Source organism: Eucyclogobius newberryi, unplaced genomic scaffold (assembly GCF_026437365.1).
Source record: "Eucyclogobius newberryi isolate DKJ021-1_F unplaced genomic scaffold, fEucNew1.0.hap1 SCAF_11, whole genome shotgun sequence".
Lineage (NCBI taxonomy): Eukaryota > Metazoa > Chordata > Actinopteri > Gobiiformes > Gobiidae > Eucyclogobius > Eucyclogobius newberryi.
In genome coordinates this window covers 23,964,577-24,238,959 of record NW_027315735.1, presented here as the reverse complement: position 1 = coordinate 24,238,959, position 274,383 = coordinate 23,964,577, and the positions used below count along the sequence as shown (strand labels likewise).

General features: G+C 40.5%; 29 protein-coding genes and 2 long non-coding RNA genes across 45 annotated transcripts in view; 13 read left to right on the top strand and 18 right to left on the bottom strand.

Moving 5' to 3' along the window:
• Positions 1-443, bottom strand: part of mrpl18 (mitochondrial ribosomal protein L18) — a 1,327-nt gene extending 884 nt beyond the window's left edge. The window contains exons 1-2 of the mRNA XM_072433609.1: positions 195-443; positions 1-118 (exon numbers count right to left, since the gene is read on the bottom strand). The exon at positions 1-118 is cut by the window's left edge and continues 51 nt beyond it. Coding sequence (XP_072289710.1) covers positions 1-118; positions 195-270 — 194 coding nt within the window. The 5' untranslated portion in view covers positions 271-443. The remainder of the gene's footprint in view (positions 119-194) is intronic.
• Positions 444-708: 265 nt separating this feature from the next.
• On the bottom strand, positions 709-8,371 carry tcirg1b (T cell immune regulator 1, ATPase H+ transporting V0 subunit a3b). Of its 2 annotated transcripts, none has more exons than XM_072439610.1 (21): positions 8,224-8,371; positions 7,309-7,431; positions 6,414-6,492; positions 6,168-6,316; positions 5,999-6,094; positions 5,590-5,657; positions 5,393-5,519; positions 5,228-5,310; positions 4,830-4,923; positions 4,534-4,746; positions 3,480-3,630; positions 3,248-3,387; positions 3,021-3,178; positions 2,830-2,920; positions 2,629-2,747; positions 2,326-2,539; positions 2,129-2,242; positions 1,930-2,016; positions 1,729-1,849; positions 1,430-1,601; positions 709-1,278 (listed from the first exon to the last, which is right to left on the bottom strand). In XM_072439610.1, the coding sequence occupies exons 2-21, from the start codon at positions 7,423-7,425 to the stop codon at positions 1,188-1,190; spliced, it is 2,484 nt and encodes an 827-aa protein (XP_072295711.1). In that variant the 5' UTR covers positions 7,426-7,431; positions 8,224-8,371; the 3' UTR covers positions 709-1,187. The 2 variants fall into 2 exon arrangements, with proteins under 2 accessions (XP_072295711.1, XP_072295712.1); XM_072439611.1 differs by having other exon boundaries at positions 7,309-7,427; positions 8,224-8,357.
• Positions 8,372-8,943: 572 nt separating this feature from the next.
• On the bottom strand, positions 8,944-12,779 carry prpf19 (pre-mRNA processing factor 19). The gene is made up of 16 exons (XM_072439609.1): positions 12,606-12,779; positions 12,283-12,432; positions 12,078-12,154; positions 11,691-11,832; positions 11,540-11,613; positions 11,399-11,464; positions 11,267-11,308; positions 11,103-11,177; positions 10,939-11,014; positions 10,754-10,863; positions 10,531-10,686; positions 10,370-10,439; positions 10,100-10,273; positions 9,942-10,024; positions 9,724-9,829; positions 8,944-9,637 (listed from the first exon to the last, which is right to left on the bottom strand). The coding sequence occupies exons 1-16, from the start codon at positions 12,622-12,624 to the stop codon at positions 9,540-9,542; spliced, it is 1,518 nt and encodes a 505-aa protein (XP_072295710.1). The 5' UTR covers positions 12,625-12,779; the 3' UTR covers positions 8,944-9,539.
• Positions 12,780-13,108: 329 nt separating this feature from the next.
• On the bottom strand, positions 13,109-17,514 carry LOC140354563 (uncharacterized). Of its 2 annotated transcripts, XM_072439606.1 has the most exons (10): positions 17,396-17,514; positions 16,966-17,153; positions 16,757-16,887; positions 16,538-16,673; positions 16,148-16,432; positions 15,483-15,821; positions 14,840-15,021; positions 14,665-14,766; positions 14,476-14,586; positions 13,109-13,866 (listed from the first exon to the last, which is right to left on the bottom strand). In XM_072439606.1, the coding sequence occupies exons 2-10, from the start codon at positions 17,057-17,059 to the stop codon at positions 13,660-13,662; spliced, it is 1,587 nt and encodes a 528-aa protein (XP_072295707.1). In that variant the 5' UTR covers positions 17,060-17,153; positions 17,396-17,514; the 3' UTR covers positions 13,109-13,659. The 2 variants fall into 2 exon arrangements, with proteins under 2 accessions (XP_072295707.1, XP_072295708.1); XM_072439607.1 differs by having other exon boundaries at positions 16,757-17,153.
• A 950-nt stretch (positions 17,515-18,464) lies between these two features.
• LOC140354562 (uncharacterized) lies at positions 18,465-22,752 on the top strand. The gene is made up of 10 exons (XM_072439605.1): positions 18,465-18,481; positions 19,007-19,083; positions 19,810-19,943; positions 20,013-20,130; positions 21,031-21,303; positions 21,371-21,634; positions 21,710-21,861; positions 21,942-22,016; positions 22,097-22,144; positions 22,235-22,752. The coding sequence occupies exons 4-10, from the start codon at positions 20,055-20,057 to the stop codon at positions 22,397-22,399; spliced, it is 1,053 nt and encodes a 350-aa protein (XP_072295706.1). The 5' UTR covers positions 18,465-18,481; positions 19,007-19,083; positions 19,810-19,943; positions 20,013-20,054; the 3' UTR covers positions 22,400-22,752.
• A 9,537-nt stretch (positions 22,753-32,289) lies between these two features.
• Positions 32,290-36,366, top strand: LOC140354561 (uncharacterized). The gene is made up of 10 exons (XM_072439604.1): positions 32,290-32,398; positions 32,471-32,597; positions 32,673-32,954; positions 33,044-33,301; positions 33,373-33,527; positions 33,599-33,673; positions 33,745-33,795; positions 34,701-34,802; positions 34,982-35,032; positions 35,185-36,366. Exons 2-10 carry the CDS (start codon positions 32,513-32,515, stop codon positions 35,359-35,361), a joined length of 1,236 nt encoding a protein of 411 aa, XP_072295705.1. The 5' UTR covers positions 32,290-32,398; positions 32,471-32,512; the 3' UTR covers positions 35,362-36,366.
• A 3,397-nt stretch (positions 36,367-39,763) lies between these two features.
• Positions 39,764-43,094, bottom strand: LOC140354559 (uncharacterized). Of its 2 annotated transcripts, XM_072439602.1 has the most exons (4): positions 42,484-43,094; positions 42,149-42,208; positions 40,979-41,081; positions 39,764-40,200 (listed from the first exon to the last, which is right to left on the bottom strand). In XM_072439602.1, exons 1-4 carry the CDS (start codon positions 42,685-42,687, stop codon positions 39,845-39,847), a joined length of 723 nt encoding a protein of 240 aa, XP_072295703.1. In that variant the 5' UTR covers positions 42,688-43,094; the 3' UTR covers positions 39,764-39,844. The 2 variants fall into 2 exon arrangements, with proteins under 2 accessions (XP_072295703.1, XP_072295704.1); XM_072439603.1 differs by lacking the exon at positions 42,149-42,208 and having other exon boundaries at positions 42,484-43,092.
• Positions 43,095-43,514: 420 nt separating this feature from the next.
• Positions 43,515-50,679, bottom strand: rnf20 (ring finger protein 20, E3 ubiquitin protein ligase). 2 transcript variants are annotated; one of them, XM_072439590.1, is made up of 22 exons: positions 50,577-50,679; positions 50,192-50,306; positions 50,052-50,120; positions 49,872-49,970; positions 49,653-49,800; positions 49,397-49,582; positions 49,209-49,324; positions 48,975-49,121; positions 48,824-48,898; positions 48,619-48,738; positions 47,272-47,451; positions 47,057-47,192; positions 46,841-46,962; positions 46,592-46,748; positions 45,608-45,905; positions 45,416-45,533; positions 45,183-45,332; positions 44,908-45,120; positions 44,694-44,819; positions 44,483-44,623; positions 44,295-44,399; positions 43,515-44,040 (listed from the first exon to the last, which is right to left on the bottom strand). In XM_072439590.1, the coding sequence occupies exons 2-22, from the start codon at positions 50,294-50,296 to the stop codon at positions 43,864-43,866; spliced, it is 2,988 nt and encodes a 995-aa protein (XP_072295691.1). In that variant the 5' UTR covers positions 50,297-50,306; positions 50,577-50,679; the 3' UTR covers positions 43,515-43,863. The 2 variants fall into 2 exon arrangements, with proteins under 2 accessions (XP_072295691.1, XP_072295699.1); XM_072439598.1 differs by having other exon boundaries at positions 50,192-50,303; positions 50,577-50,665.
• Positions 50,680-52,290: 1,611 nt separating this feature from the next.
• aldob (aldolase b, fructose-bisphosphate) lies at positions 52,291-54,175 on the top strand. Its single transcript, XM_072439577.1, has 8 exons — positions 52,291-52,403; positions 52,480-52,691; positions 52,769-52,823; positions 52,889-53,049; positions 53,131-53,214; positions 53,286-53,460; positions 53,530-53,729; positions 53,934-54,175. Exons 1-8 carry the CDS (start codon positions 52,292-52,294, stop codon positions 54,027-54,029), a joined length of 1,095 nt encoding a protein of 364 aa, XP_072295678.1. The 5' UTR covers position 52,291; the 3' UTR covers positions 54,030-54,175.
• A 522-nt stretch (positions 54,176-54,697) lies between these two features.
• Positions 54,698-56,588, bottom strand: LOC140354522 (uncharacterized). 2 transcript variants are annotated; one of them, XM_072439561.1, is made up of 7 exons: positions 56,350-56,588; positions 56,117-56,276; positions 55,892-56,014; positions 55,291-55,347; positions 55,070-55,207; positions 54,884-54,997; positions 54,698-54,800 (listed from the first exon to the last, which is right to left on the bottom strand). In XM_072439561.1, the coding sequence occupies exons 1-7, from the start codon at positions 56,571-56,573 to the stop codon at positions 54,708-54,710; spliced, it is 909 nt and encodes a 302-aa protein (XP_072295662.1). In that variant the 5' UTR covers positions 56,574-56,588; the 3' UTR covers positions 54,698-54,707. The 2 variants fall into 2 exon arrangements, with proteins under 2 accessions (XP_072295662.1, XP_072295667.1); XM_072439566.1 differs by having other exon boundaries at positions 56,117-56,248; positions 56,350-56,422.
• Positions 56,589-56,783: 195 nt separating this feature from the next.
• On the bottom strand, positions 56,784-63,568 carry tmco6 (transmembrane and coiled-coil domains 6). The gene is made up of 12 exons (XM_072439551.1): positions 63,309-63,568; positions 63,136-63,221; positions 62,344-62,456; positions 61,985-62,166; positions 61,679-61,785; positions 60,314-60,405; positions 60,119-60,235; positions 59,904-60,021; positions 58,541-58,718; positions 57,592-57,686; positions 57,346-57,513; positions 56,784-57,268 (listed from the first exon to the last, which is right to left on the bottom strand). Exons 1-12 carry the CDS (start codon positions 63,391-63,393, stop codon positions 57,140-57,142), a joined length of 1,470 nt encoding a protein of 489 aa, XP_072295652.1. The 5' UTR covers positions 63,394-63,568; the 3' UTR covers positions 56,784-57,139.
• A 325-nt stretch (positions 63,569-63,893) lies between these two features.
• Positions 63,894-70,981, bottom strand: tcof1 (treacle ribosome biogenesis factor 1). Its single transcript, XM_072439541.1, has 8 exons — positions 70,733-70,981; positions 70,095-70,147; positions 69,943-70,019; positions 66,812-66,870; positions 66,575-66,737; positions 64,713-65,945; positions 64,189-64,268; positions 63,894-64,111 (listed from the first exon to the last, which is right to left on the bottom strand). Exons 1-8 carry the CDS (start codon positions 70,832-70,834, stop codon positions 64,070-64,072), a joined length of 1,809 nt encoding a protein of 602 aa, XP_072295642.1. The 5' UTR covers positions 70,835-70,981; the 3' UTR covers positions 63,894-64,069.
• Positions 70,982-75,515: 4,534 nt separating this feature from the next.
• On the top strand, positions 75,516-77,813 carry LOC140347224 (arylsulfatase I-like). Its single transcript, XM_072433596.1, has 2 exons — positions 75,516-75,965; positions 76,368-77,813. The coding sequence occupies exons 1-2, from the start codon at positions 75,646-75,648 to the stop codon at positions 77,767-77,769; spliced, it is 1,722 nt and encodes a 573-aa protein (XP_072289697.1). The 5' UTR covers positions 75,516-75,645; the 3' UTR covers positions 77,770-77,813.
• Positions 77,814-89,536: 11,723 nt separating this feature from the next.
• On the top strand, positions 89,537-91,789 carry LOC140354486 (uncharacterized). Its single transcript, XM_072439534.1, has 6 exons — positions 89,537-89,658; positions 89,819-90,136; positions 90,218-90,475; positions 90,891-91,004; positions 91,171-91,263; positions 91,518-91,789. The coding sequence occupies exons 1-6, from the start codon at positions 89,610-89,612 to the stop codon at positions 91,694-91,696; spliced, it is 1,011 nt and encodes a 336-aa protein (XP_072295635.1). The 5' UTR covers positions 89,537-89,609; the 3' UTR covers positions 91,697-91,789.
• Positions 91,790-92,861: 1,072 nt separating this feature from the next.
• Positions 92,862-97,052, bottom strand: LOC140347213 (homeobox protein CDX-1-like). 2 transcript variants are annotated; one of them, XR_011924363.1, is made up of 4 exons: positions 96,612-97,052; positions 95,201-95,349; positions 93,323-93,596; positions 92,862-93,235 (listed from the first exon to the last, which is right to left on the bottom strand). XR_011924363.1 is itself a non-coding variant. In XM_072433581.1 (3 exons), exons 1-3 carry the CDS (start codon positions 96,946-96,948, stop codon positions 93,411-93,413), a joined length of 672 nt encoding a protein of 223 aa, XP_072289682.1. In that variant the 5' UTR covers positions 96,949-97,052; the 3' UTR covers positions 92,862-93,410. The 2 variants fall into 2 exon arrangements, 1 of the variants encoding a protein (XP_072289682.1); XM_072433581.1 differs by having other exon boundaries at positions 92,862-93,596.
• Positions 97,053-101,138: 4,086 nt separating this feature from the next.
• pdgfrb (platelet-derived growth factor receptor, beta polypeptide) lies at positions 101,139-132,671 on the top strand. Its single transcript, XM_072439530.1, has 23 exons — positions 101,139-101,487; positions 115,238-115,312; positions 116,074-116,391; positions 116,912-117,169; positions 117,854-117,984; positions 118,751-118,916; positions 119,962-120,142; positions 120,491-120,606; positions 120,695-120,818; positions 121,322-121,533; positions 121,778-121,872; positions 122,178-122,310; positions 122,507-122,611; positions 122,906-123,016; positions 123,667-123,823; positions 123,940-124,106; positions 125,303-125,415; positions 125,523-125,645; positions 125,782-125,893; positions 126,692-126,791; positions 127,578-127,683; positions 130,382-130,674; positions 131,253-132,671. Exons 2-23 carry the CDS (start codon positions 115,264-115,266, stop codon positions 131,395-131,397), a joined length of 3,315 nt encoding a protein of 1,104 aa, XP_072295631.1. The 5' UTR covers positions 101,139-101,487; positions 115,238-115,263; the 3' UTR covers positions 131,398-132,671.
• Positions 132,672-133,200: 529 nt separating this feature from the next.
• Positions 133,201-145,381, top strand: LOC140354467 (macrophage colony-stimulating factor 1 receptor 1-like). Its single transcript, XM_072439518.1, has 22 exons — positions 133,201-133,332; positions 133,473-133,581; positions 135,207-135,494; positions 136,541-136,828; positions 137,952-138,088; positions 138,159-138,324; positions 138,401-138,602; positions 138,914-139,029; positions 139,118-139,229; positions 139,950-140,149; positions 140,835-140,926; positions 141,000-141,126; positions 141,256-141,360; positions 141,473-141,583; positions 141,677-141,833; positions 141,910-141,992; positions 142,069-142,166; positions 142,434-142,556; positions 142,743-142,854; positions 142,923-143,022; positions 144,343-144,466; positions 145,173-145,381. Exons 2-22 carry the CDS (start codon positions 133,530-133,532, stop codon positions 145,350-145,352), a joined length of 2,973 nt encoding a protein of 990 aa, XP_072295619.1. The 5' UTR covers positions 133,201-133,332; positions 133,473-133,529; the 3' UTR covers positions 145,353-145,381.
• Positions 145,382-148,647: 3,266 nt separating this feature from the next.
• hmgxb3 (HMG box domain containing 3) lies at positions 148,648-156,378 on the bottom strand. The gene is made up of 20 exons (XM_072439506.1): positions 156,251-156,378; positions 155,996-156,170; positions 155,170-155,559; positions 155,003-155,101; positions 154,749-154,925; positions 154,515-154,678; positions 154,313-154,398; positions 154,167-154,241; positions 153,951-154,033; positions 153,674-153,778; positions 153,446-153,586; positions 153,029-153,336; positions 152,837-152,964; positions 152,383-152,514; positions 152,104-152,285; positions 151,773-151,995; positions 150,916-151,049; positions 149,979-150,098; positions 149,688-149,897; positions 148,648-149,173 (listed from the first exon to the last, which is right to left on the bottom strand). Exons 1-20 carry the CDS (start codon positions 156,376-156,378, stop codon positions 148,667-148,669), a joined length of 3,567 nt encoding a protein of 1,188 aa, XP_072295607.1. The 3' UTR covers positions 148,648-148,666.
• Positions 156,379-157,387: 1,009 nt separating this feature from the next.
• Positions 157,388-158,499, top strand: LOC140354445 (SLC35A4 upstream open reading frame protein-like). Its single transcript, XM_072439486.1, has 3 exons — positions 157,388-157,491; positions 157,704-157,802; positions 158,176-158,499. Exons 1-3 carry the CDS (start codon positions 157,477-157,479, stop codon positions 158,371-158,373), a joined length of 312 nt encoding a protein of 103 aa, XP_072295587.1. The 5' UTR covers positions 157,388-157,476; the 3' UTR covers positions 158,374-158,499.
• Positions 158,500-158,544: 45 nt separating this feature from the next.
• Positions 158,545-159,914, top strand: LOC140354429 (probable UDP-sugar transporter protein SLC35A4). Its single transcript, XM_072439446.1, has one exon. The coding sequence runs from the start codon at positions 158,739-158,741 to the stop codon at positions 159,708-159,710; it is 972 nt and encodes a 323-aa protein (XP_072295547.1). The 5' UTR covers positions 158,545-158,738; the 3' UTR covers positions 159,711-159,914.
• On the bottom strand, positions 159,728-166,202 carry golga6l9 (golgin A6 family like 9). Its single transcript, XM_072439419.1, has 17 exons — positions 165,836-166,202; positions 165,692-165,759; positions 165,571-165,621; positions 165,367-165,495; positions 165,218-165,289; positions 164,301-164,383; positions 164,086-164,196; positions 163,281-163,394; positions 162,450-162,586; positions 162,154-162,365; positions 162,002-162,067; positions 161,831-161,936; positions 161,458-161,582; positions 161,151-161,270; positions 160,844-161,011; positions 160,083-160,233; positions 159,728-159,996 (listed from the first exon to the last, which is right to left on the bottom strand). Exons 7-17 carry the CDS (start codon positions 164,172-164,174, stop codon positions 159,935-159,937), a joined length of 1,350 nt encoding a protein of 449 aa, XP_072295520.1. The 5' UTR covers positions 164,175-164,196; positions 164,301-164,383; positions 165,218-165,289; positions 165,367-165,495; positions 165,571-165,621; positions 165,692-165,759; positions 165,836-166,202; the 3' UTR covers positions 159,728-159,934.
• A 76-nt stretch (positions 166,203-166,278) lies between these two features.
• On the bottom strand, positions 166,279-168,644 carry LOC140354439 (H-2 class II histocompatibility antigen gamma chain-like). Its single transcript, XM_072439471.1, has 7 exons — positions 168,439-168,644; positions 167,683-167,849; positions 167,178-167,281; positions 167,049-167,099; positions 166,885-166,968; positions 166,729-166,798; positions 166,279-166,660 (listed from the first exon to the last, which is right to left on the bottom strand). Exons 1-7 carry the CDS (start codon positions 168,522-168,524, stop codon positions 166,644-166,646), a joined length of 579 nt encoding a protein of 192 aa, XP_072295572.1. The 5' UTR covers positions 168,525-168,644; the 3' UTR covers positions 166,279-166,643.
• Positions 168,645-169,515: 871 nt separating this feature from the next.
• On the bottom strand, positions 169,516-171,851 carry LOC140354434 (H-2 class II histocompatibility antigen gamma chain-like). Its single transcript, XM_072439458.1, has 9 exons — positions 171,698-171,851; positions 170,802-170,971; positions 170,625-170,728; positions 170,499-170,555; positions 170,310-170,393; positions 170,170-170,239; positions 169,902-170,096; positions 169,777-169,830; positions 169,516-169,707 (listed from the first exon to the last, which is right to left on the bottom strand). The coding sequence occupies exons 1-9, from the start codon at positions 171,784-171,786 to the stop codon at positions 169,697-169,699; spliced, it is 834 nt and encodes a 277-aa protein (XP_072295559.1). The 5' UTR covers positions 171,787-171,851; the 3' UTR covers positions 169,516-169,696.
• A 215-nt stretch (positions 171,852-172,066) lies between these two features.
• Positions 172,067-217,905, bottom strand: ndst1b (N-deacetylase/N-sulfotransferase (heparan glucosaminyl) 1b). The gene is made up of 15 exons (XM_072439368.1): positions 217,712-217,905; positions 185,621-186,614; positions 184,098-184,580; positions 180,017-180,104; positions 179,631-179,785; positions 178,838-179,023; positions 177,303-177,431; positions 176,841-177,023; positions 175,849-175,945; positions 175,576-175,699; positions 175,063-175,237; positions 174,430-174,600; positions 173,958-174,067; positions 173,767-173,869; positions 172,067-173,685 (listed from the first exon to the last, which is right to left on the bottom strand). Exons 2-15 carry the CDS (start codon positions 186,164-186,166, stop codon positions 173,566-173,568), a joined length of 2,670 nt encoding a protein of 889 aa, XP_072295469.1. The 5' UTR covers positions 186,167-186,614; positions 217,712-217,905; the 3' UTR covers positions 172,067-173,565.
• Positions 217,906-218,688: 783 nt separating this feature from the next.
• Positions 218,689-221,744, top strand: rbm22 (RNA binding motif protein 22). Of its 2 annotated transcripts, XM_072439333.1 has the most exons (11): positions 218,689-218,935; positions 219,680-219,733; positions 219,806-219,835; positions 219,907-220,039; positions 220,124-220,224; positions 220,295-220,467; positions 220,538-220,738; positions 220,817-220,981; positions 221,076-221,158; positions 221,226-221,354; positions 221,440-221,744. In XM_072439333.1, the coding sequence occupies exons 1-11, from the start codon at positions 218,744-218,746 to the stop codon at positions 221,592-221,594; spliced, it is 1,416 nt and encodes a 471-aa protein (XP_072295434.1). In that variant the 5' UTR covers positions 218,689-218,743; the 3' UTR covers positions 221,595-221,744. The 2 variants fall into 2 exon arrangements, with proteins under 2 accessions (XP_072295434.1, XP_072295426.1); XM_072439325.1 differs by having other exon boundaries at positions 220,538-220,981.
• LOC140354367 (myozenin-2-like) lies at positions 220,469-227,093 on the bottom strand. 2 transcript variants are annotated; one of them, XM_072439355.1, is made up of 6 exons: positions 226,942-227,093; positions 225,536-225,638; positions 224,004-224,170; positions 223,485-223,638; positions 222,802-222,985; positions 220,469-222,109 (listed from the first exon to the last, which is right to left on the bottom strand). In XM_072439355.1, the coding sequence occupies exons 2-6, from the start codon at positions 225,630-225,632 to the stop codon at positions 221,926-221,928; spliced, it is 786 nt and encodes a 261-aa protein (XP_072295456.1). In that variant the 5' UTR covers positions 225,633-225,638; positions 226,942-227,093; the 3' UTR covers positions 220,469-221,925. The 2 variants fall into 2 exon arrangements, with proteins under 2 accessions (XP_072295456.1, XP_072295445.1); XM_072439344.1 differs by having other exon boundaries at positions 226,946-227,092.
• Positions 227,094-229,403: 2,310 nt separating this feature from the next.
• LOC140354333 (soluble guanylate cyclase 88E-like) lies at positions 229,404-243,062 on the top strand. 3 transcript variants are annotated; one of them, XM_072439308.1, is made up of 19 exons: positions 229,404-229,447; positions 229,564-229,740; positions 230,169-230,309; positions 230,382-230,521; positions 230,973-231,107; positions 231,196-231,319; positions 231,390-231,509; positions 231,979-232,096; positions 232,363-232,449; positions 232,885-233,002; positions 233,648-233,777; positions 234,393-234,539; positions 235,025-235,171; positions 235,804-235,960; positions 236,039-236,148; positions 236,489-236,578; positions 240,799-240,957; positions 241,046-241,183; positions 242,195-243,062. In XM_072439308.1, exons 2-19 carry the CDS (start codon positions 229,621-229,623, stop codon positions 242,345-242,347), a joined length of 2,334 nt encoding a protein of 777 aa, XP_072295409.1. In that variant the 5' UTR covers positions 229,404-229,447; positions 229,564-229,620; the 3' UTR covers positions 242,348-243,062. The 3 variants fall into 3 exon arrangements, with proteins under 3 accessions (XP_072295409.1, XP_072295399.1, XP_072295417.1); XM_072439298.1 differs by lacking the exon at positions 229,404-229,447 and having other exon boundaries at positions 229,480-229,740; XM_072439316.1 differs by lacking the exon at positions 229,404-229,447 and having other exon boundaries at positions 229,481-229,740; positions 231,979-232,063.
• A 774-nt stretch (positions 243,063-243,836) lies between these two features.
• Positions 243,837-244,698, bottom strand: LOC140347207 (uncharacterized). Its single transcript, XR_011924359.1, has 2 exons — positions 244,554-244,698; positions 243,837-244,427 (listed from the first exon to the last, which is right to left on the bottom strand). It is a non-coding gene; the product is annotated as an uncharacterized lncRNA (long non-coding RNA).
• Positions 244,699-246,834: 2,136 nt separating this feature from the next.
• arl3l1 (ADP ribosylation factor like GTPase 3, like 1) lies at positions 246,835-249,968 on the bottom strand. Its single transcript, XM_072439288.1, has 6 exons — positions 249,611-249,968; positions 248,917-249,060; positions 247,850-247,966; positions 247,726-247,776; positions 247,425-247,610; positions 246,835-247,047 (listed from the first exon to the last, which is right to left on the bottom strand). Exons 1-6 carry the CDS (start codon positions 249,626-249,628, stop codon positions 246,985-246,987), a joined length of 579 nt encoding a protein of 192 aa, XP_072295389.1. The 5' UTR covers positions 249,629-249,968; the 3' UTR covers positions 246,835-246,984.
• Positions 249,969-254,296: 4,328 nt separating this feature from the next.
• rgs14b (regulator of G protein signaling 14b) lies at positions 254,297-261,844 on the top strand. Of its 5 annotated transcripts, none has more exons than XM_072439402.1 (15): positions 254,297-254,445; positions 256,496-256,517; positions 256,664-256,815; positions 256,881-256,973; positions 257,131-257,274; positions 257,338-257,499; positions 257,604-257,667; positions 257,749-257,855; positions 258,849-259,061; positions 259,197-259,276; positions 259,488-259,614; positions 259,702-259,783; positions 260,391-260,440; positions 260,527-260,605; positions 261,071-261,844. In XM_072439402.1, the coding sequence occupies exons 1-15, from the start codon at positions 254,317-254,319 to the stop codon at positions 261,301-261,303; spliced, it is 1,737 nt and encodes a 578-aa protein (XP_072295503.1). In that variant the 5' UTR covers positions 254,297-254,316; the 3' UTR covers positions 261,304-261,844. The 5 variants fall into 5 exon arrangements, with proteins under 5 accessions (XP_072295503.1, XP_072295495.1, XP_072295487.1 ...); XM_072439394.1 differs by having other exon boundaries at positions 254,302-254,445; positions 259,203-259,276; positions 260,527-260,626; XM_072439386.1 differs by having other exon boundaries at positions 254,302-254,445; positions 259,200-259,276; positions 260,527-260,626.
• Positions 261,845-266,616: 4,772 nt separating this feature from the next.
• Positions 266,617-268,282, top strand: LOC140354453 (uncharacterized). Its single transcript, XR_011925969.1, has 5 exons — positions 266,617-266,846; positions 266,956-267,039; positions 267,105-267,182; positions 267,255-267,308; positions 268,090-268,282. It is a non-coding gene; the product is annotated as an uncharacterized lncRNA (long non-coding RNA).
• The last annotated feature ends 6,101 nt before the right edge of the window (positions 268,283-274,383 follow it).

Below are 274,383 nucleotides of genomic sequence, written 5' to 3'. Positions count from 1 at the left end.
ACTGCCAAAGCCATTTGCTCCAGGTTCCTGGGGTTTCTATTAACGAATGTGGGGTTCACGGCTTCATTTTGCTCCACCACGGGCTCTGCTTTTGGAGCGGCCAGGCTCACACATCGAGCTGACAATAACATATACACACATATATTAGAGACTTGTTTTCGTTTACAGTGATTATTACCACAAACATATTTCACCTGATTGTTGGGAGGCATGTCGCTGAATGTGACCCAGCAGCACCCGCACATTCCGTGTCATTTCCCTCAAAGCCATGTTATTTTAACTATGTCAACACAACATCCACAGCTAATTAGATTGGTCTTTAAAATAGCATTAAACTGCATAAATCAAATCTACTAAAAACTATAGTTCATCTTTACATGATCTGAACAAGCGAAACGCCATTTTGACATTCTAACAACATCCGGTCATTGTGTTGTTACTTTGTGAGTGGTCCGGGTAGAAACAATACGTAAGACAAGTTCCGCCGGAAAATCCGATTCATTTTTATCTAATGTAGACTTGGAGAAGGAATTTTACATTTGTATTTCGTATTTCCTTAAATTATCGTCAGTATACTGTATATTGTTAAGAATGGCAGTGTGGTCTGAGAGCATAAACGCTGTAGTAGACGAGTCATACTGGGTCTATGGAGCTATATCATGATTCTGGTCTATTTTATTTTAATACAACGCAAAAAGTAAATTGAAAAAAATTGTAATTTTATTATTTTCATCACATTACAGTGCAAATCAGTGCTAAAAGATAGACAATAGTTTATATAAGGCAAAGCAATACATTTGATAACCTAGACTTATGCCTAAACAAGCACTTAGTCCTAGTAAGGCACCTAAAATCATTACCAATAAATATTACTGATTTTTGGAAGACATGGACATGGTGAGGATACAGATCCTCTCACAGTGGTTACAATACAGAAACTCCATTTATTCCCTTAAAGAGTAGATTAAATATGTTTCCCTTTTAAGAACAACCATTTTTAATTAGTTAGAAAAAGGAATTTGAGCAAAAAGCTGTATCGCCTCGTTCTGACAAGAAGGTTTTGGGTTTAAGAAAATACAGTAGTTGTTCATCCCACAAGTTTTCATTTGATCAAGATAACAGTCAAATTTATACAAGAAAAGAACACGATTATAATATTTGTCTTGGCCCGAGCAGTCCCAGCTCATTTATATAGCTGTTGAATTTATTAATGAAGAAAAGGAGAATGGCGTGAACTTATAGCCAGTGCCGCTGTAGAACTTGTTTTGAAATTCGACCCTGCAAGACAGAACATGTTAGAGGTGCGTTAGTAAGTAAAACAATGGCATATCAAGGTTATTTTGTTTATTTCTTCGGATCCCCATTAGCGTTCACCAAACTAAGTTCCACTTCCTGGGGTCGAAAGTGTGATATACATACAAAATCTCACCAGTGTAGACGGAGTGCATGCAGAAATGCCGACAGTCCCTCCATAACCAACAAGATTGACACCGTTAGCACAGCAAAGAAGGCAAAAACTACTACTAGAACAGCAGCTCCTGCGTAGCCTTCCCACTTCAGGGCTATTCGCATCACCATTTCCCATAAAACCTCCGACAGTTCTGTGAAGGAAGAAGAGCATCATCAGTCATGTGCAGCAAATGAAGCACTGCATGGATTTATATTGGTCTTGGAGGGGAAGCTTGATGTGGAAACTATGTATCACAAAAGATTGAAGACGTTACTAACGGGCGTGAGCCAAACTGAGAGCCCAAAGTCGAAGGTAGGACGCAGTGTTGGAGATGCAGCCCAAGCAGTACTCTATGGTGTGGATGGCTTGGTGCATGTACACATCTGCAGCATCAAACTCCTAAAGACATAGAAAACCAATTACCACATCAAATGCAGTCTATGAGCATTAACAAAATAATATTAATCCTAAGGCTTTACTTCTGGTTCAGTGTCTACTCCCTCGACATCCCCTGTTCGAGTGTTGATTGAACCGTCTTCAGTGACCAGTGGGCGCCTGTCCTCCTCCTAATATGAGGCACATCAGTTACAAGTGTTCGAATGGCAGAATGGACTTTAAAAAAAAAAAATAAAAAAAAAAAAAAAAAAAAAAAAAAAAAAAAGCCTTATAAAGACTCACCACATTGCGATTTCGTCTCTTTTTGAATGTGAGATATTCATAAGTGGGTTTTCCGAGAAGAAGCACTGGGACAGACAATAGAGCCAACACCACCAAGGTCTTTTGCACAATTGACTAAAGCAAAACGCGTTAAAAGAAATGTTAAGATTAAGAATTGGACATAAAACAATTGTGTGTGATGACAAAAGCCCTCATACCTGTCCTTTATAGAGAGCAAGATTAGTTTCATTTTCTGTGAAGAGGAACATGTCAATGAAGTGGATGAGTATACTGGGCGCAAATCTGGACCGGGCAGTAGTGTAGGTGATCCACTTGTAGACGATCATGAAAATCAGGTATCCGAAAAGACACAGCATGAAGAAGAGCTCGGGAATCAGTACAAGAAACACGTTGCTTATCTGACGGAAGTGTCTGCAGAAAACAAAAACAAAATGTAAGACATTTACCAGAGAAGGATTGGGCAAGTGGTTTGATCTGTGCAAAGCAGAAATATTATTTACATATAGTTGAAAAATGACAAGCAGACTCCGAACGTCATGTGAATGACGCCAATGATGACAGACATCTTCATCTTGTACGAGTTGAGGAAAGTTAACTTGTTGTTGGCTAAACCCCAAACCTAACACGAAGAAGAATTGTAATTATTTAACCGGTAAATAATACATAAATACACAGAAAATTTGTTTTAAAAAGGGACATACCGGGTCAATGCCAAATGGATACGGGCCTGTGAAAACCCCAGTCACATTGGGATCCATAGACAAATACTGACTTCCTGCAAGAACGGACGAGCTGAAAAGAAAAATACATAAAATCAATAAATATGGTGAGATTTAAAAATAAATAAATAAAAAAAAAAAAAAAAAAAAATAGTATTAGGTTATACACTTACTTCCATAAATTCTTGTCAAACATTGGTGTGACGTGCCACGCTGAACTGAACGTGCTGAGACCTTTGCTGAAGCACTCGTTGTAAATAGCCCCGGTGTAAATGGAAAACAGTCCCATGAGCAGAATCAGGTACCTTCCTCCGAACATCATTCTCCAAATCTAACAAGGAAACCCAGCTTTTGTTTGGTGAACTTGAAACGTGCATCGAGCCTCGTGTTCTTTGCTTACTTCATTGTTGTTGTTCTTCAGTTTGGGGTCGTTTTGCTCAAGTACCATCCACAATGCTGCGAGCGCCAAGAGTAAACCATGGCCAACGTCTCCAAACATGACCGCAAACAGGAAGGGGAATGTGATGATGGTGTACACAGCTGGAAACAACACGACGAGCCAAACATAAGTGATTCTGGACATGTATTATTATCATTTTTAAATATTCACAATAAATTGAGTTGAGGCATGCCTGGATTAACTTCACGGTAACTCCCCACACCGTAGGCGTCCACAATGTTCTGAAATCCGTTAGTGAAGGAGTTCAGGGGAAACAGCGTCGGTGGAGACGTGGTGGAGGGCAGACGATTGTAGAACGAGTCAACGCTGCTGCCACTTTTCCTCTGTGGAGAAAATAAATATTTAAAAAGAGCTATATAAATGGATACCTATGGGACGGGAAATATATGCATGTGAAATATAGCCGAAATGCCCATATCCAATTAATACATAATGGATTCAACATAATTTAATTCACAACTTTAGTGCGATGGCTTGCAGATTCAACAAAAATAAATACATTGGCTGATGGTCTCTCAGTCGAACAAAATTTTCATTACTCGACAAATCATTTTATTGGGATTATATGGATTTGAGTGAATTGTGAGTTCATCCCACACTTTTACATGCATATGCCCGGTTTACTAGTACCTTTATGTACAATTAAATGTTACATATACACTTTTTGGAGTGAAGTATTCATCAATTGAGATCTCAGGACTCAGGGTTAAATAATTTTATGCTTTTTGGTTAATACAAAGCACTGGTTAAAAATGACCCAGTGCTCTTGCTTTGTTTGATTTTATCCAATTTTGAAGTGTGTTTTTATGCATTTGTTGATTTTATTGAATGTTTTATTGGCATGTTATCTGTAAATCATGTTTATTTGTTGAACTTACAATTGTGTAAATGTCTTGTGCTAACAGGGCGCTCTTGTAAATGAGAGCCAGCCCTCCCTGTATAAATGTTTATATTGGCATGAAATCCTGTGAGCTTGTGAGTTTAAGTCAGATATGGGTCATAGTTTTGAGCCGCACCACATCTTGGCCTCTTTATTTGACAAAGAATGAGTCCTAAAAATCAGTAACGTTAACACTTGACAGATAATTGCATGTCACAATCAGTCAAACAAAATGTATAGCTGGAAATGTACTCAAAATAAAAGCATGCATCCATCCATTTGATAATCGAGTTACTGAAAAAACATTTACTGCCATACGCCTGATAAATTATGAGATCCATCTTACCCCTCCTTCTCTAAGAGCACACTGCAGTTCTGGTAGTTTGGCAACAGGACACCAGGCTTCTGCGATCAGGCACTTGTCGGTGACCGAGGGACTGCAGAGGTTTAGCACCGTTTGGACCGCTTTACACTTCTGCACCTTCACCTTCCACTGGGGCAGGACCGCCACGGCCCGCATTATCAGCTGCTGCATGTACGTTTCAGTCTGGCCCAACACCTGCACAAGGAGACCATTTTTACTATTCAAGTCAAATCTAGGAACGTGTACGGCTTGTTAAATAAAAATAAGATGTTACTCACAGAATGTATGTCTTCAATTCTGCCTCCAAGACCCTGGAGGATTTCTTCCCTTTCAACTTGGCTCTCGGGATACACAAAAGTCTGTGTGCGAAAGCTGTAACAAGGACATTTAAAGTTGAACTACTCGTATTTAGGCTACATGTTAATATTTAAACATTTGATAAATGTGTAGTTTTCACATTGTTGTGGCTTTCGCTGTAGTGACTAGTCTCAATTGTAAACAAGGGCCATAAAAAGCCTTTATGACAATTGTTTTCTGTGTGTTTTAATGTGTATTTAAATGCATAAAAAGGCAGTCACAAGTCCAGAAATAAAGATATATCAGGGATTGATAGTAAATGATTTGATGAAATGACTTCCAAATGAGCAGGACTATAAATGTAGAATGTGCTACACACCAATCACATATTTTCTTGACTTTTTGTCCAATCTGATCGCCCCAGTATGAAATCAGAAACACAGTCCATTTAACGCTTTCGCTCTGAAAAATGGAAAAAAAAGCAAGTATGTAACAAAGAGGACTACGGTATGTTTCAATTTAACAACATTTCTCTGTATCTCACGGTGTCTGGATTCTCAATTTGATCATCCATTTCCTTGAAGTCCACGATGATGAAGCCTCTGCAGGCGCGCCACAGCAGCCGCTCAAACGAGGGCACTTTCCAGGGGTGGACCACTCCAGCCACAAAACTGAGACGGGGAGATTTTTCAACTTGAGTCAATCAAAAACATTAATAGACGAGAGGAAAATGAATTGTACCTTAAGCGGACATCTTGGCGGTTATCAAAAAGGCCTTGGTTTTCAATGATCTGTGGTGGTGGTGGAGTCTGCAAAATCCAAACGTCGTTATGATCAATGACAAGTGAATAAGAGCCTTGAACACTTTGAAAGTTGATTTGTTAGAAGTGGGATTTGAGCGAGGGTCATTATAGTTTCCAACATGCCGCTCTTTTGAGATGTTCCTCATTGCCTATGGCAATGGACGTGGTAATTCCAGGTCTGATCAAACATGTCACTACTGTAGAGTTTAATGCTGAATTTACAATTATAGTTTGTTAAATATGACTGCACATAAGAGGACGGCTTTACTACACATTATGAAATATTCAAGAAGCAGGTGGTTGATATTATTAGGGACATGGTTACTGAATGTTTAACCTTTTTTCACCTGAGATGCTGTGATTGCATGGGTTTTAGTCAGGACTCCTCTGTATTGCGAAAGCTGAGTGAGCTGCGTCTGCAAACTCTCCCTGTTCCTGGATACCTAAGAAACGCAGATATTTAGGAGTTTATCAACAACGAAACAATCTGAACACGACTTATTTGCTCAAACAAACCTCTCGGAGCTCTCGGGCCAGTCTCTCGCTGTCCTCCTCAATAGTAATGAGTTCACGGGGCTGCGGCGCTGGAGGCATCGGGCACGGCGGAGGAAGAGGGCTGCTGAAGCAAGACGACCGCGAACTACCGATCTTTTGTTCGAGGAATGCTGAGGGGCGACGAGCATTGTTAGCAAACTCCAGGACAATATCGCTACAATTCAAAATTTCATGCATTTCAAGTGTGAGAAAGGGAGCGATTCATACTAAAAGTCTTCTCCAGCTCCTCGCATCTTCGGATCTCGCCGATGAATTTCCTCTGAAAGGCGTTTACGTTGGGGTTCAACTGGAAGACGGAAAAACAAAGGGAAAAATGGAAAGAATCAGTCTGAGTGAATTCATTGCATCTTGTGACTCTTTATTGACCACCACCAGCTCGTCACAAGTCATTCAAATCTCATTAGAGAGCTACAAACAGTCACAGTATATTTGCTCTGCAGGACACAATGCATATTCTACTCACGGTAATGACTAGCTCATAAATATAATGCAATAAAAAAGAAGGGAAAATGTGCCATAAAATAGATAGTCAAGCAAAATTAAAACAACACAACATACAAAAACACACATTGGAAAAACAACTGGTAGTTTTTAGCTATGATCATTAGTGGTGTGACGAAATCTTTAGCATCAAACGTCTCCACACTCAATGCCCTTTGACTTTTGCTGACTTCTGCAAACCATTTAAATACAAGACTGTGCGTACTCACTACTTACAGAGAGAAAAGTGCAAACAATAGTGATTGAAAGGATGAGACAAAAAAATTTACCGATCAATTGGGATTAATTAAATGATAATTTAGCTTTGTAAAATGTCCAACTCAATTCCAATACTAAGGTAAAGCTTTGAGAATCAATACCATATAAAAGAAAATTGAGTAGAATTGAAATGAAATGAAAATATAAATAATATATCTTTTTCAACACGTATTGTTTTTTTTTTTTTGTGTCTTATGTTGTCTTATACAAGTCAAGACTGTTTTAAAACTATTCAGGGAAGGTCCGACGTTGTCCTGTTTATGTGAACAAGTACTTGTTCAAATGAGAATCTAGTTTCGAAACTAGTTTTAGTATTGATTCGTATCTGGGATTCATGACTCACATCTCTGAACTCGACGAGGCCCAGCTCACCGAGCTCACTGACACAGTTGTAGGCCGAACCGGACTGAAGGAACAGCTGCACCAGGCAGACCTCCTCACTGCGAAACATGGAGCCCATAACTGTCTACAAACACACAAAGACATGGAGAAACAGTCAGTAACAGGTTTACAGATGATTTGAAAGCAGAGATTTGACAAGCAGTGCAGGGAAATGGGAACCAAGATTATATGAACCTTCAAGGTATAAAAAGAGGAAGTGTGATAGATGTGTCCTGGTGGGAATTCCCATTTGACAACACACTCAGCCTCGTGAGATCTTTCACATAATCACTTTAATGTGGTGCAATTCAATAAAGTTCAAAGCAAAGAACCTGATTTTAAAAGGTCTGTGGTTCAAACTCACAACATTATCAAAGACATTCAAGCTACTTTGAATTAAATTAGGGTCAAATGATTCAATTTGCAAAATTAGTTACTACAACTTTTAGGACTACGACAAAGTCTGGGGAATAAAGTCTGGCGGTAATGCAACACTCGGATGCCAACCGCCATAAAACAACAACAACAACAACAACAAAATTAGTTACTTCCATCAATGGCATGATGCAGAGGAGCACAGATTAAATAAATGAATAAATAAATGAATCACAGAGCAATGGCGTACTTAATCTCTAGAATTAAGTGACAAGGTTTCATTTTTGTTTACAATGAAGCGCATCATCCAGACAAATTGTTGCACATTTAAACAGCAAGATAATTGGAAAGCCTTTAAACAACAAAGCACAAATGTGACAGTATTTCCATAACACGTTTGAGCTGTGGCTGTAAGTTGTAACGTAACTTGTTTTGATAGCAACAGCAGCATCAACAGTAAATTCACGCTGCTAAAAAAAGAGAAAGAAAAAGACAGGATTACCTTAACGTTTTGTTACGGGGTTGGCTCACGACCTCCTGTGTCCGCTGTCCCGTCTGGTACCGGTGGACCAAGGAATAGTCACTGAACGGGACAAAAAGCAGTAAAAATGAAGTTGCGGGTGACTTCCTGTTTGAGGCAGTCACGTTACTGCAGCCTCACGTGACACTGACGGGGCGTGTATCACTTTGGTCTGCAGGTGTCGCTGTTTCCTTGTGTATCGTCACCATGGACACGTTTTATTACGCAGAGGAACCAGAACAGAAAAAGAGGTTATGGCATATATTTATGGATCTATTAAAATATCATATTGCATAACTTTATTTAAACAGAACAACGAAATAGTAAGTGTTCAAATCAAAAAATGGTAGCATGATGAAACATTTTCAATTAGCTTATTGGCTAATGGAGATTTTAGCCAGATAACGAAATACGAAATGTTTTTACCAGTGGTAAAAGCAGCTGCTTGTCTGGTTGTACTCTTTCATATCGTTTTGGCTTATGCATTTCTATGGACATTTTGCTCCAAAGTCTGCTCTATAAAGTGATTTGGTAAACCCAAGGTAAAGCAAACCAAGCCCGAATAATTAACATTAAATAATGCAATAAATGTAGTCATCAGTCCCATTTACAAATGATTGTAATAGGTCGGATCTTATATCTGTGACTAAATTTCCAGTGCGACAAGTTGTTTTGACATATAAACCAGCATAACGCATGAAGTACTTGCATTACAAAAGATATTAATTTTATTGTAAAAGGGCAGGTGACACAAGTAAAATATCAATTAATGAAAAATGTACACATGGAATAAACTGGAAAACATTTTTAAAAAGGAAGAGGAAATTAAACACAGAAAATATATGAGCTGTAAGATGAGGATTTTTTACTGGATGCCTGTCAGTATATCACTGCAGAAGTATTTTATTTATGCTGGATAGATATTATGAAGCTGGTTTACTTGAATGTTTTCACAGAAATGCTCCAACCATTAATAACTTCAGTTTAGCCACCTATGTATTTTAACAGAACTCCACAGTAAAATTAAAACATCAGATAAATCACAAACAGTACAACAGATTATGCAGCCAACTTTAGCACAGACATATTTTGGTTTGTGAGAGTCAACAAACATGCCATTTTAATCTCAAAAAGCATGGGCCTCAAATTGTCATTACTGAGTATTTGTTCTAATACACTAAAGCAAAAAAAGCAGTGAGAATTTCAGGTTTTCTAAAAATAAGATCACTACATCCACTGTCCCACTGTCCCAACACAAAACATGAACTATGACCTCTGCTCCATCCTCATGTTGACATTTACATGCTGTAAAACTTGAGACTTCTGTCCATTCCAGTAGAAGTGAGGAAGCGAGCGTTCTCTCCAAAAGCAACTCCAGTCACCAGCCCAGAGTGCTCTACAAAAACAGTGGAAAATATTCAGACATAAACCATGCAAAAATGAATACATAAAACACCTTTAACAAATACATTAGTTCCTTACCGGTAAAATTGAGAACCTCTGACCACTGTTTGCAAATGTACACGCGGATGTCAGATCCTCCAACAGCCAGATAGGTTCCACTCTGGTCAAATACCAAAGACTTGACCTAAGGAGAAGGTTTTACAGTACAATTTATCACATGAAAAGGCTGCTAAATCCATTTTGTCAATAAAAGATTCATGTTAAAGTTTGAATGTAATGATTCTAATTGTTCTTACCTCATAGTTATTGTCCAAAGTAATAGTCTTGAAATTTTTCAGTTTCCTAAGATCCCAAAGTTTCAAAGAGCTATCCTGAGCTCCTAAAGAAGAACATTGCTCCAATTAGCTTATTACTATTTTTTCTTATTACTTGCAAGTGTCAAAACTGTGCCTACCTGTGGCAAGGTAGTATCCATTTTCAGAGAAAGCAATTGATGTAACGGGTCCAGAGTGACCAGGGAAGTTGGCCACATTGGTGCGCTCCTTCAGATCCCAGATCTTGATTTGAGAGTCAGCCGTTCCAGTGCCAAAAATAAGACCATCGGGATGAAACTGGGCACAAGTGAGAGCTTTGGAGAGACAGGGAAAAGTTTAACATCTTAGAATAACTTTTACCAACTTAACTAAATTGCATTTACTGAGAAACAGACTCTGGCATCACTTACCACATCCAGCACTTTCATCTGTGACTTTGGTGAGCACTCTACCAGTCTGCACATCAGAGAAGGCCCAATACTGGGGGGGGGGGGGGGGGGGGGGGGGGGGAGATTTAAAATGTTATTCAGCTTCAGTATGCACAAAAAAATATTTAAGTTATATTCCAAACCTGATCCTCAGAGGAACTGAGAAGGTAGTCTCCAGTAGCATGCAGCGAGAGCCCAGTGACTCCAGCATCATGAGCTCGCACCACCTGAATGCAGTTCCCACCAGTGACAGACCACACACGGATAGTGGTGTCAGGAGAGGCAGAAAACACCACAGACTGTTGGGAGGGGGGAAATTAGTAAATACTCAAGGAGCTTAGTAGAGTTTTCAAACAGGTTAGTTACCTGGGATGGATGGTAGATGACAGATGTGACCTTCTTGGTGTGACCTTTAAGAGTTGCTACAATCTGCTCCTCATTCTTATCGAACACAACCACATTCTTATCAGTTCCACCTAAAACATGAGGGCATAAAATCATAAAATCACATACTTCCAAGTGGCCAGTCTAAATGTGGCAACTCAACATACCTGTGAGCACTTTGCTGGTGTCAGAGGGACACAGATCAAGAGCCAGAATACCTGGTACGCTGGCACTATGAAGACCCTGAAGGGAATATTGCGCCATTAATTGCAAAAGACCATATGAAAGTGAGTGAAAGTGCAAGTCTTTGTAAAAATAAAAGTATATTTACAGCATGAGAGGCCACTTGGCGATATTTTCCAAGATCCTCGGCCCTAACCAGTTCTTCTGGGACGGTCTTTCCTCTCTGGAATGCCACAAGGAATAAACACAAATATTGTAAAAATGATAATGGATGATAAAAGATATTAGATTTCAATAGAACCATTAACTAACCTTTTTACGCTCTGTTGTGAGGATTGTAGCCTTGTCTTGGAGCTGTAAAAAATAAAAGTTCATGTTAATAAAAGTTCATATTATGAATTTTACAAATTCATAATATTTTTGTCCAAGAATAATGCAATTCACCTTCTGAATAATCTCCGGAGTCATTCCTGCTTGTTCACCAACGTCCATAGGTTCTCCGCCAGCTCCCTGTTAAAACATACACAATGTTTAACACGATATTAAAAAATATGCAGGTTTTATTACCAATGCATGATAACTCACAACAGCAGCAGGTTGTGAAGAAGGAACAGCCTGAGGGGTGATGAGTCCAGCCTGGGGTTTGAGAGTGGCAAGAGCTATAAAGAATAATCATTAGTAAACCACATATTAATCACATCCAGGTCCATCCATTACAACAACAAGTCAGAAATACCTTCTCTTGCAGCAGTGACCTCTTTGGTAAGACGAGCAATGACTCTGCAGGCTGCATCGTGTTGGTACAGAGCGTGTGAAAGCTCTTGACGAGTTGTCTGCAGCTGTTGTCGTAGAGTAAAACTATGAAGCATGACAGCATCCTGTGACAAAAGAAGAGTATTAAATCATGGCAACAACTCATTTGTCCCACAACCGAGAAAATGCACGGCAATGATTAGAAGAGTTTAAAAGCAATCTGTCAACTCTTAATGCGTTTTATTAAATTAGTATCTTAGATAATGTTTTTAAAATGTAGTGTATCCTACCAATTAAAATGAATTAAAATAAAGAATGAGAATCACATTAAAATTATTGCATTTAACAAAGACAAATAAATATGACTCACCCACTCATCCTGCAGCGACTTGAGAATAGCAGGAATACTTGTAGCTGATGGTGCTTTGGGTCTTATGGGATGAGACACTGAAAGAACAGTTTTCTGTCAATTTAAAGCCTAACTAATAAACCTACGTTTATATAAAGGCTGAATGAAATATCATAACGGATACATAATAAGCACAAGGGAGAGAGCTCACAAGCCGTAAACAAACCTTTAATATCAACTAGCTGTTCTTCAGACAGAGGCTGGCCATTCATTGGGTCCGTCCCATTTTCTGCGATGTACTTCTCAATGAGCCGCCGCTCAAATACTTGATTCGACACCGGAGAAACACAAGGATGCTCCGGGACCTCGTTAGAAACTGAAATAGATACAATTGTACCCTAATTATTACATGCAATAACGTAATCAACATTACAAGCCACGATTACACAAACTTCCAAGCGGTAATGCATGGCCTATTGCTAGCATTAGCAACAAAGATTGCCGCTCAGCTGCGTATCTAGTGATGAAAATGAAAGAAAACATACTTACTTGCGCAAACTAGAGACATTTTTCCACTCAGTTATAAAATTCCGTTTTAAATGTAATATTTGTGTTCGGCACTTTGATGTTGAAGCGTTTACTTTACACAGTTGAATTTGTAGCACGCTGTCCTTTCATCGCCGCTACATCCGGGGTACGACTTCTGCTACTGTTTTTGAAAGTTGGTTTGCGCGCTGACGCAGTACTGCCCCCTAAAGGCGGCAGAAAGGATTCACATTCAGATTCATACATGTTTTAGACACGGATGGTTTTAGAGCACATCTGTATTATATATATATATATATATATATATATATATATATATATATATATATATATATATATATATATATATATATATATATATACGTGTGTGTGTGTGTGTGATTTTCTTTATTAAATTAAGTATCAGAATCAATTAGGACCATACCATTTTAGATGTTTTGAAGAAAAGCCACACTGAGATGGTTTGATTGTGTAGTGGGGAAAAACATGCATGAGTTGTAGAGAGGTTAAATGTAATTTTTATTACACTATATAATAATTTTACATTTTCTTGTATACATTTTACAACAAAGACATTAAGCATATCGTTGAACTATTTTCATTCTCCTGTACAATTTAACATTTAATTTGCAATAATATAAGTCTTTTGTTAACTTATGTAACATTATTACAGCTTTTTGTTACAGTAAGCAGTCACGTTAGCCAACAGACATATATAATAATGGGGTCAAACGGACTATAAACTGTCAAATGTGACTTTATAATTAAGATATTTACATGGCAGACAAACAGCAACACAAATAAGCATTTCTAATCTTGGTCCTGAGGGCGTGGAGTGGAGGTAGGTTTTAGATGGAAGTTGGAGAAATTCTGCAGCACCAGTGACCAGTGTAAGATTGAACAGTGATTTCTCTACACGTGCAAAAGGATTGTTACAAGTTTTATAAAAGTATAACATGCAGTTTTTGACAGCAGGTCATGGAAATTAGATGTAATTATACAAAAGGCACAGTTAAGACTTTCATCAATTATTTCTCCATCATTTCTCAATCTCTTTTCAGCTGAAATTCAGTTTATCTGATGTGTAGACACTGCAGGATTCAGACGTGTCAGTGTCCAAGGGCAGAGTGGAAAAGTAATCTTGCAAGTGTGGAATCCTCTCTTTATTCTTCTTTATCTGGAATTGAACACACTCTTCAGAGATGTGGAGGCAGTCTGAAGCACCAGGCATCGCAAAAGAAATCCTCCGCTCCTCTTCGGCAGGCTTCAAATGGGGCAAAAGATCTCAAAAGTTAACATGTACCAGTAACTTGAAATTACAGAGCGTAACAGAGATTTTGATAATGTTTCTGTTGGATGGTACAATATCTGTGGTGAATGTTATTACAGTTTTAAGTCTGTCAACTGTAGAGGCGAGAGATGTACCAAAACATTTGTAAAATCACAATTGTTGTTTTGGAGATATGTAAAATGTGATATATAATATCGAGTACATTATCTATAATAAAACTATTACAAATACCTTAATAAGAGACCGGAACGTCTTTTCTGATTCATTTTATGTCTGTGCTGCACTTGAACCTCAACCAAGACATATTTTAGCACATTCCTGATGCATAATTAAATGTTGGTGAAATAACGCAAACCTCAAGCCCACCTTTAGGTTAATAGCATTTGTATGTATGTAAACATGTATTTTAATTTGTCAAATAATAACTATGCTAGGTGACAGTTATGTCGGCCACCCATGAATACATTTAAACTTCACCAAAATTTTCAAACTAAAGACTACTAGAGCTACTATGTTTTAGTAAAAACGAGAGTCTGACTTGTCATATGCACTTTAAATATCCACGACATAATATTGACTTACCTGTTTTGCAGAATTACGAGCAGGAGACCTCTCCGGCGTCAATCTTTGGTTTTCCTCATTCCTAGTTGGAGATTGAGAGGATTGAGGCGCGGTTCCTACCTGACTGTAGCCCTAAAAACATAGATAAAAAAATATGAAAAGCTATAGCAGAAACACCTAAAGGTAAAGTCCAAAAATGTTGTTGGTTACTGAATGAACTGGAGTGGCATGTGGAGTCCATTTTCTTGGCGTTGATGGTTCTTGTGTGTAACTGTAATATCCGGTGTGCCCGGGGCTTGCATGATTGTAGTCCTAATAAACAGGAGATGCAAATGTTTGCTAGAAATTTAAATAAAGGCCAGATCTAGTTCTGTTCCCTCTTTACCTGTATGTTGACTCTTGGTGGGTTGACTGGTGGATTGTGGTTTGTTCTCAGGCCAGTGATGATCTGTGAAAGACTGCAGTAGGGGTAGCGCTTCATAAAGAGGATAAAACCAGCCAGAGACACAAACATCCCTGAAGGTACACTGATAGATTTGAAAATTGCTCGCCATCTTCCTCCTTTTTCTGGAAAGAAGTTATGTAAAGCAAAAACGTCCGTTGGTTTAGTCAGAGGCCAGAATTTCAGATTCATTTGTGACATCTAAACAATTAAAAAAGTGCATGACTATTACTGTAGTATAAACAAGAAATTACTGTTTGTTTTGTCTTGTATGTTCATTAAATCCATATATATTCTATAAGAATTATTTACACTGTTTAACTGCCAAATTATTTCCGTTGTATGGATCTTTTTCTATTATCGGTAATAACATTTGGAAATCCTAAGAGCTAAAATATCATTAATTTGTATTTTTATTTTCTATTTAAAAACAAAAAAATATTGAATTACTTGAATATAATTTAACTGCATTTTCTGTTTGATTTATTAAACTGTAGCATATCATAAGGTCTTGTATGGATACCTTTATTACTAATCAATTAGCAATAGTTTATTTAGCTGTCAATAGGTAAATAGGGTAACTTACCAATGACTTGTAACCATGTGGTCGAGACCAAGTTGCCACCTTTATCTTTGACTTCATATGTGCCGTCGTGTCTGGAGGTCAGCCGTGCAATGACCACCTCGTCTTTGCTCCCGTTACGTCCCAACGAGATGAGGCCCCTGTATCTCATGTCCTGGTCCGTGATCTGGCCCTCACGAACCAGCTGGACCGGACCACGAGGAGGCTTTGGGTCAAACGGCCCAAGTGAAGATTCGTCAGGGTATCGGGCAGGGGTAAAGATGAGATGAGCGTGAGGGACAGGGAGAAACAGGGGTAGATTTAAAGACTCTTTGGTGAAGCGGGTGACATTGAAGAAATGGCCTGATTGATAAAGTTTGCAAAAGGAGCAAAGGAGAGCAGGAGGTAATGGTGGCATGAAGGAAAAGTAAAAGGATGGATTGGAAAAAGAAGAATATAATTTCAGGTCATCCATTTTATAGTAAAACACATTATTGGTTAAGCTTTTAGATTAATTTTCTGAGGTGAGTTTTAGCTGGGTGTAGTTATAGCAACATGATGTACATATTATACTGTGCATGCCTAACTCAGCAACTTCATACTAAAATGTAGGGCCTAAAAACACATTAGGCAGGACACAACTAACAGGAAATGACAGGAGTAGGTTCATACTTTTCAACTTCACTCACCATGGACGACGAGGGTACTCCGAATCAAAACTTTCCCTTGAGCATCTCTCACTGTGTAGTTTCCTTGATCAGCCTGTGTCACTTTATCGGCGACCCACACTTTCCCGCCTCTCACGATGCGACCTCGACCCGCACCGCTGGCGTTGTAACTTGTCCGGTTCCAGAGCACAACTGGCATGGCCTCAAGAGGAGCACCCTTGGGAGAAAACTCCAAGAAAACACTATTTTCGGGAACGCTGTGCTCAAAGTTTTCACCATAGTTTTTTCGGTAGGTCTTGATGCACTCTATGAATAATAAATAATAATTACAAAGATAGAAAGAAATCTAAAAAATCTAAAAAAAAATTTTTTTAAATCATTATGTGTTTATTGAAGAAGAATTTTCCATACCTGAAACAATTAAACGCACCGTCTCGTAGGTAAATTCAGAGAACAGTTTGATTGAATAAAGTCCTTGATCTTGATGAGTCACCTCTTTTAGGACAAGCATCTTATCTTTAGTCCACTCAAATCGTGGGTCTTTCACCTACAATTTTAAATAAGATTGTGAATTTAATCAAGTAAATTTTATATCCAGAGGTTATACTCTTTTGTTTGATTGTCACCTACTGTAGTTTTCTCCAAAATAACATGTCTCGGCCATGGTTGATCGGGAGTAAATGTTACAATTCTTGATGTGGAATAAACAGGCAGTCTAAATTCCTTGCCAGCACATATAGTTTGCACCTCTTCTTTGTCACCTGTCAAAATGCAAAATCAAATCGAATCATAATAATTATAGTAAATACTGAAATAGATTAAGCATGTATTTCACTTACCTAATATATGTAAGCCTATGAGAAAAAAACAAAATAATATAATATAATTCCAAAGCTCACACAAACTACATACATTAAAGCAAACTACATGCATTAAGTATGACAGGTGAACTTACAAGTGGCAAAGGGAAGACCAAGGACAGTTAGCAGGAGGCAGGGAGACATCTTGCTTTGGGGACACATTTCACCTATAAACACAGTAAACATACATGTCATTGTTATCCATCTCGTCCTCAGTGAAGACCAGAGGGGGAGTTGAAAAGCAGATGTAGATGAAACATGGTAACGCCACAATAACGCAGTATGTCTCAGCGCTGTGCCTGTTATTTGAAGCCCGCTGCGCCTGAGCCGTGTGCACTTGTGTCCATAGACTGAACTGCAGCTGCTGCTCAAGCCTCCTATTCTCAACGTGTTTCCGACATGAACTCACCCGCCAGTGTCGGTGAAAAAAGATGCCCCTTTTAAAATATGTTTGTCTATCTCTGTGAGGTCGGAATGAAAGGATAAACGTCCTTTGCACCGCGCATGGGCATTTGCCCATTTATTTTTAGCTTCTGGACGAATTGGTGCTTTCGATTCACGTAAACCTTTACGCAAAAAGCGTAGTATGTTTTATAAAACGTCTGTAGTTTTAGATCTTAGCCACCTTAACTTTAAATACTCCCCATTAATCAGAACTTAGTCCCCACAATGTAATAACTTCTTGCACAAACAAACAAGAACAATCTCGGCTTTATTTCAAGAGTTGTGCCATGTCTTGTAAGCATTATAAATGTATATTCCTTTATTATTAGTCTATTTATGTTTGTGTTATCAAACTGGCAATTGATGGATGAAAACTTCAAAAAGAAAAAGTGCCTTACACAGATATTTTAATAAAGCCCTACTTACGTTATAGCTCCATAAATCACTTATTATATTTATTGACCTTTATTAAACAAAGAAAGTCCCACTGAGATTAAGAATCTCGTTTGCAAGGGAGTCCTGGGCCCATATCGCCCCAAAGTGTGGCTCCGAGCATCTCTTTGAGGGCTGCACAACCAGCAAAATACAATGCATTTAATATCAGGCTGGGCCACAGTTATCTAATACATAAAAGGCCTCAATGTCAAAAAGGTTAAGATCCCTTTACAGTATACGCCATAAATACACTGCGCTTGGATACAATCCGCCATAAAACACCAAAGAAGAAGAAGAAGAAGAAGAACCGCAGCACACGTTACTGTCTCTGTCGTGGATCTATTACTGTCTCTGTGCAGTTCACAGTCTCACCAGCAGAGGGCAGAGGGGGAGGAGCCTGACGGACGCGCCTTGCCTTGGACATGTTTTTTCCATTTCACTTCCTGCGCTGTGGGTCGAAAAATATGCGTCAAGAGATGAAATACTAATCATCAAATGACATTTTTTGTTCCTAATATTTCTTTCATGAAATAATTTAAATTTGTCCGACAAACGAAAACGCATCTTAAGGACATGTTGTTGCTCCAAGTGATCGTTTTTACCCTCGTGGACTTCAGTAAGTAGCCCAGAGTAAACAGGTTTCTTTACTGGTATAGATCTATGATCTTTACTTATGAAGATGTCGAAAGCTTAACACTATGTATTTTATTAATAACTGTATAGACCATTCCGGATTTAGGTTTTTGAGGAGCCCGAGCACTTTAAAGTTGTAGTCTCCTTCAAAGTGCACTATCTGGCGGGGTCCACCATTTGCTTGTCCTGGAATATTACATTTTATTATTTTTATTTAATAGTAAACGTATCTAGCTTGCATTTATTCAATCACGGGTATGCTCAATAAGTACATTGTAAGTCATGCATTGTCCGCAGACCTGTAGTGTAACTTGGGCTGGTGGTGTTCCGGGTTTGTCTCAATGGAGATAGATATGTTTAATCCCATACTGTGGAACATTTCAGTCAATGAGATAACATCTCCATGGAGACAAGTAGGTGGCGGACCCCCAACAGAAAAAGATACACACCGCACCTTTAAGCTGCCTACATTTTAATGTAATTTTAATACTGTATAATGTTACTTTAGAACAGGGGTGTCCAGACTGTGGTCAGGGGGCCCTTCAGGTCTCCTTCTGAATTGGCCCAATGACTACTTTTGCAAATGTAAGTAGTAAGTTACATCTAAAATCCCAATAACTGCCATGTTATTTTGTGCCGCAGCTCCTGAAACTGCTAGGCTATTTGACCGCGCCGTTTTAGACCGGGCCGGGTTAAGTTTAGGGTTAAGGTTAGGGTCAGGGTTAAGGTTAGGGTCAGGGTTAAGGTTAAGGTTAGGGTCAGGGTTAAGGTTAGGGTCAGGGTTAGGGTTAAGGTTAAAGTTAGGGTTAAGGTTAGGGTCAGGGTTAAGGTTAGGGTCAGGGTTAAGGTTAGGGTTAGGGTCAGGGTTAAGGTTAGGGTCAGGGTTAAGGTTAGGGTCAAGGTTAAAGTTAGGGTTAAGGTTAGGGTCAGGGTTAAGGTTAAGGTTAGGGTTAGGGTTAAGGTTAGGGTTAGGGTTAAGGTTAAGGTTGGGGTTAGCCATGAGGCTATATGGCCGTGCCGCCGTTCCTGAAACTGCTGGGCCATTTGACTGCGCCGCGGCTCTGTAGCCACGGCCTTTATAATAATATCATAATACCTCTGAAATCACTGGTACTCGATCTGCACCGCTGAAACCAAAATACACCTTTTATCAGGAGGTCCCGCCCGGTGTTTGGGCAGACTAGGATAAATATCTGAGCTTCCGGTCTTGATTCGCTGATTGAGAATGACCGAGTGTCGAAACATTTAGTTTTTTTCCTTTAAGATGACTAAAACTGAATCTTTTTCTACAAAATTGTTTTTGATATTAAGGTTCATCATTATATCAGAACAAACAACTGTGCTATGGCAGCAGTTATGAATTCACCCCTTCACGAATTGATAATTCCATATATTATACACCAAGAGGAAGTCCTGAGCGGATACTTGCTGTTCAAGGAAGGGAGGTAGGCACTACAATTGTAATTTTATTTTACTAATTCCGTAAATAACAACTTCTTTTTAAATGTATTTAGTCAAAACATGAACGATTTGAGACTTCATATCTGACTATTAAAATGAAAGATCTGACAGAGCAGGATGACGGAGCGATCGTGTTCATTGAAACCAAAGGTGTTCAACTGAAAATTAAAGGTGAGCGGGGAATTTTTTTTTATTGGTCATTAACATATAATAGATTATTTTTATTATTAAATAATACATTTACTTAATAATATATACATTCATCTACATCTATGTGTTTACTATTAATACTAACTCAACCAGAATAAATGCAAAATTCTCTATCATGAATAAAAAATATTCATGGTTCCATTGCTACTACCATCATGAGGACGTAAGCCGCATGTTGCACTGTGGACTGTGCCAACCTAAAGTCTCAAAACAAAGGATTCCTCTTCTGTAACATCCCCAAAGACCCTGTTTGTCGCCAGAAATGTAACTGTGGTCAGGAGGGACCAGTGGACTTACAGAAATCACTTAAGACTGAGGCTGAGCTGTTTGTTTCAGGTCGTTAGCAGCTGGCTAATGCTAGTTTACACATTATTGCTATGCTAATAAAAGTTAGCCCACTTGTAGACAGTTTAATAAAACTGGAAATTGTTTTAATAAGCCTAATTTCCAGCTGTCTTAGTGTTATATTTTAGGATCAGGCAGTCAGTCACCCGCACACAAAGTCCGTGCTCTTGAAAGCTTTGGGGCTTGTCCGGTGCAGGGGGCTCTTGGATGAGGATGCTTAGATAAATGTAAATGTCTGCAAAGGTGACTTGCCTCAGTAGATAAAGATCAAAGCACATAACATCTGATCAAAGCCCATAACTTCTATCCTCTCGAAGTATCAACCCTTTTCATTTTCAATTTTGTGCACTGTTTTTATGACTACGACTATCTAACAGCGGAGATAGGCAATAGCATGCGGTGACGCCTTAAAATGGCGGTGACAACAAATATTTCACTTGATCGAAACCCATGGATACTGTTGAGATTCTTCAATGTTGTATGAATATTGTCTTTGTAATTTATTATTGTTCTCAGATTGCGAGGCGCCTGATACAAAATATTATGGAGATGTGTTTTCCTGGAGGATTCCATCTTCTGCTAAGTACCTGGAGTTTGCTCAGGTTGTACCTGGAGATTCTCCACTCAAACCACTAGTCATTTGGAATCGCACTGACCCCTCCTCTAGCAGAGGAAAAATACAGCACGGTTATTTTGAAAAATATCAACTCAAGCAGAAAGACAGTGGTTATTACAAATTAAGAGGGTCCCAGAATGAACTTCTCCGATGGAAAAGATTAAAAGTTGAAGGTGAGTCCTTGTGTTACTACTGAAAATAGGGCTTATGTGTTTTTTATATTTATTTTTTGTCCTACAGAGAACCACCGTGATTTTGATGAAATGGAAGGAAATCACCTCGATTTGGATTTTCCCGTTAAGTTTCAATTAGAGAAAATTGAATTTGAATCTAAAGAATCGGGTATTGTGAGGATTATTGAAGAGAGTTCCATGAGGCACAGAATGGAGGTTACAGAGTCATACTTTACCTTGAGAGACTTAAAATGGGAGGACTCCGGTACATACAGACTTAAAGATGAAGATGGATTTGTGGCTTTCCGTGTGGAGTTAAAAGTGATGGAAGGTAAGAAAGGACTTTTTCAAATGTGAATGCCTACATTTGAATACTAACAATATGTTCTGTGTTTCATTCCTGCAGGAGTTGCCCCTATTTGGCCATATTTTTTCATTCTTGCTATCATTATTCTTGGCATCTTAATATGTGCCTGTTGTGTGAAAAAGTGCTGCTGTAAAAAAAGTTCCAGTCCTGGTTCTTCCGCGAGGGCCGCACCCCCCCCAGTGTATCATCATGTAAGTATTTTTATTTGACGATTATTTTATTCAGACCAAATGCCAATGGCGGTTATATTGTGGTTTGCTTTTTTCTGAAGGGCTCCAATCAACCCGCTCAAACTACAGTCACGCTTCTCTCCACAAAGCCGAGACACTGGACTGCAGATGCGACAGTCAGTTCTACATTAATATTTGTTTTGATCTGTTTTTGTTCCCCCCCTCACTTTTATCACTTTGATGTTTTGCTCTGTAGATGTGTAATAGACCCACCACCATCATAAACCCACCACCATCTACCCAGGTACTCAAATAATGTTCATTTACATAACACCAATTTACTGTTACGTTTTTAAAAAATGCTCAACAACTTCATTTTACCACTTCATTGCAGGCCACAGTTCGAGGCGGTTCGGGCCTCACGTCTCCGCTCGCCAACGTTTCTGACTGTGAACCAACGTTTGAACTGAAAGGATCGATCTTCTCCTCTGCCCCCCCACTGAGCTCAGACACGTCTATTCAACATGTTTATACTTCAGATAAGCTAAACTTTTTGTAAACTCTACAGACGTTTTTTCAATAATTTCATCAACATTACCTCAGTCCAGTCTTCTGGCACATCTGAACTTGAGCATAAAGACTTATAAGCCATTATATAAACAGACCTCAAGTGTTATTATAGCATTTGTAATAAAATTTGATTGTTTTAGTTGTAGTAATTGTACTTAAATTTTTTTATTTTTTGTGTGCCTTTCCTCTGCTGCAACGATACAATGCTGTTATGCACCTACAATTATTTTTATGTAAATGTATATATGAGACATTATAAACAGGCCTATCATAGTATCATGGTTACTGTTACATTTCTATGTGTGTTTTAATGCTTTGTTCTGTAAAGGCTACATCTGTCTACTATTATGACAAAAATAATAAAAATATTTGTGTACACAGCATTTTCGCTTCTCTAATTGCTGTTCATGCTTAACCCTCATTTTCATTAAATTAGATTGCATGCTTTTAGAGTAAAGTTCAACTATTTTTTTATGAACGTATTACTTAGGCTTTTGGGTTTTTGCTCTATTTTGAATAAAATTGAGTAATAAAAGCTTTAACAAAAGATAGAAAGACAGGCAAGTGCAGTGAGTAGGCAAAATGATCCATGATTAGTGACAGTGAAACTTGATTACTTAGTATTTGTTTTCTTGTGTTATGCATATTGAGTTTACATATCAGTCTACAGAATCCTTTGATCTCCAAACTTCTGAGTGTGGAGTTGTCACGTGTGCATGAGGGCCATACAGTCAATGGTTTCACTATTAAGCCCAACACATAGCCCACAGCCTTTCATTTTTTTCATCAACACACTTGAATCCTAACTTTCACCTGCAAAGAAGCGCGGGCAATGACATAGGAGGGAAAGGTATATTTCTAATTGGACAAATCAAGTAGTCGAGGCAAGAGAACAGAAAAGGCCATGTCTAGAAAGTGCCAGGAAGCTTGGGTTTGGTCTGGACCATGGTCCTGGACTGCTGATTCAAGAGTTTTTGAGTGCTGAAAATCTAGCACATAGCTGAAACACACGGCTAGGCGTTTGTTTGGAAACGTTGGTAGATTTCCATCCCTCTGAAACCCATCTAATGATTCACCTGCTTTTGAGGTCTTGTTTGAAAGCTTCGACCCAGCGAGCCTTATTTTCATTTAGACATATTTCTGGTTCCATATTATGAATTAACTCGATCGAACGTGTTGCTAACATTGATGTGTTGCTTAGCATTTGAAAACGGTGTATTAAGTGGGCATTACGTAACTTTACGTGGGGTAACGACATGTGGCTGCTGAACAACTTTCTTTTAACCACTGTAAAGTTTGGTAAGTAAATGTGCACGATTGAATGGGTCATTAACTAGTTAAGTTATTTCTTACAAACAATGGACCTTTAACGGACCTTTAAGTAATAGAGACAGATCAACTGGGGAATGTTTTAACGTTATTTAAAGGTGGAATGGACGATTTTTTTGGCCCAAATCTGAGTCTCATTTCCTCATGGCGTGGACTGCCGATTAGTCCTGCCGCACCTACTGCTCACCTGCAGCCTCGTTCTGGCTCGTCCCCAGGAGAGCAGCACGTTTCCATGTGTCTAAGCGCATGGATCAGTCATAATATAGTTTCCTCAGTGTGCGGGACAAAATTAAGACAGAGAAAGACAGTTCGAGCTGACTCAGAAGAGATGGAAATCTACAGAGACGAGAGATGCGATGCATCTGTCGCGCTAATAAACAAACGCACTTGAGGCCGCGAGGCTGTTGTGTGCGTCCGCACGGGGGGAGCATGCGCACTTCCGCTTGAGTTCTCAAATCAGCAAAAAATCGTCCATTACGCCTTTAATGCTGAAATCACAATGGGTTTCAGCCATAAGGAATAGTAATAGTTCCTGTTTTGAAGGGTTATTACTATTATATACTTTGAATTGAATTTTGAAATGCAACTTCCAGTGCCTTTGTTGAGAGCAGACTGTGCTGACTCCATGGATCTATTATGATATCTGACTCTAGCTGCAGTTTGCCTAGCTGATTATGTTTGAAACCCTTAAATCTTGATCTCACCAGTTCCGGAAGGCTGTGGGTATGGCGGGTTACAGTTGAGATTTAAGATGTAATACGTTTGATGTAGTTTTCCTTGCTAAAATACACCAACACGACTCTTTATTTGTTTTTTTACATGGATCTATTATATTATCAGGTTTTTATCAATAGACCCATAGTTTTTCCACTCACTTCCTGTGCGTCAGTTAAAAGCGCTGTACAGAAACAAGTTAGATAGGAACCATCTAAATATAAGATAAGATATTCCTTTATTGTCCCACATGGGGAAATGTCATTGATGCAACGCAGGACCGCGGCGGTAGATACAGAGGTAGATACAGAAGTAACTTATAGGAAGTTTGAAAAACACTCTCAGTAGAAGATCTCCTATAAACAAAAACTCCCATAGACAAAAACCTCCCATTACCCAACAAGGGATGGAGGGGACAAAATAATAAAAATAAATACATAAATACCATTGCATATGATCACGACAGTAATTGCACATGAATATGTGTCACGACGGCACATGGATTGCACATGAATTTCACAGTAATTGCACATGAATCACGACAATACATATCGATACATATGCAGCAGGATAAATGAATAAATGTACCCAAAATAAAATAAGTACAACACAATATAAGCAAACCTCCAAATCAATATCAAAATATACCCTATTATTATTATAGACCCTATTCTTAATATAATAAATACTTCACTCGAAAGTGGCTATGTTCCACAGTCCTTCAAACATGCAGTCATTAAACCTCTTCTGAAAAAGCCTAATCTAGATCCCGACCTATTGGTAAACTACAGACCTATTTCAAATCTTCCCTTCGTCTCTAAAATCCTTGAAAAAGTTGTAGTAAAACAGCTTTGTCGCCACCTGCAGGACAATAACTTATTTGAAGTTTTCCAGTCAGGGTTCAGAGCCCACCACAGCACTGAAACTGCACTAGTTAAAGTCACAAATGATTTGTTATTAGCCGCTGACGATGGACTGGTCTCAATCCTGGTTCTGTTGGACCTCAGCGCAGCGTTTGACACCATCGACCACAACATTCTACTGCAGAGGTTAGAATGTGATGTAGGTGTTGGAGGAACAGCCCTCAGCTGGTTTAAATCCTATCTATCTGATAGGTTCCAATTTGTTAATGTAAACCAGAGCTCCTCACCAAGCTCTAAAGTAATTTATGGTGTGCCACAGGGTTCGGTACTCGGTCCAATTCTGTTTACTCTTTATATGCTACCATTAGGCAACATTATCAGAAAGCATGGCATTAACTTCCACTGCTATGCAGACGACACTCAGCTGTATTTATCAATGAAACCTGATCAGAGCGATCAAGTAGACAGACTTAGTACTTGTGTGAAGGAGATAAAAACCTGGATGACACTAAACTACCTGCTTCTTAACCCTGAAAAAACCGAGGTCATTGTGCTTGGCCCTAAGCATCTACGAGACGCTCTATCTGAGCAGATAGTCACACTGGACAATGTCAGTGTAGCCTCCAGTTCTACTGTAAGAAACCTTGGAGTCTTATTTGACCAGGAGCTCTCATTTAAAGCTCATATAAATCAAGCTTGTAAAACAGCCTATTTCCATTTGCGCAACATCGCCAAAATCAGAAGAATCCTGCCTAAAAGTGATGCCGAAAAACTTATCCATGCATTTGTAGCGACTAGATTAGACTACTGTAACTCCCTGCTTGCAGCGTGTCCTAAAAGCTCCATAAAAAGCTTTCAACTGGTTCAAAATGCAGCAGCAAGATTACTAACAGGAACAAAAAGAAGAGAGCACATTACGCCAGTGCTGAAGTCTCTTCACTGGCTCCCCGTCGAGTCTAGAATCAAATTCAAAATTCTACTCTTGACCTACAAAGCCATAAATGAAATGGCCCCATCCTACCTCAAAGATGCTATAGAACCATATCATCCAAACAGAGCTCTTCGCTCTCAGAATGCTGGCCTTCTGGTGGTGCCAAGAGTCTCTAAAAGTACTGTAGGAGGTAGAGCGTTTAGCTACCAAGCTCCTGTGTTATGGAATAAGCTCCCGACCCATGTTAAATATGCTGACACAGTCTCTTCATTTAAGTCCGGGCTTAAAACGTTCCTCTTCGAAATCGCTTATGGTCAGAGTAGTTAGGAACAGAAAGATAAACCCACAGCTTCAGCTACGCTGCCCTAGGAGTAACTATGCTGGGGGAAGTATGACAGCTTGAGCACTATCCTCTTCTTCTTCTGACTACTTATGCTATCAAACAATATTTATTTTTTGATTCCACTTGCAAACTGTTCACCGCCTTCTTTTCTTTCTCTCACTCCTGAGGACCTGTGGACCCAGATGCCCCTCCCCTGGTGAAGTGGTCCCTGCCCTGTGTGGACGGTCCCTCATCTGCCTGAAGAGTGGCTCCAGTTCGCCCCAGTCGGTCCCTCATCTGCCTGAAGAGTGGGTCCAGTTCGCCTCAGACGGTCCCTCATCTGCCTGAAGAGTGGGTCCAGCTCGCCTCCGACGGTCCCTCATCTGCCTGAAGAGTGGGTCCAGCTCGACTCAGACAGTCCCTCTTCTGCCTGAAGAGTGGGTCCAGCTCGACTCAGACCGGTCCCTCTTCTGCCTGAAGAGTGGGTCCAGCTCGACTCAGACGGTCCCTCTTCTGCCTGAAGAGTGGGTCCAGCTCCAGTCTCCTTGTGTCCGTCTGTCCGTCTGTGAGAGTCGGATCTCTCCTTCACTGGAACTCCTCCAGGTTTCTACGCTTTTTTCCCAAAGAGGTTTTTTTGTAGTTTTTCCTGGCCGAGAAGGAGAGTCTAAGGACAGAGGACCCTGGGACATCGTCCCTCGCCACCACGGACATTGTCTGACTTCATCGCCACCACAGACATTGTTGATTAATTTCTCCCTGTGGCCCTCAGAGGCGACTGTTGTTGTGATTTTGGGCCTTACAAAAATAAATTGATTTGATTTGATTTGATGATATACATTCTCCAAATAAGACAAGACAATGGAGACAAGCAGGCAAGCATCATCCACAAGAAAAGTGCCCCTTTAAGAGTTTATCTATATTTTGCCTACAGTTAAAGCCCCACCGTTATTTCAGCCAAATTGATTTAAATAAAGGCCGTAATTGCAGGTCTTTTTATGGCTTGAAAAACAGCACTTTTGCTGTGAAGGGGCTTGTTTCTCCACAAACTTGATCTGTAACAATTCTGGTTGAGGTCTTTGTGGAGATGCTCTTACTTTGCCTCTAACATTCCAAAGAATGGCAAAAACCGGAGCCGTCTCCGTTGAGAATGTTCTAAAGTTTGGTTTTCCGGCTCCATAGCGTAGTGCAGGTGCTGAGCTTCTACCAGGAATCTTACATGCTGCTAGGTGCTAGGGGCTGCTTTGACATTCACCTCTGGACTGTTTTTATACCAAACAATTTCTGGGTCCCACAACAGCTGGCAGTATACGTTTACAGAAACATTTAGTTTCTGTATCTTTAATTTAGTTTCTGTATCTTTAATTTAGACACACATATTTGTTTTGTTTGTTCTGACTATATTTTCAGTCACTGCATCCACGCTTCCAAGTTTTTCAAGATAGAATTGAATTGGCTGATTTAACAGAACAAGACAATGAAGCAGTTATATCCACTGAGGGGCAAGACTCTGTCAAATTAAGTGTTAAACGTGAGATAACAATCCTAAACTAAAAGTGCATGGAATGTGTACTGTTGTGTTAATTTTACCATGCATTAGTTTTTCAGATTGTGGTAGTCCAGTGAAGACGTTTTATGGATCTTCAATGGTTTGGAACATTTCAGAAGGAGCTGAACATTTAGAGTTTTCTAAATGTACTGGCTCAGATTTCCCGGCCAAGCCTACAGTCCTTTGGAATTGCACTGATCCCAATTGTACTACAGGTTTAGAGGATCCAAACATCAACTGCTAAAATGGGAGCAAATAGTAGTCGAAGGTGAGACAGTTTTCTAAGTTAAAAAAATTGTAGCTGTTTTTTTTCTGTTTTTTTTCACACAGCGCATGTAAAAGAATATGCTTATGCTAGGGGGCTAACGAAAAAAAATTGTATATAGAGTTTCCTGTTGTCATCATCCCAAATCAAGTTAGATTTACTGGTGTGGGGGCTGAAACCCACACGGTGTTAGAAGATGGTGACAGAGTTTCCATAACAAACCAATAATATTGCCGATGCGACTCACAATGATGCCGGCACATATGACTTTTTGGACAAAGAAGGTAACTTGATCCTTCATTCAACAATAGAAATAAAGGGTAGGTGTTGTTGTCGGCAGTTTCTTTACAGTTTAATTGCTTTGACTGAAAATGAATATGCTTCCATTTTGTTCTTGCAGAAGAACAAAAAATACCGCTACACTGGTATTTCATTCTTGTTTTGGTGGCCTTTGGAGCTGCATTCTGTTGGAAAAAGAATAAAAGTTCTGATGCCTCTGAGGCAGTGACTCCTGCTGTCATTTTCCAAGTAAGTATTATCAATACACATTATACTGTAAAGCTGAAACCATTTATTTTGTGTGATGAGTTTAAAACTGTATTTTGTCTATGTCCATGTTTGTTCCTCCTGCATTCTTATTTTGAGCCTCTTGTATGCACTAGCCTATATATATATATATATAGTATTTATATTAAAATAGATGGTAAATATATAATAGTTAAATTATAAAGTAACAACATTGCAAAAACTGGATATCTACATATCAAATATTTATGACTGGAAAAAAAAGTTTTGACAAGAAATACTTCTAATCAACAAATCAACTTTACTAAAACTCACGTATTCCTTTTTGAAGTGATTAAAATGTTAATTAAAACCTAATCTATAATGGACAATACATATTCTCAATGCTGAGGTGAACATGTTGAGAAATGTGTTGTGTGTGTGCACAGCAAAGATCAAATGTTTTACTGTCTATTATATGACCACTTTTATGTAAACATAAACCTGTCTCTACAGGTCACAATTTCGGGTTGTCGCCCTCGTCTCAGCCAATGCTACTTTAACTACAAGAACACTAAAACAACAGTCTCAACCAAAGACAAAATCTTTCAACTTTACTCTGGCTGTGAGAAATGTCTGAAAGTGAATGCGATGGAAATTATTGGACTAAATGTGAGAACTCTGCTGTAGTGTTTACAAACCACTTGATGTGCCTATAACACTCACTGGTGTATGTGAGAATAAACACACATTTTTCTTTTACATTTATCTAATAACTGAGACCAGAATATGCTGCTGCAACTTAAAATAAAGCCGTGGCTGGAGAATAGCCACGCAGTTTCAGAGACCGCGGCATTTCCCTTATTGCCGTTATAGCCTCATGGCTAACCCTAACCCTAACCCTAACCCTAACCCTAACCCAAACCTTAACCCTAACCCTAACCTTAACCCGGCGCGGTTTAAAACGGCGCTAAAACGCGGTCAAATAGCGGCGCAGTTTCAGGAGCCGCGGCGCACGGCCGGCACAAAAATAACATGGCAGTTTCGGCAGCACGCCGCGGCTCTGCAAACACTCCCTAAAAGAAAACACTTTTTGGATTATTTTCTGACTTTTTCAGATTTTGCGCCTATGCATTAATTAATTAATTAATTAATTAATTAATTAACAAGTTAAAGCACAATTGAGGCCTAACCTTTCTGGTGGAGGGTCCACCACCTGCTTGTCTCCAATGGTCCACTGCAATGCAGATATTAACACACAGTGGAAAATATAGTATAAGTGTATAAATGTAAAATTAATTAAATTGAATGCCATCATTCAAAGCATTCCGCACAATGAACACTGTGTATATCATCCACCTGTAGTAATCATGTACTGTGACATAATGTGAATCACCACTGGTATAATACACTCAAGTCACCTGCTTAGCCACGTATTACACATACTATTTTTATAGCCTTACAATTTTACTAGCACAATGTTGTGTTTTTTTTTATTTTTGTCTCTTGACTGACATGTAGTGTATTAATATTCTGCTGTTCTTGTACGTTGAATCGTACACTTGAATTTCCCCATTTTGGGACAAATGTAACTAATTCTATTTTTACATTTATTATTCTGTTATTATCATGCTGAATGCGCAGTGGAGGCTGTGCGCAGGCCCCGCCCTCACAGTTTTTTTTGGAGGTGTGGTCTGGACGAGCTTCGCCTAAAGTGCCCACAACAAACCATGCTCAGCCCTTGGCCCAGCCATGTTTGTTTTACCTTTCCCAGATGATCTAAAGACGATTATAAAAGACGCTCCTAAAATATAATCAATAGAGTAAACTGGGTGGTGTACGTGTTTACTTTCTGCTCTTTTGACGTCACGCACGTAGTAGGCGTACCCTTTCTGGTAACTCAGGATATGCTGCTGCTTTATGTTCTCTTAACCCTTGTCACATTGGGTAAGTAACGCTGAGTTTTTTTTAATCATGCGAATGGACTTTGGGTGCTCTTTTCAGCCAAAGTCTTAACTTTGTATTTGTAAGTTATCGTATAAGATGATGGTGAAAGAGAATGAAAGTCGGAGTATATCTACTGCATCCACCATCAAAGGGGCATCTTACATATCTGACAAAAAAACAACTAAGACATTAGACATAAACGAACATAACTTCTTTTAACGATGTTTGGGGTTTTTCCCATAGATTTCTCATCGTCTCTTATTATTTTAGAAGACTATAAGGCATTTTGCTGCCATCTATTGTTGATTTAATATAAGTTAAAATTGAGTGAAAGTAAATACATAGCTGTGACAGAATGAGCTGCCGAAATGTCCTAAAATATCTTATCATCAAGTCAAAAATCCATCCATCCATCCATCCATCTTCTGCCGCTTTATCCGGGGCCGGGTCGCGGGGGCAGCAGTCTGAGCAGGGACTCCCAGACTTCCTTCTCCCCAGACACTTCCTCTAACTCCTCCGGGGGGATCCCGAGGCGTTCCCAGGCCAGCCGAGAGACATAGTCTCTCCAGCGTGTCCTGGGTCTTCCCCGGGGCCTCTTCCCGGTGGGACATGCCTGAAACACCTCCCGAGGGAGGCGCCCAGGAGGCATCCGGAACAGATGCCCGAGCCACCTCAGCTGGCTCCTCTCGACGTGGAGGAGCAGCGGCTCTACTCCGAGCTCCCCCCGTGTGGCCGAGCTCCTCACCTTATCTCTAAGGGAGCGCCCAGCCACACAGCGGAGGAAACTCATTTCGACCGCTTGTATCCGCGATCTTGTTCTTTCGGTCACTACCCAAAGCTCATGACCATAGGTGAGGGTAGGAACGTAGACCGACCGGTAAATAGAGAGCTTTGCCTTTCGGCTCAGCTCCCTCTTCACCACAACAGTCCGATGCAGCGACTGCATCACTGCAGTCGCTGCACCGATCCGCCTGTCGATCTCACGCTCCATCCTTCCCTCACTCGTGAACAAGACCCCGAGATACTTGAACTCCTCCACTTGGGGCAAGGACACCCCACCCACCTGGAGAGGGCAAGCCACCTTTTTCCGGTTCGAGAACCATGGCCTCGGATTTGGAGGTGCTGATTCTCAACCCAGCCGCTTCACACTCGGCTGCAAACCGTCCCAGTGCATGTTGCAGGTCCGGGTTTGATGGAGCCATCAGGACAACATCGTCTGCAAACAGCAGAGATTGAGATCCTGTGGTCCCCAAACCGGACACCCTCCGACCCCAAGTCAAAAATATAGTATTCTATTATTATACCTTTTACCGTTTAATTAAATTGACACTGAAATGTATTTAGGCACATTTGATCTTATCTGTTTACATTTCTATATTGTGAATGGTCGTTGTTTGTAACTGTAATTGTTTTGTTTCCGTATAAAGGTTCATGTTTCCGTGAGGACTATCCGTGCTATGGCAGTGGATATCGTTTGCCAGTTGGTTTTACACATACTTTATACGATAAGACAATTACATACACTCCAAAAGTGGGAGAGCCTAAGATTGTTGTCAACTATGGAAAGGTAAAGTAATCAAATTAGTATTATTAATCTAAAGTATAGTTTGAACAAATAACAAGCACCATATCTTTTCAGTCACTGGATCCACGCTTCAGTGTTTCTTTGGGAAGAGTTGAAATGACAGATGTAACTGAACAAGACAATGAAGCAGTTTTATCCATCACAGGAGGGTATTTTCGCTCTATTTCCCTGAGAGTTCGAAGTGAGACAACGATCAGAACAAGAATTGATGTAAGAATGCATACTTTGTTAATTAATATTCCACCTTTTTTGTTAGATTGTAGGAATCCTGTAAAAAAGCAATATGGATCTTCCATTTATTGGAAAATCCCAGATGGCGCTGAATATTTGGAGTTTGTAAAATATAATGGCTCACGGATCCCAGACCCAGTCGAGTCCAGCGTCCTTTGGAATCTCACTGATCCTTCTAAACCCAGAAGGGGAGAGATCAGAGGCAGTGACTATATGATCCATGTTATCACCCAGCAAGACAGTGGATACTACAGGTTTAGAGGGTCCAACCATCAACTGCTAAAATGGGAGACAATAGTAATTGAACGTAAGACAGACACTACAAAGCATGTTGTAATAGTGTAACAACAACTTATTAAATTATCTCCTTCTGTTTCTTTCTCCCTCTCTAAACAGATTTTGTAGAAAGCTATGATTTTGACGAAGGCAACATCAAATTGGAATTTCCTGTAATATTGACCCCAAGCCAAGTTAAGGTTAAATGCGTAGGGAACCTCCGTCCACGTACTGTGTCTTTGAGTGACGAACCACGGTTTAAAATCACAGACAGTCACTTTGCAATTGAATCTGCAACACCTGAAGACGCTGGCAAGTATGAGTTTTTTGACAAGGAGGATAACCTAATGTTGAGTGCAACAGTAGAAATAAGGGAAGGTAGGCAATGAATTATACAATACTCTTATTTTTTCTTCGAATGGAGCATTAAAGTTTTGTTTTGCTTGCAGTGGAGCAGACCTGGAAGAGCTATGTTATTCTCGGTGCCATTTCCTTTGGCGGTATGTTGTGCTGCTGCTGTGTGAAAAAGTGCTGCTGTAATAAGAGCTCAGATAAAACTGATGAGACTGAGGACGGGGCTGCAGCATCGACTGTAAACAACCATGTAAGTATTTGAATTTCTGTCCAAATGCTGGTTTCTTTATACAGTGATGAGATCTGACCAAATTTCGACAGAATCCAACTCAATCCACTCAGACGGTGATACCTCTTCTCCCCAGAGAGCCAAGACTCATTATTCCACATCCACTTGTGGGTTGAAAACAATTAACGGTATTTGTTTACAACTATTAACATTTGTATTGACCATGTTTCTCCTGCAGACATACGATGCTGCAGAGGGGCTCATGGACCTACCACCACCCTATGAAGAGGTACACAGGATTTCCCTCTAAAATACCTGCCCTGACCCCCAATGAAAACTGAAACTGTTTCTGTCTGTATAAAAATTGCTTCTTCTTTTCTCTGAAACTGAGACTACAACTTTGGTCTCTGCTGTCTGATTTGAAAACAAGCTATATATGAGGAAAATTAGATTCAATATCCACCTGGATGAGTAAAGCTGCTGTTGTAGGAATGGACTGGCACACAGTAGATTGAAGCTGAGGCATATATCACTAAGATGAGATTCAGGGACCTGTAATTTTGTAAATGTAAGACTTTTTTGTGGATTTGATATGCAAAGTGATCCAGATTAATTCCAAAATAGTTTAATTGACTGCTGCGTATTAGTTTTTTTTTTTTAAGTATTGCAGAAATAAATATATTTGTTAAGACAACAATCTTCACTCGTTTGAATACTTAAGCTGCAATATATGATTTTTTTTAACGCCTACATAGTAAAATTTAAGGCCGTGGCTGCAGAGCCGTGGCGCGGTCAAATGGCCCAGCAGTTTCTGGAACCGCGCACTGTCATATAGCCTCATGGCTAACCCTAACCCTAACCTTAACCCTAACCCTAACCCTAACCCTAACCCTAACCCTAACCCTAACCCTAGCCCTAACCCTAACCCTAACCCAACCCTAACCTTAACCCTAACCTTAACCCTAACCTTAACCCTAACCCAACCCTAACCTTAACCTTAACCCTAACCCTAACCCTAACCCTGACCCTGACCCTGACTCTAACCTTAACCCGGCGCGGTCTAAAACAAATAGCGCAGCAGTTTCAGGAGCCCAGCACAAAATAACATGGCAGTTTCGGCCGCGCGCCGCGGCTCTGTAGACACTCCCAAAATTTAAAATTCCTTAATCATTTGATATGGATGTTTTCTTGTAGTGTGTGACCCAGCCCTCAGCCCCATCGGTCCCAGCTTACTCCAAACAACCAGAGAACCCCCCTGTCCATGTTGAGCCCACAGCCAGCCCCCCAGAAACACCTGTAAGTGGAACACAACACACTGAATGATCATTTTAGTCAATTGAAAACATACAAGTAAAGTCAGAGTGCGGTAAATATGTAAATGCATCAATCATATACTGACATATACTACAGTGTTTACAGAAATGTAGTTTAGCACAAACTCTTTTTACTATTGACAATCAGTTTTGTTTTTTCAGCAGACAAATGATGTGAGACTGAATGATGTGGGACCATCACCCCTTGAACAGGTACAGTAGGTGACCATTACTGTACTTTGGGATAGAATTATTAAAATCATTTAAATTAAGTGGCATTAATTGCTCAGTATAAAATCCATGGGAGAATATTATACAGACTTGTTTTTACATGTTTTAAGAGCTGTTTTAAATATCCCTCACAGGTCTCTACATCAGGAACCACAGGACCAATATTTTTCTCCTCAAATAACTTTAATTTCACTACCTCTGACTCTGAACCAACGTTTGAATTGAGTGGGACAACCTTTCCCTCTGCTCCTCCACTCAGCTCTGAAGATTATTCCTCCATAGAATATAATTCGGACAAGCTCAATTTATAGTGATTTAAATCATTATAAATGATCATCTGGACAATAACCAGAGGTCTCAAAGTAAAGCCATATTCAATCTACGGCCTGGATGTATCATGTGTACTCATAACACGTATTTATTTATTCACAATCCTGAGGAATTATTTATTGCTTTGATGTACCTGATATAAGAAGTTTGTTGTGCCTAGATCTTAGGGGTTGGTAAAATAATATTACCATGTACCATTTGTCATATTTTTAAAACTATTTCAATATTTTCATGTTGATAACATGTTACCTCTACACGTTTTCGTGGGATTATAACATGTTGTGGTTTTCCTCCAGAAGTGTGTTACATGTTGTTTGTTGCATTCATCAAAAGTGACCTACAATACCGATGTACTGTATTTTAATCATCATATAATAGTTTATAAATGTCTGTTATATATTTGATGCAACTGACATTCTGAATGTGAAGAAGTATTATCACTAACTAAACTAACAACAAGTTTGTTATCAAACTTATAAAACTACTAATTGCCCTGAAAATATATTATGAATTTATTTGATGCATATTTTTGGTGCATGGCCATTATGTGTTGGCTATCACGGTGACATTGTCAATAACATAGTAGAAAAAGCTTCAGTTGTAGTCATCTGGACTCAGTTAGAAAAAATAGACGTTTCGACTCTCATCCAAGAGTCATTGTCAATAAAAGAATTTAGGTTGAGAACTCCGATATTTATACTATTCTGTGGTAAGTCCAGCCAATTGGGAGGAGCCTTCCTGAAGAGGAAAGAGTTGTTGTCTCACCTATGTAACGTTCTTTACAACTTTCTTTTATTGACAATGACTCTTGGATGAGAGTCGAAACGTCTATTTTTTCTAACTGAGTCCAGATGACTACAACTGAAGCTTTTTCTACTATGGAACACGCCTGGACGAATGAGGGATTACACCGACATATTGTCAATAACAATAATAAACTAACTTTTTTGGTTTGTAAAAGATCAGTTGTATCAATTAATGTGTGAGGCACGAACATATGGTCTTATTCTAGCTGATTACAGGGAGATGGAGGAGTGAGATGGGCATGGAGGAGTGAGAGGAGCATGGAGGAGTGAGATGGGTATGGAGGAGTGAGAGGAGCATGGAGGAGTGAGAGGAGCATGGAGGAGTGAGATGGGCATGGAGGAGTGAGATGGGTATGGAGGAGTGAGAGGAGCATGGAGGAGTGAGATGGGCATGGAGGAGTGAGAGGGGCATGGAGGAGTGAGATGGGTATGGAGGAGTGAGAGGAGCATGGAGGAGTGAGATGGGCATGGAGGAGTGAGAGGAGCATGGAGGAGTGAGATGGGCATGGAGGAGTGAGAGGAGCATGGAGGAGTGAGATGGGCATGGAGGAGTGAGAGGAGCATGGAGGAGTGAGATGGGCATGGAGGAGTGAGAGGAGCATGGAGGAGTGAGATGGGCATGGAGGAGTGAGAGGAGCATGGAGGAGTGAGATGGGCATGGAGGAGTGAGATGGGCATGGAGGAGTGAGAGGAGCATGGAGGAGTGAGATGGGCATGGAGGAGTGAGAGGAGCATGGAGGAGTGAGATGGGCATGGAGGAGTGAGAGGAGCATGGAGGAGTGAGATGGGCATGGAGGAGTGAGATGGGCATGGAGGAGTGAGAGGAGCATGGAGGAGTGAGATGGGCATGGAGGAGTGAGAGGAGCATGGAGGAGTGAGGAGCATGGAGGAGTGAGAGGAGCATGGAGGAGTGAGAGGAGCATGGAGGAGTGAGATGGGCATGGAGGAGTGAGAGGAGCATGGAGGAGTGAGAGGAGCATGGAGGAGTGAGAGGAGCATGGAGGAGTGAGGAGCATGGAGGAGTGAGATGGGCATGGAGGAGTGAGAGGAGCATGGAGGAGTGAGAGGAGCATGGAGGAGTGAGAGGAGCATGGAGGAGTGAGAGGAGCATGGAGGAGTGAGGAGCATGGAGGAGTGAGAGGAGCATGGAGGAGTGAGAGGAGCATGGAGGAGTGAGAGGAGCATGGAGGAGTGAGAGGAGCATGGAGGAGTGAGAGGAGCATGGAGGAGTGAGAGGAGCATGGAGGAGTGAGAGGAGCATGGAGGAGTGAGATGGGCATGGAGGAGTGAGAGGAGCATGGAGGAGTGAGGAGCATGGAGGAGTGAGGAGCATGGAGGAGTGAGGAGCATGGAGGAGTGAGAGGAGCATGGAGGAGTGAGAGGAGCATGGAGGAGTGAGAGGAGCATGGAGGAGTGAGGAGCATGGAGGAGTGAGAGGAGCATGGAGGAGTGAGAGGAGCATGGAGGAGTGAGAGGAGCATGGAGGAGTGAGATGGGCATGGAGGAGTGAGAGGAGCATGGAGGAGTGAGAGGAGCATGGAGGAGTGAGGAGCATGGAGGAGTGAGAGGAGCATGGAGGAGTGTCTGAGCTTGCTGTTTTACGTTGACCCATAATGCAGCAGCACTGACTGAAATACAACGGGTTAATGTTTTATTTCAACTAGTTAATTATGTTAAAAACGTTTTCAATGTGTGCATAATATTGGCTCGTTCAGTGATGACACACCAATAGATGCTTGTTTTGGGGGGCTTTAAGTTTGTGAGGCTGGGGCATGGATCTATTTGGGCTGGGGTCGCTTGTGTAGGGCTTTTCCCCCCAAAGGTTCGGTCGCTCGTTGGTCTCTGAAATCTGGCAATCCCCCGGCGCAATCCCGAGCCCTTCTCTCACATCATTGGTGTGTAATGAACGTGCTTTCCCTCTGCTCATTTGACGCAGACACTTCTACCTCACATGTGTAAAACTCTGAAAAGATAAGTTCATCAGCTCAATGTTTCTCGTGCTTCCAGGGGAGTGAAGATCTGGTTTTGATCCCTAGAGAATGAGAACACGTCACTTACCTCAGGTTTTTCACTCTGTTTTCTTATACTACGGAACCAAAATACTATATAAAAGGCTGAACTAGTTTGTAACCATGTACCTCTGCTATTGCATTTGGATTTATACGTTTATTACATTTCAAGGATTACCGGCAGTTTTTTCCCCACATTTTGTCTCATTATGTGTAGTAAAAAGAACAAAATTGACAATATTATAAATAAATGCTGTGTAAACATTTTGTGGAAGTGTTCTGTTTTCTGTCATGTCTCCTATGATACCTACAGTTTATACGCCTGTGCAAATAGAATTGTGCCCCCCTCGTCCGGACCCCACTTAAAACCTATTCACGCATAAACATTCCTATCATTTCAAAAACGCTCTGTGCGCCAATTTTTACTGCATGTCATTTAGACTCATTACTAATGTACCATTGAGCTTCCGTTTGTCTGAGTGGCATGTGCCTCAAGACAAAATACCACACAAACAGATTTGGCAGAAAGAGTGAGCTGCAATATGTAACTAATTCGTAATACGTAATTGTAATGAAATGTGTACTTTTATTATTGTGATGTATTCACCTGCCCAGGGACTGCAGATGGAAAAGTAGCAGTAGCTAAATCAGTTGCAGACCGTCTTTTCTCTTGAAGATGAATGATTTTGTACATGGTCCCTGACAAATAAAGACTAAACTAAACTAATTCGTACAGAAATCTTTAGACTGTATTATCTTGTATTGCTTTTGTAGAGAAGCTCTGACACGATTGTACTTTTCATAGACTGGACCATCAACTCATCAAAACCCTTATCCAAGTCCAAACATCATTAAGTGTTGTTGCTATACTTTGCCCTTTAACATGTGATGAAGAAAAGGTCCTGTCAATGCTCATAAAGTAACATGTCTATGGAGCATAATTATATTTCTTGTAATAGAAATATAGTAAAAAAAAGATTAAAGTATTAGTCTTACATAGTGTTCAAATATGCTTTACAATTATGTGTATTACTCATTCACTCCATATTTGGTGGTAGTAAGTTACTATTGCTGCCACAGCTGCTCTGAGTGCAGTGTCTTGCCATAGCACACCTACAGTATGAACTACAAACCTTGAATAACCTCAGACGGTGCATTCTCAAGATGGCTAAGCAGCTAATCATCGTGGTAATAAAAGTGTTTCAAAAGTAACTGCTTTAAACCACTCTCGAGACCACTAAACCACTTTAAACCCTAATCTTATATATTTCATGAAATTGTTGGTAAAAAATAATCTGATTAATCACTACTCCAAAAACGAATCACATTACCATGATTATGTCAAAAGTGATTGGATTATAGATTACTATACTTCACCTGTGAACCAAGTATTTGTTTTTGGGCATCCAACACCTAAAGACATTGCATTTCACGTGTTTAATTTTTTAAAATGTTTTACTTAAGTAATGAACTAGGTTTGTTACAGCAATTGGATTACAGTGATCCCTTACTTTTAGACTAGCTACTGTAAAATACAGCTTATAGTTACTCACAAAGAATAGAATCCATTTAAATTAAAAAGGTTTAAAAAGATCACTTTATTCCTGGGTACTTTGACAAAATAAAAATCAATGCCATAGTATTTGCTTTTAGTCCCCTTTGTTCTTCTCCACTGCCTTCAGCCGCCCCTCCAGGCTGCTGATGCGCTGCTCCACCGCACCGGTCTTTTCCGAACCGGAGGAGAGCAGCGTCAGGACCACGCACACCAGCACCAGCCCGGTTAGCCGCACAGCCGTGGTGTCCGCTGTGGCCGTCTTGTCCAAAACGATCAGTCCAAAAAACCAGAGTGCCAAGACGGTTTTTATGACCCAGAACACCTGCCTCACTACGCCGATGAGCAGGCGCAGGACTATGGCCAGGACCCAGTAGCCGATGAGGGTGAGAAGACCCCACTGAGCCACTGCAGTGACGCCCTCTGGAGTGACGCGGGGAAGGGTCAGCGTGGCTGTGGAAAGAGGCCCAAAACACAAATCAAAAGAAACACTATGTAATTACTAAATTACTAGACTGGTACAAGATTTTATATTGTTATGACTGTAATTATGATATTGTGAACGCCTCCATCCATCCTCCATACAATTAAGTACATACGCAGTTATGGCACAATGGATAAAACATAGTCAAAGTTAAAAATGGTTTATATAATCAAAATAGGCCAATACCTACATGTGGATGATTGGACAAAAACTTTTTATTTTAAATAAAAATATGCTTTAGACTTTTTTTTTCATAAAAATGTAATGGGTTTTGAAAAAAAAATAACATTCAATAAACATCCTCTTTCTCGTTAAAGAGAAAGTTCAACTTGAACAGGAAATTCAACATGAACAGGAAAATTCACCTATGATGGCAAGGGTGTATAAAATATGAGGGGGTAAATTATACCTGTTAAAGTTAAAGAGAAAGTAAACAAAGTGTTCAAGGAGTGGTACCAGACAAACTCCTTTAGGGAGAGACACTTTGGCATGTTTTTACCTGCATTTACTCTTTGTTACCTCTCAAAGACACAGAAATTAAAGACTGAGAGGTAAAATGTAGCCTTTTGTTAAATAATATATTGACAGGAAAATAAATAAAAAGTCAAACAGAAATGCATGATAAGGATAATACAATTTGTAATTACTTTGTAGTGTAATGCTCGATTTCATTTGACATTTAATTTGTTTACTGTGAAGATATTGCACACAATCAAAAATGGTCCTCTCCCCACAAAGTGTACCCACCGTCAAATCCCGTGACCCTGAGGATTTCTGTGACGTAAACCGCTATGACATTCAGGCCGCTGGCAGCTCCTTCAGCCATCAATCGGATCGCGGTCTGCAGAAACTGTGCAGAGGAAGGGCGGAAACATGTTCAACATTGTTATGATCAGAAGGAAACAATGAAGAGCAGTAGCATTCTTAACTCCTCATACAAAACAGGAACATACACCCCAGTGAATTAGATTAAGTGAGATGTAAATTAATACTTTGTTATGAATGAGCAGGAAGTATGTGAGTAAACAAGGACTATTATTTTTGGACAGAATGCAGGTTGTAATTTACTCATTACAAACTAGATTACACATGTTTGCCCAGATTGGTGCTTTTTTGGGGGTCTTTTTTTCCTTTTTTAAACATTGCGTAATACAATACATAGTGCCTTGACAAGTACATCTAGTTTCTGTAGCTTATTTGTTAATATTCTGGCTTAGAAACACCTTGCGAACACATCTTCCTACACAAAACCAACATATGTGCGTGAGAAGTTAAAAATCCCAGTTCAAGGGTCATTGCTGCAAATAAGAGTAGCTCCGTGTCTTAATTTATTGCAAAGTTGTTTCTCCAATTTGTTCTGGTGAAGTGACGTTGCATGTTGCAGTTGTAGAAACAGCAGTTCGTTGACTTGACAGCTGGCTGGACACTGCCACAAAAAGCATGGTGGCCTCTGTATGGCGGGGTCAAGGATAGCCCTGGCACAGGACAAGTGTCTTATCTGCACCTGTTGCACTACACACTGGCACATTGACGGAGGACTGAGAAGAGGCATATGTTGTCTAATGGCAAGGAGCAAGTCTGATATACAATTAAGCATTCATCAAGGTTAGGTTGTTTGAATTATTCAGAATTATTTTAAAATAAATGAAAATGTTGAACTTAGTAGCTGCATGCACCTGAATATACAACATTTTTGCATAAATACAATTGTGCATTTTAAGAACAACTTCTACCATTAGATCCTATTTAAATGGCTGGTTGTTATCGGCTTGTGGGGAAACCTTCGGATCTCTCATGCAAATAGCATATTTTTTTGTATTTGTTTGCAACAGAACTACTTCTAAAAAGACCCACATGTGGTTCAAAGTCTGTCTAAAGCTAAAGGATGCAGGGCAGACATTTGAAGAGGTTTCTTACCATGGCCACAGAATAGACGTTCTCCTGCCCAAACACTGACTCAAGAAACAACAGTGCACTCTGGAGAAGGGACCACAGCAGAGGAGCAGAAATGTGGAGGAGTAGAGGGGTATGAGTGCATTAGACAGAGAAAATGAGAGGATCAAAATGGAGATTATAAGGATGAAGGGAAACAGGAGAAGGGTCAGTGAGAAAGCGCAAATGAAGACAGGCAGTTTAAGACATTAGTCATTAAGCACAGTTTAGAAATGGTGGTTAAAAATAGCTAAGCTGTAAATACAGCATAACGTGAATAGGACCTGCACAAAGGCATGATGCATTTTAACAGTGTTTACCTCAATGACAGAGCGCACGACGCTGGTGCCCACCAGTGACTCCACGTAGTGCTGGATCTCATGGCACGTCCCGGTGATCACGGTGCGCAGTGTGACCGGGGAGCTCCGCTCCGCCTCGGCCTGCTCCGCGGCTACAGCGCAGCTCAAGAGCAGCACCGCGAACACGGCGGCGAGGAGCAGGCGAGCACCCGCACAAAGAGCCATCTTTACAGGGGTCAAGAGCTGGTGATGGAAGTGCTGAGAACAGGTTATGCAGCGCAGGCTGGAGCAGGTTGAACGGGCAGTTTCAATGACTCATACAAGCTGGAAATAACTGAATAAAATGGCTTCTGTTCGCGACAGTCAAAGTGCTTCAGAGCAATGTTTAGATCCACATGTCGTACGCAGGAAAAATGCCACAAAACACGTACTATTTACGAATAGACCACGAAAAAAGCATGGAATTCACCTTTCAAATAATAAAAACACGATTGTACTAAACCTCTTTGTTGCTGCGTAAAAATATCCAGAGCGTGAATGTTCCTCCTCATCAAGGGCACTCCAGCTTTAACCGCGTCTATTTTTGGCAAGAAAGATAAGAACTTACATCCAGCAAACAAAAAAACTGTTTGTCAAACGCAACGTCTTCTATGACTACAACTGAAGCTTTTTCTACAACGTCTTCTATGGTCTTATTTGGTGAAGCTTTGCGCGTGAAAATCTCTAGGCGGCGGAGACGCGGTGACGCTGCCGAAGCACGAGTCAGCTAAAGCTTCTTATTTCGGCTTTGAGACCCTTCGCCACATTTAAGTGTTGGGTTCCTTTGTCCAAGACGCGCTACTGGTGCGGATTATATAGCACAAGCCTATAAAATCTGTCGCCGCAGTGAGAGCATGGCACTCCCTTCCTTCCAGCGTTTCTAACGACTGTTTCCAGGATCTTGTGGGAGACAGGCAGAGGCAGAGGGGGAGGAGAAGAGCGCCACATAGAGGGATGAACAGATCTGGCACTGGAATGTGTGCTCTATTTAATCATAGAATTATACAAAACAATTTATAAGTCATGTAATCACAGAAAAGTGGCTTTATCAAGTCAATTTTGAGCAGCTTATCCAAACAATGATCAGGCGGGACAAGGGTGCGTTTCAGTGAAGTAAAAACAACAGCAGTACATCAACGACCTTCAGGCATTTATAATATGTTAGAGGAATGTCTATGGTTAAGGTAGTTTTTGTATCTCTCACATCCAATGTCAGGCTCAATGTATGAGATGTGAATCAAACTACGTTCATTATAATCAATCAATGGTCCAAACCATATCAAAATAAATCAAAGGTTTATGGTTAAAAAGTTTTTGTAGGCTGCAGAAAGGTGCCTGTACAGAGTCAAACTTTGGGTCCATCTACCCAATGTAAATCCGATGGAAGTCATTGGCTCCGAAGGCTGCGTTGCACTTGGGGCATTTCCTCTGCCGAGTGTCGTAGCGGGTCTTAACACACTCGAAGCAGAAGACATGAAAGCACTTGGTCAGCACAGCGTCCTTCACTCGCGAGTTACAGCACGGACATGTTAGTCGAGCCTGGGGCAGAGAGAAGGAGATGTTGGGTTATGTCCTGAATGGTGCTGAGAGAATACGATTATCTAGAGCAGCACAAATGTCTTGTGACGCAAGAGACCGGCTCTCAAGTCCCACTGTCACTAAAGATCAAGTACACCAAGGATTGTGGCTGTTTGGATTAAAAAAACTATTCAAACAAGAATAATTTCACCACAGGAAACACGTTTTCTATGTACTCAACAATAAAAAGCCATCTTCATGCTTCACAAACCCACCTTGTACTCATTGATTTCTTCATTAAGGATGTCGTCTCCATTACTGATCTTCTCATCCGGTTTCTTGGCCTTCTCGATCTTTCTTCTTAGTTTAGAAATGTCCTCCTGAACATTGTACGTAACAAATGTTAATTTGATGTGATGTGTGGTGTATAACGGTGTCAAATTACTGTACTGAGGACCGATACCTGTGCTCTCCGGGCGTTGAAGGACTCTTTCTCTCTCGAGATGCTGTTCTCGACCACCTCCTCTCGGACCAGAGTCAGCTTCTGTTGAACCTGCTCTAGTTGAGTACGAGTCTCCTCTGACAGCAACGTAGACTCCTGGGCCTGAATGAAGAGTTCGTTATTTTTCTGGTATCTATAATTATATGAATGATATTGCTTTGACAGTTTGTACCTTGCGTTTGTTCATTTCCAGAGCCTGTGTCCTCAAGGCCAGCTCTCTCTCTGCAGTACTGATCGTGCCCTGTAGAAGGCGCTCCTTTTCTTCAAGCTTCCTCACAACTTGCAGTTGAGCATCAACCTGTGGTCATTGGACATACTGCATATTCAATGGCAACTACCTAAAGCTGTGTTCATCTTTGTGTTTGCAGGTGGAGTTGTTTTGGTACCTGAGTTTTCAAAGTGAGCAGCTGATCAGCCAGCTCCTCCTTCTCCTCCTTTAAGAGTTTGTGGATCTGGTTAGATTTGATGCGCTCACTCATCAGTTTGAAGTTGGCATCATCTTTCTCCCGGAGCTGCTGCATCAGACGAATGTTCTGCTCCTGCATGTCCTCAAACGCCTGGCCTGTCACATCCATCTCACTCAACAAGGCATCCTCCTCCTGCAGAGAGGACTGTGAGGTGGCCACACATGAACACACATATTGTATGCAGACTAACTTACCTGTTTTGCAATAGAAAGCTTCTTGTTAAGAATGTCAATTTGCTCTTCTACAGAGCGGATCTTTCTCAGAGCTTCCTCATCGGCCATTTTTTTCCCCTCTCTTCTTTCCCTCTCCTCTAATTCCCGGAGTCTTTGCCGCAACTCTTCTGCCTAAAACAGCAAACAGACTTTAAATACAAAATGACCACAGGTGAATGTCCTGGGAATGTGATGTAACTGGGACAGTTGATCACCTCTGATTTGGTCTTCTTCTCTGCGGCCATGAGCTGGACTTTGTCTCGTTGTTCCTTCGGGGCAGAGCGGTACATGTCCAACAAGAGCTTCATTTCCCTCTGAGACTCTTGGGCTTTTCTAGACAATAAAAAAGAAGGGGTGATTTGTAATACCAGTTTATGTTTATTAAAACACAAATATTAAAAACTTACTTCAGCTCTGTTCTGATAATTTTGAGCTGCTCCATCTCTTTCTTCTTGGATCCTCCGACTGTGACCATGCGTTCCAACTCTTCAGGTTGACTGCTCCCGGGTTTGTCTCTCTCCTCTTTGACCGCACTGCTGCTGCTGCGAGTCGGACGCTCCCTGTCCTTCTCTCGCTCCCTCTCTCGCTCCTTCTCCTCCTTCTTTACAATGTCTTTCTTTTCCTCCCTTTCCTTCTTCTCCTCTTTCTCTTCCTCCTTAACGGTCACATCGGGCTCAGCTACTGGCTCCATTTTCACTGAGGCTCCTGCAGAAATACATTACATAATAGAAATTCACAATTCTTAAGTCACACATTTTATTTAAAGGATCAGGCTCATCATTGTGACAACCCATTATTCATAATTCACATTGGAAACTTTAAGGACGGTCTGGCAAAATCTATTTGTTCTCCAGCAATGTGAACAGTAGCTTGAATATTTCTGAGCAGTGTTGCATATCCCATCCACTAACAGATGGTCCCTATCCATATTCATCATGTTGTACCTGATTGGAGTATGCAGTAGTGCTGTTGCAGACTAGAAACAATAACAGAAACTTCTAACCATAATATTGTGGGCTGCTACAATATATTGAATTACAAGCTCCTTTGCTTAAATGTATCAATTTGTTTTAGCAATCTGTTGTATTTTAAGCCTTTGGAATGTCAGTTATTATCCGTAACCAACGCCTTGTCAGGGTTTTTCTTGTCAAGGAATCGACAATTTTATGAAACGAAATATCGCAATAACTTTGGTACTGTGGCGCGCGCGCGCACGCACGCACACGCGCACGCACACGCACACACACTTTTGCTGTAGTCAATATATATGCTTATGCTCTTAATATAAAGATAAATCGCGTAAACGTCTAAAGGCTTACAGCCCTAGTATGCAGCCATCAATTATCTTAGCAGTTCAACAATCCACCAACGCTCAAAGTATTAGTTGTTACCTGTGCTGCTTGGCGTAGAGGAGCCGTTGTCGGGCTCAGACTTGATCACAGATTCCCCTGAAACTGCGGGTGTCGTGGGGGAAGTCGTCTCCTCCTTCACTTCCAGCTCTGTGCTCGACTGGGACTGAAGAAGGCTGCTCCCTTTGGACGTTCGAACCTACATTTGTGAGCAACATTCATTCATTAATTTCATTTATATTACAGTAAAATTGAGTTGCTGATGCTTGGTTACTCGTAACGCTGACGCACCTGGCTGAGCTCGGCTTGAGACTCTCTCAGTCTCAGTTTGTATTTCACCACCTCGCCTTTCATTTGCTGATTGTGCGTTTGGAGCGTGCTGATCAGATGACGCATTTCTCGGTTAATCGGCCCTGGAGACAATTGAAAGAATAAATAATACTGCTACACAACAACAATAATAACAAAAATAAATTTTCAAACTTTACTTGCCGGGTTTGAAATTACCTGCTTGTTCATTTGCAGCAAGCGTCTGCTCAAATTCGATTCTTAACATCTCATACTCCTTTCTGACTTGAGCCAAAGTATCTTCGAGCTGGAACACCTCTGTACGGACTTTCCTTTGCAAAGTGACCTCATCATTCTGTACATATGAGAGTACATTTAACTATAGGCCACAGTTCATTAAACCACAATAATATAACGTAGATGTACGCTCTTACCTCCATGTGCTCCAGTTGGCGAAGGCGTGCCGTCCTAGTTGTATTCAGTCTGGCTCGGGTCTCGTCTAATTGAGCTTTGAGGGTCAGAGATTCGTTGTAAAGGACGGAGAATTGGGACTGTAGACAATGATATTCAGAGCTCTCCTTAACCACGCCTTCTGCTCTGGTTAGCAGCTCAGTCTGAGGGGGAACGAAACAGAACACAAAATAAAATAACAAATAGGCCTTTGTGCAGCAATTGTGATCATGTAATACATACAGTATAATGCAGGAAGTGGCTTAATGTTTATCAAACGGAAGACTAATACATTTGGCTAGTAAAAGTACTGGAGGGTGTGTGAAGTATGCACTACACACCTTTCACTTCCACACAGAGATTTGTACATAAGTTGTTTTGGCACTTCCGGTTGAGCGGGAATTCTGTTCACTTAAGTGTTGAACCGCCAAAATATGATGTAAAGTAGGTTGATTGGTGCAAAATGTTCATGTGCACCAACAAAGTCAACAACGCGTCCTGAAAACAGCTTTGTAGTCCATGTAAAACTGATTTGCTGTTGAGTTTGGCAGCTCTTGGTAAAATGTTACAAGCAGGAAAGGCAACTTCAGGAATAAGGTCAATAGCCATTCTTAAAGGTGGTATGGGCGATTTTTCAGAATTTTTTTTATCATATTTCCTCGTGGCGTGGATAAATCATTTGTCCTGCCACGTATCAATCATAAAACGCACCTACCGCTCACCTGCAGCCGCGTCAGGTTCGTCCCCACGTTTCCACGTGCCTAAGCGCATGGATCTATCATAATATAGTTCCCTCAGTGTACGGGACAAAATGAAGACGGAGAAAGACAGTTCGAGCTGACGCAGAAGTGGACAGAAATCTACGGGAGACGAGCGATGCGATGCGCTCCGTTGCGCTAATAAACAAACGCACGTGTGTGTTGTATCAGTCCGCACGGGGGAGTGTGCATGCGCACTTCCGCCTGCGTTCTCAAATCGCCGAAAAATCGTCCATACCGCCATTAAGTTTTAAAATAATTGGGTAGCATGTATTTACTTCCAACTTTACTCAACAAAGGCCACAAAGTCAAATGTCTGGCACTTTTTTCCACTTTCTTGTTCATTCACTTATTCTTTAGTATGCATGTGTTGTATACAACTATAGAACTGTTCACTTACAAGACATCTAGAGCTAGTACACCATGAATACTTTACACAATGTAGTACGGATTCACTTGTAGATGGATTGCAAATTGAGCAAATAAATAAATGTATGTGGGCCCCATTTGCCCTCCAGACCACAAGTTTAGAGACCCTGCCCTTATAAAACAGTGTGGCTCGTCTGCCGGTACCTTCATGTTTGCGTTTTCTTGGAGAACGTTCTGCAGATCTTGCTGAAGCTTTTGAAGCTCAGTGAGACGATTATCAGCCAGCTCCCGGTTTTCCTCCAACTCACTGTTCATTTCTTCAAACTTATAAACAATGAGAAATAGGAGGTCAATGTTCATCCCATTAAATAGCTGTCTAATAAATCAGAATAATAACAAAAAGACGCACCTTTCTCTTATTGATGGTGATAGTTCCACAGACGCTGCTGGCCTCCCCACACACCTTATAACCTTTGCTGTTTACCTGGGAAAGGGAAGAGATGTCGTCTTAAATACATAGTTACACGTCATGTTTTATTCTCAATATAAAATGTTCATACCCGCTCCTGTATTTCACTCAGATGGGCATTCAGCCTGTTCTCTCTGCGTCGAATCTTTTCCATGTCCCATTGAAGCTCCTCAATTAAAGTCTGCAACTCCTCCACGCGCTGGTCGGCTTTGTTAGCAGCACGACTCAAAGACCGGGACTGAAAGAGACCAGACAAAAACATCATATAGATCAACAACAATTAATCTATAACTTATAAGGGCTTAAATATGGTATGATATCTCACCTCACTGGTCATTTGACTGTGTTTCTGCTTCAGCTCTTCAGACACCTTTTGAAGACGCTCGTTTTCACTAGTCAAGAGTGAGCTTAGTTTGGAAGCAACCTGCCACATACTTCCCTCTGAAATGCATAAAGTGTGTCAATCCATTTTCCTCAATGTGGGATATTGTATTAAAAAACTAAAACCATTACCTGTGCCAGAGTCCATTTCAGTGGTCATTTGATCCAGTGTATTTTTTAGAGCGTCATAAATCTCCACAACGCGGTTTGCCAACTTCTGGGTTGACTCCAGCCGTTCCTGCAGTTCTGCCTCCATTTCTTCGCTGCTGCTGCTGGCAAGTGTTGCCAGGAAGGAATTTGTCGTCTCTCCCTGGTGACCTTAGAAGTAATGACAGAGGAGTGAAAATGTGCTCAATTAAACTGTGCATATATTATCCATATATTTTACCTCTGTCCTTGGCTCTTTCTTGGTTTGAGTCTCCATCAGGTTCAGGGGTTTCTGGTTTCAAGGTTCGTCCTTCAGATCCTGGAGATTTCTCTGGTTCAGGGCTTGACAGGTCATATCGTCTGGTGATCAGCCGAATGTTTTCATCCAACTATAGGTGAAAGAAGGCAAAGGTGTAGGAGAAGTGCATAGGTATATATTTTTTTACAACAAAACTTTTACCTGATTCCAGTAGCGATTCAGTATCAATAGACTGGCATCATCAGTTGCCTGGCGGGTTTCCAATCTCTCAATTCGCTCTCGTAATTCATCCTCGATAACCTTTGGAACAAAGGTAAGATATTTTGCATTAGCCTTAAATGACATCAGCTTGTAATAATGCACAGAACAATATAGACCTACCTGTCTCTGGTCCAGAGATTCTCCAAGTTTTCGATTCTTTGTCTGGAGAGCTTTGATGTCCTGTTCCTCCTGTAATGACATATTTACAATAAAGATGTAAAAAGTAATGCACTAACATCGGGTAATGCATCTATAATTACCGAGTTTGACACTCCTCCCAGTTTGATGACCGTCTCCACCGCAGTGGCAGCGCTGACTCCAGGGCTAGCGTCCTCCGCTTCCCGAGGACGTTTCTGTCCCGACATCCTTATTCTTCTGCAAGACAAAACGAGATACTGTTAGCCTAAGCCACGGAGGTTTCCCCCCAATCCACTTCTTCATCTGAGCCGTTTGGAGATGTAGTAGGCTGAGTGCTTTCCTTTCGGCTACTAACGCGTCAATGTATATTTTATAAAACCCATTTAGGAAATATTGGTACTTGGATCTGATCTAAAGTTAACGTTACTCACTTGTTAACGTGAGTTTCGTGTCCTGCAAGCAAAGAGCAAATCCTACGTCTTTCTACAAATGCTAAGTCTTTCTTACCGCTTTAAAAACCTTGGTTTTATGCTTTCTTTGCAGTGAATGTGCAAAGATGTTGATGCCGCGGTGACCAGCCTCCCGGAAGCGGAAATATGTCAAAATTCCACAAAATCAGGAGAACTCCCCTGCGCCCTCAGGCGGCCTGGAGATGACCTGTGCCTGGCCATTAATGCGAATGTTACAACAATAATAACATAATAATAATAGTTTATTTATTTTTCACCAAATACATACATGTTTAAAATAATAAAACAACTCTAATCAGAGGGTTAAATATCAGATTTGAACATCAAATGAGCACATGGCAATGGAATAAGCAAAGTTGTAACAACATAAACTACATTTATCCTATGTCCTAAATCAACAATGAAATACATTTGAGTTTATAAATCGGCCCTATTAGGTCAAGGATAGGCCCAGGAAGCTGCAAATCCACTACAAAACGTTTACCTTACCACAATGTTAAAGACATAATTGGAATCAAACAAGCATAAGGTTTGTGCTATTTCATGTATTTAAATGTAAGAGAGCTTTGTTACCATGATGGACTATGGACAGCAATATTTAAATGCACTTTGTACAAAGGGCAAGGTTCATGTTGTGTAAAAGTGTGCAGTCTTTCTGAGACTGGTTTGCAGTTTTTATCTGTTCGTCTGTACGTCATGATGAGGTCGTGCGAAACTCCCATTTGGCTTCAAACAATCAATACTTTGCAAATTTCAATGCATTTGGTACATCTCATATGGATAATTAAACATTGCAAATGTGTGTGTTTTCCCCTTGCAACGAACCTAATTTCATCCAATCAAATTAATCCAGGACAAAGTCAGAATACCATGCACTTTTAGCCTAGGATGTTTACTGGAATGATTGAGAAACCAGATTTGCAACTGCAACTGTTCATTGTGTTCCGGCGTTGCGTTGCACTGACACACGAGGTTACGGCGTGTTGCAGGGCGTGGTGTTTTGAACAGACTACGTGCATGAATGCAGACACTTTTTGCACATTTTGGATACATGTTGTTCTTCCCTAGTTTAACCCTTAATAGTAAACCAAAACTTCTCAAAAGATCATTGATGCAGCCCGCCCCTGTTGCTATGTCGAGCCAATGGGTTCGTAAGAAGGAACACGCCCCGCCACATCACCAGCACCGCCTCCTCTCCTCTGCTCCATAAATTCACCTCTGCCCGGGGATCGGCCTTCTCAACCAGTCCATAAGTCTTTGGGAGGCTGCAGAGGCTGACTACACTCTCTTCTCACCATCTGACCACTGACCAACCCCCCCCTCAAGTGAGTATTTCCCATTGTGTGTTTGCATTCCTTTGTCAGCTCCACATGCTTCTCAGAGAACTTTTGTATAGAACAAAATAGGCTTTAGTGAAGAAACGGGGACACAAGTTGCACAGTGCTTTGTAAGATTTTGCAAATGAAAAAGCCTTGCATTGTGGAACCGGATAAACTGGTTATTACACATCAGTTAACATTGCCTAATTTTTAAAGGCCAGTCAGTTGTGAATTTGTGAATTGCAGCCGTTTTTCCTGCTTATATTTGTTGCATGCACAGTTATAGAGATGTTTATCTCTGGAGCAAAGTCCACCCCAGTTGACAAACAATAGGCCTATCCATTGAGGAGGTGTGTCAGGAAGGACTTTCTAATAAATGTCAGGGCAAAAACTAAACAAACTAACTCTCCTTTAAATGTTTCTCTTTTTCAGAATGACTCACCAGTTTCCTTCACTTTCTCCGGATCAGAAGAAAGAGCTCTCTGACATTGCTCTGAAGATTGTGGCCACAGGAAAGGGCATCCTCGCTGCAGATGAATCTACAGGTGTGCTCCTGTTTCCCATTCAGTCTAGATGTTATATTTGAGTGGTCTGTCTATAACTATTGTAATCATGTTTAAGGCACCATGGCAAAGCGCCTCGAGAAAATCAATGTAGAAAACACAGAGGAGAACCGACGCTTCTTCAGGGACCTCCTCTTCTCCTGCGACTCGTCCATGGCCAACTGTGTGGGCGGAGTCATCTTCTTCCACGAGACGCTCTATCAGAAGTCAGACAGTGGTAAACTGTTCCCTCAGGTCATCAAAGATAAGGGCATTGTAGTCGGCATCAAGGTAATAATAGATAGATACTAGATTGATGCATGTGCTTGTACTTTGACCTATACTTTAAGTTTGTTTGTCTGATGTAGGTGGACAAGGGCACAGCAGGGTTCAATGGAACCGATGGGGAAACCACCACTCAAGGTATATATAAGTAAATCTTTGCACAAACAAATATTAGTAGTCTTTTCTAACGTGCCTTATCGTAGGTCTGGATGGTCTGTCCGAGCGCTGTGCCCAGTACAAGAAAGACGGCTGTGACTTCGCTAAGTGGCGGTGCGTGCTCAAGATCTCAGACAGCTGCCCGTCCGCTCTGGCCATCGCAGAGAACGCAAATGTTCTTGCCAGATACGCCAGCATCTGTCAACAGGTGTGTTTTGTCTTAAGTCCCTGATATGTAAGTAGTCAAGTTGTCTACTTATACTATTTTAACCATTGTGCTCCTTCTTAGAACGGTCTGGTGCCAATCGTTGAGCCAGAGATTCTCCCTGATGGAGAACATGATCTTCAGCGTTGCCAATATGTCACCGAAAAGGTTGGTTGCCTTTTTGTCAGTCTAAAATGTGAGTTTTAACTCTAATCTCTGTTGTTTTCATTCATCACTAGGTTCTTGCTGCTGTGTACAAAGCTCTGTCTGACCATCATGTTTACCTGGAGGGCACTCTGCTCAAGCCCAACATGGTGACACCAGGACATTCCTGTCCAAAGAAATTCACCCCTCAAGAGGTGGCCATGGCAACAGTGTCTGCTCTGAGACGCACCGTCCCAGCTGCTGTGCCAGGTAAGACTGACTCTGATTCTGCAGCTGTCAAGTATGCAACAAGAAGAACCATGCTCTGTTTTGTTGCAGGAATCTGTTTCCTTTCTGGAGGTCAGAGTGAAGAGGAAGCCTCTGTCCATCTGAACGCCATAAACCAGGTGCCCCTCCATCGCCCTTGGAAACTCACCTTCTCCTACGGCCGCGCTCTGCAGGCCTCGACACTTGCCACCTGGCAGGGCAAGCCCGGGAACAAAGCTGCTGCTCAGGAAGTGTTCTGCACCAGGGCCAAAGTAAGTGTGTGCAAAGTTAGACAATTACACAATTACAAGGAACAATTATTTTGTGTCTTTTATCAGACATTATGCAACACTTCTGGTAAATGATTTATGATGACGTTGTTTTGTCTTTGGGGTCCTGCACTAACACGCAGATCGCTTTGGCCAATCATTAACAGCAGATGTGACTTTGCGCTGACATTTTTTCTGCTGTTTTAGATCAATGGCCTTGCTTCAAAAGGAGAGTACAAACCCAGCAGCTCTGCTGGCCAGGCCTCCACACAGTCTCTATTCACAGAGAGCTACATCTATTAAACACCACAGCAAACAACGCTGACTCATCTAAACTGCACAATGGACCAAAATGTGACAACCAAAATCTGCCGTCACTTATCAAGAGCGGTAGATGTTTTACCTTTGAACTACTTTTGTCTTAAACTGAGAATAAACTATGTAACTAATATGTGGCCTTGTTGTGTGTCTTAAACAAGTCATAATCTTGCTTTGTATTGAGAACAAAAGGTTTATTTTTGGGCATATAGTTCATGAAAAGTCTTTTCAGTGAAGATGTATCTGGGCACTTAAAAACTTACAGACACAATATACACAATATATTTAATAAGTTGAACATTATTGCATATGTAACGTCACAGAGACACAAATAACAATGTAACAGTATAGTTACCACAACAACAGACATTCACAGTCAAACAAGGTGTTTTTTCTGATACAAAAAAGGCATATTGTGCAAACATTGTTAAACAACACAAGCACATCATATAAACACTATACTATATGTTACCTTTATTAATAACCAATAGCTTTTTAACAAAATGCCATACAGATGGTTTGGAAATGATTTAGATACTAATATATTAGTTTTTATTAGTGGTGGAGTATTTAAGTTGAGTGATAATAATTAAGTGTCCATTTGAGATTTGCCAGATTTTGAGGATTTTCTTATTTTAAAGCATCATCAGGGCTGAAATAAGATTAGTTTTCCTCTGTTGGTGTCCCGGTTACTGTTGGTGTCTCGGTTACTGGTGGTGTCTCGGTTACTGGTGGTGGGATCTGGTGAAGAATCATCTGAAATCACAGAGCATTGTCAAATGAACAATAGAGCTCACAGATCGCACTTACTTTACAAACCGCAGACATTTTCCTCTTACTTGGGTGTGTGTCGACTTCAGAGCTAACCGAGCAACAACACACAAGAAAATGAGCAGCCCAGCAACACAAACGGAGCTTAAGAAGAGCAAGATCTCCAATGCAGTCAGAAGTTCCTACCCAAAAAAATACATACATTAACATAATTCCAAAGTAATATGGGGCAATAACAGCAGCTTGTTACTCACTGCTATTTTAGACGTCCAAATGTCTTGATAGTGTCTGTAGCGATTATGTTCTAGCAAAGTCATGGACAAGATTCTGAAGGCAAAGGAGACGATGATTCCCACCAGAGAAACCACGTACAGAGAGAGACAGACTGTAACCTGGAGAAAAGAGCAGTAGAAGAAGCAGAGGAGTCAGTGGTAAGGTGTGTGTGTGTGTGTGTGTGTGTGTGTGTGTCACTTACCATCTTCTTGGATGGATGAATCCCAGTGTAAACGGACAGAGCTCCACATACAATAAACTAGGAAGACAAAAGTAAAACGTGTCATTAATATAGCTTGAGTAAAATAGTTGATTTAAATTGATTCGTTCCCCACCTCAACCTAACATAATAGCAGAAATAGTATCTTCATTAATAACACGATAATTACCTAATAACCAGTTCCCCTACAATGTGTATTATGTCAGTGAGCGTATTTAGTAAATACGCTCACTGACATAATACACATTGTAGGGGAACTGGTTATTATTATTATTACTATTTACATGGCCAGTTCGAAATAAGTAAATAATCATAATTTAAACCAATAATTAGCCCGGTTTGACCTGTGTTTACAGCACTACACCAACACCTGTAACATGCCAGTTCAGTTGTGTTTTCAGAGTAACTTATGCACGTGGAAGACGAACGCAATGAATCATAATATACCATTCAACATTTTCTTTTGGTCCATTTTTGGCTCCTTAAAACCAGCACAGGTGAGAACACATTCGAATACTCCGATAACGCCAGAAATCGGATAATGACCAGACTTTCCTCGTCACACGGAATATAGTTGAAGTACCAGAGCTCCTTGCCAGAAGGGAGTGTAGAAGAACGTGGAGATGTTGAACTTATCACCAGCGGCAGCGGGGGCCATTATGAAGCCGATGAGCAGCTCTGCGGCCCCAAACATCAACAGGACCACCTGGAACACAGAGGCGAGGGAGACGGTCACGTGACAACGCCCTGCAGAACGTCAACACGCGAGCGCGTGCCCGCCGCGGTGCCCAGTGTCCGCAGTGCCTACCCCGAGACTCTTGGGCTCCTTTTGGACGAAGCGGTGCAAAGGCTTCGCGGTCCCGAGCTCCGTGTCGCTCGACTCCCGGTTCCCCCGCGCCGTGTTCCGGACTCGGACTGACCCACTGTCCTCCATCATGGCCTCAAAAACAAACACGATGCAACCGTCACTGTCGACACAGAATCGGACCGCGTTTTGTGAAATAGAAGTGTAATGTTGTGTTTGACTGGATAAACACTCACCTCTGATTGTTTATCGGGGGTGACAGTGGGTGGAAAGGAGAAGTTTGAGAAATGTGAGAGGAGTTGAGAGGAGTGGCAGCAGCATCATGATTCAAGACGGAAACTGACCTCAGCTCAACTTCCAGGAAGAGGAACAAGCCCACTTTTATTTCACACACAAGGCACGATTGCTCAATAATATCATATTGTGTTTTACTGTTACATTTTGTACAGAGATGATACATTCAGACGAGTTAAAAATGTACACAGTAGCTATCAGAATAGTTCACATGTAAACTCATCCACACAGTTCATGTCATTTCACTTTACAATAAAAGGTACAATAATTAGACTTAAAGCTGGGGTACCTGTTTTTTTTCTTAATAGTAAATTTAGTATTTTCCCTCAAAACGTATATTGGGAAAGCAGCAAAAATACAAAAGAAACCTGTGCACACTAGCTTCAATGTCTGAAAAAAAATAAATGTATGTGAATATTAACGAAGTGCTAAAGGATTTGTGAGAGTGAAGGACGACTTCCTCTTTTCGCTGTATGAAAATCAGGTACTCCAGCTTTAATAAAGCATGAGCAACAACTTAATTTATAATGAACAAACTCAGGCTTAGTAACTACTTAATGAATTGGTTAAGAGTTAGTCTATTAATGAGGTAGTGACTAAGCCTTGTCATTTGTTCATTATGAATTAAGTCATTGCTCGTGCTTTGTTCATTCTACAGTGTTGCTGTTTTTCGTCTGCAAGTTAAAAATGTCATATTTTTATACAAAGACTTTAAAAACATTTTGCATTGGCTCAGTGTGCGTGGCATAGTAGTTTGTGTTCAAGCAGGTACAGTGCTCTCCGACGCAGCTCTCCTTCACTGTTGTACTGAAGGGCTTCTATTATCGAAAGTCCACCTTGCTTCACAAAACCCTCGGCAACCTGAGAGCAAAAACGTCAAATAAACAACTACACAAATGCAGCTGGACCAAAGTAAACGTGTCTTTTATCTTTGTCACCTGTGAGTTACCATCAATCAGCATAAACAGAACTTCAAGACTCAAGACCACCATTTCTGTGTCGGCCATTTTGAGGGTGGCGCAGAGAGCAGAGAGCAGACCCTGATGCACCAGATGATCACTAAAGCCCCCTTTCTTGTGGGTGACGTTTGCAAGAACCCGGAGAACCTTTGGACAGGAAAATCCACAGTTAAATGGTTGCAAGGAAGACAACAAGACTATTTAAAATAAGCACTTAAAACACACCATTGTATTGATGCCTTGAGCGAAAGGGAGCAGCTGGATGAGACCAGGGACCAGGTTTAGTGTTAGCAGCGCTGAGCAGAAGTCAACCGAGTGAGCTGCAGAAGAGACATTTAAATCACACACCCCTTTATGAAATAACTAGTGTAGAGCTCGGGATTGTATCGTCACATGACAGACGAATGTTCAACAAAAGCAGATTTTAAGAAGCTAAAAATTAAACTTATTTTTGTATTTAGTATATGGACACAACTGTGTGATAAAAGGTAAGCATTTCCATGGCTTGTGTGTTAACTTTTTACATTGTTTTTGATAATGCATCTCTACGGAAATGTTTATTTTCGATGTTCAAGCCCACGCTCTATTAAAGCTCTTAAACATTTTAAACATCTTATAAACACAAGAAGCAATTAAAAAAATCCGACAGATATTAGATAAAGAATATATATTGCTGAATACATTTCATATTAGGAGATGTTGGATAAAGATAAACATTTTTATGATTTATTTATTTAATTATGAAGTAATTGATTAAGTTTCATGAAAATAAAACATTGATTCATGAGGGGAAATTTTGCCTCTCAAAGTAAAAATACTATTTATGTGAAATGTCAAAAAATATATACATGATTCATGATTTATTTAAAACCAGATCAGATTTACATTTGATCACTATTAAGGTAAACTGTTTTTATTGCCCGTTAGAGCTGAATAATTTCCTGCTCTTAACAGTTCTCTCTTCACTGTGATTGGCTGACTAAATAGGAGATATTGGTGGAAAGTGTTTTAGAGCTGCATTGAATAGATAATTACTGAATCAATATAATGCTATAACTTAAATAGCAGATTGTTAAAAGGGTGAGATCATGATTCCATTTTTCTCGTCGTATCACCCAGCTCTAAACGTAAGAATATTGCACATTTCTGTCTTAAACAAAGGTGAAGACGGCACCTGTGAGATTGTTGAGTGTCCAGGCTGCCTCTCGGGCCAGCGCGGGCTGCGTCTTCAGGTAAACATTAAGAAGAGCGCACAGAGCGGCCGGGAGTCGAACATCCACCTCTGCAGAGAAGTTCTCCACGGGACAAGACGACAGCAGGTTACCCACGCAACGCAGGAGGGGCCAGACAAGCTGCAGAACACAAACATGACATGCTTTTAATACTCAATTTCACTTCTTGTCTACACAACTATGCCATCATCATTTAGTTTCAGCCCTTTGACTTGTCATCAGATGCAAAGTGTGAGTTATTTGACATTCACAAGACTCTGCTTTTGACATGCATTTGCTTTGAGTATAAAATTACAGCCATTTATTCATTCAGTCAAACTATGGTTACAATAGACCCACTAAAATGTCATGTCATCACTGTTGAAGAATGAATGTTGAGCATAAAAGATTTTTTTCAGTATTTCACAGTCATCAAATATAAATGCTAATGTATTAAAAAAAAGAAAAAGAAAAAAAAAAGAAGCAAAACAATTTGACTTTCCAGCGGCTGAAATGTTGACTAGTTTGCTTTTCTCTTTCAAATGATGGAAAAAATACTATTTCTAGCAAGAAAAGTGGATATACGGTTAGCAATAAGTGAAATCAGTGTTAAAGGCGCAATGGACGATTTTTCGGCGATTAGAGAACGCAGGCGGAAGTGCGCATGCGCACGTGCGGACTGATACAACACACACGTGTGTTTGTTTATTAGTGCGACGGATCGCATCACATCTCTCTTCTCCCGTAGATTTCCGTCTCTTATGAGACAGCTAAAACAGTCTTTCTCCTTCTTCATTTTGTCCCGTACACTGAGGGAACTACATTATGATAGATCAATGCGCTTAGACACGCGGAAACGTGGGGACGAGCCGGACGCGGCTGCAGGTGAGCGATAGGTGCGTTTTATGATACGTGGCAGGAATAATTGGCAGTCCACGCCACGAGGAAATAAAACTCAGATTTGGGTCAAAAAAATCGTCCATTCAACCTTTAAGTATGTAATATATCTGTAGATAAAATTAAATATCATCATGGGATCCACATTTATGTCTGTATTTAAGCAGTAAAACTTCATCAAAAATGCTCAGTGTGCATCAAACTCTCCTATAATCTCCAAATAATGTCAACTAATAATTGTAAATGTCTTTACACTCCGATCACTCACATGTCTGTGGTTTTCGATCGCCAAAATTATTAAAAGATAATAAGAAAACTTAAAAAAGTGTAAAATAGCAAGTTGTGCTTAATAAAGGTTTAATCTTGGGTAAATATTTGCTTCGTTGTTCCCTCTGCAGAAGAAGAAGGTTGACATAAGGAGCGGCCTACCAATTCCAGTCCTTCATCTCTCTTTTCCTCACTAACGGTGCCACCTATTGATACTAACAGGGAACTGCATTTGGACAGGGCGCTGCGAGACAAGAGAACGCCACAGTCCCCAGGAGCGCTGCATGAAAGACAAATGAGAAACAAAAAAGGTAATGGAAAAGCTGCAGCCAGTTGGGGACAAATGTGTGCACTGAAATCGTCCCGTCCATCCTCACCTGCCGATAAGATAATGCAGGGCCCAGGCACATTCGATCACCGGAGCCAAACCGAACTGTGGGTCTGGAGAGAGAACTGAACACAAGTGCAAAGGGAGACTCGAGGCCAGAACGATCCTGACAAGACGCACAGGAATGAACAGATATTATTTACGAGGAGTGCAAAACGATGAGGACATTTAAAAAAAAACTTACGGTGCAATTTTCTCCGCCGTTTTTGTGCCTTGTAACAGTTGAGAAAGTGTGAATCCAACAGCCTCCACCAATGCCAGGTTATGAATCTGGGTCTGGCAACAAGAAAGCAAATGTAGAGAAGGAAGACGGCTTCAGAAACAAACTACAGACGCCTACAGGAAATAGTGTCACTTAGAGGAGCAGAAGTTCATACATACTGTGGCCTTATTTGTACAGAGAACCAAGTGATGCTAAGGGATTATTGTTGGTTTGGGCTGTAACTAACCATTCATTTAGCTATAGATTAAAAAAAATACAGTTTAAACCTGATGAAGATTCATTTTTTTAATTTAATACCCAAAATGATCATACCGCTGTACTTTTTACGGCAAATTTTGAAAACCTCCACAATCCTGACCTCAGCATTTTCATGTTTGTGTGTGAGACAGACCTTAAATTTTGGTCCCAAATATTAATCAATCAGAATCCAGAGACGCCCCCATAGCCTCTGCATAGTTCAGCCGATATGTAGGGTCGATTTGATTATTTTCCCCAAATTATATAATTAATCACCACAAAACTCATTCAAAAATATGTTTTACTACAAACTGCAGAGTTGTGTGGTCCCATTTTGTGCTAAAGAAAACTTTATGTGAATTCTTTAAGCGGCTGGTTGGTCCAAACAAAATCATCGAACACTGAGAGCCGATACACTCAAAATATATTGGCCAACGGATATATTGGTCTATCTAGTTTGACATCTGAATAAAGATGTGTTGCTTTGGTCAAACCTCTTCTAAATGCCAGTATTTGAATGATTGGCTGTATTGACCATCAGTCTTTAGCCTTCTGATTTGTACACGTTTCAATATGTGGCCTTCCATGAAAAAGGTTTGGACACCCCGAGATTAAACGAGGAAGGTGTCGAGAGGATCAATTGTGCCAAATGTACTCACACGCTGAAATATTCGCCCAAATTTGGCAGCCTTTTTATAATATTTATTGATTGTAATGCTTTGACATAAGGACTGATTGCCATGTCATAATAACGCTAAATGCTAAAGACCAATTTCATCTACAGTGGATAATAAAGTTACAGTTAAGTAAAAAATCTTGTATCATTTTTAAAAAAAAATAGTCAACAGTTGTTCTAATAGTTGATTAGTGACAATTATTATATTTTATAAAATCGCAGCCTTGTTGGTGGTAACGTTTGTGTTCAATTGCTCAGCCTTGACATTAAAATTAAATAACAGTATCTCACATGAAACCTCATCTTGCTACTTTTATCAAATTAATTACGCCCTTGCTGTTTTTCTTGGGACTGTCGATTTGAGTGAAACGCACAGGTGCAGGCCCAGGACGTACAGAAAGGTGCAATTTTACCTCTAAACAATTTGCAAGCGCTGGTATTATTCCTTGAGAAAGCAGCTTCTCCTTCACGGCATCATTTTCAGGACACAAATTACCCAACGTGTAAAGGCACAGCTCCTGTTCAGAAACACAACACAAACCACTTTCAAAATGGCTGAACATTTCTACTACAAATGAGTATCATATTGTTATTAGTTTGTCTGCTTTTTGAATAACGCTATATCAACTCAATGCGTCTTTTAAGTTCGCAACTGATGATCAAAAAAAGGAACAAATGAGTTAAACGTAAGGTATTTGATTGCATGTGTGCACTTGCAGTAAACTGTGTGCTCTGTCCAGATAAGTACGTGAGCAGATACGGAGACGCCGGGAGACAGGCCGACGAGACGGAGGAGTGTGGAGAGTGGGACAGTTCGTGAAGACAGCGCACGGCCAGAAAGCGACACTCGGCGTTGGAGCCAGTGAGGAGGCCCACCAGAAGATGAACACTATTCTCCAATCTAAAGAAGAAAACACAAATCAGCTCAAGAGCCTATGAAGAGTTTGCCTTGATAATTATGCCAATTCACAATTAGATTGGACTGTGATATACAGTATTGTCCAGCCCTAATATAAGCTATAGAAATCCCCACGATGACACAAAACGATGACGATAAAAGAATAAAATAAGTTTGTACTTGACAAATGTGGCCTGAGCTGGAGGGTGACGCAGGGCTCGTCTCAAGGCTTTCAGGGAGGACTCTTTCTCTGGACCACATTTCTGAAGACGCTGAAACAAACTGACCACATCCTGCAGGAGACACAAGCAGGTTGTAAGTGGTCATAAAAATAGCAGCCAATTTTGGATTTCTAGCACCGCAGGTTAGGCAATTCTTTTGTAGCAATTGGAGAAAATGTTGCTCAAAACAATGAGCAATGTTTTCTAAATGACATGCTTAAATATCACAATGTACTTCTTTGATTTTATGAAAGTAACTGTATTCTGAAATGAAAACAACTGTATCAGAATACAGTCACTCCAAAATAGTATTATTATGAACAGTATTTTCCCAACACTAGTGGTAAAACATAATACATCTGCAGATAAAATGGAAAACGATTGCAGAGTCAATATTTCTGTAAGTATTAGTGTTATAAAATAAAAGATAATCTAGATTTTCTATTAAGTCAAAATGCTACATGTTTATCACCATCTCCAATTAAATAAACAAAATGTGTAAAAAACAATTGTAAATAGCTTTGGACCATGCTTTTATATCACTTACATTATGAGTGCTTTTTATCTGCCAAAACCACCTTGATTTAAAAAAAAAAACATTTGGTGATATTCTGAGGCTAATCCCAGTTTTTCCATTGAAATCACATTGTAATCAACTTAAATTTCGCCTCCATTCCAGTAATTAAGAATACATGCATTTTTAAACCTTTGTGGATCTATGGAGTGGACATTATATCATGTTTACATTGACCTGTGCCTCTGTGTTGTGCTCCTCGTCTTCACTGAGCAGGAGTCTCTTGCTGAAGAGCTGTCTGTCTCTGCGAGCTTGCCTCAGAGCTGCACACACAGCAGAGTTTTGCGTTAGTAACAAAAACATCAATTAAAAGGATTAAATCAGTCATAAATTGTAGTTTTCCCCGTTACCTTTCTCCTGCTCTCGTCTCTTCAGTCTGAGCTGCTCCGGGTCAGGATGACTGGATTTATGGCCAACTTTGTTCAAACGCCACATCAGTATTATTTATAAGTTTATAAATAAGTGATAATGCCGTGAGGAGAGATCTGACGCATGTCCACGGAAGGCAATTAAGTGATATTTGAATAAAACAAGTCGAAAGTTTAACATCACGAAACAGCTGTGCATTCAAGCCGTTCTTCTTCAACGACACGGGCTGTTACGGCTGTGAACACACCGCCACCAAGCGACAAACATATGTAACAACAAGTATATTTTTTTTTATTAATTTTTTTTCCTGATTCACGTACATTTTTTAATTGATCTGAAAAGTGGGTGATCTGATCAACATGGGCATGGATTGAATAAGTATCTTGCTGTACAGTTTGCATCATAAAAAAATACTAGGAGTAAATTATAAATGAATACAGTGCATTAGAGGATCTGCAGTAATGCCTAAACACTGACATTTAAAACATATTTGTAGTACTCTTCTACTCTTCTAGAAAAGAAAAATAAGTTTTTACCAAAAATATTGAAATAGTTCATTGAGTTTTTAGTATCACATGATTTTTATCTCGCTCCAGATTTTAGGACAAATATTTATAATATATATATAAAATTGTACATGTTATAGCAAACAGTATAAAAGAATAAAAAACCTTCACAATTAAAAGTCTTAAAAAATGTACCACAGGGAGAAATTGGATAAAAAGATGCAGCCTCTGCAGTGTTAACTTTCTGTTTCCTTGCTCTTGGAGGATGTTTTCTTTTTCTGTGAAATAATTTAAAAATAGAAATTAAAAAAAATATTTTGGTAAAGAATATCCTTATTTCCAAAATTAATGTTACCTTTTTTGGAGTCTCACTTTCTTGTATCTGTGACGCAGCATCTGCTTTAGCGAGCTCCTCTGTGAGCAACTTGTGCTTCTCTGAAATAAGAAATAGAAATGAGTTAGGACTGAGGAATCTACATCACATACGTTCATGTTTTTGGCTGCTCTGCCCTGGCGCTAGTTTCACTGCTAAAGTGTAAGCAATTATGACAAGTATTTTTGATTCAATGTGATAAAGGAATACATGGCCTAGAAAACTCCTTTACTTCCAATAATTTTCCACTGGAGTAGAAAGGTTACTTCCTTAAACTGTGCAGATAAACCAAAATATAAATTAATCTATTAGATAAATTTAAGAGATTTTTAAGTATCAATATTTTGACATGGAAATGTATACTCCTCAATACCTAGTCAGTACTGAACAGATTTTTACTGGGTACTGGGCCTACTTTTTACTGGTTATATGAATGTCCACCTCCCTTGGATCAGAAACAGTAATCATTCTGAATACGACAGCAGAGCCCATAGCACCACACTCACTTTTCTTTGAGCCTGGCGTCTTTGGAGTGGACGGTGGATCTGGAGTTTCCTCAGCTTCTTTTCCATTGACTCCCTCTGTTCCCACATGTACTTGACCCTCCTTTTTCTTCTTTTTCTTTTTCACAATTATTTGCTGTGTATTTTCCTCAACAGCCACAATCTCGACAACAACATTTTCCGGCTGCAAAGTCCCCTCCAATTCCTCTTTGCTCTTGTCCTTTTTCTTTCTCTTCTTTTTAGGGGCCACATCGTCTGTGCCCTGAGTGGATTCTTCTGCCGTTCTCTCACAAGTTTCTTCACTGGTTACAGCGTTGTCTATTGTTTCAGTAACCGTTTGCTCTCCGTCCTCTTTAGCTTTGTCCTTTTTCTTCTTCTTCTTTTTTACTTTCATTTCAGACTCTGCATTTAACAAACTAGTTACGTCTTCTGTTATCAGGTTACCATTCAATTCCTCTACTGTATTTTTGGCAGTTTTTTCAACAGTTTGTTCCATGTTGCCTTCAGCAGCCTTTTTCTTCTTTTTCTTTTTGGTCTCAGTTGAAAGATTGGCAGTGTTTTCTTGACCTTCCGTTGTTAGTTTACCTGTTTCAGCATCTTTATTAGCGTCTACATTTTTGTCAGCAACTCCGCCTGAAGCATTTGCAGTTACCGTATTTTCAGTGGCGCCTTTCTTCTTTTTCTTTTTCGGCTCAGTTTGACGATTGTTCTCTTCACTTCCTTCTGTTGGTTTGATTTCAGTTGGGTTACCCGTTTCAGCATCTTCATTACGGTCTACATTTTCTCCATCTGTTGCATTATTTGGAGTTGCAGCCTTCTTCTTTTTCCGTTTGGGCTTTGCGGCAGGCTCCGTGGCGGGCTCCGTGGCGGGCTCCGTGGCGGGCTCCGTGGCGGGCTCCGTGGCGGGCTCTGTGTCAGCTTTCCTTTTCTCTTTTTTGAGGCTCCGTTTTGGCGTCAAAACGACATTCGCGACTGGCGTTTCAACGTTTTCCTCTCGAGTTGAGCTGTCCAAAGCGGCGACGGGTGCTTTTCTTTTAGAGCGACTCTTTTTCGTTGGATTACTTTGAGCCACGACGTCCTCAGTAGCATTGTCAGAAGTTTTACTCTGTTGGTCCTGCGCGTTGGCGGCAGTTTCCGTGTTGGGTTTTGGTTTGGCTCGAGACTTTCTCACCCTCGGTTTTTTGGGTTCAGGAGCGGCCAGTGCGTCGAAGGCGTCCACTTTAGCCCGGTCGGCATCTGCATAAAGACAGCAAATATAATCAGCCAACAAATATTCAAAAGACTGGATGAAATTAAGCACAATGAAGTGCAATGAAGCGATAAATGATCATTCCGAAGCGCAGTAAACTCAAATGTTACAAAAATGAAGTACAAATAAAGTATTACTAAGACTGTTTAAATGTACAAATTAAAAGTACGGATGCTTAATAACATGTAAGTTGGTAAAGTAGTTAGCATGGGAATACTGGTAATGCCATGAGAGTAAAACAATGGAGATTTTAAGATGCAAAATACAGGAGTCCAAGTTCAAACACAAAATAAAGTAATTCCCTCAGATTTACTTTATGGTTTTACTTACTTACTATTGATCCAGGATTCGTAATGTAACTTCTTAAATCATTTTGGCTAATGTATTTGTACAGCAGATTTTGTCAGCTTCTTAGAAATATTGTATGACCGACTGCTCCCATATCAGGAATTTTATGTTTTGTGTTCCCAATTTCACACATGACCAACAGTATAAATGATCATGACTCATGGTAAATGTCATGGCGTCTAACTTGTACCATAATAATGACATGTATACTACCTTCATTCAATGCATTTAAAGTATTTCCCAACTCTACACCATCACAGTGCTGTACCTGTCATCTGCTCAACAAGCTTCATCCACTTCTCCACGTCCAAACTGCTGTCGGAGTCAGAGTTCTCGCCGTCATCGCCTTTTTTCTTCTGAGTTTTTGACTCCGTAGATTTGGCATTTTTTTCTGTCGCTTTTCCATCACCCTTTTTCCGTTTTGTCGGGGACTAAATGAGAGTGCTTTATCAGTAAATATGGAGAAAATAGTCTTTTGCAAGGACAAAAAAGTAGAAAATCTTACCTTTTTATTTGGAGATGCTGGCTGTTTAGTCGTTTTGTCTGTCTTTTTATTCTGTGCAGCTGTAATATAAAGAGCAAACCAGATTCTGGTCACTTTAAAGAACCAGCAGAGGTCACTACAGATTAGTATTCCTTTACAGAAGGCAAGGACCAAGAATGAACCCTACAAGCTTTGCCCTAGTGTGTCTTGTTGAATTAATAGTAGAAAAGGCTTCAGTTGTAGTCATCTGGACTCAGTTAGAAAAAATAGACGTTTCGACTCTCATCCAAGAGTCATTGTCAATAAAAGAATTTAGGTCGAGAACTCCGATATTTATACTATTCTGTGGTAAGTCCAGCCCATTGGGAGGAGCCTTCCTGAAGTGGAAAGAGTTGCTTGTTTCAACAGAAACTTACCCTCTTGGTATCTACTGAGCCTATTCAACCCTTTAATGGGCTATTAGTCTCCCCTTTGTCTTTGTGAGACCCTGGCTCACCCACCCGGAGTACCTGATTAGCATCTAAATGTCCTGGTACTGGTCCTCTACCTCTCCAGGGGTTCAGTATACCATTGTAGACTACAGGAAGATTGAACCTTAGACCTCCGTTTCTGTTTAAAGAAGGTTTTTCTTTTTTAAAAAAAATAGCTTCCTTGACTCCTCTTTCAAACCATCTTTTCTCCCTGCTTAAAACCTTCACCTCACCGTCTTCAAACGAGTGATTAGAGGCTTCAAGATGGAGATGCACGGCACTCTGTGGTCCTGAACTTGTATTTCTTCTGTGCTGATAAAGCCTCTTGTGTAGAGGCTGTTTCGTCTCACCTATGTACCGTTCTTTACAGCTTTCTTCACTGCATTGGATAGAATAAACTACATTGCTCTGTTTTTGAGTCGGCAACTTGTCCTTAGGATGAACCAGTTTTTGTCTTAAAGTGTTTCCTGGTTTAAAATAAACAGGGACTTCATATTGTCTAAAAATTCTCTGCTGTTTTTTCCGACAGGCCAAAGACATAAGGGATAGAAACACCCTTCCTTCTCTGTTCAGTTTTCCTTTTGTCCTGCTTCTTGGTTCTCTTCACTCTGTTGAGAGCCCAAGCGGGGTATTACGGACATGTTTTTCCTCTTTCTTCTTGCCCTCTGAGCTGGTGGGCACACCTTGAGCTCTGTGTTGTAAGGTTCTGATCACACCCAGCTTGTGCTGTAGTGGGTGGTTTGAGCCAAAGAGCAGATACTGGTCCGTGTGTGTAGGTTTCCTATATACTTCTATTTGGAGTTTCCCGTCCTCTCCTCTGATCGTGGAACAATCAAGAAAGGCCAAGCGATTCTCCTTAGCGTCTTCTCTTGTAAACCTGATATGTGGGTCCACAGCATTGATGTGATCAGAGAAGGTTTCCAACTCTTGTTGCTTGATTGTTACAAAAGTATCATCAACATAGCGAAGCCACAGTTTTGGGGCTATGCCTGAGAAGGAGGACAGTGCCTTCTTCTCAAAGTGCTCCATGTACAGGTTGGCCACTATGGGAGAGACGGGCGAGCCCATGGCACAGCCATGAATCTGTCTGTAAAATTGTCCCCGGAATTGAAAGTAAGTGGTGTTCAGACAGATTCAGGTGTTCAGACAGTTTACATATGTGTTCAGGTGTCAGTTTGGTCCTTTCCTGTAGGGTGGTGTCTTCCTGCAGTCTGATCCTCACTGCTGCTACTGCATCAGAGGTCGGGATGCAGGTGAACAGGGACACAACATCATATGAAACCATGAGGTCATCTGGGTCCAGTTGGAGATGTTTCACTTTATCCACAAAGTTGTGCGTGTTTTCCACATGATGTTCCAAATTCCCCACAAGTGGAGCCAATATAGTTGTTAAATGCTTGGCCACATTGTAAGTGATGGAATCTGTGCTGCACACTATGGGTCTGAGTGGAACCTCCTTTTTGTGTATTTTTGGAAGGCCATAAATGCATGGCATAGCTTCCCCAGGATACAGTCTGTAATACAGAGGCCGGTCTATCACTTCCTCTTTTTCCAGCCTTTGTAAACAGTCTATCACTTTCTTCTTGTAGCCACTGGTCGGATCTCTTTTCAAGCGTTCGTATGTGGTCGTGTCCTCGAGGAGGGTGTGGACTTTGGCTTCGTAATCAGCTGCGTTGAGAATCACAGTGCAACGTCCCTTGTCTGCTGGGAGGATGTTGATGCTGTGATCTTTTTCTAGTGCTGAAAGTGCTTTTCTCTCTTCAGATGTGATATTTGATGGTGGTGGTTTGGCACTCTTCAGAGTCGCTGTGACACGTAACCTCAGGTCTGCAGCCTCCGATTCAGTCATTTTGTTGTTCCTAATTGCCGTTTCAGTGGCTGTGATGTAGTCCTCTGTAGGGATGTGTTTAGAGGTGACAGAAAAGTTGAGCCCTTTAGAGAGCACGTCCTTCTCTGCCTGTGTCAGGACACGATCTGATAGGTTCTTAATCCAATTGTTTTTGCTGGTCACTAATTTGTCTGTCTCAGTCCTAATGTCTAGCTCGACCTCACCTGCATTCTTTTTGTTCAAAAGAAAGTTGAACTTGCACTTCCTGTGCTGTGCTTCTTGTGCTGTCTGTGTAAAATCCAGCACTCTTTTGAAAGCTTCTTCAGGGAGTATGCTGGTTAATTTCTCCTGTAAAGTTCCTGTTCTGTCTTTCAATTTATCAATTCTGACGTTGTTTTCCTGGATCCTTTCACTGAGCATCTGCATAAGGCTCCTTCTCCAAATTTTCTCTGCTCTGTGTCCTTTGACCGGTGATTTGATCTGCAGGCTCTTCGGGATCATGTTGTTCTGTCTGCATCTAAGATTGAACCTCAAGTGGTTCCTGTTGTCTGCTAGTTTCTTGACTACGGATTCGAGTTCCCGAACTAAATCCAAGGTTTTAGGCCCAAAATTCTTGGAAATATGTCGGTGTAATCCCTCATTCGTCCAGGTGTGTTCCATAGTAGAAAAAGCTTCAGTTGTAGTCATCTGGACTCAGTTAGAAAAAATAGACGTTGTTGAATTAAGCAAAAATAACTAAATTACAGCTAAATAATAAATAACTTTGCTTGAGGGCTCAGTTTTGATCAGTTGGACGGCATTTCCAGAAACTGTATCATGTTAAAAAACAATTATGAAGCAAACATGTGTCACACCTTTTTTGGGTTTTGTTTGTTTCTTGTCTGGAGTTGAGCATTTTGATTTAGCAGACTTTTTTTTTCTCTTGGAAGACCTGTGGTTGAAACAAAAAATGTATTAAATCTGAGAATGCAAACACACATTAACAGCTTTACACAAATGTACCCACTTTAACCATGAGCTGTAGATGTCCCGTAACGAAGTGGATGTTGGTGCTTCATGCTACGAGATTGAATGAAAAAAAATATCAGCAGCAGCACACAAACTTAAAACAAACTTTAACATTAGGAAAAATGACACAGAATAAATTAGTAGAGTGTAACATGGTGTTCATGATCACAATACTGAAACACCTACACCAATTTGATAATTATACAAAACATTTCATTTTTTTTTAAACAATATAATTTGATTTTCAATACATAATAGTAATTTTAATATACGACACTTATACATTTTTTCTTTGTTCTTATAAAATTCAAGATCATCCCAGAACTGTTCAGGAAAGTATCGATACTAGTATGGGATCGATTAGTATCAGATTTTCGATCATTACAACACTGGTGTGACATTGTAATTACTATGAAGATGCAATAAAGTGCGTTTCGTTAATATTGTTTTAGGTCTTTGAAAAGCGTGAGTCCTGTTTTAAGTTTCGTTTCTCCCACATTTAAAGTGCACTTAAAGCAACAGAAGATCATGCAAAGTGTTCGTGTTGTTGTCGGCTACATTTCCAAAAGAGGAAACACACTCTTTATAAGTTGTAATATAATACATCCACGGTAGTATCTCGTGCGCAGTGTTGACCTGTAGGCTGGTCTTCTGCAGCTCCTCTGCGGCCGTGCTGAAGCCGTGCTCCTTCAGGTATCGGTAGATCAACGGGATCAGCTCCGGGTTTGACGCGCTCATATCGGACGAATGTAAAAATACTTTAAAATAACAACTGAATCAGGTTTCATAGTCAAATCTGGTATTTGAATTGCACAGAAACGCCTTTCCTACAGAACACACATGGCCACACTTTGAACTCCGGATGTAGTTTTGGTCACCGGCTGTCGCAAAGCACTATGGGAGTTGAAGTCCGACAGAATAACTACCGGTAGTCTCCAACCGATCGTGCTACTGACACTGAATAAAAGGTATAACATATTAAAAGAATAGTACAAAACTATTTTTCCAACCAAACACTCTAAGTGCTCCATTAATAAATAATACACAACAAATATGTGTGTTTATTAGTAGTTGGACATCTCTTTGTAGCTAACTCATAACATAGCATGGATCTATTCAAATATCATATAAGGCATATAAGTTACAACTTTTTATAGCAGCAACATCATAAATCAATTATTCAAGCAACACAAACATAGCGGACTTGTTAATTAGTTGTGAAGCTGAAACGGTTTGACCTGTCGTTCAAATATATACACATCAACAATTATTTAGTGATCTCCTGAACAATAAACATATTTACAAGTTAAAAAAAAAAAAAAAAAAAAAAACATTATCAAAGGTGCACCATATAACTTTTCAGGGATTTTTCACAGTAACGCTTTTACATGATAAAACTCTGGAGACAAGCATATGATTTCACCAGGCCAAGTCACAGGTCAGATCTGTGGAGAGACAACAGTCTTTTTGAGCAATAAAACAATTTATAACTGAATAAGTGCAAGATAAAAGTTTGCTGCCATTTTATGAGGAACATTCTAAGCAAAGCAATGTCCTTTGAAACCAGAAAGTGCAAATAGTGCAAATTTAAAGAGCTCTAAGTCTTTGGTTTTACAGGTTAAACCCACCAAAGTAATTCAAATTGATGTATAAATACATCGGTTAAGCTCAGTTAAAAGGGATTTTTTTTTGTAGATTAGTTTATTTGGCGTTTGATGATTTGGAGAGGGGAAAGAGACCCTTTTAAATAGTACCATGTTTCAGGAAATAAATCTATATACATTCCTCCTGTTTAGTTGCTTACATCTGGGCCCACTCTGCAGGTAATTGCCAAAATGTGCCTTTGAGATATATTATTATTGGGGAACCTTAATGTGCCTAAATCTGTTAGCACTACCTTTCTGTAATAAATCCATGTTAATAGACCACTTAATGATCCCTTCAAATCTCACTCATTTAAACACGATGACTAAATTCATTATCAAAACATTCCGTTCAAGACTTAATGTAAAATGTTTCCATAAACTAAGTACCTCTCTGTAGATCCGTGTTTATAACTTCATAATACATCATTTCTGGTTTGCTCAGGTGCTGCTGCTGCAACGATTCAACAAGGCCAAGTCAAATATCCTGATGTCAACTTGTGCGGTCTCACTTATAAGTAAGAGTCATACTTTGATTTCTGTGTTGGAGTTGTCGACGGGACATTTGACATATTAATTATTCACATCGTCATTAATATCACAAACACTTCCCAGACTAATAAAAAAGTTCAAAGGAAAAAACAAATACAAACTTTTTTCACGGAGTTATTGCTCATCAATCACAACTAAGTTTCAAATGAAAATGTATACAGATGATTAAATAGAGAAAACATGGACTTGGTAAATCCGCCACAGTGGCAAGAAAAAATGTTGCTCAAACGCGACGAACAAAGGTGCATTTGTTGAGAGCTGCAGCCGGACAAGATGAACTCGGATATATTAAAGCAAGCGTTTTGGCACTGAGTGGATGCACGGGCAGAAACAAAATATGCGAGCCAGTCTTTCTCAGATTAGAAAATTGGGGTGAGAGGGGGGCTTACTGGCAGGGTCGTGTTGATTAGAAAGGCTGTAGTGTTCACAGTAAAAGGGAGCAGCCATATTCAGTAACAGCGCCCCTTCCTATGGCCAAAGCACACATCTGGGACCAACCAACACACAGCAGCAGTAGTAACTAATTATCTGGTTTCCTTTTAACTATTTTCATTCATGCTGTATCAAAAAACATTGACTGCATTACACATACCTTTCCTATGCACTGCAAAATGTAATGCATGAATTTGTTTAGTCAGTAGGCCCCAGAGTCTACATTTTTATTTTATTTTTTTATTCTTTTTTTGAGCCATATTATGGAAACATTTTTTTTTTAACATGTCACAATAGTTTTCTTTCATCATAAAACTTAGAGATGTATTTTGAGTAATTCATGCTGAGTTTGAGTAATGTCTTGTATTTGAGCTCAGTTTTCACCTATCCCCTATCCCCACCCCACGTCCCTGTGCTTACTTTCAAAAACAATATACTGTAAATCAAACTCTGTTTATTACTCTGGAATTGCAAATGTTCATAAAATGTAGTTTTGAACAGGAAATGGACGTGTTTAAGTTGTTTTAGATCAATTACAAGAAAATGTAAAATCACGCTCTACCTATGTAATAATTACTAAATGTCAAATAAAGTGTACATGACTTGAGTACGATGTGTGTACTGCATACACTGGTATGTGTGTGTGACTGGGTGGCTGGTTTCTTGATGTAAAGTGCTGTGAGGGCCTTGAATGGTAGAAAAGCGCTAAATAAATGTGACTACTTATAAAATGTGACTACTTATAAAATGTATTTACAAAAATATATTAATAAATATTGAAAAATATACCAATACCAGTTAGAATCAGTACACTGAACTAAATAAATCTAAAGTACTCAAAACTGACCAAAACACCTTTTCTAAATTCCTGTTTGCATTAGTTTGTGCAGAGCCCTTGTACAGAGAGCTGAAAGTCATTATGGTCCGCGCTCTCGTGACGTTTTCTGCTTGTCTGTCCCTCGGGTTTTGGACTGATTGGGGGAAGCGAGCCTTGTGCTATGCCGCTCCCACAGCTTGGAATTCTCTTCAGTCTAAACTGAAGTTGTTGAAAATTGTCATTGCTTCTATAAATGCAGTTGCGTTTTTAATCTTTTATACTAGGACTATAGTATGGCCCAAGTCCCCCTTGTAAAAGACATCTCGATTTCAATGGGTTCTTACCTGGTTAAATAAGGTTAATAAATAAATAAATTAGGTTCAGGTGAGTGCATTAGAACCAAAATAATGTTGTACAAATGATGCAATAAACGTCATGTACGTCTAGACCTACAAGATCTAAAAGTAGTGATTGAACACTTTACACAAGCTTCAGACAAAACCACCATGCCACGGTTATAAATATTTTTAATGTGATTCCAAGAATGTGTTTTGATTTAGTTTTAGTTTAGTAAAGCATTTGGCCTTTTGCCAATACCCAAAATAAAAAAAAAATATAAAAATCTCTATCAAACTCAAAATAACCTCAGTATAACCAAGGATGTTTGTCCAGCACTGAGAGGCCACCTAAGTTCTTCTTGTGGCCTATTGTAAGGTACATGTTTCCTTAAATAAAAATAAATGAGTTCCTTGGTTAACCTTCCTTGGTTAGAGTTATTCTGACAACATTGTTTATGCACAGATAAAATTATTTGGCACACGGCTATCTGCTATAAATCTAATCAAAGAACGATGAGTGTAATTTGAGTTTATTTTGGAAGCTCCATCAAAAACAACTGGATTTAAAACAAACAAGGCACATCCAACGCTTTCTAAAAACGGAATGATTTTCTTTTCTTTCTTTCTTTTTACAATAACCAATCAAACAAGGCCATAGTCATCATTACTTTATTTAATAATGTAGTACTTGTGTAATTTAACAACAAAAATCTGTGTGTATAAGCTGCAGCTCTATCCAAATGACCTGCCTGAAACCTTTTGGAACTGTTGGGCAAGAATCCAAATATGATGCTTTAGCAAACATCCTTGGCCACAGTTTTGGGCTTTTACCATGAGGGCTGTACCTTCTTTGGACTGGCTTTCAACCTGCATACCCACAAGTCTCTGTGTAACCAATATCAACATTTGCAAGGTGTGAAGTTTTCCGTCTATATCTGTTCATTAAATATGTCACATCAAATTATGCTTTTATAACCATGCACCTGTAATCTTTCAAAATGTACAACTTTTGATGAAATAGTTTAAGATTAATAGTAAATGTAGCCTATATTGTTACTATGTTTACCAGTACTAACGTCTAAATAATTCCAGCCACTCTGCATAGGACCCAGTGGCGCTGGAGCGCTGCTTAAGTGGCTCTTTGATGCACAGTGGAGATCTTATCAGCCTCTAGCACCCCGGGACGACTGCGCGGTGTGTCTCTTCAGGTGTGCAGGATTCATAAACTGCAGCGATAATAAGAGCGTGCTGTGTGAGAGAGGGGGAACAGTGTCTGTGATTGTGTCTGTCTGCCCCAGTGCACCCCGAGACGCCATCACCCCCTCTCTTCATGTTTTTTCTATGTAACTGAGGGTCTTTCTGTAGAGCCTCTGTCATCTCCTGTTAAATCAGCCCAGCTAGGAATTTGTGAAGGTTTCCAGCAGTTCTTAAAGTTGGCAGTTGTATGATTCAACTTTATAATTATTTTAGAAAAGTTTGAATGAAGAATACTCAAGACTTGTCTTGCTGAAACTAAGGCTAGTAGTATAGTAATAAAGTAGAGAGCCAAATACAGCCATTACCTGCATGTGTAACATTACAGTATGTTTGTGTGCTAGTGAGCCAGAAAGGCAAATAGGCGGGGTCTGTGTGACCACTGGGGAAGGGGGAAATGTTTTACAGAAGTGTGCTGAAGTCGCCTATAGCTTTTCTCAGTGATTTTTGCACTCACTGTGTTGTAGTTTGTAAAATGTTTTTGTGACATTTAGATCTTTAATAGATTAAATTATGGGTACCACTGCGCTGACTGGTTTTTCCATGATGAGTTTGCTCAGTCTGGGCTACTTGGCCTGGGATCCGAGCAGTCCCAATCAGGTAGAGACAGACCCTGGAGTGGATACTTTTGGAGACATCTTTCCTTCAGCCCCACAGCCTCCTCACATCATCTTCATCATGACCGATGACCAGGGATATAATGACATTGGATATCACAGTTCAGACATCAAAACTCCAACGCTGGACAAATTGGCAGCATATGGCGTTAAGCTGGAAAATTACTACATTCAACCCATCTGCACCCCATCAAGGAGCCAGTTCATGACCGGCAGGTAAGGTCAACCTCGCACATGCAGTTACAAAAAAGTACATGGCTTAATGTCAGCATTGTTTAGTGAAGCATTAGATACACAAATGGGGAAATGCATGCATCTCTTAAAAACAAGGTTTTGATTAGAGATAAAGCATATCCAGAGCTATTCTGCAGTAAGTCATTCAGTAACCAATGAGTCAGTTTCATTAAGAAGCTTCAAGACTTTAGAATTTATCAACATGCCATTAGATATATTTTTTAAACTTTAAATATTTATGCCATACATGGACACAAAAGTACACAACAGGTTACTAGATTGATTAGCAGGCTTCTACTTTTTTTAAATTAACACCCAACTGTAAATATTACAATGTAATATGCAGTAACTATGTAGTTACTAATACATGTTTGTTATGTGCAGGTACCAAATTCACACTGGTTTGCAGCACTCTATCATTCGCCCTCGGCAGCCAAACTGCCTGCCCCTGGACCAGGTCACTTTGCCCCAGAGACTGCAGGAGCTGGGATATGCAACACACATGGTTGGGAAGTGGCACTTAGGCTTTTATAAGAAGGAGTGCTTACCGACGCGTCGCGGGTTTGATACTTACCTGGGCTCTCTAACAGGAAGTGTCAATTATTACACTTATACCTCCTGTGATGGCCCCGATCTTTGCGGCTACGACCTTCATGAAGGAGAGACAGTGGCGTGGGGTCACAAAGGCAAATACTCGACTCACTTGTACACCAGGAGAGTACGCAAGATACTGGCCGCTCACGACCCAAAGGCCCAGCCTCTGTTTATTTACCTCTCCTTTCAGGCCGTGCACACACCCCTGCAGTCGCCTCAGGAGTACATCGACCCATACAGAGACCTGGGTAATGTCGCACGCAGGAAGTACGCTGGTATGGTCTCAGCTGTGGACGAAGCAGTCCGAAATATCACTTATGCCCTTCGCAAATATGGATACTACAAAAACAGTGTGCTCATCTTCTCCACTGACAATGGGGGCCAACCTCTGTCAGGAGGAAATAACTGGCCTCTTCGTGGGCGCAAAGGTACCTATTGGGAAGGGGGTATCAGAGGTTTGGGGTTTGTGCACAGCCCTCTGCTGAGAAGAAGGAGGAGAGTAAGCAATGCGCTGGTACACATCACAGACTGGTATCCAACACTTGTGGCATTAGCCGGTGGTAATAGCTCTATGACTGAAGGTCTAGATGGATTTGATGTTTGGGAAGCCATCAGTGAGGACAAGGAGTCTCCAAGATATGAAATCCTACATAATATTGACCCACTTTATAACCATGCTCGGAGTGGATCCCTACAGGAAGGCTATGGCATATGGAATACAGCCATCCAGGCATCTATACGAGTCGGAGATTGGAAACTTCTGACTGGAGACCCTGGTTACGGTGACTGGATCCCACCTCAAGTTCTTCCCGGTTTTCCAAATACTTGGTGGAACCTGGAGCGACACATTGAGCCAAAGAAATCCAAATGGCTGTTCAACATTGCCACAGACCCGTTCGAGCGCCGTGACTATTCTGACGAAAGACCGGATATTGTGTACGAGCTGATGGCCAGACTGGCGTTCTATAATCGAACAGCGGTGCCAGTGAGGTACCCCTCAGAGGACCCCCGGGCCGACCCCAGCCTGAGGGGGGGAGTGTGGTTGCCGTGGGTGGAGGATGAGGAAGAGGAGGAAGAGTGGGATGACAACCACCACACAGAACAAAGTAACTGGAGGAAGAAACTTAAACTGTCCCAAAGCATGTCTTTACTCAAGAGTCTTCAGTCCAAAATTATGTCCAATTGGATATAGAAAGGATATTATGTACAAATATAAACTTTTACGGCTGGCCTACTGGGATTACAGGTTTCTCAGATTTGAGAAGAGAAGAAACTCCCTTTTGAAAGTATATTATATTATTATATCATAGGTACACTATATACTGGTGGAGGGTCTGACACCTGTCTGTCTCAGTATTATTGCTTTGCCTGAAATGTTACACAGTATGGAGGAAGTAAACTTATCTATCTTGCATTTAGTTGATTACAGGTGTTTGTTTTGCTAAAAGATATCTTGGTGTAAGTTGTAAACCAGTTCTCCTGCTCTGTGTTCTAATGACCATCGCTCGCAGCAGACATCGGCCCAATTTTAGGACCATCTAATCACAGCTGCTTATTATTTGTAGAGTGACTTTGCTCTTTGATTCAGCAGAAATTCACATTGTTTCTCTCTGCATATTTTTTTTTCTTCCATGAAAACAAGCAAATGTACCCTCCACCAGAAAGTTACCTAGAGAATATATTTTTAATTATGGTGGATTTCTTGCCTGATATTCACCTGTGATTTTTCATTTGTAAAACAAGGTGCTCTTCACTCAACATTCACTTTGTACGTATGACCAAAAATGACAATGCTCAACAAACCTGTCTGTGGTATGAAACTACCTCTATTAATATGAAAGACTTGGCGATGGTTTTGGACAGTGGTCATTTCACCACCATCAAAACTTCTCTTTGTTTGACCTCCAATAAATTTAAAACCTAATTTTGTGTCTCAAAAAATTCTTCTAAACCCATTCTAGGTGGGCCCTATAGCAGATGGCGGTATGGCAGTGCAATTTTGTTCTTGCTCTATCCGCCTACAAAATGCACATTTACTCATATCACTCATATCCAGATTCTCTGTGGTGCAGAAAATACTCACATTCAAAGCACCAAGAGGAAATCAGTCAAATAATTGTTTGTGTTATTATCACATAATTTATCTTACGGTATTTTATCTATATAAAAGTAAAATGTTTTTTTGTTTTTTTTAACATGAGTTATAAAAGCCCTGCCCCCAAACCTCCACCTGTGGTTTTTGGTCATTTTTAACTCACGCTTGTTGCACACTTTTGCAAGTGTCTCAAAAAAGAAAAGAGCATAAACCTATTCTTGTTTTCATACATCCTTAATAATTCCTTAGTTGTGATTTAACTCCTAAGCCTTAATTCCTAAACACATGTTGCATCGCACTGGCTTGCTTAACCTGGGTTTTGGACAAAAAGTGGCAGAAGTGAAACAGCTTTGCTTTATTTCCTCACTGTAGCTGAATGTCAACACCCTTGCACACTCCATTTCCTGTTTCAAAGGTACCCCATGGTCCTTTCTTTCAGTATAGATTTTTCTTGTTGACTGAAGTATGATGATGACTATTTTGTTTCTATTGCCTGGACTAACCTATGGTGAGTGTTCTTTTCTTGAACTAAAAAAAAGAAAAGAAGAAAAAGGTCAAAATTCCTAATAAATCCATTTGTTGCAGGTTTTTTGATGCCCAGTGACACCATGTGCAAGGCTATAGATAATACAGAGATCACTTGTTCTGTGACTCACGGGGGAGATCTTTTCCTACAAGTTCTGATCAATACTTCCAGCCTTCGGCTCAAGTTTAAGAAACAGCTTTCTACTGGACCTAAAGAGGTGCTCACAATTAAAAATGGAAGGTTGATTATACGTGAAGATGCATTCAAGAACCGGACCGAGGCATTCATGGACAATGGGACGATTAAGATTCAAAATGTACAGTGGGAAGATGCAGGAAAATACAAAGTGGAGATTTTTGACACAATTGGAACTAATGTGAAGACAGTTGAGGTGACGCTTGAAGTGAAGGGTAAGTGTTTTCAAGTTTGACATAGCAGAGTCTAAACACAGAGATTCTCCAAGTTAGCATTAGTTATATATGATTCCAGAGGTTTCCTGTGCATCGATAATAATGATGAAGCAGCAGCAACTCGAGTTCAATTTAAACATTTACTGGGGTATTGTTGTAGTTGTGGTTTTGGATACAAAGGGGAAACAATTAGGGCAAATGGCAGTGAAAGTATATCAAACTGGAGTTAAACCATATATGGAAATAAACATATATAGACTCAAATGAATAAAGGCCAATAGACAAAGACATAACTCAGTGTCACAATAAATTATCTTTTACACGCACAAGGAAAACACATGCATATCCATAAATACTAATGCTGTAATTGTGTATTATTCCTGCAGCAAACCCTTGGCCTGTTGTTGTGTATGCCTGTTCTTCTGTGGCGGGTTTTCTGGGGATCGTCCTCATATCAGTTTGTATCTGCAGAAAAGTCAAGCAGTCAGGTGAGAACATGTATTCAAATGATTGTCTTCAAACAATTAACGTTATTCTTTTGTACAGGTGCAGTTATATGAATGAAGTTACACCATATTCCAAAGAACAATTTAAAATGTTGGAAAAATCTCTATAAATTTTGAGGAGTTATTGTAATGGAGACACTTTGGATGAGGGGAAGTGGCATTTTCAATTTTTTTTTGTGGATGGATGAATTACCGTTGTCTTTCAAATACACAAACAATATGGCAAATTAATTTGACAGGATTTTCTTTCAATTAAAATATGCTATTACAATGGAATTTGTTTTCTTTCTTTTATTTACAGCATAAATGCTTGCCACCAAAAGTTATTTAAATCATCGTAAGTCACGTTACCAAACCAGAAGTGAAATTGCAATGCATTCACTTGTTTTAAACACAATATTAATACACAATCATCACTCAAAACATATAAAACAAGCACAATTTCTAGCAGGTTTTAATTATCAATAAATCACATAAGATATAGTGATTTAAACCGCAATATAATTGTTTCTAGGCCAATCTAAAATCAATAGAGAGAAAATATTTCCTGTGGATAATTAGCTTATTAATAGTTGATGCTGGTCAGGCCTTTGGCTTCTACGACCACCACCAATCACTGACTCAGATCACAATTATACAGCAAGGTGGCTTCAGTGCCTTGCCCAAGGACACAACAACAGTTTGCTCTGGTCCGACCTGGAATCCAACCTCTCCCTTGTAAGCCACTGTTGCTTTTTGTAAGATCTTGTCCAATCCTCAACATAAAAAACAGAACAGGACACAGCTCAGGATTTGGATCTGGTTTGGAGCTCTGTATCTGCATCTGTTTCACTGTTTCACCCTGTAGCAGGCAAGGTTGGGTCAAATACAGAGGGCACATGTCAGGATTCAAACTCACGACTCACGACACTGCGGCTGTGCTTGGAGCCCCATACATGTAATGTGCCTTAACCACTCGACCACTGGGCATAACAGAGGACACATTTCTACATGAGGATCAATTAACTAGAGTATATCTTAACTTTAATATTAAGGTTGAATTTAGATGTGTCATTATTTGATTTTGTGTACTTTTGCAGAGGTGGGTATAGAGTAGTCAAAATTGTTACTCAAGTAAGAATACTGTTACTTCCAGATTATATTACTCAAGTAAAAGTAAAAACTATTGGCCTGAAAAATGACTAATTATTTACTTGGTAGAGTAAGAGTAACTGTCTGGACATAAAATCTGATTTATAATTTGAAGTTCATGCAATTGGAAGGAAAAATGTGAAATAATTAAAACAATCTGGTATTTTCGAAGAACATACCTTAAAAAATGAAACTAGATTATATCTGAGCTTTCTCTTGACAATAATTTAATATTATCAACAGACAGCTTTTGTCACTGCTAGATTTACTCACAGAGAGAAGGGAAACAAAACATTTACTCAGATAAGAGTATGGTTACTTCAATCTAAATTTTACTCAAGCAGGGGTAAAGGTATGGTATCCAAAAACTACTCAGAAAGGTACACTTTATTTACTCAAGTGAATTAACTAATTGAGTAAAAGTACTAACAACCTCTGTACTTTTGCTTGTTAATGGGTAATATATATATATATATATATAAATTTGGTTTTGCCTTTTAACTGTTGCTTGTTTAAATGTCACACACTGTTTTGATTTAATAAATGATTATTATTAGTCAATTTTGCCAATAGAGGGCAGCAGAGGAATGTTTATGAGGTAAACTTCAGTTTTAAACCACCATGGTGATATTTATGGTATGTATTTACCATAACTTATGTATTAAGAAGAGGAACATATAATGAATTTAACCAGAAGCTGTGCAATGGCAAAAAGCCATTGCGAGTGACTGCGTAATAATATATGGCCATATCCTGTACAGTTGCCATGATTATTCTTTTCTTCTTCTTTGGTGTTTTATGGCGGTTGGTACAGTGTTACATTACCACATTAGAACAAGAACAAAATTGCACTGCCATACCGCCATCTGCTATAGGGCCCACCTAGAATGGGTTTAGAAGAATTTTTTGAGACACAAAATTAGGTTTTAAATTTATTGGAGGTCAAACAAAGAGAAGTTTTGATGGTGGTGAAATGACCACTGTCCAAAACCATTGCCGCCAGACTTTATTCTTCAGACTCGAGAGAGAAAGAGAAAGAGCATACGCTACAAGTAGGACTATAAAGTGCAACCTCTGGAAGTGTAACTGAAATTCCGCCAGATTCTTGTTGAGGTCTGAGATCTTCTTCTTCTTCTTTGGTGTTTTATGGTTGTTGGTATCCAAGTGTTACATCACCACCACCTACTGTAGTTGTGCATCTTAGACTTTATTCTTTAGACTTTATTCTTCAGACTTCATTCTTTAGACTCCAGTTCCCTCTCGTTGTTCTTCTTCTTCTTTTTTGGTGTTTTATGGTTGTTGGAATCCAAGTGTTACATTACTGCCACCCATTGTAGTTTTGACTCCGGGAATCTCTTTCATTGTTGTTGTCGCCGCCCTCCAAGGCAGCCGGCAGTTGATCGTGGATAGGAGATCAGCGATTGTTGTCTAACACTACAACGACGCACATAACTCTATAATGTTCCAATTAACCCTGTGTTATATAAGTAACTATCGCCTAACATGATCCCTGTGACTGGATTGTAAGAATATTCCGCAGATTGAAGTCCTGCCTATTATTTTGATACCATAAAGCCAATTCAGTGTTTTCTCTTTCATATGCAGCAAATCAGCACATGCTCAACAGTTTCTGGTTCTTGATAGTGATTACACAAACCGGCAGGATGTCGGTGTAATCCCTCATTCGTCCAGGCGTGTTCCATAGTAGAAAAAGCTTCAGTTGTAGTCATCTGGACTCAGTTAGAAAAAATAGACGTTTCGACTCTGAAAGAGGAGTTAAGGAAGCTATTTTTGTTAAAAAAGAAAAACCTTCTTTAAACAGAAACGGAGGTCTAAGGTTCAATCTTCCTGTAGTCTACAATGGGATCCTGAACCCCTGGAGCGGTAGAGGACCAGTACCAGGACATTTAGATGCTAATCAGGTACTCAGGGTGGGTGAGCCAGGGTCTCACAAAGACAAAGGGGAGACTAATAGCCCATTAAAGGGTTGAATAGGCTCGGTAGATACCAAGAGGGTAAGTTTCTGTTGAAACAAACAACTCTTTCCTCTTCAGGAAGGCTCCTCCCAATGGGCTGGACTTACCACAGAATAGTATAAATATCAGAGTTCTTGACCTAAATTCTTTTATTGACAATGACTCTTGGATGAGAGTCGAAACGTCTATTTTTTCTAACTGAGTCCAGATGACAACAACTGAAGCTTTTTCTACTATAAACCGGCAGGATGTTTGCCTATCCTACTCAGCGACCAATCGAGTGCAGTTTGGCCCATTGTCATGCGAGTAAAGGCTCTCTCTTCCTCCGTGTTCCTGCCCATGGATCTGCATGGACCAATACTACTTTGTATCTGATACAAATGCCGTCCAGTATAACAACGATTCCAAAAGTCCTGCTAAGGTTTCTACTCATGACTCTTGATAATTGACTTGATTTTAGGTTTGCTTATTTCAACCATCACATTAAGGTAAAGAATAAAGTCTAAAGAATAAAGTCTAAAGTCTAAGTAAGATGTACAACTACAGTAGGCGGTCACCGACAACAATGGTCTGGAGGGACAAGAGATGGCGGAGGGGAGTGGATCGATGGTCAGTAGCGATCTAAACAGCAGGGAGGGGTAACCTTTTGTGGCTGTTGGTACCCGGAAACGTAAAATGTCCTTCAGCTCATCCGTGTCGGAAGGTTCTGACAGTGGGAAGTAGGATGAAACTGCTAATATGGGGAATGAGAGCACAGAGTGTAAGGTGATCATAGAGTTTGCACAGGAAAATGCATCCTTTAAGGAGAGGAGTCCAGTAGCATTGACGATGAGCCTAAATAAGGCTGTGGGAGAGATCAAGGATGCAAGAGCCCTTAGGAGCCCTTGGCTCGCTGCTGGTTATGTGCAAAGACACGACTCAGCAAAGGAAAGCGATTGAGATGAGTGGAAAGAACATTCTCGTTTCAGACGCTGAAAGAAACATGGTCAGAGGAGTTATTACAGGCATCCCTTCGATGGTGACTGTGGATGAAGTAAAGGAGAATTGAACTGGAGCTAAGGTGGTTGCTAGGCGGTTGAAAATAACCCGGCTCAGAGAAAGATGTGACAGCCTGTCAGTAATGATAAAACTTGAAGGGAAATGCCTTCCTAGTATTTTATAAATCCAACCTGCGAAAAGCTGCTGGACCAGACGGTCTTATCCCGTCCACCTTAAGACACAGTGCAGGCGAGCTGATCCCTGTCTTCACTAGCATTTTGAACACCTCCCTGGAGTCATGCCATGTCCCAGCCTGCTTCAAGTCGTCCATCATTGTCCCTGTCCCCAAGAAGCCCCGGATCACTGGACTTAATGACTACAGACCTGTGGCGTTGACATCTGTAGTCATGAAGTCATTTGAGCGCCTGGTCCTCCCCCACCTCAAGCCCTTCACCTACCCCTGCTGGACGCCCTGCAGTTCGCCTACAGAGCCAACAGGTTTGTGGACGACGCTATCAACTTGGCACTCCACTTCCGGGGAGCATCTGGACTCCCCGGGAACCCATGCCAGGATTCTGTTTGTGGACTCCAGCTCTGCACTCAACACCATCCTCCCTGCTCTGCTCCGGGAGGGAGCTCACCATCAGCTCCCTCATCAAGAAGGCCCAGCAGAGGATGTACTTCCTGCGGCAGCTGAGGAAAGTTGAATTTTGTTCATTGACAAATGGCAATGAACCCATTCTGATTCTGATTCTGATTCTGATAGTAAGGTGTTCATTGGATACATGAGCTACATATGTTCCGCCACCCCTTCGTTGCTTCAAGTGCCAGCACTTTGGACATATAGCAGCGGTCTGCAGAGGGAAGCAAAGGTGTGGTAAATGTGCAGGAGATCACGAGTATGGAAAATGTGGGTCGCGGTAATATACCACTTGGATACCCACCGCCATAAAACACCAAAGAAGAAAAAGAGTCCAGTGATAAAAAGGGTCACTCTCACTCACTCATACTGTTTTGTCATGTAATGAATTATGCTGTCATGCAAGTCACTCAATTGGCTAAAATATTGTAATTGTAACATATCGTTGTTTTTTTAATGATTAATTATAGATTTTTTTTAATGATTGGACTCATTGTATTATGCATTTTGAAAGGATCAAGAAAGAAAATGGTCAATATTAATAATTCACTAATGGTTCTAAATGATCCACAATTTTTCTCAAAATTCAAAAATATACAGGGCTGTAAATGTTAAAATATTTCTGTTTTCGACTTGGATGTGGTTGGTGAGAGAAGCAGAAACGCCGCTTTCCAACTTTCCAGCTCACTTGTTTAATGAGCCTCAAGATGCACACGGGACAGAGAGAAATGGGACTAGTGTGGCTGCCGCTGCTGCTGCTCCACATCGCTCAAGGTGAGATAAGAGGTATGATGACTGAAATAAGATCTTGATGAAGCAATCTCAAATATTACACAAAAGTAAAAGAAACATTTAATGATGCTTTTGATTTAGTATTTAGATCTTGAGCCACTCTGGTTCCACAGGTACAGGAACTTGGACCACAATTCTGATGTGACTCTTATGTGTTTTAAACTGTCAAGTCTGTAACATGAAGTGTACTTAATGTGGGTTAAACTTTCACAGGTGCTGAGGACGTCTGTGATGCCAGAGTGAACCAGACTCAGTGTTATGGAGCTCTGGGAGGAACCATAGCGATCCGACTGATGGACAGTGGCTCAACAACAAACAGATGTACATGGATGAAGAATCAGACAGTTATTTTTGAGTGTAGAAATAATATAGTTAAAACTAATGCGATTGAAAACAGATCTGTCTTTAATGAAAGCACTGGAATACTTCAATAACAAAACTTAACAAAGAGTGACAATAGTTCATACAGTCTGGAGTTTTATAATGATGGAAAATTCATCAAAAGAATTTATCACAAACTAATCATTGAAGGTAAATAAAATATTTCTCTCCAGCTATATTGAACTCTTAATAAAGTACACATAAAACCGTTTGGATTTGTTTTCGCTGCAGCCCCAGTGTCCTCTGTGCTCCTGGAGCATCAGTGTCTGTCCAAAGGAGAGGTGAGGGCGACCTGCGCCCCTCAGGGAGGCGACAGTCCTGAGTACAACTGGACTCTAAACGGACAAACTCACAGACGCTGAGCTTCTCTCCAAAAACAATGAAAACAACATCATCACCCTGAGACAAAACACAGAGGGACGGCTGCGCTGCTCTGTCAGAAACCACATCAGTCAAGAGTCTAAGGAGATTCAGATTTCTACTTGTGGTGAGTTTAAACATCTCAAACAATTATATTATTTATTTTACAACCTTTTCATTCTGAGATTCTCATATTCATGACTTATTTTGATAACATTAATCAAGTTTTAACTTTGGCCCAAAGCCACTAAAATAGGCCCGTCACCTGCGATCCCTAACGGGAACAAGCATTAGAAAATTATTGAATTAATGAAAAGTTTTAATTTATTTTGTTCCTGCAAAGTTGTAATTATTTTTGTTTTTTCAATCTGATCCAAGTTTTCACTAATATACCAGTACTTGCACTCCAATTACTTCCTCACCTCTATCTAATATTTATTCTTGCTCTGTAGGGTACATTCTCATTAACTGCACAATAAATGGGACACAGATATCAGATTGGGTTTATAAAGCCAATAACTCCTTGTGCATCATTTCTACAGGTAAGAGTACGACCACCAATCAAAGTGTACCAACCAGTTACCCAGGGACACCAGCTCGCTCGTGGTACATTGGCAAGTCAATACTAACCCACACTAACTATTTAATTTTTGTATACGAACTATATGTTGTGTTTAATTCTGCTTCTTTTGTTTCAATTCAACAGAATATTGCCCCATTATAGTTCGTTCAATGGTGTTTGTTTTGATTACAATTGCATTTATTTGTGTCCTGAAGATGACAATAACAGAGGTATGCAGGAGATCATGTACATTTTATGAAGTCAATTAATTTGTGATGTTACCTGGATAATCTTCATGCGATACAGTTTGACAGATTTGTATCTATATTTGCAAATAAGGAGACTACGCTGATGACACGTTTTTGCCACAGCCAATTCTCATGTGGACAATATACACCGTCATTTTCAGTCATTAAAGACATATAAAAGCTTCTGTGGCTAAATGGAAAAAGCGTGTACAGTTGGGCAAAAAAGTATTTAGTCCGCCACCATTTGTGCAAGTTCTCACTCTTAAAAAGATGAAGCCTATAATTTTCATCATAGGTACATTTCAAAATGGGTTAAGTTTTTACTAAAAAGTTATTTTTTGTTTCATCTGACCATATGACATTGTCCCAATCGTCTTCTGGATCATCCAAATGCTCTCTAGCACACTTCAGACGGGCCTGGACATGTACTGGCTTAAGCAGGGGGACACGTCTGGCACTGCAGGATGTGAGTCCCAAGCGGCGTAGTGTGTTACTATAGTGTGTTACTGATGGTAGCCTTAGTTACTTTGGTCTCAGCTCTCTGCAGGTCATTCACTAGGTCCCCCCGTGTGGTTTTGGGATTTTTGCTCACCGTTCTTGCGATAATTTTGAAACCACGGGGTGAGATTTTGCGTGGAGTCCCAGGTCGAGGGACATTATCGGTGGTCTTGTATGTCTTCCTTTTTCTAATAATTGCTCCCACAGTTGATTTCTTCACACCAAGCTGCTTACCTATTGCAGATTCAGTCTTCCCAGCCTGGTGCAGGTCTACAATTCTGTTTCTGGCTCTTTGGCCTTGGCCAGAGTGGAGTTTGGAGTCTTGACTGTTTGAGGTTGTGGAGAGGTGTCTGTGAGAGCCAGAAATCTTTCTTGTTTGTTGGTGGCCAAATACTTATTTGACAGAGGAATTTACAAATTAATTCATAAAAAAATCCTACAATGTGATTTATTGGATTTCCCCCCCCCCCTCCCCCCCCCATTTGTCTCTCATAGTTGAAGTGGACCTATGATGAACATTACAGGCCTCTCATCTTTTTAAGTGGGAGAACTTGCACAATTGGTGGCTGACTAAAAACGTTTTTGCCCCACTTTATCTTCATTGCATTATATGACCAGTGCCTTAGCAGCTTGTAAACTTTGAATTCTTCCATGAATACTGTATAATAAAGTATGATGTAGATTTTATAATGTTGAGATATTTAACAGATAATTATAATTCTGATTGATACTCATTTTAATACCTAACAATGCACATTTGTTTGCAGGCTGTATTTATGTTTTTATGTACACATTTGAGTCACATAGTTTTCTCACAAGTTAAGCACATTGCGGTTTTCTTCATGAAACATGCACAGTCAAGTAACACCAAGTGTTAATGACAAGTTATGTTTTTTCACTGGAAATAGAAAGTTAAAAGAACGCAGCGTGAATATTTGTGTGTTCAAATGTGTGCTAATAATACTATTGCATCGACAGTTTGTACAATTTTTTTGTATAAAAAATGTGTGACCAAATAATGGCTTCTGTGCCAACAACTCACTCCTCGTTGTCTCTTTCTGTGTAAAAACTCAAATAAATGCGTGAAAATACTTAAAGGAGAGCAGCTGTTGTTTACATTTTTATATCTATGCAAGAATTAGTTAGTGTTTTGTGTCTCTAAGTTACACACATTATGTCATATGTCTGCAGATTAATATGACAGAACTGGATTAGAAATTAGGTACATGCTAAATTATTTGGATGTCTGTGTTCTATTCTGTTTATTTTGAAGTAAATATACCACACCATGTATGATTACTGATTATTTAGACAGTTTACAAATCTTTTATTTTATCTTAACCAAAGCTTATTAGAACCACATGTGACAGAAAATCTACGTGTTTTCCTTGTAGTCTCCAAGTAACTTCAAGTACCTGTTGTGATAGAATGATGATTTTCCAATAGAGGGCGACAGAGGGAAGTTGGTTTCTTTTAAGAAAACTGAAGACTTAAGTTTTGTACACCTGAACCTTTAAACTCCTGACATTTGGAACACAGATTGAGTTTGTCTTTACATATGTCAAAAGGGAGAAAAATCAGAACTAATAATGCTTACTCAAACTAAATATTGCACATGAAAAACAATACATTTGTTACTGCATTAACCTTTGGGCAATTGTAAATAATATAAAATTATACAAAACTTATCTAAAGAGTTTAGAAATAACTATTAACATCAAAATCCCTTAAAATGTAATGGTGTTTAAGTTCCCTTTTTTTTTTAAACAGAAAGACTTGTTTGTGGTGAGACAAAAGCAGAAACACATCTCTTCCTCCTGCGTCTAAAATAAGAGCCACTTCTCAGTATGCACTTTTTGATTGAGCCTCAGGACGTACACGGGACAGCACTGACAGGACCGTCCCACACTGTGATAGGAACAGAGAGACATGAGACCAGTGTGGACTCTGCTGCTGCTCCACATCGTTCATACAAGAGGTATATACAAATAGATTGATCTGAAATATTACACAAATAAAAGTAAAAAGAACATTTACAAGTAAGATATGTTGTTGATTTAGTATTTAGGACTCTTATGTGCTTTAAACTGTCAAGTCTGTAACATGAAGTGTACTTAATGTGGATTAAACTTTCACAGGTGCTGAGGACGTCTGTGATGCCAGAGTGAACCAGACTCAGTGTTATGGAGCTCTGGGAGGAACCATAGCGATCCGACTGATGGACAGTGGCTCAACAACAAACAGATGTACATGGATGAAGAATCAGACAGTTATTTTTGAGTGTAGAAATAATATAGTTAAAACTAATGCGATTGAAAACAGATCTGTCTTTAATGAAAGCACTGGAATACTTCAATTACAAAACTTAACAAAGAGTGACAATAGTTCATACAGTCTGGAGTTTTATAATGATGGAAAATTCATCAAAAGAATTTATCACAAACTAATCATTGAAGGTAAATAAAATATTTCTCTCCAGCTATATTGAACTTTTAATAAAGTACACATAAAACCGTTTGGATTTGTTTTCGCTGCAGCCCCAGTGTCCTCTGTGCTCCTGGAGCATCAGTGTCTGTCCAAAGGAGAGGTGAGGGCGACCTGCGCCCCTCAGGGAGGCGACAGTCCTGAGTACAACTGGACTCTAAACGGACAAACTCACACAGACGCTGAGCTTCTCTCCAAAAACAATGAAAACAACATCATCACCCTGAGACAAAACACAGAGGGACGGCTGCGCTGCTCTGTCAGAAACCACATCAGTCAAGAGTCTAAGGAGATTCAGATTTCTACTTGTGGTGAGTTTAAACATCTCAAACAATTATATTATTTATTTTACAACCTTTTCATTCTGAGATTCTCTTATTAAACTTTGTCTATTAACATTTAAAGTGCATCTGTCATAGATTATACATTTCACTAAAATGCAGAGATTATATATTTTAGATTTTACAAAACAATTGCCCAGTTTTAGCATTTTTAGTGACCTTTATATTTTTACTTCCTGGTTGTGACAGGTAGAGGTAATTCAATATGGTATACCTTATGACACCTTTAATTTGTTAAACGACTTTTTAAACTGTCTATTCAACTGTCCCAGTGTCATTTGCACTTTAAGTTCTAACCCATCGACTAATGTTTTCCCCCCACCACTAAGTAGTATTCACACTCGGAAAACTTCCAATTTTTAAAAAATGTATTCCTGGTTTGTAGGGTACATACTCATTAACTGCACAATAAATGGGACAGAGATTTCAGATTGGGTTTATAAAGCCAATAATACCCTGTGTTTCGAACAAACCACAGCCACATCCATCCCTTCTGCAGGTAAGAGTACGACCACTAATCGAAGAGTATCGACCAATTACCAAAGTACTCCGGTACTGGTACGTTGGTAAGTCAATACTAACCCACACTAACAAAGCATAATAATTCATTTTTTGTTTTGTATCAGAGTTCTCTCACACTTTGCTTCTTTTGTTTAATACAACAGATTATTGGCCCGTTTTGGTTGGTTCACTGGCGACTGTATTGATTATTGGTGTGGCAATATTTATTGTCCTGAAGAAGTGCAAGAAAAAGAGAAGTATGTAAACAATTGAGTTTATTTTTTTATCTTATACAAAATGTATTTGTAATCAACCTTTAGGAGTCCTAGCCCTCAGTCCCAGTCAAGCTGTTGATTACTCCCAAACACAAAAAGGCTTTTGGTGAACTTGAGCGCTTACACAAATGTGCTCAGTATTCTAGTACTTTGACAAACTTGTAAAGCACATTGTTAGAATCCTAGTTGTATTATTGTCATGAAATACCGTTTGACTGAAATGTGTCTATTTGCAGATGAGGAAGAGGATCAGGAACTGACTTACGCTGATGTCAGGATATTGAGGCAGCCGGGCAGGAGGCTACAGACGTCTGAGGGGGAAGTGGAATATGGCCAAGTGAATTTTTCGAACCAAAGTCCACACATTTCTGTGGCAGAAGATAATGCTTGTATTTACGCCAAGGTGCGTAGGTGATCTTGATGGTTGTAAAATGGACATTTCAATCACTTCTTTAGAAATTAGAGTTTTGTTGCGTAATCATTTGTGAGTAATTATGTGGTTTTGAACTAGGTTATAATTCATTTTGAGTTCAGGTACAAGAACTTCATCGTCACCATTGTGAATATGACATGTGTCTTTAAAGTCTAAATTTGTTCCACATGGTTCTTTCTTTCTATGTATATATATATATATTTTGTTTTGTACTATATATAATTATTAAATATATATGTTTTTATTCTAAAATTTTACTTGTTTAGATTATTTCATATTTGATAAAACTCATAATACATACATATACGTAGTGCACAACACAGTGTTAATGTGTTATACTGTGTGTATTTTTGGAGGTCACATTTTGACCTTGAATGATTATGTTTTATTTGGAGTTAAATGTTTGAAGTATGAAGTACAAACGACATGAGTGTTAGTGATACTTCTGCCAACACACACTCCGTCTCGCCTCAAGGATTTTAATGCAAAAAAAGAGTCCCAAAAGCATTTTGTGAAGCGTTTTTGACCAGAAATGCAACTTTCATTTTTACAATTGTTAAGGTTACATGATTGATTTAAAGGTCAAAGGTCGATTGCTCTGCACCATCATTCAGGTAATTCAGGACCATAAAGTGTTTATGGCTGTGATAGTTGCAGTGTCCTCAAACAAACCACCTGCAGCTGAACTCTGACTGACATGAGCAAATAATTGACAGCAGACGCCAAGTGCGACAGTCGAGACTCGCCCTTTGGGATCCCATCAGTTACTCGGTTTCCAAACACTGATAGCAATAATCTCTTTGACACTTTGGAGAAATAGTTGAAATAGTAAAATAGGACATGATCAATTTGCACACAAGCTTTGAGTCGATGCAAGAACAGGCGATTTTGGCTCTTTCATGTGACATGTCAAACCACAGTTATAAAAGTATAAAATCATGTGATGATATCCCATAATGCAGTGTGCCAGTGTCATACTGGAATAAAAAAAACAAAAACGATCTGGAATAAATTAACCATCGTTTTATATTCTGTTGTAAAGAAGACACTTTTACCAATATAAAAAAATTAACAAGAAATCCTACACAATGAAAGTGTAACATTTTATTAACAAAAAACACAGACAAAAAACGTTACAAAGTACAGCTCATTGTCCATCTATCTTTTACACATTTACATTTACATTACATTGTTGACACTCAAAAACAGGCTTTTTTCAACAGATAAAAAAGACACTTTAAACTTTTACACTTCTACTTTTGTCAACCTTGACTCATGAGATTGAGTAATGTACAGCTGCAGGAAGTGGCTAGTAATCAGAATATCTAAGATTAGGATGGAAACTTTTTGGTGCAATTTCCTTGCCTGTAACGGCATTAGCAGAACAGCAACGCAAGCGACAACTTTTCAAAAAGTCTGTTGTGACAAATAACCTCATAATTCGCATTTTGTGACATTCAAAACATCAGCATTATACGATTTTATGAAGCGCATGCGATTGTATCATAAGTCTATTAATACCTGCACATATTTTTATCTTATTGTAAAATGATCAGTGTTAAAGGAATGTTGAGCTTGTTCGGAAAAACATGAAGTGCATTTTATTACGTTGTGGAAATTCATAATTTTGTGTTCTGATATTTTAAAAGTTTACGAAAGAGACATCCAGTGCTTTGTCAGTCCATGTGGTTTTTACCTAATAGTCCTCGGACACAGTATCAGAGAGAATGTCTTGCCGTGGGCTGGTGGAGACATGGGTGTCCGCCGCCCCCCCCAGCTCAGGCGGCGTGGGCGTGGTTGTGGACGCCTGCTGGGAATGCTGCTGCCTTTTCCGAGTTACCTTTCGCTCTTTGGCACGTCTGTTCTGGAACCAAATCTTTATCTGAAAAGCATAACAGGCAAGTACGTTTATGGTGGTCTGATACGATACACAGTATATTGCGATAATACAACCACACATCTATGTTAAGTTACAGTCTAATGTCAGTGTAATCTCTAATTTAAAACAATTTCTGCCATGATTGTGTAAAAATACGATATTATTTAGCCTAATTGGCCTCCTATTTCAATTTTATGAGTTTGTTCAAAAAGTCAAATTTGATGCACAAATTGGGAATGACACTTGAGCACTCACAGACCGGACAGTGCAGAAAAAATAGAGATGCTAAATATCAGCTTAACTGTCAATATTGGACCGATACCAATATCTGGGGAAACCCTTCGATATTACCGATATACCATCCCTAAAGTAAAGGTGTATAGTGTAACTTCTGTGGTGGAGGGTCTACATCTGCTTGTCTCATTGAAGATCTCATTGTTTTGGCTTGAATCAAAATACCATGGAAAACAATTTTTACTGAGAGTAGGGTCTCCTCTCCACAGATCTGACCTGTGACTTAGACTGATAGATATGAAGATAAATATGTTTATGGCTTTACTGTGGAACGTTCCAGGCAAAGCAATAACATCTCCATGGACACAGCAGGTGGCAGACCCACAACCCAAATGACATAGTGCAGCTTTAGCCCTCGTGCTTTCTTCAGGTCTTGATGACCAACAGACGTCCCCTCCCTCCACAACATGAAATTGTGAAAGCATTGTTTCTTTTTATGTGTTTATTGTGTACACTCTTGTTGTGCACGGGTGTAGAACAAGGTTTAGTTTTAGGCTATTTCTTGCACAGGGAAGGCTCATGTACTTGTTGAATAATACTAATATTTTGGGCTGTCACAATATATCAAAGAATAAGCTTTGTTTACATTTAAACAGTTAAAAAAAACATAAGGCACTACATAGAACATGATTCTTTGCTACATCTCAATTCAGACAACATGAAGAAATAACTGTTTTTAAGCATTTTTATTTCTTAATTCTTTGGCATATGAAACAAGCCATAGGCTCTTTGTCACTTCCTCCTTTACGTTTCATTTTTACACTCACCCTTCACACGCATTTGTGGCAACAGTTTTAAATGAGCTGTCCCTTTTATCTGTAGCTTTATCTGTAAACCAGGGCATATTATTTGTCATGTACATATATATTGAAGCAGACAATTTCAGTAGGCCTAATTGAGTTATTGAGTTGTATTAACAGCAGTAAATAAGCGTGTTATTATTATTTGTATTAAGAGTATAAGAGGTTTTTATAAGTTATCTGTATTTTATTATATACTTCTGTATCTTCTCTGTGTTGCAACTCTAGAATTTCCCCATAGTGTGACAAATAAAGGCTTATCTTATCTTATTAATCTTAAGTAACATTTCTGGATTTGTCCTCATAAAAGTAATGTGTGAATATAATATCAGTTAATTCAGTAGTTGGCCATATAAATGACAACTGATCCATTAACCTATCAATCATGAATCCTAATGTGATGAGAAAGATTTGGAAATGTGTGTATCATAGTCTTGTTTTATCATTGTAATGAAAGATGTTTGGGCAAACCTTTTCAACATCACTGATACATATAATTGAATTAACTCTCACCTGTCTCTCTGAAAGGCTCAGTGCCAGTGACAGCTCGCTCTTCCTCCTCATTGTGATGTATTTGTTGTATTGAAACTCCTTCTCCAGCTCCAGACGCTGGTGGTCCGTGTACACCACCCTGTACTTGTCCCTGGTGCGAGTTTTACCTCCTGAATCACAAAGATCTGGAGTCACGACACATTACCAGCAACACAAACATGACCTGTTGTCGCTTCTGTGACTCATGAGCGGTGTTTTGTGAAGACCTGAACCGAAGACGCCTGGAGCCACGCTCAAGTTCAGGCGCCACTTAAAACCTCATCAACCAAATTAATCACGTTAACTATAACTAATGTAAAGAGTCACCACTGCATTGCATCAGTGGCTGGGCTTATCTCTTGCCTGTGGGGTTTACATAGATATTTACACAGGCAGCTTATTCATTGACACATGTCCACACACACTCAGGAGAAAGAGCTGGGACTGACTCAGAGCTATTGATCGCAAATCTCGAACCGGTGACAGCATCGATCCAGGTAAAGGAGTAGACGAGATGACAAAACGTGAATGTTTCTGTCCATGGTTCGCCACGGTTTAAGCGGTCTGTAAGTGTTATCTGGTGGACCTGTCACCCTCCCAGTGGACAGAGAGGGCGGGGAACAACTCCCGCAGACTCCGTGGCCTCCAGTGTTAGTTTTGCATTGACATCTTTGCACGCTGGCGGAAGGGAGAGGCCGCAGATTTGATGAATGTGCGTGTGTGTGTCTGTGTGTGTGTGTGTTTGTGTGTGTGTGTGTGTGTGTGTGTGGAACGTTAAACAGGAAAATGCGTTTCAACGTATCTACGACCACAAAACCACCGAGACTGACTGAGAGGTGACAGTAAAATAAGCTATTTTTATAAACATTTCATCCAAAGCAGGGGCCCAGTAGCTATTGGATGTGTTGCTACAGGTGGAAAGAACATTTTTACTCAAGTAAAAGTACAATTATGTAGCTAAAAAACTGCCGCTGCTGCTGCTAAAACTAAAGTAAAAGTAAAAATTACACATGAAAAATACTTAAAGTACCAGTTCTTTTTTTTTTAAACACAATTATTCATACAAAACGTGAACAATATAAAATAGTTTAAAGCTGTATGTGGTTGTTTTAAGCCACAATCTGCATCTCTGACCTATCAGAGCGGATGAAGCAGATCTGTTGTGTGTGTTTGAAGCAGAGGTGAGAGAGTCCTGTTTTGGGATGATTAGGACTTGTGCTGTACTCAGTCATATTGTTCTGAAAGTAGATAATTATAATTACATGTGTAAAATTATACTCTAATACATGTAAAAGTACCGGTCAACTCTGGTCATGTATAAATATCTAAATATATTTTTCAGCATTGATTCTACGAATATACTTTTCATTTCACTGAAGTGTCACTGTCTCACCTAGAACAGCTGGGGTCCTGGGAGGTTCCGGGGGTCTCCTTCTGGATATAAAAGGGTCTTGTCCAGTCATAAAAGTGTAGTTGTTGTAGACACCCCCTCCTGCAGTCACTGAGGTGCTGCTCAGCTCGTGGGAGGTGAAGTTGGCCTGGCTGATTCCGGGGCTTGACCCCTGATGGAGGCTGTACATGTAATCGTCCCGTGGAGCGTAGTGGTTCCATGCGCTCGCGGAGGGGTCCACATGAGGGTGGTATGTGGAGAACTCGTAGGTTGGGGCAATGTACTGGCCGTTCAGGGTCAGGGGCTGCGGTGGGACCCTGGTGGGAGAGTTGGGGTACATCCTGTGGTCTCGTGGTGTAACTCAGATCCCGTGGAGCATGTCAGATTTTGTTGTTCCTCCTCAGTGTTTACCTGTGGGACACGTCCTGCTGTAAGACCGGGCTGCACCTGACTACACACCTTTATGGATTTACCTGAAGGAGTCCGAAGGTATCGCCATGACGTCACGCCTCACCTGCAGCTCGTGGAGGCACGAGGCCAGTGACCGTTATTGACCCACACCTCTTGATAAGGATAAGGCCATTGTGAGTTACATCCTAAACAATTAGGCCAACAACAGTGTAAACATTTTCAAGCCCATCTTTAGTCCACTAAAGGCAACAGCTAAATATGACTAGTTTGAAGGTTTACACGTGTTGCTTCAACACGAGGGGCCTGATTGAGAAAATACAACTGTGAAGTTCTTCTCTTTGACATGTTAGTTGTCGCTTGCAGTTTAAGTGTTTTAAGATAATTTAAGTTACTAGACTTATATATGTCTTACATAACCTTTCTGTTGTGAACATCAACATGTGCCATTATTACTGAATATAACAGTAGTTGGCCCTAAAGCCACTAGAGGGCACCAAAGTTGAGACAATCTTCCCTCAAGACACCACTGGGTCTGGACCATAGATGCACACTTAAACTTTAAATGTAAACTTGAAGTATTTTATTTGTACATAGTACAAAACAACAACAACAACAACAACAACAACAACAACAACAAATTTGTGCGGAGGTGAGGACGCTACTTCAAAACCAAACCAATGAGGTTGTAAATGCACCCCATATTTTATTTATGGAAGTTATATACAATAAGTAAAGTATTGTATGAACTGTTCTGAATTGTGTCCATAAAAAATTTACTCAACATGTCAACAACATTGAAGGCTCACAGTTGTTTAGAAAATCGAGAACCTGAGCCTTTCAGCGGTTACATAAATCTCAAGTATTTATCTAAATGAGTGTTTATTTTAGTGGATGGCTTATGCTCCATGATTTGTTTTGAACCAGCGCTGCATAAACTGTGTTCCCCTGCCCTCCTTTTCAGATGTTCAAACATGGAGGACACTAATAAGAGGCCTGTGCCACGGCAGCAGCTAAAAGCTCACATGTGTCACAAACTCACACCCACCCAGGGCTTTCATCTCCCAACCTGACTGCACCATAATGTCCACACTAACTCTTCAGTGTGGACCAATACCAAAAAAATAGATCTGCATAGAATTTGTTAAGTTGTTTTTTGTGTATTTATTAGTGACAGTTTTACTAGCTCCATCCCAAATGTGTGTTGTGTTTTATTGTGAAAAGAACAAACAAAGACAGACCTTTAAAGATTCAGTATTTCCCAAATTAAGATGGATGTTCAGACATTGTTACAAACTTTACTGCAGCGGCTCTCAAAGTTTTCTCATCAAGTACCTCTTACCACCAGAAATTAGGACTAAACATGGTCTAAATACACTTAGTACAATTTGAGAAACCAGAAGAGCCCGGGTTAAATTGAGGCCTCCATTTGTAACTGCAGTTTCTTAAAGCTCAATGTGTGCTGTAATTTGTGTGATATTTTTGTTATTTAGATGCAATGTTGATCTTGGTAAATGTTTATCACTGCAAGGTGTTGATTACATGGACAGAATTAGACAAATTGTAATGTAGGGCGTCATCCCCCCGTTCTCGTGCAGTATCTGGGGCACTGCTAGCTCTCTAATTACTGCGAGTGGGGCCTTTAGATTTTCTCTCCCAATTAGAGGCGAATACGCACCAATGCTATTTAGCGCAGCTCCCTCCTCCCTCTTGTTTCTCCGGCTGCACTGCTCTTGTACAGTTTGCGTTGTCAGCATGAAAAGATCTTTGTCATCTGAATGAAGGACTGGACTCAAAGTTAAAATCACGCCGTTGATGCTTTGGCACCAGAAATATATATATATATATATATATATATATATATATATATATATATATATATATATATATATATATATATATTTTTTTTTTTTTATGTATCAGAGTGACGAAAAGGTAGGACCATTGCCAGAGCAGTTTACTATTAATTTTAGCTTTTCTTTTTGGTCAAAAGTCCTCAAAATATCATCCATAAAAGGATTAAGTCAATAAGAAGCCAAAAGACCAAAAAAACCTGCAACTTAACTGTAGCTTTCAGTCAAATTAATGCAAGGACGTAAAACATTTAGAGAACCGGATTGTGTCGCCACACCTAAAATAATTTTAATAAACAAATGGAGATTTTATGCTAAATACTAAACTTAACATGAATTCAATCCAATCAGTAATGACATCAGGTTGTTTCACAGCTCTTTTGTTTTCTTTGAGGATGTCACAATATCAAATTTTCAATTATTGTGAGAAGAAACCATACTTAATTTGCTTTTTTCCTCAAGTCCAGCTTCATGACTGCCAATGTTCTGAATAAAAAAGTACTGATATTGTCGCATAAACAGATAAAAAATACTTTACATGTAGTTGGAATAAATTACTAACTTTTGCTGCCTACAATTCACACGATTATAATTTTCTATTTCTTATATTGGGACCTGAATAATCATGATTATCGATTAACTGAATAATCTTGACGTCCCTAGTTGACTTTTTCTTACATTATTTTTGCCAATGTATCTCTTTGCTGGGCGTTTGTATCTGGCCGACGCTCTTTTCCAAATAAATACTTAAATTGTTCCACTGTAGTGACACCAGAAGGGAAGAACATTGTGTCTTGTCTTCTTTGAGCTGAAAGATTAAAAAGGTGTGTATTTTGATAATTGGATGTGTTTAACCTCTTTCACACCTGATTTTAGCCCTAGTTTATTTTCCTGAGAAACTGAGACTTCCATGTTTGTTTCCAAAGCGGGACACTTTGACCTCATTCCAAACTTGTTGTTTTTTTCGTTTTCTTTTGGCCGTCTCTCACATTCTCTTTCACTCTTTCTCCTCTTCCCTTTAACGTGTTTGTTGTTTTTCATTGGGCTAGATCGGATCCAGATTGCTGTTGCCAATAGCGACTGTGGCTGTTCAAACCTCCAGTACTTTGCCAATCCATTCATAAACAAATGAGTTGAGATCTGGACTTCAGAGCCACAACAAAACCACAATAAGCTGAACTCAGTGGGGTTGTGTTTTGAAGTAAGGCTGCTTGTTAGTCCAATAAGCTTCATTTGGTCTTCTGATAATTTAGCCTTTGATTGTCAATTTTTTCTCATAATAAAAAGAAAGCTGCTTGTTATTAGAGAAACACGATATTTCCTCACCGTTTGAGCATATAGTAAAATAAATGATGATTTTTGTTTTTTTAAGTTAAATGATATCAAAGTGGTAAGTCCGTGTACAGTGTGTCAAAAAGGTTAGTACCAACACACATAGAGGCCAATCCTGCAACTTTCTGTGTTTAGTCACAATAAATGATGGTTTGCTGAATCAGAATCAGAAAAGGTTTCTTGCCATTGTCAGCGAGCAAGCTGAGTTACATCTTTAAAGGATGGGACGAGCCAAAATTTCAACAAGACAAGATTGGGTCCACGAGAAGATTTTGATATAATTTATACAGATAAATTGTGCAGTTCAGTTCACATGTTTGGTCTTGGGTTCCTCCTCAAGGAAAGTTTGACAAATTATAGACTTGCATTCTGGTGCATTTTATATGAAATATTCATAACTCAGCAAACCAAAATGATCTTAATTCTTACCAATCTTGTGCCTTTGAAACATGAGCAGGGGATTTTCACAGACTAGAGTACTATTGTAGAAAAAAAACTTGAATTATTGGATGTTTTTTCATTGTTCAGAGTCCAGAGTTTCTCTGCTAACTGAATTAATAAATAACGCCTAATGGATTCTTTGTTCAAAAGTTTTGTGCTTTTTTTTAAATCAAAGTGAAAAGAAAGGCCTTAAAGAGCCGCATGTGGCTCTTGAGACAGTAGTTACAGACCCCTGTTTTAGACAAATGTAAACACATGAGAAAAAAAGTCACAAGTACATTTTCTGTATGTTTGCACAATCTCGTGGTCATTTTAACTCATGAGATCTTGTGGCACGAGATCATGTCCCATCCCTATAATAACAATGAAATCACATCTCATTGTACCAGATTGATGTTTGTATGTTTTGAATATCCCCTCTTCTGTGTTTGCCCCCTCTCCCTCTCAAAGCCCTCCCTCTCCCTCGCTCCTCTCTAACCTCTGCTGGGCCGGGCCACTCACACTCTCTAGATCAGAGCAGGAGAGTGGATGCGCCTGCCTTTGCTTCCACTGGGAACTTTGAAACCTTCAGCTCTCCTTAAAGAGTGTGAGAGAGGGCATGAGACACCCATTGTGCTGTGATTGACTAAACAAGCAGCCGTACCTCCTCCAGTGAAGGTCCCGGGACAGTGGAGCTTAACCCCACAGCCCTTTAGAGCCAGAACATCAGAGGGTCTGTACATCTGAAGGAGCGCTGCCCGTCGAGAGGACCAGACGAGCTGCAGTCTCCTGTTACAGAAGGTGACTGACAACCTGCAACATCCACTGACTGAATTAGCCAGCATCTTGGATCCCGGACAAGGCAAGTCATATATTTGGTGATACCTGTCAGGTGATACATGGCATCCTGCTATATTTTACATTGAGACTCAAGTAGTGTTTGTTACAGAATCTTTGTGTGGTAAGTAACCACTAAATTTCACTTTATTCTAGATAATTATAATGCTAGACTCATACTAAACTCATAGGGCTGAACAGTTTGGGGAAAGTATCTTACTGTGATATTTCTGGCAAGCAGTATACAAACTGTATTTGTGCAGTAACTGGAAAATGAATTGCAAAACTAATACAAAAATACCAATGCATTTCAGAGGTCTAAAGTACAGGATTAGCAGGTTTTATACTTTTGTCTTTGCATGAATTGCGATTGTTAAATTTGTGATGTGATGTGGCAGCTCTAAACTCAAGTATTTGTTAAATATAGATGGTATGAAGCAGCTTTTTCTATTCCACAGATGCTAGAGTGTTTTTACTATGTTGTTATCATCGTCCATGTTATTGTCAGTTGAATCTCGTGCTTTTGTTGTTGTGCACCGTGGTATTTGTTGCCCCCTTCCTGCATGTGAGGCATTACAATGTGTGTGGCTGCGAGCAACCTGTTCAAACACTGACCCAGAGCGGCCTGCATCTTTGCACATAGACACTTTTTCATCCTTTACATGCTGCAACTTTAACAGTGTTTATCTTCTCGCTAAGTCAATGCGTTTGACAAGTGTCCCAGGGTTTCCCGATACACAGACCTGTTTGTATGCTCTCCACTTTGTGCCCCGATGCTAAAGGGTTTGTTTGTACAGCTCTATTCACTCACCCAAAGTGAACTGGCGGTCCTTTCTGCTAAAAAACATTCCTTTTTTTTTTTTTAAACTCCCTTTTGAATGTCCTGAACAGGATCAATCTTCCCTGCACAGCAACACACGCAAATTGAATATTTAACAATATCAGAGCTGGCATCCGTCACTGTCAAAGGCATCCTCATTATCTACACAAACTCATGTAAACTACTTAAAAGATTGGCACGCTACACAGCCGAGAGAGGGAGTAAGGTTGTCAAAAGTACGGACATTCACATACTAATCAATACTTAAACTAGTATCGAAAATAGAATTATAATGGATACTAAACAAAATCACATAATCAAGACACAAATGTGGCTTTTCCACAACAGTTTTAGAAAGATCTTGAGCGTTATCAGAACTATATATAACACCACATGGAAACCTAAAGAATGTATTGGTTTTTGTATTGAAAATTACATTATATTGGGCTACCGAGAACATTATGCCAAGAGCTGCCGGCCACAGTGTCGTGAGTTCGATTCCCAACTCAATTTACTGCATGTCCTCCCTTCTCTCTCATCCCCATTTCACACTGTACTTTCCTGTCAATAAAGCCTACAGGCCACAAAATCTTAAAAACACACAAATGGTATTGAGTATTGGACCTATTCTGTAGTAAATTGAGTTTGAAATGTTTTTATCGTGACAACACTAACATAAAGTTGCCTATCTTGCATGGAACGCCTTAGCAGTGGTTGAATTGTTTTGCATTACTTTGTAGTCTTACAGTGGAGCCTTTAGTAACTGAAATGAGTTGCATTGCTGAGAGTTCGTCCAGAGCGGGGACACATGTGGCATGCATGTCTTTCCCCTCTAATTCTCCACATGTTTTGCACCTGAACGCCACCAAACTTCCTCACATTTATGGCGACTGCGGTGCGTTTGGCTAACCACTCAATGCCTTTGCTGTTAGACATTTCAACACATCTTATCACTGATGGATGTCTCAAATGATGCAATCCATAAGTAACTCAAATACACACAATGGGATTTCCCTTTTTGAAGATCGAAATGCATGTCGTGTTTATCTTTGGCTTTGTGGAGTCTTAAAATTGCCCCGCGCCGTCATTTCAGATGAGCTGTTGGGAAATGACATGCGTGTCATTCCTTCACCATCAACGGCTTTAGATGTTATTGCATTCAGATCATAGTTTCTCGTGTCACCCTGAACATTATTGTTTTATTGTTAACATTGAACAGCATCAATAATAAAACAAAAGCTCAAACCAGTACAGCTTATTAAACTTTGTGATGTTTCATTTGTCTTTGGAGCGGAGGGGATTTCTCTGCGTGCGTCAGGCTGCTGGTATGCACTGAGGCACATTGCTCCTCTCTGGCCTGATGCGTGTGCCCCGGTCCTCCCTCATCAGCTGCTTCTTGGACTCGACATGCCAGCCGCTCCGACACAATGTGCTTTACATTATAACCGTGCACAAAACATGACCTGCAGGAGCCTGTTTTAACTAACTCCTGTGGATATGTAGCAGTTTCAGGGGAAGCTTTTGGGGCCAATTGAACTGGCTGTGATTTATGTCCCTTGTACAGCTGTTTAGCAGGCTGACATGGATTTGATATCGCTTCATATGATCCTACATATGGTTGTGATGGAAAATTGTCCCTGTTTTGTTTGAAGGGCAAGGGTGACTGATTCTCCGGTGGTCTTTTCTTGGCTTAAAAACAATCCATCACTTAGAGTTAGTGTGAGCAGTTACAAGAACAGCACTGAGAAAAGGGAAAGGCTGTGCTAGTGTGATGCCCTTATTTAATGTTTGATTCATTTTCAAGATGACTAGATTTGGACTTAGACTAGATTATTTTTTTCTGTATCACCTTTTCGTTTTGAACCCATCTATCTGGCACATGATAAGAAGAAAACTGCTCATTATAAAAAGGATAATAATAATCTATCAGGTCCATGAAGCCCCAGAATGCTTATATCAGCAAAGTAATAAACTGAAAAGGAACCATAATTAGGGTTGTCAGAAGTATCAGAAATCAGATACTATTTAAAATAAATTTATAAAAATCACAAACAATCACAAAAAATGTGACCATTCCTGAACAGTTTTAGAATAATTTGTGCTTCATCAGAACTATAAGATCACAATGTTTAATAAAGAACGAACTATCCTTTTGTGTTGAAAATGTCAAAAATGTTTTTTGTCTTGAAACTTGACCTAAAAAGGATTTGTTTTAAATCATCGCAGTATTGAAATGAGTTTTGACAATCAAATATATTCCTTAGTGTAACAACACTCTATAGCTCTCCGCGGGTCGCTTTTGCCGGTCTGAACCTGTGATAAATTGAGGAGCCCTCAGTGGTTTGGTGATACGTCGTCCTGTTGGTCCATCTGGTTCGTTCCTCCCACTCGTCCACATCGAATGACAGGCAGCTGCATCGCTTCCTCCGTCCAAGAGCTCGACCACTCCTACGACCCAACTCCCCTGGGCCGTGTTTCTTTTGTGAGTAACGTGTGATTGCTCTTGCAAGAAAACCACAATCTAAAATGTGGTGTGCGTTAAAGTTTTGCATTAAAAGTGCACCATGCAACTTTTGTATGCCATTGAACCCATCTATCTGGCATGTATTAACTTACAGGGGGTTTTATTGCTCAAAAACACATTGAAAAAGCATGTCTCCTCTCCACAGACCTGACCTGTACGTAATCTAGTGGCGTCACCTGCTTGTCTCCATGGATATAGATAAGGTTAAAGCCAAACTGTGGAACATACGCGCAAAGAAATAACACCTAGATGACGATAACTGTCAGAAACGCTACATAGTCTGAACGTTGTAGCAAGACACAACAAAAAGAGCTCAAAACAAACCTACTGTAGTTGCATGTTTGTTTTTAGTGGCTTCAGCGACTATAAAAAATGATCCTCTTATTTTGGGGTCCATCAGAGTGCTTTGTTTGTGATCTTAGTGCTGTCGACGGTCCAACAAACACAGACTGAATTTGGTGTGATTGAGTGCAGACTGAGGACAAGGCAAAACAGGCTCAAGTCAAAATGACTCATTCTGATTATATTTGGCTCAGACAAGGAGACAAACTGTTGCAAGAATAATGAGCAATCATCCAATTTTAATATATATTGATGATTGAGAGATATAAAGAAAAGACATTGGTTTTACTAGAAGATGAACAGTTAGACTTGGACTCAAAACTGAGGAGAGGATCTTCAAATTCAAGCTAAATGCTCTTTAACTGAACCCTGTGTTTTGTAGCATAGTCCATAATCCCTGACCTTTTTTATTCATGAAAAGACACTTAACATCAAGGTAACTAATCTTTTTGTGCAATATCTTTAGTTATCAATCAAAAAACACTGAAAACTGATCTGAATTTTGCTGTTTTGTGTGTAATCGATTGCTGACCTGAACACAATGGTTATTTCCCTGTAAAAGACTGAGTTATCATACGTAGCCACAGTTTTAAGTTTTGACAGGAAGCAACCTCGCACACGGCCATGTAACGCTGCAAACAATAGCGTGAGATGATATTTCTGCACTTTTGTGTCTGATTTGTCAAGTCACTTTGTGTGTACTTTGTTACCATAGCTGCAGTTTGTTCTTTCAGTTCTGACGGGACGAAACATGGTAAGTCGAAGCTGAAGCTCGTAATTGTGTTCAGCTGGTCCTGTTTTTAGGAGGTGTTTTTGGGAGTCGGGGCGAGTGTAGGCGAGCGTTACTCCAGAGACCGGTTTTGGGACGTTAAGTTTTTGGGAGCACACAGGAAGAAGGAGGGTTGGATCAGAGGGAATGTAAGAAAAAGGGGGCAAAAATATGAGAGGATGTGATGTTTAAGTTTCTGAAATGTATTATAAACACTGGCGAAGCTACTTTCTCTCACTTAGTTAACCCTGCAATGACGACCGACTGTGACGGGATTTACAACAATGAATTGACATATAGTTTTTCCATTCCAGCTATATTTCTTATGCTATTTCTGTCAAACTGGTCCCAGGAAATCTACTTTTTATCATTTGGTGCAAAGTTATGACATTTTTCCAGACAATATTACAATAATGCTGAGACTACTTCATGCCACTGATAGCAGGAAAATTCCCCCCAAAAAACAATTTGCAAAACTTTGATATAAACATTATCTGCTGTAAATACTGTAAATAACACAATACAACGTTTTTGTAGTAAGTTGGTGTTGATAATGAGTTGCGAAAGTTACTCATTTCACACTCTAGAGCTCAAATCTTGTAAAAAAACTAAGAAAAAGTTCCCCAAAGTGCAAAGAAAACGACCACAATGTTTACTGAGCCCCAAATGTATTGTTCTTTCTGTCATAATATTGAAATAGAAGTCGACATTTTCGTGACAGGCTTTCCTCCGATATAATTTTTTTTGAATTGTCTTGTCTATCTTTAAAACTATTTGTCTGAGACCACTTAATTCATCTTAATGGAAAAAAGTCCAATGTTAGAAGACGTTTATTTGACTGTAACCAAAGCTATTACAGTTTTTTCCATATCACAATGTTTTCCAGCTCATTTCGGCTCCACGGTTATAAAATCTGATAATGAAGCTCATATCAAACACAAGCCACATCTTAAGTCACTCCCCCCGCTCCCTCCGCCTCGCCACCATCATCGCAAAGAAACCTCATTTACTGCTCCGTTTGAAAGAGCGCTAACCAAAATCACAGTTTCCCAAACATGTGTAGCCACCGCGTCGTCAAAGTGCCTCTTTGGCTGCCGCAGTAGGACCACTCACGGAGACACAACAAGATGGTGATTGATGTTTGTGTCTCAAAACGCAGCTGAAATTGATAGTGCTTGGCCTCAGAGCAGCGTCCAGCTATAATGTTACAGCTGAGAACGAGTTTTGTCTTTTGGGTGAGTGATATATTGTGTACAAGATCAGAATATAGGGCCGTCTAATATTCCAAACTATAGCATAACTCTGACCTGGGCATTTGTGGCCCCAAGGGCAAGATGTGGCCCTCGGCTTGTTTTAATCTGGCCCCTAGGAAGATTTTAGTTTAGATTTTTTAACTGTCTGTAACATCTGTCTGCACTTGTATCCTTAATAAAGATGACATGAAATTAATGAAATAATAGATTCAATTGCCTATATTTGACAGAAAAGTTTTATTTATTTTATTTATTTTATTTATTTTATTTATTTTATTTATTTTATTTATTTTATTTATTTTATTTTTCACACCAATGATTGCGGGCCGGCCCTCCGTTACTTGCCTGCATTCGAATATGGCCCTCGGAGGAAAATAAATGCCCACCCCTGGCATAAGGGGATATTTCTGCACTTTTTTGTCTAATATTTTCTAGGGATGGAACTATATGTGACGGTACAATATTATCAGTTCACAGTATGATATTTATTGCGATATTGTGGAGAGTCAAACAGATTTGTAGAAATACTGCTTTCTTCTTTAAAAATGCCTAGACAAGCATTTGTGCAAATCATTAGCGTGATATTCAAAAGAAGTAAGATATTAAAGTGCTTAATTTCTTCATGTTGTCTGCATTGAAATGGCGCAAAGGATCTATGTAGTAACAAAGGAGTTTATAATTGAATATGCCCACGACAGCCCATGATATTATTGTTAGACTCAGTTATTGTTACATCCCTACTTTTTACAGTCCATATCACGACCTGCTCTGTGCATTGATTAATCGAGTAAAAGGAGCGTCCATCAGTTATGTACTACATACAGAGAAGTACTTGTAAACAGCTTCTTCAAATGTGAAAAGGCCGATTAAACTGTTGTGTTACAATATTATACAGTTACAACATCTTTTACTGTGTTACTTTGGGTTATTGCGTCAGTGGCATGAAGTAGTTTCAATATTATTGTTTATCTTGACATGTTTCTGTGGCAATATATCGCACTTCGAAGTTTGTTATCGTGACAGCAACTAACATTCCCAGACACATTTAGAACATTTCTGATGGATTACAAAAATACAAACTGACCGTTGATATCAGGAGAATGACTGTATATTCTGTCACTATCCCCCGCCCTTTTGTCCATCTGTGATCCAACACTCGCAACCCTTAAACTGCTGTTTTCGTCAACCTCTGCTTTTTCAAGTCCTTTGCCAAAAAGATGACCCAACATTAGCCAATCATGTGGTCATAGCACTCTATTAACTCAATAACTCAATGCCAGGTAATAAATAAGAGCAAATGCGGTCCCATTGAACGATAAGTCTGAAGACCATATGTCACTTATCACAACATCCATTAAACGCAATGCACTCTTAAGCATTTCCTGCCCACTGGAGCCCACATCTTCAGGCTGTACGCTGGTGACATGTGTGCAGTTTATTAGTCATTATTACAGCTCCGGCAGAGTACAGTGTGTGTGCAGAGTTTGGGGTCTGGTGCTTTGGGACCAGAAGGTTTTCCTCAGGGGGGTGCAAAGTGTCCAAGTCAAGTGATAAAAATGGACGTTTGTTTAAACCAGGACACTCTAGGTCATATTTTTCCCACAAAGCTCGCCAAAAATCCCGCTGTTGGGAGATTAAACATCCGTCTTAGTTAAGAAAATACTGAAACGATGATAGGTCTGTGCAGATCTGTCCTGATTGTGCGTGACCCAACACCGTGCGCTGTCATTTTTACCAGAGCTGTGATAGAATGACGATTGAACAACTTCCTGTTCACAGAAATCGCCAATGTAATGCAAATTTTTGCGCTTACTTTGGCATCTTACACGTTTAGGTCAATGACAGTTTTACTTTGGTATTTTCTCTGTGTTTATTTTTTCTCTCTTTTTTTTTTTAGCTGCTCTAATTGCCCTTTTCCCAGAAAACCGTGGTTGTGCCATGTTACTTACTGTATTCTACTATACCATGCTTTAGGAATACATCAATATTTTAATCTTAAGTATATTGTTTATAGTAAAAATGATCCAAAAGAGCTGATTCAAACTAAAGATGGTAAAAAGTTATGTTGTAAACTTTCAAATAAGTCTACAAGGTGATAGTTTGTACGTTTGTCTGATAATTAAACCTCCACTAACACTTTTAAAGACACAATTCTGTTAAATTGAAATTATATCATCTAGATATCGTTGTCGGGGATACTCCAAAAGAAAATGGCTCACCCCTAACACAAATGTACACACCGTTTTCATCAGAGTTGTATATTATCATGAGTCTTTGTGGCGCATTACTTCTCATCTTTGCTTGTGTGGCATTCGGGTGGTACTATAAATGTTTTAAACTAATTTACATTAAATAAAAATAAGGAAAATAAAACCAACAACGCCACCGGGCTTACACCCGGAAAACTAACTAAAAGGACACAGATTCGTTCTTGATTATACAGAGGCAGATTCCAGTTTCACATGTAATTTATTTAACAGGCTATTCATTTAATAAATACAGGCTTAGGTAACAACACAGTTCGTATCAGTTCTTTATGCGTGGATGTATGGTCTTTTAAGTGTCCAGTGGATCTGGACAACACAGGGCACAGACATCCATATCAACAGAGGGCAAGGCAACGGCTCCAGCGCACACCGCCGCTCCAGAGAGTTTTGGTTACATCACGTTAGCTGCCCGGGACCACGCGTTGTGGGGCTATGACAGCGAGACCACAACAATCCCGAGTCAGCAGAGATCACATCGGAGCGTAATCAAAGCGGCGCCAGGTGACAGGCCACGGCACTGGAGAGCGGAGGAACGTGGAGCAACACCCAGACCCAGGAAGTGCGTAGGTCAGAGGATGAATGACAAAACTGAACAACATTTTATTGGCCAACGGCCCTAATGATTAGCCAATAGGAAGTGGCATGGTCTGCCCGCAGGCCATACTGCCACACTTGTAATCTGCTCAGCCAGTCTCTGCATTCTTCATCTTCTGTTGTTTTTGTTATTGCGACTTTAGCCCTCTTCGTCATTTAAGGCCACCTGCATGTTTGCGTGCATGCTGTGACTGTGGCAGCGTCTCTTGTCGTCCTGTTCGGGGTCTGGTGGTGGTGCTCTGCTCTGTCATTGATGCATCCCAAAACTGGTCTTCTTTTAAGCCTGTCACTCTAGAAGACATCTCAGCTCTGGTGACCAAGATGAAACCCTCCTCTTGTACATCAGATGCCCTTCCCTGCAGGCTCTTCCTCAAAGTGTTTGATGTTATTGGCCCCTGGGTTACCAAAATGGTAAATCTCTCTCTTTCTACTGGTGTGTTTCCTGGTCCATTTAAACATGCCATAGTTGAGCCTTTACTGAAAAAAACAAACTTGGACCCGACAGACCCCAAAAGTTTCAGACCCATATCAAAGCTCCCGTTCATGTCCAAGATCCTAGAGAAGGTGGTCTCTGAACAATTGTCCGATTTCCTTGATCAGTCAAACATTCACGACTCTTTTCAATCTGGTTTCCGCAAACATCATTCTACGGAAACCGCATTGCTCAAAGTGTCCAGTGACATTATGATGTCTGCTGATTCTGGGAAATGCACTGTTTTAGTTCTGTTGGATTTGTCTGCAGCCTTTGACACTGTCGACCATCATATCCTGTTGAACAGACTGAGGGACCTGATTGGACTGTCGGGGTCAGTTCTTCATTGGTTTTCCTCATATTTATCCGGTCGGAGCTTTAGTGTTGCTGCAAACCAAATAATGTCCGACTCAGCTGATCTGTTGTGTGGCGTTCCTCAGGGCTCCGTCTTGGGTCCCGTCCTATTTCTGCTTAATATAATTCCCCTGGGAATGATCATTAAAGAGTTTAGTGATGTGTCCTATCACCTGTTCGCTGACGATATTCAGCTCTATTGCTCTTTTAAACCTTCTGAGATCCAGAAGCTGAACTCCTTGGTCAGTTGTTTAGTGCAAATTAAACAATGGCTGAGTCAAAACTCGTTGCAGCTAAATGCTGACAAAACAGAAACTCTGATTATTGCCCCTGATGATGCCATTCCAGGGATAAACCAGTACTTGGGTGTTTTAGGTCAGACTGCTAAACCAAGTCTTAGAAACTTGGGTGTTGTCTTTGACAAAGACATGTCTTTAGAGCACCACTCCAAGCTGTTGACGAGGAACTGTTTCTTTCAGTTGAGGAAAATCTCTAAGCTCAGGAAAATGGTGTCTCAAAATGACCTGGAAGTTATAATTCATGCATTTGTGTCTTCACGTTTGGACTATTGTAACAGTTTGTTTTCCTGTCTTAACAAGAAGGAACTCTCTCGTCTGCAGCTGGTCCAGAACTCTGCAGCGAGGATCTTGACCCGCACAAATAGAAGGGCCCACATTTCACCCATTCTTAAAGCCCTTCACTGGCTGCCGGTCTCCTACCGGATACAGTTTAAAATTCTTGTTTTAACTTTTAGAGCTTTAAATGGTCAGGTCCCATCGTACATCAGCGATCTGATTAAACCGTACGCTCCCTCTCGCTCACTAAGGTCCTTGGACCAGAAACTGTTGCTGGTTCCTCGCACCCGTTTTCGGACCAGAGGAGACAGATCCTTCCAGGCTGTTGCCCCCAGACTCTGGAACGATCTTCCGTTCTCCCTACGGTCACTGGACTCAGTTACTGCTTTTAAGGGTCAACTTAAAACCTTTTTATTTAGTCAAGTCTTTTAAATGCACTTGTTTTACGGACTGATTTTACTGTATATTGTTGTATATGTATTGTTCACTGTAAGTTTTTTGTGTTTTTATTGTTTTATTCTGTGTTATATGAAGCACTTTGTGACCTCTGTCTGTGAAAGGTGCTATATAAATAAAATTTACTTACTTACTTACTTACTTACATCACTTGCTTACTCCCACACGAACCCTGAAATACTCCTGACAGGAAACGGGACCTCTCCAGCTGCATCGCAGGACCACGTCTCTCTCACTTTTTGTTATTGATTTTGTTCTTCTGGGATGCACTCGCAGTCACACAAACTCTTGGCTGCAGATGTAACTTGTCTTCATTACTCCCAGATGTTTGAATCAAAAGTATATAAACTGCACATAATCCCTGTTGTGTTATTACAGGCTGCAGTGGGGCTTTACAGTTACACTTGTAATGCGTCCTTGGGCGATGCGTGGGTTGTGCGCGTCCCGTGGTGTTGTGTGGGGTTCTGGGCTTCCTCGTTAGCTGGTGACACGCCGAGTGGAGCCGGCCTGTTTGTAAAATCTCAGAAGGGTCAATCAGTCGCCCGATTCCCAGCCTCTGTGGGAAAATCTGCAGCGGGGCAGAACTTTATGGTGATTACTGTACCATCGCTTACACAAACAGACCAGAGGCTCTGATCGTAACAGTCAGCACTTGGATCATGTTTCAGAGATTCAAAATATGATAATAAGATGAAACGCTAAAGTCTATAACTCATAAAATAGGGTGTACGCAGATAATAAGTGATACTAAAACTAATATTAAAACTAGATATTGATTTAATTCAGTACTTCAATTAAGTATTTAAATAATGAAAAAAGTCACATGATAGGACAACATTTGACTTTTCCTGAACAGTTTAGGAATGGCAAAATTAATTTATACAAGAACTAGTATGAGATGATACTATTAAAGAAACTGCAACTATTTTGTGATGAAATAGTGTTTGTTTAACGTTATTGTGGTAAAAAAAAATCAGTATTGAGTCCCACTATTTTACTATTATAGTGCTATTCTTACAATGTCTCTAGACAAATGTTTTCTGGTTTAGAGTAAATGTAGCAGAACTTGACTTTAACAAGGGTCAATCACCTTGAAGTGTTGAAGTGTTGCAAGTAAAATGACTTTCTTTATCATTTGACCCCTTCAAAGCCTCTTCTACTTATGGGACAATTCTAGTGCTAGATTTCCCTTTGTTCAGAGTTAATTTACTCGAGTACATTTATTTGAGTAACATTTTTATAAATATCTTGAATAGTTTTCAGACCCCTTTTACTCCTACTTGAGTAATGTACAAGTATTTTACAGTTTAAAAGTACTTTTATTTGGTTGCTCATCCCACTTCAAAATCTTCATATTGACAATATTAGATGATTATTTGAACATCCGAGTTTTTCGCACTGCTCCTTCAAAACTAATTTACTCTTACTTTTTATTTTGCAGTAGCGTTACTCTTACTTGAGTACAATATCGGGTTACTCTACTCACCTCTGCACCTGTTGTAGAAGCCAAACATAATTTAATTTGACATCTTATCTCGTGTAACATGTCTCAGTTTTTCCCGTATTAGTACAAGTTCGTCACAGTAAGATTAGATTAGCTCTTGACATGCCGCTGGCGTCCGTGCCGGCGGCTGCTGTCCCTCACTCCTCTGACCCTTGTGAGTGCTGATTTACGTCTTCCTATCTCGTCCTGTCCCGTGTTGTTGGTCCTGGGTCCTTGGGGACAAAGTGACCCTCCTGCTCTCGCCATCATCACACGGGCGTCCCAAGTGTACCGACTGTCCTGGGAAAGTTGGAGCGCAACACTGTGGGAACGTGAACCGTACATATCGGAGCAGTCGCAAAAAAAAAAGGAAAAAAGAACGAAAAAGGGGCTGTGTGTTTGAATTTGGTGCGAGTTATTTCTACAGTTGTGCATGTTTTATTTCCTGTCCTGTGGCGTAAATGTATTCTGCTTGAATTAGTGTCCCGATTTTATTGAAGAACAAATATTTCTCACTCACTTATGTGTTCCGCTGTCACTCTGCGTTTCGATCCTTCTCATTGACCCGTGTTATTGGAAACAGAAGGTGGGGGTGGAAACATTTTTTTGGCCAAACTCAAGAATTCATTTTGGGAACGGAAATGCTGACGGCAGTTAATATAGAAGGACAACTTAAATCTGTATCTGGTTTGGGTTATGTCTGTTGTAATCATTGAAATCATGGACAAAAAAAGCTGGACCAATAGATGTTTTGAGGCCAAAATTAAAGACAAAAGACTTGGCACTGCAGATTGAATTCAAAAGCCCTCGTCTAAATTACATAATACTCAAACTTAATCCAAGGTCTTAAAATAGAGCTTATAAATCCGGCTCTCATTATCATATAAACTTTAGGAGGTACCATTCTCAAGATACATTTGGACATTTTCCACTGACTCCTCCTCGACTTCCTCCTCCACCCTCGCTCTTCCCAAGACCAGCTCTTCCGCCTCTCCCTGAAATGGGCCTGTGATCCATCCTTAACTGTTTCCAGACATCTGGGTGCTGCAGGCCCTCACCCCCAGTCCCAAACATAACAACTCCCCTCTTTCCCTTAGTTTGCAGTTACATTACACTGTGCTAACATTGGTTGAATGTGAATGGCCATCAGTGGAGTCACCTTAGACCTCAAACCGTCACGGAGTTCTTGCGTTGGCTTACAATATGATATTTTTAGCATTACCAAAACTCACTGTGTTAGCAGTTTATAATCTTGTGTTTTTTCACTGAAAGTGATTAATTCAATGGAATGGAGGCTTGGATGTGTCATTGTTGCCAGTGAGACTGCAGGACAGTGATCACTTGAGTGGACAGAGCCAGAGCCAATAGAAACAAAGAGCCACAGACATTGTGGCTCTGTTTGAGTGCAGCGAGGCAGCAAATACTTCTAATATGCGCTCTGCATTAACTTATGTAACATTTTTTATATCATTTGTTTGTTTGTAGTTCCTAAAATGACAAGACATACACCTTAACATGCAGATAACTGTTTACAAAGATTAGCTTTAGATATGTATTTTCATTATGTATTTACAATAGATTTAAATATTTGTTGTTATAGATTAAGATTGGGCCAATGCATTCTGTGCTGCCCAAGTGCTTCTAGTTGTAGTTATCACCTGTGATTAAAATCAGATTGAGCTATACTTTAGTCTTTACTCTTACTCAAGCGTTGGCTTTTGAAATGATGGGGGCGGATCCATTATGATCTAGGCCAATCACTCTTGCAGTGATTTGCAGAAATGTCACCACAGGAAAGACAAAAAGGTGTTGGTTTATGTGCTTGTGAATTAAACATTAGTGATGTCTTTTATTTATTTACTTTTTTCAGAACAAAGTGCTTTGGGGACATCCACCATGAGGAGTGTGACAGTGTCCACTCTACATGCTGCAGCCACTGTTCTTGGTAAGAACTCGTTGGAAATACAGCGCTGATAAGATAAAACACTTTTGTAACACTCAGGGTTTACAAAGTAGTAATACAGCTACAGAAGCCTTTTTATGTCACACTTTTCAATACTGTTTAAAACTGCAATGTAATCATTAAAGCTGGAGAACCTGCTTTTACAACCATGAAAGAAAGACTTAGGTATTTTAATCTATCAAAGTAGGCACATCGCTAGTATTCACATGTAGTTTGGGGCACATGCACAGCTTTAGAACAGAAAAGTAAAGCATAGTGGACCGTCAATGCATGAAAAAGTATTACAATTGAAATTATTTTAGACAAAGTATACGATTTGCAGAAGCATGATATTGTCACTATGTAAAGCCTTTGCAATTCACTTTATAGGGGAAACAAAATAAACTCATTTACAAGAAAAATGAGTTTAATGCTTTGTAATGCTTTGTTAACTAGTCTTCAACCAACCATCATCCCTTTGTGTTTGTCGTTGATTATGAAGTGTTGCCTGCACATTGAGCTCGTTATCTTTAGAGATAGCCCGGTGCTTTGAAGTGCGAGGCAGTAGGAGTCCGTCTGTCCTCTGTCACGTCTAATACATCTGTCACTGCCACTGCATCATTACTGCCCCCAAACAGCTCATATCCGTCATCGTTCGTGCCTCCACCAAATCTGGACTGTCTTGTTGACTTAACCTCTGACCCCCCCCACCGGTGGCTCTGTGCCCTCAAATCTGACCCCCTTTCTTGTTTTGTAAACCGCAGCTCTTCTGTATCTGTGTCCCGAGCTGCCCTGCCTGGAGATCACCCCAGCGGGCAGAGAGTTCATCCTGGACCCGGGTTCCTCTCTGACTCTGACGTGTTCGGCATCAGAGGAGACGGCCTGGGAGTTTAAGAGGGATGACGTCCCCTATTTCCAAGTGGATCAGGTTCAACATGGCAAAAGGAGCTTCCAGATTGTCCAAAATACCGACATGACCAGTGTGATGACCCTCTTTGACGTGAGCTGGAAGCACAGTGGTGTTTACATCTGCATCGATCGAGTGACGGGAGAAATACATGAAGTTCTTGTATTTGTTCCAGGTACGCTAAATTAAAACTGATACTTTGAATACACACACAAGTTGGGTAGTTATCAAGTCAAAAAAAGACTGCTTTGTTCTGTTGCGTCTTTGAGCAAGATAGGCTAACTGCTTTTTGTGTGATCGTCGGGTTGGTGTTGGTTAGAAAGAGTATAAGTATATTTTTTTATTGTTCAGTAGTCTGTGAAAACATGTCAGATAATATTTGTCTTACTTTGATAAGCACAGTTAAAACAGTCATCATTAATGTTTATATTTCTGAGAATAGACCTCATGGAAAACGTTTTAACTTGACGTAATTGCATTGCAGCAGTCAAAGCACATATTCATCTTTTTTTTTTAAAGAGACCACCATGAAGGGTCCAAGGCAAGTAGGGATCCAAATCAAGTAATGGCTGTCAGTTTGTAGCAAAGACAAGTGTTTCCATGAAGTGATTGGGGAATAATGATGTGTCTACTACTGTATTGTAATGTATTGTAACCTAAAGGTCTTGTACTTATTGAATGACACTTCCTTCCAGACCCCGCGGTGTGGTTCATCGAGACCTCCCATGGGATGGTGACTAAGACCAGCGAGGAGAGCACGATCCCCTGCCTGGTGACCAACCCCAACATCAGCGTGTCCCTGTTTGAGAAGGACACCGATGTTCCTGTGAGGGGCACGTATGACCCGAGCGAGGGGTTCAGGGGCCAGCTGGAGGACCGGACGTACGTGTGCCAAGGAGAACTGAACGGCGAGGTGAAGGAGTCCCAGGCCTTCTACGTCTTCAGTATTGTGGGTGAGTGGCAGGATCAGCGGAGGGTCGTGAAGATCACAATCAAAGCAAAGCTAATTATATAAATGAGGATTCTAAGGTCTGTAAACTCCTTGTGTGTAAAGTGATCCCATTTAAACTATTTTGTCTATTTAAGTGTTGCAGATATAAGCATGCTTTGTTGTTGTTGTTGTTGTTCTTAAGTTTAGTGTCCTATTATATCTTATGTAACGCTTCAACCCTAAAACCCCTAATGTTTAAGCACAAACTTGTTGAATTGCGATTATGTATTCATATCGGCATTAAGATATTACTGTTTGGCATTATCGCGTAGCCCTATGTGTTATATATTATGAAAGCTTATAGCGTATTTTCTGGACTATAAGTCACACCAGCCAAAAAATGCATAATAGAGAAGAAAAAAACATAATATAAGTTGCACTGGAGTGTGAAATGCGGTTGCAAGTGTGAAAATAACAAATAATATCACATATAAGTCGCTCCAGAGTACAAGTATAAGAATAAGTCGCACCGCGGCCAAAACTATAAAACTTATAGTCCGGATAATACGGTAGATTTGGCTGGTGATTGAGTGATCGAACCAGCAGCGCATGTGCCAGGCTCAGTGTTGGCTTCAATGTTGTGAGCTATTGTCATTATAAAACAAAACGTAGCGGTTCAACCTCTTCTCCACGCTCTCCGTCACAGTCCCAGAGACCATCGATGCCTACATCAACGCGTCCAAGTCCGTCCTGAAGGAGGGAGAGCCGCTGACGGTGAACTGTACGGTGCACGGTGTGGAGCTGGTGTTCTTTTCCTGGGATATCCCCAACAGAGAGGTGAGTGGGAACGCCGGGAACAAGGGCTTTTGTTACGCTTTTCCCTTCAAGATCACTCTTGGGCTTCACGGCCGAACCCAAATCACATCAAGATGTAGAGACACACCTTAAATTTGATCCGCTCCGTGCAAGTGATGTGCAATGTGGGATGTGCTCAAACTCAACTTCAGATTTACAATACATTCAATCAATGTAAATATTAGATTAGATTGATTTTGATTGATCCGTATTTTTATATTCAGTTACCTATACAAACAAATATACGACAGATTTCTATAGTCAAAAAGCAAAATGTGACCATTCTTAAGTTTCTGTACCACCCAATATCAATGAAATCTAAAGTCAATCTCAGTCTCCCAAAGCACTTGTGAAAAATCATATTATTTTATTGAAAGATTTTAACAATTTGACGCCAGATGAAGAAGTTTGAATTGTCCAATATTACCATTCATAAGTAGTACTTTTTAGTGCAAGTTTATATAGTTTATCTTTATGTACCTGTATAAAACCTTTATAAACCAGTATCAAACATTTTAAGACTGAATAAAGGCAAAATTGTGCTAAATTGACCTTTTTAAATTATTTACAGTTTTATGTGTATGCAGCTCTTGATGAAAAAAATACATTGAACATCCTTTTAATATGATTTCAATAAATATAGACACTTACACGACCTGTTTGGCCTACAAAAGAGCATCATACCCAGGTGTGAATCACCGCGTTGCACCATGTTTGTCGTGTTGTCATGTTCATTTGTCTTTTTCAGCTGACCGAGGTGGAGCCGCTGACCGATGTGCTGTCCTCCATGAACATGCGCTCGTGCCTCATCTTCCCTCGAGCCTCCGTCGCTCACAGTGGAAACTACAAGTGTCACGTCCACGAAGGGGTGCAGGACCAAACCGCCTCCGCCAGCATCAACATCACCGTCCTGGGTAAAAAAACGCAACTCAAAACAAACTCATCCCGGGTAGATTGTTATTTTGTAACTCTGGTAGAAGAAGGCTCGACTTTATATAAACCTTCTCTGGCCAAAGATTTTTGAAAGGAAATGAAGTCCACGGCTATTTATTTCTGTTCAGAGCATGGTATAAACCTTTGACACAAATTGATCTAGAATATTACAGTGCAGAGATTTGTTTTAAGAAAGAAAACATACATCTAATGGTATAACTCTATAAAGCAAGTCTTAAACAGTCTTTGTTCTGTCTGCATTTAGGAGCTACTGGTTACTCTATCTGCAGTGAGCTGTGTTATGTTTACAAAAGCCTTAAATATCTCTGCTCCCATGCCCTGCGCAGACACTAAAGAACGGTTTAGAGGGCTTTACTGGAGCTTAGTGGAAAATGGAGATAATGTCTGTGCCCAGATGTTGAACTGTGGAAATAGTAGGTGATGTACTGTATCTGTGACCGTGTTGTTTGGTCAAATAAACCCATTTGTAATAATACTTCCAAGCTTTTTTTGCAGCATTTTTGATTGGATAAAAATAGAGAATAGTTAAGTTGGACTCCGAAAACACATTTGTGGCCAGGTCTTTTTTATTTTTATTTTTTATTTAGTTAATTTTATTGTGTTTCTGTAATTTCTTTGTGATTTTAATGCATTTTCCCTGCTGTGTGAAGCACTTTGAATTGCCTTATGTATGAAATGTGCTCTACAAATAAACCTACCTTGCCTTAAATGAAATATTCAAATCCGCTGTATTTATGTAAGACATTTTCTAAACAGCAAAAAAGGTATAATGATCTGAATAGTCTCAAAACAATAAAACCAGTCAAATCAAAGCAAACCGTAAACCCATAAAATAGCAATAAGAATATCACACAACATTTATTGGCAAAGTGTCATAGATTAGGCTGAAAAGTAGTTGATATACTCAATTTTATTCCATAATAGTTACTTTAGATATTGTTATAGCTTGTAATAGATGTGTAAATCAATGCAATTCTCTAAACATGCTTATAACTGTTTCCCCAGATCATGGTTTTGTGAACGTGAGACCTGCTCAACAGCTGAACATTTCTGCAAAGTTGCAAGAAAACGTGGCGCTCCGAGTGGAGATCGAGGCCTATCCTCCGCCTCAGGTTTACTGGAGGAAAGGCGGCTCGGCGATAAGAGGAGATAAAACCATCATCACTCGTCAAGAGCAGGAGATTCGGTGAGGATTTCAGATGGTTCGGATAAGCGATAACTGCTACACATCACAGCATATTCAATTTAAGAGCGACTCGGTGAAGGTGATTGGCCCGGAGGTGTCGGAGTGTGTCCTGTTTGAGCAGAAACATTATACTCTCCAGAGGGCCGCACTCTTTCAGCACTTCAAAGCCAGAGCAATGACCAAATGTTTATGAAGACAAAGAAAATACTTGTTATAGCTTTAGTTACTGTACTAGCTTCCTATCATACATATAGATTATCCAACACATGAACTGCCCCAAATCACAAAGGTCTGATGTAATGCTGTGTACATATGTATATATATGTTTTATTTTTTTATTTTTTTTAGATATGTCAGTATTCTTACCCTGGTTCGAGTGCAGACGGAGCAGAAAGGACTCTACACTGCTCTTGTTACTAATGGAGACGACACTAAGGAAATCACTTTTGACTTAGAGGTGCAAGGTGGGCTTTGAAAAATCCTACAATTTTTTTTTTTTTTTTTTTAAATTTGAACCGTTTATTTACTGTGTGTTTGCTTGATTGTTTTCAGTTCCCGCTCAAATCAAAGACCTGAGTGATCACCCGCTCCCTGGGAAACGGCACCTGGTCACGTGTTTAGCTGAGGGCGTCCCGACTCCATTCATCCAGTGGTCCAGCTGTGACAGTATGCTCAAGTTAGTGCTTCACTGTATGAACACTAGAGGGCGCTCTGAACACAATTTTGGTGACACTACAGTTGATTTGGACTCATGTTATTACTCCTTTGCAGAATATTTAAGGGTTTGAGCTGCCAGACAGGAAGTGGGTTTTCAGAGTAGTATAGAGGAGTGGTTCTCAAAGTTTTTCAGTTTCGACCCCCATGATAACAACAGGGCAACAGTGTTTGTGACCCCCCAAACACTTTAAATAGGCTACCCTCAAAGTGATTGATTTTATTTTCAGGGCATAGGCCAAGAATATACATTTATCACTGCATTTGAAGTGTGTCAAGGCTTATTTAAGACTTCCATTTTGAGAACCACTGGCATAGGAATATTTGTATTTGCCAAGTACATGTAAAAAGTTAATATGAAAAAAAAAAAAAAAAAAATTAATTGAAAAGACAGCACACATATCATTGTGTACTTGAAGTTAGTGTTCTTCTGCACCTTTAGTAAAGACACTGATGGTATCACAGGTGCAGTAACCAGACCGTAGCATGGCACCCGCTGGTCCCCGAGCCCCAGGTGCTGAGTGTCCAGACCAACACCAGCTACAGCGAGGCCCGAAAAATGACCCAGGTGTGGAGCCAGGTGACCTTCCACAAGCCGCAGCACGTGATGGTGCGCTGCGAGACCACCAACTGGGTGGGACGCGTGGACAAAAGAGACGTCAAACTAGTGTCCAGCAGTAAGTGGCTTTCTTAATCAATCATCAAGTGAATAAAGCAGTTCAAAATAACATCATCTAGTTTTAAGCATTTTAAGATTTGTAATGTCTAAAGTTATTGTAGAACAGGTTGGTAGAGTAGTTTCAGTTAGAAGCTATGATTGATACTCATTTCAGATCAGATTTCAGATTTCATGCCTGTTAATGTGTATTTCTCTTTCTGTATGGTATAAACTGACATGACTTTCCTCTGGTTGTGTTGCAGCGTTGTTCTCCCAGGTGGCAGTGTTGGCTGCAGTTTTAGCCCTGGTCGTCATCATTATCATGTCCTTCATTATTCTCATTGCTGTGTGGAGAAAGGTAAGACTGACATCTTTAAAAACTGAAAACAAATGCATTACTATTGTTGCAGCTGGCGATTCATTTTTGTAAGTCGTCGACTTACATACAATTTACAAATAATTGGATGAAATTGAAAATAGTTTGTTGCCTTTTGACATTTTGATTTAATAATCCCATCCATTCCTTAATAAAAGGTCCGTATAGTTCAGAAAATGATTACAATGATTTATCTTTTATTAATAAAATAAAATAGTTGATGAGTCACGATTAATCAAGTAATCATGAATAATTGCAGCCCAATTTTAAGTCTTTTTTATCTCCAGAAACCTCGCTATGAGATCAGATGGAAGGTGATTGAGTCTGTAAGTCAGGACGGTCATGAGTACATCTACGTTGACCCCATTCATTTGCCCTATGACCTGATTTGGGAAATGCCCCGCGATCACCTGGTGCTGGGTGAGTTCTTGCTCCAAAGCTGAACTTGTACTTAAAAATCATCTGTTTCCATCTCCATAGTTGTTATTAAGTACTCATTTGTGATATTAAATGTGTGTGGTCTGTATTTTGTTGCGCAGAACATTTGATATCGCAGCTCCTCAGGTTGTGTAGTTCATTCATATCTTCAAACAATAATCTCTGGTGGGTTTCACAGGTCGCACACTTGGGTCCGGAGCCTTTGGCAGAGTGGTCGAGGCAACTGCGTACGGTCTCACACATTCCCAGTCCAGCACAAAAGTGGCAGTCAAAATGCTGAAATGTAAGACAAAAACAAAGGCCCATGATTCAAATCGTTTTGTTCAGTTGTTCACATTGTATAAACTTGAGTAGCCCACTGAAAAGCCTTTAAATTAGTTTGACACCTTTGCTATAATTCCTGTGTGGAGAAGAATATTTCACAAACGTCACCGCGAAAGCCTCATCAAGCTGAGTTTTAGTTGTAGTGCCAGGCTGGCTTCAGCTTTGTGCCAGCGAGGCATGGAGCCATTTGGCAGGGGCGCTCTTTGAGTTCTGTCCTGGATCTGAATTGGTCTCACGCCTCTTTTTTCTGCAGCTACAGCCCGGAGGTCCGAGACGCAGGCGCTGATGTCCGAATTGAAGATCATGAGCCATCTGGGACCGCACCTCAACATTGTGAACCTGCTCGGAGCCTGCACGAAACAAGGTCAGCCTCACGTGAATGACCCAACTTAAACATAAAGTTGTTTTTGAACCCTCTGAAATGTACTGTATTTTTAGAGACATTTTCCAGTTTTGCCTCAGTTTGGGCCCATCTGCTCACAAAAGGATAATTTATGCACTCCTTTGATGCCTATTTAGTACTATAATAGTACCATTTTATCATTTAAATGAAGGGGGAAAGCTGTACATTCAAAAGTCACATGGTTTTATCTGTTTATTGATTTGAACATTGTGACGTTTAAAACTGTCACAAGGAAATTTGGGGTTGTAAGTGTACATTCTGTCTTGAAATACTGAAAATGCCATTAGTCACATTGAACAGTCTGTGAAAGAAAATTGTATCAGTTGAATTAATCCCTACGATTTTCTACACAGGAAAATACATGGTGTAATTGTATACACCAACTTGCCCAGAATGTATTTAAGGTCATTGTATTTGCCGCAACAGCAATGAAATCATGCAAGCTTTCAGATGTATTGCAGTTTTCTCTCATTTTTCTCTTCACACTAGCTGTAATTACAATGTTGTTTTCTGTATAATAATATATCAAGCTCTGTAACTAACTGCTAATGCGATATTCTCAAATGCCATTCAGATTAAGATTGGAATGATTGTATTCTTCAACATTTCAGGCCCTCTGTACCTGGTGACCGAGTACTGTCGCTACGGAGACCTAGTGGATTACCTGCACAGGAACAAGCACACTTTCCTTCAATACGACACTGAGAAAAACCAGGACAATGATTCGTTCATCTCCAGAGGAAGCACCCCACTCAGCCAGCGCAAAGGGTGCGTGCCACATGAAGCCGGATTCTGTGTGATAACCGGGGTTTTGTCACAATCAAGATGCGTTTCCGCTTTATATAGTGTGTGGATCATTGCATTTCATTGTGTATGCCCCTCAGCTATGTGTCTTTCGGAAGTGAGAGCGACGGGGGCTATATGGACATGACCAAAGACGAGCTCACCATGTATGTCCCGATGCACGAGCAGAGGGACACCATTAAATACGCAGACATCCAGCCTTCTCCATACGAGGCCACATATCAACAGGACATCTACCAGGAGCAAGGTGTGACACTCATCAGTGTATTGTGAAAATGTGTTTTTAAGGATAAAGAATAATGGTATTTAGAAGACCAAAAACAAATATAAATTGCTTTTGAAGATAGTCATCTGGACAAAAAAGCTTTTTCTATGGAGCACGCCTGGATAAACAAAGGATTATACTGACTGTAACAGACAGAATGCACACAGTTGTGAAATATACTGTTGATACAATATCAAGCATCCTCAAGGACAGGGGGAAATTATCTTTCTATTGCCGCCACACAAACTCTAAATCTCACCAAGTTAAACAAAACAAAAAAAATCTTTTGGGGGGGAAAAATATATATTCTTTTGCAACTAAACCATTATAAATAATAAAAATAGTCCTGAATATATTAGAGGAAACACTGCGTAAACCTATGCATTATCATTTTCATCCCTAGTCCTATTAGCAGGTTTAATGATTAATGACACAATTTTAATATATTGCTACAGACAATATCGTGAAAAACAATACTATTGAAACTTTAAAGCAATTGTAGAATGAAACACTGTAATGAGTATGCATATGCGTGTGATAAATAAAAAGCCCCAAAATATACTCTATGTTTTATTGAACGATAAGTCAACAAGATAATTATTGTATCGTATCGTACAAGCATAAAGCAATCAGTCCAAACCATATAAATAAAGACTTTAGAAATAAATATAGAAAAATGACGTGTAGTCAAAATGGATCAATATTCATATGCTAAAAACACTGCTCACAAAACACAAGATAAACATGACAATCGACAAAATGATCACAAGGAAAGTGACCATATGGAAAGAGTTTGACTTATAGCTCTCATTAAAGAGCTCAATTGTTTATCATATATTCAGTTAAGTGTCTTTCAAAGTGTGGTAATGGGATGGGGAAGTAATAAAAAGTAAAGTCCCAGCCATCCATCCACCGGACATATGGTCTCTACCAAAGAATGCTGGGAAATTTTCAAAGAATTGTTTGTATTTATTTGATCTACGCACTAGTATCTATTTATAAGTGCACAGTTTTCTGTTTGATCAAAGGCATAAGAGGATGTACACATTAATGGAACTGCATACATGGATAATATTTTAGCACAGTCACAGCACAGACAGTTCTTTTCCCAGCAGCACACAATTACCTCATTCACACACAAATATTCTCACCTTCCTCCGTCTCATGATCGTTTTCAGGCGGCGGCCGTTTGGACTTGGTCATCAGTGACTCTCCTGCTCTCACCTACAACGACCTACTTGGATTCAGCTTTCAAGTGGCGAAGGGCATGGAGTTCCTCGCATCCAAAAATGTACAGAAATCCTCAGCCTCACTGTTTCCAATCATAACCAAGTTCTTAGTTTGAATGAATAGAGTGTATTTAATAGATGTTTTGATTTTCTGTTTATGCCACTGCAGTGTGTCCATCGTGATCTTGCTGCCAGAAACGTATTAATCTGCGAAGGCAAGCTCGTGAAGATTTGTGACTTTGGTCTCGCCAGGGACATTATGCATGACTCCAACTACATCTCCAAAGGCAGTGTAAGTGGTGCTGCTGTTTACTGTACTAAAATACTGGAGAACTCATCAATAAATATTCTGCTTGATGCTTAAATTTGGCTTGAAGTAAATAGTTCATCTTATATGAATTGTGCACTTGTGTTTTGTCTCTTTTCAGACCTTTCTGCCCCTGAAATGGATGGCACCAGAGAGCATTTTCCATAATTTGTACACCACCTTAAGCGACGTGTGGTCATATGGGATCCTTCTATGGGAGATTTTCACCCTAGGTTAGTCACACTCTCATTGCATATTGCTTTAATATACATTCGTAAGTGTCATGCCCTCAAACCTATTGGTCTGACATGGTTTACCGACCACAACCTCAGCAAGCGGGATCATTTATGACTATAGTTAGGGGCTAAATATGATGATAGTTCTGGTTTTGAGCTTCATTAATCTCATTTATTAGTAGTGTGGGACCAATCCAGAATAATGTGTTTCGTACTCAGGAAAATATGTTCACATGCATTGAAATATTGCAAAATAATACAATTTTGCCCAAAAGTAATAATTAACTTCCACAACCACACAATTTAAAAACTGTAGAAAGTCAAAATCAGATTACGGTCATTTTTACTTTATTTTTCCAGGTATGTTAAGCAAAATGTTGAAGTATAGACAGTACATAACAAGAACCTAGGCGTTTGAAAACTCATGAGGACTCAATCTGGTTAGGCACAGTCAAGCTTTTAAATCAGCATTTCCTTGCTGAGGGTATTGTGAGCCTTCTCTCTCTGTGTGTGCGTCTGTGTGTGTTTTTTAAACCTTCTTCCCATGATTTTGTCAAACTACCATAAAACAAAGCATTTGCAGTATCCCCTGAACACCCAAAAAGACACTTACAATCCTCCCTCTGTGCACCACTACCAAAGCTCTTCTGTGCTGCTTGGGTTGGACTTGAAAGTCACTGGACTTTTAGATAATTTCTCTCCTCTATTTGGGTCAGAATAAATGGTTTCATTGCAGGGCCTGGGACAAATAAGATCTGTTTTCCTGTGCTAATAAATCCGTGTATTTTTTTACAGGAGGAACACCATACCCAGACTTGCCCATGAATGAACTGTTCTACAATGCTCTAAAGAGGGGCTATAGGATGAACAAGCCGACACATGCGTCAGATGAAGTGTAAGTGCTGTTCATGGGTTTCAGCTCTCTGTCTTCCTCTGCGACATTTTGAGGACTTTCCACCATTCAAAAGATGAAAATGTCCTGTGAATTGTTGTCACTCTGAACCCATGGATAACTGTCGTTCACGTTCTAAATATATGGTATCATTTCAGTTTGAGGGCATAAAAAAATAGTAAATCTACATTTACTATTTTTGTATGAAATAATCCAACAGAAAGTCCTTATTCCAATATTGAATCTTATCATTATTATTTGTTTGATTGTCTCCACTAACCTGCCATATTTATTTTATGGCTTTAAGTCCTTTGAACGGACCACAAACATCTCTTTGGGTTTTAATTTCTACAGCAATTTCACTTTTGTTAATTTATGAGGACAGATTTCATTTCATGTTTATCGGCCAAGTTATTACAGAGATATTAACCGTAAACCAGGTCAACAAATTTGCAATATGACAGTTAAACAGCAAATAACACCATTCTGACCTGTGTCCAAATCAGTTTTAAACTATAGAGATTGTAGACTGGTGTGATGTCTCATGAACACAACCTATTGATATTTAAATTAAGCATAATAATAAAGATACCTGGACTATTAGACTGAAAATAAACATCTGTCTTAATATCTTCTCCAAGTTGAAAGTTGTAAAGAAAACGTTGCTCTCTAGTAGAAAGATGCATTTGGTAACACAAGACATTTCAAACGTTATAATGCCTAAAGGATGTATCCTGAAAGATAATTAACATTTCACACATTAATGAATCCGTCTCTGTTGTGCGGTAGATACGAGATAATGAAGAAGTGCTGGGATGAGAAGTATGAGAAGAGGCCCGAGTTCTCCAGTCTGGTCCACAGTGTCGGGAACATGCTCAGTGACAGCTACAAAAAGGTACATTTATAAACCCTGACGAGACCAGATGAGACCTCTTTACTAGGCTGGTATTGAACCTCCAAAGTGTGTTTTTTCACTTTTTCTCCAAGTCTGCAGTAATGTGGATGGGAGCATAATCAATTAAGTATTAGAAAATGATTCAGTTGCAGATCAATTATTTGCCTTACAATTCTACAAACAATGCGCCAACATCAGAGGGTTGTTTGAATCATTAAATAAACATACATGAACAAGTATTCACAGCCTTTACTCAATACTTTGTTGAAGCACCTTTGGCATTGTGTATGGCCTCAAGTCTTTTTGAGTATAACGCTACAAGCTTGTGTCATGGAATCAGACAATACACCGATGCTATTCCGTAACACATCGAGAACACAATTCAACTTAGAATATGAAACGACACAGAAATATCAGACATTTGTATGGCAAGCTTGGGAGAAAACGCCGGGACTGATCACACAAGCTGTTGTAAGCAGCCTGCGTCATCCTCCTGCGTCTCACCCCGTTTTTTCCCATGCTGGTTGGTTTTATTAGATATTCTGGAATAGGCGGGTCACATTTCTCATTGGTCAGCCTCACATCAAGGCACTTGGTATTTTTCCTAGTGATCAAGCCTTGGGTAAACATTACCCAAACTCCTCTGGGCTGTCACCCCCCCGGGTAAACGTCCTTTGGTCCATCTTTACGACCCCTTCACTGCAGTTTGTCACACACCCGTTCTTCTTTTAGACTAATGATGCAGATAAAATATCACTATTATGCAGATAAAATACATCACAGAAATATACTCATATATTGACATTTTATCACAGCTTGGCACATCAATTTTTGGGCCGGTTTTCCCATCTTCGTTGGAGAACCTCTCAAGCTCCATCAGGTTGGATGGTGAGCGTCGGTTCACAGCCATTTTCAGATCTCTCTAAAGATGTTTAATTGGGCTCAAGTCCAGGCTCTGGTAAAGTCACTAATTTGGAAAGAATTCTAAACTTCTTTCAAGTTGTCATTATGGGGTATTGTTGGTAGAATTTTTAGGAAAATAATGATTTTAATACATTTTGGAATACAGCTGTAACATAACAAAATGTGGGGGGAAAATATAACTGTCTGGATGTCTGTATACACCTGATCAGCAGTAGAAATTGAGATTTTTAGAACAACATTTGCAGAGAGAGGTTTTGTGGGTGAAACAGAGATAGTTGTTCTTCTACCCAGAGCAATAACCTTTAAGTCCTGGCGTCTAGTCCTGCATCATCCCGGGAAATCAAATCTTATGTTGGTCCTGGTTTGATCCATCCTGGTTTTGTTTTGTTGTAGACTTAGGGTCCTTTTTTGGTCTTAGTTTCAGGCCAATTTGAGTCCAAATGTGTTTAGTGCGTTCACATTTGTACATTCATCACATCAAAATTGGGACTAAACCAGAACTAAACCCAAATCAACTAGTTCAGGACTGAACAAGGACTAGAACTGGACCAAACTAAGTCCACATCAGGGCGAAAATTGGCTTGATTTATGGCCAAATAATGAGTATGAACATCCTCTTGGTTTAGTTCTGTTTTATTACTGGTTTAATGTCAAATATTGTTTTCTGACCCAGATATTTTTTATGTTTAGTGTGAAGCAACACCCCAAAGCACCAAAAGCCTTTCCAACATTGTCCTTACATAATTAAACAGCCCCTATAGCTAACTTGAACACACAAAGATGTCGACCATAAACAAGGTGTCACTAATCGGCCAAATTAGGCACTGATTCCCTGGAGGAAAAAACAGTCAAATGACTTTTGTTGACACAGAATCCTTGAAAAAGAACAATATTCATATAAAGTTTATGTTCAAGTGTTGTTATAATACTTTAAAGGGCCTAAAGTAAAAATGCTGTATGATTTATGGTTAACATCTCTGTAATTACTCAGTCCAACCACATGAAACAAAACTAGTACAAAGTTCAAAGCTCTCATGCCATAAGATCTTGCGAGATGAACTTGCCATGATATTATAAACGTACGTGGAGAACCACCATGTGACATTTATCAATGTGTTACATTTTTAGCATGGAAAAAAGAAGTTTAGCACTGGTGAGTTATGTCTCTTTGAGAAGTTATAATTTGAAGAAAATAGTGTTACAATGACAGCAAAAACATCAAATAGAAATAAATGGAAAGTTGCAAGATCAAAATCCATCTTGTCTCGTTCAGAGTCTTGTCCCACCAATAGAAGTAATTCATTCCAAAATAAGAAGATGGCATCCATACCGGTACTATGTCCAAAATAAAATATTGAATTGATCAATTTTCAAATTGAACTTATTTCCAAACTTTATTCTCTACTTATCCTGTGTTCCTTTTTTTTTAATGTGTTGCATGCTTTTGTTGTCTTTTGTTTTGACAGGTTTTAAAACAGCACAAGCAATAACATTTGTACATTTTAAATCATTCATCATTATTAGATTGAATTTTAGAATGGAAACTCAACCAATGTTTTTATTTATCTAATTTGTTATTTTAATGTTATTTAATTTATCATACATAGTTTATAGGCTGTTGATATTTGATTGATTATTGGCTTCACAAGTCACATAATTAGTACTTAAATCTCATCTTTATATATATTAGATTAGATCTTTATATAGATTGAGTTGTGTATATAGGCCTAGTACATAATTCCACTAACAAATGAACCTGCTTCTCTGTAAACAGAAATACACGCAGGTGAACGATAACTTCATGAAGAGCGAGCACCCCGCTGTGATCCGGGCCAAACCGAGACTGTCCTCCCCGTTCCCCATCTCCAGCCCGACGTTTGGGTCGCCATCGCCTCTGAACAGTTCCTCTCCTCTGAGCCACAACCATAGCCAAGTCCCCAGAACCTTCAGGCGCCAGCAGCCGGACACACAGGACGCCCTGCCCTCTTACAATGACTATATCATCCCCATCCCGGACCCCAGACCGGATGAAGTCTTCACGGATGCCACGTCAGAGAGCCCTGGAAGGTACGTCGTCTCCTAAAACCAGACAGAGCTGAATGCTGCGCTTTGTACAACAGATAGCAGTTTGTTTTCTTAAGTTAATGACCACCCGCCCACTTGTGCACATGTCTGACTCATACAAAGAAATTATTATTGGTAGCAGATTTACCAGATGTCTTGTTTTTTGCAATGCTTTTGAAGTTATTTATTTGTATATTATGTTATGTCAAATTTGACAGACCAAATTTATTCCTCCCTGTAAAGATCACAAAGGCAGGAAATGCTCAAGATTTTAATGAAATTAATTAGTTACATCTGAAATGAAAAAAAATGTTTTGCTTTGATCCTCATTAGTTGTGTATCATTTGTGCTTGTGAGAAGTTCTGCCTCTTTTATATGGCAGGACAAATAACACTTCAACCAGACGACAGGGTTAGGTGTTTTAATTTGGGTTCGTGTTATGAGGGGGTTTTGGAATAGAAAAGGGGAAGATGGCGGGTCGTCTCCTGCAGTCTGGTACATTTATAAATAACTGTTCTGTTTTTAGTGTGACTCATACGAGACAGAGTTTTAAAGTAGGCTTTTATTTTTCCTGCCTGTAGCTCCTTGGCTCTGGAGGAGGTAGAGACTGACTCGATGGACACGGCGGACACACTCCCCGAAGAGGACAGGCTGGAGGGGAACAGCGAGCGCGACGCCTTACTGGGCCGCGCCGAGACGCCTGAGGTAGAAGACAGCTTCCTCTAGCCTCGCTGTGTGGGACATCCCGCCAAATTGAGCCTTTTTCTACAGATCGAATATAACAATGCTTTGAAACGTGACTAAAGTAGAATGTAGCTGCTGAGAAATGAATTTTTGTATTTCCAGGGAGCACTCTGTTGACCCTTTCCATTGTCAATTTCACATTTATGATCCATTGTCCATGAAAATTACACTTGGTACTGTTCTAGAAGATAAAATCTATTATTGTTTCGGTCATGGATTTATGAAACTCTCTTTCATCAGTCTGTTATATTGAAACATACCCATTAAAAACAGCATAAATGTTTGTATCCACCTTATTTTTGCCCTGCCCCCTTTCATTTCACTGCTACTTACCCGCACTTAAATTGTTATCACATTTCTGATTAAGACGTCCATTTATTTCAATGGAGAACGACAGAAAAAGTCTGGCCGCTAAAATATTATATAAATGGTTGATTATAAAAATATAAAATGTACCAACAAGTCAACACTGCTCCTCTGGGTGGCTTGAAACAAAGTCTGTATGAAACATATTCTGTTTAGAACAGCAGCAATATGCAAAATCATACCACCGGAAAAGGGGCTACAATTAATGGCGGCATTTGTAGCAACTTCCAGAATAAGGTGGATATAAGGGGTCATCTGCGCTCATGACCATTGGAGATGTAGCATTTGTATTATAGCAATTTTTGTACACTATTTTTGATAATGTAACAGACAGACTGCACATGCACTGATACACAAACTCAAACTTGCCTTTATTGTTGTGCTTTTAGTGAGTCATCCAGTCTGTTTTAAAGCTATTTCCATCAAATTAAAAGGTTCTTTTCTCAATGATGTTTCATAATCCTGAAGTAGGATAGACCTTATACATATGTTGCACTTTATTATGAAATATATAGAAACATATAGATATTTCTACACAACTTATGAATTTCCAAGAATTGAGAAATTATTATTTTAAAGAATGAACACCTGTTGTCTGTGATGGTGGGTGTCTCAGGTGAACAGCATATCACTGCCGTATGCTTTTGTCTAAACTGAATAGAAACCCTAATGCTAACACAAAGGGCTATTGTTCACATGTTTCTTCTTCTGTGTTTGTACATATATGCTTCCATTTGAATTTTATCTCTCATTTATACTTGTTGTAATACGTTCTAAAAATGCACAACCACTGTAAAACACGCTCTTGTACCAAAGCTCTTCCTAATGTTTACAATTGTATTTTTATATGTCTGTTTAACCGTGACAATAAAGTTACAGTATTGTCATCATTTATGCTGGACTTGATTCACTTTTTTGATAATTTTTTTCAGGAATCATGCAAAAAAAAGGTATTCCAATTTTGAAACTTCAACCAGAAATCTCATCTCATCTCATTCAGGGATAAATGTGTTCCCTGAATATTTTGTATTCATTTACAGTATATGTGAATTTCCCCAACAATGCATTGAATGCATGGTAATTAATTTGTTACTGTCCACTTGTGGTTGGGATAGTTCAACTTTGGATACTTGTGATCCTTCACACCAACACAAATATCTGTCATAAAATGTGACTATATATCAAAAGCAAAGTATGGTCTAATCCTTTCTGACAATGCTAAAACTTGTGTGTTCGCTATAAACCCTGACAGACTCGGTCCAGCAGGGCCTGAGGTGATTGGTCCCGGGGGGAGTCGCGCTCCTCTGTGACAAATTGGCACCAGCTCATTAATTTCTTGAGCATGATGTGACGATCCGCCTCCTCACACTCCACCCTCCACTTGCAGCTTGTTGCTAGATTTCATGTTTGCAGTGTGACTTTGTATCCGGGAAAGTAAACAACAAGAAGGGAGAAAACAAGAGGGGCCCGAGCAGGCAGAAGAGGATACTTGGGGACAAAATTTGGATGCTACTTTTATTGAAACATTGAGAGCTTCCCATCTGATAGCAGGTGAGCGCAACAACAACAACAACAACAACAACAACAACAACAACAACAACAACATTAAACTAAAACTAAACTGTCTGTCACGAGTCTTGTCTGATAAAGAAAGTGTGACTGTGTGATTCCTCCTGTATTTGCTCCTGAAGAAGAAGTGGGAGGACAGAGAAGTGTGTCCTTGCACACACAGGGCTCTGAGCTGATCCATGATGCTGGTTCTTCTCACTCTGCTGCTGGGACTAACAGCCTCTGCCTCAGGTAAGACAAAACCAAGCCTCATTTAAACACATAACAATTCACTACACTTGTTTTTAAGTAGAAATGCCTGAAGGGAAAGTGTAACCTGGGATTCTCTCCAAGAGACATGATGTTATTTTGGAGGAATAGTAATGCTTTATATTGTTCTCTTTTTTTTTTAAAGAGAAAGAAAGATATATTGACTTTTAATAAGATGAGAAAACATTTATTTGTCCCACTGTGGGGGGAATTCCATTGTTGCAAAGCAGAGTACAAGAACAGCAAGAGACTAAATACTATGCAATCAAAAATAAAGATAAAAAGTCTAAAAAACTTAACTCTAACAATAATCTATTATACCAGTATTACTATACATCGAATAGAGTTAAGATACAACACTGTAGTGGAGTAAAACAATAAGTAGAGTAATATTATTGTATTAATAATGCCCTGTGGCAGCCCTTTGACGTCCCATTGTCTCTAATGTGAAGCAAACACCATGACGTTTCAGCTGGTTCTTGTGATTCATTCTATTGTATGTTTATTACCATTTTCCCACATTCACAATCTGCTACTGCTTAGACTCAATATACTTTTTTGTCGGGCATAACTAATTAAAGCACTTGGTTACTAAGCCTCAGTTTGCTTTGCCCCGAGAGGAACAAAGTGTAATTGGGGTCATGTTGGGGCTGTGTGAACTGCTGATTTGAGAAGAGGAACAATTCTTAACATAATTTCAGTGCATTATGGTGAGTGTTTTGTCAATGTCATTATTTCACCTGTTATGACTGCATACAAAATGCTAAATGGTTGATCTCAGTTCTCTTTTAGAGCAAATATTTAAAATGAAGCTACCTGTTATACAAAACCAACATCAAAACACTGATGGCGCAACACGTGCATTGATTCATTTGAGCTTCAGACCATGTGTTTTCCAAAACATCTTTATCTAAAAAAAAAAAAAAAACTAGCATCTTTGTGCCTTCAGGGGCATGCAGCCTCACTGTCAAATATAGATTTTATAGATTTGTTCCTAAAATGCTGCATTTGTTTTGTAGAATATTGTGTGCATATATATATATATATATATATATATATATATATATATATATATATATATATATATATATATATATATATATATATATAGTATGCATTAATGTTATAAATTTGGGCCGTTTTTTTGTTTTTTTTTACCTCCAATCGAGGACAGACAAAAAGAGTATTGAGTCAAGGATCAAAGCACTGATTCTCAAAGCTACCATGGAAAATTACTATTTTGGCTTAGTGAGTCTAAACCAGATTTGAATCAGGTCTAAAACATAGAGCTACACAAGGAAGTGGTACAATATTATAAAAGAATAGAGCAACACTAAAACAAAAACTGAACTGAGGTCAAGGACTGGACTGACACCAAATTAGTGCTGAAAGAACCACTCAATCTTGCATTACTTAGGTACAGCTACTTAAGCCCAGATACAAGAGGAAAAGTGACAGAAATCATCATAAAGATTCTGACCCCCAAAAAATACTCAAATGTAGTGAGAAAAGTAAGAGTGAAAAGACCTAAATGGTCCAAAGTGCATTACTTTTGTTTCTTTCCACCTCTAGATGAATGTAAATGTCATGGTCCTTGTGCGTTTCAGTGGAGTTGAGGCGTCCTGTCATTAGGTTCAACTCCAAAATGCTGATGCGTCCCGAGGTGGTGGTGAGGATGGGCACTCCCCTGGACCTGAGGTGTGAGGGCGATGGGCCGGTGAACTGGAGGCCACGGCTGCCCAAACACAGACGCTACATCTCCAAACTGAGGGGAAATGTCCAGACGCTGCGTGTGGAGCGGCCCTCTGCAGAGTTCACCGGGACATACGTGTGTTACTATACCAGCGGGCCACAGCAACGCGAGCTCACCACCTCCGTGCATGTTTATATCAGAGGTGAGAACAAAGAGGAGGGAGACATCTAGGACAAGTGTGTTTTTTCTGAGTAGCAGCAGTTCTACACAGGGTTTAAAGCTGGGGTTCATTTTCACAACGCAAAACAAAAAGTAGGTTTTTAAGTCAGTGTAACTCGTCCTTCGCATTCACAAACATACATTTTTAGGCACGTGCACAGTTTAAAAACAGCTTTTTACAGATGGCAAAGTGAAACTGGGTGGACAACCCAGGCATAGCCAATCCGAGCGCTGCTTTCAGCGCTTACTTCAGGGTAGATGAGGCATAAAATATTTTTCATTATGTGCAGAAAGCGCACAGTGGTCTTATTTTGTCACAAAGTGCTGCTTTTACAATAGACTCTTTGAGAGAAAATGCAAAATGTACTCATTTACCAAAAAAACTAAAAACTTACCATGTCTAAACCAGGTAGGTTTCCTCCGGGTGTTCCAGTATCCTCTACCACCAAAAACATGTACAATAGTCTGCTGGTGTTTGAATAAGAGTGTGTGAGAGTGAGTCTACAAATGGAAATTAGTCCATGGCTACGATCCGGCGTGTTTACAGCATGTAGGTCATGTATGTTCAGGAACATGCACTGTCCCGGCCAAAACAAATGAAATAGATCTAATCTTACCTAATGAGGAAAAACACAAAAAGTTAATTAAATGTATTTGAATTAACCAAAACTAGAACCCATTGCACCAGAAAAAGTACACAAAGCTTCAAAAAATCTAAATATACTGTATGTACTCACTACATTTACCAACATCCATCTTTGGCCTCTTTGGACTCTGTATTTGTATTTGTGTGTCTCTTTCACAAACATTACTACTTAATTTTGTCTATTTATTCCCTTTATTTAACCAGGTAAGAAAACACATTGAAATACCCTTTTCAAGGTTGACCTGGCCAAAGTGGACTGCATCATAAAAACATTACACATTTAGCACTAAAATATTAAAACATTGCAGGAGATTAAAACAAGACTACACTTATTTTCTACAACACTACTTTACATTCCTTGTCACTTCACGGTGTCTTTGCAGATCCTAACCGGCTTTTCTGGGCAAGCAGCAACTTTCTTCGCGTTGTCAAGAAGGAGGGAGAGGACTTCATGCTGCCCTGTCTCCTGACCGACCCCTCGGCCACAGACATAGGCCTCCGCATGGACAACGGCACCACTGTTCCGTCCGGAATGAACTACACAGTGTACAAGCACCGCGGCATTCTCATTCACGACCTCCACCCAAGCTTCAACGCCGACTATGTGTGCACGGCCAAAGTCAACGGAGTGGAGAAAACTTCCAAGGCTTTTTCCATCAATGTTATCCAAAGTAAGACTTGGTCATCAGAGGTCATAACTTTTCAGACGAAATTCTCAAAAGGAAAAAAAAAATATTCAAATGTATCTAAAGAATGTATTAATATAAATTATTTTTTATTGTCATTGTACAAATATAACAAAATGGTGTTGACCATGAGTTTCAAAGGAACAAAATCCTTCAAAACTCCTCAAAACGTTGCCTTATTTTGCCCTGCCCCCTTTTATTTCACTGCTACTGACCCGCACTTATATTGTTATCACACTTCTGGTTCAGATGCACAAACTACAGAAAAGTCTGGTCGTTAAAATATGATTTAAATGGTTGATAAGTATAAAATGTATCAACAAGTCAACAATGCTACTCTGGGTGGCTTAAAACATAGTCTGTAAAAAACGTATTTTATGTCAAGAACACTATTTTTGATAATGTAACAGACAGACTGCATATGCACTGATACACAAACTTCCCTTTATTGTTGTGCTTTTAGTGAGTCATCCAGTCTGTTTAAAAGCTATTTCCATCAAATGAAAGGTTCTTTTCTCAATGATGTTTCATAATCCTGAAGTAGGATAAACGTTATACGTAAAACCCCTCAAAATGTCGCCTATACAGGAAGCGGAAACCTCTCAATAATTGACAGGCAAAAATAGCTGTTTTTGGGATAATCAATCTTACAATATAAAAGATCTGTTGCAACATCTGTGTTTTTTTCTTTTGACTGCAATAGTAAAAAAAAAAACTTGAGAATGACATATCATCACAGTCTAGGCCAGAGGTTCTCAACCTTTTTCGTCTTGAGTTCCTCCTAACTCACCAGAAAAATATATCTGTTTACTACTGTGGTATTATTTCTGTTATGCTTTCTTGTTTTAATGATATTGATGATGTCCAAAATTTCCCAAAACATTCATAAGGATGTAAAATGTAGTACAAAAACATTTCAATTTATTTAATCAAATGCTATTCTTTTGTAGTTTCTTCTTAAAGTAACCCATTTCCAGCACAGTCTCGTAAGTGCTCCTGTATCTGTCTCCCTGGTGAGGAAACACTGGTCTAGACAACTGGCAAACAGACAATATTTTAGGAATATCTGTGTGTTTGTTTTTGTACAATGTGACTTCTGTTCCTCTAGAGCTGCGGTTTCCTCCGTACGTCTTCCTGGATACCGACGAATACATCCGCATTGTTGGGGAGGAACTAAAGATTCGCTGCACCACACATAATCCCAACTTCAACTACAATGTCACCTGGAAATACACCACTAAATCTGTCAGTACAACACAATTTATACATTTCAAAAATCACATTCCCTATACTGATTTTCTGTCCTTGCCTTCAGAAGCCGATAATTGAGGAGGAGGCTAAATCGAATGGGGAGAACAGACTCGACATCCAAAGCGTATTGACCATTTCATCTGTGGACCTCGCAGACACCGGGAATATTTCCTGTATCGGCACCAATGAAGCCGGAGTGAACAGTACAACAACATACCTGCTTGTAGTAGGTCGGCACTCTCTCGTGTCAATAAAAAGGGATCAAGTATATGGTCAATCATGTTAAATTCATATTATTTTCTTCAGATAAGCCCTACATCCGGTTACAACCCCAGCTCTCCCCCAAACTGGCCCATCGAGGTTTGTCTGTGGAGGTGAATGAAGGAGAGGACCTGGAGCTCAGTGTTGTTGTGGAAGCGTATCCTCATATTATAGAGCACAAGTGGCTCACCCCAACCACCCCCAAGACTTCAACACAGGAGCACAAGTTCATACAATACAACAACAGGTACAGATTTCTCTATTCGACAAGTGCTGCAAGGTTTTGGTTAGTTTCCACGGTCAATATTTTTGCCATTAGATGCATTGTAGAAGTAGAACTTAACTGAAAGTCTGGTTTTTGATTCAAATTAAACGTTAGCTGGACCTTGAGTATAAATCATGCTGTTTTCCTGTGTAAAAAAACAAAACAATAAACACTTTCTCCTTTTTTTGTATTTGCTGTTGTGATGACGCACTGGGGCTGTGAACAGAAATGTGTTTTGGGATGATTTATTGTTCTTAAATCCTTATTTTTTTTCTTTTTTGGTCATTTATTAGATACCACGCGAGTCTGCAGCTCAAACGAATGAATGCTCATGAACAGGGCCAGTACACTTTCTATGCTGAGAACAACTTGACCAACGCGTCGATCACATTTCAAGTCCAAATGTATCGTAAGTGAAATCCGTTATAATGAACGACACAAGAAAACATGAATGCGATGCCTATAAGATCTTTATATGAATTTGTCCCGTCGCACAGAGAGGCCCATTGCAGTCGTCCGATGGGAAAATGTCACCACACTCACTTGCACCTCTCTTGGGTACCCCGCCCCGAGAATCATTTGGTACCAGTGTTTTGGGATCCGGCCCTCGTGAGTAACACCTTTACACATAGTTTATCTCCTAATCTCCACCTTAAGACGTTTAAATGATCTTTATGGACTCATGAGTGCTTCTTTTTTATCTTCATTCTCCCTTGATTTGGTTTATTTTGTCCACAGCCACAACTGGTCTTTGGCTTATGTTTATAATTATATATATTTTTTGTAGTGTGTATAACTTCTTTAGTGGGCAAACTTAAACAGAGTCTCAGATTTAGACACAAATTTGGATATGTTTTGGACCTTACATTACACCACATTATATTCATTTGACGGATGAAAATGACTTTCATTATTACAATAATTTTTCACTCCACCGTATTCCATAACGCCTCATAATTTTGGAATTATAGAGAAGTCTAAAAGTTTTATTGGCTGTATCAGGCAGCTGTGTGATCATATCGAAAAAGGCATCCATCAAGGCTGTGCCATCTCACCACTGTTAGTACTTGTTATGATGGTCAAACCACTAATTTGATGGTTACAAAAGGATGTCTTGGCTCATATTATTGAGTGGTGTACATAATCAGTTGTGTTATTTACAATGTTTTTCTTTGTATTGTAATAAGTTACTTCAAAATGTCCGTGAGAGCCAGAAGAAGCGCTGAAGAAAGAGTAAAAATGCTATTGCGCAGCTCGTCATACTGCATTAAACCCACACCAAATGCCCTCACGTGATCTCAGTATCTGATTAAAGCTCTTTCCAAACAGGTGTAAGGAGAATAACTCGGGGACTCAGATGCCCATCCCGCTGCAGGCGCCCACAGTGGAGGTGCAGAGGGAGGAGTACGGGGCGGTGGAGGTGGAGAGCGTGCTCACTGTGGGGCCGTCCAGTCGCAGGATGACCGTGGAGTGCGTGGCCTTCAACGTCGTAGGCGTGGGCAGCGACACGTTTGCCATGGAGGTGTCTGGTTAGTTAGAAATCATGATTTTACCCTCTTCATTGTTACAGCATATGACCATCTAAATAAAGCATGAACAAGAACTCATAATGGACAGTTTAGTCAGAATGATTCAGGCTTGGGAACTACATCATTAAGGGGTTAGAGTTCGGGGTTTGGGTATTAATTAAGTACCGTATTTTCCGGAGTATAAGTCGCACCAGCCAAAAAATGCATAATAGAAAAGAAAAAAACATATATAAGTCGCACTGGAGTATGAAATGCGGTTGCAAGTGTGAAAATAACAAATAATATCACATAAAAGTCGATCCGGAGTATAAGTATATAAGTATAAATATAGGTATAAGTCGCACCCGGGCCGAAACTATGATGTATGTATTTAGTTACTAAACCAGAAGCTTTGTTAATAAACTACTTTTTAATTGTATTCATTATACTGTGTTTTGCCCATGTTTACTGTTTCATTGATTTTCTATCCCCCTGTTCCTAAAATCAACATTTGTTTTTGGAAAGCTGACCAAGGCAATTGCTTGTGATTTTGGGCTGTACAAACATGATTTGATGATTAGTTCTTTTCACTTAAAAAAAGCTGATGTATTATGGCGCTGTTCCATGGATTTTAATTTGCCGTTAGAAAATAATTTTAATTCATTTTGAGCATAAAGTCAACCTTTGTGTTTTTTTATTTTTGCAGATAAGCTCTTCACGTCCACTCTGTTCGGAGCTGGAGGAGTTCTGACTGTGCTGCTTCTGCTTTTGGTGTTCCTCCTTTACAAATACAAACAGGTACGAGTTCATCCGAGCCTTTGAACGCTCAACTTTGTGAGCGTTTTCAGGAGCTTTTCCTTTATTTTGTCAGAAACCTCGCTATGAAATTCGCTGGAAGATCATCGAGGCGTGTGACGGCAACAACTACACCTTTATTGACCCAACTCAGCTACCGTACAACGAGAAGTGGGAGTTTCCACGAGATAAGCTCAAGCTCGGTAAGACAGTTAAGTCATTATCTCAGAAATCAGAACGACTCAGGAGAAACTTTTCTTCATTTCTGTATCCAAATCTCTCTGTCTCAAAAGGAAGACAAATATTTCCTTCTTTTGTTGTTTTGTGAGCAGGAAAGATTCTTGGTGCTGGGGCTTTTGGAAAAGTTGTTGAGGCCACAGCGTACGGTCTGGGAAACGAGGAAAATGTGACACGTGTGGCGGTAAAAATGTTAAAAGGTGACGTTCAAGTACATTTCATGGTCTAGTTATAAATATAATATACATATATATATATATATATTATATATATAAAGGAGGACTCATGTGTGTGTGGATTTCTTATTTTCAGCCAGTGCTCATTCGGACGAAAGGGAAGCTCTGATGTCTGAACTGAAGATACTTAGCCATTTGGGACACCACAAGAACATCGTCAACCTGCTCGGCGCCTGCACATACGGAGGTCGGACTGACGATACAAACGTTGTGCACTGTATTTTAATGTGCTTTTTTTGATGAACCCGCGGCATGATGTGCTCTTCTTTCCCCCGCTCAGGCCCAGTTCTGGTGATAACAGAGTACTGCAGTCTGGGTGATCTCCTGAACTTTCTGCGGCACAAGGCGGAGACTTTCATGAACTTTGTGCTGAACATGCCCGGGATGGCGGAGAACGACTACAAGAACATCTGCAATCAGAAACATTTCATCCGGAGGTACAGGGCCTTTTCAATACACAACAGATGTACAGTAAAAAACGTGATGGTCTAAGCGGTTCATCGTGTCCAACAGTGACAGTGGGATCTCCAGCACATCTTCAGACAGTTATTTAGAAATGAGACCTGTCCAGCCGCCAAACCTCGACTTATCACAAGGTAAAATGAAATAATGAAAGACGTTTCTTTTGTTTTTATTCTATTGACTCTTTGTAATTGTTGTTTGTTGATACAGTGAGTGAATCAAATGTCGATTGGTCGTTTGACATAGACGACTTGCTCCAGTTTTCCCTTCAGGTGGCTCAGGGTTTGGAGTTTCTCGCGAGTAAAAATGTAAGTGTGCAATTGTTGTGCCTCCTTTTTTCGAAGATAGTGAGTGCTAAAATTAGGCCAGCATTTAGTTGAAAATATATCTAGCTTTTTTTGGATGAAAGAAGGCTTTATGGAAATGTAATGAGGGATGGATAATTTGTAAACAGGGGCCGCATGGGGTATTCCCCATTGATCCCTTATGTTTTATTGGGTTTCATAGTTATTTTTGAGTGTATTTTAGGCTTAAATTTATTTATTTTTAAATTTGGGATGTGACACTGTTTGCAGTGTATTCACCGAGACGTGGCAGCCAGGAATGTTCTCCTAACGGACCGCGGAGAGGCCAAGATCTGTGATTTTGGCCTGGCACGTGACATCATGAATGACTCCAACTACGTAGTAAAAGGAAACGTAAGTTCACTTTAAGGTTAAAGGAGTGGAACAAGTCAGAATACATGGTAGAATTATAAACATATATAATAGAATATATAAAAAACCCTTCATGTGAAATGTGGACCTTTATTGTGTATTTAAGAGCTGCTTTAACATGTACGGTACATTTCTTGAGTTCAATAAAGTTGTATTGTATCTTTTTAGGCACGTTTACCTGTAAAGTGGATGGCTCCAGAGAGCATTTTTGAATGTGTTTACACTGTCCAGAGTGACGTCTGGTCCTATGGCATCCTGTTATGGGAGATCTTCTCTCTAGGTTTGGCACATAACAGTTACATTATCACTGATGGGTTCATAAATGACTAACAGAACATGTTTTATCAGGTAAGAGCCCATATCCCAGTGTTGCAGTGGACTCCAGGTTTTATAAAATGGTGAAGCGAGGATACCAGATGGCCCAGCCAGACTTTGCTCCACCTGAGATGTAAGTCATTATAACCATTCTCAACACAATTACATTTATGGTCAATAATTAGATAAGATAAAAGATAAGATAAGATAAGATAAACCTTTAATATCCACGCAAGGGGAAATTTTGTTGTTACAACGCAGTAGAACAGGAGGAAAGACAGATTATAGGAAGTTTCAAAAACACACTCTTAAAAGAACTCTTAATAGAACTATTTAACTAATTAAATAAGCATAATACCATCCACTTCCTATTCTGTCGCCTGATGGTCATTTGAATGCATATAATGACATATAAAGCGTTTCCCTCTAGTACTCTGGATTTGTGTTCCCAGACGTAAAGCCTTTAATATTAGCTCAACAACCTGATTTCAAGTTAAACTATGGGTTCATTAAGGTTAAATGTTAGAGTTTAGGTGATTAAAGTAGTAATTATGGTTAACGTTAGAATCAGTCTCTATGAAATCATCCCAAAAAAGGAAGGCGTCATTGTTTGTTGATTTCCTTATTCGTTATACGAATAAGGAATAATATGTGGAAATCCTAGTTTTATTTTTTAGCCTAATTTTGAACATTTCAGGTTATATTGGATGTCGCATGATAAAGAGGCAAAAATCATGAGGCTGCCCCTGGTAATAATATAAAATAAGATACAGTAGAACTTTATTGAACCCACAGTGGAGCAATTCAAACATTTTGGCTACACAAAGACCAACTAATGCAATTTTTCCGTTAAAATCATAAAGTGACTGAAGTGAATGAGTGGTTATCTAACTGTATAACTAACTACTGGTAAATATATTTTGGTAGATTTAGACTGGTCCTAAATGAACAAAGATACGTTTCTCTAACTCTCTTTCATTGCTACTGAACAGCAGATCTACTATTTTCTGCCCTATGTCACACCGGAAAAACTTTATTAGTACAATAACTTTTTTCTATTCCCTATTTATGTCTTTACCTGATGTAACCCCTCACTCCTATCTGAACACAATGTGACAATGGATGAGTGTGCATGTGATGACGGCTGTAACCCCACCCGGAATAAATTGTGCCGTGGAAACCCAGGCCTGGTCTTAGTCAGGGCCTAATCATCATTTTGTTGTTCTGCTTTGAGTCAGGCCTCAGTTCTGCCTGTTAGCCACATGATGTCGGAGCTAGGGGGCCGTGTAACTGCTATTTCACGCGGTCAAAATGCAACTGGAGGGGACTTCTGTGTCTCCGAACAGGTCTCTCTTGTCCAAACTGCGTCAAAGGCCTCAACAAGAGTCTCATCTGTCCAAATGGGTTCATACAAATGTTACAAAACGCCTGGCTATAACTGTGCATCTTCCAGGTACATGATCATGAAGATGTGCTGGAATCTGGAGCCTACAGATCGTCCCACTTTCGCAAAGATCAGCTCGATGATAGAGATATTATTGTCCGGCGCGACGGGACAGAGCCACGAGCAGGAGCAGGTCAGTTTAATGCACCAGAACAAAACAACTTCAGGTTATCGGGTCAACACTGTCCTCAGGATACCAGAGTTTGTCCTGCACAACCTACAACTTTCCATGGTTTCACTGTTGAAGAAATGAAAGGAATCAGGTTCTTATTTTTAGACATAATTGTCCTTGCATATCAAATTATGGGAAGATGATGTGCGGAGAATAGCTCTGAAATCTCTTTTTGGCCAATAGCATCTGAGTACAATTAAGGCACACATTATAGGCGCCTGTGCCTGTGACTTGGGGCCTGAGGCGGGCACAGCCTGGACTTTGCATTACTTGCAAAATGTTCAGTGCATCTCTTTTGTTGCTGTTTAGTTTAAATGAGTCAAGGCAGACAGACATTTCATTGGTCAAAAATAGTGCCTCCATTCATAAGTCCAAGTCATAAGCATTTGGGTGTACATTAGGATATTGTTTCAGACTTAAAATGGCTTATAACTTTAACTATTGTAGGTAGAGTTTTGATTTAGTTTATTTCAGTCTCAAGCACAAATTCTCTCCACTGAAATAAACTTGACTAATAAAGTAAAAAGGTTTGTGTTACACTATACAAGCTAATTCTTCATGTTTTACACACTTGCACATTGACTCATAAACACAGCATTAACTTCCATTTTACGTCCGTCTAAAGTCACACAAGGACCTCGTGTTGATGACCTCTGCCTCTTTACAGCTAATCTACCAAAATGTGCAGCAGCAGCCGCAGCAGCCGCAGCAGCCGGCGGGGCAGGACAGGGAGGGCGAGGAGTGTGACCGGCCCAAATGCTGCTGCCATGGCCCCTGTGACCAGTCTTGTGACCGCGAGGAAGAGGAGCAGCCTCTGATGAACACCAACAATTACCAGTTTTGTTGAACAGTCAGAAAAAAAAGAAAAAAAAGACAGACAGAAAAAAGAAACACAAAAAGAAACTCACGCCCAAATGCCACGTCTAAGTCAAACTGTTTAACTAGAGCGGGGAAGGCTGACGTTCGCTTCACCGCACACACTGTTGGGAGATCATTTCTGCTGGTCATGCCTCTTTGCCAGATAGACTAGCAGCTGCGAGAAAGCATGTGATCTGCTTCTTTTGGAGACCGTGACTGGAAATACACAAGCTTTGCATAGACTTATGACATGGAAGGAAATAATCATGTCTACAATGCAAAGTAACTGAAGCCGTCTCCAAAAACAGACTCAAGTATTTCAGTTTTGTCAGTGTTGTTTTACCTTGTTCTGTGTGACTTCTCCTCATCATGGAGTTGTGGTTGTGTCAGCTGGTTCACGTCCGTTTCATTAGACTTTAATGTTATTTTTTCAGAGGAAACAAGCCCTAAAACCGTCTATGCAACTGATTCATACTCCTGTGCGCTGCTATCATCTCAGATCACCTAAATTGAATGTCCGAAACAGTGCAAGTGTTTTTCTCTGAGTTTAACGTGCTAAATCAAGTGTGGAGAGTGGGAAGAATGGCCATGTTGTTTCCCTGCGCTGTGCTGCTCTGACACACTAAGAGTAACTGTCAGTCGGCGGCAACATGTGATTGTTCCACTTCAATTTATGGGATTAATTAACAAAGTGTGTTCAGTGTGTGTGTTTTTGAAGGCAGTAAGATGCAGAAGACATTTTTTATGTTTGACAATGTGAAGTTTCTAATACACTGCCAATGAATGTTGATAATGATGCACAAATGTAGGTCAGCTCACACTGCCAGCAGGACGTTTTTGGTGTAACTAATAAGCTATATTACAAACTATAGACCAAAGACTTGTAATATGATTTCAGGCATTTCAGTGAATGTGCTTGCATCTGATAACATGATAATGTATATAATGTCTTAAGATGTAAATTCAGAACAATCTTTATTTTCTCTAAAATGTTCTTGAGGACATAATAATACAACATGTGTTTATGCAATGAGACAATCATCGCAAATATATTAAAAACAAGTGTTAATAAAGTTAATAAAGACATAAAACTTAAAATGATGTTTTGGGGAGAAGGAAGTATGGGAGTCCCTGCTCAGACTGCTGCCCCCGCGACCCGGCCCCGGATAAAGCGGCAGAAGATGGATGGATGGATGGATGTTTTTGATACTACAATTTATCCATAAATATAAACGATACATCAGTTTAGTAGTTGATCTTTTTGGTATGAATTCAATAATGTTTCAATAAAAAAAAAATGGGTGCTCAGTCTTTATTGTGACCTCAGAAGGGAAGATACATTTTTCAACAAAGAAAATTAAATATACACCGTGTACAATGTACTTCAGTGTGTATCATTGAAGTTTCAATTTGTCAGCATTTACTTCCTCAGTCATTTTCCCAGCGTGCATCACTGTTGCACAATTTAAAAACTTAAAATAGGTTGTGGGACTCTTTAAGATGTTAAGTTCAGATGTGTGAAGAATCAGTCATTGTTCAACCTAAGGGGATAATCTCAGTGCATCACTTTTTATCCTAATAATTCAGCTGATTGTGTAAAACATTGACAGCCACATAATTTCCGTCCTGTGGTTTGTTTCAGCAGGAAATAAATTGGTTTCATTTGTGATAAAATAAATAACAAGGACATTTCTCCAGGCTATTTAGGTGCTTGTTTTTAGTAACTAACAAGGACAGAAATATAGCCTCTATTGGCAAATAAAGACGTTAATTTGTTTTGAACATGGCAAAAACGGAAATCCTAAATTTTTTGCATTGAGATACAGTCCAGTATTTGGCAAATAAAAAAATAAAAGTCAAGACCCTACAGTTAAAACCTTGCAATTTAATCAAGTCAAGACAAAAAGGCAAAGTTAAACGGTTCTAAATGAGTCGGCCTTACTTTGGGAAACGGTAAGAGAACATTGTATTTGTAGCTTTATTTCAAATTAAAAGTAACTATCAATGTAATGAAGTATTAAAGGAAAAAAAATCAAGAGTATATTTGAGTTTATTTGCTGTACAAGCGCTAACTGATTAACATGCGTAATTTACTATTGCACATCACATAATAATTTGTATTTGAATGCCAGAGTGCGCCAGCAGGTCACTATTTCACCTACATACTGCACTCCCCTGTAACACATGAGGCAAAGGCCAAAACATACTGCATATACTGCATGTACTGCATATACAGCAATTAGTCCAAAGGCAAGAGGCTTAAACGTGAAATCTCATAAAAGAATAAATATAATGAAGCACGAATGCACTACAGATGTCTGAAAAGTTAATACATAGAATATTTCAGTAAAAAAGATGATTACAGAGTAGTTTAATAGCTAGAGTCAAGTTTGCACTGGTTCATAATACATTCAACACTGAGCTTGAAATGATTGGATTTATAGGACTAGAAAAGGACTGTTGCGTGAAACAGCCTTTAATATTTAAAATTGTCGTATATTTAGTCCATATCTGTATTCATAACAAATCATCTTGCACTAATACAGCTTGTACCTGGTACTATTAAACTGGAGGTGACTGAAAACTGCAGCACAGCACCTCTGGGCCTGAGGCGGGACACAGAGCTGTCAATCGGAGACTCATTTTCACATTCAGCTTTGGGGAACGTAGGTCCAACGAGTCACATTCACAACAGCACAGCCTCGCCACGCAACACTCCTCGAACAGAGCTCATAAGCATTTCAGTTTGTCTAAACGTTAAAAACCAACGGAGATTTTAAAGACGCTTAATACTAAACATTGCATTCATTCAAAATAGGGATGCACGATTTGAGGAAAATGTGCAATATTTTCTGTAATGCAAGTATTCGATTTCTGTTTGGAGAAGGCATAAACAGGCCTATGAACTGATACAAGAAACAAATGTATTTCAGAACATGTTTGTACAGAGCTAGACAACAGGGTGAGCAGAATGTCATTTGTGGAGGAAAGTTATTACGGTACTTCAAAAGAATTGCAGCCTTTTTTCTAATCGCGTCCATTCAGACAGCAATTTTGATTTGATTGCGATCAATCTTGCAGCCCTAATGCAAAAGTACTCTGACGCTATAGCGCGATAAACAGTTACCCAGCAGTTTATCGGGTTGTTCCAACGTTTAGCACATCCTGCCAGAAAGCTCTATACAAATGGCTTGGATTCTTTTCTCTGATGGATGGCAATGACAGGTGGATTAACCGACGAGACAAACGTACGAACCACACCAGCGTTTGAAAGGACAGTCGGGAGAGCTGACAGTCGTTTAATCAGGTTTGCACAATGGTCTCTACTTTTACCGCTTCCAAGTCTTGACTGTGGTCTATTACCTCCTCTTTCTCTGTGTCGATCTTTGCCACTCCCAGTCTGTAAAGGGCGTCTCTAATGACCACCTCTCCCGGTTGACACGACTGCAGGACTTGATTGACCTGCTGATTGACAATGTCTCTGCTCGTGAGGAAATCCACCAGGCGATTGTAGAGGTAGTAATAAGCAGTGTTGTTAAAAACCACAGGCTGCTGCTGAGTTTGTGTGTCCGTGTCCTCTGACTGTTTGTCTTTGGGCGTCTTCAGCTCATGTAAAAGCTCCATGTCGGGCTGTAGGTCGTTGCACAGGAGCAGAGAGTGGTGTTTTAGAGGAGGAGGGTCTTCAGTGTGGGGGTCCTCGGGAGGGTGCATCAGCCAGCGGGACATTGAGCTGGTGATGGGATGAACATGTTGGCTTTGATCTAAATCCGTGCTTTGTGCCTGGTCTTGTAGCTCAGCGCAGGACACAATCTGCAGAATAAAAAGAAACTCAGTTCAAATGTGAAAATGCTAAATTATCTGTCATTGTTAGTTCATTGAAGCATTTGCTGAACACAGGTTTTTGCCTCCAAAGTCAAAAGTTTCCAACCTTTTCAGACCGGGACCAACAAAATAACCAAGCAAGCAAGCAAGCAAGCAACCAACCCAAAATCTGTGTTGTGAAAGTGAGCATTACAAACACTCAAATACTGACTCCATATTCAATTCCAGTTTTTCAATAAACATTTATTATTTCAAATTGAATTCTTGAAATTTTTGGACCACCGGTGAATGCAGTTAAATGGAGACATTTTTACAAGATACTTATTTTACTCATTTACAAGAATAAAGTCGGGTGCCCCAGCTTTAATAAGCACGTTCCCTATCAAATAAATAAAAACATAGATTGAAGTTTCTAACTGAAAAGGTTCCGATCCTACAGTGCCAATGTTTGAGGTTTATGCATGGACGTAAACTAAAAACAACAATAAACTTATTAACCAACCTCCGGCTTGTCAAAAGGGTCACAGAAGCAGCCCTGGTTCCTGCCCCACATCTGTGTTGCCAGATCTGGATACTGCATATCAGCACAGAGCGCCACCTGCTGGGCACAGTCGGTGACGTACACTGGAGGCCAATAGCGAGAAGACAGCAGCAGGTCTAGGTGGTCTCGGGCTGATTCTCTTCTGATCAGGCATTTAGAGCCAGAGACCACCTACAAACGATTCAGTACACAACTTTAGAAACAGAACAGTCTTGAAAACTAAAGATGACTAAACTGACGTGCATTTTGTACCTTGTGAGGGCAGAGCTTGGACAGTTTGCCTGCAGTGAAGTGAGGACTAGGCTCTGGAGCTGTAGGCAAACCATTATGAACTTGTGTGTACAGCGAGAAGAGAGAGACCACCAGCTCATCCTAACAAAGACAAGTGACAAAAAAGACCGAGGTGAGGCCAGAATTAGACAAAATGTTAAGCTCAAAGATCCTAAATTATGCTAATTGTCCCGTTTCATAGTCTACCCCAAGGGCATAGTTGATAATAATAAGTGTTGTGCAACACTCATAACATAATAGTTATAAAATAACTGGGCATGTTACAGGTACAGATTACTTCCTGAAACAGGGAACAGGTGAGCAGACGAACAGGGGCTACGCACTCATGCTGGTGAGTAGCCCCGTTCGTTTCCTCATCCGAGGGGAAGAATAAAGACTGTTCTCTAGCTAAAGACGGAAGAAAATCAATTAAAAAACACTTATAAGGTAGCAATAGCACTGTAAGAAGGTTACAAGCTCTGAAAAGTCATATTATATATAAAGACCCTTTAAGTGTTATGTTTTTTTTAGTTGTTATTGTTGTTATAAGTTATTTTCAGATGAAGCAACAATCAAAAAACACATTGGGGACAATATTTATTGGTAGGTACTAATATTGTTTTTGATTTTTTTCATATACATGTATATTGATATAGGTATATTTTCTTGGTAATATTTCAGAAAAAATAAAATTTATTTTGTTGTTAGTCTTACAAAAATGATAAGTTAATTTGTGAACTTTATCATACCATAGCTTTTAAAATATTGATACCGGCCTAAACAGCAAGTCAAATATTGGAATATACTGTAAGGTATTCGCTGACGGGGAGGAGAAAAATATAGACAAAAAAAGAAAGAAAGAAAAAAGAGACCATCAACACAACAAATCAAATGAACCCAGAGAATGTGTTTAGTGTACCTTAGTCATTTCCTGAGTGATGTGAGACCCACATTTCAAAAGCATCGTTCTCAACTCTTCATCGCTGTGTTCCTCCAGTTTATCCAGTCTCAGATGTCCGTCATGAATGAGACGCACCAAAACTGAAGGTTCACCTGCAACAATACAATACACAACTTGATAATCAAATACATTGGCCGGATGCGTTCTAAGGCTTTGCTATTGATTTAGTTTAACTGTGTTTAAATGTATTGTTCCAATTCAAGTGTAATGTAAAAGAATATGAATATGGGGAGTGTGTTTGATCTCACTCTGCCCTATTGTCTCTAACACCTAATTCACAGTAGAGTTTAAAAGTCCCGATCTTGCAAAATCGACTTTTAACCTTCTATTTGTGTTAATTGTTCCTCAAAACAATCCCCCCATTTTTTTTTTCTTTTCTTTTATCAGTGCCTTTAATAGATTTAATCATTTCAGAGAGCCAGCAGCTGCAACCACAGTTTGAGGGAAAAAAGCCAAGAGCAACCTGAACGAAACCGAAGCGAGCAGTTTTCATTTCCGGGAAGGAGACTTGGCCTCAAGAGATAAGTGGCATTTAGTAACATTTGTGTAATGCATGTTGCACAGCGTAAAATATTATCACACATGACCTTAGGGTTGTCTATGAAACAATTACAGCACGATATGGGGCCCTTAAAATATGAATCATAGAACAGTACTAATGAGTGATCATGAATGTATTCTCTTTTTACATTTGACAGATACAAAAAGGGTTTAAAATAATTATGACATCAATTAAGACCCAAATAACTGTGCTTATTGCTTTTCTCCCGAAGGTGTTCAATTGCAGATGTTAGAAGTTTATCAAACCGCCGTACCGGATGTGTTCTCCGTGGCAGCGTGGGCTTTGTTTTTCTCTGTGTTGATGACGCTTGAACTCCTCATTAATGGAGGGATGAAGGGGGCAATGATTGAAGCGTCCACTCGAATAATGGGGGCGTCTGAGGGAAACGTGGCCTGCTCCAAAGCCTCACTCTCCATCGTCAGCCAAAAGTCATCCACCAGCACCTCATCCGTGTCCGAGCCCTCGGGCCAGATGAACTGTACGCACAACACCGAGCATGAAGGAGCACTCACGCCTCAGAAAGTAACAGGTCAGCTCATCTTTTTTCCCGTACGTTTCTACAGATTGCGTTTTTACCGTCTCACCTCTACGTTCTTCAGTGCGAGCAGGTTGTCTTGTCTTTGTGCAATTTCGATCTTTGGAGCCATGCCACAAATGCCACAGATCATGTCGTTGTAATCGCGCACAGTCAGACACTCGAAGGCCCAGTATCCACTCTGCAGCAGCTCCTGGACGTGGCTCATTTCCTCCGGAGTCAACGTGTGAACTACAAACATGTACGGGGTGATATATGGTTTCATTTACGCACAAGAGACATATGAAATGTGACGTGGAAGGTAATCTTTCAGCATTTAAATACTCACTCGGGTGATTGGGCACATGGTCAATTAAGGTTGCGAAGACTTGAGTTGGAGTTTGTTCAACTTTAATGCTGGCTCTGATTTTTAGAAACAGGTCCATACTAACCAACAATCTGTTCCCGACGTTGAACAAGCCTGAAACAATCCAACACTGTTTACAATAGTCCTTAATTTACCTTGGTATTTCCTATTGAACACATTTTTTCTTCACATAATAAAGATGTTCTCTGTAACTCTGTGTGTGCACTGAATGTTTAATAATGCATGTTTGCATAATAATGCATAATAATGCATTGTTTCAAGAGCAATAAAAACACCTGCAAATGAATAAATGCTACTGTGAATGCTCCAGGCCAAGCAATCGCTCCATAGAGACACACAAGATACATATTGCAAAATACTTGAAACACAAAATAGGAATTTATACCAAGATCTAAAACAGTACAATATTTGTCACCTGGATGAATGTCAGTGAAACTATGCAGGGCCAGACACTGCACATTGAGGCAGATTTTCAGCTGAAGAGAAACCCTGTGCATCAGAGTTTCAGTGAGAAGCCAGCATTCTACTTGCCCCGCAACAGTACTGTAGGAAACAAGTAGATTAGAAAAACATTTACATATCCAACCCATATTTGAATTGTGCTCACTTTTGTCCTCCTTTAAACAGAGGGTAGTTACACAGGCTGCAGTGTGTCGAGGCCGACTCGAAGAAATGCGGCCAGCCAGACTCAAAAAGTGTCTCTGTCTCCACGTTATCTTCTGGATCTGCGTCACTTTGTTGCACTAAAATGATCTGGAGATTGTTGAGCTCCTGGATCAGGCTGAGCGTCTCCTGGAGATCGACTTCACTTTCAGAGAACAGAAGCGTCCGCTGTAAAAGCAGAATGGTCGACTGCCGCTGGACGTCCTTCTGGGCCGCAGTCAGGGCCTTGTACGGGTCCAGCAGTGTTTCGGACTACAAAACGAAGAAAGGAAATCAAATACAGTTGCAATAGATGAGGCAACACACATTGTACACACAGAAAAAGCAAATGATAATCCAAAACTTGCTCTCAAAGTTTTACCTTTATGCCCTTGTTGTCCTTTTGATTCAAGGATAAGCCACATTTTGGACACACTGCTGGCTTGTGTCTGTTCTTATACATGTAGTCGCATGCGGGATTTTTACACCAGCCTCTCCCACGTGATGTAGGCAGCCCCAAATTCTGAAGTAAAAAAACACTTACATTACAAAAAGAATCTAATTAAGCACTTACGACTCACAGTGAAATGGTAATGTGGTGCACACTCACAAAGCTGGTGACAGTGCGTTGTTTAAAAGGCACCACGGACACAAGATTCATTCTTCGGTCGAGTGAAGCGACAGTAGGGCTGCCCTCTGCTGACATAGGGGCAATCTGAAAATACAAAGCTACTATTACCACAAAGAAGCACGTTTAATATTATTCAAGACCATTAAGGTGAGAAAAAGCCTTGACATAAATAAGAGTGGGGAGAAATACCGGTAATCACGTAATTGATCCTTTACCATTGCTTTATTTCCACTAAAAACATAAATTCCTGCATTACCGGTTTGTCTGTGTTTGTCGGCGGCGTCTTTCCCAGCTGTTTCAAAGTGCTTGGTTTGAGTCCTGTTAGAGGCTGCTGAATCACTGTGGTCAGAAGGAAAGGGCATCAAAAACAAAAACTGAAGACAACGCTTTAGTCGCATGGTTACAGAGTCGCAACATTCACAAACGTAATAAAGTTAACTCGGTCCAAAACATGATAATAAAGATAAAGTACCTGAAGATGTGGAATTCAAACTTGTATTTTGTTCTTTGTTCGACGGCAAGGTCACAATTTTGAACATAGCATTGTCTGTAAACAAAACCATAATTTTGACACATTTTCTTGTTATCATTGTTCAATTTTAACTGGTCTTTTCTTACTTTTGTTATAGTAAGCAGGAAGAATGGGTCTCACTGGTTTCTTCTGGACGATTATCTTGTCTTGGCTTGTTTTGTCATCTCTTGCTCTATGTAAGACGATTGTGCTTTGGGTCAGCATTAATCGATAATGTATTAATATAAGAATTCCCCCCCCTTCTTATCGCTATGTGTACCCTGTGTGAAGAATTACACCAAGACTTACTTTGTCTGCTCCTTTGTCTGGCTGCTGCTGCCCCCTAGTGTTGTCTGCTTCACACTGGAGGATATTTGTGCTCCGATGATTTTGGCAACTTCTTCTTTAGACGTAGATTGTTTCATCACTAAATTTTTCACTTTGGGCTTCTTCCTCTGATTTCCAATTTGGGCCTATGGAGATTGCACAACTATACGTTTGTATTTTATGTAGCTAAAGTCAAAAGACATTGCTTGTACTTACATTATTGTTGGATTTGTTTTTGTTGGATTTCTCATTTTTTTCAACAGGAATCCATTTGCCCCCAAGATGCTGCCCACACACTGGGCAATTTGGAGGCTTGTGTCGAGTAACATATATAAACGAACAACTGGAGTTTGAACATTTACCACGACCTCTTCTGGTGTACGTCTTAGCCGGCTGTAAAATGAAAATTGTAATGCTTTTAAGACTTTTTTTAAAAACACATTTGCATCATGGTATGTTATGTTAGTTACCATGCTATAGGAGGGTTTGGGGCTTTGCTCTATGCTGGACATCATCATTACTGGTCCCACAGCGGTGACACTGCCCAATGAACTTTGAGCCAGCAGATTCTGAAATATATATTATTTATCATTCACTGAGCCAAAATAAAAAGAAATGAAAATTAAAAAAAACTTACTTGAGTGGGTATTAAAGCAACAACTTGTGGGGGTTCTTCATGTGGTTTTGACCCACTGACAGTACAGGGAGATGACTCAGTGTTGGGTAAAACCGTAAACGAGGTGTAAGGCAGTATTCCATGTGCTTTGGAGTGCGCTGCCTCTTCTGGTACCTCCTCGAGACTCACGGTCGGTGGATATTGCTCTATTTCAGCAGAGGGTGCTGAGGAGGGACACTCCGCCTTCACTGTGAGCGTTCCTGCTGCTCCATCCAAAGACTCTCTGCTCACATCTGGCACTACGTCTCCTGGCTGAGGACCAGAAGTGCAGCCTTTGGCCAAGACAAAGTAATTGGCTCTGGGGAGGATCTTGCGGAACCCTGGCAGCTCTTTTGATGGACTGTGGGAGGGCTGTAAAAAACACAGCTGTTGGTCAATGAGAAGGACAGATATGAACATGTAGTGAGTGTGACACATAAAGTCATGCATTATTAAGCCTGAGAAGGTAAATTATATTACAGGATGATTGTGCTAACATAAGCAATCACTACCCTAAATGTGTAGAAAGGTATTCCATTGTATTAATTTATTGTCTCTATTACATTTGTAGTGAGTAAAATTGTCAATGATGCTTTCCGACTAATTAGTTTCCCTAATAGCCGATTATAATTCCAATATGTAATCAAAGCTTATAAAAAGATTGGAAGGAAGTGTTTTGCTCTAAAATCAATGTACTCCTTGACCTTTTCGACTGATGCTTTCAACACTTACAGGGAAGTTAGTATTAGGATCTCAGATGGAAATAAAATCAATAATGTAAAAAACAACAAGAAAAAAACAAACGTACAGTGTATGCGCCCTCCTTCTCTGACTTAGCCTTTTCCAAATAGTAACTTTTCTCTGCCACACTGAGCCTTCTCCAGCTCTCACTGATGCGCTTGTTGATTTCTGACTGGGGCAAATTGGGTACTTCTTGTTGCATTACTTGATGAACATCAAAGTAGTAGAGCAGGTAAGCAGACCTAAAAAAAAAAAAAAAGTTGGTCTTTAATATGAGAAACGGTTATTCCCTATTGTAGAAAAGAAGGAATAACAGTATTACCTAGGTTTCTTGGGTAAGCTGCTTGTTTGGTGATGAGGTTTGCTTCTCCTCTTCTTTGGAGGACTCTTATCTGTTTGGTAAGTCTCCACTTCTTCAGTCATCACCTCATAAATGCCCTCTTTGTCCATGGCTAGGCACAGATAAATATTACATAATAACACAATTGAGGGAAATAATGAATACACCACTTAACAGACTGTATAATCAAGAGACAAGCAGACACAAGTCTTTGTTATTACCAAAGACTTGTGTGTAAGAGGTAATAACTAATGAGTAGCAGTAGCATCATCAGGAATACGCATTGACAACAAAAGTGTTTGTAACATCATGGGAGTAGTAATAGTAAGTAAAGTACATAATCACATCAAGGAACTGTTCATGCATTCAGCCTAAAGGTAAAGGTGCAAAACTACAAAATAGAACTTTGAGGTAAAAGGTTTAATGGCGTGTCTCTATACTGCTTGCACGAAGCCAGTTGTCCAATGAAATGGCGTCTTATTGAGGTCTTACCTACGATCGCCCAAATCTTCAGACAGCTTAGAAGATCACTTTAACAAACACCAGAAAGGCCATGCATTTTCTTTATAACGTAAAAGGCTGTGATTTTGATCGTGTAGAGAAAGCACCGTGAATATTTCAGTAAAGTACCCTCGTTTGTCGTCGATTCGGTAAAAACATGGCGGATTGTTGCTATGCGTCTACACCAATCAGAAATAAGAATGAAAAAGAATCATCCAATCAGAAAGGACGTTTTTTACACGTGAAAGCGTCGCATAAAGCGCCGTCGTTCATCGTGAAAAAAATAAGTATTTTTTTATTTTATCTGAACATATGTTGTTGTTGTTGTTGTTGTTGTTGTTGTTTTATGGCGGTTGGCATCCAATTGTTGCATTACCGCCAGACTTTATTCCTCAGACTTTTCGTAGTCCTCAGACTCTGTCCTTTCTGAACATATAAATAATTTGATGGCAAACCTTTAATAGAAAGAATATACAATGTGACGTAAAACCGTTTAGTGTGACATAGAACAGTGCATTTTGATATTTCAGAGTGACTTAAATAAATAAATAAAAACAGTTGAAAAAGGTTTATGACTTTTAGGTGTGTATTACTGATATTCTAAATCAAATTTGTACCGGAATAAATTGTTATATTTTCATTCTCAATCGGAGTGTCGGTTTTCTGCTTTCCAGGATTATCAATCAAACGCCGAGCACAGAGCAAACATGGCGGATGACAAGGTGAGTGCGCTTCAAGTTTCGGCTTTGGCAGTAAATGTATTGAATTCACGTGTTTCGTCAGATGTCACTTATTGTTTCCAATTGTCGACTGAATCCCCCATCTCAGCAGTGATCTTATGACTTAAATTAAGTTACACAGGTTAAATACAGCCAAGCTAAGTTATCACAGCTGACTTCCAAAGTGACATGATAGCAATGTCTCTTATTTTCAGGATCCCTTGAAGCAATTGAAGGATCTAACGCAGCTTAAAAATCAACTTGAGGAGCTTCGATCAAAGGTTGAGGGCGAAATTTCAACAGGAATCCCCCAAGTAAGTATTTTAACCATCAAAACATCACACAAAGACTATCGTAGCATAAAAGTTACTCATTGCCGCTACTGATAAAATAAGAAAAAGAAACATTGATTACAGATTCAGTATATCTACTTCTACATGTTTATAACAAGATTAACCTATCATTTATAGCACATTTGTTTTGTTTTTAGATTGAGGGCCACCATAGTCTCTATATTCATAGCATACACAGAAGTAGTGTACTATTTTATTACTTATAAAGACTACTTGACAGTAAAGTGGAGTGGACAATACCCTCTTTTATTTAGCATCAATACATATTTGTGTTAGATTTTATTAAATGAGCTGTAATTAAAAAAATTCTCTTGTTTGTCATATTTTCTTGCAGGGAGGTTCTGTGCTCGCTTCTCCAGTTCTGAAGGGATTCCTCGCCGGCTATGTGGTGGCCAAACTCCGATCTTCTGCTATTCTGGGAGTGCTGCTGGGGACTATCACGGGCGTGTATGCGGCACAGGCCTATCAAGTGCCCAACATAGAGCGAACAATAAAGGACTTATTCAATAAGGCAAAACAGGGACCAAAGTAATAACTCCCACATGGCTCTACGGCAGAGGACGATGTGCTACAAGACGATAATAACGCTTGTGACGGATCAATCATCTCAAGTGGGCACGATGGAATAACTGGATTTAAACTTAGACTCAAAAGACTGCTTTTTTATATTTAATTTCAGCTTCACCTTTCTCAATTTGGTTTTGCTTTGTGTTGCAAGTATCTGACCTGTATCAAGAACATCAGACCAAAATTTAATCAAAGATTTAGATTTAGAAAGATGGGCTTGTACACATACGTCCATTACGACTATTTTATCAATATTGTATTTGTGTTATGCACTATATAGTATTTAACTTTAAGAGAGATGCATAAAAATAGTATTTATTACAGTTTAGGATGATTGTGATTGAAAATGTGGGGCCTGCTTCCCCAAAACTGCATAACACACAGTGGATCATGAGTTTGAGATGGGGCTGCCTTTTAGCTCTTATGGTCCTTATTTATGGATCTCATGCACCGCTCATTACACTGACCAAAGTTGACGGCGAGGTCCCTTTTAACCCGTCCTCGTGTGTTGTCATGATAGAGTTGGCGAAACTCCTTATTTCCCTTGTTTCTCTCTTTCTAACTGGGAATTTTTCTGCTTTACAATCTCGCCCGCCTTTGGTCATCGTTGCCCCCTACGCCGTCCCTGGGCTACTGTACGCTCTCAACAATAACTTGGTGGTCGTCATGCAAGCCTATATGGATCCAAGCTCCTATCAAGTCCTGAGTAACTTGAAAATTGCTTCCACAGCGCTCCTGTACTGCTTCTGCTTGGGAAAGAGGTTGACATTTAGACAGTGGTTTGCTTTGGGGCTTCTGATGGCGGCGGGGGCTTGCCATAGTTACAGTAATTTAGATTTAAATGAAACTGACGGTGCAAATGAAGGTTTAAAACTCCACATTACCACTTGGGGTCTTTTCCTTGTATTTGTTTACTGCTGTGTGTCAGGGCTGGCAGCGGTCTATACGGAAATGGTGCTAAAAAGACAGAACTTACCTCTCAGTTTGCAAAATATATACCTATATGTATTTGGAGTCGGCCTAAATCTGGTGTCCTCATTTTCCACGAGTGCCACTGGGAGAGGTTTCTTGGGGGGCTACACTATAGTAGTTTGGACCATCATTGCAGGACAGGCAGTAAATGGCCTCTTGATGTCTGTGGTGCTAAAGCATGGAAGTGGGATCACCAGACTCTTTGTAATCTCCTGCTCCATGCTCGTGAATGCACTCATGTCATGGGCTGTGTTAGGACTGCAACTTACTCCCGTTTTCCTGCTTCCTGTGACTATGGTCGGACTGGCCGCCTATCTTTACTACAAATAGCAAAAGACATGCCGCTCTTTTCTTTACCTTTTAATTATGGCCTTTATTTCTTCTTTTTACGAAGCATCGTTTACACAGAATATGCACTGTGACCGAAACAAACTTATACATTGCTTATACATTGTATGCCGGCAAGAATTATGGTTTTAACCTTTCTATTTTGTCAAAGATATGTTGGAGTTGAAATAAATTGTTGAAACTGCTTTGTTTTAGTGCATTTATTGTCACATCTGTTTCACTTTAGGTTCTCCTTGTGTTGCCAGAGTGTCCTTCAACTCTGCCAATGCTGTGAACAAAGTGAATCACGTGAATACATACTACACAGATTGAATCATTGGTTGATTTGATTTAGGATAATTAAAAGGCTGTGACCTCTGCGCAGCTCCTTGTTGTCCGCCTGCAGTTGCTGGTTTTGAGCAGAGAGATGCACCGCGTCCTGAACGGCCTCCAGCAGCACGGTCCGGTATCTCTCCTCGGAAATCCTCCTCTGCTCCTCACACACGTCCCGGAACACTCGGAACACCTAAGCACGAATGGGCCATACAAAAAATAATTATCAGCTGTATAAAAAAAGTTTAGTCCTGACTCTGGCACCAGCAGGAGGCCGGTCCATGTTTAGTCCTGACTCTGGCACCAGCCAGAGTCCTTTGGTTTGACTTGAAACTCAAACCAAAGGACTTGGAATTGAGACTTGGAAAACAATGACTGCTATTAAGTTAAAACTGTCAAAGAGTGCAAACATTTTTGTCATTCCTGGGGCAATAAACAGAATAAAAAAAAATATATATATATCTTCTCATATTATTGAGGACTTAATGTGCTTGAATTCCCCGCAGGAGATAAACCGTTATTTGACAGTATTAATCTTCTACGTTGGTTCCTTTAACTTTGAAAGGACAAAAAGACTAACCTTTTCTTTGCTGTGCCAACACTACTGACTTTATATTGAGTATTATGTGTATTACATTGAGTGTAGTTGCATCCCTAATAGTAACTGTTTTAATATGTCAGTTTTAGACAGAGTCTGTCAGCTACTTCCTTCTCTATCTAAAATTCTAAAATTCTCGGTTCCTCATTTAGAGCGTACCATTATTTGAAAACATATTTGAGCACATCTCCAGTGATCCTCCCACCTGTAGACTCTCCTCTCTCAGCCCGTGCAGCTCAGTCTGGTGTGTGCTGTTGTGTTGGTTGAGGTCTTGTTCAGTTTGCTGGAGCTCTGCACGCAGCGCCTCCACCTGCAGAACCAGGACACGCCGTTCTTTGGTCAACACCAGCAACTCTCTCTGGAGACCCTCTGTCTACAAAATATACACCAACACATTAAAAGCAATAAAGAAATGACAGTAGTACAATTTTACGAGGGCCTCATTTTCCTGATGCAGCATTTATACCATGCACTGAATAATGTTAAACAATAGTGCGTCTCATTATAGTTACCGGGGGCTGCTCCTGTGCCAATTCTCTCTCCATCTTCTCCACCTCCTCCTGAATTAATCTCCCATGATTCTCCTGCAGCTGCCTCCGTTGCCCCTGCGCTTTGTTATAGTCCAGCTGAGACTTGATCATTAAATTGGCAAAATAAATGGCTTTACTGTGGGTTGCCCGCCCATGAGCTCATAAATCTTATTTATGTCTGCAATAGACCACTTGTAAAGTACTGGGTAAGCACATTTTGCAAACAAATATACACAAAGTATGTAGTGGTATATTTGGTCGGGAGCAATAATTGTTGAATGGCACAAACCTGTGTGTAAATGTCATGTTTATCTATAGCAGCGCTGTGTTTGAGTGTCTCTTCTCTTAAAGCGTCTTTGAGTCGGTGGATTCTTTCAACCTGTTCCTGCACCATCTTTGCATCTCCTTTACCATCTGAAACACAGCATTTCCTAAATATGAATAATAAAATGTGTGCAATGTATTGAATTAAGGCGTATTACAAGTACGTTACAGGCTCTGAATTCACACTTTGCAGAAAACTGTAACAGGAAGTGTTTCAGAACATCAAGGTTACAGAGACACTTCACAACACAGAATCATTCATTCAGTAGAGAATCCTTTAAAGATGTTTACTCTCGTTATTGACATGAGAGGGATCTTTCCAAAGCCTCTTGTATTACCATGTATATGTTTGTGCATCTCGTATCTCAGCTGATCTTGTAAGTGTCTCACTGTCTCTGGTACAGTATCTGCACTTAAGCTTGTTCCAGTGGTCGGCCGATGATCCTGCCAATGATACAAAATACTGTTTGTTTGCTTATGTCAAAGATTCAAAAAAATCTAAATGCTACCTCTCTTTTATCTTTTATCCGATTCGACAGCACGCGCCTCCTCTCCCATGACTGACTTTTAACAACCTGTTTGAAAGATTGAACTGTGTTTGATGTAAATTTGTCATGAAATTGACATAAATAATAGATGTTTCCTTCAGACCGTCCCTCACCTGCAGGTCGTGGTTGAACAGGGCCAGCCTGTAAGTGTTCTCAACATCACTTTCCCCCGCCGACATCATATCTGTCCTAAGAGCTGCCATTTTGTCCCGAATCTCCTCCTCAGTTGCCCGTGGACACCAGCGAATGATCATTGGCTTAGTTACCAGAATTTTCACTTTCTGGGCCAAAGTCAAAGCATTCGGGGTCTCATTATCCAAAACACCTACGAGACACAGGGCAGTTTTACACCACTTAAACACATTTCCCATCTAATGTGCAGGGGCTTGTGGGTAATACAAGCTCTTACCTTGAGGATGGAGGCAGCAGAGGAGTGCCGTCCTGCTATTTCCACTTAGGGCGTCTTTTAGGAGGAAAGGCAGAAGCTTGTCCTCAGGTGAGACTTCACTTTGGATCTCGTCCAGTGCTTTCACAAGAGGGCTGACGCTGCACAGCATTACAGCCATTATAACTAAGCACATGTCAGCAAATGATTATCGATGACGGCTACAGTTTTCTGAGTCAGTTTCACTAATTTGGCAATGTTCAAAACCATCTTTTTGTGTTATTTCACGCCATCAAGGAATAATTAGGAACATTAGGGACAATCAATAACAGGTCAGGGAATAGTGAAATTGATTAGTGCCAAATTATGACAGCGAAACTACTGGGTCTAAAACGTCTCTAAAGTGGTTAGTATTTAGCAAAAGTGGTCCAAGGAGGAGGAAGAATTAGTGCCTGATAAATCGGAACGTTGTAAAATAGTCATAGTCCATGTATTTAACCAAACAGAAGCTGTAAATCAGTTCATTTATAAGTTAATAGACGGAAAGGGCTCAATGGCTCTCATACTTTTCACACCAAGTACCACTTTAAAAAATATTTTGCCTCCCGAGTACCACCAGATGTAAACCAGGTCAAAACTTGGCCTAAACCAGTTTTAAAATATGACACAATTTGCTATGCCAGTTCTAAACCAGGACTGACTAAAAGGAGGACACACATTTTGATTAAATTCACTCTGAATTCATAAAATATTTGAACAGCAGAAGAATCCGCATATCACCTGAAGGCGCTTTGAGAACCACTGGTATATGTCATCATGGTGGATGTAATTGATAGTTATGTGTAGCAGACTCACCCTCGGAGGTCTGTCCTGCTGGCTCCCCCCTCCAGGCTGAACAGCTGCAGTCGGCTGCGGCACACTTGGCTCTGGACCCTCCACTCCACAGCCACCGAGAGCAGGGTGCTACATCTAAGACAACTCTCACCATGAGCTCAAACGCAGGTGCAACTCTTAGGGTAACAAATGCACAGTCTTTGGGTACAAATAACCTTTCATTAGTGGTTCGGCATTTTGTACATGCATTCAAAAAATACTGTTATTGCTACAACTGCTACTGTAATTACTAAATCTACTGCATTTTTAAAATTACATCTACTATTGTCTGTGTAGAACATCAGGCAGGTTCCATAGCACAAAAGTAATTGAGTTTTGGCAAAACGTCTTCTATTTTCTTCTATTATTACTAGATTTACTGTTCCTAAACTATTGCTGATGCTACTGCCTCTACAGTTATTAATCTAGAAAAGTGCAGCTCTATTTGTAATCTGTCATCGTGCATACAAATCTGATTGAGTCAAGTGTGTGCTGTGCATTTGAACCTGCTTTTCTTAACCACTGAACCATTGTACGATGCTATTATTACTTTTTCTCCAACTTCTACTACTGTAACAAACTGATGAGATTGTCCAATAATACTCAAGGTCAAGAAAATATTGAGTAAAAGTAGGATCTTTCCACATCGACGCGTGCACACGGCAACACCTTGGCCCAGAGACAAACGACTCGTTCCAGATAGTTATTATAATGAGTCTATTAAAAAGCTATTCACTTTATGGATGGCGTCGGTGTACTCAATGTGACCGGCGTTTAATTGACCTACCTGCAGGACAAGCCTCCTGGACTGGACCTCACTCTGTCTCTGCATGTTTCATACAGATTAAAGGCCTCTTCTGGGGAGCTCACACACATTTCACTCACACCTCCTGCAATTCTGTAGAACAAACACAAGACAGTGGAACTGGCTGAGCGCTTATGATCTACAGATGAGTATCAAGTGTCGGTGCTTGTTATGTTTTCTGGTTAGACCTGACTGACCTTCCAAGAACTGGGTGTGTCACAGGTCTGAGTTTTTCTCGACTGCAGGTTAGTACGTCCACAGCTGTACCGTCAGGGTAGAACTGAGGACAAAGTGAATGCATCGTGTACAATCTTAGTCGTACTGAATAAAATGGAACAACTTTTTGAGTCTTTTAAATGGAAGGACTGACAGATTTACTTCTACATTGGAACCGTATTTGCATAAAGGAAATAGAAACAGAAACCTCTCTAACTTCTCCACTGATGAGCTGTAGCAAACAAGATTATACATTTCTCATTTTGTATTTTGCCGTGGGGTCTAGTAAAGCCGATTCTCAAATTGTCTTTAGTTTGAACTAAAAATTCCCTGATATTTTTTGCGACATTCATGCCACAAACACACTTTTTGGTCTTAAAGCACTATTTGGGACTAGAGATGTAAATGTAACAGTTTAAAATGTTAGTGTAATGATTATTGTGAGAATAAACATTGCAATTTAATGATTATTTGCAATTATTTACTTCGTGACTAAAACAACAACAACAATACAGAATTTTCTTTCCCTCTTGTTTTCTTAACACATTACCGCTCCTCAATATGCGCCCTGCTTTATGAGATCAAACCTTTCTGAATTATTAATTTGACATAAACAGCAGGATAAAAAAGCACTTTACATTTAGGTTTACTTTATTGCAGAAAGACTGAGCAGAAAGGACTTAATTTTGCTCCTAAAACCGTCAGATTTTTTTTAATTGAACTAAAAAAAAAAACATAATTTAGTTCAAAAACACTTTTCTATAGACTGAATTAGAAAACAACACTATCTTGACATCCTTATTTGGGAGCATATTAATGTAACACATTACCGGTACATTAGAGGCTCAAAACGACTAAATTAAGCATTTCAATAATCCGACTTCAAAAAAGCACAAACCTGAATGAATGACAAGGCGATAAAAGAATCAGCTTTTTCTTGTGCGTTACCATTTAGCAGATTGATCAAAATCTAAAGTAGAAAACAACATTGAAAGTGAGTATTAACCAGGAGTGTTGCAGCCTTAAAACATGTCTCCAGCTCTCCACCTGTCTGATGACATTCTGGTCTATGAGGGCACTGGTCCTCTCTGCGGACGCCCCGTGAAACAACACCGCTCCATTATAACCTTTAAGCACAGACTGGACCAGAGGCTGCAGGAAGTGAGAATAAATTCCCTATAAAAATCAAGTCGAAAGCTCAGAACCATCGAAAGGTCATTTTGGTGAAGCAAAAAAAAAAGTGCCACCTACTTTTATATCATCACCAGTCACCACCAGGTCAAATGAGAATGACTTTGTGCTCTGGTGGACCAACAAAGCATAGTTACAAACACAAATAACACAATAGACTTAGAAAATAGCCTTTTCTAACCTCATCTTTTCCAGTCAGAAGGTCCACTCCATGTCCATCCTGTGTAATAACCACACAAGTGTTTTTCTCTGTGGGCGCACGAGTGACATTTTGAAAAATGTCAGTACCTCCAGTGTCTGCAAATGTGATATTTTCCTTTTTTACCTGGGAGTGATGTGAGAAAAACCCCCACACGAACGTTTTCAGCCTCCTCAAGCACCTAGAAAATCCATTATATAATCCAGAAACAGCCCCAAAAATACAGTTTGATGGTAAATGTCACTTACAGGGGATTTCATGTCCATTTCGTCGAGGCTCTAGTCCACAAAGCGACTGGGTCAACTGGATTTTATTACATTCAGATCAATTATGAATGAGCGTGACTTTCACTGATCAAGGTAGAATTACATCAGTGGAAATACATTTAATTCACGTGACAATCAACTACAAATATTTTAAGTGTGTCTTAAGTTGTGATTAATGACGTGCTACGAACCCTAAACACCTTTAGTTTTGAATAGGTGAATAGAGAAACTAGTCAACAACAAATTAAACTATTATTAAATAAAGTAGTCTAAATGAGAAAAATACAACAAATCAACTGCTAATGGAAATTATTGATTTTATTTCATAATGTAATACGCTGTAAGTTTAAAAGATGTGGTAAGATATTAGTAAGAGTACATTAGAAAAACAACACTATCTTGTGTGTCCCAATCAACAAACTACTGTGTTAAGGTTGAGTATATTATTCAATTTGGTGAGCCACTGCTTATTATATTCAGATAACTTTTTAAATTCAAAAGGAAAAATAACCCAGTTTCCATCATACAGTATTACGCAAATAATTTACAGTATCTGCAAAAAAACTGCAAACCAACACCCTTAAAATCAATGCATTGGAAGACAATTAGGTGAAAGATTGATGATTGTTTCTTTGGTAACAGACTGGGGTAAGCGTAACTCCTCTGTTTTACTTGTTGCCAGCATCTGGAAAAGAAAAATAACAATGAACAACAATAAATTATTAAAAATACTTTGTAAAGCTCTGTATTAACCTGGTTTGGGAGAAGGAGTCATCTGAGCCATTTGGAAGATCAGCCAGTGACGCATCCACGACTCAAAGCTCTGTGACGTACATGTTTAAGACAAATTAGACACTTTTAAAGACAAATTAGCCAAATAAGTCCTAATAACGAATAATGAACGTTCACCTTCCAGTCGGTCTCACTGACTTTCAGCTTCAGGTTCTGGAGGTTGTCCAGGAAAGACCCGTTCATTTCAGGAAGCTCGCCGTCCTGTTTGGGAGGATGAACATTTACCGTGAGCAGATGCACGGACAGTTGAAGGAAACGTAGCTTTCAGGTCTTAAACATACCTTGAGGAGCCCCTGCAGCTGCTTCTCCAAACTCAGAGGAGCCACATCCGTCTGCATCAGGGGGACATATGACACCGTACATGTAAACGTAATGTGCTTCTATGCTTGGCGATGGTCCGGAGAACTTACCGTGGGTGGTGGGGCTGTTGGGGTGCTTTTGATGGACACGTCATCCTCGGAAAAGTCCAGAAGAGGCATGCTAGCAACGGGCATCACCATCTTCTGCGGCATCACTGAAAAGATTAAGTTATTGACATGTTAAGTGTTGTTTTATATTTACCAAACAAACACACAAACAAACAGAAAGAGACCAGTGAGTGAAAATTCCACATGAAAGAAGAAATAGAGTGGCCCAAAGAATAAACCAAAAAAAAAATAAAACAGCCAGTTTGGTCCAGTGTACGACCAATTTTGTCCTCATTCGAATTCAAAGTAAGAGTCAAAGTTATTTCAGTCTAGTCCCAGCTATTGTCGCCAGTTTCCTTGCTTTTTTTATTTTATTGCAGGCAAAAGTGTATTCAAATTACATTTCAGAACAATTAATTTCCCTTTCATAATTGTGTTTTCAAATGAAGACATGTTCTGAGTGGAGCATGTCAGCTTTAGTGTTTTTTAAATATGAATGGCTCTTTACCTCTGCGCTGGACCATCTGCCTCTCCATCTTCTGGTTGTTCATCTGCAGCCCCTGGATCTGCTGCCTCTGGTCAAACACCAAGTATGCGGTGAAGACCTGAGCGGACACCAGCAGACAGACCAGGGTGGTGATGCCTGCGATCTTCAGAGCACGGCTGTTTGAGCCTCTGTTCAAACACACAAAAGGAGAGATTATGATCGTGTTTTCTATTTTATCTGAGCAATAATAACACATGATTGAATGAGGAAGCATTTCTATGGGCGATAAGTTTAATGTCTGTACTTAATTATACAGACAACAAAGATTGTATTAGGCAACCCTTTTAACTTCATTCAGGCCATAAAAATAGAACTATTATCACATACATAAATAACCTGAAGTAGTGGAGCCTAAAAAAGTATGGTAAATAATTATTTGCCTTTAATCATTTAAAGCCAATAGCAAAACAGAGCATCACTTGTTGTCAGGCAGAGGCCAAACTTCTTGTTACCCAAAGTTGGATTCAGTTGCAACTCTAACCAATCAAACTAATCCAACTCAAACAGGCCTTTTTTGTTGATCACAAGCAGATATTCGTCTACATTTGTCAGGAAAGGAAAAATAAAATAAAATAAATAAACATGGTAATACAGTCCAAATGATGCATGCCAATAGCCTACATGTACCTAAAAATATTTCCCGTGTCTGAATATTATCTAGCAAAACACAAATGAGTTGAGTTGGAGTAAAACAGGTTGGTACCGTTTTGTCCTCACCCTTGGGGTCCAGTGGGCTCCACCAGGACTTGTTCACTGCCCGCGCGACCCTCGGCCAGGGGCGCATCTTCAGACACGTACTCCATGAAGTTTTCAGTAAAGCAAAGTCACTCTGTGTAACATGCACACTTTGGTTTTTACTTAATAATCTGATCACTGAGAAGGTGGTTCTTTAGTACTGGATGGAGGGAAGTCCCTGTTACTTTTATCTGGTGCGGCTCTGATTGGTCGATTTATGATGCGTCACTTGTTGCCATGAGGCAGAAAACTGAAAGAAGCGCAGTTGAGAGACTGTGTCAAGACATATGAGGGTCAAAGAGATTTTTATTAATACCCAAAAAGTTTATGGAATATCATAATGTCACATCATGGGGTCACACAGGTGGATGAAGGAGGGCTAGTCAATTTCTTATAATAAATAAATAAATAAAAAATAAAGAGACTGGGGAACAGAAAGAAATGAAAGTAGTTATGTTTGCAGTATAAGTGCATAAAAACTATAAAGAGCAAGTTATTAAAACGACGACACTGAATAAGTGTCCAGTGTATTTTGGTGAAACCTGGGCATAGAGATGTTTACAGTCTAAGAGCCTACACTGGCCTACTGCATGTTCCTAGTTCTTCTAAATCTCAGAACACTTTTTACTTCAATGCAGTTTTCATGCTGACAGTCACAGACATCTCAAACGCAGTAACGTAAAAGTACCGGTAACCATTATAAGATGAAAATAAACTTATAAATAAAAAATACTTTGCGCTATTGCTATGCCATTAAAGAGTCTGTAATGACAAGAAAAATGCACAAAGTGGCTTTTTTAGTTATTTCTGTGATATAAAATGTACAGAGTGTTGGCTGGATCTGTCTCTTATGTTCAGAATATTTAATACAAGTGTCTCAAAAGTGTTTGCACAGTTATAAATTAACAGGCCATTATCCCTTGTACTTCGGTGACCACAGCAACCCAAAACAAATGTGAACGGTGGAATAAAGGAACATTCAACATGCTGGGAAGAACTTTATTTCTAAAGCAGCATTATCAAGAGCAAGACAATTTAGAATAACAAAACAATTTAAGAATAACAAAACCATATACGGTATGAGATTTATATTATTAATAGGCCTATATATTATAATATAAGTATTGCACTGAGAACCGCAGCCGTAACAGATCCTGTAATAAAATCAAACTAACAAAAAAATAGAATAATAATTTCTTCATGAAGAAAACAGTCGCCCAGCACACAGGACCTTTCAGCTTTATTTGTAATCTGGAAAAACAGATTTTTTTAATTGAAAGTATAAACATCATGGTTGGAGAAATGATTTGTAAAACTTACCAAAGAGGTCTGCCATCATCTGAACATCAGGTGTGGTGCTGCCGGCACTCAAGACTAAAATGAAGAGAAAATGTTAGTTTCTGCCTTCACTTTTGCAGAGCATTTGGTTCAAATTGGTGTCTTACATTGGTCACAGTTGGGGCGGCCGTAGGTGTGGGAGCCCTGGATGAGAGTGCCGCTCTGGTCCACACACCAGCACCGTCGTGTGGAGGGCCGGCACTGCATGGACCTGTAGTTGCCCTGCTCATCGCACTGAGGCCTGTAGGCGCCCAACATCCCTCTGACATCGGCAGCAGCTTCCGTCTGGCACTTGGTCATGGCTAAAACATAAAACAATGAGTTGAGGGGACTTTAGGCTGGAAATTTGACAGGACTAAGTGGTAATAAAGAAACCTGGGTTCGGTGTGGAAGCCTTCTGGGCCGTCTGGAAGATCAAACAGTGACGTAGCCAAGATTCAAAGCTCTGGAATAGTATACATATGTTTTCAGAATAATTACTTTGCAACTAGTTCAACAAAATATGGTTTGGTTACATTCCAGGTGGTCTCATTGATCTGCTGCTTCAGGTCCTGCAGGTTTGCCAGGAACGACTTGTTGAAATGAGGAAGCTCAAAATCCTAAACAAAAGAGCAACAGTGATAATGAAGAATGTATTTGACTATTTTTTTTGACGTAGAGAAAGGCCATGTTAGATGTATAGAAACAAACACAATACTACAAACCTTCATGAACTCCTGGAGCTGTTCCTTCACACTGGGAGGAGTCTTGTTCAGCTGTACCTAACCATGAGAGGGGTTAGAAAATGTTTTTTTCTGTTAAGTAATCCAAGATGGTGGCACTTAAACAACCTTTGGCGATGCTTTTGGTGTTGCTGGACTTGGTGATTCTTCATCATCAAAACTGTCCAGCAGGGGCAAGCTGCGGATGGGCATTGCCATCTTCTCTGGAGCCACTGTACAGAAAAGCAAAATTAAATCAAAGGAATGAAGCAGATTTTTCTAGGACAGAAGATACTGCGTGTTTACCTTGAACGCGTCTCTCCATCTGCCTCAGCATCTTCTGGTTGTTCATCTGCAGCCCCTGGATCTGCTGCCTCTGGTCAAACACCAAGTATGCGGTGAAGACCTGAGCGGACACCAGCAGACAGACCAGGGTGGTGATGCCCGCAATCTTCAGAGCACGGCTGTTTGAGCCTCTGTTCAAACACACAAAAGGAGTGATTATGAGAGGCATTTGAGGAGCAGGTGAAGCCCGGTACAATGCAGCTGTAAACTTTATTAAGAAAGAGGAAACATGTCACCTTGATTTTAATGGACCTACACTTGCTCGTTGCTTTACTGCCCCTTGAAGAACAACTGTGAGGCTCTTGGGCAGAATCTAATCTTCCTTTTCTCAGATCCAAACTCAAAAGCAATGGAGAACTGTTGATTTATTGCATCTTTACTTTTGTTATTTCAACCTTGCATTTGTTGCACTCAAGTCTATTTTTTTCCTCTTAATAACAACATATCATGTCCTCTGAGATTGTGTGAAGCTATTTAGATTTTCTAAGTTGTAGTAGTATTAAAAACAATTCAAATCTCTATTTAACCTAACGTATAAATTAAATGTTTCATCATTTTCTATTTTTAGCTAAATCAGTTTTCAACCAATAGGAAGACACCGTCATTAGTCGCCAGGCAGAAGTGAAATAAAAAGTTGACATGTGATGCCCAACAACATTCCACATCATGGTTTCTTTTTACAAAACTAAAAGCTGTAGGTCTAAATTTTGATAAGCTAATCAAAGACTATATTCAGGGATGTTGTCTAATTAACTATAAATGTCTTATTGAAGAGCAAAGAATAAAGTTACAACCTATTTGATACAGGCTTATGAGCCATGTTAACAATAATAACTCTTTCCCTCATGTTTGCTCACCCGGTTGCTCCATTAGGCTGGATCAGGACTTGTTGGCTTTCTGAGCGGCTTTCTGCGGCCAGAGGTGCATCTTCAGAGGCGTGCTCCATTCTATTGGTGTCGCACTTGTTCACTGGACTGTCTTCACAAACTGTGTTCACAAACTGCGGAACTGCTTAAGTTGTGAGAACAAGGAAGAAACGCATTCCAGGTTTAGGTGCGCAGGAAAGTCCCTTAAGTTACACTCTGATAGGCCAATTTATTAAGCAGTCATATGTTGCTAGTCAGATGATTGAACATGTTTAGCCTGTCAGTGACAATAAAAGTCTCTGTTTAATCTAGAATAATAATTATCCTATTGAAAAGGAATACAAACAAATGACAATCATGTACTGAAAAATACAGTGGTGTTTTATTTGCAAATTAAAAAGCACCAACAATATTAGTTACACTGTAAAAATTATTGACAACAATTACAAATCTTTACCATACAGTCGGGGAGATTAGTACCATTGATGTCGTTATGGATTATCACTTAATACTTTAAATGGAAAGACTCAGTACCTTAGTCTGTACAGTAGTTGGCAGTGAGAAGACATAAAAGACAATCTTAGCAAAACTCCCCTGTACAACACTCCCAACCTTTTGTACAGCACGGACATTTCACACTACGGGAATGAGCAGATGGACAGAGAAAACCCAAAGACATTCAATAATTTAGGTCTACCAAGAGTCGCTTTTATGTACATTTCAAACTCCCAAAATGAATGGACCAACATGTGCATTTTTTGTCTCAACATTGTACAAAACTATTGCAATTAAGAGCAGCTTTTATCATCTAATCTTGACATCTAGTTGCAGTGGTAAAGTCTTCAATGACAACCAAAATGTTCTGGGTCTTCTCACTGGGTCTAGCAACTTTCTCTCACTCTCCTAAAACTCCCCAATAAAGAGATGGCAAAAAAATGATCTCAACTTTCAACAAAAATGTGAAAATTGAAACGTTTTGTACACTCTGTGAATGCTTTCGGACCAGAGTGCAGAATTAATACAGTAGTTAGCTTATAATGTTCTTCACAGACTGTTGTAGAGTGTGTGTGCTTTCCTGTAAATGCGGTATTGTACATCGTAATGTCAACGTCTGACTTCCTTACAAATTGTGCTTACGTCATGTATCCAACTGTTCCTGCTTAGGCCAACGAAGTGGTCATGAAAATGACTTAAGATGAGGCCCGAGCAGCTGAATAATAATCAAATAAAAAAACCTAAAAAGTAACCTGTAATTGAGCTACAATGTTTTAAACTGGTACATTCTACAACATTCCAATACAGACAGCATTAAATAATTAAAACAATCTCAGGGCGAAGGAGAACAAAATAATAATAAAAAAAAAAAAAATACAAAAATAAGAACCCTCATAATAGGCGTCCATATTATGATGAAGATTCTGTCCTGGCACTTGTAAATGTGATAACTAGATTGTACCAAGGCCAATCAAGTAAGGCTTCAACCGCAGTCGAAACTCAGGTTGTCTCGTTCTTGCGTACAAATATTTCTCAAAGGCATTTTCGAACAATGTCTCTCATCCATGCAGTCTTGGTGAAGTCTTTATTTCACTGGTGTTCCGCTTGGTACGAGGCTGCGTCCGTCTCCGTCACGTTTCTATATATTTCATATTATAAAGGAAGCAAATGCCTATTGGATACGTTTCCTCAAACAACAAGGTCCAGTTTTCCCAAAGGGACCCACGATGCAGGCCAGTGCAAGCACATCCATGATCCTTATCCTTCGTCATCCGCACGTGTTGAGTGTGATACATCAGTCCTGCAGATTCGAGGGGTTAAGTAGTGGTTTTATTTGTGGAGTTGAGCTCTCCGCTGCCGTCATGCTACCTCGTGTGGACCAACTCTTCTCTGAGCCAACTGGGCAGCGGCTGACCCATTCTGTACAGGAGCTTGGAAAGTTCAATGTTGTGATCCCGATAATAGTCCCTGAGGAAAGCCTGGGACTGAGGAGAAGAAAGAAAAGGGTTGTATGAGGGAAAGGTAGTTATAAATTTAACGCACATGTTTTAATAAACCCATTTTACCTGGGGGTCCATGTCGGAGTACTTTCGGCCTTTGCTTTTCCCCAGACACTTGGTTTTCCCTCCTTCGAGCAGCTGACACCAGAACCCTTTCTTGGGATCAAACCTGCACATTGTGAGAAGTAGTATATATATAGTAAGATTTATTAGGAGACTTATAATAAAATAAAAAATAGCTGTAAGTTGATACTTACGCTAAGATTTTATGATAATTTATGATATTGGTCAGGCTCAGAAACTTTTGGATTTTGTCCATGATAGAAGCAGGTTCAGTTTTGAGCATCTGCCCATCCAAGACCAGCAGCTGGACACAGAAACAAACAAAGCGTATTTTTTGTAAAAAAAAAAAAAAAAAAATACTATAAATTGATAAACTAAACTATATAAAAAAAAGAAAGCTGTATCTCTGCAGAAGTGTTTTATTTACCCAGTTAGCTAGTTGATCGTTGTAATCTTATTTTGATCATGTTATCTAAACTACCAGAATATGGCAAAAATAATAAACCGTTTCTTATTTTCAACACTTCTAGAAGCATTCAGACACCCCATTTCAACCTTTATTTGGTGAAAAAATATATTTCTAAAATCTGAAACACTGTGACCAATTAGTCAACTACTAAAATCGTTTTTAATTGCAGTCTTATTAACTAGTCCTTCTGAACACACCTGACTGGAGTGATAGTAGTTGAGCCAGCGCTCCATGTGTACGGCGTACCACCCTGGAACCAGGCAGCGGTTCTGCAGGACCCTCAGTCGGATGGGAGCATCGTGTCCCGCAGTGATGACTTCATTAAAGGAGTATTTCAGTGCAACTGGGTCGTCATGTGCTCTTTGGTGCTGCAGCAGAAACAGGACACCACATTCAACCTATGTTTTCATAGAGCTCTTGAGTATAAAGTATAAATTAAACAATATTCAAAGATTACAGAGCCCAAGTCCTCTCAGGTGCGGCATAACTAGGTTTTATGAGAAATAAAGAATAAAAAATATTTTTTTAAACACACGTGTTTCTATTACATAAAAGACAGAAGTACAACACTGGCAGGTGAAATCCCACCTCAACACCAGACTGCATTAAAAAAGTTACTTGCGTTGCAGAGAACTCTAAAGTTTCTCAAATGCAATTAAAAATAGAAAGAATAGGCTGAATAATATTCTTGACTTGTCTCCATTCCCCACAAGTCGACACAAATACATTTGAATGACTTGTTCAGAAATAACAGTTGTGGGTGGTGTAAAATCTTACACCTCAGGAGAGAACGGGGCATTTTCTGAGTGTGTGTGTGACTCAGAACGGACCTGATACCAGGAGTACGCTCTGTCGGCCGGGTTGATGAGGATCGTGATTATCTTGGCTTTGGGCAGAAGCGCTGCAGCCCTTTGAGCAGCCACTTCAGAGTCAAAGTAGTTGGCACTCTTCTCAAAATAGTAGTCAGAGCTGGTGTTGGATGGGAGGGGGAAGTACTCCATATACCTGGGAAACAGTAGAAATACAAAAGTGTTTTATAAAGCTCAGGATGGTTTCATTTACCAAGAATGTAGCAGCATGTTGTGTGGGTGTTTACTCGTGATACAACTTGGCCATCAACATGCTATAAAAAGACAAGGAAATATAACCACTCTGATATTATCTAGCCAACTTCCATGTATAAAATATGTGTCTGCCAACTCAGTTTAGTTTTCACTGGGATTTGTTTTGAGTTGTGCTGGCGTAAAGCCTTTTAAAACACAATGCACATATTTACATATTTGAAGATGCTCCATAAGATGAATGTAATTTGTTTGCTTTAATGTAGTAATCATGTTTCCTACCAGTCAATGCCTCTGTGGTAGTTGTGCCCATTGAAGAACTGGATCTCCTCAAACGTCTCCTTGCTGGGGTAGTTACTGGTCAGATCAGGATGCATGCCAAGAAACAGGTACAGTGCTGTTGTTCCTGTGTGAACACAAACAGACATGAAAATAATGAGAAATACAGAAGGCCTCACGTGTTTATAGAAATCAGATGACCAAATAAAGTCAAGGATGTGGAGAAGATAATGAATTGTTTTATCCTGTAGGGGGCACAGAAGGACTTTGTCTGACCTGTCTTCTGAGGGCCGATGACGAGCAGTTTAGGGAAGCGGTCACATGTTTTCTCTTTGGACCAGATGTCCTTGTGCCTTTTGTCCTCACAAGGATCCTGTAGCCACAAAAGATAAACAATCCCTTGTTTATTCGACAGCAAACAGAGATCATCTATACAACAGAATAGTGCTGCAGCAGCCAGGAAAAGGGACAGGCTCAAATATTTGAACCTTTCAAATCTGCAACATCAAGTGCAACATCATCCCACTGCATCGATTAAACAAACAAAAGGGCCTTGCATTCATTTAGGAAAACTCAGCAACATCCCCCAAATGGCCAATACATCATCATTTTATAATCACATCATTGATTATACATAGATATTGCACTAAAGTGGTGCAACTCTAAACTCCTTTCTGTGAGAACTAATTACATCCATATTTATTTATATAATAATAAATTGCATTGCTTGATGGGTACAGCCCGTTATTCCTTTGCGGCACTTGGTCTCAACAGTTGCTCTGGAGAAAACTAATACAAGCCAGAACAGTATTTTGCTTACGGACACATCACCATGATATGCTTTTATCACAGATAGAGGAAGAATATTTATCGGAAAATGGATAAGATTACAATTGTTGTTTTGGAGATGTAAAATTTGAATATTGAGTATATCACTTATATCTAGTGTAATCTCCCAAACAAGAGTATGAAGTGAGTACGGTATTTCTGGCCTTTTGTGGTTAAAGTTATGGTCCATTCACCTTTTGATACTTGAACCTCAACAAGACATTTACAAGCACATTTTAGCACATTCCTGATGCATTGTTGAAAGTATCATCTGATATCTTAGTCTACATTATGTAAAAACAGGTCGAGATATTCATTTAGGTAAATATCGCCCATCCCAAATTGGGGATTAAACTGCAAATGTTCAGAATAATGGGCGTGCATCTCCGATCAAATACACATAAATGCACTGCCAACAGATACAATTGTTATCAACTGACCTGCCAAAGTGGATCTCTCTCCGATGGGAACAGGCTGAAATACTTCTGAGCCAGTTGAATGGGTGGAAGTGTTTGCATCTTCAGGTTGGTCCATGTGTTCACGAACGTCACCAGGCTTTTAAAGGTGTAGAGGCCGAGGCGGTCGTTTCCATAGTTTGATAAATGGGTCATAAATATACTTATCTGTAAAAATAGATAAAATATAATATTGTTAATTGATTTGAGATAGTTGTTAGACAAGAAACAGACAATATGATTAAAGTCTGATTGAAACAAGATAAAGGATATAATTTAATAATAATATTTAATCAAAGCAATCTGCATGGTGTCTGTTGATAGTAACTGAAGACTTTGGCCTAAAGGATTGTTCATGGAGATTGTGCATGCAAAGAAAATTAGTGATAACCTTTACAAAGTAGAAACTCTAAAAAGAGGTTTCTTTCAACTTTCAACTTGACTCACAGGATTGAGCAGAACTGTCTGGAAGAGCTCGCCTCCGTTGATGAGTTTATCCAGTTCGTTGGGGCTGCCGGGGTAGTCTTTATAGAAAATGGTGTGCGTGAAAAGACCACACGTCTGTCTGGGAAGCACCTGTGACATCACCAAACAGAAAGAGCAATGAAAAAGGTGAAAATATATCACACACAGACACAAAGAGGCCCCGAACAAATGAACTTCACCAAATAAACAGCGGCCGTCCACCGAGACAAGAGCAGTCATTACTCCAGGCAGTTACCCCACACATTGTTTGTTTTCAATAACATTCATTTTATGCAGCTCATCTAGGCAAAGCAAACCTTTTATTCACTCAGAGTCTATATGGAAATTCATGGAAATGCATTTACAGTTTGGTGTGTCTGGGGAACTGAATATCAATCATCACAAAACAGTGGAGACTGTCCATTCAAACGGCGCTATCTCAAGGACGGGACCGGAGCGCTGAGACCACACAGACGGCCTGAATGCCAAGACTACAAAAGGACTGGACTGAGGCAGCAGTTGTTTGCTATCAGCGCTGAAGGTCAACTGTGGTGAGAAACAGATAAGATTTTCCCTTTTCTTTAAGCCTTTTCAATGAAATCCATTTCATTTTGCCCTTATATCTAATATTATTCTTTAGCTGCTGGTGCCGTGTAGCCAGCTGAAGCCTGGCTTTTAGGTGTTGACATTTGAGCGACTGGTTGTTTGTGGACATTTGATGCACTGCTGTGAGCCGTGTCAGTCTTGGTTATGTTGTGAGGGCTTGTTCAACAGACAGTGGAACAAGTCCCTCATGTAAGACAAGCTTACTTAGGGTATTATCTCCTGCGCCATTGTGGATACACAGGCGCCTACAAGACTTATAATGGTTGCTATTGGGTTGCGTTAGTATTAGCATTATTAAATATGTTTTTGAGCACGAAAAAGAGAGATAATGCCATAATGGATTCAATTGATATAATAGTCTAATAAGTGGGCACATTCACACGGCCAGTAAAAATCTGATAAGTAGAATGATCTGATAGCTCAGATTTTTTGGTGTGTGTTTACAAACGCAAAAGAAATCGGATCAGCAAAACACTTTGTGACATGTATTAGTTAATCAATAGATTTTAGAGCAACTAATGCATTTTGAACCCAAAGTACAATGGATTTGAAAATAACTTTCAATCTTTAACATTTTCTCTTTCGCTTTTCTTTTTTTGCATTTTGTCCCTTGTCAAATCCAGCTTAAGTGTGAACAATCAGAAAGAATCACATCAAACCAAACTGTTAATGATAATGATCAAATTCAGTATTTCCCACAAGTCTATGGTGGTAGACATGAATAAATACACAACTTGTTAGTAAAAATGACAGTTTGTATCAATCCTTTTTTGAAGATTTTTTTCAGTTTCTTCAAAAAACGTACAGCAATACAAAGACAACAAGTGTATGATTACACTCTTTATATTGCTGTACATTCTTAGTCTTTTGACGAAACTGATTAAACTGCAGGGGTGTACACTTGGCCTTACACTGATGCCGCTGTGGATGAAGCCCCGTCTGAAGCGCGCAGGTTTCAAATGCGGATACTCCTCGGTGCTGGTCACTTTAATGCTCCAGACCTTCTTCCAGGCGTCGTACAGCTGCAGGTGCACTGGGTACACGCCGGAGTGATGGGGGGCCACAGCGTAACCCATGTTTGTAGGGATCCCATGCTCCTGTGAACACAACGATGAATGTGGTCAGCTTTCAAGAGGCCTGTAGGTATAAGTACAAAGATTACATTTTTGCATTTGTGTGGTTAGGCGTATTGTAAGAAGACTATCAATTGACCAGGGACAGTCAAGATATTCCCTTTGGTGCTTTCTACTTTTGTTTAAGGTTAATAGTTCTAGTAGAAAATGTATGATTTACAGAAAACCAACACATGGCTAATGCTGCTGTTGTGTTTACCAATATAAAAAAATTAACATGCCTCAGAAATCAAATTAAATAGATAAAGTAAATTGGACTAGGCAAAAACAGCTGGAGTGAAAATCTTGCAGCAAATTAGGTCAAGAGACAAGACCGCATTCTAATAAGAAGTGCAATAACATGGTACAATTTTCATTTTTAACATAGTATAAAAAATACACAGTATAATCACTGAGCATTTTATAGAAGGCATACTAAATAAATAGAATTGTAGCCTTGATTAGGTCTACCGTATACAAACCATTAGTAATTTGAAGTGTTGTTTATTTGGTCACGGACTTTGACAACTGCACCGTTCTCACAGGCAATGTGTAGGTGGGCTTGAGTCTGCCCCTTGACCCTGTGACTCACCATGGCAAATTTCTTATTAAGCAGCATCTGTTCGGCCAGAACAGACTGATTGTGGAAGAGATGGGGCTGCATGTGGCTCCACATGTGAGGAAACCACCAGAACTCCTTCACGAACGACAGCAGCAGGTCGTCTCCGAGGTCCTCCTCATCAGAGCCTGAGATTGGACACACACATAGCAGTCAGACCAACAAGAGAGGAAATTACTCAGATAAAACTGTGGACAGTGACAAAGCAGTGCCAAGGGTGAAATATGGTCAGTGATGAAAAATGGAGGAAATGAAGTTCAAGTTCAATTTTCTGTGTGAAGAATGGGACGAGAGGAAGGAGCTGAAGCATCGAGTTATCACTGAAGAGTTATTAAGCCACTATAATCAACCGATCTCACCAGCATGGAAGAACTTCCCTGAGAAGCCCAGATTGAACGTGAAGTTGGGGACATGAATGCGCAGCTCCTTCTGTGTCTCCAACAAGGCCTTAGAAAGTGAGAGGAAAATAAACGTCAGCCGATGCACAGTACATAGTCACGATACTAAAAGGGTGAATTAATGAACTCCAGCACACGCATATTTTATTGTCCAAGTTTTTTGGTAAACACAAATCATGTCCTCCTCCTTGAACCGACACCTTAACGTGGTGGAGGGGTTTGAGTGCCCGAATGATCCCGGGAGCTATGTTGTCGGGGGCTTCATGCCCCTGGTAGGGTCTCCCAAGGCAAACAGGTCCTAGGTGACGGGTCAGACAAAGATCGGTTCAGAAGCCTCTTATGACGACGACACAATCAAGGCAGTTCACGTCGCCCGGATCGGCGTCACCGGGGCCCCATCCTGGAGCCAGGCCTGGGATGGGTGCTCCATGGCGAGCGCCTGGTGGCCGGGTCTTACCCCACGGGGCCCGGCCGGGCACAGCCCGAAAGAGCGACGTGGGGCCGCCCTCCCGTGGGCCCACCACCCGCAGGAGGATCCATAAGGGGCCGGTGCAGAGAGATCTGGGCGGCAGTCGACGGCAGGGGCCTCGGCGACCAGATCTCCGGACACAGAGACTAACTCTGGGGACATGGAATGTCACCTCGCTGGGGGGGAAAGAGCCTGAGCTTGTGCGGGAGGTTGAGCGATACCGACTAGATATAGTCGGCCTCACCTCCACGCACAGTTTGGGCTCTGGAACCCATCTCCTCGAGAGGGGCTGGACGCTCCACTTCTCTGGTGTTGCCCGCGGGGAGAGGCGGCGGGCTGGTGTGGGCTTGCTGATAGCCCCTCAGCTCAGCCGCCACGTGTTGGAGTTTACCCCGGTGAACGAGAGGGTCGCGTCCCTCCGCCTTCGGGTGGGGGACAGGTCTCTCACTGTTGTGGCGGCCTACGGGCCGAACAGCAGTGCAGAGTACCCGGCCTTCTTGGAGTCCTTGGGAGGGGTACTGGACAGTGCACCGACCGGGGACTCCGTTGTTCTACTGGGGGACTTCAACGCCCACGTGGGCAATGACAGTGACACCTGGAGAGGAGTGATCGGGAAGAACGGCTTCCCCGATCTGAACCCGAGCGGTGTTCAGTTATTGGACTTCTGTGCTAGCCACGGATTGTCCATAACGAACACCATGTTCAAGCACAAGGGTGTCCATCAGTGCACATGGCACCAGGACACCCTAGGCCGGAGGTCAATGATCGACTTAGTTGTCGTGTCATCAGACCTCCGGCCGCGTGTCTTGGACACTCGGGTGAAGAGAGGGGCAGAGTTGTCAACCGATCACCACCTGGTGGTGAGTTGGATCCGCTGGCGGAGGAGGAAGCCGGACAGACTTGGCAGACCCAAGCGCATTGTGAGGGTCTGTTGGGAACGTCTAGTGGAGCCCTCTGTCAGTAGAGTATTCAACTCGCACCTCCGGGAGAGCTTCTCCCATGTCCCGGGGGAGGCTGGGGACATTGAGTCCGAGTGGACCATGTTCTCCGCCTCCATTGTTGATGCGGCTGCTCGGAGCTGTGGTCGCAAGGTCTCCGGTGCCTGTCGTGGCGGCAACCCCCGAACCCGGTGGTGGACACCGGAAGTAAGGGATGCCGTCAGACTAAAGAAGGAGGCCTATCAGGCCACTCTGGCTTGTAGGTCTCCGGAGGTCATCGACGGGTATCGGCAGGCCAAGCGAGCCGCGGCTCGTGCTGTCGCAGAGGCAAAAACCCGGGCCTGGGAGGAGTTCGGGGAGGCCATGGAGGAGGACTATCGGTCGGCACCAAAGAAATTCTGGCAAACCGTCCGGCGCCTCAGGAAGGGGAAGCAGTGTCTCACAAACACCGTTTACGGTGCGGGTGGAGGCCTGCTGACCTCGACTGGGGATGTCGTCGGACGGTGGAAGGAATACTTTGAGGATCTCCTTAATCCCTCAGTCACGTCTTCTGAAGAGGAAGTAGAGACCGGGGACTCGGAGGCTGGCTCATCCATCACCCAAGCTGAAGTCACTGAGGTTGTACGCAAACTCCTCGGTGGCAGGGCTCCGGGGGTGGATGAGATCCGCCCTGAGTACCTAAAGTATCTGGATGTTGTAGGACTGTCTTGGTTGACACGTCTCTGCAACATCGCGTGGCGTTCGGGGACCGTGCCTCTGGACTGGCAGACCGGGGTGGTGGTCCCTCTGTTCAAGAAGGGGGACCGGAGGGTGTGTTCCAACTATAGAGGGATCACACTCCTCAGCCTCCCGGGTAAGGTCTATTCCAAGGTACTGGAGAGGAGAATCCGACCGATAGTCGAACCTCGGATTCAGGAGGAGCAGAGTGGTTTTCGTCCCGGTCGTGGAACACTGGACCAGCTCTATACCCTCCATCGGGTGCTCGAGGGTTCATGGGAGTTTGCCCAACCAGTCCACATGTGCTTTGTGGATCTGGAGAAGGCTTTTGACCGTGTCCCTCGGGGTGTCCTTTGGGGGGTGCTCCGGGAGTACGGGGTCCGGGGCCCTTTGCTCAGGGCTGTCCGGTCCCTGTATGACCGGAGCAGGAGCTGTGTTCGCATTGCCGGCAGTAAGTCAGACCTGTTCCCAGTGCATGTTGGACTCCGCCAGGGCTGCCCTGTGTCACCGGTTCTGTTCATAATTTTTATGGACAGAATTTCTAGGCGCAGTCAGGGGTCGGAGGGGGTCCGGTTTGGGGACCACAGGATCTCATCTCTGCTGTTTGCAGACGATGTTGTCCTGATGGCTCCATCAAACCCGGACCTGCAACATGCACTGGGACGGTTTGCAGCCGAGTGTGAAGCGGCTGGGATGAGAATCAGCACCTCCAAATCCGAGGCCATGGTTCTCGACCGGAAAAAGGTGGCTTGCCCTCTCCAGGTGGGTGGGGTGTCCTTGCCCCAAGTGGAGGAGTTCAAGTATCTCGGGGTCTTGTTCACGAGTGAGGGAAGGATGGAGCGTGAGATCGACAGGCGGATCGGTGCAGCGGCTGCAGTGATGCAGTCGCTGCATCGGACCGTTGTGGTAAAGAGGGAGCTGAGCCGAAAGGCAAAGCTCTCTATTTCCCGGTCGGTCTACGTTCCTACCCTCACCTATGGTCATGAGCTTTGGGTAGTGACCGAAAGAACAAGATCGCGGATACAAGCGGTCGAAATGAGTTTCCTCCGCCGTGTGGCTGGGCGCTCCCTTAGAGATAAGGTGAGGAGCTCGGCCACACGGGGGGAGCTCGGAGTAGAGCCGCTGCTCCTCCACGTCGAGAGGAGCCAGCTGAGGTGGCTCGGGCATCTGTTCCGGATGCCTCCTGGGCGCCTCCCTCGGGAGGTGTTTCAGGCATGTCCCACCGGGAAGAGGCCCCGGGGAAGACCCAGGACACGCTGGAGAGACTATGTCTCTCGGCTGGCCTGGGAACGCCTCGGGATCCCCCCGGAGGAGTTAGAGGAAGTGTCTGGGGAGAGGGAAGTCTGGGAGTCCCTGCTCAGACTGCTGCCCCCGCGACCCGGCCCCGGATAAAGCGGCAGAAGATGGATGGATGGATGGACAAATCATGTCCCAGCTGCATCTCTCTTTACTTTATTCTGTTTGATACATTTCTCTTCTCTGATTCGAGTGTTTGTTTCATTTGATCTTCATACTCCCAGATCACCCCCTCTCCACTCACTCCATCTTGTCAGGGTGTGATTCATTTCTAAAAGTGCTGCCAGTGAGCAGGCCTTGAAGCTTCCACCACAACTTTCACTGCAGTCTCTGCCTCACACATGCGAGGGGTCTGTTTTGCTCTGAGGGGACGCGGGCAGGAGCTTTTCAACATTCTTTGTATGTCTCTGGGCCCCTGAAATATTCATTGCTGTGGAGCTTCTGTGACAGTGTGAGTAGTGGGGCCTGTCAGCTTTGAGCGGCCTACTGGGACAAACACATTCAACAGAAGAGGAGGAAAAGGGGTTCTAGATGACTGGCAGAGGGCAGCCGACAGTATGTACGGGTTTTAGATTTTAGGTAAAGTTTTAAAATAGTCATATTTACTTCATGTTAAACCCACCTTCACATCTGGCACCTTCATGCGGGTGCCCTCCTTTCCGACAAAGATGTCATCTATGTCCACCAGAAGATAGCGGTCCAAGGACAGGGACAGTCTCTTCCCTGTCAGAAAGGCCACAGCGTCCACAAACACCAACTTGTGCAGCCAAAAGACCAGGTTATTGCCAAACAGGACCCTTTGGATGCCGTCATGGAGCCCCAGGTCCTGCACCACAGAGGGGAGCAGGGCCGCGTTTTGCCCGATAGAGGCCACACTGTCAGCAGACTGAGTCTTTGCCAGCAGTACAGGCTCGTATGTGGAGTGGTTTGACTGGAACACGGTCCAATCGTCCCCGGGAAGTGGTCCAGGCAGGGGCTGCCCTGACCGAGTGATAAACAGGAGCGGGGACTTCGGGTTCACGGTGCAGTCTTTCAGACCCAAGTTGGAGTGAAGGAAAAGTGGGAAGCCTTTGAGCTGGGCACTGAGCAGACTGTTTTCATTAGCCTAATGAAAACAGAGTAATCACACAGATTCATCATACACTGGAGTGATGAAGACAGAAATGTATTGCATATAATTTTTCAATTCATCCAATCATGTGTGAAATAAGGACTGCCAGGTCTAGTCAAACGTGAAGGCAGAGACAGCTCATACCTGCTGCTCAATCTGCAGCGCTGACTAGAGTCAAATGAATAAACCTCCTGCAGTGTCCTTTAACATTTGAAGTCTTAGGGGTTTATTATTCATTAAATTCTCCCCTTCAGATGTAGTCATTCTCCAATTCTGTCACATCTCTGTACCACACACACTACTATACTTAATCTTTCACCAGCCTGTGTGTGGAGCGCTCACATCAGAGTAATATTAAATCATAACCATCTGTGTTTAGATGCTCATAACAACTTCAGTTGATCTTGTCCTTGAGACATTTTCTGATCTCCGTTTAGCAAGAAGTGTTCTGTATACAGCCCAACTTTAATTACACAGGAAGTTATTGGCTTGCAATGATAATGCATTGCTTGCTAGTTAAAAGAAAGAAGACAAAAAAAAAAAATCTGAAATGTGTTTAATATACTATAATTATCATCATAATTGTCATCCTCATCCTTGTTATACATCCTTCCGGTGTGAAAATCAACACCTCCATGTTAACCCAGATCACATGTTTGCATCATTGAAATGCACATTGTACACTCCCCAATAGACAGTAAATCCCAGTGGGGTTTCCTAACCTTCACCTACACCGACCACAATCTATGCCTCCTCGTCCCTCTCTATATTCTTCTTGTGGCTCAGAGATGGTGATTAAAACCATAAACTGGCCTTCGGCAAACAGGCACAACTAGGAATTACTGGGAAAGACCGGAGGAGAGGTAGAAATTGATAAAGAGCCAAAAAAAATAAAAGTCAGTGAAAGAAGAGAGATCACAGCAGTGCAATGGGACCAAGTGATATTGGAGCCGACAGGTCTTTCTAACCTATGAGTCCCATCTCCTGAGACGGAGCAGATGGACAGGGCCCGATGTGTGAGAGGAGAGATTTACCTTGAAGAAGCCGATGATGCCGACACCGTACTCCACACAGTATTTGTCCAGCAGCTCCCTGTTCCACGCGTCCAGGTTCACGTACTTCAGGATATTTTCATAAATTACCAGTGTGAATCGCCCTCTCTCTTTGTCCGTTAATGTGGGCATGTCTCCTTTACCAGGGGATATCTCTGTCCTATAGCGGAAACGGCCCGATTCCAAAATGGCCACAATTTCCTGACCCAGTTGAGAATACTGGCTCTCCACAAACACCAGAACCACAGGATCTGTCCTTGCTCCTGCAGGGTCTCCTCCTGGACCCCCCGAGACTCCGCGCAGAGGTAAAAGCCTCGACGGGATGACACGAAGGTCGTCTGAGTCGGCCGACGCACCCTCTGACCCGGACACGCCCCCTCCCGAAGGCTCCAGCTCCCGCTTGACGCCATACAGGAAGTAGGCTGAGATGAAGACGCTGATGGTGCAGAAGAGGAAGAGCAGGAGCAGGGAGGTCTGCAAGGGGAGGAGACGCACCAGCCGTCGGACACGGGTCACGCATCCCAGCATCGTCTCTTGGGCCGCTCTGCCCCGCCAGCCAGGCTACACGCTGCGGGGCGTGCTTACACAAAAGTCTACAAGGACTATTTACAATTGTTTCAGTCTCAAAGTCTCAATATGGAGAAAAACACAAACCATGCGAAGGAAGCAGCCGCAGCAGCGACTGGGGAAAGAAAGGACACGGTCTCACAATGGCTCGCCCTCATACTGCAGCACTGCTTATGTCACCATGGCAGAGAGTTGGGGGCCTCACAGACTGATGCCTCGGAGGCAGCGTTGGGACGTGTCAGTGCAGAGAGATGATAGAAGACTCCATCACCTGTCTGTCATGTGAATCACCCAACCATGTCCTGACTGGATCTAGACCCACAGTTTTGATTGGAGGATGATCTCTGGAGGAAAGATGGGCCACACAGGTCATCACAGCATAACCATCCCCACAGGATGCTCTTCTGACCTGGAAAAAAATAGGGGGGAAATTGTTACATTGAGAACCAGGACTGGACTTCTATAGCAATAACCACTTTTTTTTTTGAGTGGGCTCAGTTGTGTGGGGGATGCATGTGTGACTGCCACGTGCCAAAACTCCCAAACTCCACACTAGTCACAGTAAAACTTGCCAGCCTCCTCCGCACTCACACACGCACTTATGCACTCAGGCCTGTGTGTCCGTAAATGTAAACTCATGCCTGCGCTTCCAAATAATCAATAGGCAGAGTGGCAGTGACAACAAAAGCTTCAGGCGAGCCAATCTTCATTTTAGTCCAGTAAGACTGACTGTGAAGCCATCGCCTGTGGGGACACTCGCTTTCCATTTCCTTCAAATCCTTACCAGCGCCCAGACACAAATAGAGGACACAAAGAAAGGAAAGAAAGCTGATGGGCCAACTTCAAAATCAGAGCAGTGGTTTACAATGACAGAATTGGCAGCAATGAACCAAGATCTTACAGAAATGCTTTTCTGTTTAGTCATACCTCCACAAACATATCACAAACTGCAGCCTTTAAGTCAATATTCATCAAATAAAGTGTGAGTGTACAAATTGTGCGGCGCAGGACACTGTGAACTCGGACACAATTCTTCCATTTAGAGACTATGCAGAGAGAAGTGGCAGACCATCATAACCTTTGCATGCTCAGTCCATTAAAACACAGGGCTGTTGAGGTGCGCAATCACCACTTAAAAACCCTTGAGAGTGGCTTGTACAGCCACTGTGAGCCACAACCATCTTAACACAAAAGCATTGAACAATGTCCACCAAAGCCATTAGGACTCATCATAATCACATTAATAGACATAAAATGAACTTGATAAAGCCATCAATGGGTTTATACGGAGCACTATAATTTGAGTTCTAATTAAAAGGTGCAGCACATTAAAAATACAAGAGAAAGTCACGCCACACTCATTACAGCGATACCTGCCACAACCTTCATTTATCTTGCGCTTAATGCATTATTGATTTTTACAGCGAGACCTGAAAATGGCAAGATTTCAGATAATTCATAGATTAGTTTCTTTTAAGAAATCCTTTTATAAAACATATCAGATAATGCAAAGTGGGGTTTCTTTTACCAATAAGAGGGTGAGAAGACTTCAGAAGACAGGCTCAAGTATAGACTATATAGTGATGGCAGCACTGTAACATGTATGACTATAAATATAACAGTAATATTTAAAGCTTTAGTGCCATCAAAGGTAGTGTTGTAATAACAGCAGTATATGTCTTGAAGTAGGAGAGAAATGAGGAATTACACCAACTTGGGGTAAATATATACATTTGGTATCGATTTGAAGCGATTAACAATACGATAATATCGTAATATACGAGGTAATCAAATATTTCTTTGTTAAACCACAGCATGCAAACTTGATACGAAATATACTTATTTTAAATCATTAAAACTGAATATATCAAATGTTTCCTTTCTCTAAACAAGCAATACATTTGTTGCTCAAGCACAAAATATGTTAGTAAAATATACGAAAAATACTTTGAGACAGCAGCCCATGTACCACCAGATTTATCATAATGATACATCAATATTTTTGCACACCGTTTTGGAATCAATTATTCCTCTACCGTTACACTGACTATAATACGTAAATTAATTTATTTGTCCATGTCACTGTAGAAAAAGTTTCAAAAAGGTAAATCTTGTTTCAAATTTGATGCAAAAGTAATTTTCAATCTGAGGACCTGGGTACCCCGCCTAAGGCCCGAAGTCACTGGGATAGGCTCCAGTCACCCGCGACCCCGAAAGGGAACAAGCGGTAGAAAATGGATGGATGGATGGATGGACCTGGACTACTTCATACTGCTCTGAGCCGAGTAAGCCCCGCCCTCAGGGAGGAGTTTTACCTAAAACTAACCAGCTTTTGTGTACCCATTAAACCTCTAATGACCCATTACAAGGAAGCCAAAACTTCTTGATTAGGAAAATATTGTAAGAATGAACTTTGAAGCTTTTTATCCAATTTTACCCATGTAACAACATAAGAGCTTTTAGGTTTTGAGGAAACGGTAGTTGAATTGAAGAACGGTCTTTCACCACTGCTATAGCTTCAATGTAATCAAGCTCTGCACTTTGGCAGTGCTGCAGCCTGCAGCCATGTTTTAACAGGATCTTTTTTGAATCTTATAGCAAAAGAAGAGATGGCTCTTCTCTCTTAGCTTTTTCCAAGTTCCTCTCTTCTCAGGAAAGCGCAGTAATGTGGGGAGGAAAAGCAGTGAGCGTTTACTGAATGTATCACAAAAAACATTGGGGCTTGTAGCTCGCAGATTGACCCCTTTAATATCTTTGTTTGTTTGTTCTTAAAAGAAACCGGGAGCGTGCTACGGCATAGCAGAGCACGATCAGCCGCAGGAAATGAGAGCGGCACAAATCGGAGAGCAGGGGAGATACCCGCGGATGACTTCTAACATGGCGCTGGGAGCAAACCGTTTCCATGTATTTTTATGTCGCCAAATTTCAAGCACCACCAAGACAGTCTATTTATACATTTGCGGTTTAGCTCAAAATTATTTCGTGAAACACACAGCAGGGTGTTCAAGTTTATTACTCACACATTTTACAGTGTTTTTGCTCATTAGGTGCAAATCAGTGCTGCATAATTTAGTGCAGTGAGTGGAAGTAAAAACATATGAGAATCTGCATGCAGTTGGCACGTTTTACACACTTTATTGACGGGAGCTGCTGATTACATTTTGGGCATTGTGCGATCTGGCCAAGATGACGGCCATTTCTATGCCGTTTGCGGTTGAAGATTATTCAAACGATGTCACCGTTGAGCATTGTTGATCCTAATGACAGTCGACGTGGCTGGAGTGAGGAGAAGACGCATAAACGGACCATTAGGGACAGAAGCCTCCTCCCGATGCGACACTTCATTTCCGTTGTTCCTAAGACTGGTCAAACGCTAGGAATGATAATCTATTAGACAATTGTGAATGAAAGTAGATTAAGGATTTTACTAGGGTTGACAAACACTGCGATGATTAAATTTGTGATATGTTTTTAATAATGGGATTCCGTTCACATCCAGAAGAATTGACAAAAATACTGAAATATGAAACTATTAACTACAGTAATCACAAGCATTTCAGAGCATGTTTGTACAGATTTAACTACAGGGTTTGCAGCTTTTACGCCGAACATCCATCCATCCATTTTCTACCGCTTATTATATTATATATTTCTAGTATTTCAGTATCCAACATTAAGAACATGAACATTTACTGCATGTTTCCTTTAACAGCAATCACTAAGTACAAGGTATAATTATGTATACTCATTCTGAACACACAAACGGGGGGAAAAAACAGCTGCTACATCTGGTATAAAGCAGCATTCAGCCATTTCCCCCTTTCCCAATACAAACAGTGTTGTGATAGCGAATAGGCCTAAAAGCAAAGCAGATCTCAAATGTCAACACACCCATATTATTTGGCTAGCGTTTCGGTTCCAGTGCAGCTTTTAAGTAACGAAACACAAGCTCCGTCAGCTCCAATAATAGATTTAGGAAATGAAGAGGGGAAAAATGACAATATAAAGATTTCACAGAAGCAGCCAGGAGATGTGTTAGTTTTAAAACGAGGCAAAAACGTGCACAGAGACCAGAGTGTTGCCGAGTGCCAGAAAGTGTCAGTGCCTCAAGTCATGCATAAAGGGAAGTAGATGAAGACTAATGTGGATCTGCCGGCCAAGTTTTCATGCTCCATACTGAAAAAGCAGCTAAATATCTGTATATAACTGCACACATGCACAGGGCTGAAAGTGTCCCAGAAGGAGAGGGGGCAGAGCGCGGAGAAGGGTGAAAAAGACATCAACGGGGAGCTCGAGGGAACGCGGGCTGGTAGGTGCAAGGAGGAGAGAAATGCCCCCCCAAGGTGATAATCAATTAAATTTAAATATTGTCTTCATCATTTTTACAGCAGCACGCCGGTGAAGAGGGAACAAGCAGGGGAACAATGTAGAGCTGAACAATTTGGTTTGAGACAGATTTTTAAAACAAAAATGCAGTTCACCAACAGGAGCGCCGCAATTTTTGGAGAAACGTGTGCAAACATTTCAGGACATGCATGTACTACGGGTTTAGCCGGTCTTTTACATAAGAGGAACCAAAACTGCTGATAATTGAAGCCATTTAGTAACAGTGGGCACTTACGGTAAATAACTTGTACTGTACAATGCGTGGGGTAATTACATTCGAGTATACCATTTAACAAATTATACACAAAGCATTTAGTAATGATGAGAGGTACCGATTAAAAAAACTTAATATTGCAACCGTCGATTTAGAAATATGCAAAATTATAACAGTTTTAAACCAAAAACTGCTAAACGCTGCAAAGATATTTTGTCTCAAACGGGAGTCTAAAAAAAGATCCCAAAAGCCGGTTTGGCATCTCTGCTGTTACGCTGTATCCACGACTGTGTGAAGGTTGCATCAGTGCCTCGCCTCTACTTAACGACGCAGTTTTCAGCACATGTCCATTGTCTTTGAGTCACTTTTTAACAGCGCCACCAAGGAAACTGGCACATGCATTACAACGTTCTCAGGCGTCTTTAGTGGATGCACACATTTAAAGAAACGCTTCCATGTTTACAGAAGACATGAAAAACTATCGGTTTTGTTTGGATGTGGCCTAAAAATAACTAAATTGTACCGTGATATTTTTTGCACTTTTGTGGCAAATTTAGGAGATATTTCTCTTTATACTATACTTGAACGTCAACCGAGACGTTTTCAAGTATGTATACAATATCTAAAAACTAAAGATGGTCTGATGTGAATTTTTTTGAACAAATACAAGGGGTGTGCCTCACTGACAAAATGAATATTCAATATATTTTTGTAATAGCGTGATAATATTCTGATTATGACAATCCAACAAAAAATGAAAAGAAATTAAAACTTGTAATAGTTTAACACAGGTTCAACACCCTCAACTAATACATTCAGACATGTTTTAATTAGCACAAAAAATGTCTGTAAAACTAATCGCAAAAGAGCAGAAATAAAGCTTTTTTCATTTATCAGCTTTTTTGTAGCATTGTTCAACTATAAACGATATACTCTGTCAATAATATTTTGCATATCTTCAAAACAACGTTACCAATATTACCAACCTTTTGATACATAGTCCACCCCAATGTCCAATATTTGTCGATACAGATATTAAGACCACAAATTTGTTACGTTACAGTAAAGTTCGCCAATTGACTTATGTAAAAATAACTAAACGTTTTCATCTGGGATATAAAATCATTTGCTGCATGATTGCATAAACAAACAGTAACAGCTCTTGTATTTTACATTTTACTCATCTGATGTACTACTGAGAACAGTCAAAACATAAAATAAAAATATTAAAAACAAGGATTAATTTCTGTCAATATTACCCAACCCTACTTTTTACTTCAACTTCAGATCTACTATTTAGAACTCCGAATAATGAGTGGCGTGTAGTTCTTGGCTGGTGCCAGCGTACAGAAGTGGGACGGTGGGTGGTCAGCGCTCTGCTCCCAGTGCGTGTGATGGGCAGCGGGCCAGAGTCGCACTGTTAGATTAATGAGAGACGGTGAGGAGCCGGTGCTCAGCTGCAACAACTCTCTATTGGATAAACAACATTACGACGGACCATATGTAGTCTCACATGTCTCCATCTCTCCCCCGCATGCTCGTCCTCACCCCTCTGTGGCCTTGTTGTTTCAGAGTGTGAATAAGACGAAAGGGTCCCAGGCCGAGCGAGGGACTTGGTACATTAACACTGTCAAGTTGAGTTGCACAAGCTGTGGGTGATCGCCTGGACAAATAAACGTCTTAAAAGAGGCTAAAGCTCAAGAGTGCAAACTGTTTTTTCCCTCAGGTCATTAAACGGCTCAACAATTCAAACCCAATTGTCCCATACATCATGGCATTGTCATGATATGCACCTTGTATAATCGAAGTGGCGGGAAAAGTAGATATAACACATTTACAGGACAAACTTGGACGGTTTGGAAAGAAAAAAAAACGTTGCCGTTTATGTACTAGTATTAAACCACATGGCAATTTTATAGACTTTCGTTTAAAAAAAGTGTCCTTTTTATTATATTTTAAAATTATTGTGGTATCAAAAGCAATCAAGCATTTTCCTTAATATCAAAATTGTGACTGTAATTTAGTTTGTTACAACACTATAAAATACCATTGTGAATTATATACAAATGTGTTGTTCTCGTTTATTTTAATTTAAGTATGAAATTATAACTTCCAAGGTTTGGCCACATTAGGATTAAAGTTACACAATCAATCAACAATGAAAAGGTAAACTCCTATTTTGTAAAACATGCTGAATGGACCAACTATGTTAGATTGTGATAACAATATTTGCAGAACTAGCAGGAGCAGTAATAACAGCAGCAGTTAGAGCGTGTAATGAAGAAGTAATTGTAAAGTAACAGTAAAATGTGATCAGATTTATAACTCACAAAAAGGACTTTTACAGATACATGTGCCAGAATCTAAAATAAAAAGCATTTAAACTAGATCTCATCTATAAAGACGATATCGGTGGCACATGTATAAATATTGTGGTACTAAAACTTTAAAAAATGACTGCGCTGGCCTACTTTTGAAGTGGCCGATCTCTTTAAAAAACGTAAAGTGCTCTGTGACCCTCTCCACTTTGCTCCTGGCTGCGTCCCCTCACATCTAGGAACAAGGGAGTGACCGAAATAAACGATGACCTGTCGTGTGCTTGGCAACCGCACACTCTCTATGGAAACAGCTGAATTACGCCGCGCTCAAAGACGGAGAAAGAGGTTATACACGGGACAGCCACGAAAGGGCCATTGTGAGTGTCGATCTACAGCTCAGCGTGTGGATCACAACGCGCAGGCCCCGGAGATTCATTAAAACCTCCACAAACAAACAAACCAGCTTCAATTTGCCGGAGCTTCGTCCCATGGGAAAGATGGTGCAGGACATACATTTAAGATGGATTGAAAAGACACATTTTGCGCCAGGGCATTGGGTCAAGGTTAAATGGGTAAGAATGACGCCAGTGTAATCCCTGATCAGTAATCCTGTTAATCTCGACACTGCAAACAGTACAAAATGTGCTTATGCTGGCTGTGTTGGTGCAGGAGATGCCTGGAAGGGATTAGGAAATGAGACACAATAGAGGCACGCTGCAGTGGATTGAGTGAAGTGGCAGGAGAGATGTGGCTCTGTTATGGCAACCCACTTGAGTGTCGATCGAGATTACCAATTACAGAATAACAACTCCAATCAGTTTGGGAAACTCAGTTTTGGTTGAATCAAACATAAAAAAAATCAAACATGAAAAAAACAAAAAAACAAAGCAGAATGAAGACAAAATAAAAACTGTTGCAACTAAGGCTGATTGATGGAAATAATTATGAGCTGAATTGTCATGACTATAATTTTAGCCATATTCAATTACTTCTATACTGGCAAAATTAACCTTTAGAAAAAAAGACCTAATATACAGTATATTGTGACACTCTTGCTTAAAAGCCTTAGAAAAGTGTCTTTGCTCCAGGTGGATGAGGGGCAGAATTAACCACATCATTCTGAACAGGTGGTCATCTATTATGCTTTCCATTACATTACATTTATCTGAATAATTGAAGTAATTTAAATGATTGTACAATTGCTACTGCAGCCAATAAATTAGTTAGTAATAAGTTACTCTGCATGCAATTATAATTGTGGGTGTTAGTTATTGATTTAGCCCAGTTTTGACAAAAACATCTGAATATTGTTCAACACATTTCTGTGGGATTGACATAATATAGTTTCAATATTGTCATCGGGATACTCTAATTTTCTCTAAACTTTACCAAGGGAGGTATCATCAATGCCATTACTCATTGTGTTTTCTGTGTTTTTCCAAGCGAGTTGGCCTAGAGCAAAAACTGTTCAATCAATATAAAATCCCAATGAGTCTATTATTATTATGCATCTTCTGTGGCTGGTGATCCAAGGCTTAAGCTGTGAAATACTGTGGAGCCTGGTGCCATCTCCCTCCTCTGCCTCCTCCCACTGCTCGGCCAATCTGAATACACAAGCAGGCACTTTCAATCTCGCCGCAAACATTTATAGCAAGACATCCTCTGCCTCCGTCTCATCAATTCATTTGGTGCCGCCGCCTGAAGGACGGGGGGACTTGGGAAGGAAATGTCGTTTTTGCCTCCTAATTCCGCACACGGGCGACTTTCGGACCATTTCACCGGCGTAAAACCATGCAGCCGAATTATCATCATTCTTCAGCGTCTCCATTTACTGTCCCCAAGAATGAGGCAATTTCACACAAGGAGAAAGCATTTTTTTTCCACCCTCAATTCGCCCCTCCAACTACAATTTTATCTCAAGGCCCTACTTAAAGACCCCCGATCCCGCCTCTGCAGTAATTGAAATGACTGTGGTGTTATTTGTTGACACAGTATTGGAGGAAAGACAGAGAATCATCTTTAAATCTGATGAGGGGGCCCAATAACAAACTAAAATGTATGTTTACCGACAGTGAACAGTCTCTGGAGCCACTATCCAGCTGGTCTAAAATACATTTATCACTCAAGTCTCCCAACGCTAGGTCCTTCCCCATTAAGGATTACGTCGCTTGCCATCAACACACAATGAAGATAACCTGAGCTGGCACTGCATAATGTTATGATTACTCATTAATATTACGTAGGGACGATTAGGAGCGAGATGAATCAAAACACTGGAGAAAAATAAAATATACATGACAAGCAGGGCTGCCGATCCGCCCCATCTTCCTCAGATCTGTGCTCTCAAGTGAAAAGAACAGAGGACATGTGCGCGGGGATACAAGAGCGGTGCAAAAGGAACATCGTCTCAAAAGGGAAAACGCTGGTGTGGCTCTGCAGCGGGAGCCGTGGGAGGAGACCGTGGCCAGCGCTAAGAGGGAGTCATTAGGAGGCAGCGAAATGGAGAAATGGAGACTGCAGTGCTCCCCAGGGCGGCAGGTGGAGCGGCGACGGGGCCGGGACACCTTCGTCAATAGCCTCGATCACCTTCAGCGGGCACATAAAATAAAACCTGCAGCTACGTCGCCCAGAACTGCTCACAACCGTAGGGCTATTTATAGACACGGTGGCCCATATACAAAAGCATGGGGACACTGCATCTGTAGAACAAACAAATGAATGTGCCACTGGTAAAATTTATAGTAGATTCTTATTAGGAGGTGATTGAAAAAAACAACAAAACAGGAACAGCAACGCTCGAATACAACATTTTCTAGACAATGGACCTAAAGTAAAATGACATTAAACAAATATAGTAGATTCTTATTTAGGGATAGAGCTGACAGATTTGGGAAACTTTTGATTTTCTGATCAGAATTGCAGTAGCGATTTGTGTTTCTATGATTACATTCTGTTCAAAGTTCAAATTTTAAAAACATGTTCAAGAGACTGACATGTGAAAAGACAAACTATGTATATTTAGGCTTGTACTGATCTAAACAGTTTTTAAAATCACAGAATAAAAAAATTACGGTGCTTCAAAATTTGCCACCTTTGCGATTTGTTAATTGCGGCCACTCAAATTGCAATCTTGATTCCATTGCAATTAATCTTACATTTAGTCATGTCAAGATTATTTGGATAATTCAGTGGTTCTCAAAGTGAGGGTCTCGAACCACTGAGCTGAGGGTCGTGAGATGACTTGACAGATAGAATTTTAAAATTATGACACTGGATTTAATCTACGTTTTGATTAATAGAATATTTCAATGACATTAGGTAAAAAATACAATAAGATACACGAAAAATACAATTATAACCCGATTTTAAATGTTTGGCAGGCACAATTTAAATTTTGCAGTGGGTGTCTCGGGTCGATTGCATGCTTTTTGATGGTCCCAGCATGGAAATTTTGGGACCCCCTGGGTTAATTGATAATTGTGATTATTCAGGTCACATTGCAATCATAAGAAAATACATTTCAATTCAATCCATTGTCCAAAAAGAAAACCTTAAATCAAAGTGCTATTTATCTGTTTTTTATGTCCCATTAACTTCACTTTATCATTCAGCTGGTCTTCGACTTGAGGTGATGTAATAAGATAAGATGAGATAAGATTTATGGTCCCACATGGGGAAATTTCATTTTTGCAACGCAGGTAGATACAGAGGAAAAGAACAGATCACTTATAGGAAGTTTGAAAAACACTCAGTGTTTTTGTCAATGTAAGAATTAAAGTAAATTGAAAATGAAATACAATTTTTCATAGTTATGGTGCTATTGATATTGGGACATCACTTCTCTTATTTGCAGATAATAAAAACAAAACCAGGAACAGCAATGCCCAGGGCCATTGTATAGCATTTACAAGATAATGAACCTAAGGGAAAGTTAAAAGTAAAACCACACGATGCCAACATGATTAGACTCGACAGCACGTTAGCCTGAACTCTGTGGACACATTAATAAGATGCACCGAGCAAGTGCACTGATTATGTCAACAAGGAAGAAATAACTGACCCTACTATAAAAGCTCCCTATACGACTGTCTTTGAGTGGCAAGGCAGACTATTATCCAGCAGCCACGGCACAGAAAATGATAGACCACGCTGCATTAAAAAAAATACGTTTTCTTTTTTGTTGATCACATTCAGCGACTTGACATCATGCATATGGATGCCCCGCGGCGCTGAAATTGTGCCGATGACATGTTTATACGTGGAAATTATAGAAAGGACCTGAAGCAATTGAATAACCCAGCTCGCAGGAAGGGGAAGTGCACTCTATTGGGGAGAAATAGGTTTGTAGCGACGCGGACAGCCGGCACAAGGCAGTGGGGAAGCGAACCCAGGCACATTCATCATTTTTGTCAGTGTGGGTTGAAAGGGAGGAGGGGCTACGGGGCTTTCATATATATTAAGTGTAGGTGGAATCAATATGGTGTTTGTGGGGAGAGCGGGGAAGGGTGCAGAGGCCAAATCAATGCGGGTGGGAGTGTCTGTTTGTTCCTTTTGTTTATCTACTGTCATCTCGGGACACGTCTGAAGGACAAGGGGAGCACGGCCGGAGAGCACAATGTCTCTATTGGGACACGGCTCTGGTAATGGGGCTCCACTCTCGAGCGGGACAATGGGCTTCAGTCGGAGGTGAAAGTCATAGAGTGTGTGGCTCATTGGACGTCCGGCTGTCAGTTATGTCCCAAGCACCCGGAGAAATAAATCATTATAAAACTATTGCAAACATCTGTTTGAACATGATATAATAATATAAAGATGGGCAGTACATTGGAATATAGATCTTACATTTTGGGATTAATTTTCATCGTAATTTCAAATTTGTTTAATAATTAACTCAACTAATGCAAGTAAAGACATGTTTTAACACATTTCTGTTGGACTGGACTACCATTATCGGGATACTCCAACATTTTTTTTTTTTTATCAATGATTGAGATATTTTGAGAGATGTAGTATTGAGAGATATATATAGATATAGAGAGATAGAGAGATATGTTGAATCTCAAAATTGGCTTGCCAGCCCTATACACTTCAACCAAATCTCAAATCACCAATTAGGAGGCATAATACAGTGCAATTTACAACAATCTACACTTTTGGTTAACAACATTGTCAACAATATTAGAACAATCCATTTACAAGATTTCCGGAGGTTTTTTTTGTAAAACATTTCCTTAACTGATCCACAAAAAATACTTGGTTGCTGTATACAGTTGCAAAAATTAAAACTAAAGACTAAAATATAAAAAGAAACAATATTATAATAATTATTTAAAAAAGGCAAGAAACAAAACAAGCAACAGTATAAAAAGGAAAATACAAATATTTCCTTGCACGCCTAGAGCCTTGGTATTGAGACAACTATAAATGTGTGATGTATATAATATATATCGGATGACACTGTGGTTTTACATGGTCCCAGATCAAATCAAGTGTCAATTCAACTGAGAAAACCAATTCAACGCCACTGAACAGTATCTCTGACTCAAGCGAAAAGGTTTTATTAAGGCTTTTGCACCAGCAGAGGAGCCGCCGTAAAAAACGTGTGCTGCTGACCTGATCTGATCTACAAATGCAATCAAATCACAATAACACTAGAGATGTCAACTCGGATGAATAAAAGAAAAAACAGCCAAACTAATAAAACATCCCCAAGGCCTGCAGTAACCCGGCTACAATGCATACAAATACTATAAATGTCCAATCTAGACACTCAATCCACAAAAGTAGAGGGATCATGACGAGCTAAATTCAAGTATCTCAATGGTGAATTTCAGTTACGGATGCCCCCCAAAGGAACCGTCCTCTCACTCCTCACATTCGCACGCCACTCTTCACACCTCCCCTTTTCCATCTTTCCTGTTCTTTCAAGTCCAGATAAGAAACTGCCCGAGCTGATCTGACTGATTTGCACAGCAGAAACGCGTTCCCATGGGAATCTCACGGTGCCGGAGAATAGCTGACACAAGAGATGAGATTGTGTTGTGCTGTCCATATTTTTGCCTGCCAGATCAAACGGATAAGGCTTTTGCTCCCGCTCGAAAACGCACTCATCATTATCACCGTTTCTCGCTTTCAAGGTATAATCAAGAGCAGCGGATGAATGGGCGTGAGGGGAAAGCGCGCCCGTGACGCAGAATACAGTACGTTTTCACATACAGTTTGCACTTGACACGCGACCCCCAGTGTGGTAATTGTAGCTACTAAATATGCAAAATATCCAAGCGCAGAGAAGTAAGTAGCCGGCTTATCACAACAACAATAATTACACCCCCAGTTGTAGCCGCAGCCGTGAATCCTATTACAATTCCTGTGAGTTTCTTTCTATCCAAGCTTTTCCCTCCGTCTCAATCATTTTACTTTAACCACAAAACCTTTGTCATGTCGGATATTTTTCTCGCAGTTCCGTGGTCTGCAATTAATCCGCTGCCATATCACATTCGGAGTTTGCATAGGTTTTCCAACAAATGCCAATCCCTGCGCAACCTGTTCCATTTATCCATGTATAGCGTACATTTCCGAAATGTAATAAATCAGGGATCAAATTCATACTCTGTGGCATTGACAAAGATTAAAAGTTATGTGCATCTAAGAAGTATGACAGAAGTTAAGCAAAAACCTATGATATCTAACATGAGTCACTCGAGTCGTGCAATAATTTAACATTTATTGGGACATTCAAGTAATTTCAATGATATGCGCAGGTCTTTTTAATTAAGACTTTGGAAAGCTGTCCAGATATGAATAGATTTTTTTTGCCCCATTGCTCTGCCCTTCTAACATTAAACAAAATGGACTTTTAACCATATTAACAAGCTTGTCTTAGAACTATAGCTCATATCAAATACCTCAAGGCTTGAACCATCCATCACATCTGAATCCTTTCAATAAAAGACAAAAAGACGAATTAACAGAAAGGTCAGTCATTAAAAAGAACTATATCTGGCACAGCTGTGGGCCACCATGAAGCCACTGTCAGAACGGAAAAAGTTATGGGTTTTCACAGCTAAGAGATGGAAGACACTGCATTCACCAACTGTTGCCTGGGTGACTCACTAGTCACAGTTTTATGGCAGACTGGCAAAGAAAATGTCACTTAAAAAAAGCTGAAGAAGCACACCGACATGACATCTCAGCTTGTGTTTGCCAGGAGGCATGTGGGAGAATTTCAGACCAAGTCCAACATGTTTTGAAGAACGGGGAGACCAAAATTAATTTTTTGGGCTGTCAAGAAAATGTTGAGCTCAAAGCGAAGCCAAAAAATGACATGTATTTCACCAACCTTCTTTAAGAGTGGCAAAAAACTGTGTACACCATCAACACATTGATGCGACATGCACCTCCTTCCCACAACGCCTGAACAAAATTGATCTTAGCCACAATTAAGAGGCTACATGTTGTGTTTTTCAGGTAATTATTGAGCTATCACATAAGTACATATTTTACATTTTGTTCACTGTAAACAGCAATAGTGATCTAAAACGGCTTAGTAAGCGAAACGGGTCCATAGAGTTCAAATCAGCAGAACTGACAAGCCCCACCTCTTCATCGCCACAAGCCCCACCTCTTCATCGCGACAAGCCCCACCTCTTCATCGCCACAAGCTCCACCTCTTCATCGCCACAAGCTCCACCTCTTCATCGCGACAAGCTCCACCTCTTCATCGCGACAAGCTCCACCTCTTCAGTTCCATTTAGCTATAACAAGCAGCCGATTGTCACTTACGAAATTTCAATTTTGAAGAGTGGTTATGTAACATTTTAGAAAGTACAGGGTTGTGGGCAGGGATAGGGGGTAGGTGAAAACAGGGCAAAAAAAAAATCAATTTAAATACAACTTGAGTATATTAATCATGAGGAAACACTGTAGTAACAAGATTAAAATAACATTTAAGTTGAATTTGCATAATATGGCTCCATTAAAAAAGGAACGCTCAAGTGTTCACACTGTTTATACTGGATTGAATTCACAGTTTGTACATGCAGTACAGCAGTGGCTTTTTGACATCACCATTGGATTATATGTGAAAATAATTGCCCAAAGCAAAGTGCCTGACCCTAATTTGAGCAGTTGCCCCCCCCCCCCGACACTGTGGTGTTGACATGTGTGGTTGTCAGAGCTGACAGGTCTATCTGGACGCCGTCTGCTGCTCCGGCTCGTCTTTTCCCCCCGCTTCACTGCCATCTCCAGCTGCCGCGTCTCGGTGCTGGGATTTGCCGCTAAGCTCACGTGGACGCACAGATCAGTTTACCAAAGGGGAAGCAAGATCCGGTGCATGGGGTCAAGGCGGGCATGGTGCCAGAAACACTTTGGAACAAAACAATATTTCATGGTTTGTCTTAAGAGAGAAGAACGAGCGGGAGTCAAAGTGGACCTAGAGAAGGAGGGCTGCTGGAGTATTTATGTGGGAAGAGAGCTATGTGCTTTCCCAGTCAGTTCAAGGGAAGCCTGTCAGAGTTATGGATTAAATGCCACTGTGCAGCTCCATGCATATTACATACTTCCCGAAACTTTAATTCCATGTGTGTATAGATATGTGCATCGAGTGGTTGAAGGAGCTCGTGTTGGGTTTAAGGGGGCGGCCATGTCAGCATAAATGCAAAACTGAACTCCGGGAGCTTTTCAAAGGTTTAGTATGATGTAATTTATGTGAAATATCACATGTCACAATATGACATTTCAGTGTTATGATTCATGCGAGAAAAAATCTTATTATTCCTGACCAAAAACAATAAAATCTTTCTCATTCAAATTTTTTAATAGATGTCCAACTTTATGAAATCAAACTTTCTGAAAAGTAAAGTTAATGTGACAAATAAATCACAATTAGGGATGAAATGATTTTAGCGTTACGATTAAAAAAGATCACGATTTAACGATTACAGAGACATTACCATTTCTCTAGTTTGTGAGCAAAGCTATGGAAATTAACTGTATGAATGTAAATGTGACCAAAACACCCAAATATATTGAATTAAAATCAATTGTTTCTAAAATAGTTACGATTTTTATTTTTTTGTTTATTATCAATTGACTGAATAATCTTGACATCCCTAGTTACAATTATAGTTTGCCTTATCATCTATCAATCTATCATTTACAATATCCTATAGCCATTGGTGCAATATACTTCCGTTTAAAATATTGGGAAACATTTAGAGCGATGAACGTAGTAGACGTAATAGATTACGCAATTACGTTGACGTACTTTACGCGTGTTGCTCTTTTTAGCGCGTTTTCAATCATGGCGGCGTGAGGTACAGCTGATACAGACGAAACCAGAAAAAGACAACTTAAGTCATCAAAAGTGTGAATATTTCCACCAAAGGCCAAATAAAATGTTTGTGTGCACATTGTTATGCTGAAATGGCCTACAACATCGAGCAGTCAACCGGCAGTGTGAGTAGTTAATTATTACTTCCATCAGTTAGATAATATCGAGGGCATATTACTCAGAACGTTAATGACCATTTTCAGGTGTTGGAAATAAATAAAAGTTTGGCGCACGTATTATTTTTAATTAGATCCAACCTACTTACATTATGCCCCAACGTGAATTTTATTTGCCTTCATGTTCAAAATAAAGAATGTACTTTTAACCAATATATTTATCCCATTTTTTGAAAAACATTTGAAAAATAATCCATTGATTATTTGATTATAAAATAATTGTTAGTTGCAGCCCTAGAAACATTAAACAAGCAGATTACAGAGGGGTTCTAAGTTCACTTTGTAGCTCAATAAGCCAAATAGTCTGTAGACATCCATTGAAAAACCACCAGCAGCCATTTGTCAGTGTGGTTTGGAGAATGCGGGCCACCACCTTGAAACTACGTAACACGTTAATTGTTTGCATTGTTTTCTAACGAGAGCAAATGGCTACATCAAACATTTAACATGGCACACACATCTCCATACAGAGCAGTGTAGTGTGTACTTCTGCAGCTTGTAACGGGTGTATTGACAACAGTGCACGCAGGAGCAGACAGTAAACTGATCCAGCCTCCAGACCCACTCCACTGCTGCCAAAACATCAGAGTCAGTGCCATCCTTCACCTCCTGAAGGGAAACTTCCAATCAGTCCAACAGATCAATACTCTCAAGCCTCAGGATATGGGCTTCTAAGCCAACCAGAAGCACTTAAGCAGAAGGAGAAGCTCTATCGATTACAATGGGTTAATGAGACCTTGTTTGCTGGCTGTAAACTTTTTTTTGAGATTAGGAATGAGTGTCTTGAGAAGTTGATTGATACAATCTGGGGCAATCAACCTCATTAAAAAAACAGGACTGGGGTTATGCAATGTTTTGTTTCAATGAATGGTTGTTTATCATGCTGACCATATTTAGGACTACCAACTTATCTAACTTTCCTTGATTTAGTACAAGAGCGCTGGCAGCGTGGGTGAGCGATTTATGCAATGGTAAAAAAAAAAATAAAGATGACGAAATTACAACAGCAGAAAAAGAGCATGTTTCTCAAAAGATCCATGTAGAATACAACAGTATACAAAACTAGTAAAATATGAATAGACTTGCAGTTGTAAAATAAGGGCAGTGTGGCACCTATGCGGATCAGAATGCCATGACATTTTTGCTCCCGTATCAATAATTCAACATCGCCTTTTCTAACCCTTTAATTATACATTAGTGTTTGAATAACAAAAGATAGGGACGTTGCACATTTTCTTCTTTATAAAGACAATGAAACCGGATGAGAAACTTTAGCTTCAGATGAGGGTAGCCAATGGGTGCTTTCTCCAGCTGCCGGCCTGTCATTTGTGATGTGTCCACCTCAATGCTGACTGATCAGGGATCAAAGAGTTAACCGAAACTGTGGCCTATAGCCTAAGCTTACATTATTCAACAGCTTGTTACAACAGCTTGCTCCCTGATCTTGCACTATGGGGAGAGCAGGAAACTCCAGGAGGGGTGCTGGGACCAACAGCCGGATTAAGAAGAGGATGACAGAGGGACCGCAGAGACGAAAGATGGCACAGAAGAGGGGTGGACCCAGCGGAGGTGAAAAAAGAGGCCCAAAAAGTGGATTGAATAGGATCAAAAGAGGTATTGAGAAAACTGAGGGATGAGGAAGTGCTGAAAGACATGACAAAGCACAGGTGGGTTAAAAGGAGGGCTGTCTGTTGCCAGGGGAGACAGATCAAAATCACTGAAAATTGACATAAAACCTTTGACCTCATACTTAAACTGTTTGTTCAGCTCCACAGCACAGCTTACAGAAGCACTCCAGTAAACAAAGAGCAGAGCCTGTTCTTTAGAGAGACAGAATACCATACCGCATCAACTGACAACTTCAGTGTAATTGGGATGGAAGGCTTTCAGTCCATATATGACAAAACTATAAAATATATTTCTAATATGTCACTTTCAATAGAAACATTAGCTGAATAGTGTTGTCTAACAGGTAGCTGAGGAGTGGCCGCTGGCTCGGAGGCACAGCACAAAGCAAAACAACATCCATCAGACGAGCCACTGACAGTGACCATGTTTGGGGAGCAGCCTGTTTATAGTCCCAGACTCAGTCAGGGCGCAGTGAGCGGCCGTCTTTGTTCATTAATTGATTAGGCTCCCGTGCTGAGCCTCAGTAACTAGGTTACATAGATCCACAAAGAGAAGAGGATTGAGCCCCCCGGTGAAAAGACGCAGGAATGATAGAAGACTACAGGCCAGGGATCCCTGTGTTAATATAACTAATAGAGTGGAGACGACAGTAAGTTTATTGAAATCAGCCTCATTTAATTAGAGAAGCATCTGATGAGCGCAGGATGACGGACAGGAAGACCTTGGGTTGCATTATGTGTCCGATGCCAGGACAGATCAGTGTACAGTCCTGAGGAAAGGTGAGCCGAGTGGGCCAGAGGAAGAGAGCCTGTGATGTTCATTATCCAAGCCTCAGTCAGCCTGACACACCATTACTTTAGAGCCAGCCAGCCCTCCACAATGAAAACAGGCTCTGCACAGGGCTGGGGAGGGTTTATCATGAGAGACAAACTTAGAAGACAGATCTGAATAAAGCGGTCTACTTGATCTGCAGAAACCTGCATGCATCATCCTTCCTAATTTGTATGTATATGTAGAAGGCCAAAACATGTAAAAATTCAAACAAACATGTTTTTATGCATAGCTCAGCTTTAAGTGACCCCTGGGACAAGAGAGGCTCTGCTGCAGGAAACACTGCTTTCTGCTGCTGGGACAGAAGTGAAACTAAATGTTTTACTCATTACCATAAATAAAACATCTCATGCCGTCATAATGGGGGCACATTTAACATTTTAAAAAGGAAAGGGCCCATGTTTCTGCTTCACTAGAACATTATCTGAAATGAGCAGTGTTCATATCTAAAAGAACAATTTGGATTACTACTAGGAGCTAGGACTGCAACTAACAATCATATTCCTTATCAAATAGTCTAGTGACTATTATTTCAATTAATTGATAAGTTGTTTAGAACACAAAAGTCACATGATGAAAATACTTTACTGAATTTGACCCAGATGAATCTGAAGTGAAGCCGGTTGAAGATCCTGGTGGAGCAAATTTATCGACAAAAGTCCAAAGTTTTGATCAAATGCACTGAAATTCGAATTCGTCATTTTCAGGCAACTGCTGCTCAATTTGAGAAATACAACTTCTGTTCTCAGCTGTTCTTGGCATGTATTGGAACTAAATTACAACATTAGTTGACGTTTATTTAAATAATCGATTAGTTGTGATAAATTGATTAAATTGTTGCAGCCCTAATTACCGCCAATGTTGGGAATTATATCCATTTTAGCAGTAGACAGAAAATAAACTTGCTGCCATGTAGCAGATAATTATCAGCTCTGTGCCAGGTGTAGCTGCTGTGGGTTGACCTCAGCCAAACAAAACCATGAAGACCAAAAGCATTTAAAACACAAGAGTGATTCAATTAGAGCAGTTAAATTAACACCCAGTACAAACCAGACAGCACACCCAGACATACTGCCTTTCTTGTTAGACATAAGATTGTTCCAGACTCACTCCAATAGTAAATTTGTGTGCAGCTTATAAAACAGCTCATATTTCTGTGCTGGAGTCGCGGTGTGCTTTCTGTCTGAGAGGAGCAGCTGAAGAAACTACCTTCACCATGAGAAGGATATAATGTCTACAGACCCATCATCATGTGACCAATGTAGACACCAACCTCTGCCTTTTTGCTCAAAGGGCCAAAACAGAAAATGGATGTCACTGCCAATAGTCTGACAGCAAAAACAAAAATCAAATATGGCTCCAAGCACACAAAAATGTATGACTGTGCAGAAAAAGTGCTGGTGTAGTATTCCTGTACCTCGGTGGTGTGTGACGGCACTCCAACATAATCTTAATGAATTATTTGATCTTTCCTGCCTTGAAGCGAAGCTGTCACAATGTATTACAGCAGCAGTAAAGTCCAGGAACCCAAGTGGTCTGACAGAGGACCACTGCTCTATGTTGAGCTGATGCAGGTCACTCAGGGACAGAACAACACCTGGGATTAATGTGACTGGAGGGCCTCCAGGACACAGGCAAGTATGCAAAGTAGAAATGCCAAATTAATATGCAAAAAACATCATAATTTCGGGCTATACAGCTCTCCTGAATAAAAGCCACGGCAACCAAATTTACAACAAAAATATAAATTGTACATATACAGGCCTCACCTGACAATAAGCCACAGGTGCCCACGGCGTAACATGAGATATTTACACATAAACGCGGTAGTGTACTATATTTGAACCGCAGCAGACCTAATTAGACTAATTTTCTCAGTGAATATGGGTTGGATTGTAATAAAACACAACATTTTAAAGTTTGACAAACGAAAAAAAACGTCTGTTCCTACTGTCCCCTCTGTCCTTGATTTGTGTGAGCTGTTTTACCCGTGTCATGAGACATTTACACAGAAAGATTGTTCACAGTAGTGAGCCACTGGTTTTCCGTGAGTCAGGTGGGGCCAAGAAAGTCTCATTTCAATGCGGCAGGTTCTAAACTGCAGACGTATATATCATGTCTACAATGTCAGAATTTTTTTTTTGTAGAATTCACTTTTCAGCAGCAACAGGTAATGCCTTGTAATCAAGTAGTCAGTAATTTAAACTAATAAATAACGGCATATTCGAGTATTGCGATACAGTAGCATTTTTTTGAACAGATTTGAATATTGTCAAGGAGTATGGTCAATTTTCTACAGTTAATAATGGTGGTGGAGGCTTCAGTGCACTCGCAGCTAGTCAGAAACATGGTCCGGTCTAGTCTGCACCGTGTTATAATAGAGGGCGTGGTCTGGTGTGGACAAAAACTGATTCAATAGGAAGCTTCGTGTTAGCATTTAGCATTTATGAAGCAACCGATAGCATGCTTGGATATTTATAAAAAATATGAGTCGTTCAACAACTTTATTTTTCGCCATGTCTTAGCGTTTATATTTGACACAATTTAACTCTGAACGTCTGTGTTTGCCCTTCTAGTTATTGAACAGTGGGTGATAGAGCAGGTCTTCTACATTAAAATTGATGGATTGGATGGAGGTCTGTTTGTGGGCGTTCCCTCGGATGCCGACTATCTAAACCTAAACCTTAAAATTGTCATGTAACTTGCCAGGTACGTTTCATGATTCATTCGTTTAGTAGTAAAAGGACTATTTTCATTGCAAATACAGCTCATCTTTTAAGCTCATGTATCTTTGCCATGTTTTGCTTTGTAGTAGCGTCACCTTTAATCAACTGCGTCATATCCCTGACAGCATGACACCGTTTCCCTTTCCCAGTAGGATTGACAAGCGCAACACTCAATATCAGCCACGGCCCCAACACAATTAGGCCCCGAGTGAGAAGTGTGGCAAAAAAGGCAGGTGACAGACGGAGGGAGCCACTGAGCAGGTGTACTTAGCAACCCGGGCAGTTGCTAAGGGATGTGGTTGAAGTTGGCCCACGTAACACAATATGGTAAGTTTCATCATTGGAAGTGCAGGTTAGAAAATATGAGCTCAATGAGCCAGTGAAGACACATTTGAGCAGAGGGATCGGCTGTGCCCCATGTTGGGAGGAGATGCCAACCGCCATAAAACACCAAAGAAGATGATGTGATGTCATTTTTATTTTTTATTTACTTCTGTGTCTAATCTGTGTTGCAGCACAGAGATTTCCCCATTGTGGGACAAATAAAGGTCAACTTATCTTTAAGCCTATGTGATGTCATGAAGCTTATGTAAACATGATATATATGTTCCAGCTGTTTACAACTAATTCTCTCTTCATCTCTCTCTTTATCAGACTCTATTTTTTCCCTCTCTCTTTTTGTCATGGTATAGCGTAAAACACATACTTAGAAGACGTACAACTACAGTAGGTGGCGGTAAAAGCAACTTTTCAGTTTGTTGCCAACCGCCATTAAAAGCAACACAACCAGAACAACAACAACAACAACAACAACAACAACAACAAGAGGGGAGAGAAGAAGGGGGTGATCTGTAGAATAAAGTCTAAAGAATAAGGTCTAAGATGTGCAACGACAGTAGGTGGCAGTAATGTAACACTTGGATACCAGCCGCCATAAAACACGAAAGAAGAACTCATTCTTAACTGGAAACTAGAGTGAAAACACAAGTCCAAAGAATAAAGTCTCTAAGACGTACAACTACAGTAAGTGGCGGGGATTTAACACTTGGATACCGACTGCCATTAAACACCAAAGAAGGAGAAGAACTAGTCTGTGTGTGACAGCTGTGGTAAAAGTGTTACAGAGACAAGAAGTAAGGTGAGTGCATCTTCTCCTTGAAACAACGCATTTACAGCAGTGAAGCGCCAATTCTGCACTGTCCCAGAGGCTTTGGGTGGGCGTGGATACTTTTTTTTTTTATCTCCCAAGGGGGGTGCGCCAGAAAAAGTTTGAGAAGCTCTGGGTTAAACTATACAGATATTAAATAGTTTGAGAGCTTCTCGTATCACGTATCACCTTATAGTTGATTGAGGCAGAAGGAATGCATTTCGTCAACTACAGCCCCAAATGGGGCAAAAGTTGACATGAATTTCTAAGCATAAAAGCCTTTGCTAAAAGGAAACTCATTGTTTTAAAGTATTTCCAGATGGTGGGTGTTTCAAACTCACATTTGCATTTTCTGGCAATGAGATGTCATTCTTCAAGTCAGTCCTGGAGTGTCCCATTAGTCTTATTGGCCAAGGCACCACCCAAAAACAAGTGCACACTGCTGGGCAAGTGAACCTCAAGGACCTCAGGGTGGGACTGTTTACTGCAGTCTTACAAGAAACACACTTAAGAAGCACAAGTATGTGTGAAAAAAAGGTTTAGAGAATGTAAGTTATGGAATAGCTACATTCTCTCTTTGTGGAAATTTGCTTGTCTATAACAAAATGAACATTGTGAATGGTTTGTGTTATAATCTACTGGAGTGTCACAAATTACTGTAAACGACATAAAGCCCCTGTTTGGTGCAGAGTAGGAAGGTCGTGCTGGAAGCACTCCACCTCAATGATAATTCAATGTAGTCACAATATTCATTTTGCACAGTGTCTAACCCCTGAAGTTAAGGGAATTACTTCAATGTTTAATTACCTAACAATATTGAAATTATGATTCATATACTAAGTTAACTGCATTTAAAAAAAATAATAACCTAAACTCTACCCTTGTCCATTTCTGCCTCAAATGTAGGCAAAAGAATGATGTTATACATGGATATGAGTAATGCTCATCCACATTTGATATGACATGACCATAAATATAAGCAATATACAGCATTTATCTGTGCAGCAATCTTAAACTGAATTGTTTCTTTATGGAGCTGCTTATTCTCTTGGTGGACTGAACCAGATGGCAGCCAATAACAGCCTAACGTCAGCCATGTGCAATAGTGGAGACAAGAAGATCTGGCAGAGCTTTCAAAAGCTGCAGTTTGATTTGTAGGTGATCCGTTTTATTGCCGCCTTCAGACACACAACCTAAAGGCTTCTCGGCAGAGAAAACATCTTCCTCGCCACCGCATGAAAAATAGATATTGACAAGATGACTCCAGCGATATCCTTCTGATCAGATATGCCATCATCTGACATTAGAGAACACAACAAGCAAATAGTTGACTGGAAACATCTGCAGATTAAAAAAAAAACACCGAAGCCAGTGTAAACAACATGCTACTACTCTCACACCAACACAGCCGGGCCTGTCACTCAAACTACTCAAGACGCCAGATGAATGGAAACTTCAGCTGATGCAGCCCAGCAGGAAGCTACAATTGGCAAAGTGAGAGACAGGCAATTTAGCAGGAGACAGAGTTGTGTTTTAGGTCTCAAAGAACAGCAAGAAGCACAGCAGTAGCAGCGCCAACACACACAAATCTTCAGTTAATTTAAGTGTTTGCAGCCGATCATGCAGTTACAGCAGAACACACAAGTTCAAGAAACAGCCGCAAACAAGCGAGAAGACAAAAGACGGGAAAACAAGAGAGCGCTAGAAGAACTGAGTGAATTTAACAAAAGCCGAGGGAACATAGTCAGAACACAGCGCAGCCCGGCACAGCACCAGAACAGGCTGTAATTGTGTTGTGCGGGACTGACCCCAGTGCATCCCAGCAGGCATTGCATGATGAATGGGCCTGGCGATGACTACATCCCACCTCCCTCCTGCTGCTCACATGCGCTTTTCTCTCGCTCTCCTCTCTGTCGCCACCATTAGCCTTCCTTCTGGCCCTCCCCGCTCCCCTCAGCTCCCAAAAACCGCACTCTATTCAGCGGCTGCCATCCCACAAGATTAATTTGCATTCAGTGCACTTAGTCGCTGTATTGTGCTCTGACACAATGACATATTACAGTGCATGTTACACTTATTAACCATATAGTGAAGTTTGAGGGGCCGTGCCTTTCAGTTCAAGATTGTTATGATAAGAGTACAAATGTGTATAGAAGGAGGCATGAGGGTATGACTTGATCAGCGAGAAACACAGAGGCCTTTGCCACGTGATTCATTACAGGAACAGTTAGATAACCTCAATTAATAATTCACTAGACCACATCTAATAAACTGGGTCAAATTGTGGTAACAGTATAGTACCATAGGTATCGGTATATACCTATGGTATTATGCTAAGGAGTGGCAAAACCAGCAGAGCAAGAAGAAGTGCATAAAAACAATTAAAAGAGAATAATACAGAAGGTGTTGCTGGCATCGTCTTCCTTAGGCCCTGAGGATAGAGACTGTAATGCACGGGAAATAGCCTTTTTCCCCTCCACTTTCTGCTCTCGTCCTCCTTCTACAGCTCCATCGTACACAGGTCCAAGGGGAACAAAAAAAGGAGTCCAAATTTAATTTGCTTCAGTCTCCAGCCATTGCCCAGTGCCTGGGGGCAAAAGAAATGGATTCTGGAATTTAAAACGATGAGCAAGTTATAGGAATAACAGGCGCTCTGAGGAACGCGGTGAAGACAATAGCACAGAGGGTGGCACAGAGAAACCAGAGCAGTTAGACCATAGGGGGGGTTATGTGGGCCAGATATTAACTGTATGTTTATTGTGATGCTTCTATGGGACTGGCCATCTGTGCCGGCCAAGGGGTCAGTCAAACAATCAGATCAAGTCAGAGAAGGTAGCTCTCACTAATGCTTGCACGCTTCAATATAGAGGCAGAGAAAGCGTTAACAAGCCATTAGCCAGTCCTGTGCACCCATGGGAGACACGGTACAGTCTGCAGTGAGCCTAAAGCACACCTTTGGGCTGTTCCTCAACAAAGGCAGCTATGAGTGACATCACCACAGAGAGGCTGGGGTGTGGAAGATGGAGCCCGGGGAAGCTCTGGACAACGTGGGAGTCACATTACTCCCCTCTGGCTTTTCTCTACCTGTCACATAAGCACTTTGAGGGCTCACCAAAAAGCCATAGCTTCAATAACTTCAAACGGCTGCTTTGCTGGAGGAGATCAGAGGAGCCGGAGGGAAAAAGAAGAATAAAGGAGGGACTGGTAATCTAAAAAGAAGGAGCCTTACTCATGCAGCTTCAACTTTGTGTTGTGGGATACTTTCAATTTCATGCAGATTACATCTTGAAGTTCATCCTTAGTAGCAAAAGAAACCTCCACCCGGTCCATTGAGAGCCAATGATCTCTGGTCAAGCTGTTAGTTAGAGCCATTACCCAGAGAAAACAAACACAGACCTGAGAGGAACACACAAGCCGGGCCAGACACCTGTGTCCCATTCAGCGCACATATCTGGACACTTCACTCACACAGGGGGAGGCTGTTTGTGTTTGCGGCCTTGTGCACCCTACTATAGTGACTGCGGGCCCTCTTTGCACAAACACATTTGGAGCTGCTCAACACAAACCAAAAGCTTGTCCCACTGAGAGCGGCCAGCCGTCGCACCACCCGACCGTCACCCTCCACGGAGCCCAGACTTCTCCATAAAACTGAAAATCTGTGGAAAACAAAACTCATTCATCCTACTGTCATTTGCCGTCTAAGGCCACACGCTCATGTCTATAGGTGTCCAGGGCGCAGCTGCGGTGGCCTCTGGGCTGCCAACACCTGTCGAGCTGCAGACTGGAGCCGGGCGCACAGGGCTCATACCACCAGGATAGATGAGACAGCAGGGTGGGGAGTGCCGCGGATCACTGAAGGGGTACGCTCACTGCTGCCAGAACCAAAAAGCTCGGGCCGGCACCGATACAATGCTTTCCACCTCAGCAACTCAAAATGGAAGTGATGCGGCATCAGCTGTGGTCAGTTTGTTACAGGAGGTATTGTTCGGGAGGATTTAACCAATTGAAAACTGAAATGACCCATAATAAACCTGGCGATGCATTCATAGTTTCCATTCAAAGATTACGTTTGGCCGTTTAAATGATAGTGGTGCATTTCATACACTTACTTTGTTTGCACCAAGGCCAAGTGAAGTTCACAGATGGAGGGTGAGTGGACACCAGATGACCTGCTGTGGCGTGGGGCTGTGGTCTGAGGCAGAGCAGAGGCACAGAGCAGCAGATGACGTGCAGCCAAACTTATACCAGGCCGTCTGCCCAAGTGGGACGTTCTGATAAGACTTTGGTCTGCACTGGTCTCTAGGTTCAATGCCACAGACTGAATCCATTTCAAAGCCCTGTCCTTGCCATTTTAGAGGTTAATGAGGAACAAGAGAGACCTGAGTGTAACTTTGTGTAGGTGTTAGGTCTTCCACAGTATCAGCTGCATCATGACAGTGCAGCTGTTATTCAAGCTTGGGTTGTAAACAAAAGCGAGGCCTCTCAGACAGTATAATGTCAGGGAAAACACGGCACAATGCCTTTAGTAAGAAAGAAACTAACTTCTGCTTAAAACTATTGTTCATTCAATTTTTAACCATTTGAAAAGACAGGGTTACTTGGTTAACAAGAAAACGTTACTTGACATTACTCTATCATTTCTAAAACACGCAGTTTTGTTTCATCTACACATAAACATTCGAAATATGCAATTTAATAATAAATTCCTTTTTTGCTCTTGGCTCTGCAGTCATTGCATCTAATAAACACTAATCAGAGCTTACTTGAATGTGATGACAGGATGCTAACCGAAGAGATAAATATAATTCTTTTCTCACATTCATTTAAACTACTAACTTCCGACAGCAGCCATCAAAATGTCTCTTTCTTTAGTTACAAAAGCTTGCAAAAAGCCAATAAAACCACTGTAGGCCTTGCTCTCATGTCAGAACAGTCTGTGGGACGGTGTACGAGGCAGACACCCGTCCAGGCCACCAGACAACTGCATAAACAGAGGGGCTGCTAACCTCCGCTCCACCTGTCTGTCCCTATGCTCTCACTTGGAAAGCTTTTAGCACCACCACCATGTGACGCACTGAACAAACAACCTAAATATTTCAAAACATTTACATAAGATTTACACAAGCTGCTGCACAAGCTGGAGCGTTATCAGATTCCATGAAAACTGACATTTAGAATTCATTACAAGACACTCAAGGGAATGCACATACAGCACAAAACTCCTTCCGTTTGGCTAAATGGACAAAGGAAGCTAAAAAATATATCAATTTAATTTCTGATTACTGATAAATAAGGATAGATTATCCCACTGTGAAGTGGTCCGTTCCCATTACTGCATCACTCCACCTCTGAAAAAGGCTTCATTACCAGGCCCATGCAGAGTCCTCCCTGGTTGAGCGTACAGACAAGCTGCACCCCGAGGGTCCGCTGTAGCGCTGAGGTGAAGTCCATTAACACCGGAGATCTTCCGTTTCGACCACTAAATAAAACAGGGCTTTTTCTCTCTCGTATCTGCAGAATAAATAGACTTTAGTGCAGGAGGAGGTGATATACACTGCCATAGCATCTACGGTGCTTAAAAAGCAAACTACAGTTGAATTACTTCACATAAACATCATTGTCATTGTTTTGAGGAAACAGAAAAGCCCATGCCATGACTTGCCTCGAGAAAAGCCAAGTTGGGACTAGACCAGCCTAACGACTTTGGGGTTATTTGTCAGAAGTAATTTAAGAAGCAATTATTATTCAGTTTAGCTGCCACATTGGGTCAAATCACTGCACAATGGTGTGTAAATACCAAAGATATTGAGAGTTGCCCCGCTGCTTCCACGTTCTGCATCAATATAAATGTCTCTGTCTAAATGGAGATGGGTGGGGCACGCGAGGACTTAGGCAATCTTCTACAAGGGATAAATCCATATATCTCATATAACCAGCACCACTCATGCGCCATACTTCCTGATCCCTCGGGCAACCAGGGCGGACTACCTTTGAGCATATGACATAGCTGTTACTTTCCCAGCACTTTATACTCCAATCAAGTGTCATCTGATGAAATGTTACACCCTGGTCACCATTATTTGTCGGGATACAGGAGCCCATGGAATGTATCGGATTCCTGCCTCAGGGGGAAGGCAACTTGGAAATGTAGTCCAACCTCCACGGTCCAGCCTCTTCCCTGCTCCCTTTTCCATTCAGCAAAATTCCAGAAGAGGCCTGCTTGATTTACATCGCCTCATCGGCCAGCTGACATGTGCTTACAACAGGGGAAGATTTGAGTATGGGTTTAGAGTTTCAGGACTGTTGTCTGCATCCTTTTGGTAAAACAACAAGAACTGACTGTACAGACAGTCACTAAACTATGAATAGTTCTTGTCCTTACATTATTTTTTCGTATTAAAGATAGAAACTGATGATCGAAACGTTCCAATTACAAAACAATTAGGTTCAGCAGAGCAACAATAGTCCATGCACTCTGTACCCATCACCCCTCTCCAGAGAGCAATAGTTAGGCTGTGCAGTACTCCGGCAGCTCTAGTATCGAGTATATCTGAGTCACTGGACTGCGTAATTCAGTCTAGGGAATTATGACAGTGGAAAATCATTTCCCTCAACCGGGGATGGGAGGCCATGGCTAATCGTTCAGTAATCTGATCTGCCTGCATTCAGCCGTACTGCTAACCTAGCCAGCTAGTCACACATGTGGACCCTCCTAAGCAACTGCCAAATATCTGATGAATGCAAGCACTATTAAAAAACAACTGTCCAGGTTTTCCAAAGGATTACAGATGCCACCGGATCATTTCCTAATACTGGTTTGTGCTATGCCATTTTAAATGTATTTACCCTGTTCCAGCTCAGCTGAGGATAAAATATTGTGCTTTAAACAAACCAGGCCATAGATAGATTACAAATACTGCAAGTCTGTGACTAGTCCAGCTCTCTCTGTTCTGGCATATTGAACCAGGAGGCACATGCGAGTGTCACACAGTGTTTATTTTGAGCTCTGTTCAAAAGTAAAGTCCTGTGCCAGTTGTAGCATTATATGAACAAGAACCATAGGGACAAAGTGGTGCTTATGCACAGCTGACAGAGTTGGGGAACTTCATGTCTGGCTTTAGTCCCACTGCAGAGAGAGAGCGCTGCCCCCCACACTCCAAGTCTGCTACAAAGGGCACCGACATGGAAAAATACAAGCAGTGGCATGTTTTAGGCACTGCCACTTCCCAAACCTGGGATTTTAGCAGCATAATGCTATAGCGTCTGCAAAACAATTAAACCTCTGTCTTACTCACAGCAATGCCAGCATCAATGACTCATGACACACAAGGCTTTCCTCTTTGAGGTTTGAATCTAAAATTGTGTTGATCATGTGTCATCCTGATAAATTGCCAATAGCTGCTTGATGACATAATCTGCCATACATCGTCAGGCCAAATGTATTTTATCAAGACGCCTGTCGGCGTCACAGTATTTCAGAGGTGCATCCAAGTCCAAAGAGTATGATGTATGATCAAAAGGCTACGGCAGCAGTAGTAGCCTTCATCAACAGCACGCTACATCACTGTCTGGCAGCCTATGGGAACAGTCAGATGGAGGGTTACAGCACCAGAGAAATGGCACCAATGAAGAAAACAAACTTAAGCTGCAACACTCCACCATTTAGACAAAACTAGAGCGAGCATAACCACTTCCTCACTCCTCATCTGCAAATGGAATAATCCCTTGAATGTTTTAAACAGTCAGGGACAAACAGCACATGGTTTGGGGAGGGAAATGTAGAGCACCGGTCAAATAAATCTGGATACACACACCAGCAGAAAGACAGCCTTTTTCAGACAGCAGCTAAGGCAATATCAAGGGAAAGTCCTTATGAATCTGTCTAATGCATTTGAGCATGAGTCACTCTACTTCAGTAATCTCTTCCTCACATATAGGTGCATGTAGAGCACACTCCCCAAGGCAATGGATTTTAGGCAGGTCTGGACTGCCCTTTTCCTGCACAGCCATTCAATAGGTGCACCATTTCAAAACACAAATGATGTTAGTCACAAAGAAATTTCAAATACAAATTGTGCAATGCATAACTTTTTGGGGGGTTTAGTCCTCTAGTAGTCTGCTGGAAGGCGACATGGCATTTAAATAAACTTAGCCTTGTAACAGACAACAGCGACTTAATGCGAGTGTGTTTTACAATGTGCAGATTATCATCAATTCATCCCGCACATATTCTTCAAATTTAACAGGTTAAACTCACTGGGCTTTTGGAATATGTGGCAACAATTAAGCGACCCTAAATATTCAAGCAATAAATGCACATTGGTTCCTGATCCGTTAGTGTCTACGTACAAACACATGAGGAGTAGAATGGAAATAAACCAGCTACAATGTTCTTTAGGGAAAATCCAGGGCTGCAGCGGAAACCTTATATCAAACAGCACTGACAAAGTTATCAAAACAAGTGAACTTAGCAGTGTCTTGTACCAGGTTGCAAAGAGACTCAAATAAAGGATTCCGATATTTAATCGGGAGCTGCTCAATCCCGGACAGCAAACTTCGACCTGGCCGTGCAGAGGAACCGCTCCAGCTCTACCGCAGCCCCGCTCCTCGCCATGAGCGAGAGCCAGGCCGAGGCTGGCCTTTCTCCGCCTGAGCCAGACAGCCTTCCCCTGTCGGCCTGGAAGCAAGAGGCTATGTACGAAACATGTGCGAAAACACCGCTCCGAGGTGGAGTCTGGATGTACTTACCGCGATACGAGCTACGCGAAAGTGCAGACGCACAAGCCGACGGAGGAAGGAGCGGGGTCGAGGCGTGCGTCGTCGTTGTCTTGCTTTTCCGTCGGCCGTGATGTGAAAGCAGCGGCACAGCTCACTCGGCTGGGAAGCAGCCGGGAAATCTGAGAATGCCCCTCTCTTTCTGCAGCTCCGCGCTTCGCCAGTGGGCCACGATGGCCGACAGGGGGCGCCATCACGGCACAGGCTATTCTGCCCGTTCTGTCTGCAGCCTGCTTTCATAGACCCCCTCTGACACTTTGTCATCACACAAACCATCTTTCATTGGATGTGAGATGAATTCATATTTTAAATATGGCCCATAGGCTATTGCAGTTACCACTGCACTGTATTTTAGTTTTTAGTTTCAGTTTTCTATGCAAAACAACTCTTCAGTTTGATGAAAAAGAAAAGGAAAAAAAAAGTATTCAAGCCAAAAAAAAAGAGTTGTGTTCGACCTTTTGACCAGTGCTTTTGACATAAAGCACCCTAGTGGCCTATTCAGATAAGGATTATCTAAGTGCTTGTGTAGCATTAATTTTGTTTAAAATATGTTTGAAAAGGGTTTAAGTCCAGCATTCCTGTCTGTTTAGGTGATTGTTGTGAAAGAGTTGCCATCTATTAGGCCAGAAACCCCTGCCCAGTGCCCTTTGACTTCACAACCCCAGCCTGACCTTAAATAAACATGACGGATTTACTCACTATCTGAACACATCCCTGCACTTCTAATCAGTGTTTCACACAGCAACAACAGTCTGACCTGGTTTAAACAGGTGGGCAAGTGTAAGTAGACTATAGACTGGTTTACAAAATTGGCTTAAGCCCCAACTCTCACACACTGTCCTCAGAGAGAGCTAATGTCAAGTCAAGCTTTGGCTATTTCAAAAAGGGTTCTGTTGGATATAACTCTTGAAGAATTGTTTTATTTATTTTCTTTTTGTGTGATTTCTGTGGCTGGTTTGTGACACTAACGTGAATGAATACTAAATCCATACATTTTGTTGCCTCATGTTTCCTTTACCAGGGACTCACACAGATCCACGCTCACACTCCAGAAGCGCGCCCCCTGTAGGTGACCGGCGGCACCTGCCCGCGGTGCATTGTGGTCGGCCTCTTTGGGGCCTGTGTTGTTTGGCTCTGTGCAAAATGGCGACGTCCCTGGGCTCAAACACCTACAACAGACAGAACTGGGAAGACGCGGTAAGTTTTATGAGCGCGATACAGACCAGGACATGTTAGTGTGACTCCTCGCGTGTTTCTTCTGTCGCTCTGAGGTCCAGGATGTGTGTGAACCGGATCTTTGATTAAAATGCCTCGAGCCTGGCGCGGTTTACTGATGCTATGCTATCCTTTTGCTAACCGGTTAAATTCAGTCAGCGTGGCGTCTTTAACAGTTGGTGAGATCTGTGGCTTTTCTTTTTAAAAGTGGATTATAATACATATTATTATGTTATCAATTCGCCACAAACGGGCTGTGCTTTTACGTGGTCTAAAAAAGGCAAGGCATTTGCGGATAAACTGCAACGTTATAAAGGCTAACGCAGTAGCATTAGCCGAGCCCAATGTCTACGTTATTATACATTATATGGAGAAAGTCATTTTTGCTCCCGTTGAATCTTTTATTTATTGCCGTATAATCCAGTCTTTATTTAAAAAGAGTTTGCCTTTGTGTCTTGTTAAAATGTATCTTAAACCACTTTGTCGCCATAGACTATAATTTGGTGACCGATGCTTGCGACATTTTTGTATGACTTAATTCAATGACTAGTGTTACAGGAGCGGGCTTTATTTAGTAGATGCAGGTGAAAAGTGAGGTTTAGCCAATTTCCACACCTTGCTCTTGGTCTCCTGCAGAGAGAGATATTCTAATGTTTATTACACTGAAGTGCAGACAGCATAGCTTTAACATGTCAATGTTACGTCATCATCTGATTTTCTTTTCAGGACTTCCCAATTCTTTGCCAGACATGCTTAGGAGAAAACCCTTACATTCGTATGGTAAGTATGCATACACAAACACTCAAATCTAAAACACGGTGTGAGCGAATATTTACTTTTTTGTTTTAATAGACAAAGGAAAAATATGGGAAAGAATGCAAGGTGAGTTCAATGGCATTATGAATTAAGCATAATGAAGAAAAATAATAACTCTTATTTGAATATTCTTTTAGATATGTGCTCGTCCGTTCACGGTGTTTCGGTGGTGTCCTGGGACACGGATGCGCTTTAAAAAGACTGAAGTCTGTCAGACATGCAGTAAAATGAAGAATGTGTGTCAGACCTGTCTGTTGGATCTTGAATATGGTGAAACTGACTTTGCCAATTGTTTATTTTCAGAATTTGCCTTTCCCTCTGAATTATAAGAAACCTAACACTGTTTGTCGACAGGTTTACCTATTCAGGTCAGAGACACAGGACTTGCTATTAAAGATGAAATTCCGAGGTCTGATGTGAATAAGGAATACTATACACAGAACATGGAAAGAGAGGTTTGTAAGTCTGTCTTGTGTTTTGGACAATATGTTTTCTTTCACTCTTAATTTTTTTTTATTGTTCCAGATTGCAAACTCTGATGGCACACGGCCTGTAGGACAGATTGGTAAAGCCCCTAGCTCAAGCGACATGTTGCTGAAACTTGCCAGAACCACACCTTACTACAAGAGGAATCGTCCTCACATCTGCTCTTTCTGGGTGAAGGGAGAATGTAAAAGAGGAGAGGAGTGTCCATACAGGTAAAGCATAGGTACACTTTTTATTTAGAACAGCTTTACAGCACTTAACATTGTTATTTTTTTCTCTTAGACACGAAAAGCCGACCGATCCAGACGATCCACTTGCTGACCAGAACATCAAGGATCGTTATTATGGCATCAATGACCCAGTAGCTGACAAACTGTTGAAGCGAGCCTCAACTATGCCACGCCTTGATCCACCTGATGACAAGACCATCACTACTCTATATATCGGTGGATTGGGAGACAATGTCACAGATGGAGACCTGAAGTATGAAATGGGACAGGACAAGTTTTTGTGCAACTACAATCATAATCTTTTTAATGACAACAATTTGTTTTCCTTTAGGGGCTTCTTTTACCAATTTGGTGAAATTCGCACCATTACCATAGTTCAAAGGCAGCAGTGTGCTTTTATTCAGTTTGCTACACGAGATGCAGCTGAAATGGCAGCAGAAAAGTCATTCAACAAACTCATAATCAATGGACGAAGGCTAACTGTCAAATGGGGACGGTGTGTAGTTTATCACATTATTAAAGCAAACCAACCTGTTCCTTGCTTTTCGATGCCTCATACCAGTATCTTTCTTCACTTAACACTTTTACAGGTCTCAAGCAGCAAGAGGGAAAGAGGGTGAAGGGGTCAGTGAGATTGGCTCAAGACTTGAACCTGTCCCTGGTTTGCCTGGAGGTATGTTGCTATCTTGCTTGTCATATTTCTTAATGAAACGCACAGTTTGAAACAGAGTTTCTTTTAGCTTTGCCCCCTCCCCCACCACTGGATGAAGAGACGTCGGCAAACTACTTCAACCTGGACCCCAACAGCTCTCCTGCTGTTATGAACTTAAACATGCCCCCACCTCCAGGCATGAACCCACCTCCACCAGGTAGATCTACAAACGAAATATAATTTATATGCTTTTATGAAAGGGAAAAAAATCATTTTGTTTTTGTATTTTTCTTTTTCTCCAGGTTTTGGTCCACCAATGTTCCATGCTATGGGCACAATGGCCCCCCCTATGCCCCCCCCTATTGGTATGAGACCTCCTGGTCAAATCCACTATCCATCCCAGGACCCTCAGCGCATGGGTGCCCATTCCGCTCACGGATCACGCCATGAACAGTGAAACCAGTTTAATGTGCCAGGCCTGAGAACACACATGGGTTTAGCAAACATCAAAATATTTTTATCTTTGTTTTCATTATCCAATTTCTTTTTTTAATCTGAGTTTATTTTAGTATTCATGTTGTTAAATGTTTCATTAAACCTACCATTTTTGTCATCTAATGTGTTGAAGTAATTTCATTTGCTTGTATTTCCTTTGTTGGCCTTTCACAGTCCCTGTGGGTTGCACCACTGAGTAGTAGACAGTTTAATTTCTCTGCCAGTGGAAAAGTGAGAGAAGAGGTGGAGAGGCAGTCGGTCTGTGCTCCAGTTCTTAAGCGTATTAGCACTTTTCATAGTTCATTAGATTCAGGGCTGTAATTGATGCCCCATCCCCTGGGTGCTCTGTTAAAGTTGGGCCGGTGGCATATGCGGTCTAAAGCAGCTCCTGGCAGCGTCTGTGATTCAACCGCCTCAAACCCGATCACAGGAACCACCCTTCTGCTCGCCATCATGCCTCTGAACGGCATAGCAGCCCTGGAAAGAAGACACCACAGCTGAATTCAAAGTCAATGTTAAGTGATATTGTGCACTTTTCTGAAATGTAGATTTATGCGTCCAAATATCCCTGACCACATACGGCGAGACCAGTCTGCCTGTTTCATGTGTAAAGATGCCTTGACCGTTAGTGAAGTTCAGATTTAATTAGCACTGCATGATTCTATCTTGACTATGAAACCGTAAACAGATCCCTCCTCGGGGTTTATCACCGGCTGAATGACAGCGCTAATTGAGTAAAGACTTTCAAGTTGTGAGCCAGAGCATTTCATTCTGGCTATTTCTCCATCTGCCCAAGATTAACCTTTGTTCTGCTCACAGCCAAGGTGCAGTTTCCTGAGACTTAAATATTTCCTTTTTTTGTGAGCTATCGGTTTTGTGGCAGCATTTAAAAAAAAAAGCCTCACTGCACCTCAAGGTTTCATCTTTGAGTGGCAGTGTTAAAATAGCAATCACAGTCACATTCTGAGGAGGTGCAAGCCAGAGACCGGATTCATTTTCAGACTATGGAAACATGGAGTCGGGCCCAGCCTGGGATGATTGTGATGAGTAACATGTCATGACACACTGTGAATACATCTATTTAAAGAAAGTTGATTTGCCAAGTCAATGGGGTTTACATGTTTACTTGGACAGTTATTTCTGCATTTTAAACAGAAGTGGGTTATTACCTGTTGAAGCTCCTGTAGTTGGCAGGTTGTTGCCCCTGTGGGACTTCGGGCAGTTGGCTGGTGAGGCTGTTTTGGAGCTCCTTGTTGCTGGCCAGAGCTTCACTCCAAGGAGAACAATAGGATTTGGGGATCACTGTCATGTTGAACCTTTCATGTGGAATTTCTTTTAGTGGCCCAGAGTAACCTAGTGGGAAGTCATATTGGAACAGAATTTAGAAAAATGATCCTGTATAGTAGTTTGGTCACAAGAGGTCATAACTCAAGCCAGTTTGCCATTTGTGACTGTCCCACGCACTGATTAATGGAGAGGAAAGGTGTCAGCACAAATCAAATAAACATGTAAATCAAAGGCATATAATGGCTCTTTTGAAATTGAGGAGGGCCTATTATATTCTTCCCAAAGCTTGCAGTTATAACGACAAGACAGACTACACTAATTATTCCCAGCATGAATCCTGAATAATAGAATTACTGCCTGTCAGATTTTAAAATAATTGCTTTGAACACGTTGTGACTGGAGTATAATTGGCTCTACAAAAACAAGCAGACAAAAGGGTATATAGTGGGCAGCGATCATGCCGGTATCAGTGTAACGACTTTGCCCCAGCCTCCTGCCATTGCAGTGACTTTGCACAAGTCCTGCTCCGTGTCATTGGCCTCTTACACAGCAGGGCAGCGTTTACCTGGAGCCAGGACAGCCGGACTGCCCTTCTTTGCTACGGTCTTCTGAAGGTTCATAACCAGGCTATGTTTGCCCGGGATCAAGCAAGTCTGGTTTTCTTTCCCTACTTGTGGCTCAGGTGTGAGGTGTTCAGGTGGTATGGCTTCTGTTGGGACCTTAAAAAAGAAAATAAGGAATAAAAAAATGAAATATGCAATCTGTTTAGTTTAGGTATACACATAAGAGTTCACAAAGTGCTGTTTGCTGGAAAAAATATGTATCATTTCAATAAAAACAATATCTTTCTAATAAGTCCACCACAAAAAACGTAAAGCACATGCCCGAGTCTACAGGGGTGCAACCTCATATAACAGCACCCTCATGACCATTGTGCTAAATAATGACACTTAATGGAAGAGTATAATCTTTGCACCCCTTTGAAACTGGGATGCCCCCTCAGGTTTGTCATGCATAACCTAAAACTACACTTTAGCTATGGGTTATGTATCACCATAATGAGATCTGAGTGTGTGTTTCGTACATTGATGCTGGTCCGGGGGCCGTTGGCGTCGTTTTCCAGAGTGAACATCTCCGCACGTTTTAGTCTCTCCTGAAACATGCGGGAGCCACGGTTTCGGTTTGACAGATTCAGCTCCTCCATCATCACATCTTTGGGGACGCTGACCTTCTTTCCCAAGTTCACATGCTCTGTAATAATAAACAAGGGCAGCATAAAGCCCTGACCTTCATGTTAATAAAAATACAACAGCACAATTTTCATAAAATTGCAAAAATAGTCGATAACCCCCTAGGGCTAAGTCAGGGTTTGATAAGCACTAAATGATAAGATAAGATAATCCTTTATTGTCCACACATGGGGAAATTTCATTGTTGCAATGCAGTAGATACAGGGGGAAAGGACAGATAACTTGTAGGAAGTTTCAAAAAAATACTCTTGATAGAAGAACTCTTATAAACAAAACAAAAAAAACTCTTATTAACAAAACTCCTCTCATATCTTAATAGGGAATGGAGGAAAAAAATAAAAAGATAAAAATAAAATAATAATGAAATAATAAAGTAAAGTAAAAAAAAAACAGTAATAGCACATGAATATTACGGTATTGCACATGGTTGAGTCAGTATTGTACATGAATATGACGGTAATGCACATGATTAAGTCAGTCAAGTATGTCAAATGAGGATTAAGCCATGAACTCATAAATCAAAAGAGTGATACCTGCACCATAGATCTCAGTGTGTAGTTTGTCCCCGATTGCATTAGCCTTGGATTTGTGCCAGATGCCCTCCCTGATTAAGTCAGATTCTGTAATCTTCTTCTCGTTTAGTCGTTTGTGTATTTCAAACACGCATCTGCTTTAAACACAGTAAAGTATGCATGGACTAATAAGCTCTTGTAGCAAATTGACGCGTCTTCTCTGATCCTGTTTCTGTCAACTTTCAACAGCTGGAGGCCTTTTTAAAAAAGCCAGTCCCTCTGCAGCAAGTTAAAAATCCTCACAGATTTAGTTCAGGGTCTCCTCTCATGTTATATCACTGCACAGTGAGCCTCTGAAATAGCCCTGAGATGATGTCAAGGCCTGTGTAAGGTTTGTTGTGGTCCGAGGTTGCACGGGTAACTGAGCACATATAAATAGGATCTGTGTGCATGAAAGACGGTGGCATTGGCTCTTGCATGATAAGTGTTGGGAGGTCTTAGCCCGTGTCACCCCGAGGACCCGTCTTTGATCACACAGTGTAAAATATTCCGCGTACAGTCACATATCACTGACTTTTGGGGGTTTCAAAGGGAAGTTGGCAGACAGCGAGGCGAAAACAAGCACGCCCCGCTGGTGAAGTTTGGAGGATCCTGACAATACGCCGCCTCTCCCAGGATTGGGATGTGCCATGTGCCCCCCCCTGGTGATGGGCACAGCACTTTGATGTTGGCAAATGTGTGTCCTGACAGCAGCCGTGTAAAAGCAGCTGCACGGGCACAGACTCGAAGTGCCATTGCTTTAATAAGTGAACGTTATCGCTTTAATTATTCGAATCCAAGGCTCAGAAGCTTACCTCCTCTGGCCTCTTTGCACAGAGCCTGAGCTTGCATCATCTTCAGTCTGGTGGCGTTATCCAGACCAGGCTGCTGCATCATCATCGTCATCATCATGTTTATCTGACAGTGACACAATTTCACACAATCAATATTTAGTTTGCCTGTTGTATTTGCATTGATTTGGCATCAATCAACCATTGTCCATTATTTTACTGCAGCGGCAAGGGCATTTGTGAGTCATTATCGATATGTGATCAAATACAATAAACTATGTAAGTGAGTGGGCTTTGTAAACATTTTGAGGAAGTTGTACGTTACACAAAATACAGGCCTGGCTTTGAATATACACTGCACAGTATAAAGATAAGACTGCTAAGTACGTATGTTTTTGAAGTAATGAGCTTTATCAGTTAATTGATTAATCTCATATATGGTTAAAAGTAAAATTGAATATCTATAATAATCATTGTACTGTATAGAAGAGAGCCTACAGAATTAAGAGCAAATAAACATACAGTTCAGCAGCTTTCATTGACAAGTTTTTCATTGTCTTTAGTTGGTAATATCACTTTTTAAGACGTTTTCAGATTTGTACTAACTAAGCATAGCACTAAGCTTAACACAGTAATTAATTCATGTAAAATGTAATCAAGGTCTTATTTATTATTCATTAGTTACATTAATAGGACTGACAAAACATTAAATGATGAACAGATTCGATTATTTTCAAAGAATAGGCAAATAAGCTTTAAGACGTGTAAATGTTCAAATTATTTAATGTTGTTCATACTAATTTTTTGTAATTTATTCACAGTGGGAAGCTTTTACTAAAGTAAGTGAATTGTTACACCAAACTAAATATTTCTTGCATAAAAGTATAAAATAAAAGTAAATGTGAGTTCCGGTGGTGAAACTCCATTTTGTTACTTGAGTAAAAGTATAACACAAAAAAAATATACTTAAATAAAAGTATTTTAAAATGTACTAAAACTAAGTAATTCAAAAGATTTTGAAATCTAGAAAAAAGCCGAATTGAGACCTTGATAAAAAATATTTGTAGATTTTTGATAACGTTCTTGGTGAATATTATCTATAGCCTATTTTTGTTTTCTTGAAAGCTTGGACTAAAAATAAAAAAAATGGTTGCCAAGATGTCAATATAAACAAGCTAAAAACATCAGCCCTTTCATCAGATCTAAATAAAAAGAAACATACTTTTACTTTTCTGTCCAGTTAAACATGTAGAGGAGTAAAAGTACAGATGCGTGCTCTAAAATACAACTACGGTAAGTAAAAGTAAAAAGCATACCTCAATATTATACTGTAAGTGCAATCCTTTCACTCTTGTATTTTAGCACTTTACCTCCCACCCCTGCAGAGTACTACCCACCTGAGCGCACACGTATTCCTCTTGTGTTCAAACCTACCTGTCTGTTACGGGGGGTCACCTCGGATGGCTGTGTGCTGTGCCTCGCTCTGTGATGGTTCTCTTGTCCCGCCTGACGCCCTCGGTATAAAACTCACCCCATCATGCCGGGGGCGCTGAGCTCACTGGGCTCATTTTAGCAGTGAGGTTTCAACATGAGGATGCCTGCCTTGGTGAGGTATGAAGGGGGCGATTAGGGTAGAGAGGGGCACGTCCGAAGATTTACATGCACCGCTCTGGCCTCCTCCATAATAAAAACCTGATCCCTTGTGTACACCGTAGCAGCTGGTGCTCAGGAAGCACCCAAACACACATATACATTTACCTCCCAGCGAAAAACGGTAGTAACAGTGCTATTTTCTACTGTCCTAATGACTTTCGAACGCCCACCCGTGTTGGCCCTCGCACACTTCCCTCAGAGGGGCTGTAAAGCTGATGAGGTTACAGCGATCATAGGTTGAGAGTTTTGTTCTCGTTGGGGTCAAAGGTTTAAATGTGAGGCAGTTCTCTCCTCTTTTTAATGGCGTTGGACCTTTGATGTCCTTTTCCTTCAGACTTCTCTGAGTTATGGGAGCTGCACCCATATCCCTCAGTGGGCCATCTGACCAAGCATAATAAATTACAATCCCTGACCTTTGCTCCATTTTATATTTCTTTTATTTGTATTTCAATAAGCTTTGCTCTAGTTATACTCAGGTATTTGGGTAGACAGAATGTAGGCTACTGTGTGCAATCTCATTCAAAGAGAAACTTCTTTCTCGGTTGAAACTAATTTTTGGAAATATTTTAGAGTCAATTATACAACAGGTGACAGGTTTTCATGATTTTCTAACTCTTGATTCATTTGACCACAGTTATATGTAAATCAAGTTGTATTTTGGGAGGAAAGGTTGGGTATAAAGAAGTTGAGGATTACAAGAATGCCGTTAACGGTCATCAACACGTACAATTCCATCCAAAACACAAGTAAACTTTGTAACAACATATTCTAACATTCATTTCATTAACCTACTGAATGTCATACAGTTGTGTAAATGATGTGTGTAAATTAGACACGCGTGGGCTCTGATTACAGTGTGGTTACTATTTGCTCCTCATGTCCAGTAACGTTACAAACATCACAAAATGGTCAAACTAGGGAAAATTAAGAAAGATTACCAGCAAAATCTGAAATACGTTAACTACACTATACTATGTGCTATATGTTTTTAATACATATAGCACATAGTATATGGCCTACACTCTGTACAAGTCAAGAACATCAGGTCCTCCTGCTAGTATTGTGGTTTTATCTTGTTTTCATAACTTTACATAAAAATCAAATTCTGCGCATTCTTCACTTTGATAAAAGTGGAGAATGAGGTGCATGTGTTTTTCAATTACATGTGTTATTTATTTATGAATTGTGCTTTTAGTTTTATATCATTGGCCAATGGCAAAAATGAATGAATGAATTTGACATGCCCATCAGCCACAATGTTGACTTTTTCTATGTCCTTCTGACTGCTCGGTCCGGCAGTCAGGATGCAGTCCTCCACTGGGACCTCAGAGGAGTCTTTCCTGCACAAATAGAATCATTGGGCACAACAGGAGACCTCAGGGAAAAAACATTTTCTTTATCCCCGTTGAGATTGGATATCGATTTTGTACCTGGCCGACTGCTCTGTGCCTCCAATCCTCTGGCCTAGTGGGAAGCCCCCCAGCGCTGGACAATACAGAATAAACCCAAGTCAGAGGAATGTATCTGCAGTGCAAGGAGAAAAGTTTCACTTCAATTCACCACAGCCTGGATCACTAACTAAAGCATGCATCCACAAAGGTCATGGTCCTCATTTGAATGATTAACATTTTAGAGGAAAATATCAGGTCTTTAAATGACTCTTTTTATGATGGAAGATAAAACACTTGCCTATTTACTCATTTATTTTGTAATTAGGGGAGACGTTTCTCAAACTGTGGCTAACTGTACATGGCTGCACATTTTACTTGAGTACAAATGTTCAGGACTTCAGGAGGTACACAGACTACTTGTGGTGGTACTTGTGGTTCTCTGCAGGAATGTTTCATTTACTTTTGTCTCCTTGAGTTTGTCCTTCAGAACTATTCATATCACATTATACTTTGATTAGTCTTATTTTTATTAGAGCTGGTATAAAAATGTCCTGTTTTAGATCTGGTGGTACAACACGAACCGCTAAATATAGTTTTAGGTGGAACTTGGTATGGAAAGTTCAAGAACAACTGAATTGGACTTAAACCTGAAACCATTATATAGACCATGTGATTTTAAATGGTGTCGTGTAGTTGCTGGTGTCATCTGTATTTGAGCGGTGGCTTGAGTGCCTGAGTGTGTTCTTGTCACAGGCACCAGGCACTGACAGCTGTCTCCTGAACAATACTGGGCTCTCCTGTCTCAAGGGCTTGTGTAATTAAAGCACCTTTAAAACCATTTGTCCCATTGGGGCTCACTGGGAACACCATTTGACCTGCTAAACTCCACAGGGTAGTTGATTTGCAGTTTCTCTTATACCGTTTTAGTCTGAGAGCTAAATGCATTAAAATTCAGCTGTCGGCGCAGGAAAGGACTCATCATTCTGGGCTTTTTTATTCGCTTGCAGGTGCCTCTGGGAAGACGTCAATCAGTTGTGGAGCTGTTTTGACAGAGTTTGAGTGGAGATGTACGGGCTGCTGTGCGAGAGCCTCCACGACTTCATCAAGGAGTCGTACGGGGACGATGTGTGGAAACTGGTCCGGGAGAGGGCGGATATCAGACTGCACTCTTTTGTCACTCACCAGGTACTGAATGTTTTAAATGTGTGTAAATGATGGGCATGAAATAATGACGCTCCTCTCTAAAAATGCAGATGTGTGTCGGGTAAATAAAAGCTGGGAAATCACTCACACTATATCACATTAAATCACTACTATGAATTCATTATCATTGAACGAAATTGAGGCCATCACACGTAGTCAAATAAGCCAGATATTTGAACATCAAAATATATACATTCACACAAAATGGACTTAATATAAAATGTGCTGTTTGGTAAATTCTAAACCAACATTTGCTATCTTTTAAAAATACTTCATAAACATCCTATATATGAGTAAAATATGCAGACCGTTTACTACACTTTTGAGTCAAGTCATGAGAAGCAAGTCATTTTAGCAGTTTTCTATAAACCGTGCCAGCTTGTTTGTGACTTGTTGCTGGGATGTTCCAGGTGTACAGTGAGAGTGTGATTCCTCGCATCGCGAAGGCAGCCAGCGGAGTGACAGGAACGCCTTACAATGAGCTGATGAACTCCTGGGGCGTCTACTTCCTCGGGTTTGTGGGAAAGTATGGCTATGACAGGATTCTGAAGGTGAAAACTTGAGATACAAAAAGTTTTCGAGCTTTTTAGGATAGTAATAATGTTACTGTGGCATGTCTTTAGGTGTTGGGTCGTCACGTGCGTGACTTTGTGAACGGCCTGGACAACCTTCACGAGTATCTGCGCTTCAGCTACCCAAAGGTTCAGCCCCCGACCTTCTTCTGTCAGGAGGAGTCCGCTACTGGAGTCACCCTCCACTACAGGTCAGGAAACAAGGTCAAAGGTGCACTGTGAAATCTTTCTGGTGGAATGTCCCCCGCCTGCTTGTCTCTGGAGATGTTGGTGTTTTTATTGCTCAAAAATACCATGAAAAACAGACACATTCTTATAGTGAATGGGCATGTCTCTTTTCAATTTCAATTTCAATTTTTTTCACAACATACAAAAAAGATAATCAATAACATACAGTACATACAAAAAAGTATTAACAAAGAGCAGAAAGAAAAGCATTCTTATATATTATCAGCCTCCTTTTTCAACTCAGCACTTAAAACTTTCTCCGTGGAGATGGATAACATGAATACCATTCTGTGGAATATTCCAAACATTGCAATAAAAGGTCCATTGATACAAGATGGTGGTGGACCCTGAACACATGTAATGTCTAAAATAAAATAAGAGAGGGTAAAGACAGTGTGATCTTCTACCTTCTAGGAGCAAGCGAAAGGGCTACCTGCACTACGCCATGGGGCAGCTGCGGCAGATGGGGAAGCAGTTCTATGACACAGATATCCATGTGGAAGTGCTGTCCGAGCAGATGCTGGGAGATTATTCACATGTCACAATGAGGTAACCACACAACACATAATTGTACAACATATTGCAGTTCAAATCCCTGGCACACATCTGATCATTTTCAATATTTTGATGGATCCAGGTTGAACTTTGACAACTCTGCGTACCGCTACATCATGAAGGAAGATGAGGAGGAGCAGGAGATTCTGCCAATCACCTCAGATTTCTTCTTTGAGGTCTTCCCCTTTAACATCGTCTTCAGACAGGTTGGTGAAACGTAGCCCTATAAAGCTCACTGTTGAAACAGAATGTCTGACGATCTACAGTGACTTTTAGGACATGGTGGTGCACAATGTTGGCTCTGGACTGTCCACTGTCTTCCCTGATTTGGATGGGAAAAAGATCCATGATGCATTTTTGCTGGCTCGCCCCCTAGTGGAATTCACATGGAACATGGTTGGTCCATTATCTGTTCATGATATTATTTTGTTGTCAATGAGTAACAATCAAAAGATGGTCTGAGAAGGAACATTGGAGAGCAAATAACCTAGTTTATGCATGTGATGATGTGATGGGCAGATCAATACCAAATATTGATACTGATAGATATATCAAGTATGGATGCTTGTGCAGAAATATCAATACTTAAAATGTCTTTTGTTGATATTTTTGTAAAACATTATTCATATATTAGGTTTTATGCACCTATATTTACTATTAGGTTAGATAAAACAATGATGGCTAACGTAAAATTGTTCATAGTTGAGGAGTTTCAATGCATTTTAGTACAAAACTCCTTGGTATCGGTGTAGGATCGATTGCGATATTTGCCATAGTATTATTACTACCGTTTGTTGTGCTTGTCACATTGAATAACTGTGTCGCCATGAGAGACTAATATATAAATACATATATGTCTGTGCAGATTATCTCCCATCCCAACAACTTGTTTGAGATGACGTCCAAGGAGCCGGTGAAGAGGGAGAGGAACCTGCACAACCGCGTCCAGAGTAAGAGGGGCAGCCATGTAAACCCTCGCAGCGGTGTGTGTCTGGTGTGAAAGGGCAGTCAGATCAATTCACCTAATCAGACAGACACACTAGATTGCCGTTTTAATTCAATGGGGAAATGAGCAGCTAAATTATTGTCCCTGTGCTCTTTTAGGAGCCTCAACATTTAGACTAAGACATGGAGGGCAGACAGACTTGTTTGATGTCTTGATTAGCTCTAAAGGGATTGAATGCAGCAAAGTGAATTCTCGTCAGACTTGTCTCTGTAGTTGTCAACTTGTCGGCCCTTTTCTCCACAGATTCAGACTATGAAAACATAAACCGCACGGCTGATGTTGATGTGGAGCTCATGGCTTTCCAGTCCATCATTGGAGATGATTATAAAGGTTGTAACCTTTTGCATATCTATGCTTTGACATTAATACAAACAATGGAAAAACAAATTAACTTAAAAAGATAAAGTGCCAATTTAAAATGTACATTACATGTGAAATGTAACCTACAGAAAGATTTTTTTCTTCTCTCTGCTACTTTTCAATTGTGAATAAAAAATATTTACTATTTTGTCCATGCTATGAAGCAACACATTTTTTTCTTGATAGCCCCAACACATCTAAAACATTAATAATACAAACTCTAATATAATACAATACAAACTCACTTTGCCCCGAGAAGAATTTAGTTTGATCCTTTATTTAAGTGATGTAATTCATTCAAATTGTATTTATATAACATTGTAAACGGGCAGTTTCATATAATAGTACAGCACGGTCTTTAGTGAATGGTTTCCCTGTGTGCGTTTGCTCTCGTGGCTCTTTCAGACGGGAACAGTGCTAATGCGATGGAGAGCTGGGGCGATGGCAGCCGCTGCCTCAAACTCAAAGGACAGATGAGATACATGCCAGAATGGGAGTCCATCATCTTTCTGGGAACGCCTGTGTAAGACACTCCCCACACACACACTCAGATTTACATACAAAATATAGCTATTATTTAAATTTACCAGCTAAACTAATACAGTCGACAAAAGGGAAGAGCTAAACTGAATTACATGGCTGAAAATAAAAGCCTGGGCATTGAATCAAATCAGTGTCCTGTTCTAAGAGCACTTTACCATGCATGAAATGAGCTGCTAATTAGCTTTTAATCAGACAGAGCTGCTCTTGTGCGGCTAATGGGACCCTATTTCCATTTGAGTGTTTTCAGCAGAGTACATTATCAAAACATCTCCCGCCTACTCCCAAAACATTTGATTTCCGGAGTAAATCCCCTCCAGACTGCATTGACAAAACAATGGAAATGTAAAATGTCACATCACAAGTGTTACAATATTGCAGCATAAACACACAACAAAAACTCAAAAACCAAATAGGATTACTTATTCTTTCATCTTTTCTCTATGAACCTTTCCCAAGTATTTAAATTTTGGCAATTGTCTATCATTATTGTTGTTTTGTTGTTTGTTTTACACATTTTCTTTAACTGACTGGCGCAATAATTGTAATGTAATTCTGACTATTGGCACAGGCCTACCTTAAACAAGACATACATTTTACTGTGTTATTTTCTCACATATTTCTTCAGAATGGAGAGTCTGAGTGCTATGTTCAAGACGGGCCTGTACATCAATGACCTGAGCATGCACGACTCCAGCAGAGATCTGGTGCTGGCTGGAACTCAACAGTCCGAGGAGCTGAAGCGAGCTCTTATACAGGTTCACTGAACACGTCACGTTATTTGTTCACTGAAGCCTCTCCTCGCTCAGACCCCGCGGCTGCTTTTCAGACGACATCACGTCACCTTATAGGCCGTTAAACTGAGATCCATCCGCGAAAAACTATCATTGTCAATCTGCAGTGTTTTGCTGTGTTTCACTGAGATCTTAATACATAATTGCTACAGTCAATTGTTTTGTAATTGTGGGGATACGTTCAACAGCCCCACCTACTTTAAAGTCAATTTTGTATTAATTATATCCATGAACATCTCAAAAAATGAAAATTTAAGGAGTTTATTAGTGCAACAAAGGCTATGTGGGGCCTAATGTCCATTACACAGTCGTTTTCAGTCTGAAAACACATTTAAATCTTAAATTAGGGTTTGAATCACTTAGTTAATGAAGAAGGAACCCATTTAAAACACAATTATAAGTCATGTGGTCATTAGTTAGCACAAAGCTGATTTGCCCCAAGCAGGCTTTCAAACTATTATAATTTTTTAGGTGAAAACTAAATGGGTAATTTACCAGAACCTGGTGGTGGGGGGTCACAGTTGTTGCAGTCTGAAGGTCAACTATGGCGTATGCGAACTTGTTCCATTGTGAAAACAGGAGCAGAAGAAATCCAGTAAGTTGGAGGAGAGCATGAAGATGTTGGACTACGAGATGAAAAAGACGGACGACCTTCTGTACAGGATGATTCCCAAACCCGTGGCCAAGAGGCTGCGCAAAGGAGAGCCAGCCGTCAACACGTGTGAGGTGCGGACGCAAGAAACATGGATGATGTTGATGATAAATGGTCTCAACGTATAGAGCAGTGGAAAACACACACACACACACACACACACAAAAGGCAGGGTTAGTGTCTTGCCCAGGGACACAGGAGCAGTAAACAGGGATTAAAGTGCTTGCCTCCCTTAATCTAATCTTGAAATGGCTCTCTGTGGTGAAGTGTTTCTCTTTCGTTTGCTGGGAGGGCCAATCTTGTGTCAAAACAACAACAACAACAACAATCACGGCAAAAACAGCCTGTCATTTGCCGTAGCGGTCCCTAAAAGCAAAGGTGCATCCAAAAACAAACATCCCCGAGACTGAATGACAGAGAAAAACACTGGTGGTCGAGCGTTTCAAAGCCTGACCTTTGACCCTCAGCATCTTAGTTTGGATAGTGTCACTATACAATACTTTTCTTATTCTCTGTGTTTGTCTCGTCTCTACTTAATTCCCTCTTTCTTTCTCTTCAGGTGTTCCCGGACGTGACCATTCTGTTCAGTGATGTCGTTGGGTTCACGCGCATCTGCAGCCACATCACTCCCATGCAGGTGGTCTCCATGCTCAACACCATGTACACCCTGTTTGACACGCTGAGCGAGAAGCACCGAGTCTTCAAGGTTTGTGACACTGTTACATGCTGCCAAATGTGTCCTGCGTTCAATCCTGGTTTGCATTATTTACAGACACACAAAACAGTTCTGTAAAAATCTACACAGGAAAAAGAAAGAAAATATCATCTTTGTCATCTTTTTTTCATTTAACCATTTTATGTTGATTCGAAGCGAAGAATTTAGATTTTAAGCTTTCTATTCAAAACATACATATGTGTATTTAACATATTTTCAAATATTTGTCCAATTCCAACCCAATTTCTATCCCTTTTGGCAATGCTTTCATATTAGGTTCCTATTAAACTGTTTATAAGCCGCTAATAAGCACCATCTCTATGTATTTTTAAGCATGTATAAGGTGTTTACAAGCATTTATCACTTGTTTTTTGTAAATAGTTTAATAAGAATCATATATTAATGATTCTTATTAAGCATTTTGTTCATGGTTTGATTCAATTTTAATGTATTTTTCATGTATGGCCTATTAAGAATAAACTGTAGTGAAATATAGATATAAAAACAAACTTTAAATATACATACATTTTATGGCAAATCGAGCCACACACAGAATAATGATTATGTTTACTGCATTTCCAAAGGGCTGTTACACGTCTATAACTACTGTGTTCTCTTTGCAGGTAGAGACCATCGGTGATGCCTACATGGTTGTTGCCGGAGCCCCAGAAAAGACCAAATATCACGCCCATAACATCTGCGACATGGCTTTAGACATGGTCCGCTCCATTGACCACCTGAAAGACCCCTCTAACGGAAACCACATACAGATCCGAGTTGGTGGGCTCTGCAAAGACGCATGCTTTTCCTAGGCAGCGTTTTCATTTGGTTTGATGAGTGTGGTTGTTTGGTGCGCAGGTATCCACTCTGGGATGGTTGTAGCGGGCGTGGTGGGCCATAAGATGCCTCGGTACGGTCTGCACGGTGACACTGTCCACACTGCGTCTGCTATGGAGAGCAACGGCAAGGTAAAATTATCAAAACACTGCGTTAATATGTGTTCAGACAGTGAAGGGAAATCGCTAATCATGATTATTCAGGTCACAATAGACATATTTTGTTGTTTCATGTCAATCAAAAGTAAACCTAAATGTAAAATGCTTTGTTTCCTGGCTTTTTATGTTGGTGTAACTTTACTTTATCACTCAGAAAGAAGGTTCTCACATACTCGAAAGCTCTATTAGACAACAGTAATGAAAGAAAATGAAGGATGTCACTGTTGTTTTGTCAAGGTGTCAATAAGTGTGACTAAACTTAAAATCGTGACGCATCTTCTCAAAATATACAGACGCATGTTTCGTTTTTCAGGAAATGCATATCCAGCTGAGCAGTGCCACTTACGAGCACCTCAAAGGAAGCCATTTCATTTTTGAGAGAAGAGGAACCATTACCATCAAGGTCAGCTTTTCACAAGTGCCCCTGAAGCAATCACACATTAATCAGCAGCAGCTAATTGCCAATTCCTGTTGAACACACTGTCGAATGTCTGCCCTCTTTTTAGTACAAGACAAAGCTACGTGGTGTTTAAGTGGTGTCACCAATTTGATAAGAAAAGTTCACCAAAGATTAAGCAAAATGCAAAAATAGCAATCATCTGACTGAGGAGCTGGGGCACTCAATATTCAGAGCATGTGATTGTGTTTTATCAGTCGTTCACAAGCGTGTATTAAGTGATAATTGCAGGTTGTGAATCTCTGAGGTGTGTGCCAGATGAGGCAGGTGTTAATCACAGCAAGTGATTTATTATTTGTCATCCAGGGTTTTTATATTCAGAAAATTGCATTTGTTCTGTTACACGGCAGTAATTTGACAGTATTTGGCACTGTAAAGCGGAGCAAAATGTTATAGACTAATAACAATATGTAAAAAGAGGAGTTGATGTATTATGTCACCAAATGTTGCATTGCTTCAGTCACTCACACACCACATTCTTATCGGCGAGTTTTGCTTTAGTATTTTTCACAAGGGTCCAACTATTGAGACACTGCAGTCTCACTCTAAAGGTGCACTCTGTAAACTCTCACCTTGTTGCCATGGAAAATGTATTACTTTAAACATATCTATGTCACCTTTTTTCAACTTTAAAAAACAAAAAAACAAAAAACATGCTTTGCCAATGTGAGCGGAATCACCTCTACACAGATGTTACCTGTAAGGCAAGGTAAGGCAAGGCAAGTTTATTTGTAGAGCACATTTCATACACAAGGCAATTCAAAGTGCTTCACAGCAGGAAAAATGCTTTCAAATCACAAAGAAATTACAGAAACAGAAATACAATAAAATTAACTAAATTAAAAATTATCAATCCAACTGATTTTCTAAACTAATACAATCACAAACAAAAGAGAAGAGTGCAAAGAAAAAATTGTTTCAGTCATATGCGCAGCTAAACAAAACTGTTTTTAGCTTAGATTTGAACATTGTCAGAGTAGAAGCCTGTCTCACATCTTCAGGAAGACTGTTCCAGATTTTAGCTGCATTAAACTGAAACGCAGATTCCCCATGTTTAGTTCTGACTCTGGCACCAGCAGGATTCCGGTCCCTGAGGTCCTCAGAGTCCGAGATGGTTCATATGGCACTAACATATCCAAGATGTACTTTGGTGCTAGGCCATGGAGAGACTTGTACACAAGCAGAGCTGCTTTAAAGTCTATTCTCTGAGCCACAGGGAGCCAGTGCAGAGACCTGAGAACAGGACTAATGTGATCATACTTCCTGGTTCTGGTCAGGACCCGAACAGCAGCGTTCTGGATGTACTGCAGCTGTTTTACAGCTCGTTTGGAGGGCCGTTACAGTAGTCTAATCTACTGGAGACAAACGCATGGATAAGTCTCTCTAAATCTGGTTTTGACACTATATTTTTGATTTTGGCAATGTTTTTTAGATGGTAAAAAGCTGCTGATGTTATTGATTTGACGTGGCTATTAAAGTTCAAGTCTGAGTCCATTATTACCCCCAGATTTCTAACTTGGTTTGTAGGTTTAAGAGCGAGACTCTGGAGGTGACCGCTAACACTTTCTCTTTGTTTCTGTGGGCCAAAAACGATTATTTCAGTCTTGTCTGAGTTCAGCTGGAGAAAGTTGTTTTGCATCCACAAACTGATCTGTTGGATGCAGTGACAGAGTGAATCTACTGGTCCATAGTCACCTGCCGATAGTGAAACATAGATCTGAGTGTCGTCTGCATAATTGTGATAGGACACATTTTCACTGCGTATCAACTGACCTAACGGCAGCATGTAGAGGTTGAACAGAAGGGGACCCAGGACTGACCCTTGGGGCACTCCACAGGTCAGGGTCATGTGGTCTGAGACACAGCTACCAATTTCAACAAAGTACTTCCTGTCTTCCAGATAGGACCTTAACCAGTTTAGGGCAGTGCCAGTGATGCCCACCCAGTCCTCTAGTCTCTGTAAGAGGATCCGATGATCGACAGTGTCAAAAGCAGCACTCAGATCTAACAGAATTAAGACTGAGGCTTTGCCCGTGTCAGTGTTCAGGCGGATGTCATTTGTCACCTTGACAAGAGCAGTCTCAGTGCTGTGATGAGGTCTAAAACCTGACTGAAAAACATCAAATGAGTTGTTTATTAAGAGGAAATCTGTGAGCTGTTGGTAAACAACCTTTTCAAGGACTTTGCCCCAAAATGGCAGATTAGAGATGGGCCGGTAATGACTCAGTACTGCGGCATCAAGACTGCTCTTCTTTAGGAGAGGCTTTATGACCGCAGTTTTCAAAGACATTGGGAATGTTCCAGATTGAAGCGACATGTTAACTATGTGAGTGAGTGGTGCTAACAAACTGTTCAGCACAGACTTTAGAAATCTGGTGGGTAACACATCAAGGCAGCATGTAGATGAACTCAGACTGGTGATGATCTCATGGACAGTTTTGTCAGTTACTGGTGCAAAGTGAGTTAGCTCTAAGTGTCTTGGTGGTTTTAGGGTAATTTTTTGCATTGTGGGATTTATAGCATTTTTAATGCCCTGAACTTTGTCATTAAAGAATAATGCAAACTCATTACACTTGGATGTGGAAATGAGTTCTAACGGCAGCTGAGCTGGAGGGTTTGTTAATCTGTTTACTGTGGCAAACAGGACACGCGAGTTGTTACTGCAGCTTCCAATTATTTCAGAAAAATATCTTTCCCTAGTTCTACATAAGATTAGGTTGTACATGTTCAGCTTTTCTTTGTAAATCTCTTTTTGAACTTGGAGCTTTGACTTGCGCCATTTCCGTTCGGCCCTGCGGCACTCCCTTTTCTGTGCCCTGACCGAATCATCATTTCTCCACGGCGCCTTCTGCTTATTTTTAACCATTTTAGCCTTTATAGGGGCGATGGTGTCCAGAACATTCAAAACACTAGATGTAACAGCGTTCAACAAATCATTTACATTAGAACATGAGACATTTTCAAAGTTTATCATTTCCATAAACAGTGCACCTGTGCCATCATTTATGTGTCTCCTCTGAACAACTGCAGGACCAACCGGAGGTTTGGGAGAAACAGACAGGTCAAAGAAGACACAGAAATGATCAGACAGAGCAACATCGATCACATTAACATTTGAAATATTTACCCCCTTTGTAATTATGAGATCTAGAGTGTGTCCTTTGCTGTGGGTGGGGCCTCTCACATGCTGAGTAAGACTGAAGGTTTCAAGGACAGCATCAAGCTCTTTAGCGTTTCTGTCACAAATATTATCAACATGCACATTGAAATCACCTGTAATGACCAAACCATCAAAGTCTGTGCATATGACTGAAAGCATCTCAGTAAAATCATCAATAAAACTTTGGCTGTGCTGGGGAGGCTTGTATAAAACAATGAAGAGAATGGATGGAGACCATTTTAGCTCCATTTTAAAGGATACGTACTCAAATGATGAAAACACCCCAAAAGACAACCTGCGGGTAATTATTTCATCTCTAAAGACAGCACAGACTTCACCCCCTTTTTTGTTTTCTCGTGTTTCAGATTCAAACTTAAAGTTGGGTGGAGCAGATTCTATCAGAACTACATTTCCTGTGTTTTTGTCAAGCCATGTTTCAGTTAAAAACATAAAATCAAGATTATAAGAAGAAATATAATTATTAATTAAGAGAGATTTGTTACATAAGGATCTGACATTTAGCACAGCAAGTTTCAGACTAGTTTCAGTGGGACTGGGCTTTATCTTTTCACAGGGAATATGAATCACATTTCTCAGATTGGGCCTGGCTCGCATTTTGTAATCTCTGTAACTTGGCCTGTTGGCCCCACCTGCTTGTTTCCAACCTTGCAACCTGAAAACGCCCATCTAAAATAAGACAATAAGTTACAAAGTACTTGAAATAAGTATTTTTATATTATATTATTATATTTTGACTACCTTAATGTAAGATTGTAAGATAAATACTACTATTTATTTATGTATTTATTTATGTATTTATTTATTTATTTTTATCATTATTATTATTTGTATTATTATTATTAGTTTATTAGTTTATTATTAATTTTTCCAGTGCACCAGAAAAGGTTACGGGTACATAACACACCTTTAAGTGATACAAGTATTTGACTTAACAAAACCAATAACTATTTGCCAAACTTTGACCATTTCTTTGGCTGTTGTTCAGGGCAATGTGGAGATCGAGACCTACTGGCTGAAGGGGAAGCGAGACAAGGATGGTAACGCTCAGGCGGCTTGTCCACAGTTTGAGACCCAGACCATCAGTGAAGCCATCAGCAAAGCCACCATCTCTGACCCCGAGGCCACAGGGGACGAGGAGGGGCTGGTACGACCTCACCAGACGCCTCTGTCGCCGCTTCATTCACCCCTCTGTAACGACTGACTGAGGCGCTCCTCATTTGCTCTGGCCGCAGGTTTTCCCGCTGGTGGCCGGGGAGGACGATGATGACGTGAAGTCCATCCGCTCTCATCGCATCAAGATGGAGATTTCGGGTAATTCTCTGGAGGAGTCGATGGATGAGAGCCACGTGGAGGAGATGTCCGTGCATAAAGTGAGAGCTAGAGTTGGACATTTTGCTCATGTGTAAATTGTCGAGGGGAGGGTTCACCACCTGACTGATGATGTTACTTTTGGGGGGGGGGGAATCTATCTCCATGGAGACAAGTACTGTATGTTATGCCACAGGGCTAAATTACAGGTGTGAGGAGCAAGAATGTTTTACAAGGTTTTTTTGAGAATAAAGTCTGGCGGGAATGTAACACTTGGATACCAGCCGCCATAAAGAGAAGAAGAAGAAGAAGAAGAAGAAGAAGAAGAAGAAGAAGAAGAAGAAGAAGAAGAAGAAGAAGAAGAAGAAGAAGAAGAAGAAGAAGAAGAAGAAGAAGAAGAAGAAGAAGAAGAAGAAGAAGAAAGGTGGAGGAGGCGGATCCTCCATCAGAAAAGTTCGATGGTGCCCCTTTAAGACATATGATCATACTTTATCCAGTACAGTTTTGGGGTGCATATACAGTGAGATATCTACTGTATCTAGCGGTTTAAAAAGCTTTAGATTATAAATGTAAAATCTTTCCTTGTAAAAATGTCCTTCTTGAAAATGTGAAAAACGGATGTGGTTCACTTTAAACTTTTTGCAATGGTCCAAGGTTATCGCTCATTTACCTAATGCCTTTTGATCGTCATAGTTACCAGTACTCACCAGGATGAGTTTAAAAGCACTTTTGACTCAGAGCAGAGTTTACTGTCATGGTAAAGCTAACTAACAGCGCACTTTCTGCTTTGTGGAGAATAAAACGCTCTATATTTAGATGCAGACAAGGTACTGCGGTCTCATTTTGACACTAACAGCTGCTTTTACAATATTTCTGTGCTAGGACAGATTTTACTTTAATTATATTTTATATGAAAATCTCCTTTAATTTATAATATATTTTTTAAATTATCTATTTAAATACCAAACGTCCTACATTGTCTTTGTTTCTGTAATGAATGCTGTTTAACACTACCTTCTATTCTAAGTAATACTTCTTAATGCCGTGTACATTCTGCTCGTATGACTCCTCAGTCCCACTTTAAGGATGCAGTGCAGGATGGACTGGAGGACCCCCACCTGGAGCTGGACACCCCCATGTCAGATGGACATGAGTCTCTGACGCACTCACGCAGCAGCTCTTGTGACTCCCGCAGCTCCAAGAGTGCAATGTGCTCCGTGTCCTGAACAAAGACCACAGACTGATAATGCTACTTAAGCTATTTTGTGCCTCTTACTCAAAGCACTGACCTTTAGGGACACTGCAAACTCTGTGGTATTGTCCAAATGTCCTAGCTTTTATGGTAATGACAAGGCAGTAGTTCTATCTCATAATGGTAATGAGGATATATTTGAAAACCTGCCTAAAACTTTGCGCAATACTGTGACTGCTTTCAACGTTTGGCCTTATCACACGGTTAATTCCATTGGCGATTGAGACCAATTATAGTATAGTGCCTAACACTCAACACTCAAGTTACTACTGAATGCTAGAAGCCTTTTCTAGCTGTTTGTGGCGTTAAATTGCACAATAAAAACATCTGTGTTGGTTTAGTTCCAAACAGGCAGATCCAAAACAAAGAATTTGACCATGTTTGATGAACAGACAAGCTCTGGGTGAACATTTCAAATGAAATCCTCAAACTCATCACCACTTACAAAAGCAATGGAAAGATCAATAGCACAAAAACCTACTGGACCATATTATTATATGTTATTACTGTATTTGGTTTGGGTGGACATGATGCTGTTAATTTCCTGTATTCTTCTGCGACTTTGCACCGACATAATGTATTCAAAGAGCAACTCATTTCCACCCTGTCATTGTTTCATATCAGTCTTGTCAAATCACAATGTAAACAAGTGCCAGCTCTGGGAAAATAAAGTGCGATGATGGCTGAAAGGTGTTTGGAGCTTTGTGTCCCTGAGATACTGTCTCACACTGAATTCACAGACTGTAATTTATGATAAAGACTTGTTCAGCAGATACTCTGATCCGAGTGAGTTCTACTCAGAAGGACTAACGTACAACAGTTTGTTCTAACAGTTTGTTCTAATTTATTCATTTAGTTAGTGTTTTAAAACATTTGAAAATTCTGGTCTACCTGTAAAGACCCCATTGACATTTTCTGTTTTTTTTCCCCTTAATTAATTATCAAGCTCATGAGAAGGTAAAATACAAAGAAATGAAGCTATAACACTGTGGTTATGAATATAGTAGTAATAATTCTGAGAGGAATCAGGGCCAGTTTGTTCCCCAAACTATATAAAATATCTCCTAAAATGCAAACAAAATGAAATGCCTTTTATAGGCATTCTATCTATATAATTGTTTATTCCCTAAATCTAATGTTTTGTTCAAATAGACTCAGGCTTTGAAAAAGGAATTGTCAAAACCCAACCAATGCTCCATTTACTGTCTGTCAGTCCAACAGCAGCTTTACTCCTTATATTTACCAGAGAGAATCTAGGCAGGATTTTAAATCAGATTTTGCTCTGGGCGGAGCTTGTTTATAATTAGAGTAAATTAGACAACAGAAACCAAAACCACAGACTCTGAGCTTCACAGAGAGTCCAGCCTATTGTTGTATGGTTTTGGTCTATAACTAACAATTTAAGACTACATAAATGACCCACACAAAAACATTTTTTCAACACTAATACACATTTGTCTTACTTCTATAGATTTCCCATCATTTTATTGACACCTATACAGTGGCCGTGTCATTGCGCATACTTCTCCATCTATAGACTGCAGCAGCACAATTTTAACTGGAGACAAATAGAAATCAATGTGACTCTCTTGAGACCTGAGCCCATCTATTTGGCTTTCCAATACAAGGACGGGGGACGCACATCCATAACACATGCCACTGCGCCCGCAAAGACGGTGACGCATAAACACAATAACAACACATCAACAGTTTTAGACAATGTTGCCGCCTGTCTGGCATTCAGATGAGCTACATTTGTAAGTGGCATCCTCTCTGTCAAGGCTGCAGCCATTGGTCATTGGCAAGTCTCTGGGGGGAGTCCCGATGGAGCAGTGGAAGCAGAAGGTGTAGAAGAAAGCCATTAGCAACAGCAAACACACTCCACAGAATATAACGATAATAACGATAGTGTGGGCTTGCATGGCTGTCTCCTCCTGTGGCAGTAGAGGGGTCACGGGGGCAAATGGTGCCCCGCTCGCGTTGAAGTTGGGCATCATTGTCCATAATTGCAGATGGGGCAGCTGGGATACCTCTGACATAATGATGATAAAGGCCTATGAATACAAAGAAAAGACTAAACAAATCAGCGATGCAGGAAAATAGCACACCTGCCTTGTTAAAATCATGCATCCAATCACATCTCAAAGTGGCCGCTTGTTTATAAAAAGTAATTGTCCTACCTGTTTTCGTGGTTGAAGTCTGGTCCAGCCTGGGTGTCTGTGTGTGTGACTCTGGGGAGGCTGTCTTTTGATGAGCAACAGTGGGAGAAATGAGAAAGTGAAGGGCCACAGAGCAAAGAGCGGGAAGGCTGGAAACAGGAGGACAAGAAGTAAATGCAGAGGAGAGATGTGGACCCACTAAGAATAACAGAGAGAGGTTGCCATGGAAACACATGATGAGGGTCATCCTCTATCAAGGTACGGCTGTACTGTGTATGGAGACAATGCACATGATAGTGCTGGCTAACAACTGGCTGCAATTGTTGGTCAGATTTGAAAGCTAAAGTACATGTCTTCAAATTTCCCCAATCAAAACTGCAACATTTAAACAAACAGCTTGATATCAGAGGACTTTTCCCATTCAAAAGATACAATATATTTAGTTTTGAGTGGTGATACATTTTCATCACTCTGAAACTCATGCAAAGCTGAAAGTCTTAAGAAAATAAATATATAATATCTGTGATTTCTTCCCCAAATTTTGTCAGGACAGAGACAAAGCCAGTGCTCATTCACAAGCATCATCTCTTTGTTTGGAATTGATGTCAAGTACAGTCAGATTGATGAATAAAATGACAAGATACACTTGAACCTTGTCCAAGGTCATTTTGAAGGACGAGTTTGATCAAGGCAAAAGATGTTGTGTTCATGAGACGGCAGAACACTCATCACACAAGTTGAGCTGGAGAACAGGTCAAAATGTATGGGAGAATTTCCTGTTTAACTTCAGACTGCAGATTTATTGTCCTGGTTTACAGTGAACATCTCTGTAATTACTGGACCAATCCACGAGAAAACAACAACAACAACAACAACAACAACAACAACAACAACAACAACAACAACAACAACAATAACAACAACAACACAAAGTCAAACCTTTTCAAACCCCAAAGAAGTGCTTGTTGTCAGTTGAAAGGACTTAAAGCCACAAAAGTAGTATTCTGAGTTTATTAGCGAGCCAATCCAAAACACTTATGACTGGGTTCAACATTTGTGGATCAAGAAATTGGATATTTCTTACCTCCCACAGAGCTGATCTCTGCGGGAGGTTTACTTATTTTGAGGTTTACTTATTTACTTTGTCCAACAGTGTGGACTTGGTTAAAGGTGTTATATTTAGTTTTTCAGTTGAGGGGGTTACGCCAACCGCTTGTTTCCATGGAGATGTTCTTACTTTGCCTGGAATGTTCCACAGTATAACATACAACGTATATCTATCTCATTACGGATCTTTATATTGCACAAAAACACCAAAGCAATATGCATACATATATGCCATACTGTGGAGCATTCATGACAAACCAATGCATTGGGCACAAACAGGTGGCACACACCACACCAGAAAAGTGACATAGTGCACCTTTAAATTGAATGCACTTCTTGGGATTTAGGGTAGGTTTTGTGATTTTGTGAGATAATTTGGAGTAGATTCTCCTTGATTAGTCAAATAAACAGTCAATTCTTGTTCTGACATATACATTCTGGATGACTTTATGACGCAATCACCTTCACACAAAGATCAGCCCATTTTTCTTGTGTGTAAATCACATCTTGAAGTCTGTGATGAAAAGGAAGGCATTCTGTGTCTCTTTCAACACGCCATAATGAAGCACTCTGCACAAATTGCTCTGACAAATGATCGCGTTTGTGCGTCTGGAAGCACATGGTGCACACATCTGGACATGACAAGTGTCATATGGCCAAATGCCTCTCTGCTGCGGGATAATGGCAGCAGCGCACTGTAACGAGAGCTCGGCAGAATTAATATATACTGTAAAAACAATTTCAACAACAGTCTGCTGCAGCTGCGAATTAGTCACCCAATTCGTGTTATTTCCTGTTGGCAGAGGAGGCATGCCTTGAAGATTAGATATCTTGTTCTGCCATGCTCCTTTACTGTAAACTGCAGTCTCTAATGTGGCTTTGTTCCTAATTAGGCTTCCTCAAAGCGTGAGCACTGTTTAATCTGGAAACTGTGAGCAGCTAGAAAATCAAATGTGCAGAGTTTTTGTTTTTACTTTCCAAACTTGACTTCCACAAATTACAGCTTATGTGTTTTCTGCATTGCCTTTTTGGCCTAGTTAGTAAACTTGTCAACACAAAACCGCCTAATCAGTTTGTAAAATCATGAAAAAACTCAGAACCAAAAAGTAAAAACTAGTTATTTTATTTTCAAATGCCACATATTATATCTGCACTCGGATACAATAGTTTTCTTATACATTAGTGTGTTAGTGTTTCAAACCAATACACCAGACATAGCTGAACTGCATAAAAGTTAAAACACGACTAATTAAAATGATGTCTCTAAACTGACTTCATGAAAATAACACAAATTGTAAAACAGTTGAGTGCACAATATGACATCTTTACAAGTTCATTGTATTTTCTAATCTTTGGTCGGCTTCTTCTTCCTGTTTGCAATGTTGCTACAAATCCAGTTCATGCCGTCCTGTAGAAAAACAAAAACCTCATTATTTTAGAGTTATAGCTGGTTTGTGTCTTTATCACATTCTGTTCTGTCGACAAAAACCACATGTTTACATACGGTGCATCGATTTGAGCGCTTTGGAGGCGTTATGTTGTTATAAAACATGAAATACTTTGTGTATGACTAGTGCTTTAACCTAGCTTGTCTCTTGACCTTGTATCGTACAGCATATAACAAGTAATAGTCATAAAGGAACAGAACAACCTCCACAAACTAACAAAGCAAACCAAAACGAGTGAAACCAGCAGCATGTATGAGTGGTGATTTGGGTCAGTCTAACGCCAAAAATCAATGCAAGCCAAAGGGCGGGGTTGCGGGGGGGGGTGAGTGTGCCGGACCTGGACTCCCTCCCCGGACACGGCGGAGCAGGCTTGGATCTGCCACTCTCTGTCGCGGTACGTGTGGAGGTTCAGCCCCTCTGCGATCTCACTGGCCGGGGACGCCGTGGCCAGGTCCTGTTTGTTGGCAAAGATGAGAACGGGAACGCCCTTGAGGTTTTCCTCGTCAATCAGCTCGGACAGCTCCTTCACGCGCACACACAAACATACATCAGTGTTTCAATCCATGGCCTTCACACTATTGCTTGTTGCAAGTCATTCCCCATTCTCTGTTAATAAAACATCAGCGCAGAGATCTCACCAGTCCCGTCTCCTCAAAGCGCTTCTTGTCTGCACTGTCGATAACATAAATCTGTAACAAGGCGTGAAATGTAAAACAGGGAACTGGAGACGTGTATTGCAGTTTAAATCAAAGTTGCACTCACCAAGAGATCTGTGTTGTCCAGGTATTTCTTCCAGAAGGCTCTGATCTTTCTCTGTCCTCCGATGTCCCACACGTTAAGTTTCATACCGTGAGAAGCCACGCTCTTTATGTTGAAACCCTAGGAAGAAAATACATTTGATATAAGTGGGAATTGGGAGTTGGATATTTCTGTGCATCTGGTCAAGGCCGATTACTCATACAAAGTAATAATGTAGTAGCTGGAAGCATAAAAGTCATGGCAAGTTAATATGCCTAATCCTTTGCACTAAGAGTGGTGAAAACAGAAACATTTGTTGTGATTTTTGTGCTAGATTTTATGACAATTTTCTTCAATACACCCGAGGCAAAATGGATACAGCCACACTTGTACATCCACAATACTACGCCACTTTGCACTACTTTGCAATTTATTTCGCATATTCTATCTTTCAGCCCTGCAAATCTTATGTAACCTCTTTATCCTGACAAGCGTGCGGTTGAGGAGCAAATCTGAGGATAAGACTGGACGGATCAGCCGAGTGTTCGTGTTTATATGTCAAGTGTGATTTAGATTTACAGTGATCATTGCCATGTTGATGCCACTGGGCCTCTCCACACCGCGCTCTGCTGCTCTTTTACTTGCTCTCTGCGAGTAATGTAACTGTACTTAAGCATCTAATGATTTACAGCTCACACAGGGCCGTGTCTGCTTTTTTTTTTTTACAATGCACCACGAATCCGCAATTAAGTAATGTATCTCTAGGACGACCGACCTATCAAAGCACACGTTTATCGTCTTAGTCCACTTTGATAGCTGTTATTTCATTTTGCAGAATGCTACAAAAGCAAAGGTTATGTGAATCCTATTACTGTGGAAGAGAGCATGGTCCAGCTGGTCTCTCAAGATTAGATCCAATCCCCCAGCCTTTTGTAATGCTGCCAGTACAGTGGACCTACAAAATAAAGTCCTAAGAAAAGTAAATGTTTCCCTGGCACTAACAAAAGATGCTGTTTACGTTGTCTCGTCTGTTTTGGTGCAACGAAGAAAACGCTACTGTCCACCTGCTGTAGACCGCTGTGGACGCTTACTTGTGTCGGCGTGATGGTGCTGACATCTTCTGAGGCAAGACTCTTCAACAAAGTGGTCTTGCCCGCGTTGTCCAGTCCCAAAAGCACTATGCGGACCTCCTGCTCCGTGGTCCCCCTTAGCTTCTCGATGACAGAGAGTAAGCCCTACACAACGGAACAACAGAGCAACATTGTGGCATTTAGATGAATAGGCCCGTAGATGTTTGCAGGCTAATTCATACACTGTTTTAGCATTCTCAACAGCCCTCATTATTTATACAGTTTACCTATCCTGGGAAAGAGCACCTCTGACAGCTCATTCATCACCGCGCGTTTCAATTTAGTTCGTTTTTGTGACTTGAATAACACATAGGAGAGCGGCCCCTGGAGAACCCGCACCAGCTATTATTCTGATGTGGGCAGACTGAGAAAAGCATATGAAATTAGAAACAAGAACTAACTTTTGGTGCCAACTCTTTTGCCCCGTCCTGTCTGGGCTTTCGACAGCTCCAACTGACCCTGTAACACCTAATCTGTGGCCTAATTTAAAATAAAGCGCAACACCGATGAGTGCTATTAATCAATGGTGGAGAAAAGAAGCTGTACATTTGAAATCTTTGGCTATTTTTAAGGCTATGTTGCTTTTTTTGACTTAGTCATATACAAACAGTTTGATGCTTCCATGAGCTATTTCAAAACAGTCCGGGCGTCTTACCTTTGGAGCTTCTCCCATCTTGCTGTCTCCCCTTTGGCCTTTCTGAAGACTCCAGCTACATTCTCCAGTGAACCTCACTCAGGTGTTGTCCAGTTGCCCCAGGGTAGCTCTCCACACAAAGCTATTCTTCTCCCTTTATTGTCCCAATTCAGCAAGTTCAAGCGCGATGGTAACGTCTAGCTCTACCTGTTAATTTGCTCCTCGGGGTTAGCAAGCACGGGGAAGGGGGAAGTGGTGGATGGGGTTTGGGATTAGAAGGCCAGAATTAGCCTCGGTCATCCATGCACAGGCCACAGACCTCACCCCCCCCAGAGCAGCGACTACGCCTGCTGCCTCTCCACTTTGCACTGGCTTTACCTGGATTATCTCTTCACCACCTGCTATAGGAGGAATAGACAGTGCTCCTAACTGTAACACAGACACATGCACAGGAGGAAAACAGGATTGTGGGGAAAACGCTTTAATGGTCAACAAACACGTATGGCTTAAACTTCCAAGGATTAAGTTGTGCAAGTTATTTTCTAAAGCAGGGCAGCATTATTTTCACATGTATCCATTACATGAGTGGCATCCCAAAGCGGCTCTGTGCGCAGCGATGTGCAGAGCGGTGAGCAGAGCATTCGAGCAGGATTAGTCTCACCACGCCTGCCTCTCTGGATTAAAACATTTGCAGGATCTCTTCCTCGACTCGACAGGCTTTGTGGTCACGGGGTGTGGCCATGTTACTGCTGTGTAACATAATAGACACTCTGATAGCCTGGATCAATGGTTCTCAAACTCAGGTGCAGGTATTAGTGATAATATTGCTTCTACACGTTTTTGTCATTACTGCAGTAAGTCCAGAGATGAGACCTTTCCTAATGTTGGTCTAGTTCTGCTTTAAACCTGACCAATGTGGACTTGGTTTGGTCTTGAACTAGTCCTGGTTTAGTCCTGACCTAGTCCAGGTTTAGCTACAGGTTTAGTCCTGGTTTCGTTTATTTGATGTAGTGAATGTGCATATGTGAAGGCACTTTAAGATAAGATAAGATAAGATAAGATAAGATAATCCTTTATTGTCCCACATGGGGAAATTTCATTGATGCAACGCAGGAAGATACAGAGGTAGACACAGAAGAAAAGAACAGATCACTTATAGGAAGTTTGAAAAACACTCTCAGTAGAAGATCTCCTATGAACAAAAACTCCCATAGACAAAACCTCCCATTTCCCAACAAGGGATGGGGGGGAAAAATAATAAAGATAAAAATAAATAATAAATAAAATTGCATGTGATCACGACAGTAATTGCACATGAATTGCACAGTAACTGCACATGAATTGCACAGTAACTGCACATGAATTGCACAGTAACTGCACATGAATTGCACAGTAACTGCACATGAATTGCACAGTAATTGCACAGTAATTTACACCTACACATTAAACCAGAATTTGTCTTGTACACAGTTTGGCAATTTAGTCTTTACTGTCATCAATATTTTTTGTTAATGAATGTTATTAAATGGCAAGCGTTTTATTTATTTTTATATTAGAGTATATGAGCATTCAGATGTGGCCATGGATCACACTACAATATAAAGCCTACAACATATTACATAACAGCACTAGAGTAAGAGTGGCCTATATGGATAGTGTTTACTTTTTAGTCTTAAGGACTTATTTTGGTTGGGTTTTATCGTGGGTCATGGTCGCGGTAAATCTTGAGCTCTCCGCATTTCCTGCATCCTCTCCCTGGTTCGCTTTTGATTCTTGACTGCAAGACAAAGACAAAACACATCTAAATAAAATCTAACTTTGGATTGTATTGCACTGTGTTCTGGTTCTCACTTTTATCTCTGTGCATCTTGAACTTCATGCAACCCCCCATAAGCACAATAACGCCCAACGCAGAGCAGCCACAGATCACCAGAATAACAATATTATTGTCTGAAAGAGAAGATTAGACTTTTAGACATATGCAAAAGTCTACACACTTAAATAAATAACATATTTTAATTAGAATAATAGATAAGTACATTATTTCTATCAATAATCCAAGTGTCTACTTTTATAGTAGAGATGGGCAATAAAGACTATTCAAACAATAGAAATATGTTAAAACATGCACTTAAACGTTTTAGTTGAGGTTTGATTATCAGACTAATAATGTAAAAGATCTAAGTAATCACCAAAGTGCAGAAATATCACCTTATATCCTTAATTGTTACAACATAACTTGTTATTTTATTTTATCTTAAATCTTATATTTTTGTTGCATTTGTTAACTAAAAATGATGTGCAACAACATGACAACATTCATACCATTATGTAAAAGTCAATATATACTGCACACCAGTAGTTTAGAGGGTGAGGGGGTCATAGGGTGGGACTGGCACACTTTAGAGGGTCAAGTGGGTTTTCTTACTCTCGATAGTGACATCATGTGGCTCAGACGTGTAATCGCCACACTCGCTGTGGACCTCACACACGAAGGAGCCGACGTGCTTGGCAAAGGCCTTCTTGATGATGTACTCTCTCTCTTTGCCCACAGGTTCCTCGACAGAATCCTTCCTCCACTCGTATGTGACGCTCACTTTCTCGGGCAGGTCATGGACACAGATGAGAGTGACGTGCTCTGACTCCTCCACCTTTGACCCAGTGGAGTTGATGGATACACTGAAGTCTACACATGACACACACATACACAGTGAATAAGATCAAGTGATAAAGTCAACTGTTCAATCGTGCAAATGCAATCATATTTACCTCTCGTGCAGTTGTCTGGAACTTTTCCTAAAAACACAAACACATTTATACTTCAAAAAGCCTATTTGAGCATTTCTTTGACCATGTTTTTATTGCTAAGTTGGGAAATGTATTGAAAATCTGATAGTAATCGAGAAGTTTCAGAATAATCTTGAGCTTTAACGGGACTCATAAAACCACATGGTCACATAAAAATAAACTCCAATTATTTTGTGTTGAAATTACAGTCTATTTTCTAAAAAGAAAGCATTTCTAATCATCATTGTGATTTCAAGTATTGAGGCTTTTCCTTAATATTAAAATCGAGTTTGTCAAAAGAAATATCAGAATTTTACAGTTATTAACCTCATGACCAAACAAACATTGCCCATTAGATCACAATTTCTTTCAGCTTTTTAAAATAAGACTTTCTGAATCATAAAGTCAATGTGACATAAACCAGCAATTGAAAAAGCACTTTCCTTTTTTGAACAAAGATTGAACTGAAATGACCAGTTTTTTGCCCCTTATGATTCTCACAATTATAATCTTTTAGGTTTTACGATTATATTGTGACCTAAATAATGACAGTTATCGATTAACCTAATAAACTAGCCATCGGTTTGTGTTATTATTGCAAACGTGTGTGCGATTTTAACTGACCGTGGCAATTTTTGAGATTTGTTTTCAAGTGCAAAGTGCATTATAAAAGATGGTAACAGTGTTTTTGGCTAAAGGTGCACTATGTAACTCTCCGTTGTCCATCACCTGCTTTTCTGCTTGGGTAAAACCTTTGAGGAACCCAACCCACAGTAAATAATCCATGTAAAAACACACAAACACAGTCTAATAAGTGATACTGAATACAAACCATCATCACAAGCAGATAAGCAGACGTTACATGCAGCTGTAAGATAAAAGGAGTAATGATTATGTATTTCATTTACATTTTTAGACGTACATTAAACATTTTTCGAGGATGAAGTTATGAAGGATACATTTACCTGTCACGTTTGCATCCAATAATGAACATTTCAGGCACTCTAGAGGCACACATTCAGACTGGGCATGCACTACAAACACAACAGGTACAGTACATTTACAATCAACACTAAACAGCACTAAAAATCACATTGGTGTAATGACTTGCCTTCAAAAAGATGAGCAATCAGAATGTAAAAGAATAACATCCTGTCAAAAAGGTGTCACGTTAGCCGACATGATGCTTATTGGAATACAAAGATGTGAGAAACTGTAGCTGTACCTGAAGATGCTGCGTCCATAGATGCGTGCGCTGCTTTGCCTGTGCAAACACTGTCCCTTTGGAGAAGAGATGATCAAAACCACTGACAGCAATGCAAATCATCCTAAAACTGGAAATTTTAAACGTCACTAGTGTTTGCATATTTAGAAGGAATAGGCAGCGTCAGAAAAGTCCTAGTCCAAGTCCAATAGTGGTTGTCTATTTGCACATTTGCCACTATGGAAATGATTAGTTCAAGACCAACAAACATTGTTTTTGTAAGGATACACAGTTCAAAGTGTGTTCGAATCAAATAAGGATTTTACTGAGAGCACTTTTTATATTGATTTAGACTATTAACATAAAAAAACAAAACTTTTTCCGCCTTTGAATTAAAAAAGAGATTGGGAAAACGCAGCTCAACCAGTAGAGGGAGCAACTGACCACCCATTCAGACCAGAGGAAGCTTTTATTTTATTGTACTTTTCTGATGCACATCATTTTGCAGCTAGTCTGACATAGATGCAGCCTGGACCACGTTAAGTAACACAATTTACTAAAGCAAACGTAATAGTATAAAACTCCAGATTGCGTTATGAGTATAGCCTACTGCGCATGTCCAAAAACAAGTAATTAGACCACCTGAGGGCCCGTGTTCAGCGCTCTCTCTCTGTGTGTGTGTGTGTGTGTGGGGTCCCGTGAATCTGCGGCCTCTGCGGCCTCTGCTCTTCACACCATGGTGACGTTCAGAAGACTTCATCACAAACTGGTGCGGCTGTCTAAAATAGTCCCACAAAAGCCATTAAGGAAGTTTGAAAGATGTGAAAATCTTTGCTCTGTTGTTCCTGGCACAAAGACTGCGAAGGTATGAGCGCCTCAGTTAATTAATTAACATCCGGGAATGTGACCTACATTCCCAACTTCTACAAATGAATGCTTTCTTTTCATGTGATTTTTGTGGGAGTTTAATGGGAATGACTTGTTGCCTATTCATTCTTGTGATAAATGCCTGTATGAAATGCTTATTTAATTGCCCATAGGTCTTTTAAATAATGTTCAAGTAAAGGTTTATACATGTTCTTGCACTAAAGCACATAGTGAGTTGGATAAGTGCTGGATAAAAGTGTGATGTAGTGCTACAGAAAATCTCATAATATTGAAACCACTTCATACCACTGACTCAATAGGACCCTTTTCTAAATGTTCAATATTGTAAAAAAGACAAAAACGATTGAGCTGCCACAAATGGAAAGCTGGATGAAACTATTTTGAAGTTGATTAGTGTCTAAATGGTTCTAGAAGTAACCTATTTGACTTTCTGCAGCTCAAATCGTACGCCAGTAAATAACTTGATTAATATTGAGCCCCAAAAAAGGATGTTCTGCCTTTTTTATTTTATTGAACAATAAGCTGTTGAGTAATTATTGTGACAGGCCAAGTGCAGTGGAGAAGGTTCTCACTGCCCCAGCATTATTGAAGGACACTGAATGCTATGTCTTGGGCCTAGGGAAGTCAAGATTACTCGGTTAATCGATAATTGTAAGGACTAAAACTATTTTAGAAGCAGAATTCTTTACACATTATTTATTCTGTAGTCTAAAAAATATAGTAAAGTGACGAATTGGAATGAAAGAAAATACCCACTTGGGCCTCTTCGGTGTTACTAAAGTCTAATGGTAGATATGAGTCATATTAATAAAGGAATTAAAAGTTCTGGTAGAAACGATTTACATTATAAAAGCTCAGTGTGTGTTCATACTTGACTCTCAAGCCCTTGACACTTTTTTTTCCCATTTCTGTTGACACCAGTATCGGTCTATTCTGAGCTTTAATGACTGCTTGACAGGTCAACCTTTTTTAAAAGCATCTTTGCCATCAAACCTTTCTCAAAAATGCCACGCACCAAGTAAGCGTAACAGAAATGAGACGGCAAGCTGCTGCTTCTCTCAACTGTAATTCTGTACTCAGTTGTATTTCTCAAAACACAGACCCAGAACAGTTTGATCGGTGTAACCAAACTTCCTCTTTTGTGGCGAGTTGCTAAGACTTCCCTTTCAGACAGGAAGTGGCAGGAAGTCCAAAAATGATGAGTTTTGAGTGTTTATGACGGGCGGAGTGATTTGTTTTGCCCCATTCTATGAACGTCACACAATACTTGGGTTAGTGACTGTTTAAGATGTCAAAGAGAGGTGCATTCGGGCATATGGTGAGTGAAAAGCATTTTAACATTTAAGTTTATAGAAGGTATCCCAGGACTCTCATTGGTAGTCATGTGTCTGGTTGAATAGCCTTGGTTTGTGAGGGTGAAAAGCTTGAGTCAGAGGCAGAAAGCGCAGCACCGTCTGTTTTGTGCAGGACGAGATGGACGCCGTCTGGAACAACTGTTAAACTGTAGCCTTTTCAAAACGTTTCTTTATATCCTCGTGTGATGTAAAGTCTTACTGAATACTTGTCACAGAGTATTGGTCATGTTATTGCTTTCAGAAGTGTTTAGGTTTGAAAATTCAAAATTATGAAGGGGAAAAGGATTCTAAAGTAGTCCCACTTCACAACCACCTTCTCTGTGCCTTATGTAAGACTTGTACTGTCAACTCACATCCAGTTGTATTTAACATGCAATAACACCGTTGTGTGATTTGTTGAACTCTTCGGTCTAATCTTTTCTATCAAAATAGTTTTCTTGTCCCACATAACTTCTACTAGATGTTTTCCTCTATTTTAAAGTTGAATGAACTGTCACAAACCACTTCCTGTGAAAACGTCATTGTTTTCACAGTTGCGTTTCAAAAAGTAAAAGTAAAACACTTTACTTTTAATTGATTAAACATGTTTACTGTTTTGAAGTGCTAATTTACGGCACAATGTCAGGTAATTACAAGGTAAATTAATGTATTTCTTTTTTATTTTCTTTGCAGAGTCAGGCTGTGTCAGATGGAGGTAAATACAAGCTGCTTGTGGAGTTGCCAAACATTACAGTCTTCACCTCGACATGTCGTTGCATGACACTGAAATATCTGATCTGCTCAGAGCTGGTCATGCTTTTGTGCTCATTAATGGGTGTGTATGCTTGTGATGTGCTGTAGAGTTGAACATGTCTGCACGCAGCTGTGGAGGCAGTAGCTCCAGTCTTCCAGAGACCCCAGGAGGGGCGGGCGACCAAGGCAACAGTGTGCTCAGGTGGGCTGTCTCCTTTGAAAACCTCCTGGAGGACCCCTGTGGTGTTCGCTACTTCACGGTGAGTTTAATATTGACTTAATTCCTCCACATGTGTTGTCTGTTTAAACGTGTGGTTCTCCACAGGCCTTTTTGATGTCTGAGGTCAGTGCAGAGAACATCTTATTTTGGCAGGCCTGTGAAAAGTTCAAGAAAATCCCCGCTACATCTTTGATTGAGGTGGGTTGTTAGTCATTTTGACTTTATGACAAAGCTGATGTCTCAGAATTTTTGACTCCATTGTTTGTCTCTAAAAATAATATTATTTATTGTCAGTATTTGCCTCTTTTGCATCCGGCCACAGAATTGCTCTAATTGCAGTGTATTGTGCTTGTAGCTGAAGACTGCGGCTCGCTCCATGTACAATATGTATCTGTCTGAGAGCGCACCATATTCAGTGAACATCGATGACTCGGCCCGGATCGAGGAGCAGGACTTGGAGCGGCCTGTACCCGACATGTTTAACAAAGCTCAGGCTCAGGTCAGTTCTCTCACTTCTGTTGTGTCTGACCTTCAGTGCTCATCTGTCTGTGCTCTCTTGCAGATTTTTAAACTCATGAAGATGGACAGTTACCGGCGCTTTGTGCGCTCTCCCATGTACCAGAGCTGCATCAGTGTTGAAGACAAGCCCCCGCCGCCTCAGTCCTCAGAGTCCAATAAAGGATCCCGGGACAATGTGAACAAAAGCCCCCACAGTGACAAGAAGGTCCAGCCACTTACACCACATAGACATGCACGATTTTAATGAATTTAAAATGTAACATTAAAATATCATGTATCTAATTCAAGTTTAATATTTTTTCCGAACAGAACAGAAAGTCAGACTTGAGTGGATTAAGAAGTAAACACCATCAGAAAAGAGGATCTTGGGGAGGTAGTCTGTTTTGTTTTTTCATTATTGTATTAGTTTTTACCATGTTTAAAAAATATATAATTATTTCTTGATTTTTAATAGAAGTTGAAGCTTCAGCAGCGCACATTTTGGTTTCACGAAAAGAGTCCCAAATGTCAACCAAGTCCACCAGCAGCGTGGAGCTTGGCTCCCTCTACAGGCAGATTGAGGTCAGAGCATGTGTTAAAGAACCCTAACGGTCTGTCTAGTGTTGATCATTAAAGGTCCCACATCATGCTAAATCGACTTTTCAGAGCTTTTAACCTTCTTACAGTGCTATTGGTGCCTCATATGTGCCCAAAATGTTTTTTTGATTGACAGCCATTGCTATCCATCCCTTTCCTCGGATGTGCAGACGGACGGGGCTTACAAGGGGACGCCGTCATACACACACGGGGGGACGCCGTCATACACACACGGGGGGACGCCGTCATACACACACGGGGGGACGCCGTCATACACACACGGGGGGACGCCGTCATACACACACGGGGGGACGCCGTCATACACACACGGGGGGACGCCGTCATACACACACGGGGGGACGCCGTCATACACACACGGGGGGACTACCTACACGGGGGCACGCGACGCGTCATACCTACACGGGGGTACGTGTAGCACAGGGGGGGGCGCGTCATACCTACACGGGGGGTACACGGGGGGGACGCGTCATATCTACACGGGGGGGGGGACACGAAGGGACGCACGCGTCATATAACACAGGGGGACGTGTAGGTATGACGTCCCCCCCTGCCCCCGTGCTCGAGAGGAACCGCGTCAATTTAGGCACAGTTGGCTTCAAACGCTGCTACTTTTGTTCCAATCCTGCTGCTGACATATGCCACTGTGTCATCTGCTGTGTAGTGGCGCACGCCTCGGCCTCCGTTTTCATTCCCAGCATCTCCACGCTGAGACTACGTCATGGGGTGGGCGGGGGAGGCAGATCGGTCTTCGCAAGGGTGGGGGCGAATCTCAAACTAAGCATTTCCGGGTTTGTGAGCGGGTCCAAGACATGGGTGATATTTCATAACTATTATGTTATGAGTGTTGCACAACATTTATTATGATCAAATATACCTTTTAGGGTAGACTATGAAACGGGGAAAATAGCATGATATGGGATCTTTAAAAAATAGTATTAGATCTTTTGTGTTCTTTAGAACGGGCGGCCTGGCCCTCTTCCCTCAGATGACAGTGGGTGTGGCCGGCTTGGAGTTGAAGGTGGCTACTGCTGCGTCTATCTGCCCGACGGCAGTGCCTCTCTGGCCCCGACACGGACCGGACTGCCCATCCGAGACATGCTGCAGGGACTGTGTGAGAAGAGAGGCTTCCCACTCAAAGATGTCATTATTTACCTTCATGGCAAGGACAAGGTGATGGCCGTGTCTTTTATTGGGGACAAATTCACAAACCGTAGTACAAGCATATTGATACTAATCTCTTTCCTGTGACTTGTTTGATCTGTGAGCATCCTCTTAATTGCTTGCACATTCTGTGTCCTGTGCCAGCAGCAGCCTCTGTCTTTAGACCAGGACTGCACTGTGCTTCGGGATCAGCAGGTGTCTCTGGAGCTGAGGGTGACATTTGCGTGAGTCGACCACTTCCTGTTTTCTTATCGCTTAAACAGGCGACACACCAGCAGCTCTTAGCTGTTTTAGGAGGAAGTCCTGCTGTCTGCTACTGGAGAAAGTACTTGATCAGATCAGTGTGTGAATTTGGCTTTTCTGTGTGGACTGCTTTGGGTGACATAGTAGTTACTTAACACATGCACACTGTGCTTATGATGAATGTTATTTCAGGCTGGAGATAGCATTCACTGGTAAGACAGTCGGCATAATGGTAAAGTCAAGTAAGACACTGCAGGATGCCCTGTCTGCGGTGTTGCAGAAACACCAACTCAAACTACATGAAGTGCAACTCTCAATGGTTGGTACAAAACACATAAAAACAGAATTTACAAGTTAAATCTATAATATTCCTTATGCTGTTTTTTTTTTTTTTTTGCTGGTTTAGGCTGGGAGTGCCATACCAGTAAACATGAACACCAGTGTGTTCAAACTGGCCAACACAACGCTTCGATTGGACAAAGCCAAAGGTCTGGACATGACCTTTTTATTTCTCTAAGTGAATCAGAGCCAATGCATTTTGTGTCCTCCCTCCAGCAACACAGACGGACACATAATTAAAACAACACTTTTGACCTGTGCAGTAATACCTTTTACACTGAGCCTTATTCTATTTTGGTTATTGGACAAAGCCAAACTACATTACAGTTAATGCGTCTTTTCTGTGTGCTTGTGTTTATGTAATTGTCTGGATCAGGAGCAGCCTTAATGTTGGCTCCAACTTGCTCTTGGCAAACAGTGAAGTGTCTTTTCACTGTCCACTTAAGTGCTCTGATCCCTCTCTCCCTCCCCCTCTCTCTGTCTCTCATTGTGAGTCTGTGTCTCACTCTTCCCTTATAGCACTGTCTGACTCCATTTGGTTTGTTGAGTACTGTGTCACTTTGAGTTCACTGGACTTGTTTCCAAACCATAGCCAACTTCATGTTGCATCAGGACTGTATTCTCAGATTTACTAAAGATGAGGGGGACACAAAGATCCGTTTAACACTTTTCAATAACATTTCATTATCACACTGACATCAGTGTGTGAATTCTACCGTCTAAACTGTAAATCTGCATTCTTGTGTTCCTGTGCAGGGAAGGACCCAAACATTTCAAAAGGCGCTGTCCTTACAACATCTATACCGGTGACCCATTTAACACAAAAAAAAAACACACCTTAAATTCCCTCTGTGCAAGTATTCCCTATGCAATATAACTGATACTGTTCCAGGCTGTAATGGAGACCGAAGGGGAGAAGGTGGTTCGATCACTATCGCTCAATGACAGGAACAAGGCTCAGCTCAAGCCCAGTAAGAACCCCGACATGGATGGTAGGACGCCCCTCAGCTGTATGCATGGGCCGGGCCAAATATACACTCAGCTTAACCGTTTATTACTGGTTTGAGCTATCCCTTAATAATAGTTTGGGTTCATGTAAAATAACCTCTAGGTGTTTATAATTGAATGGTTTAGCCTTTAACCTGTGACCTGGTTTATGATTAGGACTATAATTTCTAGGCCTATGAATATGAAACAAAAATGTACACAAAGGTACTTTTACTTTAGTATAAGGCTGTGGTTAACATTGGGCTCCAAGATTAATATGGCAAGTTTGTAAACTCAATTTCTTACCAAAAATGAGAAGTTTGACAGATTTTGGAAATGTCTTTCAAAAACTACAAATTGACCAGAGTTACAGAGGCCTCTGTCCTCCATAGAAATCATGACATAAATAATACAATTCTGTTCTTTTCAGTAATGTATGGGCTTTGCAGGGTTGCTGGACATGCTGACGAGGGCACAGTGCTGCCGCGTGGACGACCAGAGAGGACTCCTGACCAAAGAGCAGCTGGAAGTACCTCTCTTTCTGCAGCAGAGCCCTGAAAGTGGAGCAGAGAAGTCTGAAACCTCCACTCCTCGTCCCACAGATGGAGAGAAGTCTGAATGTAAGAATCAACATAGTCCAACAGCAGCAAAGACCAAAGATGTGAGAGAAACTGCTGTCTGAGCCTGTGTGGGAAATGTGTAAATGGACAAAATTAATTTAATTGAGAAGCACTTTTGCTCGGACATAAACTCGGATGCAGAAAATTATCATTTGTAGCATTTGAACACTACAAAAGCCAGTGATTTTTGACATAAATACACTGAAATATGTGAGGGGGAAAACATGAAATTATTCTACAATGTTTGGAATGTGTTAGAGAGAATATGCTCTTATTTAAACTCAAACATGTTCCAGGGCCAGAGACTTGTCCAAAGAGTGTTTGAAATGAATTTTAGTGTGTAATTTTTATTATGGCTTTCATGTTTATTTTTGTGTACCTTTAACATTGTTTGCTGTGTTCTTACTGACTTTCTATTGTGTTTATATAGTTGATACGTCCTGTTTGCTGTGATGGCACTTGGACCAAACCTGGCCCGGTCACTGTTTCTGCCTCTTATATTTAGTGCGACTCATCCATAAACAAATCCTCAGAAGAGTGAAATGGACATGGGCTTTGAGCTGGAGCTTTTTTTAAAGAAAGGATTAAATGTTTAAAGATGTCTTTGGGATTTTTGGTGGTGCCTTGTCTCTTTCTTCTCTGTCAGGCTTCACTGGATGATTCACGGAGGTCAGCTCCTCAAATACGTGATGTGGTTTTGTATGTGCTCTGACTGTGGATGACTCATGCGTTTAGCCCTGTCTGTCATATACGTGAGTGCTAATTCTTACTATTGTAACATTTCTGTGCCTTGGTATCACAACATGTCGTCAGATTTTGCGCAGTGACGGGGGGGATAGTCACTCTGATTGGTCTTTTGTGGAAGATTTGTAGCCAATGACTTGCCTTTTTTTCCCCCGGACCTGTTGCAGTAATTACACCCTGTATTTGGCAATTAGATTACGAAATAACGTGGATGAGTCACTCATGACTTTATCCGGATGATGTAAGCAGCATATATATATTATACATTTCATAGTACGTGGGTAAAGAAGAATCCCATTCACACTGGCTGTGTCGTCTCTGAGGATTCCTGCTGTCGGGCTGATGAATGCACCTGGCTCAATTCTGGTGGTTTAGAGAAATGTTCACATTTGCAGTGCCAAAGAGAAGCTGGCTCTGAGTGCCTGCACACCTGGTGTGTGTGTGTGTGTGTGTCTGTGCTGCGTCGGCGGAGCTATGAATGGGCTCCGAGGGGTGTGCTCTCAGACAGCATCGCATCGGCAGTGAGATGAGAGCCATCCACTGCTCTGCACGTCTGCACTGAGCTCAGGAGCAGCAGAGGTGAGTGCATGAAATACTCTGTATACAAATGCTGTTGTTTTTTCAATCTATTCAGGGTTTGTTTGAAACTGTCTTTTGTCCTTGTATAAGGCTCAATTTTGTTTTCTCATCTGCTCTGTGTAAATTTGTCAACATTATCATTTTTGTTTACTGTAACAATTTTTTGTCTGCTGGTGTCATATACACCTCACAGCATGCTGAAGTAACACCGTCATTAAGTGTTTGTTTAGGAACTCTGCTCACGCAGGGCTCGTCCCTGTCTGAGCTTGTGCAGAGGAACCCCAAGAGCTGTAAAACAAACTGGTGAAGAGACCTTTTCAGCTCCAGCTGTTCCTCAGGGTGATGTGTGAAGGGCAGTTAGTGTTAGTGGTCAGTCAGTTATCAGATGGGACACACATGACTGAGCTCTGATCTGAGCAGATTCAGAGAAGGACCTCTGCATTCATATTCTTCAGAGGGAGGACACACACACACACACTGCCTGTGTATGCATGTCACACTCTACATGACGGCATACACTGCCCATCAATTATAAGAACATTATGTCCATTGTCGGCAGCAGACCTGACACTGTACATGTGCCTGCTGGGCCCCCTCCCTTCTGTCTGAATGTAACCTGTAATTAAAGCAAATATTCTTAGCAGGTCTCATTAAGATCAACACAACTCAGGAAATCATAAGGCACTAGCTTTGGTCCAACTCTGGAGAAAGGCTTGAGCGACCTCTTAACCCAAATACTATTAGTCTTCATGAACAGGCTCTTGGACTCATGGCTCCTGGCAGGTCTGTCATCACTTACGCTTAGATGAATCTTTTATTTAAAAGCCAACTGAAAACTGGAGCTGTTAGTCACAAAGGTCTGTGAAAGGTCAGCTCAAACATTTAGTGACCTTGCAAAAAAAATCATTGCAGGGGTTCAAAACACAGAAGGGCCTAGAGACTACACGTTTTGATCTGGAGTCTTAAATGGGTGTATGCTTCCGATTTAAGTTTAACTGCTGTAGCTCATAAAATATTGTATCAATGTTTTGAGAAATGCATGGGACACATCACTGATTCATTTAACTCCAAGTGTTAAGTTTTGCATTTAAAGTGGTTTTAAATTCAACAATGAAAATAATTGTTAAAGGATTTTTTTCCTTAATGCTGGTAATGATACTTTTTATACAAAAGACTAAATATTTTCTTTGGAATGGTTTTCTATCATGTCCAAAGGACGGTGGTAGGAGCAGGATTGATAGGTCTTCAGGGCTAAATATTCAGTTTGCTCATTCTTGCAGAAATACGTGCCTTTGATAACGTCTCAGTATTGCTTGGTGTGCCAAAGTTTTCATGATTATGTAACTGCTGATGTGCACAAAAGACCGTAGTCTGAGATGTGCATCCATCACTGTTTATCCACTGGCCTCAATGAGGGATCTAAATACTGAAGATACTCATTCATACGTGACCTGGTGACTCTCATCCCCTGATATTGCAGAGACGGTGTTTAAATGTGGGTCAGTCCCCCTGGTGAGCTGGTCCAAGAAGCACTTCATCACTGAACAAAATCCATTCACTAAAGACTTAAAGGAACCTTCACTAGCAAGGACCACGCCACAACAATGGAATATGAAAGAATGTTTACTGATAATAGTGATGGTGGATGAGAGTTGGCTGGGTAGACACTGGATGGGGGATCAGCCCACCCGATTCAGAACCCCGCCTCCTTAGATGGCGATGTGTTAAGGTGAAGATGATAGAGACATGGGGTGGGAGGGCGGGGTCGAGAGAGCAGAGATGAGAGCTGCTGGGATAGGCCTGTATAAAGAGGGCTTCTGGATAATTAGAGGTGTGCTTAATGAGTGGAGGCGTGGTTGCTGGAGGAGTAGGAGGTTGAGGTGTGATCCAGCTCCCGAACCTTAGTTAACGATTAATATTGTCACCTACATGTATGTTGCCTGCGCTCTTACTGGTTTAAAAAAAAACAACTACAATCACAACTGAGCCTGCAGAGAGACACACAGTGTCCCACAGGCTGCTCTAGCACGGATTCATTATTTACTGCAGGGGCTGGGCTTTAGGTAGGTTTAATCCAACTAGATTTAGTTTTAGGAGCTGGAAACACAAATGAGAGACTCATGAGGTCTGGTGATTGGTGAATTGTCTTGCAATTCAAATTATGGCTCCATGTGCACCAGGCCCGCAGTGTCGTGAGTTTGAATCCTGACTCTGACAATTTACTACATATCCTCCCTTCTCTCTCATCCCCCATTTCATAATCACCTTTCCTGTCTAATAAAGCCTACGGGCCAAAAAAATCTTCACTTTTTTTTCTTTTTCTACTGAGCAGAAGCTTTTTGTTTTGAGCTTGTTTACCTCATATACAGTGACACAGATTGGTTCAGTTTATAAAATTTGAAAAAAAAATTGTACATACACGTCCTTTTAATACTTTTAATACTTGTATTTTTTTACGTCATAAGGCGCTGGTACAGCTGGCAGCCCGGTGTAAACGCTCTCTCTTCTTTCTCACACTTATTGTGCTTTATCTCCTATATTTTGTAAATATAGTTAGTATATTTTTTCTATTTTACTGTACGATAGGGACACGCGCTGGAATAGTTTTTTAATTCAACTGTTTTTGACTTTTTTCGGCTGGATTTGAGCGTTTTTCGTTGCGTTCGTTGTGTTGTTGTGACGTGAGCTAGCTCCGAGCGAGCCCACCAGCCCCCCTCCCGCGCCCTCCGGCCGCTAAAGTACGGCGTGTCGTCGGTACACGTTTATATACACGTTTATATGAAAGAGGAACTTCACGAACGATCGGGACACGCACTGGAATCGCTTTAAATTAACTTGTTTTGACTTTATTCGGCTGGATTGAGTGTTTTCGTCGTGTCGTTGCGATGTGTTTTGGCTCTGAGTCCCCCGGCCCCGCCCCCCGGCTCCGGCCCCGCCCCCCGGCCGGCGCCGTACCGCGTTTACACAAAGGAGGAACTCATGAAACTGCGGAGAACAGTCGTCTTACCCGGAGAGCGTCACGTTATCCCGTCGCAATACTGACCTAACTTAATACTGATGTGCAATTCTGTCGTATGTGCAATTGCTGTTGGAATTCATGTGCAATTCATGTGCAATTACTGTGAAATTCATGTGCAATCTATGTGCTGTCGTGACACATATTCATGTGCAATTACTGTCGGGATCACAAGCAATGGTATTTATGTATTTATTTGTCTATGGGAGTTTTTATTTATTTATAGGAGATCTTCTACTGAAAGTGTTTTTCAGACTTCCTATAAGTGATCTGTTCTTCTGTATCTACCTCTGTATCTACCTGCGTTGCACCAATGAAATTTCCCCATGTGGGACAATAAAGGAATATCTTATCTTATTAAAAGGATTAATATACCTGTATTGCAAAGCGCTCTGTAGCAGATTGATTACTTTTGAGATGAGTATTTCCAGTCTAAACATTGTTGTTGTGAAGGTGTTCCCCCCCCAGCCTCCCGCTGTCCCTGTGGGAGTGAACCCCTGTAGATCTCGTCCCATTCATTCTTTATGAAGCTAAAGCTCAGCTTCCGGTGCAGTGGAGCATGGTCCAGGATCAGTGGCACACAATCAAACCTGTCTGTTTTGCTCTGTGCAAAACAGAATTCAGCTTCACATGATTTTTCTTAACTTGATTACCCATGGGTGAACAATAAAGTTGCACGTTATTGTCCATGTAGGGAAATATGTCCTCTGCATTTGTGCATTTGACCCATCCTTCAATGCTACTGGGGCACTTCCTCAGGAGCGGTGGAGCCATCTCCAGATCTTTGTGCTTGGCTTAGTCAGGACTTCTTAATCCTCTAGTAGTTATTATTGCAACATTCTTTATGGACAGATGAAGACGGGCATATTTAAATTGGCCATCCATTTTCAGATATGGTTTGTAGTGTCAAGATGCCATTGAGAACCTCTGCTTTATAAAACACATTTGGTGTGAAATTAGCTGGTTACGGTTTATCTGATGGATCGATTCTGCTGGAGACTCAAGTATGACCCTCAGTGCAGCACATCTTTGATCTACACATCTTTTCATGTATTTATCAATGCCAAGCTCCCAGTAACACATTTTGACCTTGAATCTCCAGCATGCAGTGGCATATGTTTAAATCTAAGTGAATGAGTCAAAGGCGATGCTAAACATTACCTTGTTTTTCTTCCTTTGAGATGAAGTAATTGGTTCATGTATATTTCAGTGTTACAATACCTGTGAGAAGTTGGCCCCAAATCCCAGAGGAAACCACCAAGCAGAGTAAATCAAGTCTTTACTGTACAAACAAGTCCTTGGGGTGCCATCTAGTGTTTGGAATCTGAAAAACAAACAAACTAACCCTGTCTTTTTTTTTTTTTTTCCTTAATAGATTTCCAAACACACTTTGGACTGAACGTTTACAGTTGACCTTTTCTATTGAGTTGTCTGCATTATGGAGCAAAAGACGAATGAGGTCAGAGCATGAAATATCAAATATGTTTATCTATTACTTTAAGCTAACTATAAAAGTATCTCCAGGGTCCAAACAACACATCTCCTCAAAAGCAGATGAAGAACCGCTCTAAGTCCATCGAGGAGACACAACAAATGAGGAAGGTAAGTCAGTTGGCCATAATGTAAATGGTGCTGAAATCAGTGCATATTTTAATTATTTTCTTGTGCATCAAGGGCATTTCTTCACAGAAATCCCTGCCATGCAGACCAGAACTGGAAAAAGTGAAGGTAAGTTTTATGACAGTGGCTCAGATGGCAGTCAGTGTTCTTTTTGTGTGTAGTTTTCTTTTCTCATATTTTTGATGAATTAAATGAAACCTGATCAAAACTATTACTATGATTTATTTTTTTACCACTAAAATACTGATATTTATATTTTCACTGATAATAAAAACTAAACATGAAAGAATGAAGGGATCAAGTGGAGAATAGATCTAATTTTCAAACCCAGACCCCCTAAACATGTTTATCTATTACTCTAAGCTTTATAGGCTTTAAACTCTCAAACGTGGACCACGTCTTTTGCATCACGATATCATTTATCATAGTTGAAATAAAAACAAATGTCCTGGTGTTATGGGTACACTCACTCACTTCTGTAGCCTTGAGTGGGCCCTGTTCTAGTCCTGGTTTAACCCTGACCTTGTCTTGTCCATGCTTGGTTCCTGGTTTAGTCCTAGTTTAGTCTGTGTGATGTCGCATTCGTCCTGGAGTCCATTGTAGCCTTTGCCTGCGTGAGTTATGACTTATGAGTTATGTGAGTTATGCGAGTAGAGGTGGTTGGAGAGGCCCACGGTTCAAAATGACAACCAGCTTTGTTTACATGCTCAGCAAACTGCAAATCCCTGAGGGCTCATACAATCCTTAATATTTTAACCCCCTTGTCGTCTTCTAAAATGTCTACACCCGTTGCTGAGTATAATTATGTTGACCACTTTTATTGTTCTGTTATTGGTCCATTTGTGTGTGCTTCCTGGATAAAAGCATGATGTATAACTGTGTGTTGCAGGAGTGTCCCTTAGACTCCGACACACCCTCCTCCTCCACCGAGCAGCTGAAGTGATGACGTCACTACGGGCCACTAGTGTTGACGTGGAGTTATCGATGTTGAAGTGCACACAAGCACATACTGTTTAGGTAAATAAGATTTGAGAAAATAAATGAAATTCAATGTTGTAAGACAATCGCATGTGTACAGCTCATAGCCATAAAGAGCCAAAAGTGTTTCTGTTTTCTGTATTAATCGGAGTGTGTGTTGACAGTTTAATCGTGTGCAGTCACTTCACTAGTTTACCAGATGCTGTTAAAGGGATTGGTAACCACAGACATTTTGTGAACCCTCCACTATGATGCTATTCATGGGTTTCAGGCAAATTATACTTCCTCCCTTATTTGAATGCTTTTGTGAGGACTGTTCCCCTTTTAAAAATATTTTGATTTGAATGAATTGCTTAATTACCAAGGTCACCAAGTTCATTAAAATCTACTGTCCCTTTCTCTGATGTCAAGACTGAATGAGCAAAACTACTAGAATAAAAACATTGCTATGAAAATGTGTACGTATTTATTTATAATTTGAATGGCTTTGTTACCATGTAGGAACAGATTTAGAATCACTTTTATTCATCTTAAAGGGGAAATTCAGCCGACAAGCAGATAAAATAGTTAAAATAAAATAACTAAAATTAAAAATGTCAGTATACATGTCTCTTGCTCAGGTAATTTGGATATGGTAGCACTGTCTGGCATTTTAAAACACACAAACTTAACCATACCAATGACTCTGATGACAACTTTGATCTAAAAAACACAATTAAAAGATCTGTAATCCAATCACCATGAACAAATTGAACATCCAAAATAAATCAAGCTTCTTCAGGATTTGGCCAATGACTTTGTCTCTTCTGCTACATAGAGTGGGAATTATTAGATATTGGATGTTTCAAAATCACCACCATAAAATTGAGAAATAATTTGATGGAAAAAAACAAATTGAAGTTTTGAAGTAAAAGTCAAATGTGCTTGAAATGCTCTCGATGTTGAGTGTGGTATTGTTCCACATCTATTTCCCATTGTCTGATTGGATTTCTCCACACTTGTTAATTAGACAAGAAATTGGATTGAACCCCAGCACCACTTTTCTCTGCCGGCCTTATATCGTTTCATGTTAAAAATCCTGTCTACTACATATCTTCAAATTGCGTCCTTTGGTAGCTGTGAAGGACAAAGTGTTGATGTTTACTGACTTTATTACCTGCACCTGGCGATTGTCGTGCCTATATTTCCACTCAAACGCTTAGACTGCTGGAACCAGAACTGTCCAGCAGCTTAAAGCTTTTGACAAGTGTTCACATTTTTAGTTAATGCCACCTTTTATAGGCTAACTTTCCATTAAAAAACAAACAAACATCCATGATAAAAAAGTGAACTATGTGGTAATCCTGCCATCTTAAATAACTGGGTTATGGGATTCATCGGATAGGTTTGAAGACTGCTGTGAGGGATCCGTGATACAGCCTAGACAGCCCGCATAATAAAGTATTAAAATGTTTTAAATTTCACCCATTTGATTGCAGCAATATAAATTATCACCTTAACTATCGTAGCTGTAGTTGAACATTGAACATTGAACAACAAAGTTTGAATAGTTCTTGTAATGTAAATATTTATTTAGGGCTTTAGCTGCGCATATGAGACTCTTTTATGTCTTAAATTATTTACACGTTACCCTTTTTTATTTTATTTATCATTATTTTTATTTTTTTGACATTTTAAATACTAAAAGATGTATCTGGGACTATTTTGAGGTAGTACCCTACACCTTTAAATTTTAGCTTAAAAATAGCAGCTTTTAAATTTATTCAAATTAAAAGGTCTTTCTTTAGAGAAATTCTCTACAATTCTAAAACTACTATTTCGATTGGATGTGGCTAGGTGTTTTTTTATTTTTAATTTAGTTCATTTCATTGTATTTCTGTTTCTGTAATTTATTTGTGATGTTATTTTTCCTGCTGTGTGAAGCACTTTGAATTGCCTTGTGTATGAAATGTGCTCTACAAATAAACTTGCCTTGCCTTAACAAAAAGGCTGCGCTTTCTCACTATGTCACGTGACGTCACACACTTTACCTGAACGTGATGGACTCAAATTGGCAGCCATGTTTCGGGCAGTCTACCCCAGGGCAGTTTTGGCAGCAGAGCAGTTTACAATTACCACCACCACACCACGCTAATAATGAATGAATAATAACACAAGGAAAAGTGAGAAACAGAACCATTTATTAAGATACGCTTGTTCCATTCCCAACACATTTCGACAGACTACTTAATGTGGGAGGGGCTGGCGGGTCAGGCAACTTATTCTTATCACTCTAAAAATCATTCTACTCGAGTAAACTCTCCTCGTCCTCCGGGACCCCAAGAGTTGCACGCAGTGTTATCTCAGTCTTTATCTCGGCCTTCTGATGCCATCTCACGCTGAGATGCCGCAATCATTCCACCATCTGAGGAAATTGGTCATTTCTTTTGTACTCGTCTTTCTTCTGCCGGATCCGCTCCGTGGAGAGCCGCCATGCTAGCGCTAGCTGCTTTTTCACCGATGTTATATGTTAAATGTATAAGAGGTCAGCGTAGATGGCTTTAACCTATTGATTATACACCATCCTGGAGGTTTTCTTCTTCTATTGGTGTTTAATAGCGGTTGGCAAACTTTAAAAGCGCATTACCTCCACCTGCTGTAGTGAATATGCATGTTCTAAGTGCTCATGGTGCTCATACAAACAACCACCCCGGAAGTCCCTAAAGTTACTTCAAAATAATATTATTCATAGCCGGGGCCTTTTTGCACCACGTGACAACATAAACGCATGTCATTGGCTGTCAACAACAACAATAAAAATATGGGAGGAAATAAAATGAGAACCCATCGCAACAGTTATACGTACAAAGTGAGAGTAAAACGTATTTGGGGAACTACTAATCTAATAATTGTAAGAGTAATTGGACCTCACACCTGATTTATAATTTTTGTCAATGTCACACATAAAAGGTAAACCACAACTACAACTAAATCATATCTGAAAGAGCGGTGCAGAGAAAAATGTAGTGCTGTGTGAAGTATTGTCTGAAAACTACTCTGAAAAGTACTATTTAATTAAAATGAATATATCACACACAAAAATAAAAAAAATATTGGTCACAATATAAATATATCCAGTCATGCTTAATTGTATTCATGTTTGATGTGCAGTAGATACGTTTCATTACCCTGTGGTATTTTCTCATTAACATTGTTGGTATTTAAAATGTGTAAAATGAGCAGGTGTAAATATTTAAGCTAGCTGTTTTTATTTTTATTTTTTTTATTTCAATCTTTATTTATTTTCCCCCTCCATTCCTTATTAGGAAATGAGAGGTTTTGTCTATAAGAGTTTTTAAGAGTTTTTGTTTATAAGAGTTCTTCTATTAAGAGTGTTTTTTAAACTTCCTATATGTTATCTTACCTTTTCCTCTGTATCTACCTGCGTTGCAACAATGAAATTTCCCCATGTGTGGACAATAAAGGAATATCTTATCTTATTTGAAAATGTATGTACCACTATGTGTGGTTCTACATAAGTGAACATTGATACTATTAATCTTTTGTTGTTGTTGTTGAGTACTGTTAGAAAAGGAAGCCGCTTTTCTTTATTTCACTCTAGCAGACTTTTCTGACACAGGGTGGGAAACAATACGTTTGACTTCTTCCCACTCCATTTCAAGCATCATTGTTTTGTTTTAATGTTCTTTTTTTCCGTCCATTGAACTTAACCTGTACGGATTGTAGTCCCTTCTGTACCACCTTTGATTTGTCTTGTCTGAGGCATGCGGCTCAAAACAAAGAAACAAAGAAACAAGCAAAATTTAAAAAAATTTAAAATGAAAAAATAATAATAATAATTGAAAAAATATAGCCGCAAGCGGCAATGATCGGCCCTCGCCACGCCGCCGCCACGCCGCAAGAGGAGGGGGCGCTAACGCGCCCCAATTGTCCTTTTATTGCGCCTACTGCTGAATCTGGACGCTGTCACATCTTCTCCCCTTTGTTTTACCATCAAAAAGCAATTTTATTTTGAATTCTTGGCACAATGTGCGGCTTTGCCGCACAGACACCGTGACTCTTTGAATAAAAATGTGGATCACTTTTGATGGTCCACCCCTGAAGATGAGTCTCACCAAATTTCAGGTTAATAGGGCTAACGCCCTAAGAGGAGTTTGTGAAAGTATAAAGTGTAAACATGTTCTGGCGATTTCCCCATTGGAATAACATGGAAGGTTTCGGTCATCGTTACGGCAACGCCATAACAATTATGACATGGCTCTCATTGACTTTTTTGATGGGGATGCTAAAATTGAGTTGTGTGTCAAATTTCATATAATTTCGCAAAACTAAACATTTAACCTCCATATAAAATCTGTAGGGGGCGCTGTGGCGCCAAATGAATTTATTTCACTTCAAGTGGGTTTAGGGCAAAGAGTTTAACAACTGATTCTAATTTGACGCAATTCGGACTTTATCTGCGCAAACGGCAGAAATTTTAAATATGGGAGATTTCTGAAATTCTAGCTACAGTTTGCGGCTTCGCCGCACAGAGACCGTGAGAGGTATCAATGTAATTTGGATAACTTTTGATGTCCCACTCCTCAGTAGCATTTTCACCAAATTTCAGCTTTTTAGGGCCAACGCCCTGGGAGGAGTTCGTAAAAGTACGACGTTTGGAAAAACTCCAAAATCATGTTTAGCCATTTTTGAAGCAATATGGCCGACATTTGGTTGGGCGGACGGCGTTGCCGTAATAATATTTTTTACTTCTCTTGTCACCATCTACCTCTGCGCCAAATTTCATGATTCTACGATCAGATTTTTTTTGGGTCATTTCCCATCTCTCAATGCATTTTTGGTACATTTGGGGGCGCTGACGCGCCAATTTTTTTTATTTTAGAAAAGGGAAATAGCCAGAATGTAGAGAGGCACGATTTTTAGAGGTGTGCAAATTTTTGTGACTTTTCGTCAATGTTCACTGGGTGAAAAATAGGGGGGTTGGTCCCGAGAAGAAGAAGAAGAAGAATTAAAGCCGCAAGAGGCATCCAACGGCCCTCGCGGGCCGCCGGCCTTCCGACTCTGCGCTTTCGACTTGATAAAGATGGGGCCCTTATTGTGTGTTGAATAAAAAAATAACTTGACAGACGGCGACACATTGGACATGGCCAATCCAGTGCAAATGAACACAAGTGTCAGTCAAATTTGCTGCGCCGCCGCACAGAGACCGTAGCACTTGGAATAAAAATATGGATAACTTTTGATGCCCCGCTTGTGTAGATGATTTTCCCCAAATATGAGCTTGATCGAGCTATTGCCCACAGAGGAGTTCATTAAAGTGTGAAGCGTAAATGTGAACATTTCAGAGATTTCGCTGTTTTCCCATTTCTGACATATATTTGCGGGTCCGCCACACAGAGACCGTAGCACTTAGAATCAAAATATGGATAAGTTTTGATGCCCCGCTTGTGTAGATGATATTCTCCAAATATGAACTTGATCGGACAATCGCCCTAGGAGGAGTTCGTTAAAGTGTGAAGCGTAAAAATGTGGTGATTTGAGCAATTCTATGATTTTCCCATAAGGATAACATGTGATGTTTCTGTCATCGCTACGGTTACGCCGTACAAAATATGACTTTGGCTCTCATACTTTTGTGATCAGGATGGCAAATTAGAATTTTGTTCAAAATATCATGTCATTTGGAAAAACTCTTTTGTTTATAGGCCACTCTGAAGGCCAAATAGTCAGAATTCTGGGAAACGTTTGCGGCTCCGTCGCACAGAGACCGTAAAAGCTATCCTTAAAATTTGGATAACTTTAGATGCCCCACTTGTCTAGAGGACGTACACCGATTTTGAGGTCGGTGGGCAAAACGCACTAGGAGGACTTCGTTAAAGTGTAATACATAAAAATGTGGATATTCGAGAGATTTAGCGGTTTTCCCATAGGGATAACATGGGAGGTTTATGTCATCGCTACGACTACGCCGTAAAAATTAAGGCATTTGTCTGATTGGCTTTTTTGATCGCGACGCCAAAATAGAATTTTGGGTAAAGTTTAGAAAATTTTGGTAAAACTAATTTTTGACCTTCAATGTTAATTTAAAGGTCACTCTGTAGGGGGCGCTATCGCGCCCATTTCAATTTTGTCATCATAAACTGGTCCAAACTAGAAAGTTGAACAACTGAATCAAATTTGGTCCTAATCGGACTTGTTTTGATCA

What these genes read in the sequence shown, in the direction of transcription:
- tcirg1b (XM_072439610.1), bottom strand. Translation starts at nt 7,425, where the DNA reads ATGGGCTCCATGTTTCGCAGTGAGGAGGTCTGCCTGGTGCAGCTGTTC. An exon ending in TTTGACAAGAATTTATGGAA is followed by an intron (nt 2,921 to 3,020) that starts GTAAGTGTATAA and finishes TTTTCTTTTCAG; the next exon opens with CTCGTCCGTTCTTGCAGGAA. An exon ending in ATCCATTTGGCATTGACCCG is followed by an intron (nt 2,748 to 2,829) that starts GTATGTCCCTTT and finishes TCTTCGTGTTAG; the next exon opens with GTTTGGGGTTTAGCCAACAA.
- prpf19 (XM_072439609.1), bottom strand. An exon ending in GGTCACTGCTGCAAGAGAAG is followed by an intron (nt 11,614 to 11,690) that starts GTATTTCTGACT and finishes TATTCTTTATAG; the next exon opens with CTCTTGCCACTCTCAAACCC. An exon ending in TCAGTTCCTCTGAGGATCAG is followed by an intron (nt 10,440 to 10,530) that starts GTTTGGAATATA and finishes CCCCCCCCCCAG; the next exon opens with TATTGGGCCTTCTCTGATGT.
- LOC140354563 (XM_072439606.1), bottom strand. Translation starts at nt 17,059, where the DNA reads ATGCATGTAGTTTGCTTTAATGTATGTAGTTTGTGTGAGCTTTGGAAT. An exon ending in GGTGCGTTTAATTGTTTCAG is followed by an intron (nt 16,433 to 16,537) that starts GTATGGAAAATT and finishes TATTATTCATAG; the next exon opens with AGTGCATCAAGACCTACCGA. An exon ending in CACATGGTTACAAGTCATTG is followed by an intron (nt 15,022 to 15,482) that starts GTAAGTTACCCT and finishes ACTTCTTTCCAG; the next exon opens with AAAAAGGAGGAAGATGGCGA.
- LOC140354562 (XM_072439605.1), top strand. Translation starts at nt 20,055, where the DNA reads ATGAAAGATCTGACAGAGCAGGATGACGGAGCGATCGTGTTCATTGAA. An exon ending in TGTTCAACTGAAAATTAAAG is followed by an intron (nt 20,131 to 21,030) that starts GTGAGCGGGGAA and finishes TATTGTTCTCAG; the next exon opens with ATTGCGAGGCGCCTGATACA. An exon ending in ACCCACCACCATCTACCCAG is followed by an intron (nt 22,145 to 22,234) that starts GTACTCAAATAA and finishes ACTTCATTGCAG; the next exon opens with GCCACAGTTCGAGGCGGTTC.
- LOC140354561 (XM_072439604.1), top strand. Translation starts at nt 32,513, where the DNA reads ATGACAGATGTAACTGAACAAGACAATGAAGCAGTTTTATCCATCACA. An exon ending in AACAGTAGAAATAAGGGAAG is followed by an intron (nt 33,302 to 33,372) that starts GTAGGCAATGAA and finishes TTTTGCTTGCAG; the next exon opens with TGGAGCAGACCTGGAAGAGC. An exon ending in GACCATCACCCCTTGAACAG is followed by an intron (nt 35,033 to 35,184) that starts GTACAGTAGGTG and finishes TATCCCTCACAG; the next exon opens with GTCTCTACATCAGGAACCAC.
- LOC140354559 (XM_072439602.1), bottom strand. Translation starts at nt 42,687, where the DNA reads ATGGCTCTTTGTGCGGGTGCTCGCCTGCTCCTCGCCGCCGTGTTCGCG. An exon ending in TCGTGCGCTCTGTCATTGAG is followed by an intron (nt 42,209 to 42,483) that starts GTAAACACTGTT and finishes TCCCTTCTCCAG; the next exon opens with AGTGCACTGTTGTTTCTTGA. An exon ending in CAGGGTCACGGGATTTGACG is followed by an intron (nt 40,201 to 40,978) that starts GTGGGTACACTT and finishes CTCTTTCCACAG; the next exon opens with CCACGCTGACCCTTCCCCGC.
- rnf20 (XM_072439590.1), bottom strand. Translation starts at nt 50,296, where the DNA reads ATGTCGGGACAGAAACGTCCTCGGGAAGCGGAGGACGCTAGCCCTGGA. An exon ending in ATTATCAGAACAGAGCTGAA is followed by an intron (nt 45,534 to 45,607) that starts GTAAGTTTTTAA and finishes TTTATTGTCTAG; the next exon opens with AAAAGCCCAAGAGTCTCAGA. An exon ending in TGCTCACTTTGAAAACTCAG is followed by an intron (nt 44,820 to 44,907) that starts GTACCAAAACAA and finishes CAATGACCACAG; the next exon opens with GTTGATGCTCAACTGCAAGT.
- aldob (XM_072439577.1), top strand. Translation starts at nt 52,292, where the DNA reads ATGACTCACCAGTTTCCTTCACTTTCTCCGGATCAGAAGAAAGAGCTC. An exon ending in CGCTGCAGATGAATCTACAG is followed by an intron (nt 52,404 to 52,479) that starts GTGTGCTCCTGT and finishes ATCATGTTTAAG; the next exon opens with GCACCATGGCAAAGCGCCTC. An exon ending in GCATTGTAGTCGGCATCAAG is followed by an intron (nt 52,692 to 52,768) that starts GTAATAATAGAT and finishes TGTCTGATGTAG; the next exon opens with GTGGACAAGGGCACAGCAGG.
- LOC140354522 (XM_072439561.1), bottom strand. Translation starts at nt 56,573, where the DNA reads ATGTATCATCTCTGTACAAAATGTAACAGTAAAACACAATATGATATT. An exon ending in CCTTCTGGCAAGGAGCTCTG is followed by an intron (nt 55,348 to 55,891) that starts GTACTTCAACTA and finishes TTGTCTTCCTAG; the next exon opens with TTTATTGTATGTGGAGCTCT. An exon ending in TGAAGTCGACACACACCCAA is followed by an intron (nt 54,801 to 54,883) that starts GTAAGAGGAAAA and finishes CTGTGATTTCAG; the next exon opens with ATGATTCTTCACCAGATCCC.
- tmco6 (XM_072439551.1), bottom strand. Translation starts at nt 63,393, where the DNA reads ATGTGGCGTTTGAACAAAGTTGGCCATAAATCCAGTCATCCTGACCCG. An exon ending in GAGACGAGAGCAGGAGAAAG is followed by an intron (nt 63,222 to 63,308) that starts GTAACGGGGAAA and finishes CTGTGTGTGCAG; the next exon opens with CTCTGAGGCAAGCTCGCAGA. An exon ending in GCTCAGGCCACATTTGTCAA is followed by an intron (nt 62,167 to 62,343) that starts GTACAAACTTAT and finishes TTTCTTCTTTAG; the next exon opens with ATTGGAGAATAGTGTTCATC.
- tcof1 (XM_072439541.1), bottom strand. Translation starts at nt 70,834, where the DNA reads ATGAGCGCGTCAAACCCGGAGCTGATCCCGTTGATCTACCGATACCTG. An exon ending in ATCTACAGCTCATGGTTAAA is followed by an intron (nt 70,020 to 70,094) that starts GTGGGTACATTT and finishes TTTCAACCACAG; the next exon opens with GTCTTCCAAGAGAAAAAAAA. An exon ending in GACGCCAGGCTCAAAGAAAA is followed by an intron (nt 64,269 to 64,712) that starts GTGAGTGTGGTG and finishes TTCTTATTTCAG; the next exon opens with AGAAGCACAAGTTGCTCACA.
- LOC140347224 (XM_072433596.1), top strand. Translation starts at nt 75,646, where the DNA reads ATGGGTACCACTGCGCTGACTGGTTTTTCCATGATGAGTTTGCTCAGT. An exon ending in AGCCAGTTCATGACCGGCAG is followed by an intron (nt 75,966 to 76,367) that starts GTAAGGTCAACC and finishes TGTTATGTGCAG; the next exon opens with GTACCAAATTCACACTGGTT.
- LOC140354486 (XM_072439534.1), top strand. Translation starts at nt 89,610, where the DNA reads ATGAGACCAGTGTGGACTCTGCTGCTGCTCCACATCGTTCATACAAGA. An exon ending in GATTCAGATTTCTACTTGTG is followed by an intron (nt 90,476 to 90,890) that starts GTGAGTTTAAAC and finishes CCTGGTTTGTAG; the next exon opens with GGTACATACTCATTAACTGC. An exon ending in CACATCCATCCCTTCTGCAG is followed by an intron (nt 91,005 to 91,170) that starts GTAAGAGTACGA and finishes TTAATACAACAG; the next exon opens with ATTATTGGCCCGTTTTGGTT.
- LOC140347213 (XM_072433581.1), bottom strand. Translation starts at nt 96,948, where the DNA reads ATGTACCCCAACTCTCCCACCAGGGTCCCACCGCAGCCCCTGACCCTG. An exon ending in CAGGACCCCAGCTGTTCTAG is followed by an intron (nt 95,350 to 96,611) that starts GTGAGACAGTGA and finishes TTTGTGATTCAG; the next exon opens with GAGGTAAAACTCGCACCAGG. An exon ending in TGAGCCTTTCAGAGAGACAG is followed by an intron (nt 93,597 to 95,200) that starts GTGAGAGTTAAT and finishes TATGCTTTTCAG; the next exon opens with ATAAAGATTTGGTTCCAGAA.
- pdgfrb (XM_072439530.1), top strand. Translation starts at nt 115,264, where the DNA reads ATGAGGAGTGTGACAGTGTCCACTCTACATGCTGCAGCCACTGTTCTT. An exon ending in CATCAACATCACCGTCCTGG is followed by an intron (nt 118,917 to 119,961) that starts GTAAAAAAACGC and finishes CTGTTTCCCCAG; the next exon opens with ATCATGGTTTTGTGAACGTG. An exon ending in ACACATGCGTCAGATGAAGT is followed by an intron (nt 126,792 to 127,577) that starts GTAAGTGCTGTT and finishes GTTGTGCGGTAG; the next exon opens with ATACGAGATAATGAAGAAGT.
- LOC140354467 (XM_072439518.1), top strand. Translation starts at nt 133,530, where the DNA reads ATGATGCTGGTTCTTCTCACTCTGCTGCTGGGACTAACAGCCTCTGCC. An exon ending in CGTGCATGTTTATATCAGAG is followed by an intron (nt 135,495 to 136,540) that starts GTGAGAACAAAG and finishes GTGTCTTTGCAG; the next exon opens with ATCCTAACCGGCTTTTCTGG. An exon ending in TCCTTTACAAATACAAACAG is followed by an intron (nt 140,927 to 140,999) that starts GTACGAGTTCAT and finishes TTATTTTGTCAG; the next exon opens with AAACCTCGCTATGAAATTCG.
- hmgxb3 (XM_072439506.1), bottom strand. Translation starts at nt 156,378, where the DNA reads ATGGACAAAGAGGGCATTTATGAGGTGATGACTGAAGAAGTGGAGACT. An exon ending in CCAAACCCTCCTATAGCATG is followed by an intron (nt 154,926 to 155,002) that starts GTAACTAACATA and finishes TTCATTTTACAG; the next exon opens with CCGGCTAAGACGTACACCAG. An exon ending in TTTGAATTCCACATCTTCAG is followed by an intron (nt 154,034 to 154,166) that starts GTACTTTATCTT and finishes TTCTGACCACAG; the next exon opens with TGATTCAGCAGCCTCTAACA.
- LOC140354445 (XM_072439486.1), top strand. An exon ending in TTTCAACAGGAATCCCCCAA is followed by an intron (nt 157,803 to 158,175) that starts GTAAGTATTTTA and finishes ATTTTCTTGCAG; the next exon opens with GGAGGTTCTGTGCTCGCTTC.
- LOC140354429 (XM_072439446.1), top strand. Translation starts at nt 158,739, where the DNA reads ATGATTGTGATTGAAAATGTGGGGCCTGCTTCCCCAAAACTGCATAAC.
- golga6l9 (XM_072439419.1), bottom strand. Translation starts at nt 164,174, where the DNA reads ATGTGTGTGAGCTCCCCAGAAGAGGCCTTTAATCTGTATGAAACATGC. An exon ending in AGCAGGACAGACCTCCGAGG is followed by an intron (nt 162,587 to 163,280) that starts GTGAGTCTGCTA and finishes AATGCTGTGCAG; the next exon opens with CGTCAGCCCTCTTGTGAAAG. An exon ending in TGTTCAACCACGACCTGCAG is followed by an intron (nt 162,068 to 162,153) that starts GTGAGGGACGGT and finishes TCTTTCAAACAG; the next exon opens with GTTGTTAAAAGTCAGTCATG.
- LOC140354439 (XM_072439471.1), bottom strand. Translation starts at nt 168,524, where the DNA reads ATGGAGTACGTGTCTGAAGATGCGCCCCTGGCCGAGGGTCGCGCGGGC. An exon ending in GAGCCCACTGGACCCCAAGG is followed by an intron (nt 167,850 to 168,438) that starts GTGAGGACAAAA and finishes GTGTTTGAACAG; the next exon opens with AGGCTCAAACAGCCGTGCTC. An exon ending in CAACAGCCCCACCACCCACG is followed by an intron (nt 167,100 to 167,177) that starts GTAAGTTCTCCG and finishes CCCCTGATGCAG; the next exon opens with ACGGATGTGGCTCCTCTGAG.
- LOC140354434 (XM_072439458.1), bottom strand. Translation starts at nt 171,786, where the DNA reads ATGGAGCACGCCTCTGAAGATGCACCTCTGGCCGCAGAAAGCCGCTCA. An exon ending in TCAATGAGACCACCTGGAAT is followed by an intron (nt 170,240 to 170,309) that starts GTAACCAAACCA and finishes ATACTATTCCAG; the next exon opens with AGCTTTGAATCTTGGCTACG. An exon ending in CCGCCCCAACTGTGACCAAT is followed by an intron (nt 169,831 to 169,901) that starts GTAAGACACCAA and finishes TCTTCATTTTAG; the next exon opens with TCTTGAGTGCCGGCAGCACC.
- ndst1b (XM_072439368.1), bottom strand. Translation starts at nt 186,166, where the DNA reads ATGCTGGGATGCGTGACCCGTGTCCGACGGCTGGTGCGTCTCCTCCCC. An exon ending in CATCGGCCCTCAGAAGACAG is followed by an intron (nt 175,700 to 175,848) that starts GTCAGACAAAGT and finishes GTGTTCACACAG; the next exon opens with GAACAACAGCACTGTACCTG. An exon ending in ACTACTATCACTCCAGTCAG is followed by an intron (nt 174,068 to 174,429) that starts GTGTGTTCAGAA and finishes TTCTGTGTCCAG; the next exon opens with CTGCTGGTCTTGGATGGGCA.
- rbm22 (XM_072439325.1), top strand. Translation starts at nt 218,744, where the DNA reads ATGTTTCCTTTACCAGGGACTCACACAGATCCACGCTCACACTCCAGA. An exon ending in TCTGTTGGATCTTGAATATG is followed by an intron (nt 220,040 to 220,123) that starts GTGAAACTGACT and finishes GTTTGTCGACAG; the next exon opens with GTTTACCTATTCAGGTCAGA. An exon ending in GGAGAGGAGTGTCCATACAG is followed by an intron (nt 220,468 to 220,537) that starts GTAAAGCATAGG and finishes TTTTTCTCTTAG; the next exon opens with ACACGAAAAGCCGACCGATC.
- LOC140354367 (XM_072439355.1), bottom strand. Translation starts at nt 225,632, where the DNA reads ATGATGATGACGATGATGATGCAGCAGCCTGGTCTGGATAACGCCACC. An exon ending in TCCGGCTGTCCTGGCTCCAG is followed by an intron (nt 222,986 to 223,484) that starts GTAAACGCTGCC and finishes ACTTCCCACTAG; the next exon opens with GTTACTCTGGGCCACTAAAA. An exon ending in AACTACAGGAGCTTCAACAG is followed by an intron (nt 222,110 to 222,801) that starts GTAATAACCCAC and finishes TCTTCTTTCCAG; the next exon opens with GGCTGCTATGCCGTTCAGAG.
- LOC140354333 (XM_072439308.1), top strand. Translation starts at nt 229,621, where the DNA reads ATGTACGGGCTGCTGTGCGAGAGCCTCCACGACTTCATCAAGGAGTCG. An exon ending in ACTCTTTTGTCACTCACCAG is followed by an intron (nt 229,741 to 230,168) that starts GTACTGAATGTT and finishes GGGATGTTCCAG; the next exon opens with GTGTACAGTGAGAGTGTGAT. An exon ending in TGGAATTCACATGGAACATG is followed by an intron (nt 231,510 to 231,978) that starts GTTGGTCCATTA and finishes ATGTCTGTGCAG; the next exon opens with ATTATCTCCCATCCCAACAA.
- arl3l1 (XM_072439288.1), bottom strand. An exon ending in GCACCATCACGCCGACACAA is followed by an intron (nt 247,967 to 248,916) that starts GTAAGCGTCCAC and finishes TTTTCTTCCTAG; the next exon opens with GGTTTCAACATAAAGAGCGT. An exon ending in TGTCCGGGGAGGGAGTCCAG is followed by an intron (nt 247,048 to 247,424) that starts GTCCGGCACACT and finishes GTTTTTCTACAG; the next exon opens with GACGGCATGAACTGGATTTG.
- rgs14b (XM_072439379.1), top strand. Translation starts at nt 254,317, where the DNA reads ATGGTGACGTTCAGAAGACTTCATCACAAACTGGTGCGGCTGTCTAAA. An exon ending in CCGCTACATCTTTGATTGAG is followed by an intron (nt 256,974 to 257,130) that starts GTGGGTTGTTAG and finishes TTGTGCTTGTAG; the next exon opens with CTGAAGACTGCGGCTCGCTC. An exon ending in GAGCTGAGGGTGACATTTGC is followed by an intron (nt 259,277 to 259,487) that starts GTGAGTCGACCA and finishes ATGTTATTTCAG; the next exon opens with GCTGGAGATAGCATTCACTG.